Below are 243185 nucleotides of genomic sequence, written 5' to 3'. Positions count from 1 at the left end.
CATTAAGGTCTCTCCTTCATTTAAACAGCACAAAAGGACAGACGTAGCTCTTTTTTATTCAAATGTTCAGCACTCAACAGGTAAGTGATGAATGTTTTATTGACAGAGTCACAAGTTTGACTTCTGACGTCTGAACTGTGTAACTGCTGCATGGAAGAGCTGCATGATGAGGAAGTGACGCTTCATCTGTTCTAGTGAGCAGCAGTTCCCAGGCAACGTGCTGGAAGAACTGAATATTTTCACAGGATCTCTTACCCTGCGAAATGTTAGAACGGCTGCTGAGAGAGTCCACTTGTCAGAAGAAGACCCTTAAAAGCTTCCGTATCATAATGCTGGAAAGCATGCTGTAGAGTGTTCTCATGCCATTTCCTAAGCCTGCAGGAAAAAAAAAAAAAAAAAGAAGAAAGGTAGGTAGGAAAGAGAGACTGCTGAGTGATGGAGCAGAAGCAAGAAAAGTGACATCAGACTGCAAAATATTTTCAGTTGCTTTAGCTTACTTGCTGTTGCCTCTGTCATCAAGCTCCTAGGTCATTATCTACATGGATAAGTACACAAAACATGAACCAGTTCAAGAAAATGTTCTTTTTCTTTCCTCTAGGCATTTTAGCCTCCAGGCTATTCTTCACAGTAGATGGTAAAGTAATTACAGTCCGTATATTTTATTTTGGTTAGCAATGTTGATGGAAATGCAGATGTTCACAGTTCAGTTCTTTGAAACAGATGACTAGTCATTTGCTTACTTCTCCCTTCCATTTTTAAACAGGAGTTCTGCTATTTAGACATCTACTGTCCTTTCAAATGTAACATGGACCAATCTGTGTGTCAAGCTTATTTTATTAACTTCTGCTTTTCAGTATTTGCACCATTAAATTGTTTAACTAGCCAAGTCTTTCAAAAGCAGATGAAATTTTCTCCAGGACAGTTGTGCATTTGTTTAATTAGACTGGCTTATGAGCTGATGCACTGTTTGTACTGCAGGCAGAGTCAAGACGTCTCACTTTTGGAACAGTGTTCACACACATAGAGACCCCCAGAAATTGTGAGGAGTGTACGGAGATATGGCTGTCCACCCAGACAAACCCAGTGGTAACAATCCAGGCAAAGGCTCCTTCCCAGGGGTTTCCTGTTGTGATAGAACTGTCTCATTTACGTAATGAACGTACTCTGCTCACACAATATTCTGGTGCTAAAGAGAACATAGAAATGTCAAGAAGCAATTTCAGAGAAGGAAACTTTTGAACTGTCAAGTGCTTAAAAAAGAGGCAGTGCCTACAGTGAGAGGTAGTATCTGTTATTAGACCAGATGATGCATTGGTGAAGAACAGGTTGGCTTTTTATGGACACAAGAAGCCCTTCATCTTATTGAGGTGGTGGCCCAGTTCATGGAGCCTAATTTCTTCCAAGGCCATGATTGCACAAGATGAAAACTGCGTCTAAAGACCAAAGTACAGGATCAAAACCACTGCAGTTACTTGACATAAAGTGGTACAAACTCATAATCCCAAATGAGGTGTAATACATATTTTGCAGAGACAGTTTTGTCCAAGCAGGTTTTATGGTCTATCAGATACCAACTCTCAGCCCCCAGGGACCACAGCACTGGAATAAACACCATCTCCTCTGCTCTAACATGATAGAAGTGGTAATGTGTGTTTGCATTTCATGTGGATGAAGTTTGTACTCTTGGTTGATACTGCAGCACAAATCCTGCACCAATGAATGAGAAAACAGTCTAAAACCAAACTGCTTGTTGTATTTATGAAAGGTTTTTCATTCTAAACAAAGATGAATTGTGCACATACACACACTGAAATCCTGTGCTACTTCTCAATGAAGTGCTGGTTTTAAAAAAGGTAAACGAACCTGGCAGTAGTATGCTGAAACTTTGTACTTCTGACTAGAGATGGAAAAACAGCCTCGTGACCATCACTGAATTTAGTAATAACAAAGAAAGACAGTTTTGGGTGTGAAACAAAAGGAACTCATTTAGCAAAGCTCACATCTGATAATGATACTTTTCTACACAGGGAAATTTATCAGAACATCCAAAGAGGCCTTGCTGTATTTCTACAAATATCAGGGTAAATGCAATAGAAGAGTATTATCAGTATTGCTATGGAGCTAAATTCCTCCCACATTTGGCATTTGCATGATCTAGGATAATGAATATGCTCCTGTCTGCCTTGAATGGCAGTGAAATGCTACTGGAGGAGGAGAAGAAGAAAAATCCAGAATTATTAAGGAATTCAGAATTCCAGGAAGTTTGTCTCAGGGAAGAACTGTATGAATACACCTTCATTTAAGGTGTGTATTTTTGCCAGTGGGAGAAAGGTAGAATTTGCTAGCTCCCATCACAGCAAAAATCTGCTCAACCTCAATGAGGTTTCATGCTATTAACTATTAACTATTAATAATTAACTATTCATTAATAGTTGGCTAATGATTTATTAATGTCACTTAATCACCTGACAATCAGTGTACTTACCCGTTCAGTATCAGTATCACCAATACAACAGATAACCCAGAATGTTAACAAATACCTGCAAATGCCTGAACACCCTTCTATAAACAATCCCCCAAGTTTCAACCCCCTCCCCATTTCACAGAGCTACAGGCACCCATCACTCACATACCCCATGCTGATGATATCTCTCGTTGTCCGGCCAGGTTTCTCTTCCCTCACCATGAACTTTCATGCTTTGTTTAGACTTATTTGTGAAGCTGACTCCATCTGTTGTTCTTTTTTTTTTTCCTCCAGAAGTCTCTTGGTAATTTCCTGGTTACTATCTAATCCATCCGATGGACCTCTCTTAAGCAAACTTGATTATTGTTATTTTCCTCTTCAGCACAACTTGCTTTGGGGCAAACTCCCCTTTCAGGTGTTTTAAGGGGCTCTGTTCACTCACATTTTTCCCACTTGCATCCTGTATCACTTCAGCAGCTGTTACCCACCTCATGGCATTGAGATGGGGGCCATACACATTGGCCCCACCTCCCAGATGAGGAGCCACACATTTCACCCATCACCTCCATCACCATTTCTGAGCCAGTTGTCCCCAGCCAAGCTGGCACTCATGCACACATAGGATGCAATTCTGTGCCCCCTAAGAGGAAATAGCTAAGACATCAGAAACCTACACTGTAGACATCTAAATTAGGCTCCCAGTTCTAGCCTTTAAAGAATGAATACTTTGTTTAAAACATTTTACTAAATGGGAAAGCAGAAATGAGGCTGGCTTGGTTTGTCATGCATGGATAAAGCTAATTGCAAGAAGTGTGTGAGCTGCATACTTCATGCTGTCTCTCCCTTACCAAGATGCATCATGAGAACTTGCTTTCCTGAAGTGGTTTATATACTGACCCAACTTCATTGAATTTAGTTACAGCTCTGATTTCCTCCCACTTTTCATTGTGTGCCCCAAGAACTTCTGTAACAGCTATTTGAGGGATCTAGGGTTTGGTCTTACAGCATCCTCCACTTGGTTGAGTCTGTGCCAGGGGTCTGTAAGCCAGTGCTTGCTTGCCCTCTATTGGGCTCCCTTAATTTCCTTGTGAAACACAGCCTCAGACCCTAGTTTCACATTTGGTAGTAGCACTGCCTAAGCTGCTTTACCAGCTTGGTTCTTGCCTCTCTGTTTCTGAATACTCGTTCCCATCTCCTTCCCAAACTACTGTTTTAGCAAGTTGCACAGCTAGGTAGTGAACCAAGTGGTGGAATGCAGACAGCTTGGAATGATTCATGAAAATGGGGTTGTTTTCCAGCCAGATCAGTTTACCATGTGGCTGCACACACATGCCTGATTTGGCTCAATAAAGGAATAACGTGTGAGAATTTGCAAGATGAACAGGAGATCCATAAGGCACTATTACCATTCAAAACAGTGTCTTAAGAACCATGTCCTCTGAGGCCATAAATTTACTTAAATGAATGAGAAAATCTTGCTAGGGATATCTCTCAGGTGTTGCACCCCTGCTAGAGAAGCTCCAGCCGTGCCCGTGGGATGAACTGCACAGGATTTTTCAAACATTTGGAAGGGTCACTGGAGAGGTCTGGCCCTGCGCAGCTCTTGAGCTATTCACTCCTGCTGCTTTCAGGAGGAGCTGAGATCTGGCAGTACTTCATGGGTGGTTACTATCAGGGCTCAAATGCTAAAAGAAATTCCTAGGAGCACACAACCACCAGGTAGCATGCTGCAAACCTAGTTCATGTGCTCTGGTAAAAAAGGATGTAATGGTATATAGCAAATGACCATTGCAGCAGCCACATACTTAACATAAGCAACCCAATGCCTGAGCATTTACTGTTCAACGGCTTCTTCCGAGACGTATTTTATAACAGTTGCCTCAGTATTTACTCTTGTTTAACCCCATTATGTCCATTGGAGAGCTGAGCTGTAACTTCAAATTGTCACATGCCCTGTAAAAGGTATATCACTTTCTTTTTTAATGTATCACTGACATTTCCACTTAAATACAGAGCCAAATGTCAGGGGATAAATATTTAGCAGCAGCAGCCTTCTGCTTTCCTCCCTTAAATATTGATACTGTTCCGTTGCTGATTTGAGCAGGTCATAGTGATTTTCCATACGTATTATTTTCCTTCAAAACTGCCCTCTGTAGAAAGAAAACCATTTCCATGAAATCATGGTAATTTTGCTAACAAATCAGTTGCCTCTTTTCCTGCTTGTTGAAGGAAAAAGAATGACAAAGAATGTCCAAATTTCAATTTGATTTTAATTTCATTTAATTGAGATATCATATTAGGCACTACTGTTCCCAGTACCAAATCAAATCATTTTCTTTTTCTTCTACTGCACAAATGAGAATATCAGCTGCTTCTAATATTGCTGCATGAGGCTACATTGCTTTTCCAAGATATTAAAACCAGCTGGTTTTCAGGCTGGGTCTGTAGCTGAAAAATTTTGCTGATATTAGATGGATACAGCTAAACTGGAAAAAAAAAAAAAATTCCTACTGTGCATGCAGCTTATACCAGTCAAACCAAATCCTGGAACCCACCACCTATTTCAGACCCTAAAAATTACAGAACCATTTGCATACTGACCTGATATAAACTAAATTTAAAAAGTCAGATTTCAGACTGTCCCACCTGAGTGCAGTTTTTTACTCTCTGTGTTAAACTGTGTAAGTCTCGCTAGATAGCACTGCCACATCTCCTATCTTCACTCTCCGTGGCTGCTTCAAGTTCCTTTTCTGGGCAGCTTTTCAAAACCACTGTCAGAAACCTGTGCTAGCAGGACTTCAGCTGGCAAAATCCATCAGTCCAGATAAAATCTAAAGTGCCTGCAAGATGTAGGACAACCAGTTAGGAGAGAGGTTCTTTCACAACACAGAAAAGGGAATCCAGGTGTCTACTTAGTTTTTTGCCAATTAGACATCAATTTGTAAATCCACAGTGGGTGGTGCGTGGCAGAAATTGGAGGAGTAAAATACCGGGTGTGCCCAGGTTGCCAGATGAGTTTGGCTTTGAAGTTGTTGTACAAGTACAGGCTTGTCACTGAGCTTCACTGCGTGTGCACAAGTAGGGTTTATCCTGGCTGTGGAGTCTGCTGGAAACAAAATTTAAATAAATCCAAAGTCTCATTAATAAGACCTATGCAAATGGCCAAAAGCCAAACCAAATCGGCTCTTCATTTCACAGCGCCAACCAGCACAGAAAAATGGATAAGGGGAAGCTGATAGCTCTTCAGGGGAAACTTCATTCAAAATATGTGTCTTGCAGCCTGGTTGTCTCTTTATTTACACTAGCTGGATGCATGTAGGGATTCACTGGGACAGCTAGACCTGTGTGGGTTGTAGCACTGCAAGGCAACACCAGTAAACAGGGAAGAAAGCTTTGTGAAGGAGGGCTTGAGACTGTGTTATTTTCAGAGCATTTAATATTTAGAATGTGTGAATTATGTTGAAGATTGGACTACTGGTAGGATTTTGTAGAATCACAGAATGTTTGGTGTCAGAAGTGACTTTTAAAGAACATTTAGTCCAACCAGCTCCAGTTTTTGGAAAGGGCAGGGTTGAAGGGAGTGGTATATTTCCTTGAGTTTAGGACAACTGGCATTAGCTGGAGAGAAAACAGGCCACCTTCTGCATTTGCAGTCTTTTAGCAGTTCTTAGAAATGTAGTGCAGCACATTATTAAATACATTAACCACAAGTGGGTTTGTGTCCATAACTAAAACCTTTGAATCTGCAAATTCACAGCTAATTGACACCTTGGTAGGACTACTTGAAAAAGTCATATTTGCATTTAGCTGCCCATCTGAACAGCTGAAAAAAACAAGAGCAACAGTCATACCTTGTTGTCAAAATATTAAATGTTAATAGTTCAGTTTTGCTTTGCCTTTCTCCCTTCCCTGCGAATTGGAGAAAATACTACCAATTACAAGGAAGCAAAGAGCCAGGCCATGTTCTCAGGTATGGATCTTACTTAGAAGGCTGCAGGGTTGGTGAGTGCTGTTGCTCTTTGTACAAGGTCTCACACACTGTGATTAGCTTGGAGTGAAAGGCCTTCAGCACCAGGGTTGCTGTGTGCTCGCTCTCCTTCAAGTGAAGAAGTATTGTGAAACAAAAATTCATTGAATACTCAAAACCACAAGTTGAGTTTGTAGCTTAGCTGTCAGTGACTTCACACGAGGGAGGGGATATTGGGAGTCAGCCCTTGCTCTGAACCATACACAGTCTAAAATACTTTTAACAAGAAATCCTCTGTCAAGGATGTGCTTGCCTCTGCTGTATTAATGGCTGAACAGAGGAGAGACAAAAGACATTCTCAGTTACTTGAGAGGGTATTAATCTGTTAATGAAGGATCCAATATTCAACAATGAATTTGGTGAAATCCAGTGACAGGACTTGTTTCAATGTATCCTACTCTTGTCTTATTTATAATGCTGACCTGCTAGGAGAGCTGCCTCTCCTCATAAATCCTTCTCTCTCCCTCTCATTCCAGTTTAGTTTTGATTTGATTTTCTTCCTGGTTATGTCTGCAGTGCTTTTGAACAGTTCAGATGTGCGGGCATCCTACACTTCTTTCAAAGGAGGAGTAATTTCATGTGGTACATGGAAGGAAGCCTGCTCTTCATATGCTTGCTTTTCCTAGTTACTTCTTAAGGCTAAAACAGTCTACAGACTCCTCAAAGAAAACTAATGATCTAGTTTGAATACAGAAATCTTAATATTCATAAATAAGCCTAAAGACTTTACTCATCTGGGAAAAGAGAAGCTACTTGGTTTTGATATGACTTCTGTGACCACTGAAGCCCTTGAAACTGGAGGAAGTCCTGGCAGACGGTTGTGTTACTTGAAGAGACCTGCACTGTGGTAGTGTCAGAAACATGGGAGGGTTTCATAGGTCACCAAACATCCCTGAAGTACAATTCAGAAACCACAAATCCCTCCATATGATATAAAAAAAATTGTTGGCAGTCAACAATTTTCACGAAAGTGAAAAGTAGTGAATTTTCAGTATGCACGGGTTATTTCAGGCGGAAAACATAGATATCTTTTCTTGCAATCTCACAGGCATCAAGCCAAGGCATGATTCTGCTCTCAATGAAATCAGTGCATTTTTTTTCTGTATTTGAATACCACAAGTAAATGCTGGGTTTGTTCTCTTGCCTCAGCCATACAGTGTTTGTTACATCCTCTTTTGCCTATTTTTTCTATTCACTATTTATTTAAATTATTTATATTTATTTTCTTTGTTCCCTTTGCTTGACATTTTGATTCCTTTTTATAATCATAGAATAAACCAGGTTGGAAAAGACCATTAAGATCATCCAGTCCAACCCTTACCCCAGCACTGCCAAGGCCACCACTAACCGATGGTACTGAGGGCCTCGTCTACATGGCATGTGCTAACTAATGACATATGGGTGCGCCCAAAAGAGTCACTGTGACTTCATGGGATCCAAGCCCTGTGTTAGAAATCTTGATGTACAGAATGAAATAACTATGCTGCAGCATGGTGCCAAGGCTGGCGTTGTGGGGAGGTTTGGTAACCTCACTCTTGGCCAAGGCTTCCTGCTATTTCGGTACTTTAGCTGTGGTGAACCATCCCCAGCAGACCAGTATTTCAGAGAATGAGGTTGACGTATATTAAGATAAGAGCCCGGCCTCATGGCTGGCCTGCCTGTGCAAATGTTACCCTTCAGTCCTACCTCATATCCTGTGGAAAACCCCAACTCTTGTGGCTTTGTGATAGATACATCAGGTCACCTCCAGACCTGCTGGTGTCTCTAACCCTATCAGTTGTCACTGATGGCCAAAGACAGAAAGGCTCATAGGCTTCATGGGAACAAAAGCCATCCCCACAATACTGAATGGTTTGCATTATCAGCTGAGATCCTGAATGAAACAAATCACTGGGCATAATGTTGGAGGAGTAGCAACCATATGGGCTTCTTCTTGTGGAGGCATATGAGTGCAGAGTTCCCCCATCAATTTTAAGCACAGCTTAGCAGCAGCAAGATACATGTTAATAGCTGAGAACAAATGTGCTAGATTTAAGGAGCTGATAACTAAGGTAGTTAAGGCATTTATAGCAGTGAAAGGAGGAATTAGTATTTGAATATTAAAATGAACTAGGTAGCTAGTTAAAATAGCATTTCCAATTACTGCTTTCCCAGGGAGGGTAATGAGTTCTCCAAAAGCCTTTCTGTTCTATTTTTGACAAACCCCACTTTGTACAGGTCAATTGCCTTAGGTATCTAATCACTCTGTGCAATAAAATGCACTGGCATCCTGAGAATAGAAAGTATGCCAGTTTTTCCAATTTTATTTAGGCAAAGCACTAATTTAATCAGAGAGCACATAAAGGGAGTGTTATGCAATGCATTACCTGCTGTTGCAGATACAATTGGTTGGTTGTAGTTGCAGAACAGCTGATGTCAGTGGGGTTAGTGTGAGATCATTAGAACATCCATGTAAAAAAAGCCTATCCAAAAGCTGTTCCAGGGCCATGCCTAAACTAAACTGATATCCTCCTCAGACTCAGCTGGGTGACCAAGGGAAGGAAAGGAGGGAGATGACCATGGCAGCCTCAGATGAGATAGATTAAAGCCATAGTGGAACAGTCACTTTTTATTTCATGCTGTGCCTACTTGCTTTGGTGGCTGAGTGGTTGGGAGTGCACTGCTCTGGGTTCTAGCCCCATGTCATGTCTGCGCATGGACTTCCCCAGATTGGAATTTCAAGGTTGAGAAAGGGGAAACGTCTAAGGAGGAATCCTCATACAGACATCCTGACTTGTAGCTCATTAATAACATACGCTTTCAATTCCAGCAGCACAAGCAGAGTCTGCAAATACTGCCGTCTGATACCGATACAACATTTTATTTATTGTAATATATTTCATACATTGCGTTTTGTTTTCATCGTCAAAAATACTGTTCTTTGCTTTTTCTAAAGTGGACATTGTATATTCATTTTCCCTAGAGAGGCTGCTGGAATTGAGGTCCTGATGGTTCCTGGTTCGGTATCTTGTAGGCTGGTGAGTACATGGGTGAGCAACCCACGTTTGGTGGGATCTCTGCCCCCATTGGTTACACAAGCGTCAGAGGCAGTGCAATGACCGGGGCCATTGAAACCGCCCCAGCTCGTGCTGCTGCGCGGTGCCTATGGCGGCCCCCCAAGTGTTCACTGCGTCCCGGAGGTGCTGTTAGGACACCCAGAGCGCGCACACCCGCCGCGTGACCGCCACCCGCCCCTCATCGCGCGCCTGGAGGGGAACCCCTGAAGACACGCGCCGTGACGTACTTACAACGTCACGGAAGAGACGCCTCCTCGGCCGGCCGCGCTTGCAGCGGGGCAGAGCCCGGCAGAGGGAGGCAGAGCCCGGCCCTGGGCCGGCGCGGAGGGGGGGTGCTCTGCAGCGAAGAGCTTCGGTGTCCAGAGCAGTCCCAGCTGCCGCGCGAATCCATCAGCTCCGGCGTCCTGGGGCAGGTCCTTCCCTCGGGAGCCCGAGCGGTGAAAGCGTGCGGAGGTGCCGGGGTTGGCGACGCTCCCACACGTCCAGCGAAGCAGCCTGTCCTCAGTCTCCCGCGGTGGCCCTCGCGTTACTTCAAACCATCACTGAGATTGTTTCTGACCGGTGAGAAAGAGGAATATGTTTGCCAAACCTCAGTTCTACCAGCTGCTCACGTAGACCGCGATGTCTCTTGCCAGTTTGGGTTATTTCATTATAGGCAAAGATCTGTACAAAGCCATTCGCCTTCAGAAGTTTTGAATCTGAGTACTGACATCCGCAAGATAAGGGAGTCTCATACTGTGCTTTATAAAGGCCAGCTAATAGCCTTTTTCCACTTTATGTCAGAGGATGAGGTACAGAGATCAGGACTCAGCACTGTTATGGCCTGATATTGCAAGGGTGAACATGCAGAAGCCAATGCAAGGGTGAATATCCAAAAGCCCATGAGTAAGCAGAGGAATAATGAGCCATTGTGCTGATATTACTGGCAGGCAGGAGAGAAATGAGGTCACCTGTTTCTCGTACCTCAGCTGCTCTGGCATAGTTTGCTGGAATCATTGCCAGTTCCCAGTTAAAACTGTCATTCACATATGAAACTGGGATGTTTGAAGAAAATGTTACTCCCTCCAAATTTAGACTTAATCTACATCCTACCTAGACACTTTGTTTCAGTCGCAAGTATGTTAAACTACATCATGATGTCAGCCTTAGCAATACTGAATTTCAGGAGGCAAAAGTTTAAGAAGAATTCAGATGGAGAATATCCATAGGGATAAATACTTTTCTGAGCTGACAGTGGTGTAATAAGGAGATTTGACATTTGTAATGTCAAATAAGGAGAGCTTTATGGGGCGTTATAAGGACAAAAGCAGCATTCAGATCGTCCAAATCTGGTGCTTGCATTAAACTAGAGGCTTAAAAATAATGCACCTGGCTCCAGCAGGAAGATCTGGAACTCCTTATTTAGACTTACAGGCTCTCTTTTCCTGTTAATGGATGATAACAGGTACCTCAGAAGCAATATCTGGAATGGTTGTGTGCAGGGAAGGCCCAAGGAAAGAATAGCTGGTAGGAAACGCTCATCACATCCCCTTTCTGCAATGTAAGAATCAAACTCTTGTGTCCTTTTGAGGAAGGTTTCCCCATTTTTAAAAACAGAGTGAGATAACTAGGGAGGTGTAGGTGGCTGAGGATGTTGTCTGACTAGTTGAAGAGTAGACATTCATTTTAACAAGTTCCCTTCCTGCTTAAATGAAGTGCCCGGGGGTATGTGCTAATGTTGGTGTTAATGCTGCTGTCCTGCTCAACGGGGCAAAGCAACCAAGCTCAGGCCCCTCAGCTGAAAAAAAAAGGCAGAGAAAGTTTGGCTTTGGGTCAGTAATCATTTAAGGGCTGCTTAAACACGAGGTCTCAGGCCCTTGCTTGGTTTGGATGGTACTGTGGTTACCTTAAGGTAACCACAAGTTCCAGTAGGACATCTGGCCCAGGGCAGTGTCATTTAACCTCCTCAGGGTAAAATGTGCCTTGAGTCAAAATAGTTAAAATCCCTATAAAATATGTGTGAAGCAGGCTGTGCTGTAAATCCACCTTATGAATTCAACTTGGCTCAGACTCAGATGCAAGGGTCTTGGCTACAGTGATGTTTTCAGGCAAATCAGAAAGTGGCCATCCTTTGGATAATGTTTGTTGCCTTGTTCGTATGAACAGAGTTATCTGAGTCCAGTGAAGTATTTAATAAGCTCAGTTATGAGTGGTAAAAAAGTACTTTTTTTTTTACATGTTCTGTGGGAAATAAACCATTAATCATTCTCAGATTCATGGAAAGTAGAAAGGGATGAAGACCAGTAAGGTTATCTCTCTGCCTGTCTCATCTGAGCAAAAATATTCTCTATGCTTTGTTTTGATTATTTAGTCCAATTTTTGTTGAATATTAGAAACGCAGGTTATTATGCAGGATAGTACATAATCCAGCATATTTTGCTGTTATTTAATGTAAATTTCTCTTTCTTTAGTTTAACTTCATTGCCGTGAGTTACACATGTTTCCACCACTGAGAAATCCAAAACCATCCTGTGTTCCATGGGGTGGTGTATGTGTGCATATAGTACATTTATTTACATGTTCATGTGTCCTTCTAGTGAGTAACCTTTGAATGGTTCTGCTGGTATCTGTGGAAATGACAAGTTTTGTGAGAAATGTAAACTGAGGTGCGTTTGGCCTGGTTGTCACAGCTGAAGCTGAGCAGTGAGAAGTCTCTGATTGTGTAGGAGCTGGGGAGAGCAGGAGCAGCAGGTCCATGCAATTCACTGAGGTTTGTAACCTTGACTGAGCATGCTCTCCATCGCCTTGCACCAAGATGCCCAAGCTCATTTCTTGCAGAGCTAGCCTCAGTGCAGCATGGTTTATCAAGCTCAGCTTTACACGAAATCAGCTGTATGTCTTCCAGATCCAAGAAGAGCTACATTTTAAAGTGTTGCACCTCTAATCCAGTAAAACTGATTGGACCTGAACTGTTGATGCACGCAGTCAAATGCAGTTACTCCTTGAACCAGGTAAGTCACCCAGGAGTGCACAATGGCTGAGGACTTCCAGTATTAAGACTAGCAGCTAAATACTTCTTGTAGTTCAGGCTTGTTTTCATATGCAAGCTATCATCTCCACCAATGCTTTCTGCACCACACACTATTCAACTAATGCATACGCTGGGCCCCAGACCATTTCCTTCGAGTTGTGATCTAAATGAACTGTTTTCTTCTTTCAGTAGTCAGGCAGGTCCTGCCTCTCCCTGCTCTTCCTGTCTGTGTCCCAGCATCTGAGAGCAGTCCTGTTTTAGTACTTCTGAGCATGGTATTTACATAGAGGAGGTCCAGGTGGGAGCTGCTGCTTCTCCTCCTCCTTCTCCTCCTCCTTCTCACCATTATGTAGGCTGCCACGGATACAGCAAAGTATCTTGCTACCACCTCTGGGCCTGACGCTCAGGCACTTGAGCTTAAGACCAGCACATTCAAGCCTGGGGTACTCCCCCCTCTTATAGATACACCAAAACAGAAGCCACCGGTGCTGAATAGCCATGGCTCTTCCAGTAGTGTCTCCTTCAAAAACACTAGGCTTGAATTAGGTGCTTAATTCTGCTTATTGAACTCCTTCCCAGACAAGTGGGAATGTGTATAAGGGAACTTCGTCCTTGGGGTCTTTACATGGGGAAAGGTATTGCTTTGCTTCACATAAGATAAGGTCAGCATGAATATTGAAAGATGACACAGTCCATTCAGCAGACATGCAATAGTGTATCCATGTTTCACTGGGCATAAATTTATCCTGCTGCCTGACCAAGCAGTGTATAGCTCAGTATTATTGGCCAAAGAGTCCTGTACACATTGGAGTATCCAGGTTGTACTACAGGAACGTGGTGAGAGAGCAGGGCTGTATTGCCATGAAACAGTTCCTTAGCCACAGTTTCCCTTCCCAACACCACGTCTGTCTGCCTCCTCCATTAAGCAACAAAACAGCTTGTGTTGCTGGAGTGAAGAGCAGATTATTGACATAATTTGAGTTAAAGAATAACTAAAAAAAAAAAAAGAAAAGAAAAAGGTCTATTTTTAAACCGTGGTCATTGAGCTGATCCTGTTTGCAGCACAGTCCTCAAAGCAGCTGCCCTGGCACAACTGAGGGGAGCATGAGCTGCAGCATGTGAGTGGGAAGAAAGGGCTTGAAATAGAGACAGAAGCAACATTTTTAACCAGTTTCGCACTGGCAGAGATGGTTTTCCTGACCAAGACCCTCAGCTTCTAAGGGCTCAACTGCCTGCTCTACACTGATGCCTGTAAACTCTTCCCACACAACCTTGATTATTGTGAATTTGAGGAGATTTGCTGAATGGTGCAGTGCTGTCAGAGCAAGCTGTTGCTTTCCTTTCTGGAAGAGGAGTATTTTGAAGGGGAGGGTGAGAGAAAGGTGACCTGAGCTACTGCATTCCCTGTATTCTCAGCTGTTGCCCTTGATAGGGGTTGCAGGGAGGCAGGGATGTGTCAGCTCCCTGCCTCTGAACACAAATCATCGGGGAGCTGAGATTGTAGCTTGTTCACTGGTGACACTGGGAGCAGCCCAAGGGAGGAGAAAGAGGCTTTAAAGCTGAGGCTGTAAAACCCTGTCTGTTCCTTTCCTCCTGTTCTGTGCTTGACGCAACTGATTTTAAAAAACTGGACAGGCCTGGGAAGCCTTGAGTTCACATTCCTTAACTTCAGGAAGAGCAGCTCTGCTGTAATTGCACCACATGTTATCCCTCAGCCTGGCCTTTTCAGAGCACAAGATGCACTCACAGTGTACAAGAGAAATGACTGAACAGGGAATTGCAAATAAAGAGAGGATCAAGCTCTGTGCACTAAATCCTGAATGCTGATGCTAAACACATTTTTCCTTAAATGGATCTCATTCGACTGTTGCCTGCAGGCACAGCTCTAAGGGTGAAATTAAGGTATTAGGCAAAGTCTAGGATGCAACAATAAACTTTTCAGTCATGTTAGTGATAATCATGTGGTTAAGCCACTCTCCAAAGTCAGCCTCAGTAATTAAGAAACATACTTAGCCCATAATGGAGAGCTAATGGATTAAAGTGATGCCTTGTTGCACAGTGGTTTGACTGTGCGCAGCAGCTTTCATCCTAAAATATTTCAAAATCCTTACGCTTAAAGCTTGTTACTATTGCAGTCAGTGCTGAAATTGTGACAGACTGTCCATCAGCAGAGAGACCTCATAATGCCCAGCATTACTGAAGGGACCTCCCTTCCAGGACCCTCACTCCCCAAATCCATCAGAGCTGAATGCCTGAATGAAGAGTGCTACTTTCATGCCAGTCCTTGTTCCAGAAGCAGCTTGCCTGCTTTGCATTCATCTGCATAAACAGCCCTTAAAGTAGGGATTTAATTGGTTTTCTTCCCTTCTGGGTGAGTCCCTTAATCCCTGGACCACAGCTACTTTTGTATTCCCTCTTTTGTTGTCCCCTTCAAGCCTTTAGTCTTTGCTGCAGAGCAGTACAGCTTCACAGGGCAAAGCAGGGTCTTCCTATCAGGTGGGTGGGGAGATGTGGGTCTGAACCCTCTGGTTTAGTCCTGTTGGAGAGAGATTTGGCTCCAAGTTCAGGACTCTGCTTTCTTCTCGAAAGCCTAGGGTCCTATAGACAAGATGTTGAAGCGCCGAAGATCAGAGCACCTGAGGGCCATTGTGGTTCTCACTCCAGGTTAGTAGCTGCTTTCGAATCCTCGGCTTCTATCTTCTCTGAATTAATCCCCAAAGCACACAGTGAGTCCATTTAATCTGGTAAAGAATCAAGATGATTTCCACTTGACACTGTAGTTCCAAAAAAACTCTCTCATAATTGAGCCTTTTACAAATTTAAAAAAGAAAAAGACAAAGCATGAAGTAACTGATTTATTTTTTGTTAGGCTAAGAAATCTGGATGTTCCAACCTTATCTGCAGCTGAGCAAGTCTGCAAGAAGAAGACTTAATTTACCAGAGTCTTAAAACAGACAAACACTGCTGATCTTTCTTTATTATTCTGTCTATATTTCACAATAAATTAATTTTATAAAACTCTGGGTTAATAAGAACTTTGGAATTCTGCAGTGTTCACAGAAGCCCTCAACCCCTTCTGAAAATGAGAGTAAATTAAACTTAATGGTTCATTTATCCTCAGTATTATCCACCCATTTCAAATATGACTTAATGTGGAGACAATGGAACTACAACACTAGAACATCACACGGGATGCTCCATGATCTTTCTCTCATTTTGCAAGTTGGCTCCCAGGCCCGTGTGCCTCCACCCACATTTTTGAAGCAGATCAGAAGTGCTTGGAAGGCCCAGCCTGGGACCATGGACCAAGGGCTTGCCCTGTTGAGGAAGGTGTATCGCTGATGAGAAAAAAATCCATCATTTATTCATGCTCAAGTGCAATTTACTACTGGATGTGAAAGACTTATATACAGTAATTTATCTTCATTAATTAAACTCTAAAGGGGTTGATAGGTCAGCAAGGCCCTGCACAGTGATACATCCCCAGTAATAGCCAGAATTTATTAATAATGGAGTAAAGCTGAAGCAGAATAGCCACATCCCATTCTTATTTACTAGTCTTCCAGTAAAGTTTAAAGTCAGTTAATTTATGCATTATCTATTGAATCATTTGAATTCTCACTAGCCACAAATGCGTATGCCCTTGTCTACCAGTTTAGTGAATCAGCATTCCAAAATCCTAATTTTAAAATGTCTCTTACTTCCATTGTAGAAGAAGTAGAATTCTCACAAAGGATTTGCAAGCAGCTCCACAGATTTTGTGTTATTTCTCCTTCACCTCATCTTTAACAATGAATACAAGAAATACCATATATCCAGGGAATAGGGTTATTCTAAACTTAACCAGATTGCTGTGGCTGTTTGCTGCTGCTGTCATTCATGAAAAGAGTACTTTGATGTGCGGATGGTGCCACTGAATTCAATGGGGCTGGTGATTTTGAGCAACAAGATACTTCAGGGGAGTGTGGCAGACTTTTACCCAAGGATTGTCTCAGCTTCAGGACGAAGACAATGTCTAGCTAGACAGCACATACAGTCTTCATCTCAACTGGCAACTCTGGGCACTGCTGTAATACATATTAATAACAATTTTGTTGAAAGGTCTCATTGTAGTCTTTGATTTGCTTTGGCCCAGCCACATGAAAGGACATCCAAAAAGGAACAACGTACAGACCATGGCCAGGGAAGGAGTTAGCTAGTTAGGAGCATCTAGGGCCAAGAGCTGAGGGCCCCAGTAAGCCAGTCTGGCATCTGATACACATGGCTCATTTGAAAAAGACTGTTAAAAACCACAGAGAGAGGGGAGCCAGAGAAATTTTGAGGAACTGGAAAAAATACCTGAAATAAGGCAAAGAGAGCATGTCTTCTAGCATCACAGGAATAAAAGGAAGACATGAGAGCATTGCACTGCCTAAGTACCTTGACTGAAAGAAAACACAAAACTTTAGGAGAGCAAGGCTTAACAGAAACAAATGGCTCTAATTTAACTAACTTAAACCAACAAGGAAAGTTTAAAAATGAGGCAGGGGTTTTTACATGAGGTCTCTCACTATTGCAACAAGACACAAAGGAAAGAGATTGATGCCTCTTCCCTGGGGTTTGAAGTGAAGTCTAAAGTGTGAATTGCTTGTCTTCTGTGGAACCTAAAACATTTTCCAAGATTTCAAACAGAAAGTTCAAAATGGATTCAAACAAAGGATCTTTTTTGTTTTGTGTTTTTGTGTGCAATGTGCACTAACCCACAGATATGTGAGTTATTTGACAGTGGAAACTCTTTCTTGTTTGCCCACAAAGACCTTTCCAGAATTAAGGGTCTTCCTGACTGAAGTTTCACTGAAACAGAAAGTTTTCATGGAAATTTTTTTTTTTTTTTTTTAAACAAAACAAAAATGAAACCTTCATTGAAATGTTCTCAATGTAATGAAATAAATCAATCTCAGCATCTTGGATTTTCAGTCAAGCACAATGAAGCAGATTTTATCATGATTTATGGTTTGTGTGCTTTCCCACCACCATAAACTAGTATTTGTGTACTAAATAACATCCTGATGTATTACACTGGGTTATATTCAACAGCTTGACTTTTCTAACTTGCTTCATTTAAGTCTGAAGTTCTTGCTCATTCTCCAGAGCACAGATGTGGACACATCAGCTGCAGTTCTCTCCTTCCTCTGAGGAAAAATTGAATCAGGAAGAATATGCAGTATTTTGCTTATCTTTCTGAGATACAAACAAATTGTTGCTGTTGAGGAAGACAGTATTGAAGGAGGATGTAAAGGGGCAGAAAGGTGATGAGTTTTGTTGAAAAAGGCATCAAACAATGCCTAGAAGAGGAATGTTGCTTTTTAGCAGCTTCACTGATAAGCCTACACAAACTATACAGCTGGGAGATGACTCAAATTACAGTAATCCATCAGTTTGTTGTGATTTCACAGGCAGGCCATTTCCTACAGGACTCAACTGATCAGCCCTGCTCTATAGCTTGTTTGCAGAGACAGAAATGGATTCCCACCAGCCCTTGACTTCTACAGTCATGCAGGGGCTAAGTTCTAGTGATCACAGTGCAGGGAGTCCATAGGAAAATGTCCAAGTAAAAATTCAGTGGGAACCACAGGGAATAAGCAGCTGAACTCAAGTGTGATGCTGTGAATAAAAAACCTGGTATATGTACATGCACTTAAGGCAACGTTATGGAGGGGCAGGGAGGCTGTTCTCCTTTGAGCTGATCCTGCTATGATCATCACTGAGCTTGATTTGACCTAGCAGGTAGAAGGTAAGCTGACACTAAACTGTAGAAGAGTCCCTGTTTTGAGGAGCAACAAGTCCCTAGCTGAAAATGTCAGTTTAACTGAAGGCAGCTTTCAGGCTGTCCTGACTTGCTGTGGTGGCAGGGAGGGTTTGTATTTGACATGCTTGTCTGGTGCATTTTGATCCAGGAGAGTATGGAGCAGGGCAACTCCAGATGCACAGTCATGCATCTAGGGATATGAAAAAAGAACCAGCCCAGGGAACACCATGTCATTCAGAAGAAATAGTCACAGTGATCTTAAATGTCATTGCTGCTGGGTGTTGATAACCTATGTTATCTGTGGGTGTTACCATAATGCCTCTTCCTGCATATCTGTTGTGTTTCTTTGGGGAAAGGTTGTGCTACAGCATGACCCTATCCTGTGCAGGCATCTTCCAAAACCAGGGTTCTACCCTCACTGCGATGGTGGAGCCATCTAAGACTGCATGGCTAAGAAAAGGCCAAATCATGTTCCTGTGCACACAGTACCAAGAAGAATAACAACAGGTTACAAATTCTGAGGGCTATTAAAAAATAAAAATTAAGTCATACCAGCTCTGCTTAAATTGCTTCAAATAATTTTAGCAAGAAAAGAAACACAATGCGGAGGATGTCAGAAGCCCTCCCTTACTGGGAAGAAACACACACATGCAATATGGGTAATGTGGGGTTTGACACATAGAAATCTCAGATATAAATCATGTCTGGTGGACTGCTTAGTGTAGCCTTTCTGACAGACACATTGATAGGGTTTATCTATAATCAGGAAGATATCCCCACGCAACGCCTCTGCAGGTCTCTCCTTCATTCTGAACAATTAAAAGAAAACAGTCCTCTTGCTTTACTAATTAAAAGAAAAGAGTCTGGGAGAAATCTTTCTGAGAGTATTCACTGAGATATTCTGAGAATATCTTTCCACTTCAATGGACTTAAAAACTTTTGGGTTCCTCTCAGGTGGGAGGATGATGCTGCAAGTTGGAGCCAGGTGAAAAATACAAAACACTCAGCTCTTCCATCAAATTCTCACTCTTGTTCCTGGCAATGCTCTTGAAAATGCTCTCCCTGAGCCAGAGCCTGACTTCGAGTGAGGTGAGAAGCAGAGCTAGTGCAGAGATAGGACGGGAGCTGTGGTCTGTGTAGCCTGTGTAGGCATCGTGTGTGTGGTGTGTGTAGGCATGTGATGATGAGTGTGGGGACATCAGTGTGCGAGGGGAATGGAGAAGGAAGAGCAATACCAGCCCTTTTGGCTCAGGTGAGCCCAGCTGGATGGTGGAGAGTCTCCCCTGGGAAACAATGCTCTCTTTCTTATGAGGGAGGTTTCAGTGTCGGAATGAGCAGAGCATCCCCCACCACTCTGAGTAATTCATCTGCTGTGGACCGCTGCAAGAGACTGCACTGAAGGCAGGACAACCCTGAAACCAAATCAGTATCCATGTTTTATACAGCAGCTTAGCATATAACCAAAGGCTAGGCTAGCTTAAGTGAGCAAGGACACCTTGTAAGTGCTCTGCACACTTTCCCACTGTATTTTACAACAGCAGCGTCCTCTGGAGTGCACAAAATCCAGTATTTCTGTATTTACAGTAGTGTAAGCTCTATCTATTCAAATAGATTTCCTTGAAGCTTCTCCAGCTTTCACCACACTGAGATATAAAACAGAATAACACAACTAATCATAAAATCACTTTAGCTAGGAGTGTTTATAATTTACAAAAGGTGTGTATCTTTCAACTTGTGTGTGTTTTGTGCCAGGACTGTATATATTACTAATAATACCAAAATTAGAGCACGGTCACAGACAAACAAGACAGTAGGTGTTCTAGATCCACATCAACATACACAGCCACAGAAAAGGCTGTGAAAGGTGTCAGCAGCATCCTGGTTGATTTAAGATTCTCATAGAAAATGAATTTCCTGTGCACTTTAATTATCAGTGTTTCTCAGGTATGTTACTGGTAGCTTGTGACAGTAAAGAAGGCGTGCTAGCATTAGAATGGTTTACATCTCCTGTGATTTTTGTAGCAACCTAGTTACGTATAAATCACGTCATGTAAACAAAACTGAGAAAAAATACGAGGAAGACCACATCCTGATGTAACAGACTTACAGCAAGAAATATTGTGATAATAACAGGTGGGTTGCTTTGGGTTTTTTTTTTACTGTATCAGTGACATGTGGGCTTTTATTAGGTTTGGACTCTGAACATTTAATTTGCCCAAGCCAAAGGGCATTTATAAATATATAGGCAGGCATTAGCCATGAGGTGGAGGAACATTTTTCTCGTAGAGCACCAGCATAAGCATCAGGATGACAGGTCTATTTAACATCATGCCCAAAGGGGGAACAAGTTTCTTCTGCTTTGACTGGTTTCAGATGGACTGATTTCAGGCCTCAGTTTATATAGTCACAACTCTGCTGAAGGAAACATGAATGCATAAATGTACCTTGAGGACAGACCACAGATCATCACCTCATCATAAAATGACCTGGTGAGATCATCTGGTCTGCAGAGCCATTTGGGGCAGCTGAAAACGAACACAGATTTCTCTTTCTCACGGACTTTAAGAGAAGACAGTCACTGTAATGAGAGAGTCCCTGTAATAAGAAATTGCTTTCCATTCTTATTGCCACTTTTGCTTTTCCTTTCCTGCATCACAAGTTTGTGGCTCTTTTCCAATAGTCTCATTATGTGTAATCCAACATTTTCCTTGCTACTGCTGTCCCAGGAAGGCAGCACGCTGCTTGGTCAGCAAGCCTTGCATGTGAGTCTGTGTTACTGATGAACCAAAAATGTCCGTGCTGACTTTTTTGTGGGGGGAATCCACATGATTGTCAGATAGCCAGGACAGGTTGCAGCTCTGGGAACACTTCCCTCTAATTTGTCTGTCCCAGGCAGGTGCCTGGTTTGCTCTCAGGATGGACATAGTCCTTCTGTCCCTTTTGTACCACCTATGGCTGTGGAGGGCCTCACATCCCTATTATGGGGGTTCGCTAAGCCCCCTCTCCAGAAGCAACACACGTCTGGCTGGAGGTGCACATCTAGCTGGAGGCCACACGTCTGGCCAGTGGCACTTCTTTGCAGCTGTGTTTATAACCAGAAGAGTGCATCCTGGCACCTCTGAGGGAGGCTGAGCAGCTGTGGACATCCCAGGCAAGGATCCATCCAGCAAGAGACCACACCAGATTTCATTCCTCTGCTCCCTGCCTCCGCTGAGCCCTGACAGAGCTTAACACTCAGTTATATATTTTGTAAATATATAAAATGATATATTTATATCTCAGTGGCTTTGCTGTTGGAGCCATATTAAATGGGGGGTCCCCCTGATGAAAACCAGTCATACAAAAATAACCACTGAAGTTTCTTCTGAACTGGACATACTCACCCCTTCAGCAGGACTTCTGTCAAACAACCTTGGGTTATCTTGACTGGAGACCACTTCATTTCCCACAGACTCTCCTGTTGTAGCTCTGTGCACTTTATCTTGACATATATTCATGTATAAGCAGTACCTGTGAAACCAAAGTGTCCTATGTTTCATCCTATGTTTATTTCTATTTTTCATATAGAAATTATTTCAAACACCATACAGATGTGAAAAGATCAGTTTGAAATACATTTCCAGGAAGCTTTAGCTTACTTGAAAGGACAGCTAAGATTATCCTCCATACCCTGCCTTTTTTTATTTAAAGATAATTTATCCGGTGCAATTATTAGGGGATAAATACTGGGCTGATACTGTAGGTGATATTAATCCAATATGCATAGTGTATAGAGTAGATTAAGAGGTTGTAACCAGAAAGAAGACTGATATCAAGGAGAGATGATCACAAGAGGAATTATTAATGGGTGAAATTCTTGATTTTTTGTCGTTGCTAACAGTGAGGTAGCTGTGGCTGCTGCTAGAGTAGTATTAGCTGTAGTTAACCGTGCAGACCAGGCTGACATGACTGCAACTTAAATAATATTGGTTCCAAGGCTGTCCAGGAGTTGATATGATACAGTCTGATAGAATAAAAGTTTTCTGTGTTGTCCTCAAATCTGGGCTTCTTTTTAAACTGAGTAAACAGTGGAGATCTGGTTGAATGCAGCTTCTTTTTCTCTATGCTTTGAACTAAAAATGTCAAATAGTTTTCCATACACCATTCCAGGTGTGTCTCCTGATGACTGTTATCTCTGAAATACTTTCCTAGCTCTTTAAGCAAATGAAGAAATTCTTTCTTTATCTCTTTGAACCTTAGATAACCATTTCCCAGTCTCTCCTTCTTGAAGGATCACTTAGATGCAGTTGACAGAGGGGTATTACTAAAAGTTTAACATGTTTTTCACAATGTGCCACAAGAGTTTTTTTATTATAATCTTAAAATAAATGACCTTATGATGCATGGCCTGAAGTTAATTGTATCATGCATTCGTTGAGAGGTGAGTCACAAGATACAGTTGGTAGATCCCCAGTCTAAGTATAGATTTTATCTAAAATACTTTTTAGTGAATAAAAAAAAAAAAAAAATACTTGACATCACATTTTAATTTCAGTCCTCGCTCTGAGATGCTTTATCTGAAAAAAACACCCAACCACTGACTTTCAGGACACTCTAAGTTCTCCTGAGTGGCTTCAATCTGATGGAAAGCTGATACGGCATATCTGCATAAGACTTACTGTAAACCGAGAGTCTCAGCACAGCTGCTTGAATGCATTTCAGGAGTCTTGTATTAGGAAATAGGCTAAATCCTGCTCCTCTCATGATTTTAAAAATCTCAGAACTCATGATGCCATTTCTACTTCAGACACAGAGCCACACTGAATACTTTTCACAAGAGAACCTGTTTAAGCCTGTATAAACGTAAGGCTTCAAACTTTTTTAGCTTTTCTGGGAAGAATTGCATTAACTGATTTCAAGACACAGAGGATAAGTTGAAATGTCTCAGAATAGGTAAATGATGCCCTGGAGCTCATGGTAATTTAGTTAGATATTGGATGGTATTTGAAATGAATGCTTGAGAGACACATCCATGATTGAATGGAAAATATAATCTCCCTGAAGTAATCCCATATCAGTCATGGATTGCTCACAAGAGATGAACACATGTGCCATGGAAACCTACACTCATCCCTGCCCCAAATGGGGCTCCCACATGTCTTGCCCCAACAAGGCCCCATTCCCCTTGCCTGCCTCCTGCCAAGCACCTCTGACCCCAAAACCTCCTGCAAAGCCTTAATCACTGCTCTTTGCTCACTTCCACGGTGAAGGAAAGGGTTAAAGGAGGAGAAACCTTTCAGCAAGGGTTGGGTGAACCTCGGCAGCAGGATGCGGGTGGCCCAAAGCCACCGGATGCTGATGTGGGACCTTAGGTGGCTGGCAGGACCGCCAGCTCACTTCCTATGCTGTGCTGCTCGCTGGGCTGCAGCGATTCAGCAACTTGCCAATGCCAGAGCAGATCTTAAAATAAAAAGAGAAGCGAGGCTTTTTTAGTGTGCTTGTGCAGTGTAGGGTAGCACTTCCTATGCAGCCGGGTTCTCTGCTGCGTGCAGTCAGCTTCCGCCCTGTGCGAGCAGAATTTTCTCATAGGGAAAAATAACCCACAAGATAACAGTAAAATGCCATTTCTAAACAAAGCTTGGCAGGGGATTCAGGATAAGGTACAGTGCTGCACTTAATCTTTTTTCCAAAAGAATGGGTTTGAAATTAATGACCCCTGAAGCACATTTATTGGCTCCGTAGGAACAACCAAAACATCCTTCTTTTTTCCTTTATTTGGAGACAAGGAGGGAGGTTTGCAGCCCTGATTACTTTCATTTCACCACTTGAAAGACAATTCTGTGATTCATAGGAGATTATTTACATGCTTTTTTTTTATTTTCCTGACCTAGGAAATATACTTTGGGCTACAGGGGCAGGAAGCAACTCCTGCAAATATTTTAGCAGAGGCTGTGGCTTGTTGGCATTGCCACAAGCACAGGTCCATCTGCAGGCAAGGGCTGTGCTGTTTGCAGTATGACTTTATCTTGGTGTTGACATGTGACCTGCCCAGCCAAGCCAAAGTGTGATAAGACTCCCAACGTGATTTAGCAGTGCAGGAAAAGGGAAAACAATGATTGTTTTTGAGAGTGTCAGGAAAAGAAACCCCGCTCCACTCAACTTCTTTCTTTTTTAAATTGTTTTCCAGAGTTTCCAAGCGTTAAAAAAAAAACAAACGCTTGTTCTCAGTGTGAATTTTTCCTGTGGGTAGTTATCCGGACATACATAAAACTGGGTCAGTGGTTCCTACCCTTTCCAAGCCATGTTTGCAGTTACTGCATTTCTGCCAAACTTTTCAGCATTCCTCATTGTCTTCAAGTGGAAGAACTGTGGCAAATCAGACCTGTATAGCTCTGTCGTTCCCGGCAGCAGTCACACTGCAAACACAACTGTCTCATCAGCGACTCAGATAGTTTTTGCTAATCTATAATTGCTGAGACATAGCTGAAAGCTTGGCCTCCAGTCTTTGCATCTGTCAGGGTGATGTGAATATACATCCAGTCAAAGCTATGAATGCTAAATGATGGGTACTCACAGAACCCAGTGAAGGGTCAGAACAAAATGTTGATGTCTCTTCACGCTGACAGGTAGTCTCACTCAATGAACTTGGAGTGCATTGGTGAAGTATTTTAAGGCTTCTACAGCAACACGCTCCACTGAGTTTTGAGGACATTTTGCTAATGTTTCTCTGAACACAAAGAATAGCTTTTCTACCCAGCACGGGTCATGCTTCTTGCTGGCTGAGGTTGTGATCATTCCTGTTAAAACTCTTCGGGCTCATTACACTCTAGGAAAGATGGTCAACATTCACCAAACTAGAAAACACTTGCCAAAGTCAAACTCAGCTCAGCAGCAGCACTGTTGCAAGAGCAAGTCATAAGGGTGGGTGTCTATGGGTATGTATGTACATATGTATGTATGTGTCAAAAGAAGAGATGTCTGTAACTGTTAACACCTTTGGAGGATAACAGCAGGTATATTACAACCTATAGAGCTGAACTCTGTAAGCATTTCCCCTGACAAGATCAATATCATTTTAGGGCAAAGAGAAAGCAGTTTGGAAAAATGTATTTTCCACATCAGCACTTGAATCAGTTCTTCCATCAGTGATACATCATTCCTGCACGTACCTTCTGTTCTGGCTCTTTCAAAGAGGTCACCCAAATGATGTGGTGTTCTCACATTATAGCTTCTGTAAAATGAAACGGCCTTGGAAAGCCAAAAAAAATTTGGTTCCTTACAACAGCCCCATGGCCTTTTCCCAACTCTTCAGCCCTCCCCTGCAGAGGACCAGTCCCTTATCTTGTGTGTGCCATTTGCTTCATATATACAGGGAAGCTGGATTCCCATTGCTCCCCAGTACAACATATAACTCTCATGCCAGCGTTGGGTTCACAGCTCTTCAGACAGACACAGAGCTTTCTATAAACCTTTGAAGTCATGATCTGAAGCATAATGCTGGCAGCAAAAGCCAGGATGTGGGAAGCAGGACCATGGGACACAGGCACCCTGCTTTTCTGTTTAACTAATAGGTCACTTCCTATTAACAGTAGGGTTACCTCCTACAAGCAAAGCCATAGATTGTGCTGCCCAACAGACACCAAGTTGAGAAAGCCACCTCTGAATTTAATGATTGAGTGTTCAGCTATGCCACCTATTGCCCCATACGCTATTCGTTATATCTGTGGAATTTGTGAGCTTTTTTTAGCCCGTCTCATAAAAATAATGTCCTGGATGATCAAAGCTCTCCTTTGATCTGCAAACCTCTTCCTTTGTCTTGAGGCACCAGTCTCAAACACCTCAAGGGCATCTGCTAATGAGCTTGAAATGAGCCTACATTTTGCTGAGCAGAGCTAGATGGACAAGAACAAGCAACCCTCAAGCCAATTTGTATAGTAACACACTGGACAGTTTTTCATTTGCCTTAACCATAGTGAGGGCTCTCAGGTGCTGCAAGACATCTTGTCTCCAACCTGGCCTATCTGAAAGAGAACCATTTGTCCCAGGATTTCTTCAGTTGTCTTCAGTCCTGACTGACAACTCCAGTTACTGTGATAGGAAACAGTTTTCTGTCCAGCAAATCTTGGAAACCCATCTTCATTATGGCCAGACTAACCTCAGACTATTCTCTCCCAACAGAGATCTTGGTATTACTCAGGCACAGGTTTCTGCTAGTCTTCAGCTTGGACTGATGGAGGAAGCTTGGATCATGCACCAGGGTGTAGGAATGCTCTGGGAATTCTCTGTCTTAGCTACTGCTATTGCTGTCCTGGTAGCCTGTCACATGTTGATGGGAAAGTCACATTCTTCCTGGGAAGCATCCTGGCATTGCCTGTCAGGAATAACTAGGATTTTTAGATGCCTTAGTCTGAGCTCTCTTTTGCATGTGGGTCCTTGCAGCTAAGCCGGATGCAGACTGTAAGTGTGCATGGACTAGGTGTGAGGAAGCACACCAGGTTTTTCTGGCTCGGCCAGCTCAACTTGGGTTTAGGTTTGCCAAAAAATACCAGTCTTTGCTGCAACCTGACACCACCCCAGCATCTCCCTGTGGTGGCCTGAAGAGCATATGGTCCTCAGGAAGAACTGAACTGGGGACTTGCCATAGTCAACACTCTGGCATGTCTAAAGTCTAAGAACTGGGTTTCCTTCACCCAGTCTATAGAAATGACTGCTTGAAAGAAAGAACCCAAACTATGTGAGATTCTCACGCTATTCAATGTTGCAAGTAATAAGCAGACTTCTGGTGTAGATGTGTGGGGCGCTAGCAGAGGGCTAGAGAGTTGCATGACCGGTAAATTCCCAAACATGCAACATTAATGAGATTGAGAACCTGAATCAGGAAATAAAACTGAAGCTCAGAAGAAAACAAGAAGTGAAATTCTGTACCTACGATTTGGCTTTTTTGGTGCAAATAAAAAAAAGTGCCATCTGGGATCTTAGAGACTTTGCAATATTCTGATCATCCATAGGGACCAAGTGCATGGTCTTATGGAAAAGTGCCCATGCACAGACATGTGGCCATCAGTGTGGCAGCAAATTAGTAAGGCACATATGTCACATAAAGAGGTGCGTATCAGGCAGATTCCATGATTCCTGGAGTTCCCAAACAGACCATGGTCAAGACAGTAAATGGAAAAGAAAAAAATCAAAGTGTAAGTCAAAGGCCAAAGTCAAAGTAAAAATCACCCCATCCTTTTGATGCAGAGACAGATATTGCAGTGCAGAAGAGAAACACCTGGAGATTCAGTTAATGACTCAGTCACCAATCTAATGTGTTTCTAGTTCTTCACCTTCCTTGTCTTAAGGTTTTCTCAGTACCAATGCACACTGGTTTAGACATAAGGATGTGTAGCATTTAGACACAGGTATCTGTAGCATATTAGGCCTCTGTCACTAGTTTACATCACTTTCTCACTTCGCCTTCAAATTTTAGGGGTGTCACAGATGGGAGAGTTTTCCTGGGAAGGAAAACTTGGAGTTAAGCCCAGGCTAAACACATGGCTTGGATATGAACAGTATTCCTGCTAGGTTTACAAGCAATTTACCTGATTAGTTAATGGATTGAAGATGGTTTTGACCAGTCTGTATGACAATCAATTAACATAATCCTATTCATTTTGGTGTGAGCTTATCTCTGTGTGTGCATTTACACTTCACTGAGCAGCAGCTTCAAATCCTGCTGAACCCTGGTTGCTTGAGTCACATCAATCCATATACAGATCCCAAATCCAAGACAGACTGCTGAAATCAAACATTTTAATGTTTGAGGAGTTAGGTGGTGTTAGGAAACAGGTAAAAGGCCCAGTGGATATAGGCAGTTTCCTCTAATGACGTATTTAGTGTGGTAGAGGGGAAATCCCTCCATCCCTGATGGTGTTCAAGGCCAGGTTGGACAGAGCCTTGGGTGACATGGTTTAGTGGAAGGTGTCCCTGCCATGGCAGGGGGTTGGAACTTGATGATCTTAAGGTCCTTTCCAACCCTAACTATTCTATGATTCTATGAAATTATCATAAAATTGGAGATAATATGATGAATAAAACATTATAGGACCAGTTTATACACATATATACAAATATATACACATGTATATATACAGGTCCTTTATTGTTGGGGATTTATATATATGTACATATATGGGTCTATATGTCTATGTGTCTATGTGTATGTGAGCAACCTAGTCTAGTGGAAGGTATCCCTGCCTGTGGCAGGGGGATTGGAACCAGATAATATTTAAAGTCCCAAACCATTCCATGATTCTGTGATTCTATGGTTTTATGTGTATGTGTATACATGCAGGGCAGTGTCTATGTCTTTGTTCTGCTGATGCTGTTAGGTAGGGACTGGTGAGCAAGCACAACTTCTGCAGCATCCCACCCTGTGGGATTGGGAAGTGTTGGCAGAATGCCCCACTAAGGAAGCTGAACTGCTCTGGTGTGGCTCCAGTCTGCAGCTGGGCAGCTGCAAGCACAAGTAGGTTAAGTCCTTTCTGTTTGATTCGGCCTCTGGGGCATGCCCTAAGTCACAGCATCTGAAGGGCCTAGAGATCTCTGCTTCTAGAAAGATCATGGGGCAAAACCCAGATGCCTCTGTTGGACTTAGGCCCCCCAAGGTGTCCTTTACAGCCAGTGGAGGGTCCTTTCCAGCCGGTGGAGATCAGTGGGCACTCCAACAGCACAACTTCTGACCTGTCTTAGGGTGAGCTGCTTCACTTTCTAAAAGCATGTGGTTCTGACCACTGAATAAACGGGAAGTGAGGGTAACTAGCTTGAGCATTCGCTTCTTACATTTACTTTGGATTTGTCAACATTTAATCAGATGACAGAGAAGTCTGTGGTGTTCTCTAAACAACCACTGGCTTTCTGCAGAGACCTATCTGGAGACAGCAGCTGGAGAAGAGCATTATTGTTTGAGGGTGCACAACAGATAGAACCAGCCTGACTGTTTCATCTCTGCATTCACAGAATTACATAAATTTAACCAGAAATGAAGCAGTTTATGTTTAGTTTTACTTTTCATTCATATACATAATCCACTGGTAGACAGGCTCTTCTAATCCTCTGTCAGTGAAGGCTTTGTGGGTTTATGTTCTCTAAGACGATATATCCTAGCAACACCAGAATTAAACTAACTGCAGTGAGACAGGGAGGCTGCAGGAATGTCCAAGTTATTGGACATTCACCATCATCTGATTAATACATCAGCTCTATGTGAAATTTCAAACAGGCCAACGGCTTGAAGACGCATCCTACCCTTTCTAACAGTCATATTTTCATATCCCTTTGACGTTATGCTAATTGGTAAAGACTGTAACATCATTATACAGGTAGCTCTGATAGTTTGTGTGAAGACATGTAAGTAGCTAACAGGGAGAGATGCTTCTATTTCTCTGAAGGTAAAGAGCTGCTCCACTCATGCTGATTATTGCATATCTCTTGGCATGTGAGCTCACAGGGGAAGTTTTCATTTTAATAACACTACTTTTTGGTATTTTTTTTTTCTTGGTCTGTTTTTTATTGAAGCAGAGTTATCTGAAAAAGTAAAACCAGAGTCCTGCTATGAAAGCTGTATCTGTTATGATGCAGCAGTTGGGGCAGCACTTTGATCTACAGTATGCCTGGATTAGATTCTGTGTATGTTCCTGAGTGATACTGAAAGTTGTCAGTGAAGAATGAAGTCTATGAAAATGTCCCTATTTTTAAACAATCAACAACAACACCCAGCAGAAACAGGTTCTTCCCGCTGATGTTACAGACTGCCTGTTGGGCTACAGCTTGGACGGATGGTGCCTTTCCCAGTGCCTCTTAGCACTAGGCCCTGTTTTACCTTTATGTCCTGAGCTTCTGGGAGAAAAACCTTTCATCTTACCAAAAAGGATTTAAATATCCTTTTCCACTCCAGCCGATGCTCGTTCGTCTTGCTCATTTTGCGAAGTCAGCTTGTAACTCAGCTAACTCCTTTAGTGCCAGCTCAGTTTTAAAGAAGGGCAGGCAGGGTGTCACCCTTCCCCAGTGTGACATTCAGTCATGTTCCCTGATAACCTCCAGGCATCCCGCCAAAAACATGTGTCATAATCCCAGTCTCCTGGTGCTTCCTTTCTTTTGGGTATTTCCAGCCCTCCCTCATCCCCAGCGCAGTGTAGGAGGGAGCTTGTCCTCCCTTACCCAAGGGGTTTTGGTGCATCCTGGTTTGCCTCCCTCCTCTGCCATCCTCCCACTAACACTGGTGGCTCCACTGACCTCTCCCTCACCCTCCCTTTTCTTTCCTGCTGCCTGGCATTATATTTCTGTTCACTTACAGTCTGTAAAATGATGCCAACATTATTTGGGGCTGAAGCCAGGGCTGAATTAAGGCAGAAGTATCCTTCTGCTGGGAGGCAATAATTCCACCACCAATGAGATGCTTTAAAGCTGATCAGGGCAGTGGATATCGTGTCACATGGAATTTGTCCCCTACTCTTTTCTAGGTCTCTGATTTCCCACTAAAGCAATGGTCTGTGCCCATGGTTGCCTGTAAGAAACCACATAGTACTGGAACTGATTGACTTCTTCAGCATCTTTGGATGGCTACAGAGAGGCAGAGACTTCTCTTGCAGTTGAATGGACGGGTTTGCTTTGCTTTTTATATATATATATTTATATATATATATATGTATATACATATATATGTGTGTTTTATCTCAAAAGTAAGAAAAAACCCAAACCATTCAAGCATAGTTACTTGCTTATTAGATTATATCTTCCAGAGGTCTGTGAAACATGTAGCCTGAGTTCACACAGCATTCCCTATATATATGCTCCAACCCCTGCTTGATGCCTTCTTATGGGGAGTCACAGGCTGAAATAAATGAATTTAAAAATAAAGGCCATATGAGAAGTTCACCGAATCAATGTAACTGTTCTTCAGCATATGATTAACTCCCAAGTTTCAGAATACTGGGCATCTATGCATACATTAATACTATCAGTTTCCTATATAACATCCTGCTGTATCTGCAACATTACCAGACCAGACTTAGAGCATGTATACAGCACATAAACCAGCATCCTGGTCAACAGTATTCTGGTCAACAACATATAAAAATGATTGACTTTATCACTCTGTTAATGATTTGTTCTTTATCAGAAAATTCTTATTAAATTTAGCTTGCTAATTTATCTCTACCATTACGATATTTGGCATTTTGCCACTACTTGGTATGGTTTGATTCTGAGAAAATCAGAGCTTTTGAAAGATCATTTTAAAAGGCTTGAAGAATTACACAGGAAGACATGAAAATGCGAATTAAATAGAAGCTAGCCTCGGAGATGTTAAGGTAAACTGAAGAGCCTACCATTTATTAAAAGACAGCCAAACCCAAAACAAACGCAACCCAAAAACCAAGCAAAGAAAAACCTGTCATGGTTTTCAAGCCTGTTTCCTACTACTTGGAGGTCTGATACACATGGTTTAAAATCCTGGGCCTGACAGTTTTGATAAACTCAAACCCTCAGAATTAAAACCTTCTGTTGTACTCCTTCACTGAGCCCCTGCCTGTGCCATGCTGGCAGCGTATTTTTTCCAGGAGTGTCACAACTCCCTGTAACAGCATCACGCTTTCCTCAGTTCCTCACCTCTTGCTCCCTTCTTTTTCCTAGTGGTGTGAGATGCTGAGCACTCACACTTCTAACTCCTTCCCCTTTGCTTTTCACTTGTTTTTTTGTTTGTTTTTTTTTTGTTTCTACATTTTTTTGCTTGGACTTCTCCCTAGGATGTAGCTGTGAAGAAGCAACCAGTTGCAGAATTATGCTAAGGCAGCCCAAAAGGGGAAGGGATGTCACCAGCCCAGAAATCCCTGGAGCTGCTGTGGCATTGTAGGCAATCCCCAATGTCCTTACCAGCTTCTCCTTCCCTGCCACAGTAGCTACCTTCTCCTCTTCTTCAGCTCTTTGCACTGTTACCCACTGTGCTAGGCCTCATGGACAAAGTGGGCAGCCCCTCCTGGCCTGGTGGAGGGGTTGGCACGTTGGAGATTAGGGATAGGGCTTTGAAGACCCTTCCAGAAAGCAGTGCTAGGACAGCTGTCCTTGCGCAGCCATTTCTGTATCCATGCAGGTAATAGCATACATTTACTCCTGCAGAGACACAGTTGCCTTCCCACTGCCCATCCCTTTGCCCCTCCAGCAGGCAGTGCCATGCCTCCTCTCCCTGGCTTACATGCTTTCGTGTCCTGTTCTCATTTGATAACAGTACTAAAAGCAAATGGCTAGATGGACATAGGGACAGATATAGGCAACTAATGCGACACACCTGCAAATATTTGTCTTAGTTTTCTAAGGGAGTGGCTTTGGCCATACCAAGGTCCCTTTCTGTTACCAGTCAAACTGCCCTGGCAAAAAAGAGTTCAGAGAGGTGGGAAGAGGTGCTGGCCCTGCATGACAAGCTCTCTTGCCCTCACTGCTGTCAGAATTCTAATTTGATAGACGCTGTGAATCTAATTGCTACAGCACTGCACTGGCTTCTTAAAGCCTTTGTTGCAAGTTTTATAGCAGTGTTCCTGCCAGCATGTGCATATCACTAAAATGCTGTTTTCTTCTGATTTTCTGCTTTTCAAAGGAGGGCAAGACTGTCCTGCTGTGACTGGGAGCAGACATGAAAAGCCCCAGATTCCTTCCTGAAATGAGGTTTGAGAACAAAACCAGATCTGACTACTCATTACATTGAAGCTGGCTTCTTAGCACAGGATTTCCACAATTGAGCATACAAAGTGTGCTTTGTAAGGCCAAGGTGAAGGTAGTCTTAATGCAATACTGTTTAAAATCACATCCCTACTGCTCCAGATGAAGTCCAGTCAAATAAACTGCACTAATGCAGCAGTCAGCAGTAAGGGAGTTTGGAGATCCATGTTCATCTTCTATTTGAATGGAAGTCCATGGCTATTTCCAGTTCAGTGCTTGGAAAACAACTGAATTGCTCCCTGGCATATTCAGTGCAGGATACTGGAGGTCTGAAAAAAGACGTTTGATAAATGCTTCCATGCTCATTACCCCAATGGCAAAAAATTATTCAATCATCTCTGCAAACCTCTACCTGAGATAAACTCTTGTACTCTGCTCTTGTGCCCTCAGCTCAGTTCCCCCACTCTTGCTCTGCTCAGGGGTGCCAGATCTGAGCAACCCTACCTGTTTCATCCAGACATGGAAGATATTTGGGTAAGAGTGTAGCTCATCTCAGTTGCACTCATTTTGCTTTCCAGTGTCTTTTCCTTGAAGGCAGGTTGTCATTTAGCTGCTGATCACCACACCAGAAGGAGTTTCATTTCAGAGGTGGGAAGTTTCGTGCCTGGGTATTGAGCAGAGTACTTTGAAATCTCTGGAAGTTAAAAGCACCAACCAACTACAGTGTTATTTTCTAACTAAAATACATGAAACGAACTAAAATATCATCTCTCTGCACTGCAGATCTGTTTAATATTCCTCCCTTATCTGCAAGCAGAACTTCTACTGACATCAGTTGGAGCTTTATATGCAAAATACAGTAAATAGCATGTCCTCAGAATGCAAGCAGAGAGGAACAAGAGGAAAAACTTGCAGGGTAGGCACCCAAGATCATGGGTCACCCCTGAAAACTTTGGATGCGACCTTTCTATGCACTGCTTTCTTTCTGTGACTAGGGTTTTCAGTAGCATATGGATAAATTAATTTAAATTAATTTGAATGTCTGGTTCATCCAGGTATAATAGAGCATCATATAATGGCTTGTGAATATATACATAAACTTATCCTAAAAGAAGGTCCCAACAGATGAGAGATTTGAATGCACGCCTGACACTCAAAATCCCATAGGATTTTGCTTGTGTTGACTCATGGTCTAGTCAAGTGTGCGAGTCATGATAGCGTGCATCGTGCACCCCAGCACACAACCAGGATGACTGTTGTATGTAAAAATAGCAGGAAAACTTGAATCTGCTTGTGAGCACATGAATCAAGGGCTGTGTGTGAGGGGAGATGGAAAGCAGCTGTGCTGGCGTGCCCTGTAGGGACTGCTTTGGGGACCCCTGATCTGCACTGGAGGATTGCCTTTGAGGCACTGATGGGGTTCTGGAGGCAGCTCTGCAATTTCCTGCTGTTAAACACCTCTGACATGTCACAGCAAACTGCTCTGCATGAAATGCAGATGGAGTCTGTGTCAGCCTTAGCAAAAGATGATAAGAGGTGTTCTGGTAGGTGTATTAGCAGGGAGCTCTAAAACCCCTCCTTAAATGGCAGTCCTGGCGTCCTCTCCACCCTGAGCTGGAAGGAGCAAGGCTGTTGCTCCTAAGCCTTCGGCAGCCTGTGTGCTGGGTAGCGGGAGGACGAATTACATTGGTTCTTGTAGGAGACTGCTACAGGGTCATTTTCTGTCTCTGCACATCACCACCTCTCAGACTTCACCCTTGAAATCCAGCAGCCCTTCATGGTGGTACCATGCCTGCTGACTGCATGATGAGCCATGGTGAGGGTGGTCATCTGCTGTCCTTTCTGCTGCGCCTCTACCATGAGGTTGCTTCTGCCGGGCATGTGTGCAGGGGAAGACAGGCTCCAGCTGGGCTAAGACCATGGCAGGTCTGAAGGCTGCACCATGGAGAACCAGCACCCCATGCTTCAGATGCAGCCTGGGTATACTGAAGCTATTTGTTGAGATGTCAAGTCCTTTCCTGAAAGAGACTAGTCATGGTAATGCCTGTAGATGTCTACAGCCATTTTCAATGCATGTTTCACTCAGGTTTATTAAATAGGCCATTTTACTTCCACCCCTTTAAGTGGAGGACCTACACTGCAACTGCTGTGGGATGGCACCTGCAGAGCTAATCCTTACTGATGCCGTGAGCTGTGCTGCAGCCATGGTGTCCTATCTCCAAGAAAATTGCCTGGAAGCCTTCCATCATCTCCTGATCCTTCCCTCCATCCCAGCAGCCAGCACGGCCCCAATCTGATCAGAGAAGCAGGTTCTGCAACTATGAGGCAGTAAGGACATGCCTGGAGTGCCTGTGTTCTTGTCCAGGAAACCCCATGATTGCTAATGAGTCCATCCTTCTACATTTGGGGAATAAAATAATACAGGGAAAGAAAACCAACTTTATTTTTTTTTCCTCTCTCTGTTAGTTACATAAGATTGCCCCTGTGCCCTCAAGGGTGAAGGAAGCACCTTTTTCTGGGATGAGAAGGTAGGCAGGAACGTTCTTTAGAGGGACACAGAGATTTAAGATTTCCCTAACCAGACTATTCTGGTTCAGCCTGGGCTAGATAAAGGTTTGCTTTGAAATCAATTGGAAAGATACGGGAAAACACCTCTTTCTATAGGGAAAACTCCAGTCAGCTCTAGATGGAGTTTTGCATAAATGTAGCCAACAGGACATGGTCCAGAGAAGGTGAAAGCTGTATGCAAACAAATTGCATAGCATCTGTGAGACTCAGAGTGGCTTTCTCCCTACCCTGCGACAGACGCAGTAGCTGCCCAACAGGATGCGAAGCCCACGGTTCGCAGACGTATGTGACAGATCATGCTAAAACACCTGCTGCAATTAGTTGGCTTCTGATGGGAATGCAACAAAACTGGAAGAGCCAGATCACAATCTGCCAGCTCCAGGGAGCCATGAGCCTCCCAGATCATGCAGCACAGGGAGAAGCAGCTTAGGAGGGAATGTACAGCTGATGGAGGATAAGGGTAGGAGGAGTGGGGAAGTGTCCTGATTCCAGTTTGTATTTTGAGGGTAAACCTGGCCATTGTGATGCTCAATATGTCAGCTCCGAGCTGCACAAGCTCAGGATGGCTGTGAGAGGTGTTTGTTGTGGTGAAGGACTGATGGGTGCTCTAGCTCCTGGCATCACCCCAGTGAAGTCAGTACCCTGCCAGTATGGGATGGAGCATAACCAAAGGGCCAGCTCTGAAAAGTCCCTGGGAAAGGCCACTTCCCCATGCCTTGCCATGGGACATCTGTGGTATCTGAGTACATATAAACCCTGAACCATTGCCTTGGTAAAGACCACTGCTCTTCCCATAAATTCAGTCATTTCTTTAGAAGGCACCTTTTCTGCCTGATCCAAGACCACACGGTGCCAGTGCTCAGTGAAGGGCAGCATAAAATGTTCAAATAGCTCTGAGGATCACTTAGTGTCAAATACATTTTTGGCCCTGTTGGAGGAGAGACACTTCCCATAGCTTTCCACCACCCTGGTCTACTGGGTCTGGTGCTCTTGTGGGCTGCAGTAGGGGTGAGTGCAAAGCAGTCTTCCTCCTTGTCCTGTGGTAGGTGTTCCTCACTACCCCCCTTCCCTTTCATCTTCCTCACTACGCCCCTTTCATTTGGAAAGACAGAGAGAAGCTGAAAATGCTTCTTCAATGCTTTCTTTAGCTTGGAAGGGGGAGTAGCTGTCTGTGATCCTGTGGTTGCCCTCTTCTCCCTTCACCAGCCCTAGGGCAGAGCATGCAGAGCCCCAGAAGCCATGGGGATGAGCTCGGTGACATGGGCTTGACAGAATATAGAGTTCACGCTGGGACAAAACCGTTGCACAGAGTTGCTGATTGTGTCAGAGCTGCTGCCAGGGCTGGAGTGGAGGAGGTGGATGCACAGCACAGGACAATGGGAGGGTGGACTGGGGAGGATTCAGGGAGCAGAGCAGATACTGTGGCAAGTGTATTAGGTGACTGGGAAAACAAGCTCCTTTTGGGCTTTGTGTCAGTTCTTTACTGGGCTCTTGAAATTAATTACCAGGTGAAAGAGTGAGCCAGTAAGGACAGCAATGTGCCAAGCCCTTCGTATACACACACACTGTAAGAACAGGCTGGCAGTACCTTGGTCTTCAGAGAACACCAGATCCATCTCATCTCTCATTTCTCATTTATACGTGACTTTCAATAGATGTGGTGGGCTTAGCAGGCAAAGGCAAGAGTTTTTCTTGCAATTTCATCCAATGTACTCCTCAAGATAGGTAATATAAATGCAAAGTGGGGAAGAATATCTGGGAAGGGAGTGACAAAATACACCCTCACATGAAAAACAGGTTGTCAGCAACTGCTTAAACACAACTGGCTCCCACTAGACATTGGCAGCTACAGAAGGGAAAAAAATCCAGCAAGATTAAAAAGTGCAAAGAGCGAAAGGATAAGGATGACAAGAATGATGGGGTGGGATAGGTGACACTGGAAGCTATCAAGAAATACTTTGACTTTATAATGGACAGCAGGTATAAGGAGGTTGTTTCAGGATGGATTTTCATGTTCTTACCATGATTAGTATTGGGCCCTATATGCAAGTAGGGAATCCTGGAAGCTCTGGCTTTCCTGCTAGGCAGATCTAGAGGGATGGTGAGGGCTAGAAAGAGAGAGAGAATTGGGACATAGCAGATGGCAGCATATAAAATGAGATCATCTCTCCTTTGCTCATAGAGATGCCACTTCAGGTATAAACATTTCTCCATAAAGATGTCAACTCGCACAATCCCAGAGGATGTGGCCCAGGCACAGAGGTAGATGTGTCCCTGGTCTCACAACAAAGACCCATTAAAAACTCCTGTCTTGCTTTGCTGTAGACAGAAACTTCTGACTGTTGCTGTGTCCTTGCCACCACTGGACAATGGTTTGATTGCTTCTGCATTCACTCCCTTTCAGTTGAAGTGTCAGGCTTTAATAGGAAAGGCCTACTTATGACCTTTTTTAAACTAACACAGCTAATTTTGACTGAATTATATTAAGGAACAATCTCATGGGCATATGAAACAGGCAGAGAAGGTGGTAAGCAAGTGCGATGAGGAGAGAGGGGTCACTTGGGGCCCAGTTCAATAAAGGCCATCCCACAAGCTCATGGAGCAACAAGGAGGACTTTCAGCCCCAGCTACTCAAGGGAAATCCCTTCTCTGGGATGGTAGGTGTTCTCCAGCAAGTCTTGAGCCCAGCCAAAATGCACGGTTGATGCTCGCATACAGATGCAACACTTGTGTCAGCCAAGGAAGTTTTGAAATTGCAGAGTCTCTGTAGGCAGAGATCATACCGGGATGAGTGGGGACTGACCAGTTGTTTCCAGCATTGCTGCTCTGGGTTTGGGTCACAAAGGTTAGTTTTAGACATCTATGTCTCCTCTGGATTTGTCATTTGGTAGATACATAATGATGCAATATGAGGGAGCCCAACCTTTGCGCTCTGCTCCTGTTCTTCAGCAATGGCACGGTTTTCAATTTCTGTGTGCTTGTCAAGCAGATAGAACATGTTTTTGCAGTATATTGGAATAATTAGGGGGTTTCAACACGTAAATCTTAATTTGAACTGAGCTAAGATTAGATAAGATTAGATCTGTGCTGATTTACCACTTCACAAACGTAAATAAAGACCCACATTCTCGAGCTTTAGCCCGTATGCAGCCAACAGTAGGAAGAAAAAAAGGGAGCTCTTGATGAGTGAGCTTCAGGAACTTTTTAGTACAAAATAAACCAGTAAAACAGCCCAAAACACCAGGATTTAAAGGAAAGGTTTGGAGAATAATTAGCTTTATGATCTGTCATTTTGTTATATAATTTTTCACTGTATCTCACAGAATGGAGTATGTTTTCAGTGGCCTCTAAACTTGCACACTTTGGTGGTGAAGCTTTTGAGGGTGAAGAAATAATGATGAGCAATGTAGGTTATCAGAAAGGTGATTTTCAGTGGGTGAGCTGGGACCCGACCTGTTGCAGCCAATAGAACCCTCTGCTAAAATTATTACAGATCCAGTTTAGTTTACATTTATAGCAATGTAAATTCATGGAGATCAATGGAGTTCAGTTAAAGTTCAGTGAAAGTGAAGGGAGAAAGGAGCCCTTTAAGTATCCTACATCTGATAGTCCTTTTATCTGACAGAGGCATAATAATATCATGGCACGTTCTCAGTTTTTGTATGTTTGTTGAGCAGATGATAATGCGTTCCCATAGCAGCCTGCAAAATTTAGGTATGAACCCTTAATTCAGCTTCAGCTGTGACTGAAGTTGTTTCAACATGGGCATATAATGGTTTAATAAGCACATCAGTACATCTCGCTTGTTGAATTAGCTTGTGGTTGTCTTTAGAGAGGTGGGGCAAAGAGCAAGGAAAAGGCAAAATTATCTGTCATACAACATCATTCTTCACTGAACCACTGCTTTGAACCAATATCTAGGTATTAGTTTTTTATCCTGGTTTCACTTCTGGTTCAAAAAAAGACTTAATTAAAAAAAAAAAAGAAAAAAGAAAAAAAAGAAAATAATAAATCAGGTTTAAAGGCATCTTGAGAAAAGTTCAAGCTTTTGGCTTTCTTTTTTTCTTTTGATCAATCTACAGCTCAAGTTTCTCAGTTCTGAGATTTTATTGCTATGCAATATATAAATATATATTCGTAATATTATAATATAGGAATTTATGTTTATGTATGCCAAACACACAGTGCAAGAAGTATCCTCTTTTTGACAGTGCCACCACAGTACAAGGAACTACCTTCGATTTCCCAGCTAGTGCATTGCCTATGAGGGACAACTTGCTACTGTAAGAGGTCCTGGTGTTTGGAGCTAGAAGCAGCCTGGAGCCTGGCAAGAAAACTTCCGGTGGGAGATCCCTAAGGCTGAAGTATAGCCCTGCCTCCGTGCATCACTGCTCCCCCCCTCCAGCCACACTGAGTGCCGTGGGAGCTCTCACAGTGTTGTTCCTGCCGCAGGCACAAGGTCCTGGGGAAAAGCTGGAGCTGCCGGCTGGCAGTAGCTCCCATGTGTAATAGTAAACCTCCTAGAGTTCAGAAAGGTTTCAATGAAACAAAGCAACTGGTTCTCTTTTGTTATGTTCTGCATGTTTAAAAACAAACCAAAGCAGAAATGAAGGGTCAACAGGGCTCAGAAAGCCTTTCACAGTCTGTCTGGGCATCCTTACTGCAGGGAGGTGATGCTTCTTCCGGTCTGCCAGCAAATGTTTACAGGGCAGCATTCAGCTGGAGGCAATTCTTAGCCCCAATTCAGCTATCTGAAGCTATTCCAAGCAGGGTAATTTTTATTTGAATCTAAAAGCTGAAAGTTGCTTGGAAAAATGAAGCCAAACAGAAAACTAAGAATGAGATACATTTGAGGCAATGGTTGAGAATACAAGTAGGTTACCAAGGGTTGAAATGAAACACAGAGGTAATTTCCTTACGGCACAAGTGTACACAGCAAAGCAAGAAAATTCAAAGTAAAGGATCGACTTACCAGAAAACAACCTAAGCAAAACATGGCATTGTAAGAAATATTACAGCTAAGGCACCTAATTAATCTTACCTCTGTCCTTGTAGTGGGATTTGGCACTCCCTGTGCTTATGAATTATAAATGCAGCAACGCTTACTACAAATCAACACCATTGGTCCAAGAAGCATCAAACTAGTTGTTAAGCAAAACAGACTGTTCCTCTCTTTGTTTCCTGCATATATAATGCTAAGCTAAAGCAGTTTTAACTACTCATTTGGAGATTTTAAAGTGCTATAAAAATCCAGACTAAAAAAAAAAATAAATCACTAACTCTGCTGATATAATTAATCTGTTGGGGGGCTACATGGTATTCCAGCCAGCAATAGTCACATGGTAGATCTCTCGCAGTCTCTTGCATGGCATTGTCGTGTGTGGAGGGCTAAACTGACAGCAGCTTTCTCATCCACCCTGCTAGCTATTTGTTCTTCCCTAAACCATTTTTTTCTATCCTCTCCTCAAGTCCAAACACCCAGTCTGACTTCCTTCCCTCAAACATGAAATGAATTAAAAAAAAAAGATTACTATAAACTTCAATCAATTACCTTGTGTGGCTCACTGCATGGCTTTACAGGTAACTTGGGAAAGGCAGAATAAATAGGACTAATCTGTCACTGACACTGGAAGGAGCTGCTCTTCAAGTCACTCTGTCACTGTAATGGCTCTTTTTGGCACTGCAGCTAAAAGCAACCATTACAGGCTTTTAAGGCCAGAAAGTAACTGGAATATCCCTGTCCCTTGGTGACGGTCACTGTGCATTACATTAAATACAGGAGCAGATCACGTTGCATGGCTGCAGCCTTGCTGTATGTCTACCTGAGGGTTGATCATTGCGGCTCTCCCTCCTCGTGAGATGTCAAATGAGCCTTGAGAGGCTGTAGATGAGGCATAGCTGGAGGAATGATTTAAAATGTCATTTAAACTGCAGCCATGCCTTGTACTGCTAAAGCCCAACAACAGTTGCTGTAGAGCTGAAGGTGGACAGGACATCTTATTTGCTTCTCAATCCTATAGCTCCTCCCTTGAGAGCTGCCTTGAGCACCTTAATCCCCAGATAGGAGGTGCACCATGGCTTAGCTCCACAGGCTTAGCTCTAAAGCGTCCTGCTTTCCTTACACCTGACTTGCATTACAACACTCAAAAGGTAATAAAACACATTGATGTTGCCACATATTGGAGACATGCAAGGCTAGCATATATTGCTGGTGTAAGAAAGATAAAGAGCTAGACAACTGCATGCAACTGCAAGATGCAGAGAGGCAGAAGGACTTGAAGCTGCTCTGCTCCTTTCTGGCAGTACTTGATTCTGTGGTGTGTGGCAAAGTTTCCACAGGTGCTTTGTATTGTATTGGAATCTCACAAAAATTTCTACTTCATGACTAAGCCATTTACTTCTCTTTAAATTTATAATTTCCTTCCTTAAAACTCTTTACTGCTTACATCTGATCCTAGTGGGGAGCTATTTTATGTGCCTTGCATTTTTGCTACACTTAAGGTTTCAAAGATCCATGAACTACTGAAACTATTTCTTCTGGAATGCCTTTAGCTTAAATTTCAAGCTAATATTTTTATGCAGTATGGAGATCATCATAAAAAGCTTATGGCTGTCTTGGACCTTGAAAAATGTGCTGAGCAATAATAAAAATAACCCTTTTATGGCCTTTCCCCATCCTACAGGCTGCTGTACAAAAAATAAAGGAATTACTTTCTTTATTAAGTGAGGGTTATTGAGCCAGTGTTATCTTTCTATAGACAGGAATATGGAAATGGTGTTCTAGGTCTCAAAGCTGGAAGCAATATTGTTGATTCTGGCCAACAACAGCATCAGCATCAGCATCATTTTCTCTGCCTCTATCTTGCTTGTGTTGACCTCACATTTCTACTGGAGGCAAAAACTGGGTGTTTTTCTCAAAGCAACTGATTGATAGATAGCACTTAAAGGAGACTTTTATCAGTAGTAACGTGTAAAAGATGAGCCTAATCGGTCATACCTCACTCATACCTTTGCAAAAACAGCACTAATTAAAAATATAGAGAGCCAAGCATTCAGAGGATGATAGAAGATAACTGCTTTTAAGTTGCCCAATCTCTGCCAACATTTTCAAATTCTGATGCATTCAGCTATAACCAAGCATGCACATAATCCATCTTTTGCAAGATACCAAACATTAGAACATGTATTCCTATTACACCTTTTAAACTGCCTCATTTGAAACAAATGGGTTCTGAGTCACTTTCATTGAGGAATTAAATGCTATATTGCTGTCTCTGTTAAAAATTAACAGGAGATTATCAGTACCCAGGCTTACACTTCTGTTGTTCTGAATATATCTGTATTCATATTTACTGATAAAAGACCCAGACAGTGGAATTAAATATTATGGAAATACAAATGTTAAAAGCATTTCCATGTGTTTTGGCAGTAATGCCTCAGAGCTAAACTGCTATCTCAGATGTCTTTCTGCTTGTATGCTATAAAATATGCTCTGCAATTCTGCTGTGTTAGAAGTCCTGCTTTCTGATCTCTCACTTCTGCAGAAGGTGTTCAGCTCATCAACATCCACACTGCTGGAATGGGTGGGACGTCACCTGCATCAAGAGCTCCAGAGGTGGAAATGTAATGAGAAAGGAGTTGTTGCAGGGAGGGCTGTTGTTTACTATCACATCCTTGTGTCACTGGAGTAGACAAGTAGCGGAAGAGCAACGCCTGATACCGGGGGTTGTCTTGAGGTCCTGGTAAGCAGCAGCTCTGCAAAAAGCCTGATCTATATAGACGTGTTCAGCAAAACAGGGTATTGCTACAGACTTGTGCCCAATTGTTGTTATTGTTGTTATTGTTACTATTATTTCACACTAGATATTTGACCTTTGTTAATAGCTGGCGATTGAATGCATTCCTAAAGTTTACCTAAAACTAATTGCTCTGGGACTTCATACATAACCAACTTTTTAATTTTTATACAGAAGGATAACAGAGGCCAAGGAACATCATGCACAGAAAGTCAATTATGAATCAGGAACATAAGTCACATCTCTTGACTCCCAGCTCTTTCAACTAGTATTGCACAGTGTTTGCTATTATATTTGAGTACCTCCTCTTTGTGATTAAAGATTTTAATTTTAAGTGTCAAAGTGCACTGAGAGTCTTAGTGTAATAGATTAGATCCTGAGCATAATTGCTGTATGATTTAGATTTCATCATCTTACTATGACCCACTTTTGAAGCATATGCCTACACTGCATTCAGAGCCATAAGTGCAATGCAGATGCACTGAAGTGACCTTGAATAGAAGTGCTGAAGTGCTAAGAATATCTTAGGTGCCTGCAATCACCCTGCTACAGCAGCAGCCAGCCTAAGCCAAATGACTTTGGTCTTTGAGTGGGTCTGCGGATCCTACTGAGTGGGTGCAGCAGAGTTGGGCAGGGAAGAGCTTTCTCCTTCCATGAAACAGAGAATTTACTTTCTCACATATCTACATCAATATAAGATGCTCATCATGACTGGGCATCTTCTCACTGGCGGTGTGGAAGATAGGACACAATCTCGACTCAATCTCTTGTTTCTGACTCCAGCACTGTGGAGTCCTCCCGGTTGTTCCGAATTTAATTATTCAACCACTTTGTTCCAACTACTCTGAAGCAGTCTGAATTGCAAATTTTCTTCTTGCCACACGCCACAGAGAAGATCTTTTTTTTTTGACAAATCAGCACACTTTCACAAGAGGTTTTCACTCCTGAAGCTGAGCACTGTCAGCCTATGTGGAAATGCAGTGTCAGGACACTGCCAATTGCATAAATTTTAAGGGAAGCCAGTCACTACAACATTAGGGTGGGACATACCAGAGCTGGGTTCTGTCACTTATTCTGTGTCTTTGGGCAAATCATTTCAGAAGAGAGAGAAAAATATTACAGAAATGGTTGCTTAATTCCTGTTTTAGGACTTCTACTAGTACCTTTGTTTTGCTCTTCCAGATTTCTCTCTATAAAATGAGACTTCGCATCCTCATTGGGTTGCTATCAAGAATCAAATATGGTGTGGGGTAAAAGGTAGTTGAATTCCCAAGGTAGATAAATATAGTAAGTAAAATCAGGACAAAAGCAACCTGGTAAGTATTCTTGAGATTGTGGCTGTCTGAGAAGATGCTTCAGCTCTAGCCCTGGATTTGTATTTCATTTAGGAAGCAATTTTACAAGAGAGGCACAATAACATGCGCAGAATCTTATATCTTTGAATAACCAGCCTAGATCTATACTAATGGGTGGTTCAAACCATGGGAGGAAGCAGGGAGCTCTCTTGGATATAGTGTTAGAAAACAACAACAAACTCAAACAGCAGAAGCAACTTTTACTCTAATAACCAGTAAAACATAGTGGAAATACTACCATGGGCACTGGCAAATATCTCTGTAACCTTTATGATAACTTCCTTAGGAGACCAAGATGCATGAAATGACAAGGGTGGTTCAGGAGCCTTGTCTGTTTGCTGCTGATGTCTGATGAGCAGAGAAACTGTTGCTGCAAGGTTGCTGTTCAGTGAGAGATTCTCAATTTCCACCTCATATCAAAACATAAGACTGGGTTTACTAGGTTAGACCTCAGGTCTGCCTGTGTCACTGTACCATCTCTACTAATGTCTGTCAGTAGATACCTGGAGGAGAACATAAGAACAAGACAAACACAAAGGATATTTCTTGTCAATAATCTTCTGGCTATTTCCAACTCATGGACTTCCTTAAAGGGAAGTTTCCATATATTACATCCGTAATAACATTTTAAAAACAAATATGTATTTTCTAACTGTTGGTTGATTTCTCTTCCAGCCATTTTCAGACAAAATACAACAGAGAGCTTGATCGATAGCCCACTTTCAAATTTTCATGCTGAAAGAATCAGCTAAAAGTGTCTCTGCTCTTCCAGAAGAGTAACGGAGCTTCTAAGAGGAGAAAAGGTTTTTAAAAAATAAGAAGTGTTTCCAAATAGGCAGAGAGAAGAATCAATGTCATTGTGTGAGGGTTTTTTGTTACTGCTGTTGTTTAGGATTTGGGAAAGGGAGGGATCTAAAAATAAAAGCCACTTGTGCTCAACTCACACAAAATGGGGCCTGAGCTGCACTTGGCCATGACTGGTGCAATTATCAGTTGGCTGAAGGAGCCCAGCTCTGATGCACTTGAGCATGTACGAGAATTATATTGATGCACATCTGCTGCACCTTAATGCTCTTATTGTTTAGTGAACTTCCCATCACTTCTTTTCTTCTCTTCTCACTGCCCTATTTCTGTCCATCTGCGTAGTTACTGTAATAAGAAATCTTAAGAGTACAATGCTTTGTCCCAAGTTGATATTTTGTACGAGTTTCTCTTATTTCCTATTCCATGTTCCCTCTTTCTGTTCATAACCTTATAGTATCCTCATTGTTATTCATTTTCTTGCATGCATTAAAAATAGATTCTTGGTTACCATAGTGGGGAGTGATACATAAACTCAGCTAAAAAGTACTGAGTTTTTACTTCCCCTAGCTTTCTGGTGCATTTTATCTTTTCTTTAAGTGTTTTTTAATTAGAAAGTCTCATTTCATAACATCCTATCTATTGTTACAAAGCTGTGTCCAAAAGCTCCTGAGCTTGTATTCATCTCAGCACTTTATTGGTGCTATTAGCTCTCCTCAGTTCCCCAGACCTTTCAGTCAAATGTCCACATATATGCAGTGGGAAATAGAAGTAAAACAAATCCTTTAGATACTTAATAAAGAATTTATAGGAAAACTAAAAATAAAAATGATTGGTATTAATAGTGCCTCTGTCTGTTGTTGTTTTTGTCCAATGCTTTCCATGATGAGCTCCTGTTCTCTGTTGCTTATAACTTTGCCAAATGGTAACAATTGGGAATAAAAATTTCCCTGCAGGGCATCTGCTCATTTAGCTGAAATTTAAGTGCATAAATAAAACAGTTCAGTCACTTCCAAGAATGTGGCTAGAAAATATGTATTGTTTTAATGATGTTAATTTCTGTCTTTCGTTTGGACCTCTAGTTGGCCCCGGAGATTTATAGGAGGCACATGAAACTAACTGAAGATGACTTTAGTATATTTTGTATCTTCAGAAAAATGAACCCAAATATGGCCAAGTTATAGACCTTTTAGGGGAAAAAAAATGCAGTTATTACATGCTTTGTAGATTTCTGCTGCAGCTCTGAGATAAATACCTTGGAGAGTCTGTCTAAACTGGACACTATTCCTCCTAGACTGTGTAATTACAACTCCAGGCTACCATGGCTTTGGGTCCTGTTTTTCCTGGCCTCTCAACATCCCTCTTTTTCTGGCTGTTGGTAGTGAGAAGAGAGAAGTTGTTTGGTTTAAATATAGGAAAGAGCAGAGCTAGCGCTTGGTGGCTTGTGAGCAATTTTGGACAAGGAAAGAGGAAGGGGAGAATAGGGAAATGAAAGGAGATTTGGACAGGGTGAGAAAATGTAGGAGGCTGGGACTGAACAAGGAGCCAGGAATGGGAAGAGGTGAGGCTGGGAGGAATGAGAACAAAAGAGGTCAAATTTGAAAGGGGCTTGGGAGAAAAACGTATGGCTACTCACACATGAGCCCCTGCAAAGCCCCGGGGAAAAACATGAGAAGGGCCATAGATTTTGTATAGTCCATGGAGAGTTTTGACTCTCACCTGTCCTGTCTAGGACAGGGGCCCTGAGAAGACAATCACCTGTCAAAAACTCTGTAATGTTCTGCAGACTTGTTCTACCACTTGGTGAGCCAGTCAGCTCTAGCCCTGGTGCTGAGCCTTCCTTATGAAGGCAAAATCAGGGGGCAGGGAATCAGTATTTTCAGGGTTTTTTAAAAACAAAAACATAGTTAAAGAATTTCTCTGCTGTCCTACCTCCTCCCTTAAGCATTATTACAGAAGATCATGGGGTTTTGTTACAAAATCAAATATTCAAAAAGTATGAACTTCTGGAGTTAATATAATCTCTGTGACTTTAATTTAACTGTTGGCTCAGGCTTTATGTTACAGTCTCTGTTTATAAAAAAGAATTAATGGCTACACTGGAAAGCTTCAGTTGCCTCAGGGCCAATGATCATGATCTAATTACATGCAATATGGGCAAGCACTGCACAATGGCCACCAGTAGAGTATGTGTATTCGCTATCCTGAAAATTAAATTCCTCAAGCAAGAGTAAATTATGAGCCAAGTGTAGGGAGGTAAAACATAGGTAGAAAAATGAAAATAAATACAGGAATTTATTTCAGAGAAGTTTATTTGGATGGAAAAATGTCAAATTTCCCCTTTTGTCAAGGAGGGACTAAACATCAACTGTGATTCAGCGGCAGAAGGAAATCAGCTGTTGAAAACACATAACTTCTATAGTGAAGAAATAAGAACAATCCATATAAGTAAGAAATTATCAACTGTCGAAAAGAGGCAATTAAAGATTTCAGGAAAAATATGCAAATGACAGCTAAGGATAACATGAAAGCATTCAGTTATTAGGAACAATGATGACATCATGGCAGTCAGGTGAAGTTCCCAATGACTGGGAAAAGGGTATTATAACCCCCATTTTCAAGAAGGGGAAAATGGATGACCCAGGGAATTACAGACCAGTCAATCTCACCTCTGTGCCTGGCAAAATCTTGGTGCAGATTTTCCTGGAAAGCATGCTAAGGCACATGAAAAACAACAAGGTGTTCGGTGACAGCCAGCATGGCTTCACTAAGGGGAAATCCTGCCTGACCAATTTGGTGGCCTCCTATGATGGGGCTATGGAACTGATGGACAGGGGTGGAGCAGTTGATGTCATCTACGGGGACTTGTGCAAAGCATTCTACACTGTACCAAACAACATCCTTGCCTCTAAATTGGAGAGACATCAATTTGATGGATGGACCACTCGGTGGATAAAGAACTGGCTGGATGGCCGCATGCAAAGAGTTGTGGTTAACGGCTCAGTGTCCAGCTGGAGACCAGTAACGAGTGGTGTCCCCCAGGGATCAGTGTTGGGACCAGTCTTTTCAACATCTTTGTCGGTGACATGGACAGTGGGATTGAGTGCGCCCTCAGCAAGTTTGTTGATGACACCAAGCTGTGTGGTTCGGTTGATATGCTGGAGGGAAGGAATGCCATCCAGAGGGACCTTGACATGCTTGTGAGGTGGGCTGATGCCAACCTCATGGAGTTTAACCATGCCGAGTGCAAGGTCCTACACCTGGGTTGGAGCAGTCACAGGCACAGCTACAGGTTGGGCAGAGAAGAGATTCACAGCAGCCCTGCGGAGAAGGACTTGGGGTGTTGGTCGATGGCAAAATGAACATGAGCTGGCTTCAGTGTGCGCTTGTAGCCCAGAAAGCCAACCGTATCCTGGCCTGCATCCAGAGGAGCGTGACCAGCAGGTCGAAGGAGGTGATCCTGCCCCTCTACTCTGCTCTCGTGAGACCTCACCTGGAGTATTGTGTGCAGTTCTGGTGTCCTCAACATAAAAAGGACATGGAACTGCTGGAACAAGTCCAGAGGAGGGCCACAAGGATGATCAGGGGACTGGAGCACCTCCCCTATGAAGATAGGCTGAGGAAGTTGGGGCTGTTCAGCCTGGAGAAGAGAAGGCTGCATGGAAACCTCATAGCAGCCTTCCAGTATCTGAAGGAGGGCTATAGGGATACTGGGGAGGGACTCTTCATTAGGGACTATAGTGATAGGACAAGGGGTAACAGGTTAAAACTTAAACAGAGGAAGTTTAAATTGGATATAAGGAAGAAATTCTTTACTGTAAGGGCGGTGAGACACTGGAATGGGTTGTCCAGGGAAGTTGTGAATGCTCCATCCTTGGCAGTGTTCAAGGCCAGGTTGGACAGAGCCTTGGGTGACACGGTTTAGTGGTTTAGTGTGAGGTGTCCATTCCCATGTCAGGGGGGTTGGAACCTCATGATCTTAAGGTTCTTTACAACCTTAACTATTCTATGATTATATTTTATAATTCTATGATTCTATGATTTTAGATCCATCACTGGAAACAGCAGGTAAATCTGATATCCGTGATGCAGAACAGGCAGAAATACTATAAAAATTATTTATTCAGAATAGAGCAGGGTTTGTTCTTGCATTCTAGCAGAGTCATACACAACCTTGAACACAAAAGCAATTAAAGATGTTCAGAAAGCACCTTGGAATCAGAAATAAATTCCATTAGACTGAGAAAATACCAAGTCCATGCCAGAATTCAGAGGGTGTTAAAAGCCACTAATTATAGGTTTGTTACATCAATTATAGGCAAAATAACAGAAAAATGACATGGGGCTTCAAAGAAACTGACATCTACAAATATAATTATTACCCATCAGTATAGATTAATGAAAATGAATTATTCTAAATCAAGCCTTATTCCACACTTGAGGAATTTATATAGTTGGCTGATAAAAAGTACTGTAACTTATTTAGATTTATTAAGACTTTTGATTTAATACTGGGTGGTGTTCTGTTGAAAACAGTGCTAGCCAATTTTCAGTTTTTATTGAAGGTATGTTGCAAATGTGAAGTGCATCTACTATTTAGCCTTTAAATACATGCTTGTCTTAAAGTTGGTCTTCTTCACTTATCTGGCTAAATATCCATGGCCTGACGAGTCAGTATGTATGTGAAGCACTAGGTAATTTGGAGATGCTGTGAATGGAAGGAAGATGCAGTTTTGCTGTGAATAAGTGCCTAGCATACATAAATAAATACCTCCAACACAGCTTGGGGAAAGCGTTTTGCAAGTTTTCTGCGTATTTTTTCCCCTCCCTGACTCCCAGTTTTAACAAACTGCAGTTACTGGAATCAGGCGCACTTGGCATAACCATCCACAGGCAGTCCAAGGAGGTCCTACAGATGTGTAGAAGTTTGTCCCATACAAAAGATAAAGCTGTATGCACTTAGAGACTGGACCAAAAGCTCCCCATGCTCCAGTGCTGATGGGCAGTGCTTGCTCAGATAGATGTGGAGCCATGTGACTTGTCATGTAAGAGATGCTGCTGCAGTAGGACTTGCTGGCCTGAAGGACAACTAAATGGCCATAGATGAAAGGCATGAGGAGCTTGATGCTGGTTTGTGTGAGCCTAAGCTGTGTTGTACTATACACACAAAATGGTGATTTATGATTCAGAATAAAACTTCTGAAATGGCTTATGAAATATGCCTCATGGACTGTTATATTTATTATAGAGAAAGGAATATATTATGTATTGGGGATGTCATATAGTAATTACAGAGAAGGGAATCTTGTCAGAGCAGAAGGTATTTGCATTACCATTGTAATGACCCTAACAAATTTGCATCTAAATATGTTGGGAAAATCAATTGCTTCTTTGCAAGCAAGGAGAATGCAGAATGTTTTGGGGAAAATAATTTGCTGGGGGAGAGGGAAGTGCTGTTCACAATTACTGATTTCTACTTTTTTTTTTTCTGTAAAAGTAATCTTTATCCCCTGACTATCTGTTGTGTAAGAGCTTGAATGCTTCCCCTGACCAGCACTTTCCTTCTTACTTTTATTTTTCCTTTTCTTCAGAGTACTGAAAGCATTTATTTCACTTTATTTGCTAGCTGTTTCCATCCTTTCTATATAGCTCTCTAGGCTTGCATGAAACAGATAAAAGATATACCCTTGCTATCTATATGCTCAGATGAATTCAAGGAAAGGCAGCAAGATCCCTGAAATGGTTTTCTCAGGGGCTTCTGCTGTTTCTCTTTCATTTGTTAGAACCACTGAAGACCAGTAATCTTCATTACTGCTTGGGTGTTTTAGTAATAGCAGTGTTTTCAGTGCTATAGGCAACACATGTTAAAAACATCCCTATTCTAACTGCTACATGTAATGTAGGCTGTACAGGCTGCTCTGTGTTTTACATATTAACAGAGATGTACAGATCATAGACAGGGGGATGGGTGGAAAATTGCTTTTCCTTCCCCTTCTCTCCAAGTATGCTTCACTTAGCTCTGCCATTTAACTGTTCAGCTCCTACTGTTAAAAATAGAGTGTGAAGCATTAATTCTAAGAAAGCACTTGGAGATGCAAGGCTCAAAAAAACCTAGGAGAGAACAGAAAAGGACATTGAGGTAGGTGTCCTTAAATGAATGCACATTGAGAATATAAGGATGTATGCCATTATGGATGGATTCTTCGTAAACATGAGCACCCTCCACTCTCATCAGCTTCTGCAGCAAGGGAGGACCTGCCAGCATCTCCCAGGAGCCGAAGTGTTGCAAGGAATTGCATCGCTGGGCACCTCCCTGGCCTTCACTACATGCAGGGTATGAAACTCTGCAGCTAACTGGATTGCTTTGTTTTGTCATGCCCAAAAGCAGGCTGTAACTTCACCTGCCACTGAGAAGGAAAACAATCCTGTTAGGTGTGCATTGCCCAGTCCAATAGTGTTTGTCTGGAGGAAGAGAAGGTGGTAAAAGGAGAAGTGCTGCCTGCCCAGCCCTGCAAGAACCTGGACTTACCCTACATCAACAATTTTTGAGCTGCCTTTGGTAGTCAGACTTAACTAGGAACACTGCATACTACTTCTTCCGAAGAGGAATCTATTATTTCTATTGTGCTCCTTGATACTATGCCTCTTACTTCATTGTATGCACTCAGTCACCAAACATTCAAACCTGTGTGTATAAAATATGATTTGATACTTATAATGCAAGACTTTCTGGCCAGTAGCTGTCTTCTTGCACAGTGTAGTGCAATGACGCTCTTGTTTAATAAGTATATCTAGCATGTTTTGCTTTAATAAAAATAAGAAGAACTTGCCCTTAACAACAATCAGTTACTTCAGTTTTTACTAGTATCATCTTTGGCAAAGATTGTGATGCTCTCTTATGGTGTGCTTTGAAAAGAGACAAGGGGTAAGTCACATGCCAGAGTTTGAAAGGAGGCTGCAGAGAAGACTGCCATCTTTCTAGCAGGGCTTGTCTGAGCACTGGTGGCTCCCACCCAGCTCCTGCTGTGTCTGGGCAGTGATACATAACACATGAAGTTTTGGAATGGTGGAATGTTCACAGCCCATATTCTGATTGCAGGATCCAGATCTCACTGAAAGGCATCAGGAGTCTGCTTTGTTAGGCTGCCCTAAACAAAGTGTTGTATTTTGTAATGACTGGGAGTAAAAATGCCTGTAAAATATTGTTTATAAACTTATTTGGTATAGAGTTATTACAGTTATTTCAGATGTGTTAGTGACTTATGATGAAACCAGTTGAGTCTTTGTTTTTCTCTCAAATAAACCAGCCAGTGCTATATTTCTTGGTAGTTATGTCGAAATTATTGTTGTTGGGATGTTTAGTATGAATTGCTGAATGCCTTGATCTTTATGAATGAGGTGAGGATAAAAGTTGCAGCTAAATCATAGACTTTGATCTTGATTCTTTGCTGCTCTTTTTCAAGAGCCATTCCATAGCACTTGAAGCACAGCAGTCAAAAGGCAATTAAGTAACTTTTGAACACCCTGGGATCTGACACTATCAGCTGCTCTAGCATCATGCATGAATTAGAACAGAATTGAAGGCTGCTCTAAGGCATTTTCTTTGTGTGTCATACAGCCTACAGTTCTTGAAATATGAAGTATGTTGGATACCCCCTTCCTAACCCAGCACTTCCCTTGGCTGCGTACCAAGGCAGCATTCCCCCATGGGCCAAACCCTGCCTATCTGCAACATATACAGCTTCACCTCCATGAAAAGTGGTTGAAACAAAGTGATTAACACTGAGGGTCCACGTGAACTTGCTCTTCAACAGGCTGTTGCATATTGGCATCCTGCTGATGGTTAGGGGCTGTTAGGACATTCAAGGAGGTTACTCTTTTGCTAGTATCCTGCTGGTGCTGCTATTGCACATAACCTTTGCTTCAGTGGGCCTCGGCGCATACTGGAAAGCAAAGATACCCCTTAGGGGTGAAATACCTTCTTGGTAAAGAGGTGCTGGTGGTTGCAAGGATCCATATTTGTTGCATTATCAAAGCATTGTATCTGGCTAATAACATGTTCTTGGATACAATTCCCCACTCAGGAACTGCATGCATGCTTTTTTTTTTCCCTAATGAACACCCTCTTTGCAATTTTATCTTCACACTTATTGCTGTCAGTCAACTGGTACCAGCAATGTGGTTGGACTAAGTGGGAAAAAGGCATAAACACAGCACTGGTCAATGAAAATTAGTTACCTGACTCAGGGCAGGTGAGTGGTTTGCAGCCACCATGCTGGTGCTAGTTCACAGATCTTACTGGGACTTGTTTATACCAGAGAGGTGGCTTGTGTGGTTAGCAGGAAAAATATATGGGTTTGCATTCAGGTAGAGCTATTCTTTCATTTCCTCTGCTGCTTTTAGCTTTTAGGCCTTCATTTTCACCTTATATATCACAACCACTTACCAGGCAGTATTTCTCTTTGGTCCCAGTGTTTTTGCTTTTTCTAACAGGGATATGAAGTATTTTACCTGCTGTCTTTCCCATAATCATGAACATGGATCTTACAAAATCTTTACCTTGTGTGCTCCACCTAGAAACCAGAGTTCAACTACTTGGCTGATGTCTTCTAACTTCTTCCATGATCTGGATTTTGCAACAGACTGGGGACTCTGTATTTCTGTTTCAGTTCTGTGTGTGTGTGTTAATAATCTGCTGTGGGTAGGAAATCAGGTTTGCATAGTTTTGGTTGTTTTTTTTTTGGTTTTTTTTTGAAACAGACATATAAACTGTAGTATTTCAACAGCATACTGTGGAGGCATTGTGAGACTGCCAACAGCACTTCTCTCTATAAATGCTGCATCATTGGTAGTGACAATAACCAATTGTCTCCTCTATTTTTATTAAAAGGTTATTTCTTACTAGGGTAGCTTGCTCCTCTACCAGATACTGTTTCAAATTTTCATAAAGGCAAACTCCTGCAAGACATTCATTTCCCAGCTTAGGTATGTCTTTGTTTTACTGATCATGGTGCAAAAACCTACTGGCTCTTTCTGTTTCAAGAGCGAGGCTTCCACCCCAGTTACAGTCCCCTGAATGTCTGCTGAAGTTGTATTTCAGCAGTAGATTCAAGATAAGCATGGACGCAGTTACCACTCTATCACATTGCATGTTTCAAGGTCATCAGAGAAACCCTGCCAGTTTACAACTGCTAATAGTCTTTGAAGTAAATTAATACTTCAGGTATGGGCATGTTACTTTGTTGCCTTTAAATGTTTAGTCAGGTCAAGTTTTTCAGGGTACTACATTTCAGTTTCAGTTTTTACCCTTAGGTCTATTTTCATGAGGTCTTGACTGAGAGCTGAGCTTTTGGTCATGATCTCTTGCAGCTTCTATCCTGCTACATCTGCATCTGTACAGCATCATCACTACCCTGAAAGTGAACTTGCCAAGACATCTAGTGCACACAGTGCTGTTCAGGATCCATCTTGTGGCAGCTGACCCCCAACAACTATCAGGTGTAATTTGAGCCTGACCATCCATTGGGTCTCAAGACGCAGAAAGGGAGATTTCCTGAGCTCCTAATGCTTGCCAGTCACCAGGACCAAGAAGTGCTTCTTTGTCCATAGCAATTAAATAATTGTGTCCCTTATGTAATAAACTTATTTGTATCTATAAGAGAATGAACCTTGTATGTTTTCTGAGCAGTGATCATGCTGCTTACGTACTGAATGAGCTCCTGCTTTACGTATAAGCTTCCCTCAGCTCCTGCCTCCTATCAATTAATTGCTCTCTTCCTTTTTCCTCCTTTTTCTTTTTTTTTTCCCTCTTTGGTTGTCTGTGAGGCAGGTGCTATATAAATGGATTTTTCTGAGCTATTTCCTGATAAAGCTTCCCCACTCTTCTAACTCTCTTCACCAGCTTTGCTGCAAGGAAACTGCAGAGCATTGTCTGCCCTGTGTAGGCTACTCATTCTACTGGTGTGTCTGCTGTGACCTGCTTGTCTGAGGCATGCTGTGAGCATGTTCAGAAGTCTGTGCTAGAATTGAAAGGAGTATCTTCTGTGCCACATGAGGCTTCAGTCTACATGCTTTTTCTCTTGCGATTCATATAGTATTTTCCCTCGTTCTGATGCTGTTATGGTCATACTACCAGGGGTGTATAATGTGTCCTTTCTGAGTTCTGACTTCTGTTTTGTGTAGCACCAAATGGAGGTAGCCTTGCAAGTTCAGTGATGCCCATTTTCTGTTTTGCATTAGACTTAGTATTTGTGTGTTGTTTCTTTCTTTGCATAAGACAGCTTGTCCACCTTGGATATTCACTTACTTTGGTGTACCCTGACTGTGTATCAGCTACTCCATGCTATTGCCTCTTCAGGACTGTCTTAGAGCACATGGAGCATGAGGTACATGTGTTTGTATGTTGAAGTAAAGTGATGCTCTCTCACTCCACACTGTGGAAGTCCAATGTCCAGTACAGGAGAGGTACTCCACTCTGAGGTTGTGTGCTAGCTTGTGAGGCACCGGCTCCCTGCACATAAGTCTTCACCTAGCTCTGATCTTCACAAGCCATGTGGGCCTTGTTGTTTGCCTCTTTTCTGCAAATTTCAATTTGACACTCTAAGGCTCATGGTTTTCCTCAAGTATGGTACTTTCTGTACATCTCTGATAAGATTTTTCTAGTCACAGCCACTATGTGTGACCCAGTTTGCAGAATGATCACCCTTGCAGTCTTTTCCTTGTGTTGCACCCATAAGTCTTCCTTCTGCATTCCTTCTCTCATCTGCTGCACTTGTGTCTGCTCACTGAAGAGCATGTACTATCTTCTTTTCCTTCCAGACTTACTTTTTAAACTCCTCTAGGTCTCATTGAAGAGTCAGACAAATGTAAATACCATCACATAGGAGCTAGGGGGATCAAGGATCAAGCTGAGGGCAAGGAATAGAAGGGCTGCTTGCAATGACAGCTTGCCACTAGCTCAGCTTAGCTGCTGCGTCAGGCTGTGTGTACACTGTGATCTGACCAAAGTCAACAGCATGATCTTTTATATACATCTGCATGAGTAGGAAACCAGTGCTGCTGTGATTGATCTTTTTCTGTAGTGCTTCCAATTTCTTGTCCTTTGTATCTATAGGAACGGAGCTAGATTTGGCACAGCACTCAGGCAGAGAAACTCAAGGCAATACAGCTTCAGTGCTTCTTTTTTTTTTTTTTTCCCCCACAACCTTGATAATGTTAGCAGCCTTCAAAGTGCTACTTCCAGGACTTTCTACACAGTATCTGATAAGCATGGATCATGCCTGTGTTGCACCTCAGCTGCTTAGATAAAAAAGATGTTTAAAACAGACTGATTTATTGGTGTGTGCCCATGCATTGCTGTAAGGGGAACCTACAACTTTAACCCCTACTAGACCACATACAAGTGTAGCTGCAGCCTCTTTATATGCTAGCTGTCCTGATGTTGGTGTCTTAAGTGGGAATGCTGGGCTGACTTATCTGCCTCTGCCAGCCATGGGCCCTTTGTGCTAACCCAACGGGATAGCTGAGTTGGGCAAGCTGTGCCTGCCTGCAAGCAGAGCAGCCTGATGGCTTCTTGGCACCTCAGGTGCCTCCTGCAAAGGAGGGCAAGCTGTTCTTCAATGAGATTGAGAAAGGTATTGCTGCTAGTCCCCCTTACACAAGATCCTGTGAATCAAATCCCAGGACTAGTGGTATGGTGTGAAGAAAATGAAGAGCAAAAAAACCTCTTTGCTTTCATCAAAAATCAGCATTAGAAATATTTTTTTTCTTACCAGAAGTGGGAGAGAAAGGAATGTGGTGTTCCTGGTAGAAAACTTCCTGAACATCACCAATGACAGGCCTGTTACCTGACCGTAAATAGCTGATGGTGGAAGATAAGTTCTGCAGATATGGTGTTTAGTTCTACATTGCTAGTTTCAAAATAGAGTTCCATGATGTTGGACAATGTAATACACAGAAAATCTCCTGTGCAAAGTCATTTACTAAGTTATAAAACCTATGACATTTCAGACTTCGCTAAGTATAAAAGAACGCCGTACCTGTTTCATTAAACTTGCTTTAAAAAATTAATCCATTATAGGGAAAGCCTAGCAGTTGCTCTTATTCACAGTTTACTCAACTTGAACTACTGCTCATCAACACTTTTCTTTAAATTGCTGAGAAGATATAGCTATTCATCTGTTTCTATATGATTTCCGGTAGCAACACAAAGATTGCATGCAAGCTGGAATTAAGCCTTTTAACAAATCCAAAACGTGCTGTGATTAGTGGAAATTTGTGGGGAATACTATCTTAATAACCCATCAAAAAGCTTTGTCAAAAGTCACCTGACATTGTGGCACCACTGTTGTTGTGGTGATTTCCTCTTCAGCTAGGAGCTGTTCCAAAGAGCGGTGTCAAGAATTGCTCTCTGAACTAGTAGGCCACTGAATTTGCAAAACCCAAGAGCTCCACATCAGACATGAATAACTAGCAGTTGTAGATGTGAAGTTTGGACAGAAGTTTAAGCTCAGGGCCTATATTTTAGGTGCCTCTACTGAGATCATATTGTAATCATAAAAGATAAGTTTTTAATGGATACTATGATACTGTTATGTGAAAAGACCTACCTCTAACACCCTTTTTCTCTTTGAACCAGTGCTGTTTCTTGTTGTGACTGTTAAACTCGCTATCATCTCTCCTGCTTTTCAGAAACTGAGTTATTTCCTCACGGCAATTCTGTCTTCCTTGTCTGTGTAGCACTCAGTGGCTGAACTTCCTGGAGCCGGGAAGGCTTTGGTTTAATGTCAGCCACTGATCACAACACAGGGTAACCGAGTGAAATGTAACGGCCTGTAAAATACAGGTCATGGGTGATGACGTACAAGGCCTTTTTTAGCTTTGAACTGTAAACCCTGTGGTAGCATGAGGCCTCGCTCCTCTCCCAGCCCTGGGCTCGGCTTTGCAAAGCTGTGGAAGAGAGGGGGAGAATAAACCAAAACCAACACCCTCACCCACTCAGAAATGGTATTCTATTGAAAACTGATCATCATCCTGTCTGTGGTTTTCTGCTACACATCACACCTCTGAGGATGTCTCTTTGGCAGACTGTCCCCGAAGGCCATGCACATGTGTAAGCCAGCCCGTGTGTGAGAAATGAGTCACAGAAAGGCCTTCTGCAGGGCAGATGCTCCCCAGGGCCCAGCTCAGTGGCAACAGCCACTGCAGCTTTTAATTTTCAAACGAGGCCTGCTGCCCGAGCACATGCATGCTTGCCTGCACATGTGCATGGTGGTTTCACGCCACCCAACCACAAATTGCAGGCACAGTTAGCATGGTGAGCAGCTGCAGGGGATTTCAGGAGAAGGGGCCAAAGTAGGTGGTGGGCAGACCTCCTGGGCTAGGCTTTAAAAGGGAACGCTGAGGGTAATGTTGTGACAAGAAATAGTGTGGCCAGCAGGGCCAGGGCAGTGATCATCCCCTGTACTCAGCACTGCTAGGCTGCAACTCAAATACTGTGTTCAGTTCTGGGCCCCTCACTACAAGAAAGACATTGAGGTGCTGGAGCAGGTCCAGAGAAGGGCAAAGAAGTTGGTGAAGGGTCTGGAGCACAAGTGTGATGAGGAATGGCTGAGGGACCTGGGGAGGTTTAGTCTGGAGAAGGCTCAGTTGGGAACTTGTTGCTCTCTACAGCTACCTGAAAGGTGGATTGAATGAGGAGGTAGCTGGTCTCTTCTCCCAAGTAACAAATGGTTGGACAAGAGGTAATGGCCTCAAGCTGCCCTAGCGGAGTTTAGATTGGAAAAATTTCTTCACTGAAAGGGTGCTCAGGTGTTGGAACAGGCTGCCTAGGGGAGTGGTGGAATCACTGTCCCTGGAAGTGTTCAAAAACCGTGTAGATGAGGCCTTTAGTGACATGGTTTAGTGGTGGCCTTGGCAGTGCTGAGGTAATGGTTGGACTTGATGATCTTAAAGGTCTTTTCCAACCTAGGTAATTCTATGATTCTAAGAAACCAGGGAGGGCCAGGGCCTTGGCATTTGCACCTGAAGCAGGACGAGGCCGGGGGTGCGCTGCGTGCCGCCGCTAGGTGGCGCCGCAGTGCCCACCCCCCGCGCCGCCCGCGGGCGAGGTGTCGGTGAAACCTGGGGGGGGAAGAGGGCGGTGTGGGTCGGAGCATGCGCAGTCGGCGCGCCTCTTCTCAGCCTGTTCGTCTCCGCCTCCTGCCTGAGCCGCTGCTCCCCCTTTCCGTCACGGCGGCGGTGCCGCCACTACAGCGGGCGGGAGGAGGAGGAGGAAGAGAGGGAGGGAGGCAGGCAGGCGGGTCCGACGGCCCTCTCGGGTACCCCCAGCGGCGAGGCGGGCGAGGGGAAAGATGGCGACGCTGGGAGGCGAGTCGCAGCCTTTCCCCGCCACGGCTCTGGCGGCGGCAACGGCCGGGGTGGGCGGCGGCGGGTCGCTGGGCTTGCAGGCGCCGCTGAACCGCGGTCTGGAGCGAGCGCTGGAGGAGGCGGCGCACTCCGGGGGGCTCAACCTGAGCGGCAGGAAGCTGAAGGAATTCCCGCGCAGCACCGCCGCCCTCAGCCACGATCTCTCCGATACGGTGCGAGCAGGTGAGGCCAGGGGAGGAACTGGGGGCGCGGAGGGGGGGGCGGCCGACATCTGCTTGCGGGGCGGGACGGGAGGGGAAGGTGGTTTTAATTGCCGGGGACCCGCTTTCTCCCTCCCCGCCCCCTCAGTCATCCTAGTGTCTTCTGTCTCCCTGTGAGGGACACGCTTCCCCCCTCCCCACCCTTGCACCCGACCTCCGTGTCATGAGGCATTCGCCTTCCCCCCGGAACGTTACTACACGGAAACCGAGCCCACTCCCAGCTCTCCGTGGACCCTATGCTTTCTTTATTCCCCACCCCTCCCCCGCCTTGGTGTGTGAGGTAGGTGTTTGCTCCCATATGGCTGGATTCCTCCATCCCCCCCGCGTTTGGTGAGGCAGAGGTGGCTCTCCCAAGGCACGTTGGAGGAATGTCCGTGTGCATGTGTGGGGAAAATTCTTGCTCGCACCTGTCTCCTTCTCCCTCTGGGGAATGTGCGTCTCTGTGCCACCCTTCCCTGATCACTGAGGTTTGAGGTGGCAGACAGCCCACCTTGGCATCGATAGCAGGAGGAATGCATACGTGTGTTGAGGTGGATACCTGCTTTTGCCACCTGACTGCTTGTAGGTGAACCCATCTGGGATGGAGGGGATAGAAGTTGATAATGTAACCACATTAAGACTCATGGTTCTCTGAACATGTAGATTGTGCTCACCTATAGGTGAGACATATTCATAGGAACACTTCTGTTCTGCAGCTACCCCAGGTAGTGTGCTGCCTTTCACAAATGACACTTGTTCAGTACTGGGGTTGACATCCACTCTTGTATCCTTACAGTCAGATAAGTTCTCGCTTGGTATGCATTGTAATCTTCCAAAACAACTGCAGAGAGAAAGCCCTGTCTTCACAGGCACTGTACATATTCTACAGTGGGGAACACCATCATTACATAAATCTGCAGAGGGGACAGGCCTGACAACTGGACAGGCAAGAGTGGTGAGGGAAGGTATATCCAGTCTGCATTTACCCTGCCCTCACATCCTCTTTTCAACATGAAAAAAGGCACACTTCCTTTTCATCTAAGGAGACAGACCCCTGAGGAAGGTTATATCCGTTTTCTTGTCCCTGTTTGTGCCAGGGGTTGGAACCTAATCCACTCTTTAAATAGTGCCACTATTTTTACTAACAGTAAAAACCTGCACTAGAAGAATATATTAGTGTATTCTGAAGATCTTTAGTGTACCGCCTCCGCATGCCCTTTTGTGTCCCCGTTTGCCTGCTGAAGATAGTTGTGTTGTAACAGCAAAGAGACAGACAAGTAGTCACTTGTTCTTGACCCACAAAACGGCAGGTGCTATACCTGTGTGCAATCATGTGATAACATGAACCTAAGCTCTCAACTGCTCCAGCCCATGAGGGTATTTGTGCCTCCTGGTATGTGGAGACATATGGGCTGACTGCATACTTGTATTTATCCCAGCTATAAGGAACAGAGTAACGTCTCACATGTGTAGTAGACATTGTATGTAATTGTCCTTTAGCGCTGTTGCTTATTTGCTTTTGTTGAATGGAGTTCACAGTGGTCCATGTGAACACCTGTATCATAGTATCAATAGAGGAGAAATAGGAAGGAAATGAAGGAAATTTGATGAATGAAACTGCCATGAATTGGTAGTATGTATTGCCATACTTGCCGCTGACCAGCTCAGTAGCAGATGTGAAAGGGGTAAGGCATGGTAGTGGAACTGTATGTGGTTTGGAAGAATGACTTTTAGCTTGGCTCCCCAGCAAGACATTTATTTCTTTTTTAAAAGTTACAGTCTAATGAAAACGTGCTGTGATGCAAAATAAATAGTTTGGAAATCCAGAAAGTAGCTTGTTTGGTTTACCCTAATATTGATCCAAACTGTTGTAAAACAAAACTATGTACTGGAAAAAACTTTCTTTGGCGACTATAACATGTGAGTGCTTGTATATAGTGTGTGGCCTGTGCAAGCATGAGCTGTGAGTTGTATGCTTGTTACATGCTTACCTCTTCTAGTAATTTTTATGTTCAGAGGAGAGCTCAGGGAAAAAGTAGTGTTTGCTTTCAAGCATTAATGTGCTTTTGTCAGAGTTTTCATGGAAAGTATTCAATATGAAATTAAATGTAGAATGGGATTTTCATTCTCCTTTTCTTTGGTATAAACAGCAGCATAGAGCAGTCCATGTCTCAATCTCATAACAACAGCAGCCCTTTTTTCAGAGTACGTTTTCGAGGGAACCATGTGTTAATCTGTATTTTTAACAGCATGTTGCAACTGTTTGATGGGAAATGTTTGCCTTGTGAGTTGTCCTGTGTTGATGCATTTCTGAAAAAGCTGTATTCCTTTTCACTTGCTACATTACATAAGTAGAATATATAAACAGAAGAGAGGCTTGGCTTAAGCCCAGGTTTCTGAAGCTCTTGGGGCAAACTCTTGATGGGAATTTTCTCTCTAGCTTCCTCTCCATAAATGTGCATAGTATAAACCCAGTACTTTCTTGTACTACTTGGGCTATGTCTTTGCAGTGAGTGGTTTTTTATTTGTAGGTTTTGATGTGCTGACGTGTGAAGCCCTGAAACTTTGGTGTTTGGGGTTGGGATAGCCTTTCACTGTTAAAGGGCTGGTTTTTTTTTGGTTTGTTTGTTTGGTTTGTTTTTTTTGTATTTTTTTTTCCCAATACACTGACATTGTATTTGAATTCTGAAAATAACAATCTACAGCTACTATCGAATAAAATATTAATAAGCTTGTTTTCTAGAAAAGTTTGGAGTGCTTTAGGTAGGCCTGAAGAAGACTAAAATGTTAAACTGTAAATTCTCTGTTCATGTGTTTATTTGTTCTTTTTTTCCCAGAATTTAGAAATCAGATTTTACATAGCATTTGATACACTTATAAAAGGGATGTAGCTTGGTTGCCTTTAATAGCTGTGACTGAATAGTTTGACTTTTCTAGTTCTTATTGCACATTCCATTCTTGGCATGCTTTTTCTTTTGTGTCTTTACTTTGCATAAAACACATTTTACTTGTAGAGACATGATAGAGTGCTTTTCCTCAGTCTTTGCAAGTTTTGCTCAAGAGCCGAATGACCCAGTCAGATGAACTTTCAGGCAGTGTCTTTGCACACAGAGGGGAGTTTGAATGGTGTGTGGTACTATAAGAAGAAAATAAAACCTCTATGTAAAGCATCCTGAGTTTAGTCAGATGTTTAAAACCACATCAGTGTGGATGCATTGCAAAAACCATTTCAAAAATAATAAATGCTATTCTTATCACTCTTATTACAGACTGAGTTATGCAGAAGACAGTGGCACAGTAATCACATAGTTCTTAAGTAATAGCGTGCAATTATATTCCTCAAAACCACTGGGAATGCTGGAAGCATGTTAGTTTATAAAAGAGGAAGAAAAAACCCCAAAGCTGTTACTTAAATGTGTAACCATGGCTCCCTGCATCACTTCAGTTTCTTTCTGTAGACTTTGGCTGTTTTTCTGAAGACAGATGCTCTCAACCTTTACTGGTGAATACCTGTTCCACCCATTTTTATTGCGTGAGTTAGGCACATAAGGAAGGATTACTTGCTGCTGCTTCCGATGACATGAAAGTGAAGCAATATTTTTGTTTTCATCAAGTGTTAAGATTGTTTGAAAAGAAACACTAATTGAAGTATTTGATTGCTAGTTTGGACACTATGAAATTCTGAGAGTATGCGTATTTATTTTTTTGGCTTTAGTATGCTCCCTAGATGAAGGATCTCCTACCTTCTGTGTTTTAAAATGTTTGTAAAAGGCAGTGCAGTGGTGGAGACACCTTAGCCTCGCAGCATCTTTGAAATAGTTGATTGGATTGTATAACCAGGGATTTGTTCTCAGAATTGTTGAAAAATTACAGCATCACCTGAACAACAGCCTGAGAACCTGTAGTTTTGGGGGGCACTTAGCCTGTGTTTTGACATATAGGTGCTCCCTATGGGATTATGTAAAGGGAAAAAGTGAAAAATTAATGAAGTTACAAGTTGTCTTCCATCACAATTAAGTCCAGGAATGCATTTATTTGTACCCAGCAGTTTGAAGTTCTTTCTGCTTGTCTTTCTGAAAAAAATATTTCTTGTCTTGGGGGTTGATACTGGTTCAGGTGAGATCCATTCCTTTAAGTAAATAATAATAATAAAAAAATCTTCCTTCCTTTTTTTTTTTCCTTCCCTTTTTATTAAATAAACACGTGTTTATTTAATAAAAAGTTTAACCAAGCCAAGTGCAGGGTCCTACACCTGGGTCTGGGCAATCCCAGTCACAGCTACAGGTTGGGCAGAGAATTGATTCAGAGCAACCCTGTGGAGAAGGACTTGGGGGTGTTGGTTGATGAGAAACTTAACATGAGGCAGCAGTGTGTGCTCGTAGCCCAGAAGGCCAGCCGTGTCCTGGGCTGCATTAAAAGGGGTGTGACCAGCAGGTCGAAGGAGGTGATCCTGCCCCTTTACTCTGCTCTCGTGAGGCCTCACTTGGAGTATTGTGTACAGTTCTGGTGTCCTCAACATAAGAAGGACACGGGACTGTTGGAAGAAGTCCAGAGGAGGACCATGAGGATGATCAGGGGGCTGGAGCACCTCCTGTATGAAGATAGGCTGAGAAAGTTGGGGCTCTTCAGCCTGGAGAAGAGAAGACTGCGTGGAAACCTCATAGCAGCCTTCCAGTATCTGAAGGAGGGCTATAGGGATGCTGGAGAGGGACTCTTCATTAGGGACTGTAGTGACAGGAGAAGGGGTAACGGGTTCCAACTTAAACAGGGGAAGTTTAGATTGGATATAAGGAAGAAGTCCTTTACTGTAAGGGCAGTGAGACACTGGAATGGGTTGCCCAGGGAAGTTGTGAATGCTCCATCCTTGGCAGTGTTCAAGGCCAGGTTGGACAGAGCCTTGGGTGACATGGTTTAGTGGGAGGTGCCTGTGCCCATGGCAGGGGGGTTGTAACCAGATGATCTTAAGGTCCTTTCCAGCCCTAACTATTCTATGATTCTGTGTTGCCAGGGCTCTGAGCAACCTGGTCTAGTTGAAGTCCCTGCTCATCGCAGGGGGTGTTGGACTTGATGGACTTTAAAAGTCCCTTCCAACCCAAAATATTCTATGATTCTGTGTGTATTAGATTGCCATAATTTATCTCTGTGGTTTTCTCCAGCTCCTTTATTAATGTAATTCTTCCTTCACTTAGGAGAATTATCCTAATTATAGCAGTAGATGTGCAGTTGATTCCACTTATTGTAAATGCAGGTTGCATTAGGAAGAACGTCACCGATACAGGCTAATTTGTGGTACTGCACAATTTCATGAACTGCCAATTGGACTATTGTTTAGAATTTGGTTATTATTTGGTCACTAGGGAAAAAAAAAGGATTTTATAGGCCCCTCTCCTTTTAAGAATATTCTCTGATAATTACTGCTTTGAATAGTTCATCATCTTGGATTTGTATTTTGATTACATTGTGGGTTTTTTAAATGAAGCTTCTTGAAAACCTTTCATTTTGCTAATTTTATCTAAACTCATATCAATAAAAGTAACATTTTTAGTTATGAAAAAAAATCCCAAACCTATGTTTCTTCTCTATGTGATATAGTCAGTCCCTTTGTACAAGCTTCCTGTATTTATTTAAAGATTTCTAGCCTTACTTATTCTACCTCTTACACCAATAATATCCCAAGTATATTAGGACAAGGAGGGAGGAGGAAATATGTTTGTTTATCCTCACAAATGAATTGATTATTACCTTGCACCCCAAAATTACGGGATGTAACTCTTTTTAGAGATTACTATATAATGTGTCTTTACAAGGCAAAAAAAAATGAAGACAAACCCACTTGTATTCATTATTATATATACAACACCACTTCATAATGTGGTCCATCTGGACACCTCTGTGTTAGTATTTTCTAGTTGTGTTTTTTTTTGTCCCTTTTTTTTTTTTTTTTTTTTGGAATAAGCAGACTTTGTAAAAGAGCTCCAAACTAAATTAATTTCTTGGAAGCATAGGTGTGTTTAGCAGCTTATAACTGCAGAATACACTTACAAGCCCCTTTGGCACTTTTTCTTCCCTCAGTCTGTCAGTGTTCTTGCTTGTGGGTCATCTAAACATCAAGGCTGTTAACTCCTGTTGGAAAGAGTCTATTAGTTCTTCTGCTGTATTGAGTCTAGTCAATTGTGCTTTTGAAAGTTACCTCTTTTGTCTGGAGATTTATGCCCCCATAGCTGAAATGCAGTCAGTGACTTTGCAGGTGCTGTTCAGCTCTTCTCAGAACAAAATGAAGTGAATTAGCTCAGAGTGCTTTTTGTTTCTTGAAACAAATTAGTATTCAATTGCCTGGTTACTCTGTCAGAATGTGGCTTGCGTAGATTAATGGCTTTCTACCACTGACTGTGTTTGTCCATCTCCTTCCCCAGTGTGGTTTTATGTTGTTTGTTTCTTTTTTGGCTAGCTGGCTTTGTTCGTAGAGAAGCTTCAGAACTAGTGCAAGGGCAAGGAGGTAGGAGAGATGACAGCCTAGAAATCACATAATAGGAGGGAGGGTGAAACATCTCAATTTCAGCAGGAGTAACCTCAGCTGTTTATTGAACCTCCTCTGCGCTTAAAGTTAACTTTCAGTTTAGGGTAGCCTTTTTTTCAACAGCTTTATGTAGAACTGCCAAAACCATGTTTGGCCATGCTGTGCGTGTAAATGGATGAAAACTGACTGATTTTGTAGAAGTGTTGTCACTTTGTGTGTCTTTGTGTATTGGGTTTGTGTGGCAAGGTTTTGGCAGCAGGGGGCGACAGGGGTGGCTTCTGTGAGAAGCTGCCAAAAGCTTCCCCCATGTCTGCCAGCTCACAGACCTGCTGTTGACCAAGGCTGAACCCCTCAATGATGGGGATAGCACATCTGGGATAACATGTTTAAGAAGCATTTGGGGGAAACACTGTGCAACGGTGTTACCAGAGAGAGGAGTGAGGATATATGAACAAAACAGCTCTGCAGGTCAGTGCAGAAGAAGGGGAGGAGGTGCTCCAGGCTCCAGAGCAGAGATACCCCTGCAGCCTGCCATGCAGACCATGTTGAGACAGATCTCCAGCTGCAGCCCATGGAGAATCCCACACCATAGCAGGGGGATGCCCAAAGGAGGCTGTGACACCATGGGAAGCCTGCACTGGGCTTCCAGAATGGGCTTCAGGGGGAGCAGGCTTCTGATGGAACCTGTGACCTTGTAGAGAGAGGAGCCCACGCTGGAGCAGTTTGTTCCTACAGGACTGCATCCTGTGGAAGAGACCCATGCTGGAGCAGTTTGTGAAGACATTTGTAAAACAGGAGGGATGGTGTGAATCTTAACACAGTTACTGCCTGTAGAGTTTTGAATACTTTTATGTGAGGGGAAAAGACCAGGGTAGAATTTGGTATGACAAAGTAGAACTGTGACTTAGAAGAGGAAGGGAGCTAATGACAATGTAATATAGGTTTGAACAAGAAAATGGATGTAATGAACATTTTATGTAAAAGCCAAAATATCATAAAAAGTGAGTGAAAATTTATGAATTCCTGACTGAAAATATATGAAATGGTAGAAGTGAAAGAAGGAAAAGTGTATAAGCAGGGATGTGAGCTGTATATTCTTGATTGAGTGTAATGGCTTGGAATACTATTCTGCTATCTGTAAAACTGAGGAAAATTTATTTCTTGAGCAGTTACAATAATAATTGTTAGATTTTTTTGAACAGAGAATTAGATAAACAAGGCAGATGATTTGACTTTAATATACATGATGTTTACAGGCTTTATGCTACAAACAGCAGTTTAGAATTTATACTTTGAAAGATTAACTCTTGAATGTAAGTTTGGGAAGCTTAGCAACCATTTGTCTGCAGAAGGAAAAGCCAGTGACATTTTTGCTGCTTAAAGAGTTAAAAGAGCAACCAAGATGGAGGGAATGGTGTTTTACATATTAAAATAACCATTCTAGGAAGGATGAATAACTTCCCCAGGCTGCAGACTGTTCATTCTGCCTGCTTGATTGTTGCTGGCTCTGTTACTAAACTTCTACTAGATTTCTGAACATTCCCAAGCTGGTTATATCCCAAATTCACAATTAAAATCAATATGATTTAAAATTATTTAAGTGTCACTTCTGAAACCAGAGAGGTATCCGCAACATGTTCTCTGAGACCAGAATTATGAAAATAGCTACTTATCTCCTGTGTTGAAAACTAAAGAGCCAGAAATGTTATCACAGTATTCAGCATGCAAATCACTGTCAAAAATGGAAATGGGAATTATGTTTCCTGACTGTTCTCTGCTGACCATAATTTGCAAGGTATAATGCACACATCAGAGTAGTTCTTTGGAAAGGTACTGAGGAGTTAAGCTTCTGGAAGAATAATTAATTTTCCCTAAATTTATGGGTAGATGTATCCTTGTGGGAGGAGTTCATTTCTAAAATTCTAAGGCTTCTCCCCAGCCTCTTTCCCCTAGGGGCATCTTGCTGGCCAGCTTGCCTTTTTATCCCTTTTCTACCTTGTATGGTGCAGAACACTATAATATCTGTAAACCTCTTAACTATTTAAAAATAGAAATTACAATAACAGTCTCTCGTCCTATCCCAGTCCTCAGGGGAAATAGTTTTAAAGGAAAAAAAAGAAAAGTCAAAACTTGTGAGTGAGGCGATGATCTTGGCAGAGCCAAAGGAGAGTTAGTTTTACATTTAGTTTGGAGCCAGAGGTTTGCACTCACTTTTGAAGCTGCTTGGAATGTTTCATGTTCAGTTGAGCTTGTGGGAATTCTGGCTTCTTTAGTTAAAAGCTAGCTGGTAACTTTCATGATGCCAGTGTGAGGTAACTTTTCTAGGCATGGTTAGAGGAGTTACTGGTAGTAGCTGGAGGTTTTGAGTATCACAGTAGAGTTCTTGAATTGATATTAATGAGAAGCAGAACAAGAACAAACAGCTGAGCACCATGTTAAGTGACCTGTGCTGCTGAATGGATAAGGTTTTTCTGTTGGTTTTCTGTAGCTGGGTGATTTTATTCCTTATTGTGAGGTGCAGGAATTGTAATACTGAGTCTGGAGAATGAGAACTTCCACAGGTGGTTTGCTTTTTCTTGCTTTGGAAATATTCTTTGTAGAGTAGAAAGAATTATTTGTGCTGAAAACCAGGAAAATACGTCAGCAGATACGCCTGTTACCTTTTCTATTTTTCAGTAGATTAATGTATTGAAATACTTCAGTTGCTTCCATATATGAATTCCAAATGTTGTAAAGATTATAAATGTTTTGTGTCTCCCTACAATTGTTTCTACACTTTCTTGAAAATACTTTTTGAAGTACATGTTGCCAATATCAAAGTAGGCTTGAAACACCTGCTTTAAAAATAGAGCTTTTATTTCTTTCCAAAACTGCAGTGCTGTAAAATGCAACGTTGGTAACCAATGTAATGTCTTACTTTTGGATTTCACTATATAGAGTAGTTAGGCATTTTCTACTAATGCAGTCCTATAAATACTTCTTTCTGATAGAAGGAGGCACTGCTGGGACAGCTGACATTAATATGTGGGTGGAGGATTTAAGGTAGGTAACTTTTTGAATGAAACTAAATTCATTAAAAACCATCTTGGAAGTATATTTAAACATGGCACATGTCTTGACTTCTTCATACTGTAAATTATATTATAAAGTAGCATCTTTCAAAAGAAGCAGAGTAACAAGTGACAATTTCACTTTGATTTATTGTGTGTTTACAGATATGTCAGATTTTCTTAACATCTGAAGTCTGCACTTTGGTTGTGTTATTTGTAGTGGCAGCACTACATTAGACATGCAAAAAGTAAAAATGAAAAGAGTTAGATGATAAATAGAAAATCTTCCACATCTAAACATGAAGAGAAGAGCATGCGTGATAAGTTGGATCTGTTGTTTTTGGTGAAGAGAGATAAATAGGTTCATAAAATGTGCAAAGATAAGTGAGGGGTAAAACTATTGACTACTTGACAGGTCATATCATTTCCATTGTTATATTATTGTATGTTGAATAGTGAGGCCTAGCAGAATTTATTCAATTCAGTCTTTTCCAGGCATGGCAAGTGTAGTAACAACAAAGCTGTGCATTTGTTTGGTAGGGAAGAAGGAAGAACATAGTGTCATTCATAAGTTACATAATTAAAAAATACAGACAGTGATGTGGATTTTGGGGGTGGCGTTTCTGATCCAAGGTGAAAGGAGATTTCTCCGCAGCTGGGGGGAAGGTGTCCTGGTTATTAAAGAGCAGCTGAGCTTGGTTAAGGGGAGAAGCTTAAACCCAGGTTTCCCATGCTTGTTGTGTGTTGTGTTGCTAGGGTTTGTTTTTACTTTTTTTTTCTGGAGTTCATCCCAGTTCAAGAAAACTTGTCTTTTGCTTTCCACCATGTGCAGTGTCGTTTCCCTACTCGTTAATTTTGCCTGTGATCCTTGTTCCAAGATTTGAATTGCAGTCTGGCTGAATGCCTACTCTTTGCCTTACCAGCCAGTTCAGATTGCTTTGCGTTAGTGACTTTTTTTCTGGTTTTGTTTTGTTTTGTTTTTTTTTTAACCCTCACTCATACATGTCCTGTCACTTGCAAGTTTTACCAGAGGTGGTATTTTCCCCTTCTTAGTAATGTCGTTGAAGAAAGATGTATGACCAATATTCTTTTTTTTTTTTTTTTGGGGTGGGGGGAGGTCCATCTAAAATGTTTTATGTTTCCATACTTTGTCTTATTTTAAGACCTTATCAGTACTGGTACGTAGTTGTAAACAACACCAACGTATTTTTTCATTATATATAGTTCTTGATACTTTTTTTTTTAATCTTTCATAGGAAAATGATGCAGTTTATTAGTTTCTGCACATTTTGACAAAGTGAATGCTTTATGGAGTTACAGATTTATTATAATGGATGTTTCCATTATCTGAATTTTCAAATTTGATGGAAAGCTATCATGTTAGTTTGGCAGTGTGTAGTTTCATCCATTATTTTTCTGGGATTTTTTTGGGGGATGAAAGAGGCTGCTTTAAAAAAATGACATATTTCTTCCCTGCCTTTGGAACTGCCCTCTTTATTTTTTTCATGTGCTTAATCAAATTCAACAGGAAAAGTGAAGACAATCTATTGCATGCTCTTCAAAAAAATCTTTGCATGTGGTATGGATGTTATGATTTGAATGAAAAAGATGAGCTAAAATAAAATATCAAATTCAATTTGCTAAAAATTTTGTAAGAGAATTTAGAAATAAGAGAGGCACTCATTGGAGTGAGTCCAGAGCAGGGCCACAAAGATGATCAGAAGGCTGGAACACCTTTCCTATGAAGACAGGCTGAGAGACTTGGGGTTGTTCAGCCTGGAGAAAAGAAGGCTCTGGGGAGACCTCTAGAGCAGCTTCCGGTGCCTTAAGGGTCTGACAAGAAATCTGGAGAGGGACTTTTTTCAAGGGCATGTAGTGACAGGGCAAGGGCAAATGGCTTTAATTTGAAAGAGGAGGGGTTTAGATTAGATATTAGGAGGAAGCCCTTTACTGTGAGGGTGGTGGGACACTGGACTCCAGCTGCCCCGTCCCTGGCAGTGTTCAAGGTCAGGTTGGACTGGGGTTTGAGTAAAGTGGTCTAGTGGAAGGTGTCCTCCTGCCCATGGCAGGTCAGGGGTGGGAATTAAATGGTCTTTGTCCCTTCCAACCCAAACCATTCTGTGTTTATGCTATTGCAGCTATTACTGCTGTGTTAAAAAGTGCTGTGTGTAATTTTGATGTTGTCGTGGTTTAAACCCAGTCAGGTAACTCGTTCACTCACTTCCCCCCTTCTTGGCCTCCCCCTACTCCCGGAGGGACAGAGAGGAGAATCGAAAAGAATGCAACTCCCACGGGTTGAGATAAGAACAGTTTAGTAACTAAGGTATAACACAGATCACTACTGCTACCACCAATGATAATAATGATAAAGGAAATAACAAGGGAAGAGAATACAACACCTTGCCACCAGCCAACCAATAACTCGACCCCCAGGTCCAACCAAGCACTGACCCATACCTCTTCCAACCCTGCCGTCTCCCAGCCCTTCCGGCTAACTCCCAGTTACCTCCTGGGCATGACGTGCTGTGGTGTGGAATACCTCTTTGGTCTGTTTGGGTCAGGTGTCCTGTCTCTGCTTCCTCCCAGCCTCCCCTCCTCCCTGGCAGAGCATGAGGTTCACAAAGTCCTTGGCCAAACCAAAACATCGCTATCAGCTCTGTTCCCAGGCCGAAATTCAAAACACTGCACTGCACCAGCTACCAAGAAGGAGAAACATGACTGCTACTGCTGAACCCAGGACAGATGTTCAGTCAACCTGTAAGTCACTTCTAAGGGTAGAGAAAGTAGTCTTTTGAATTTTTGAATTTTTGTATTTTGATTAATGTAAAAGCCTTTTATAAAATTGAATTGAGTGTTAATATAATGAGTTTGAGATGATTTCTAGTTCTAGTTGGTCCTATCGGAGACCTTGTTCTATGTTTCTGTTAAAAATTACCTTGTAAACTTTGCTCTTTTCAGTGAATTATTTCATTGTTCTGTAATGATGCAGGTTATACCTGGTTTTACAGATTGGAAGAACTAAGGAACAGAAATTTTGAATGGCTTAATCCAGATCTCATAAGAGATAGAGGATAGAACTGTGGAAGGAATCCAGCTTTGGTTCTCTGACTTTTATTTTTATGTCTCCAAAAGGGCAGCATAAGATATTTTGAAGAATGGGTGTTGAGACATTTGAATTGAAGCTTTGTTCTGGAAGATGTTTGGATAGTATTAAAGACCTAAACCTTTAAGCTTTCATTAATGTTTTGAAGTCCTGAGAGTGATTCTAGATGCATTAACACAGAAACAAAGAGCTCATGTTATAGCAGCATCTGGCACAGAAGCATGATAGCATGATTCAGAAATACTCAGTCTCTAAAAGAATATCACTATAGATTTGCAATCAGTTAAGAATCAAATAATACGAGAGTATTAACTTGAAACACCAGCATTTTGGCAGGAAGTGCTGTACACCTTCTGTCAGTTTTTGTATCCTTGTACATCCTTGTACATATATGGGACCCAGATTCCTATAGCCCCGGAAGGAGTCAGGATAAAGGAGGAGTTTGCTTTGGTAGATGAGGATTGGGTTAGGGATCAGTTAAGTAATCTGGACATCTATAAATTGATGGGTCCGGATGGAATACACCCGCGGGTGCTGAGGGAGCTGGCAGAGGTCATTGCTGAGCCCCTCTCCATCATCTTTGGTAAGTCATGGGAAACAGGTGAGGTGCCTGAGGATTGGAGGATGGCAAATGTCATGCCGGTCTATAAGAAGGGGAAAGAAGGAGGACCCGGGTAATTATAGACCGGTCAGCCTTACCTCCATCCCTGGAAAGGTGATGGAACAACTTATTCTTGACACCATCTCTAGGCATATCAAGGATGAGGGGGTCATTAAGAGCAGCCAACATGGTTTTACCAAGGGGAAGTCATGTTTGACCAACCTTATAGCCTTCTATGAGGAAGTAACTAGGTGGCTGGATGATGGTAGAGCGGTAGATGTGGTTTTTCTTGATTTCAGTAAGGCATTTGATACTGTCTCCCACAGCATCCTCATAGATAAGCTAAGGAAGTGTGGGCTTGATGATCAGGTAGTGAGGTGGATCAAGAACTGGTTGAAAGGAAGAAGGCAGAGAGTTGTGGTTAATGGGGCAGAATCTAGCTGGAGGTCTGTGACTAGTGGAGTCCTTCAGGGGTCGGTGTTGGGACCAGTGCTGTTTAATATTTTCACCAACGACCTGGATGAGGGAACTGAATGTACCCTCAGCAAGTTTGCTGATGATATTAAACTGGGAGGAGTGGCTGACACACGAGGGCTGTGTTGCCATTCAGCGAGACCTGGACAGGCTGGAGAGTTGGGTGGGGAGAAACTTGATGAAATTCAACAAGGGCAAGTGTAGAGTCTTGCATCTGGGGAAGAACAACCCCATGTACCAGTACAGGTTGGGGGTTGACCTGCTGGACAGTAGTGAAGGGGAAAGGGACCTGGGGGTCCTGGTGGATAGGAGGATGACCATGAGCCAGCAATGTGCCCTTGTGGCCAAGAAGGCCAATGGCATCCTAGGGTGCATTAGAAAGGGTGTGGTTAGTAGGTTAAGAGAGGTTCTTCTCCCCCTCTACTCTACCTTGGTAAGGCCGCATCTGGATTATTGTGTCCAGTTCTGGGCCCCACAGTTCAAGAAGGACAGGGAATTGCTTGAAAGAGTCCAGCGCAGAGCTACAAAGATGATTAAGGGAATGGAACATCTCCCTTATGAGGAGAGGCTGAGGGAGCTGGGACTCTTTAGGTTGGAGAAGAGGCGGCTGAGGGGTGACCTCATCAATGTTTACCAATATGTAAAGGGTGAGTGTCAGGATGATGGAGCTAGGTTTTTTTCAGTGATGTCCAGTGATAGGACAAGGGGCAGTGGGTGTAAACTGGAGCATAGGAGGTTCCATGTAAACATCAGGGAAATTTTCTTTACTGTGAGAGTGACAGAGCACTGGAACAGGTTGCCCAGGGGGGTTGTGGAGTCTCCTACATTGGAGATATTCAAGGCCTGCCTGGACAAGTTCCTGTGTAATGTACTCTAGGTTACCCTGCTCTTGCAGGAGAGTTGGACTAGATGATCTTTTGAGGTCCCTTCCAACCCTTGGGATTCTGTGATTCTGTGATCTGGCTTCCTAGAGAACTGAAAAGGTTATTTTTGGCTTAGTGCCCAGGGCTAAAAATAGCTTCTGGAATCTTATAGCTCAGTTTGGTGTTGAACAGTTCTGTGCAGTAGTAACATAACTGCAATTACTGGTAGTCTCACTGAAGCATTTTAGTTATGCACTTAAATGTTAAGCTGTGGGAGACATGGCCATGTGATCCCTCCAACATCCAATTTATCAGAAAAATTTAAGCCGTGTTTATCTATGAAGCAATGGTAGCCTGAAAAAAAACCTCCAGGCTTTTCTACAAGTACTCGTTAAAGGGAAGTAAGAATGAGTATAAGGTTTAGCATCTGCAGGTAAAGCTTCTAAAATGAAGTAATAAATCTGTGTATTATTATGGAAATTAGTGAAGCACAAGCATTGCAGTTGAGACTATACATATGGGGAATAGAATGAGTCTGTGAAGTTCCCGTATGTTTCTGTCCAGTATAATAGGATTTGCCTTTAGAAGTGGAGAAAAACCCACCCAACCAAACTCTTCCCCCAAGAAACAAGTACACCAGTTACTATATGTGAATATGTGCTTATAATAAATGTAGGTTTCTGAACTATTTCTAGATAATTTGGATGATTACATAACTGGGAGTTTGGAACAGTCAGGAGAATATTGAGAGGCTAATTCTTTAAAGCTGAAAAATCTTACACTGGTATAAGGGCTGAAAAGGAGACTTATGAAAAGGCTGCATATTTCTTCCCTCTACATCACTCCCAAATCTGTTAGCTGTTTCCCAAATTTTTTAGTTGGATCAATGAGAATAATGAATAGTGCTGTGGGGAAATTGTACTTTTCTGACTAGAATTTGTGTAAAGTGACAATTCATTTTTTTTGTGGGTGAAGTCAACATGGAAAAATTCTGTATGAGAAATCAGTGTTGCTCTAGGCATAGCTCAAATGTCTATAAAACATGTGTTCTAAAATCTCCTGAGAAATCAGTCTTGGGTTTTTGTGTTCTAAATTTGCAGTGTAAGGTTTTGTTAATACAGTAGTCTGGAAATATGCCAAAATCAAATGAGTTCTGATCAACCTTGTGATCACACAAATTTAAGATGGCCAGACCAGTGAGTCACTGCTAATGTTTGAGAGCTATCTACTTCCAAAATTAGTTTCTAAAAGACATTAATAAAAAACATTTATGTAAAAGAATCCTTCCAGATCAGCTCCTGTAACATACCTGTGCTCCGTCTGCAGGAATGTTGAGTTTTGCTTACCTGGATTAATCAGAAACTTTGCCAGTTGTCCTAAATACAGCCATCCCTCTAAAGCAGAATCTTTTATTTCCTGTTTTCATGGCTAACTAGTCTAAGCTGTTTACATTTCTTCCTTACAACCTCTAGCCAAATAGTTTTACAGAATGTTAGCTATTAAAAAATTCTTTTTGATATGTTACTTACTGAAGATAAATCACCTTCTCAGTTAAAAGTGTTTGAAGAAATTAGACTGTTTCAAAAAATTTTCCTTCCTTGTCTCTAACTAAACCATCTTATTTTTTCAACGTTCTCATCATAGAGAAATAAAAATATTTGCAGTTAGAAGGTATTCTGCTTGTAACTGATTCAGCTGGGAAAAACCCACAGGTGTTTTGTGCTCAGTCTTAGTGCATTTATGTTATGTGACTGTGTATTAAATATTAAATGCATTATAGAGGAAAAAAAATCACTTGCTCTATGCATAATATGGTCCTTTCAATATGTTTCTAAATCCTTTGATGCATGAGATAGGTAGAGCTTGAGTCAGGATGTGTGAAAGTGGGGATATATGCAGAAAGATATTTACTGAAGCATGGAGTAGTTGATTAGTCTTAACCCTAAGAGACTTTCATGTTGATACAGTTTGACCCTCTTCTTAATACTAGCCGTAAACTTCCCTGTCTGAGTCTTTGTATCTAGATCAGAAATTTATGGCTCATATATGCTGTCTTGATTTTGAAGTATGCCAGTGATAATAGTATGATTAATTATACATTTCCTTTGGAAATAAATGATGCACACCTTTTTGTATTTTAGCTTCAACTTCTGATCATTTGATCTTTTTCAGCAAATCCCTGATCAGTGGATACAGTTTTGCAGTTGTTTATAAATTAATTTTTACCTTTGTCATTAATGAGGTAAGAGCTTTGGTTAATGAGGGATAATTCCTATTACTCTAATTTAAGATGCTACTGCAGTTGTCCATTTAGCTTTCTGCTGAAAGGTACTGCCCATCTAAGTAGGGTGACAAGACTAAATGGGGATGAAGGTGGATTTAAACTAACAGGGCACGCCCTGAGTTGTGTTGGGGAGGAGCTGTCACTTGTTTCTGCTGTCCCTGTTCTTGGGAAGGTAACCACCAACAGGCGAGTGGAGAGCGGAGTTGAGGCTGCTACAATCTTACATTGCCATAGTCAATGTTGTAAGGGCTTGTGAATCATTCCTGAACAGACAAACCTTTGGTGTTCTGCTGTGAAATATGATTTCAGATCCCAAATCTTGTAATTTCATGAATCCTTGTAGGTTTTGTTTGTTTTCTTGGTTTTTTTTTTTTTTTTTTTTTTTTTATGCTTTAAGCTTTTTATTGTCTTTCAGTTACTAACAACTTGAACTTGCTGTTACTTATAGCACCATTAACATCAATCACTGGCAGATTTTATCAGCAATGGCTTTGTGTTCTTGAATGGAGAGTCTCAAAAATCTTGACTGATGTTGGGTTGTGAAGAAATGCATCTGAAAATTCCCATACCAGATGTCTTCCTTGGGGATATTGGTCAGTTTCTCTGAGTAGATGTCGGGTTAACACTCTGCAGCCAAATCAAAATGGCTGATGTTCTGGTATGAACAAATCAAAAAGGCTCTTCAAGTAGGCAGTATATTCCCAGGAGATTGTAGAATATGATTTGTTTCATTAGTGTACAAGTTTTAGCTCATGACGGTGGGGTTTTTTAAAGATACCAAAGTAGTTTTTTCCTTGCAGCAATTTTACACTTGTGCCTCCTTTGGTATTTTGCTAGATAAATTATGGACATAAAAATGAAGGTTATTTCTAATGTTGCAAAAGGTTTTAAATCAAATACAGGAAAAGTTGCTTTTTAATTAAGAATTATTCTTTGAGTAGCTGTTCAAGAATAGATTGCTTGACAATTCTGTTTATAGAAACAGGATGTTTTGGTTTTATGAAATGTGGATTTCTTGGGAACTCATTTTGAAAAAGTGTTTGTCTGCCTCCACCCTTGGTGGAATGCAGATGACATCAGATTTTTTTATGTACTGGTGCTACGGCCAGCCAGTACATAAAGACCAGCTTGAGAAGTGTCAGTGACATAAAAGGAATTGCATGCTAAACAGCCTTACTATTTAAGGTGAATTGGTGGTATTGATTTCCAGGTGAAATCAATGGTGATATGGTGATCGTATCTAAGGCAATAAAAATAGGTGGGTTGGATTTTTATGTATAACATTTTAAGTATTCTAAATGACTGCAGTGTAGATTCCACTTTAGATAATTTTGTGATCTTCCTAGAACATACCTGTTCAACTGCATTTCTTGTCTGACAAAGCTGTGTTCTTCACTTCTTCTGGATCTCTTATCTGTGGTTTTCTTTAATGTGATAATTTTGGTGCAAATGTCATTTTATTTTAGTGGTAACTCTTCCCTTTGGAAACTTATGGTTAAGATCATATAACAACTCCAAAATCTAGCTTCTTTAAAGTAGCTTTAAAGAAGCTACTTTTCTGAGTATTTGTAAATTAAAAAGGTAAGTGTTGGTTAATATATGCAGTTAATATAATAAGGCCTTGTTCTAACTTTGTATCTAAATTGTATGGGAGCATAGGGTAGCTCAGGGGGGAAAGGACCCCTGGAGGTCATCTAGACCAACTACCTGTGCAAAGCTGTGTCAAGTATGAGCTTGTTCGGTCTGTTCTTGCCAGCTGAGGCGTATTTCGTTTAGCTGAGGCATTCCTAATCGTCTTGATCTCCCAGGTATTTCTCCTGTTGTGAATACCCAACATTTTCTTGGTAAAAGAATACACAAGGTGATTAGATTTTGTTTACAACCTTGCTTTGCATCTATGCAAAATAGACTGTTCAGACACCTTTTTTTTCTGCTGATATATTTGCCTGTAAACCTACTTGTAGAGTTTTGCTCCAATTGTGTATTGACATAAATTCTGACATGCATTGCGTCTATTACCAAATGCAGACTCTCATTGCTAGTCTGTGCAGGGAATACTGGAGAAAGGACTTAGGTTAATGCATTTTGAAAGCACTTTTACAGTTTTAAAGAGAATATGGTGGTCTTGGTTATCATTTTAAACTATTCTGGGTACATTGGGGGTTCTCCATTTGAAAGATGTTAATGGGGAACTTGTAGCACTTGGGATTGAAATGCTTAGTAAGAATAGTAGGAGACAAATTTGTTTAGGTTGAGATACTGTTTTGTTTAGTTCCTCCCTCCACCTCGCCTTTTAAGTTCTGATTGCAACTGTGGAATGCCTGTGTTATAAAATAACTGTTTAAGTGGTATGATGGTAAGTTTTGCTTATTTGTTCTGGGTTAACCCCAGTAGGCAGCTAAGCCTCGTGCAGCTGCTCGCTCATTCACTCCTTCCCAGTGAGATGGAGAATTGGAAGAGTAAAAGTGTGAAAACTTGTGGGTTGAGATAAGGACAGTTTAATAGGTAAAGAAAAAGCTGCATGTGCAAGTGAAGCAAAGCAAGTTGTGATGTGGGTTTTGGTTTGTTTGGTTTTTATTGTTTTTTTTTTTCAGGGTGGGAGGATTTTTTGGGCTTTTTTTTTTTTTTGTTTGTTTGCTTTTAATTTGCCAGTTGATGGACAAATGCAGGTAGAGTGAAAGGCAGGCATAACTGAAGTTACTGGCAAAGTCCCTTCTGACTGATGAATCTGGCATTTTCCCTGTTCTGAATTTCGGAAACAAATGATACTTTATAGGGCTACATTATAGCAGTGCAAGGTAGCTTAGTGTATTATTTTATCTGCATAAACCTCAGCCCAGGTTTATTCAACCTGTTTTCTTGGCAAGGTCTCCTGTAACCCTGCTGTGTTTAGCCTGCTGTCAGCACCTGAGCTTAGTTCAAAAGGAGTTTCAGTATGTCTGTGTCACTATGATTATTGTAGTAGTGTGTCTATACAGTGTGACTTAGCAATTGGAGCTGTTGCAAGAAGTATTCTTGCACACTAGCTAGTATGTAGTCTGTCCTGTTATACCTCCTTTTTAATTCTTACTTTCAGACTGTTTTGGGGAAACTGTAGTGCTGTATCAGCAGTAATGTAAATAATATGAGAGGAATTTGTTCTTATGTTCCAGTATCTGATTGTTAGAAAATTATCTTCTGATATTTATATTGACTGCAATATATATTTTCATTGTATGCATTGTTGCTACTGTGTAACTTCATTAAATATGGTTTTAATAGGTGAAAGTTTTCCTCTCCTCCCCCACCCAACTGGAGGAACAGAGTATGATAGAAGACAAATACTTGTTTTTCTTAGGTTTCTTCTCTTTAGTTTCTCTAGCAAATCACCAGAAACTGTAGCAGTTAAAAGCAAGACAGTTAAAACCTGTTCTCTGAATTTAATCAGATTAAAATCTGCAGGAGAACTTATCTGTGACAAGATGGTACCAGACTACTTTTATGAGTCAGCTATATATTAGTATAAAATGGTTTAGTAATGAAATACTTGAAGGCTATGCAGCATCACTATTCTTATGTGGAATTTTGTTTTGTTGTTGTATGATACCATTCGCTTGAAGAGCAGTAACATTTAATCAAGTGGTGTCTTAGAATGTAATTCTCTCAAACCTCTCTTCCATTAATAGAATTTTCTACTCTTTAATGTGGTTACTGATACATTTTCTACCTCAAAATATTAATGCAACATCTAAAAGTATTTCTATTTTTTTATTGTCATTTATTGTCATAATATCCATGAAAGGCTATAAACTTTGAGCAGTAGATTTCAGTCTGAGAAGTGAGAACCTTCATGTTATAAATGGAGAAGTTGATGAATGGAACAGGCAGCAGATACACTTTCTCACTAGCAGGTTTCTACATGATGTTTCATTTGAATTCAAATTCAGTTGTCCGTATAAACGTAATAAGCTGTAAGTTTGAATAGAAAAGGAAGTACAGCGAGGATAGCAATTTAGTTTATATCCTTCATTGCAATACATCAGTATTTTCCTTGGGGGATTGATTGCTCAGTGTTCCTTATTTTTCATTTAAAATGTTTGTCAGTCAGTATACCTGGCAGTAAATTAACTGGAGGAAATGTTTATACGGTATCATTTGACTGTACCATCTGCAGTGGTTTTCGGGACTTTCCACTGGATTTCCACTGTGGTAGTAGGTAGTTTTTAGATAGCTTTTTTCTTAAAAAACAAAAAAAGCGTTTGCTCTTGGAATCACATAAAACTACTTTGAAAACACTGAAGTACAGATACACCTTTAGCCATTTTTACAGCAGTTTACTAATTTGGAGAAAGTTATGTAGCATATATCTGTTGTTTTGCACAGTAGGTTTAGTAGTTAACTTGGAATGGCACAATCAATACATCTGTATTATATGTGAGGAGTAAGATGAGATGGCAAGGCTAAATCTTAGGATATGTTTGGAAATGTATCTTCCCTTTTTTTTCCTTCCCTTTTTTGCTTTAGTCTCTGTTTAACAATAATAAAACTAGTTAATTAGAAGAAGACTCAAGTCTTACTGCAAATACCTACTGGGCTTCCTCTGACACTGAGGAAGGATGAAGGGAAAAGAAAATTGAGCCCACCTCTTTATGCAGAAAAACAAATTCTGGGGTGTAACCTTTTGAAAAGAGAGCTCTCTAAGAACTTCCCTTTTTTAGTTGTGCAAGACAGTGGATCTGTAATTTGGAATTGTTATTTAATAAAGAAAAGTCTACAAAAATGTCATTACCTTGCCTTGATTTCATTTATTTTGTTTTCAGTGGCCTATGTTACTTTTAACTAAAACTTGTAAAAACAGTTTTTAATACCAAACAGTAACTTTCAGCTCCTAACTGAAGGACATTGCATTGCACAAATAAATACCTTCTTACTTGTGACAGAAGCTAGTAATTTAGGACTATCTGGAAAAATACTTTGCAATTTTTATGTACCTTTGCTGTGTGGAGTGATCTGTAATTGTGTACCTGATATCTTGCCTCAAGTGAATGAGATGTGTATGAAAATCAAAGATGAACTAGTTCAAGTTAATGAAACAACTTTATGTGGGATACCACAGCCCCAGTATTTCTCTGACCAGTGATTTACAATATTACATATTTCTAGCAAATGACAAGTGTTGTTGTGTAATCATATTTCCCAGAATACTAATTTTAATTTCAGAATAAATGAATTGGCCTCTTTGTGCTTGGATTTTTGTTTTAGTGAAAGCTTACCTTGCCAGGACTAGTTGAGTCAAAATTTCTGAAGCTTGTCAGGTAAGTATTCCTTGTTTTGGTGAGACCACTGAATGTGTTTCTTATGTGCTTGTAAGACCTTGATGGAAACTTAATTTATAGATCACTGTTACTTTTTTATCCTTGACCTGTATGTGTGTGTATATATATATATATATATATATATATATGTAGGTAGGTATATCTTATTCAAGCATAGGCTTTCTAAGCCTTTGTAGGGTAAGTAGGGTACGTATTTGCCAGATAAAGCCACAGTTAAGGCATAAGAATATATTTCCTTAACAAACTACTCCCTGGCGTAACTATCCACATAGAAACACGTTTGTTTTTAGTTTCATAATTATATGCAGGCAAAATATTTCAAATTATATTGGCTATTGAAATTACTGCTTGCAGAGTTTTGTATAAATCAGTTTCTTAAACAAGGATTTACTTGAATAAAGAGCTGCCTGAGTCTTGTGCATTGTATTCTCTCATTTGCAGGGGTGTTCAAGCACTTGCCCATAGACATGTGGGAGAATTATGTATGCACATATACACACTTCAGGCGTATAGACTTAAAATTTGGATTTCCATTTTCTTGTAGCTGCGATGAAAAAAAAAAAAAAGAACATTTTTATGTCCATAATTTGAGCAGTAGATATCTTTCTAGTGTAGTCGTGGGAGCTTTTCAGGATCAGTTTTAAGAACAGCTTGTGATTTATGCAGAATTATTCAAATAAGTTACATATATATTTAATTCTGGACTTGGTTGTTAACTCAGAATACATGCTTATGGAAGTATGTTATTTTTACAGTAATTTCTGCATGGTCACATTTTTATGTGTGTGTATATATCTCTCTGTATATTCCCACTAGCAGAATTCTGTCCTGTTAAGTCAGACTGGGAGCAGAATAAGGCTGTTAGTGCTGCCTGTGTTTGTGTGAATGCTCTGTGTATGTCAACATTGTCTGTGTAGCCAGTTGTGTATATATGCATATATGTGCTTCTGCCTACTGGGAATGCATTTTCCACCTGACTGCTGGTTCGACCTACCTGCATGGAGTTGAAGTAGTTTCGCTTCTCTCAGGTTGTCCAATCTGATGGATACTTCCCCTTAGTACCTCTTCATTATGGTATACTGATTGTGATATTTCAACATCAATGCTTTCTTAAGGTCTCTTAATACGGAAATTTGAGAATATTGATTATAGATACAAAGTATTTGATGTATCTTCTGTATCAGCATTTACTTAAAAAACCCAAGTCTTCTGAAGGAAGCGAATGAAATTAGTGTCTTGCATAGACACCCAACACTTGTAAAATACAAATTCAGGCATAGGTGAGCATGTTGACATGGAAAATTACTCAGTGTGAAGAGACTTTGATTTTGCTAACTTCTGTTACCCATTCACTTTGAAGTGGTACATTTTATTAAATACAAAGTAATGTTGAGTCTTCAGCAGTACAGCACTGTTTTCAGTAAGCAGGAAACATGAGCATGAATTCATTTGTGTTACAAAGCAGAAGAAAAACAATGTCATTTGAATATGTGGCATCCTTTTCACCATCACTACAGTGTTTTAAAGTTAGATTGTGTATTTGTGACAGAATACACAAGAGAAAAGTTCTGCCTTTCCAGGGCTGTCCCTTAGTTACGTAACATTCAGTATCTGTCTTTTTAAGTATAATTTAACAAAGGATAGCAATGCTTACAGAGAATCAGAGTGATACAATGCTGATACAGGTGCATCCATAGCTATGGTGGCTACATATATATAAAGTCTCTTTAGACAGTCCTGATGCTGGAATCCTGATGCAGTCCTGATGCAGTCCAGGAGCTGCAGGAATGGGGAGTACCACAACAACCATGGTGTGCCTGTAGCTTTGTAAAGGAAGATATATGTAGGCTATGCAATTGAAATAAAAGCTTTCAGTGTAGATTAAGGTAGGCGAAACATTAAAGAATCATATCGGGTATGTAACATTTGAGGGTGTGTAAATGTTCACTCAGTTGTTCCTTATAAATTCTTACTGAAACAAAAGTGTGGAGAACCTTTCCCATGAACTTGTGTTGCTGAACCTTTCATGTGAGAGGAACTTTTTGCAAGTGTTTTGGATCTGTTGAAATTGGAGGCAGAAGAGATCTCGCACTGATTTTTTTCACTTCGGACAGTTTCTCTGCAACAGCAATTTCTAAAATGCAAAATATTAATTATAAAAGCTTGAAAGTTCTATTGCACTCACACTGTTCATGGGTCCTTGACATGAAACTTGAGGATTTCCTGAAAGAACATCCTCTTTCCTTCGCAACTACTAAAAATACAAGCAATAGCCAGAAAACATACTCTTAGTGTTAAGCTGTTTTCCAAAGGAGAGCTAGACTGCCTACTGCAGAGATTCTAGAATTAAAATGTTTGTTTAAGAACAGGACTTTTCCTTTTCTCGTCTTGCCCATTTCAGATGGTGCTCAGAGATGGATGTAAAAGCAGGAGATGAATCTTGGGTACAAAGAGACTAGGTTTATTCAGGTAGAATTAAAAAGTTGTAGAAGAATGAAGTTCTTATGAAAGGAGCAAATAGTAAAGATGTCAATTCCCAGTTTTTAAAGAAAAGTTGACTTGATAGGAGCTCTGCAGACTGCTACTTGAAATGTAAACTTGGTTCAGAAAATTTGTGCTCTTCTTTAGGGGACTGAAAAACTTTGAGCACTTTATCTGTATACCCTTTTATTCCTTCTCACATTTGCTTTAAACCCACTGAGTGGGGCTGCTTCTCCAGACTCATCTAAAATTGCACTTTTCCCTTCTTACTACACAAGGGTGATTATGGTTGCAAATTTTGCAAGGCTTGCTGCTTGCAGAATTGCAGGTGAACTTCCAATGAGATAAGCTTGTTGGAAAGCAGGTACATGAGAAAGGTAGTAAGCAAGCATATAACTTCTGGAAGAAATGAAAGACAGCTACCAATTTAAAGGTGAGAGGTGGTAGTACGAGCTCATTATGGTCCACAGATGAGCAACGTCACACAAAACTCCTGTTTTTCACAACTGATGAAAGAAGTCTCTCTCACAAAAAGAGAGTTCCTGTGAAAGGCTGGTTCTGAGAATGTCTCTGCAGTGGTGATTGGACCTTCCTAAAAATGCTTCAAGTCTCTAGTAGTGTCAGGTTTAAAACAGCTGGAACATCTTTTGCTGCAGTGACTGTCTTTGTACACTGTTAGCCTACAATAACTGAATGTAATTTGTGCGTAAATGATGAAGTTATGTGAATTTTATCTGGAATACTAGTGGTTGTAACTGCTAGAATGTTACTGTTTCTTTAAGTTCCAAATTACCTAAGAATCTGTAAATACAGCTACCTTTTATGTGTATTGAGAGTCTGAAGATTACATATGTATCTCAGCTGGACTTGAGAGTTGAGAGAACTTTTAATTTCAGAACTCATATACTCTGTTTACTTTTATTATGCCCAGTAGTAGAAGAGGATACTTTATTATAATTAATTTAACCAAGGATGGTTTTTAAATAGGGGTAAATATATTATGTTTTCAAAGTGAAGATAAGCAAACAGGTTAGTCCAACTCTTCTGTGTTACTAGGAACTTAAGAAACTTGCTATCCAGGGCTGTGAGAGTACTGAGTTGTGATTAGCTTTTGAATTATGTCAGTAATCTTTTACATATGTGTATTTATAGACATCAGAAGCAGTTGTATCTTACACCATGAGACACTATTGTTATGTAAGAAATGAGCAACATATTTTTCTTTTGTAATTCTGAATATTTTATTTTCACAGCTCATAAGCATTTTTGTTAGTGTGACTAAATGTTACGCATTTAGGGTTGTTCCTGTCATGCAGTCTTGTCCACTCAAATTCTATCACGTGTGTAAAAGCAACCAACGATTAGAAAACTTACACTGTTTGAATGTGGTTTAGAACGTTAGTTTGTTTTATCGCTTAGGACAAAACTCAGAATATTTGTTAGGATGTTTGTCTAGAGTAATATCCTAGAGGATGATCTTATGGCTAAACAGGATGGTAAGCCATTTTACTATTTGACTGACTTTCTTTAAGTGTATTAAAATTTCCCTGGCACCTCCTCACTTAATATAAATTTTGAAGTAGTTTTAAAAGTCCATCCATCTTGTCTTGACCTCATTTGACTGTGCACAGAGGAGTGTGTTAATTTAGAAGTAGAAGGTATTTTTACTATATGTTTGGAAACACAATAAACTTTTTATTTGAGAACTGGAAACAAGTTTAAAATCCTTTTCTTGCCTCTTTTAGTCTTTTTTTTTTTTTTTTCACGGCTTGTTGAGCTACTTCTGTGCCTTGTTAATTGAGATGCTGAATTTGCAAGGTTTTGAGCAAAAGGAAGGTAGGAAAGAAGGTGGGTTCTTAAAGGTTATGTTAAGGTCTCTGAATGCTTGTGGTTTCCTTGCGGAATTGTCTGAAATGAAGGTGAATGAAGATGTGATCACTGTGGAAAGAGGAAAAACCAAATAAAGGCATATGTTAAAAAGGACAACAAAACTCTCAAATAGCATAGCAAATGAGTATCCTGTGGCTGGCTGTAATGAACAGGTGAACCACAGCATTGAAACAGTTTCTGGATGTTGTTGATAGCCAAGGCTAAAATTAACCTTTCCTTTTGACATGTGATATTTTTTTTTTTTCCTGTGTTGTATCTAAATTCACAGTAGAGCTGAGCTTTTTTTACTATTGAGTATAGTTGCTATTTACGAGCACATCAGAGAAGCAGAGAGAAAAGCATTGTGACTAATTAAATGAATGCTTAGCTTTTGCTTATCTATAAAGCAATGCAAATGACTTTAATTCTCAAAGAAATAGCAAATAAAATACAATTACCTTAGAACTTGTGGCCTTATCTAAATATGGGGTGAAAATTTTCTGTTGGAACGAATAGTAAAAGCTAAGCAAGGATGATGTTTATTCCCTAACTTTGTATATTGTCTGCCATAGCCAAATTGTCTATATTGGCAGTAGTTTATGGTCTACACTATTACTGTGACCTTTTTTGTTCCTCTGAATCCTTTTACAGCCTCTCTGCCCGATACATTTCCCTTAGGAAAATAAGATGTCATCTTAGAACATACATCTGGGGAAGAGACAAATCTTGATTTTTCCACTATTAGTCTGGCTTTGCTGGCACGCATTATTTGTCAGACAGGGGTAATAGAAGTCCCCCTGCACTTGAAGCAAATAATCTATGGTACCTTTGAAAAGGTAATTTCAATCAGTCAGTTGCTCGGTCTCCAATCCTTGTCTTGTAAAAGAGACATAACAGTAATTTTTGCCTGGCAGGACTATGTATGATGAGAGTAAGTGTGATAAAGGGGGATACACCAGTACCTCAGCACTCATGGAAACATGTCAGCAAAATATAAGAACAAGTGCTGGAATGAATAGGGAATGATGGAAGAAAGGTTGGAACTAGGAGGGAGGGAAAGATGGGGGTTGTATCATAGTAGGAAAGTGTAGTGTTGTTCCTCACCACCAGCTGTTTTAACAGCTCAGTGTCATTTGCAGCTGCATTAAGCTGTCATTAAGTTTTTCTTCTCACCTCTGATTTTTGATTTTTAGAGTCTATAGTGTATAGCAAATATATTTATTTAATCATGCTTAAATGATTTAAATAAGAAAAATAGAATGATAAAATACAATAAAAATGCTAACATGTTGCTGAAATAATAACTAAGCTGTCTCAAAAGCTTGTTGCTTTTTGAGATTTTTTTTTTTGTGTAAGGGTATCTGCTAATGGCTGTTCAGATAGGCAGATAATGACAAGGTGGAGCGCTGAGCCAGCTTAATCTGTTTGAGTCACCCGCTCCTAAAACCAGCAGAGGTGACCAGTTAAGCCATTATCCCTGTTGCAAAACCTGCCAAGGTGATTCACTAGAAGAAACTCTCTGGAATGCCAGGCAAAATGGGGAAGGGGAGCTGTAGAATAAAGGTACATAGAATGTTTTGTAATTGGGAACAGAACAAAAGAATTTTGGGATTGTACAGATTTGTTATGGGATATTTAAGGTAAGGGACAGAGGTGGAAAGGAGAAGGATCAAAGCAAAGTGGTGAGGAAGGTATGGGGGGAAAAATGAAAGAACGAATGGATATAGGGGGCCAGTTGCATTTAAGCAGGCAACTGGTTAATACTTTTGCATACTAGCTAGCAAGCAGAGTGGGATCTGATAGACAGTAGAGGGACTGAAGTTCTGGGAGGTAGCTATTAGAGATGCTAGTGAAGGTTTGTTTTTTTTTTTTTATCCCTGAACACTGATACTTAGGAACAGGACCTATCTGTGCTGTTGTTCAATGTGGTACTGTTTCCTTTTATTCATCCATATTTTCCAGCTGTTTCTAGAAGTGCTGTTAATATAAAACCTGTTTGTGGTGAGCCATATTATCTATAGCATATGTTTCTGTCAGTTTGGAATTACTGCTCATTTCACCTTGCTGGTTGGAAAGGTTTGTTACGGAGCAGCAGCTTTTATTTGCCAGGCAAGGGGAGCAGGGAGTCTGTGAGCCCCTCAGTGTACCATGTTTGGCCACCCTGAGAAATAATCTGTGGGGGATCCTTTGCAGTGTTTGACACTGCCTTCAAGGCAAGTTTTCTGTATCAGGATTGTACCCAACAGCACAAACCAAAATTTTCTGTGCTGTAGGCCTGGTATTCAAGAAATGGTTAACACCCTGAACTCTGCTGGAATTTGATATGCCCTCTGGGTGATTATCACCTCTGAAAGTCAGAGTACTTTCACTTTTGGATTTTAATGTGTGCAGAGTCCGAACAACTTTCTCTTCATAACAATAAATAAATACTGTTACTGATTAAAGTGTACACTTTTTAGCAAAACAACTAAGTATTTTGAGGATTTTTTTTTTTTGTAGTCCTCTGTTAGTGCTGTAAAATTACTTAGTAGAAACAAGTAGAATGTAATTATAAGGGGGGAAAGGTTGTGTGATTTTTAGGTAAGAGCATAGGAGAAACTATTGCAAAACTGCTTTAACATAAACACTAGTAAATGTGTAAACATGAGTAGGTGAGAAGTCTGTTTTAGTATTACTTCTATTCCTAGTTCTTATTTTCCAGCTGTTTCCAGAAGTGCGGTTAATATAAAACCTGTTTTCTGATGAAAACCGCAGGAAAGAAGTTTTCTGTCCAGGTATGCATGTCTTCCTTGCAATTTGTTGTTCAATTGTTTGCCATAAGGAGGCCAGCAGATGAAGTCAGTTATCCAAAGGGATTAACCTGCTGTACATCTGATTTATGAAGAGCCACATGTTCCAGGGGAAGTAAAATCTGCAAAATGTAGTTGGATATGGGAGGGGAGGAGGGAAGGGTTATGGTTTTCATGGTTTTATAGATGGATTCTTCAGGGGCAACTCTGAAAATCAGTTTTCTCTGGAGAGAAAATAGCAGTGATCATTTCATATTACATTTATTTCATTGCAAACATTTCTGAAAATGGAAGATATTCTTTGTGTGAGAAAAGCTTGTCTCCACACTACAGGATGTGCTTAGAAGTAGTAGTAGTAAATTTCAAAAGGCATTGCTGCTTAATATGTTCCTGTTTTATTTTAACAAAACTTACCTGGTACATTTCTGGTCATGATTAGTTTTGTTAATAAATACGACAGAAGAAGTAGAGACCTCCTACAACATGATTTTTATCTCAGAAGCCTGGACAATTTGTTTTATACCTGCTTTATGTGAAGCAGTATTCTTAGAAAGCTGTTTCTGAATTCATAGAATACTTAGTCATCTGCTCTTTCTGTAGTTTAAAATAAAATGCTCTCCTGATCCATTTTACTGTTTACTTTCTCTTTGTTGAATGAGTGTTGGGTTGTCATTCAGTAATGAAGAGAGATTAACTCCTTTGTCATCTGTGGATTTATTAAGTAACTTTTTTGTTGCATACTGTGACTGGATAGTATGTGAGGCACCAGGTTGCTTCCTCTAGATTTAGACATTCCATAATAAACAAATAGAACTTTGCCAAGTACTATTACAAGACATGCGAGTCTTACCAGCTCTAGTTAAGACATAAAACATTGTTATGGATTTGACAAGGTAAATGTCATCTATGTCAATATATGTCATCTGACTGCCAAGATAGCCTCTTCCTTGCACCTTACTGGTTTAAGGCAACTCCTAAGAGCAATGCCATGTTTTGCAGTAATTTGCCACTTACAGCTCAAAGCAAAGATTTTCAAAGAACTTGTTTGGAGCCATTCCTGATGGATGGTTCTATTCTATTTCGTATCTGTGGGAGGATAAAAATCTTGGTGTTAGTATCAAGTAGTTTGAAATTATCCATATTGTACTGTTCTGTATGAGATGTAACTTTGTTGTTTGGGTAAATTTTACCATCAGTAAGTATTATCATTTGCCTAAGCTTCTATTGCAAACTGCCCTGATTCCTGCATGGTGAAGAAAAAGATATGTTACCCACTGCTAATAATGACTTTGAAAAACTCAGTGTTGCTGGGTGGATTGTGTAGTCCACCACTTCTACACTTAAAATATTTCTGTTGTATGACTGCTGGACTATTTAAAGTTGTTAGGTTGAGAAGTGCAATTGTTTTCTGTTAACTTGGTTTATAAAGAGTGTGAAAATTCACTAGTCGTAAAAGACACAAAATACTTCAGTCTCAAAAAGACCAATATATAGGCCGTACGATCTGCAATAAAGCAGTAGATGCAGTGGGTTTTATAAGCACCCAAAACATAATACTCATGTTAGGAAGTAGGTGATGGACAAACTGGGGTGGTTCAGTAACCCCGGAAGTGACTGCTATCTGGCCATCTGGCTGAAGAAAAGAGGGCCCAAAAAGACAAGGAGGAAAAAAAGGCAATTAAAGTCACGCTGACGCTTGTTGCCATATTTAGAAAAAAAACCCTTAACAGAAAGGAACTTGACTTTTGACCAGGTCCTCACACAGCTGTATTAGTTGTTGGCACTGACAGCAATGGACAATTCTAGCTTTTCCCTTTTCTCTTCCTAAAGGATGCACTCATCAGAGCATGTTTTTGTATAAACTGCAATTTGGCCTTCTGTAGTTCAGGCTGTTGCACTGCACTTGGTGAACTCTGCTTCATGATTATGTACTTCGTGACTTTCAGCCTTGCCTTAGGTTTTTCCTTCTGCAATTTCTCATCTTCTAGCAGGTGTGTAAACCCAAAGTTTGTCATATTTCCAGGATTCTTTTATTCTTTTTGAAAAGCTTAAAATATAAATTGTGCTTAGGAAAATTAAGACAGGATTAGGAAATCCTCTGTTAGCTTTTACTGTGTGTGTGTGTGCTGTTTTAAGAAGCACGTGAATGTTTTATGAATTGATGGATCTTCTGTTCAGCAAAAAACAGTAAAGGTCATAGTATTAAAGCCTATAGTAGTTAGTGACTTTTTAAATCATGTCAAAGGATGAGCCTTTGGAAGGGTTGAAATAGTGACTGTACGTATTTTATCTAAACTATTTTTGCTAAAAAGAATGGGAGAACCAAAGAAAGGAAATCATACGGCATCAGAAATCCAACCTTTGGTTTGTGATAATTACAGCTACCAAAAATGTACTGAATATGGTATGTTTTGAATTAAGAGGCTGTTATTAAAGGACTAAGCAGCTATTTTTATTAATAAGCGAATTTATTGTTAATAACAGAACTATTATTAATAAGCAGCTATAAACCCCGCAATGTTAAGCATGCTAAACAAACTTAATATTTGACCATTTGCTTTAAACCATGATTTACTGTAGAGCTGTTACATGTCTAAAAGTAACATTTCTTATCAAAGAAACCTAAATATAGCTTTTGGATGGATGCTTTAAATAGAAATTTTTTGAAGGAGAAGGCAAATCAGAGATCACTAAATTTGTAGTCTGTGAGAAAATGTGTGGTGACTGCTCTTCTAATTCTATTTTTTTGATCCTGGACTTTTTAGAGGGAAGTGTTTTACTTCCTTCTCTGATCCACAGATTGTCTCTTAATACTGTAATCTCCCGCAAGAGCTCTGGAAGGGTCTTTTCTGGATGCAGTTCAAAGACCACCATTAGTTCCACTGTGCATATTGTTGGGCTGCTTGTGTGTTTGCTTGTTCTTAGCTTCTCCCTATGGCATTAGAGTTCTTCTGAGCTTAAGTTGTAGGGCATTTGTGGATTTAAGGTAAGCAAAGAGCTAAATAAAATATCCCATATGGAGTATGGGGAAACTGAAATTATGCTTGTGTGTTCATGGACAAACATTTGAAAATAATGGGGCATTTTTTAATGTGCTATTGAATTTTGTTGGGATTTTTTTCTTTTTCTGGAAGTCAGCAGCATTGCAATACCAGCATTGCCTTAAGGCCCTGTCAGATCTTCCAAAGTTGTTCTTAACTGTGAAACAGAAAAAAAGGAAGAAAAAGCCTGTTTCTAAAGTGTATAGTGTGGTGTTTTATTAGATGGAAGAAAATTTAGGAGTCTATAGAAAGTGAACACAGGATGTAAAATTTTGTATCCTCAGAGTTAAGTATGTTGCTCGTATGATGAGATTACTGAATGCAACTAAAACGTAGGTGTAGTGAGTAGGACTAGTATAGAGGGGGAAGCCTGTTTGTGTAACTAAGGGAATGCGATTGGTGGTTTTGCTTATCTGTCTATCTTGGGGACTTAGTGTTTGCAGATACAGTTGCAAAATGTAAAGAATTAGGCAACTCGGTTTCCATTGGTCTTTTCTTTGGGTGTGTTGCATTTTATTGTCTATATTATACATTTAATGTCTTCAGCGTATTTACTTTCTTGAATAGTTAGCAAAGTCTGTCAGTAATAGAACAAGCAACGCTAATGACATCATAAAAATAAATTTTGTGGGTGTATTGTAGCTTGTTCACTTGTACTCTGAAAATAATTAAAATTCTGATGAATAAGTGACTCCGGTTTTCCTCTCACAGTGATCCTTTGTGTAATATGCCCCGTGTTTTTGGAATAGTCATATTGTTATCATGTTATCTTTTTACTTAGCAAAATAAAAGTCTGGCTCAGTTGGAATTTCAGAGTCAGAATTTACTTGCACAAAAATCTGAATTTTATTTTGCTAGAACATAGTTTGTTTTACTTTTTGTATGCCCCAAAATTTCAAAAGTATATTTTAATTTGATTCAAACAAAGCCATGACCATTTTTTCATCAGAAACTACAAGACAAAAAAAAAAAAATAAAAAATCCACAGCCCGTACAGCACCCTAGAAACTACTGGCTTGATCATTTTGTGAGATATAAATAGTACATTTCTGTGGCATACCACAGATCCTTTGTGACTTTTTCTATCTAATGGGAGATTAAACAGGGACTTTCTAAGGAATAGGAAAAAAAAAAGGTTTCATTATAGCTACAGATAATCTCAGATTTTTAAGAAATTAATTTTGAAGAGTTTTTTCATAACAGAAGTCTAGTCCACAGGACTGCTTTTAAAGTATAATGATCATTAAGAGCTGCTTGTACAGTAATCTTAGGGGTTTTGTTTCTGCCTTTCAGTGATTATTATTTTTTTTTTTTTTTCCCCAGGATACTGTGTCTTCTGCAACTTACAAGAGCAATTTGTCTCTAGCTTCCAGGGCTGAAAATTGAAATTACTACTGAATTTGATTCTTGTTTAACATTTGGCATGCAGCTATTTTTAACATAGTTTTAAAAATCTTGTGAATCTTTGCAGTACTATATATATTTCTAATAATTTATTCAGTTTTGTTTATAAAGGTTATTCTGCTGTGGTACAAGAATTCCACAACTTAATTACGTTCCTCAGGAAATGAGAATCTTATATTTGGAATGAGGTCAAGCAAAAATAATTAAATCATGACTTTCATCAACTTCTTTTTACCTCACAAAAATCTGAGGATTCCAAAGCCTTAAGTATGTTCATTGTACAGCTATATTTGTGCTTGAAGGAATGGGTTTTGTTTAGTCTTTTTTTTTAACTAGGCACTGAGGCTGTTTGGTTAAATTCAGACAAAGTTTGCAGGGAGCCTGTTGCACTAGTTGGAAAGAGTTGAAGGAGATGTCAAGATTTTTGGTGTGCAAGTCATACCCCAACTGTAAAACATAAAATAGTGCATATATATATTAATAGTTTACACACCTAGAGTTTATGTGCTTCTTCCAGATTTGCAAAGCAGTTATATGTTGTGAAATTAAATACTGTACTTGTTGTGCAATATTAGCTACTTCATGATTTCTCTCAACTAATGCTTACTCCAGTAATTATGTAGAAATCCAGATGTGTAAACTATTAATAGCTTACAATGGCTTTTTGTTTCTTTAGTTTAATCAATCTAATGTAAAACTTCGAAATACCTCCATATTTTTGCTTTAAATGATTTTTGTCCACCTGTCCTTCAGTTTTAACGTTAGAAATAGGTATATACAGGTATAGCCGTTTTTAGAAATAGGTATATGACAAGTACAAGCTTTTCCAAAAGGGTTTTGAAACAGTTGAGTTTGTAGGATTATAATGTTAGAAGTACTAAGGGAGCATTCAGAAGGTAGTTGGATTGTTATTCAAGTTTCATGCACATAAAATTTCGCATCTGAGAAATTATTAGAGAGCTTCTTGTTAACAGAGTATGGCTTTGACTCTGAGTCTAGAGAAGAAATTGTATGTATCAAAGACACTGCCTCTATGGCATGTGAGGTGGGGCTGAGCATTGACTTGAACCAGAAGATACAAAGCCAGTAGTAAACCTGGGCTGCTTATTCTTCTGCTGCTCTAGTTTTGCTTGTAAGATTCACCATACAGCACAAAGTGCAAAGAATATTGATTACTTCTGAAATAACATGGTCACCTACTGCCTTTTCTTTAGTTGAGGATTGGTTCCTGTATATATGTCATAGTGTGTTTTTGCATAGAATTTTGGAATAATTTTGAAGTCTCTCTGTTCCTGCCGCACACTTCTGAGACAGGAGACTATGAGTAATAAAACCTTGTGAAATCTGGGAGGTGGGGATTTTGCAACTGTCTGCCTTGTTGGCCTCACCAAGTTTCCATTTCTGGAGGTGCTAATTAAGAAAAGGTGATGTTAAGGATCATATATCATTTTCTACATAATTGATTTTTTTTTTTTTTTTTTTTGTGCATGATTTTCTCAAGATATTATGTGTATAATGAGGTAGCTCTTCAGGGGAGGGACATTTTGATTCAGGTGACCTGAAGCAATCCGGCCAGACTGAGGCTTTGTTTTCATAATTAAGAGAGAAAAATAGCAGGAGTGACACGGGTTTGGATTTTTTTTAACCATGGTAACTTTGTGTAGGCAGTGCTGGCAAAGCAGCAAGGACAATGTATTTCTGTTTTGTTAAGGTGCACTTGCTAAGGCAAGACCTGTATCTCTGTCTAAGACTGACCTTGTGGTTAGTTTCCCTAGAGGTAAAATTTTTTTTGCCTTACTCAGCAGTGCTGAACAAACATGAAATCTTGCAGCTGAAAAAACAGTTTGAAACTAACTTGTTAAAATGTGCTTTTAACCTTGCTTGTTTCTTCATTTGTGTCTATGAGCTATTAATCAGCAATGCAAAGCAAAGATATGTGGCTGTTGTCTAGTGATTTTCATTATATTTTCTCCTTTTTTTCTGTTTAATTAACATTCATGTGTGGCATTTCTGAATATTCTGGTTATGATGTCATCCTGTGAAATCAGAATCATAAATAGTTTGGGTTGGAAGGGATGATCCCCCCTGCAGTGAGCAGGGACATCTTCAACTAGAAAACAGGCTAGCATAAGACTGTAAAAGACTAAAGTGATGGAGAAGCCTACTTTGAATTTGTTCAGAGGTGAAGGAATTTGAGGAGTTCATAAAGGTACGGAATACCTCTTCAGGGTTGTATTCCTCAGCCTAAGTCTTGTTTAAAGATGTATCTTTCGAGTTAAATGTATGCAGCTCAATAACGAATCTTCTCCAAGGCAGTGTTTTCTTATTTTTCAAAAAAGCTTGTTTGTTCTGTATTATATATGCAAAACTTCTAAGGAGCATTAGAAATGAAGGTAAATATGGATATACTCAAAGACTCGTACTGTTGACTCTTGCAGGGGAAAACTGCTCAGATCATGTGGTTTATACCACCAAAAGCAATTTATTAATTTATTTATGTGATCAGCAATCAGGGAACTGTATGCTTAGGACTGATATTGGGAGTAGAACAGATAAACTGGAGGGTCAGGCCATTAAAAATTTTAAGATCTACAGATATCTAGAAACTTTTCCTAACTAATCATAAAAAGTTCTAAACCTCTCTTCCTGCAACAGATATTGGCATACATGGCACAACTAAGGCAGCGTGGATTACAAGTAATACTCACTCTTCTAGGGCTGTGAGTTCCCCTAATTGCATAGACCCCTTCCTGGATATATGGATGTTCCGGCTTTATGCAAGGGCCACTCCCTACAATCTGTTAATCTGCAGGCCAGTGGTAAAGCATGTGTCTTCTCGCCCCAAGCCACATAGCTCACCTGAGCCATCGATTCCTTCAAACCACCACATCCTGAACCACCACTGTGCCGGTTGGTAGGCAGCTGCCCCTGTCACCTGCTAGGGAGGCTGCTCCCACAGCATGGAGGAGGTCGTCATGCTGGTGGATTGATTTCTCCATTGTCTGATCAGGCTTTGGCAATTGGAGGTTCCTCTCCTCCATTATTTTTCCTTTGTTTCAAAAGTCTCTTTGTAATGCCTCAGTTACCATTCAGTCACTTTAAGGGTTGTCTTTTGAAGAGTTACCATTTTTTTGACAATAGATCCTCTAAGACAATTTTGTGTGTTCCAGTTGCACACTGTTTACGCTTATGCTTCTGGCTTTCCAAGTGGTGTTATCCAGGCCATTTGCTAAGGATGGGCCATATGGGTGCCCTCTCTTTGGTACTAATTTTATCTGGATTTTGTCTGGGACCTTATCGTTCTCTACAACTATCTTAAAGGAGGATGAAGCAAAAAGGTAGCTGGTCTCTTCTTCCAAGTTACAGGACAAGAGGAAATGGCTTCAAGCTGCACCAGGGGAGGTTTAGACCAGATACTAGGAAAAAAATCCCTTCACAGAGAGGGTGATCAGGCGTTGGAACAGGCTGTCCAGGGAATTGGTAGAATCGCCATCCCTGGAAGTGTTAAAAAAAACCTATGTAGATGGGGCCCTTAGTGACATGATTTAGTGGTGGTCTTGGCAGTCCTGAGGCAAAGGTTGGACTTAATGATCTTAAAGGTCTTTTCCAGCCTTTTTCTCACACAGAGGGGGATGGCCCGAGACAGCCCCTGCTCTGTAGCTGTTGCGCAGAGGTAGGGGACCAAAAAGACAACGAGGGTTGGAAGCGAGTTCCAGTTCAGCATCATGGGAAACCCTCCCCCCTTCCTGCCCTGCTTCCCCAGGTGTCCCTCCATAATGGGTTCGAGGCCCTGGATCTTGAAGGAGAGGTAGGTGAGAATGTGGGGCAAGGCCAGCCTACAAGGCCACATAGGGAAAAGGCGGTCGGCTTTGCACCTCAAGACTGCCTCTGATAAGAAAGAAAGAAGGGTAATTGTAGTACGCGATTCCCTTCTGAGAGGAGCAGAGGGCCTAATATGCAGAGTTGACCCTCATCATAGGGAAGTGTGTAGTCTGCCTGGAGCCCGGATCAGGGATATCACTAGGGCGCTCCCCAACCTGGTGCACCCGACAGACTACTACCCGCTGCTGGTCTTCCAGACAGGTGAGGGGGAAGCTGCTTCCCGCAGTCTGAGGGGGATGAAGAAAGACTACAGGGCCTTGGGGCGGATGGTGAAAGAGTCTGGGGCTCAAGTGATCTTCTCCTCACTCCTTCCATCTTCCACTAATGATGTGGGAAGGAATGGGAAGATTCAGTTCATAAACGATTGGCTTAGAGACTGGTGCTACAGGCAGGGCTTTGGATTCTTTGATAACAGCTGGTTTTATAGGGCACCAGTCTGGACAATGACAAGTGGGAAAGGTTTATCTCACAGAGGCAAAAGGATGCTGGGGCACGAATTAGCAGGGCTCATTTGGAGAGCTTTAAACTAGATTCGAAGGGGGATGGGGTTGTAGCTGGGCTTGCCCCAGTGGGGCAGCACTCCAGAACTGATGAAGACTGGGAGGCCTCCTATAATCCTAGGGTAAAATCAGTGTGCTCAGCTCGCTCCCTGGAATGTCTGTACACCAATGCGCGCAGCATGGGAAATAAGCAGGAGTTGGAAACCTGTGTTAAGTCAGGAGACTATGATCTGGTGGCAATTACGGAGATGTGGTGGGACAGCTCACATGTCTGGAATATAGTCATGGAGGGCTATGTCCTTTTCAGGAAGGACAGGCCAGCCAGGCGGGGTGGTGGGGTTGCTCTTTATGTATGGGAGCAACTACAATGCACTGAGTTCTGTCCAGGGACAGATGACGAGCGAGTTGAGAGTCTGTGGGTGAGAATTAAGGGGCAGGCTGGCAGGGGGGATACTGTTGTGGGTGCCTGTTACAGACCCCCAGATCAGGGTGAGGAAGTTGACGAGGCCTTCTACAGGCAGCTGAGAGCGGCCTCACAGTCACAGGCCGTGGTCGTCGTGGGGGTTTTTAACTTCCCTGATGTTTGCTGGAAGGACCACTCAGCAACCCAGCCACAGTCCAGGAGGTTCCTCCAGTGTATGGATGATAACTTTCTCCTGCAAATGGTGGATGAGCCAACCAGGAGAGGAGCGCTGCTGGATCTCGTCCTCACTAACAAGGAGGGTCTGGTCGAAGCAGTAAGGGTTGAGGGCTGCCTTGGTTGCAGCGACCACGAGATGGTGGAATTCAGGATCTTGTGTGGTAGGACCAGTAGAATAGCAAGTAGAATTGCAACCCTGGACTTTAGCAGGGCAAACTTTGGCCTTTTCAAGCAATTGCTAGGGGAAATCCCATGGGCAAGGCTGTTTGAAGGTAAAGGGGCCCAAGATAGTTGGTTGGCATTCAAGGATTGCTTTTTCCGAGCTCAAGATCGGAGCATCCCGACATGTAGGAAGTCAAGGAAGAGGGCCAGGAGACCTGCGTGGCTAAATAGGGAATTGCTGGGTATGCTCAAGTGGAAGAGGAGAGTTTACAGGTCATGGAAGGAGGGGCTGGCCACTTGGGAGGAATATAAGGCTGCTGCTAGAGGATGTAGGAAGGCAGCTAGGATGACTAAGGCCTCCTTAGAATTAAACCTGGCGAGAAGGGTCAAGGACAGCAAAAAGAGCTTTTTCAAATACGTGGCAGATAAAACTAACACCAGAGGCAATGTAGGCCCACTGATGAACGGGATGGGTGCCCTGGTGACAGAAGGTACAGAGATGGCAGAGTTACTGAATGCATTCTTTGTCTCTGTCTACTCTGCTGCAGGCAGTCCTGAAGAGCCCTGTACCCCTGAGACCTTAGATGAAGTCAGGTCAACGGAGCGGTTTGCCTTAGTCAATGAGGAATGGGTTAGAGACCAGTTGAGCAATCTGAACATCCATAAATCCATGGGTCCAGATGGGATGCACCCGCGGGTGCTGAGGGAACTGGTGGAAGTCATTGCTAGACCACTCTCCATCATCTTTACGAAGTCTTGGGAAACAGGAGAGGTGCCTGAGGACTGGAGGAAAGCAAATGTCATGTCCAGTCTTCAAAATGGGCAAGAAAGAGGACCCGGGTAACTATGGACCGGTCAGCCTCACCTCCGTCCCTGGGAAAGTGATGGAATACCTTATCCTTGGTGCCATCTTAAGGCATATCAAGGATAAGAGGGTTATGAGGGGCAGTCAACATGGCTTCACCAAGGGGAAATCATGCTTGACCAATCTCTTAGCCTTTTATGAGGAAATAACAGGGTGGATGGATGATGGCAGAGAGGTGGATGTGGTCTACCTTGACTTCAGCAAAGCATTTGACACAGTCTCCCACAGCATCCTCACAGCTAAATTGAGGAAGTGTGGTCTGGATGATCAGGTAGTGAGGTGGACTGTGAACTGGCTGAAGGAGAGAAGCCAGAGAGTTGTAGTCTATGGGGCGGAGTCTAGTTGGAGGCCTGTAACTAGTGGAGTGCCTCAAGGGTCAGTACTGGGACCAGTATTATTTAATATATTCATCAGTGATTTAGATGAGGGAATTGAGTGTACTATCAGCAAGTTTGCTGATGACACTAAGCTGGGAGGAGTGGCTGACATGCCAGAAGGCTGTGCTGCCATCCAGCGAGACCTGGACAGGCTGGAAAGTTGGGCAGGGAATAACTTGATGAAATATAACAAGGGAAAATGTAGAGTCCTGCATCTGGGCAGGAACAACCCCAGGTTCCAGTCTAGGTTGGGGAATGACCTGTTAGAGAGCAGTGTAGGGGAGAGGGATCTGGGGGTCCTAGTGGACGACAGGATGACCATGAGCCAACACTGTGCCCTTGTGGCCAAGAAGGCCAATGGCATCCTGGGGTGTATTAGAAGGGGGGTGGTTAGTAGGTCGAGAGAGGTCCTCCTTCCCCTCTACTCTGCCCTGGTGAGACCCCATCTGGAATATTGTGTCCAGTTCTGGGGCCCTCAGTTCAAGAAGGACAGGGACCTGCTGGAGAGAGTCCAGCGCAGGGCAACTAAGATGATTAAGGGAGTGGAGCATCTCCCTTATGAGGAAAGACTGAGGGAGCTGGGTCTCTATAGTTTAGAGAAGAGGAGACTGAGGGGTGACCTTATTAGTGTCTATAAATATCTAAAGGGGGAGTGTCACGAGGATGGAGCCAGGCTCTACTCAGTGGCAAACAATGATAGGACAAGGGGTAATGGGTACAAACTGGAACACAAGAGGTTCCACTTAAACTTGAGAAGAAACTTCTTCTCAGTGAGGGTGACGGAACACTGGAACAGGCTGCCCAGGGAGGTTGTGGAGTCTCCTTCCCTGGAGACATTCAAAACCCGCCTGGACACATTCCTGTGTAACATTATCTAGGTGTTCCTGCTCCAGCAGGGGGATTGGACTAGATGATCTTTTGAGGTCCCTTCCAATCTCTAGCATACTGTGATACTGTGATCTCCAGCCTAAAGAATCTTAAACAACTCAATCTTATCTTTTATGGAAATCGTTCCAAAGCTCTTTATTATTTTTTCTCTTTGACATTTTTAGTTCTGGCCATATTCTTTTGGTAAAGTAGCTCCTAGAACTACTTGTAGTCTTTGTAATAGACTGCTCCATAGAGTTACTGGTGGCATAGTTTTCTGTTCCTGCTTCCTTCCTTCCTTGCTTGTTTTTCTGAATGCTTCAATTACTTTTACAATTGATATTAAGCACTGTGCTGCTCTTTCTGTTATAACTCAAAAACTCAATCCTCTGAAGCAACATAAAATTCAGGAAAAGAGTGGAAAAATGTCATCCAACCTTTCTTACTGAATGCCTCTTTAAGGGTATAGAAAAACATTAAGCATACTGCAAACAATGCTAATGTTCTAACAATGCTTTCATTTTTTCTGGGAACTTTATATTCTATTCTTATATTTTGCATTGTTTTATGAAGACTTTATATTCCCATGCCTCAAACCCCATTATTGGTAAGTTAAACTCCTACCCCCATATGCCTTATTTTCATGCTTCATTCATCTTCCTGTGTAGCACTGGTTGCTCAGTGTCATTTGAAAGCATTTCACTTGGTCTTTGTCTTTCCAGCCATGAGAAGTGTAGTATTATCGATTGTGTGGTGGCAGTGCTTATCAAGGTCATGATCTGGCCTGTCACTATTTTATTTAAAGAATGCAAACAGTATTATTGACTTACCAAGAATATACATATATATATATATATATGTTTACAGTTGAACAGCTGCTCTTATGTTCTCCCTTTGATCAGGGTAGAATTACTTTACAGCTTGCAAAATAAATTTTAAAAGCTGCACTCTCTTAGAAAGATAAAAGATTTTAAAACCTCTTTGATCTGACCCTGATAACTTTATCACATCTTCTCATTCAACTAGTGCCCTTTTTTTCCATTTCTTATTCTAGAGGAATAAAGCCTAGTGATCTGTTCTTTTATTGACTTGCATGCATGCACACACAAACTCCTCTTACCAATTGGAACAGTTTCTAATAGGGGAATGTTGAGGCAATCCTAACTTTTTACTTTTTTTGGAGCTAAGTTCATGGTGGATAAACAAAGTCTTTTTAATGTAGTGGTAAAAGACATTGCTGGAAATCATGTAGGTGGGAACTTTTCAGTTGTAAGATTAAAGTGTGCTAGAATGATAAGAAAAAGCAATGTTATATGCAGCTTCTTCCTCTGGTAATTATTTGAAAGTGTGTTTTATTTTTTAATTTGCATTCTTAAACATCTGTGGAACAATTTGTTTTAGATTTCTGTGATATTTTTAATTTCAGTACTCTAAAGTTTCAGTTTTACACAGACAATTCAGTAAATAAAAACATTCTTTTTGGGATTCCCAGTTAAAGCAATTTAGATGGTTGGGCACATTTGATGCCAATATGGTTTGAATTCGTTCTACTGGATTCAGTTGTAATAAGTATTGTGTCTAAACTCCAAGCATACTGCCAGCAAGGGTAGGGATGCTGAAGTTTGTTTTCTATAGGGAATAAATAATATAGTACAGTGTTAATTTATGAAGTTCCTTGTTCAGTGTAAACTAAAAAGCAATATTTTTTTTTATTTCTTTGCATCTACTGACTCTAAACAGCATCAGGAGCTTCCATCTTTTTTACTTCTCTTGAGTTGTTGATTTGCCATGAGTGTTTGCTTTGAATTATGTGCTTAAGCATTCAAAGCAACAGCTGAGACAGTTCAATGGTCTGTGAATAAATGTATTTACAGTATTACTATTAATATCACAGTTAATATTTTTTCCCTCATGAACTCACCACTTTGAATGGACTTGCACAATAAGTCCAGAAGTTTGAGTTGAAAACTATCTACCATAACAGTCTTGTTTTCATTCTTGTATATCAGCTACTGATTGCAGTCTAAAGTGAAGGCATTTACAACTACTTCTGAACTTTGTACAGTGTATTCATATGGGCTGTCACTTTCATCTGCATATGATTTAGCAGTTCCTGGAAGCATAAAGCAACACCTTTGTGAAATTTTATGAAATTTTTTAATATTTTGGACAACTTCCCTTGTCTTCAGACTTAGAATAGTTTGCAATGTTATATGAAAATATTAATGGACTATGTTGCTCTATTGAAAATATTTGGGTAATCACTGATGAGTTAGAAACTGTCCTGGAGAGGAATCCCTCAGAATAGTGCTGGTATGAAATGAAAAATGGAGTTCTGTAATCTGCAGACACTTGTAAATCAAAATGCAGATTCTGCTTGGACCAAGAGTAAAATGAAAGACTCTCGACCTCTTGCCCTGGCATATGTGTCCCTGCATAGTAGGGAGATATCAGAGTTCCAGACAATTACAAAGTAAGCATGAAAAGTAAATCCTGTGAGCCCTACATATTGGACTTGGAGAGGATACGTTAATCTTTTACAACTCTGGCCTTTTCAACCTCCTTCAGTCATTTGTTTTTGGTTGGGGTTTTGTTTATCAGTTTCAAGGTTTTGATTATAATACTTCTTAAAATCAGTATATGACTTAAAATAGATGAAGGGCTTGTAGAAAAAGGCACCTTCCAGTACTTTTTCATTATTTAAATGAACTTCAAGGCTTAGAAGAGACCTTAAACTCTCCAAATTGGGCTGTGAAGGCTGCTGTTGGCTGTCAAAGAAAGGCTTTATTTTTTGTTTGTTATACTTTCTGATGACTGGGAGAAAGGTTTTGAGTGTTTAGTTGTGGCTGGTCAGTGGCCAAGTTTCAATAAGCTGTACTGAAGGTTTTTATATGTTGATGCAAAACAGTAAGGACCAAAGAGCAGCTGGAAATGACATGAGTCTACCACATGCAAATTTGACAATCTGTATACAGAGAATGCAGAAACAATTTGAAAATGTAGATTGCTCCCGCTGGCAATAAATTCCCTTGTCTACAACTAGGAGCAGCTTGAGGCAGCTCAAGTGATATGCTTTTTATCAGCTGCTTTATGTTCATATGCCAAAAGAAATGAAATTCATTTTAACAGTGACTTCAAGTAATTATTTCTGTGCTTAAGGAGCTGCTTTTTTTTCATGCGAACAAATATGTATAATACTACTTGTGAAATAATAATACTTACAATATTTAGGCTAAAGAGTTAGTGATACTGATGCTTTTGAGAGGGTTTTTTTCACGTTTGTTTACAAGTGTAGTGTATGCAAGGATTAACGTTTCCTCCCTTCTGTTTGCTTGTTCCAGTCTTTTTCCAGACTGTTCTTGTTAACAGTCAATATCTGTGTTGAAATTTACTTTGTTTTAAAGAAAACAAAAACAGTTTTAGTGCATTTAGACTATAGTAATACCTACTGTAGAAAAAGTATAATAATTTTAAAGGGATTAAAACCCCCACATCTTAGACCAGCCTTCTTATAGCTATTTAGAATAATGAAGTCATACTTGTAGAAGGCGATCTCTTTTGTTTGGGCTTTTGTTGGTAGGGTTTTTTGGTTTTGATGTTTGGGTTTTTTTGTGGTTTTTTGTTTTCTTAATTTGTTCAGGTTTCCCCTAAACCAGACACAGTTTACACTGTGGTTGCCCAGGTGCAGGTGCCGGACCTTGCACTTGGCCTTGTTGAACTTCATGAGGTTTGCACTGTCCGGTTTCTCAAGCCTGGCAAGATCCCTCTGGATGTTTTTGGAACGGGGCTACAGTGTCTAGACTCATAATTTAAATTGCCTCCTCGCAGAGGCTTTTCTTATTTCTTAGTAAAAAAAGAATAGTGGGATAACAAATGAACTTTCTGTAGCTGTTGAGGTGGTTTCCGTGCGTTCTGTTGCACTGGGAATGACACAACATGAAATGAAAATGCTAGTGTGTACCTCAGAGTTGTTGACATTTACTGGGAGTTGCTGAAAAATGACTGGTATCATTTCACATCAGAAGACTGCCCCACAAGTGTAATGTCCGCATACTTTATTAGTAAGTTCAATCTCTTCATAATTGTTTCAAGAGTTTGTGTGCGGTAAAAGACATTTGTTGAAATAAACCTCTTTTTAGAGGTTCATTAACCACTAAAATAAACCCTAAAATGAGCCTAAACAACCTCATTTTTTAGAGGTTTATTTAACCTCTAAGAAGAGCTTTGATTGTGGGAAATATAAAGAACTGGGATATTTTTTATGTTCATGCTTAAGATATGGCTGATGTGTTAGTGGGAGGGAAGGGTGTGGACAAGATTTTTAGATGCTTCCAAAAGTATACCTGGGCAAACTTGGTAACTAACAGCAATAAGCGTATGTTTCCAAATAGTCCATTGATAAAGGTGGTCTCCTTATTGACTTATTTTACTAAAGCATCGTAGCTTTTTTCTTTGGAATTAAATAGAGAGTTGTAATGCCAGATATGCTTAAGCTTGCATAGCATTTAACTGTTATGAACCTGTAATAGAAATTGCTGGTGCTTAAAGATTTTCTTGTTAGCAAAAGCTTGTTTGTTTGCTTGTTTGTTTGTTTGTTTTTGGTGGTGGTGGTGGTTGTTTCTCTAATTTCTTCTTTAATTCTAGGTAACATTTCTGAGACAGGAAACTTCGTTACAGAAACAAACTTTTTTAATGTTAGAGGTATTTTTTCAGCCTTTTTTGTGTTTCTTAATCACTTATTTATTTGTGGTGAGAGCACAGACTTATGACAACATACAGGGTCTATTTAGTGTTGGAAGCATTTATTGCTCTATGAAGAATAGTCCAGAAGAAAGGCAGCTAAAGATTTAAAGAGTCAGAAAGTGAGGTGCCTGCTGCAAGTTGTGTTCATCACTTGTAAAGGAAGAAACCCTGGATAAGACAGTTTTAAAGATGGTTCAAGCTGCCATTATGACAAATCTTAAGCATCTGATTTTGTCCTGAGGCTGTATCAGAAGATGTATTTTAACAGGGTCTAGAAATCCTTAATGGTGTTACATGTGGCAGTGGTGTAACCTAATCCTCCTACAGAAAGTTATGTCCTATTCATGGTCAAGGAAGATAACTCGAGACTGAAACAGGTGCAGAAAAGGTCTACTTGCATGGTCAGGAAAACTGTAACAAGAGGAAACTAGAATAATCTGGCTTGTTTATTAGTTTTGCAGAAAAATGCCTGGGAGAAGATGCTGTTCTCATGAATATATCACAGAAAAAAATAGGGGGAGGAACTATTAAAAGGACAGTCTTCGTCCTTAGCCTTACATATTGTGAATGGTTATATAGATAGAGGGCTGCTATAGATAGGTGATATAGAAAGTAGGCTGCAGAATAAGAAACAAGCTTCTTGTGTGTAAGGCATTGGAGAGAGCTTTAGGAGAATTCATTATGTATAAATTTTCATGTCAAAAGACTTCAGATGATACAGCAGACCTTGACAGAATATATCTTAAGCTTGCTGACATTTGGGCATTTTAAAATCTTAAGATGCTTGACTTAAAAGCATAAATTAACCTGTTAACAGAGTTTTACCAACCCTTTAACCTTTTCCATTTGTTAAAAAAGCAAGCTATACAATAGATATTTCTGTTCTCAGTCAATGGTTAAAATTAGCTTACTATTGTGTACAGAAAACAGATCAACTGGTAATTTATAGTGCAACGGTTGTGTAATATTTTACCAAATAGCACCATCAGGATATCTGCAGGTGTGCTGGCAGAGGGCTCAGCACGAGCCACATTAGAAGCGTTTTTTAGAGTTGATTTTCCGCTATCTGTGTCAATCTTGAATAAACAAACTTTAGAGTTGAGACTTCCATTAAGTAACCATAGGAAGTACATGGGGTATGTGATAATGCCATCTCTTCAGAGAAGGTGTTGCCTGTTGAAATGATTCATAATTTCTGGATGATCAGAATCTTTCTTTGTTGACTTTTTTCCCCAGAAATAAGATGCCTTTATAATTGTATATTTGCTAGTGCATCTCTTAGAGTTCCTCCCAAAACAATGAATTTCCTATCCAAATTTTTGAAGAAGAAGAGAGAGAAGGCATGAGAGCTGAGAAGTATGCTCATCACTCGCAAAGAGTAGCCAGTTTTGGAAGAAGTCTGAATGAAAATTTTAGAGGTGGTTCTGAACTCTTGGACTTTTGTCCTTCCTTTTTTGAGTATAAAGAGGCTGAATCTAGAGTTAGGTAAGAATATAAGACTATTGCTTTCCGTTTGCAGAAAAGAAATTGTAATCTGAGCAGAATGCTGTGCAATTTTTCTATTAAAACCACAATTCTTTCAGAAGGTAGAACCTATTCTCACTGAGCATGAGTCACTCGGTATTTGACACTCAAATACTGAGTCATGACAATGCATTTGGTAAGAGTCGAAGTCCTGATAGGAGTATTTTTAATATTGCCTGAAAGGTGACAAAATTGGCCAAGTTATTAATGGATCACTTTACCTGTATTGTAATGAACTTGATGAGGATACTGTTGAATAATATTTAAGTCAGAATATTTAAGGGGGTTCAATTAAAAATCTCAGTAATTAGTGAGTTTTGCAGTGCATTAATTACTTCAAAATTGAACTAACCTGAAATTGATGCCTTGGATTTCACAATATGAGTGGAAGTTTAGCCATTGAGTAATAGCAGTGGTGTAGTACAAGATTAGCAGGTTCAGCATCCCTATTGGTGGAAAACTGTTAAAAATGAACAGTTCATCTTGTAGTAAAGGTTTTTTTAAATGTGCATGCTGGATAAGCAAGCCAAGCCAAGAAGTACTTAATAAAATCTTTTGCACTTTAATCTCCCACAGTTGAAGGTGTACTCCCCAAATCATAGAATCATAGACTAGTTGGGGGTGGAAATGACCTCAAGATCATCTAGTTACAACCCCCCTGCTATGGGCAGGGACACCTCCCACTAAACCATATCACTCAAGGCCTGGTCCAACCTGAGCTAAGCTCATTCTGGATCTTTCAATCTTCTTGACGCTTGCCATTACAGTGATGTGAGAACAGGCTGACATGAACTTTCTGAAATCCACTCAGAAGCAGCATCCCTCAACCTTGCTGTCCACAGAATCATAGAGTGGTTTGGGTTGGAAAGGACCTTAAGATCACCTAGTTCCGACCTCCATGCCATGGGCAGGGGCATCTCCCACTAAACCATGTCACATGAGGCTGTGTCCGGCCTTGAACACTGCCAGGGGTGGAGCATTCACAACTTCCCTGGACAACCCATTCCAGTGCCTCACCACCCTAACAGGAAAGAATTTCCTCCTTATAGCCAATCTAAACTTCCCCTGTTTAAGTTTTAACCCGTTACCCCTTGTTCTAAATCTCCAAGTTCTTGTTCTGAAGCTTTTGGCTTGATTCCTCTTTTCAAAAAACCTGACCTGGGTTGCAGCAGTATGTGTATCAAACTGTTATTTGTCACCTATTTGAGCAGGTTCACAGCTTGTATAGCAAAGCCTTATTTTTCTTTTTGCAGGGTAATTTAACACCAACTGTTTCATTTTAATATAACAAGAGTGTGTGTATATGATGCACGGATTGACTCCACAACTCGTTAAAAGTTGTAAAGTAGGTATGCTTTTTATTCAGCGCTGAGACGCACGGGGATAATTCCTCAAAGTCATGCGTACCTCAGTGTTGTTTCCCTGTACATTTATTCTCTAAAGTTATATATATTCATAAGTTTGCACAATACGCCTATACATATTCATGTCCTATCCCCGCTTCGTATTATAATGAGCCAGAAGGTCCTCAGCGCCTGCGCAGTGCCCCCTCTGGTCATGGGCAGGGGTCTCAAGATGAAGTAAATGAGTCTTCCTCTTCTTGCACTTTTCACCTTTTTAGTCTTTATGTGTGGCCTTAGAGTTTGGTCAGTGTCCCAGCCGTAAATCCTCTACTTCTCCTCTTTATCAGTAGAGTTTGATCAGTGTCCCAGCCGTAAATCCTCTGCTTCTCCCCTTTATCAGTATATTCAGGCGTCTGCTTATTAACAGGACCGGAGGTCTCTGTTCTGCTTAGCAGGCATTTACAACAGATAGTCCTTTTGTTTAAACAAATTCCTCTGACCCCCTTGTACAACCCCCCTGTACAATGGTCAACCTTCTGTATCATATATATATATATATGTAACACTGCAGTTAATTGGACTTCTTAAATCTAAGATCTAATAGATCCTGTCTGCACTTTTCTTCTACTCATCAGGTTATGATAACTAAAGGAAAATAATGCTGTCCATCTGCTTTTCGTAGAACTCTTTATTTATTATGTAACTACATGGGTCTCATTTGGGCCTGAATAAATTAGCCCTTGTAGGCTCTTCAGCATTAGACCTCGGAGAACTCAATCTAAAATGATTTTTAGAGAAAAATATCACTGTAATACTTAACATGTGGAAATCAGGCTTCCTGAAAGGCAGTTTATAAAATCAGTGATTAAGGAAGTAGAAATGAATCTGCACAGGGAGCAGGAATTGTAGGCCAGACTCAGTAGACTGTATAGATGAGAATTAGTCACTTTGTGAATCTCAGAAGGCTTTGTCCTTACCAAAAAATAAAACAAAATTAAAGAAAATTAGGCCAGAAGGAAACATTCTTTTGTCCCTTCATAACATGCATTGCCATGCAGTTGTTACATACCAGTGACACGGATGTTTACCTGTGGTTGCAGGCTGACCCGCAAGTGCTGTCGATGCCCACTGGCTTCTTCCCACCCGAGTTCCCCAGCAAGTATTATGGCAAATATCAAGTGGTTTCTGCCTGCCCAGTCACAGATGCTGGATTGTTTATAAGTAGAGGGTGTGGGGGTGTGTTTTACTTCCCGCCACAGTTTCTTTTGCAGTGTATGTATTTGACATCTCTCATAAAGATGTCAGATTAAAATCCTGATTTAAACTGTGACTTGTTAAAAAAAGTAAAATAACAAAGAAGTTGCATGTGTTGTCCATCAAACACAGCCTCTCCCTGACCAGCAAGCAGCATACTGGCTGAGAAATCTGTTTTGGTTTTGCCTTCTCCAAAGAAGGCAAGGTTCTTTGATTCTGAAGGAAAGAAAATTAGAAGGTTGAGAAACATTGTCTTAAACTTAAGAAAGAGCCATGGGAACCGTTACATAGGATAGAGATCTTGGTACAAAATTTATAGGTCTATACTTCTAGCGGCTCCAGCGAAGTGGTTTTCAGTTTGTTTGGGTCTTTTAAGGATAGAGACAGTATGTACTGTGCTTATTTTGCTTTCGCAAGGAAGCCTTTCTATTTTTGTTTGTTTGTTTGTTCTTTTTCTTTCTATATTTGGGAACAGCCATCCAAATTTTGGTTATTTATTACAATTTAATGTGTTTATTCCAGGTTTTTCTTTCCTGGTACCTCAGTCTCTAGTAATGTTTTCACAGATTCCTGTTTTGCTTAGAAGTCTGAAGTATTTCTTTCAAATGTTGTACCTCCTGTGTAATGGCCATATAATTAGTTCATTGTTTAAAGATGTGCTCAATACTGTAAGTCAGCTTTGATGGTACAAAACAGATTTGTGTTGATAAACTGTTACAATTATGTTGTGCTGACTTCAAGAACCATTGTGGGAGATGTGCATGAATCATGTGGATAAGGTAGATTAACCCTGGCATCTGTGGGAGATGGGCAGCCAGAACGGGAAGTGATTAGATGAGTAATACTTCTCTTTCTATGTCACCGTAAATTAGCATCAGGTAGCTTTTTCATGTCTATGCCCACATGTCTTTGATATACCCAGAGATCAAATAACTTTTATTCATTTCCCTTTTCATAGCATTTTCTTACGGAGTGTGAGACAGTTCACGTATAAAAATGAATTAAAAATTAACAAATCTGGTATTAGTTTGTCAGGTGTGAAAAATAATCATCTCCATAGTGAAGGCAAGTGGGCTGCTTCAGAGAAACTGGTTTATGTGCCGCTTCTACCAGACGGTAAATGCGAGGTAACTCCTTTTTGAGCAGGTCACCGAGGTCGATAATGCGTAGCATGAATAGTGTCCTCACTCCACAGCCTGAGGTAAAATAATAATGCCATTAAAATAGAGAATGAAGTGGAAAAAAAAAAAAACAACTTTGACATTGCATTCAGCTTGTTCCTTCTGGTGGTGTTGTCTGTGGGCTGGAAGAGGTTTTAGACTGCTGTTTTCATTGCATCATGGGGGATTCCCCTGTGGAAGTGGAAGGTGTTGGTTTCCAAAGTAGACAGCTTTAAGAAAGATCTCTGTGGCTGAAATGAGAGATTTGTAATAGAGGAAACTAAGTGTGTCCAGTGGTTCACCACCATCTTTGGGGTAGAATGTAATTTTTTGTTTCACATCTTTCCCTGTTCTCCAATAGACGGGAATAAGTTGATTGGCTGGAAATAAGGTTGTGTGCCTGTGTGCTTATATGCACACATTTACAATTTACACCTTTTAAACTTTTATTTTTAATTTGGTGAAAGCTGTGGTCACTATTCTTCTTTTAGGAAAGGATTTCATAATCAAAGTTTCAGTCCTCTGAGAAGTCTCTAATATACCTGGAAGGCCCCGATAGCCCATATTCAATATGAACAATTAAAGTGTATCTTTGATGGCTGAAGCTAATCTTGAGGACTTTTCAGTATCAAGGTATACTCTTAGTTTTTTTTTTTCCCTCCCAAAGGCGCTAGGGAAGGTCCTGCTTTCATATGGGTGGATGTTGGCTATCAAATTTTCTTTAATATGCCAGTATGAACAGTTCATGCAGACAACTGAAATATAGCTTGATACAGTAAAGGTATTCAGCTGGATAGTGTATGATGTGAACACTTCAGTTTTGGTTTCTCTAGTGTTTTCCATTAACCTACTATAAAGGCTGAAAATAGGGAAGAACAGTTTTTGAAGTTTTTAGAGTTTGGGGAACATTTCTTATTTCCACTGTGTCTGAGAAAATGGCTAAAGTATTTAAGTCCTGCTGAGGATGAGTGGTACAATACTGGAGTGATACAATCTGTAGGTTTATTAAGGAGTGAAAATTAATGACTTCTAACCTTCCTGTTGTGCAGGAGGCGTGGGAGAAGGAATGCTTCATGGCCCGTGCATTGGGTTTCATACCACATGTTATTAAAGGTCATTCTGTTGATGAAGGTGTTTACTACCTGATATTTTTTTCCATCTCATGATACAAGTAATTGGGTGCCTGTATTGGGTTTATGTGGCAGGATTTTAGTAGCAGGAGCTGAAGGAGTGGCTTCTGTGAGAAGACACCAGAAGCTGCCCCCATGTCAGAGTCAATTCCAGACAGCTCCAAGGCAGACCTGCCGCTGGCCAAAAGCAGAGCCCATCAGCGATGGTGTGATAACATAGTTAAGAAAAAGTTAAAAAAGCTTTCTTGCATGCAGCTGCATGAGAAAGTAGTGCAAAATGTGAGGTAAACAGCTCTGCAGATGTCAGGATCAGTGCAGAAGAATGAGAGGAGGTGCTCCAGTTGCTGGAACAGAGATTACCTTGCAGCCTGTCGAGAAGACCATGGTGAAGCAGGTTGTTCTTCTGCAGCCTCTAGAAGACCCCACACTGTTGCAGACGGATGTGGACTGACGGAAGCTGCAGCCTGTAGAGACCCCACACTACAGATCACATTCCTGGCAGGAACTGTGGTCTGTGGAGATGAACCCATGCTGGAGCAGTTTTCTTGCAGGACCTGTGACCCTTGTGGGGGGCCCACACTGAAGCAGTCTGTTCTGGAAGGACTGCACCCCATGGGAAGGACCCATGCTCAAGCAGTTCTGAAAGAACTGCAGCCCATGGGAAGGACCCGTGTAGAAGTCCATGAAAGACTAACCCATGGGAGGGACCCATGTTGGAGTAGGGGGAAGAGTGTGAGGAGGAAGGAGTGGCAGCGGTAGAGCACTTACTGTATGAGCACAACTCCCGTTCCCCTGTGCCAGTAGTGGAGGTCGGGCTGGGGGAGGAAGTAGGACAGTCATTGAGTGAAGGTGAGGCTGGGAAAAGGGGAATGGGGGAAGATGGGTTTAGTTTTGTTGTTATTTCTCAATATCCTACTCTCTTATTAATTGTCAATAGATTAATTTTGACAGATCACTGGAACAGGTTGCCCAGGGGGGTTGTGGAGTCTCCTACGTTGGAGATACTCAAGGCCTGCCTGGACAAGTTCCTGTGTGATGTACTCTAGGTTACCCTGCTCTTGCAGGAGTGTTGGACTAGATGATCTTTTGAGGTCCCTTCCAACCCTTAGGATTCTGTGATTCTGTAATTTTCCCAAGTTGAGTCTGTGTTGCCTGTCAATAGCTGGTGAGTGAGCACCTTGTCCTTACCTGCACCCATGAGCTTTTTCATCATGTTAACTCCCCCTGTCTTACTGAAAGGGGGATGATAGAGCACCTGGGTGGGCACCAAGATCAACCCACCACAGTCCCAAATCTGCTTGTACTCACATGGAGATCTGCAGGAAGAGTCCTATTGGTTTACAGTATAATTTTTAAGAAGTCTCATGCACTTCCACACCAGGCTCATCTTCAGTATGTAAACAGAGTCCCTTCAGGACCCATTTTTTTGTGCCACTTTTAATGCCAAAGTGTTGTTGCCCTAAAGAGGAAGAAATAGAAAATAAAGGAGAAATTTAGATGCATTATGTTGCCACCTAAGTCAGGTACAGTAATGAGGCATACTGTTGCATCAACCTTCTCTTTATTTTTCCAGGCTTGTATTATTGTTTTGACCATTTCCTGCAGACAAATTTCCTTTGTATCCTTGTAATTGGAGTGTGCCGTGGAGCTAATCATGAGAACATGCTACCGTTTTGCTCCCTCCTTCACCCATGCTTATTTCACCCAGAGGAAGCAAAAGCCCCTGAAGTGACATTTGCTCAAAGTTTTGGTACTGGGAGAGCTAATTTATGCTCTTGGATTGCTTCAGGCTGGTTAGTGCACTACCTGAGAATAAACGTAGAATGAACATTTCTTTGCTTAGCTGTGCTTTACTGGGAGGTTACAGGGCACTGTGAAAAAGTAAACGGTGTTTTCTGTAATGGAGTGATAGATGGAATAAAGTAGATGAGGTTGTTGGGGTGGAATGAGTTAGCTTTTAATTCCACTTGTGTTTGATATAGGCCAAATGTTGCTATTGCTGTACTACAGAGACCTCAAGGATACGTGAGATTCTTACATCATCTGAAAGAAGGTTGGAGAAAAATACTTTAGAGTGACTGTTTCACAACAGCTTTTTTTAAATTTTATTTTAATAGCTTGACCCCATTAGATATCATCAATGTATACATTTGCTTCCTGCAGTTACGGCTGCAAATCAGTTGCCTCACTTGTCATACTTTGAAAAATGCGTTGGGCAGTATGTTCAGAGGAGTGCTGGTGTGTGTGTATTTGTAAAGTGTACTTTCCTGTTTCTGTCGTTTTCCTACCTTAAAAGAAGGAAGCAGTTACAGAAACATCCTTACAGGGTGTTGGGCAAGTCTGTGAGATCAGGGCCCCCTCTAGTGGTGACAGCTCTGCCAGGCTCTATGACATGCTGCCGTCGGCCTCTTGGTTTCCTTCTGTCCTGCTTTATTTCCTTTCTCTAAACCCCATTTAGGTCTCCTTGATAATCGTGGTGAATATGTATGGTGATTATTACAGTTGTAACTTTGACGAGTAAGAAACTGTGTTTATTCTGACCATCAGTGACACAGAAAAGACAGTGTTGTGTTGTATATCTCTAGTGTTAGATTTTTCACTTGCCCACATATTACATATACTGTAATGTCAAGATGTTGAATGGGGAAGAATTGGAGAACTCATCTACACAGTGGAAAAGGAGAAATTTTTAATATGTTAAAATGTAGTAATGATAAGAAAAACTGGTACAAAAATACATGATCACTGTGAATTTTGCTACATTTTGTCTGTGGCTTTGAGGTGGAGATTTTTAATGTTCATTCTTAACAATGGAAGCAGATGGAAAAGTATGCTGACAGTGCTCTGAAATGTAGTGCTTAGCAAGCGTGTGGAACAGCCGTGTCTTCAAACTGTTCAAAATACTATTCTTGCAGCATCTGTACATTTTTATATCCAGCTGCCTGGGATAGGTGCACGTTCTGCATGTTTTGAGTCAACAGTCATACATCTCGAGTCAGTAATGTTGATCAGTGTTTAAATGTTATTGCTACATTTTATTGCAGTACTGATAACTTTCTTGAGAGTCTGTGTTGGAGCTACTTTTTTCTCAATCTGTTAGAAGTGGCAGTTTCAGAATGAAAAACCTTGAGTCCATGCACTACTAGATTTTTTTTTTCTTATATGGAAATAGAATTGTTTTTACTTTCTAGGGCATTCTTTGTCTTCTCTTGCATGTTATTCTGTCTGCTGAATAACTTAAATAGAAATGTCTCTTAGTGAAGAACTGCCATGCATTCTTTGTGGCATAACTGCCATGTAAAAACCAGAATACATTTGATGCCAGAGTCAGTGGAGGTCTCTGCTGACTCTTTTTTGTTCATGTAGCATCACTGTTGGTGGAAGTTGCTGACTACAGTAAAAGCTGTAGAGTAAAAAATACATCCAGGACATTATTCATTGATACTGGCAGGTAGAGAGGGCAAGTAGTTGAGACAAGGTATGCTGCTGTGCAAGGTAATGACAAGTTGTAGAGCATATCTTAAAAGATACAGCACTTTCTAATTGCATTACAGTGTCTTCATGACTCATATATAGCATTTGTCTACAGAATGATGCATTTTCCTACCATTTAAGGGGAGAAAAATGGATAAAGGCTAGAATGAAGTAATTTCTTCCTAGAGAGCATTGACTATTTTATGGTGATAAGCACAGTGACATTGATAATAGATCACTTGCCTCCTTTGCCAAGGGAAGTATGGATACCATACAGTGTTGCCAAAGGTCAGAGATGGGCTTAAGTAGATACTTCAAAACTTGTCTGAGATACACTGCCACCAATTAGTGGCTTCAGTGAAGATACACCTAGCTAATATGGAAATACAGGCTTCCTAAAAGCTTAATAAAAATATGGGTAACTTACAGTATAAAGGCAAAGCTACATACAGTTGTATCATTCATGTATAGATGTCTCTATATATTTCCTACCATTCTCTCATGAAATTAGGGCTGAACTTACTATTTTTTAGGCTCTTACAGTGAATTGCTTCAGTCCTTTGTCAAATACAATTCAAACATCTCATTTGAATACCTTGAATAGTATGTTAATACAAATGCAAATAGCTTTTTCAAAATAATTCCTGTCTTTTATTCAGTAAGTGCTGAAGATGACAAAAATAGGAACTTGGTGGGCTGGAGCTGAGGTTGTTTGGGTGGCTTTTTTACCATGCAATTTCTTGCTTTCTGGACTCCAATTCAAATACAGATATTTCCTTTATATACAACTGTATGCACACACAGATATATATGTACAAAATTTCCTGCTCAATAGTGGGTAAATTCTTACTTGCATAATTTCAACTTTTGTCTATTTAGGTTAGTGCTTTAGAAGTATAAATGTATAGTGAATTTTTCTCTAATCTGAAAGTTATAAATCACTGCTTTTTGATAATCTGCTTTCATTAGAATTATTGGAAAAAATTGCCATGTAATATTGCATATATATATTTATTTAATGAATGTTCTGACTTGAAGGCTTAAATTGTTTAGCTCTTCCATGAAAGTCTGAAATTTTTACTTAAAATATTAATAACATATTTAATGTATTAATAACTGGAAGGAAGAAAAAATGGAGCACCTTGGTAACTACTGAAAGAAGCATAACTATATGACTTTTAGTATTATTCTGGTTATTTTGACAATGCTGTTTTGGGTTGTGCAGTAGCAGTGATTTATGCTTACGCATATATTTATAGTGGTAGTTGGTAATCTGCCTGTAAAGCATGAGGTCAGAAAAGTCCTATCAGCAGTGGTAGATACATTCAGAGCTATAGGAATTGAAAGCTTCTGCACTGAGGATGGGGTCAGTTATTTACTGGTATGATGGCAGCGTGGACCCTGACCATGTAGTGTGTCAACCACTTAAACAAGGCTTGGAGTCTTATGTTAAATGCTTATTTACTAGTCTGAAGTTCTTACTTTTTATTGCTCCCTCCCAGCTAAGGAAGTGCTTATTTTGTGTAGTTCATGTCTAGTTTCCAACATAGTAACATTTCTCATACAAAAGCCATGTCACTACACCAGAATTGTGCTGATGCTTTTAGAGGTCAAGATTCTATCTAATATTTTTCTAAGCTGGCTGACTTATTTTTTTGTGTTCTGTTACATTATTTTTGAGTTTTAACACTTATTCCTGGCAGAAAAAGATGAAGCAAAGCCAGATGTAGTTTGAAAATGCCTTGATGTCACAAATAATGAATAAGTAGTATGTTTCATTTAAAACACAAAGCTCACTCCAGTGTATGGGCCCTTTGTTAATACTTGCGTTACCTATTTTTCACCTTAGGTGAAAAGTGCCTATGCTGTCTTGACAACCATGAAATGTATTTCTGCTACCATAGAGTCATTAATTTATTAGGTCTTGTTTGTGTTAGGTACTATAAGCAAATTAATAAAAATTCTTTAAAACACCAGCAAAGTCCATCCTTTTGTTCATTTCAATTTCTGTATCAGTGACTTCATTATTATGAATAACCCTGAAGCTTTATTCTTCAAATTAATGAAGCGGGGGCGGGGGGATGTGTAGCCTGGTGATATGGGAAATGTAGAGTGAAAAAAATTGCAGTAAGTAAAGGTTTGCCAACAAATATCTACATTTTAGAAATACTTTCACAAGTGGTTTAAAATTTTAGTTTGTATTTTTCCCTAAATAATGAGGCCAAGAAGGCCTTTGCAAAAAAATTTTTTTTTTCCAGAAAATTTATGGATTGTGACAGAAACAAGATACATGCCTGCTGTTTTCCTCAGTCTTTTCAAAACGTTCTGCAGTTTCATTAGTGCTTAACCGTTGTATTTTATTCTGGAATTTAAAAAGCTGAGTAAACTAGAAAGATATACAGACTAATTGTAAGGTGTAGCAAGTTGAGGAGTTTCTGTACATGTTTGTATATGCTTTTAAGGTACGTTATAAAATTGTTATGCAGACTGTTTCCATTTCTAAAGGTGTGCTTTTCTGTATGGAACTCTCAAAGACACATGAAAAGTGATATGCTTTCTTCACAGCTATATCATGTTCAGAGGCTCCCATTCATTCTAGGATTGAATAAACCCAATCTCTTCTCTTCTTCCCATTTGATCAGGAAAGTCTGGTATTTGGGAAAAAAAAATAAATAAAAAATGCTGCCCCTAGTTAAAAACTGTGATGAGCATTCTGTATGTCAGATTCCATTCCAGTGTTGTTTCCTGAAGACATTCAGATTTGCTATTAATGATACCTCTTATCAGTAAAGTATAGTAGCAAACTTCCCCTTTTTCTGCGAAGTATAGTTTTTTTTTCTGCCTTATTCTGTGACTATATTGTGGGGGTTTTAATCATTATTATTTAGGAAGGTACAATAGATGCCAGTGTTGAAATGATCTTAAACTAGACAGTAACAAATTGACTTCCTTTGTTGTGTGTGTAGTGTCCCGTAACACATGGTCCTGAGGAAGACAGGAAAGAGTTTGCCTATTATTATTTACAGGGTTTTTGTTTTGTCCTTCATCAGATTAACAGAGTTAAGGCCCTTGAGAGCAAAGGATAGTAATAAAAAAAATAATTAGAAAAGCATTTTACTGTCACATTAATCTCAGTTATAGGAGCAGGGTCAATCTAGTTGCTGTTCCACTTCTTTAAGGCACTAGCTTTTTTCAAGGGTAAGTCAAATGTTGTGTCAACAATTCCTTTTATTCAATAAGAAGATAAATGACAGCAGGCATGAAGGTGGAGTTAAGGTTGCCCATGGAGGTGGTAGATGTGCCTGTTCCTGGAGGCATTCAAGGTCAGGCTGGATGTAGTTCTGGCAACCTGGATTAGTTGAAGATGTCCCTGCTCAATGAAGGGAGGGTGGTCTAGATGACCTTTAGAAGGTCCCTTCCAACGCACACCATTATATGATTCTAAGATGGCAGGCTGCAGTTTCAATAGCTTGAGAAGAAGTAACATTTTCGTGTTCTCAGTTTTTGATGTATCACTTGAGAAGGATCAGAAAGATGTGTCACTCTCCCTGTACCATCCAGCACCATGCATGTTGTCTACAGCCTGGGCCTAATGTTCACTTCACTCTTCTGGATCTTGCTGTTCACTCCCCTTTAAAGGAGGAAGCAAGAACAGTATGAATGTGGCAGTGTCACTGCAGAAAAGTGTGGTTTAAAAAAAGGGAAGGTTTTCTTTGCAATTGAGCTGTAAAATACAAAGGTACCCTGCATGGATCAAAATGTTATAGCAGTCCTCTGTTGATATCTGATAATAAGTATAGCTTGGAAGGCAGCAGGAGAGAGAACCAGTGGCAATTGTTTTCGAACGCCATGTTAGTAAACAAGTGCTCTCATAATAAACAGAAAACAGTAGAGGATTAAAGTACTAAAACAGAAGAACATTGAAAACCTTTCCCCCCATTGAAGCAGTAATAACATTGACTCAAATAGGGAATGCTTTAGTTTAATAGCAGAAGTGAAGGAAAGTAGAAGCTGAGTTAATGCTGCATTTAACTGCCATCAAAGCCTGGTAAGATGAAGCAGAGCAATGCAAGCATTGCTGTTGTATGGTAACTCAGAACTGAATAATTTTGGTTGAGATGATCAATTTAATCAACACTGCTGTTTGTGTCAGCAGGGCTGTTCTCAGTTACTGCGCTCACAGGCTATTGCTGTTGTCTTGGCAGAGGATGAAATAATGAAACCAACTTTCTTGAAAGTAACATGATGAAGTAAAGTGGAAGCTGACAAAGGGAATAGTGCACTGAATTTCAGGTTGCATTGCAGGAGACAGGATCAAAAATAAAAATGATAAAACCTTCCTACTCACAATAGTTGTGCTCTCAAGCTGTGCCTCTGCACAGCAAACTGATAAGTCTGGAACTGCCAAAGAAGTTAAAAAGATCTTCAGGTGTCTGCCTGTTTATTCATAAAAGCTAAAAATTGCTTTATATGCATAAAGAGAGGATGGAGATCATTGGTGCTCTGGTAATATGCATGCTGTATTTTGGATGCTTCTCCTTTTACATATTTAAGAAAGTAAGTTTCAAAATAGGCTTTGAAGGATCAGGGAAGAAGCTTAAAATAGCAGCAGTGAAGAAGTGAGGAGAACATTAAGTTCCACTCTTTCCTTGTCTCCTTCTCATCAGATGTTTCACTTTTTTGCCTAAGTACATTCCTGTTCCTTCCACATACAACAGGTGACCATTTTTCAGGTCAGGTTGTATGGGTAGGTGGCAGTTTTGTAGTTTGTGAGGATAAGAGATGCTTGTTCTGCAACACTCGTTTCAATATTTCTTTGAACCCAGTTAATTCATTTGAATGCTGACATGCATTGTTATTTTTATGACTTGAGCTCACATAATTATTATGATACCACAGTTTTCATACTGTGGTAGCAAGGGAACAAAGCTCAGTAATATTTCTTCCTACTGATTTTCTTTATGTCTGTGTGCTCAAAATGAGAAAGAATGAATACCTTGCCAAAACAAAATGAGAAAGAATGAATAACTGGTCAAAACCTTTCATTCTGTGGGTACAAGCATTCATTTGCAGGACTGGAATCCGTTGTTGTCTTGTATGTACTTAGGTCTGTTCCTGAAGGTCTTCACCATTTTTATAGGTAACATTATTTTATAATTGATTGAGATCTAGGAAATACGGGTCAGTTTGAAGAGTTACCCAAAAAAACTTTTAATCTATTTATTTAAAGAAATTAAGGATATAATCCTTCTTGTTTGCTTTCTATAACTACTGTCATTATTTGCAGATGTCTAGCTCTGTATCAACTATATCTTTGGGTATACTGTGCGGGCTTTGGAATCTGTACTTGGTTCTGTCTGCAAGTATTTCCTCAGCATATTGAGTCCTGCAAATAATTACTTTTTATTAGACTGAATGAATTTTAATTTAATGTTTGCTCTTTTATACTCAGTCTGATTCATTTCAAGATTGTAAAGGTTAGCAATAGTTTTATTTTGCATAATAAAAATACTGACTTAATTTGCTGTCTCACTGTAGGGTTACATTTATTTCTTTCTTTTAATAAAGAAGCATAGCTTTTCAAAGTATATCTTTCAGATGATTCAAAAAATGTGCCTTCTTTTTTTTCCTCTTTTCAGATTTATCCAAGAATAGATTAACAGAGGTTCCTACGGAGTTGTGCCATTTTGTGTCACTGGAAACACTAAATCTATACCACAATTGTATTAAAATTATACCAGATGCCATAGTAAACTTGCAAATGCTGACTTACTTAAATTTGAGGTAAGTTTAACTTTGCTGCATTTTTTTGTTTATTTGCAAATATGTGGAGCTTTTTTCTGTCTGCACTTTATATGTTTCTGGAAAAACTGACTACATTTTTCATTTTATTGGAAGGGTAATGCAAAAACTCATTGGCTGCAGATACAGCTCATTGTAGATGCCAAAATGTAAGCCTAATTATTTAAAGAAAGACCAAGTAATAGTAATCTCTTTCTTTCCCTTATTCTTCTAGCAAATTCAGAATGCCAGTCACATCAGCAGTTTCTTTGCAGTAGAGTATATAAAAACTGTAATAGTGGAGCTATAATAATCTCATCTTTGGGAATGAGGTTTGAGCAGGGGGCAAAGTGTCTCTTGGGCTTTTGAATTCAAGCTATGAAGGCTTGATCCTCAGTTTTGTAAGCGACTGAGGATGTTTCTCAAGCCTTCCTGTATTGTTGCTCTACTGCAGTATTGGCCACTCTGCAGTGCTAATTATGGCTCTAGAAATTGAAACAGAATAGTGTGTCCTGAGTATCTGCCACTATTCCTATAAGGAATAGGTTGTGAAAGTTTGAAATAATGTTTTAGATGTACATAAAGAAACTAAGACTGGATTAAATTATTATGTTTATATAAAACATCTTAGTAAATTTCTGAGTTAGAATGAACTCAGTTAGAACTCAGTGTGGTGAACCAGTGAATTAGAACTCAGTGTAGTGATGCAATTGTGTGAATTATCACAAACCTAGAATAATTACAGAGTTAGTATCACGTATCACGTAAATCAGACAAAATAAAAGGATTTTTTTCAAGTTTTACTAAGTAAGATCATTTCACTCAGTTTAAAATCTCCTCTTTTCTTGGTTATGCCCTTCCCCATGTTATTTGAGCACAGTAAGCGGTATGTAGAAGGAGGAAATGTAACCTTGACTTTCTAACAATGTTGCTTCTTGGCAAGAAGAATTACAGATTTAAAATGCATGTTTTTCTGCCTATTACCAGCATTTAGAAAGTGATGCCAAGAGATATACATAATCTTTGGGCTTTGGTGAATGATGTTCATCTTTTATTTAAAGAGATTTCTTTTAAACTAATGATGATTTATTACTCACTTGCCCTGGTTATGTGCTGTTCCTTATCTCCTGGTGGATTGCTTCTGACTTCTGTAGAACTTGATAAAAAGTTATAACTTTTTTTTTGTCTGATTGTCTGCACAGTGTAACTTTTTTAGGTTCTAGGCTTTCTTGATTTGAGTTCTTTAGAACTTAAAAACTATTTCTACCGATTTTTTTTTTTTTTTTTAAATAACTTATCTTGGTCTTCTGTAAAGACACTGGAATGGAGAATCCTGGCTCCACAATAAGCATTGATTCTTTTTTCCAACAACTGCTGAGTAGTTGGATTTCTCATTTTTAATAAGCTTGTTATTTGGTACTTGTTTATCTCCTGGCTTATGCAACAGTGATCTGACGATAGTTTGCTTTGTTAAATGTTAAAAAGCATGAATATGTCTTTATATGCAGATTTGTAGCAGACTGCTGGATTGGCAGCTGAAGAACTGGTTTGACACTTGTGGAACTTAAGATTATTTATTTATTTGTTTATGTTTCTTTGTTTCCCTTTGTTTCAGTTCAGTGTTGCAACTCTCCCTGAGAATACACAGGACAATTTTTGCTATCTGTTTTCAGAATTCAGTCATGAATATTTGTTCTTTGAAGCCTTAACAGTCATGCAGAAGTTAAAATGGTTCTTAGTGGGTTGTCACTCTAAGTCACTATTCATTGCTTCCCTACAGGCTAATTCCCATAAAAAAGAAAAAAATGTATCTTAAGAAAATCTTCTAATATTCTAGGAAAGGCAGCAATTAACATGTTATTCTGTTGATCTTAAAGTTTCTTCCCAGCATTGGTCCATAAATCAGAAGAAATTAATATTTTTAATCATCTGGAGATCACAAAAGGTCATTGCATTTGTCAGCTTTTAAGTTCCACCTTCCTGAATAATTGTTACTAGAATGAGAACCTAAATAAAAGCTTAAAAGCTTTTTTCCAAATTTTGGCTTTTCTTGCAACGCTTCTTTTTGAAAATAATCTTCTCACATTCTCTCCCCCCCCCCCCCCAATTTAGTATGAAGAATGTTACTTAAACTTCAAACATGATTTAAAGAAATTGATAAAAGAACCATTTTATCTGTAATTTATTAACTTGTTTTTCAGTTGGGAAAAAAAGACATCTACTTAAACTTATATAGTGCACTTTTTTTTCCAGTGGTAAATTCCACAATATTGTTTAGTCAGTAATGCACGTATTTTTGATGTTTAAATGTTTTTGAAAAGCTTGCCATTTGAAAATTTAAATTTTAACTGCATGACCCATGGAAATGAAGGAATTTTATAACTTTCACACTTTATGTGAGTCCATACTAGAACATCACTGGTGGTTTTAATGTTTTGTTTTGTTTTGTTGCAGTCGAAATCAACTTTCTTCTTTGCCAGCTTGCCTGTGTGGTCTTCCTCTAAAAGTCTTAATTGCAAGTAACAATAAGCTAGGTTCCCTTCCAGAAGAGATAGGTCAGCTAAAACAGTTAATGGAACTGGTATGTTACAGATATTTTATTTTTATTTCTTTTTATTTTGACTTCATTTGTATTTAACTAGAAACAGTAAAATTCACTTTACAAATAGATTTGAACAAATGCCTAATACTATAATGCGGGTTAAAAAATTAAGTTTTGAATTTCTCAAGTGTGTTGAATAATAACACAGTAATAATTTCCTTTATGTTCCTCAGGACCCTTCTGAATAACATCACTGCCCTTGGTTCATTCAAAACTCACCTTCTAAGTTCACCACCTCTACCACTGGCTCCCTGTTTTGCTATGTTAAGCTAATAGTTCTGGCATCAAGCTCTGTAAAGCTGTATCAGCCTCTGTAATACCCTCTTCTGCTTCCTTTCCTTCTGTTATTAATATTGGCTTACCACGTTGCATTCCACTACTGATGCTGGTCTTATCAGTCTATTTTCACTTTATTACACTATTTTTGTTGTGCAACCTTCCTTTCCTGGAATACCTATCTAAACAGATCTACAAAATTATTATATTCCTCTTGTATTCAGAACTGTCCACATGACTACTGTTTCTGCAAGCAGTAGATTATCTATAAAACATTGTGTGGTAAATGAGAATATGAAAAAGCAAAAAATGTTTGGTACCTTAGCTTAAAATTAATTTAATTGCAGATGTTTTTGTGAAATTTGTATGTGGAATATGTGTATAAGAGAATGCTTCCCTTTCTCTCCCTTTGTCTTCATCTTTTGTATATTGTAGGCTGAGACTGGATTTTCTATGGCGTGTGTGTTACGTTATTTCTGTTCACCTGGACCTCTTAAGATACAAATTGACAAGCTACATTTTGACGCTGCTAATTTATCCATAGTAAAACAATTATATCTGAACTTTCTACCAACTGCTGATGTCTCCATTGACAGCATTTATCTTGCCCATCTTTCTAGTATTTGAAAGTGCCTGATTATCATTATATAACAGTAGCCTCTCTAATAAATTATGTTTCAGAAATTGAGCTGACCGTTTTTTTAGGCCCCAGTCCTGCTGCTGGTTCTTTATATATGAAGTAGGAAGTGTGGGGCTGTTTGCCTTCTAGTATTTTTTTAGTACACAGCCTCCTTTGGTATCAGGCCTCTGTTGTTTATTACAACTAATCTGGCCATTGATGAGGATGGGGGGAAGTAGTTACTCTTTCCTTTCTGGTTTATATCTTGGCTAAAGACTACCAAGTTTGTTTTGTTTAGTAAATATTAGTAATTTATCTTATCAAATACTCTAATTTGTTTGTGTGCGTGACCTGTTTAGGTAGGTTATTGAAATGGTTTTGATTTACTTAACCTTCAAAAAAAGTATTAGGCTGTAACATTGTTTCTGTTGTGCTTAAGATAGATACAATAAAAGATTATGATTCCAAGTCTATGTATAATTTAAGTCAGCAGTATTAAACACATACTTATTTAGGGGATAAGATAACCTTAATAGATAATAAACAACAGTTGGAACTTTTTAGTGCTTGATTGCTTCTAATTTAAATGCTGCCCAGCTTGTGGGGGACTCGTGAAATAATTGAAAGACTTGGCCTGAATTCTGTCTGGTGAAAATAACTCCTTTAATTTGTATGAACTGAGGTCTGTAAGAATATTTTCAGTAAAGAGCTGCTGAAATGCTTTTGTATCTAATTTCCCCTCCAATTTCAAGTTTGAATCCTCCCAGTAAGGTGAACTGCATTGTAGTTGCTGAAAGTGTTTAATTTGTTAGTAAGAGTTTGTACACAGTTTAATAGTAGCCCTTATCCTTATTTTAGAATTTTGAAAAGTTAAAAACTAAAAGCTTGAAAATCAATGTTGATTATGTTCAAATGAGATAGGATTTGTTTTGGCTTTTTTAAACAAATCACGTGTTTAACTTCTGGAATACTGGATTTTCATACTGCTTTCCAGTTACAGTATAATTTCAGTGTTACTCTTTGGCATGATGAAAGCAACAATCCCTGCTCTAAAAATAGTTCAAATGAGAGGCTATAGCGACATTTCTCTTTGGTGGCCTGGAAGATTCATGTGATTAGAAGTGGGTGGGAGGAAAGTGAATAACACGGTTTTGTTAAATTGGGTATGGTTCTGTTCAGATGACCTGATTACTTAGTGTAATGCCACCATGAAAGTTTGCTACATTTCTAGTGAAATAAGTTGCATTATTTAGCTGGAAATGACTAAACTGTGATGTCTTGGAAGAAGCAAATAGTGACAGGATTGAGAGGCAAGATCTGTATTGGCATGTATGTTACAATGCAGTTTAGATAAGGTCATCATTGTTCTAAAATGAGTAAAAATGAAGAAAGACAAAAAAAAAAACCCCGATTAAGTCATTTTGCAGTTGTTCCACTAAACATTCAGCTGTGTGAGACCTATGCCAGCCTCAATAGCATGTGGTCTCCAAGTAGGGCTGTCACCCAGCCTTCTGGCAGGGCATGCTGCTGTATTGGTACATACGCAGTGCTGTTGTGGGGCTGGCCCAGGGGATTGAGCCTGAGAGGTAACAGATACCACCTGTGGGCAATTCTTGTATCACTAGGACTTTGCTAAGCACCCTCAGGTTCCCAAAGTGTTTCATGAGGTGCATTCATTAAAATCTGTGTACATAGCAAATGGATTTTATTTTTTGTTTTCACCTAAGTTTTTGACACAAATTCTTTTAAATGTTAGAGGTTTGGGTTATATAGATCTGTCAGCTATCTTGCAAGCATCAAAATAACATATACATTATTCTCCCTACAGATGTATTACAGTTATGTGCAAAATTTGGTTGGGAAACTTACTTTTATTTGCAGCTGCATAATTCAAATCATACTTCTACTATCAGCTGGGAAGATGAGTGCAAATTGGGTGTGAAGATAATCTGAAATTTACTTTTGATCAGAGTATTTGGATAGAGATGGCTCAGTAATTGTACCCCAAACTGTCAGATGTACAGTAAAATTTTGTTCTCCATCATGTCAGGCAGTATTGCACTTCTGCCTTTTTCAGGTAGCAACCTTCTCCATCTCTTGGATACTGCTGTCTCATTTTGAAAGCCTTTAAATCTCTCAGCTGGGATTTATGTCCTTCAGTTTATTCATCTAATCTGGGCCAGCACCCTGACCAAGTGGGACCTTCTGCCTTCTGTTGCCTAAAAGGACCATGTTCAGTATAGCTTGTATGTGACAAGCTGTGACAGAATCCACCTGATTTTCAGGAATAACAGCTCAGTCAGGAGCCCCAGATTTAAAAATGGATGTAAAGAGGAACCTTACATCAGCATGGATGGCTAAGATATTCTTCTGTGTGTGTTAATACATTAATACATTAATATTTATGCTGACTTTCATTGGTTAAGACCATTTGAAGTTTATCATGAACAAAAAAAAACACATGATAATTTTAATTTTGGTTTTACACCATTTTTCACAGAAATGTTGAACTGAAATACTCCTTATGTATCTCTGATCTTGAGAAATTATGTTGTCATGACAGGAGATGGCATAACTGATGAGAACAAAGTAGAATTAATCCAAGAAGTCTGACCTTCAGCAATCACTAGCCCTTTAGAACTTGTATAGGTGTTTGCACTTCAGTTGGCTGCAGATGTCCATGAAGTGAAGTTCCAAACTCCTGATTGCATAGTTCCTTTAAGAAATTATTATCTTGAAAGCCATTAGACATTTGACTTGATAGTATTGCTCCCATTAGTGCCAAAGTAATAGGAAAGATAAACACTGTCACGTACACATGCATAAAGTCTAGTAATGATCAAGAGCAGAAGTATAACTAGAAATAATGTTACAGGTCTTTTTTTTTCATGGCTATTTAAACTAATAAAAAAAGTTGGACTGCAGTGTATAGTAGGGTAAAGGATACTGCTGTCTGTAGAGATCTTGTGAATACTGACATGGTGTCATAACAGATTAGTCATATTGAGGATGTTTTGAAAGGCTGTAAGTTGACTTTGGTTTTGAGGCTATGCACTGCCAGCCTTTTTCCACTTCCTTTAAAATTCTCTTCCTCTGACTTGTTCTGATGTGTGTGCATAAGTGCACTTGGTCTAAAGTTTTTCTGCCACAAGGTGACTTTAAATTACGTGCTCTAAAAATTTAGTATCTAATTATGAAGTTGTTTAAAGTCTGCAAATTAAAAATGGGACAGTAAAACTTTAAAAATAAATGATCTGGGATCACTGCAATTAACCATCCTTTGTATCAACTTGGACAAAAGATACACTCATTAACTGGGATTTTTAATTTCCTTGTCCAAAAGCTGAAATAATTTCCTGACTCTGTTTTGACAAGGGAAGGAAGCTTTGGCAGCGGTGAGATTCTGTTACAAGAAGAATCTTGTTTGATATATCGAGCAGCGTTGCCAGATGACATTTCACTTTTAGTATCATTTTTCTGTTAACTAGTTTTTAGGCTTGAAGATAGGGCGTTAATGCTTTTTCCTAGCATGAAAGCAACATCTTTGCAAAGGTGACTTGGAAATCTGACTGACTTTTGGAATGTTTGTAGTCCAGGAGCTCCCCAGGACTGTAGAAATCCATTTGAAACAATTGAGAGTACGAGTGAATGTCCTAAAAGTATTGTGTGGGCAATTCAGGAAAATTTGGCATAACCCAGTTACTCTTATGCTATGAAATACTGTTTCCTTTTTTTCATTGCAGAAATGGAAGCATAATTGGGCTAGTACTCAAATTTGCAGATTGCCTGGGATGTAAGCAGAGATTTCAATGTCCTTTTGATTTCACATTGGGTTTCACATTTGGCAGCAAAAATGGTAGCTATTGTCTGCAAACTATCTAATTTTTGACTGACTTGATTCAAGGGGTTGATCTTTAGTACATGTTAGTAGCAGTTTCTTCCTATCAATAGTGTTAAAGTGTAATATTTATCACAGTAATGCTGCAGTGTATAAACTTTTTGCTTGAAATTATGCTCACTATAGCCAGACCCTATACTTTCAATTTTGTAGCAGTTACTCCTTCAGGAATGCTGAAATGAGGATGTTTCCCAATTTTATCCAGATTATTAAACCAGTTGTATTTAGTCATCAAAATCAGACCTACTTAGAATCTGTCTAGGCAGTTAAGAAGTAACTTTTATAATAATACATTGAATATCTGTATAATATTAAGCAAGACCTGTCCAATTTTTTTGTGATCTACTATATGATGTGGCAATCAAATAGATGCCTTTCCTGAGCATAAATACAGAACGATGTTGCCATTTTATCTTTTATTTTGTTTAAATATTCCCTCCTGAAGAACAACTATGTTTTTTTAAAAAATCAGATCCACACATTAGCAGTTTTATATTTTATGCAAACGTATTTGGTTACAGAATCATGGTACTGAGTTGTTCTTATGAATAAAAGGGGAAGGAAAAGGTAGAACATCTTAAGCAAATGGTTTTGAATGTTTTGATAGAAGTTAAATTAACTTTCAAAAGTAAAATTACTCTTTTTAAATATGAATTCTCTTTGGGTTTTAAGTAATGTGTAACTGGTTTTTCATATGCTTAGTTTTGTATTGTGAAGACACGACTTAGATGGTTGCATGTTTTCAGATTAATAAAATGCTAGAACGGTAATAGCAGATTAGCTACAATTTCACATCTGTATTATTTAACACTTAAGAGCCAAAAGTTCATTTTTTTTCTATTATTACTCTTTTGCTGTAGGATGTTAGCTGTAATGAAATCACAGCTTTGCCACAACAGATAGGCCAGCTGAAATCTTTAAAAGAACTAAATGTCAGAAGAAATTACCTCGAAGTTTTACCCCAAGGTAAAATCAAACAAATGAAAATTCTTAATATCTATATGGTAGCTCTTTTTATTAGCATTTTGAAAGCATTTTTTAATCATGTTAACAAATACGATTAAAAAGTAATTACTTTGTGATCAAATTTATTCCGTTTGAGTTTGCAGAATATAACATTCAGTGGTACTCGCCAAATAACAGTGTGTGAGAGTTTTTAAATGAGTTATCTTTATTATTCTAGGCACCTTTTAAGTTGCGCAGGTACTTACCTGTGAATGCAGGGTGAGAACTGTCAGCTAAGCTTCAGGAAAAAATGTATTTCAAAGTATTTATTTTAAAATTTATCATCGCTTGTATAACAGTAACACTCTTTCTCTTTCTCATATAAAGTAAATGTTGATGTCTGCCTGCATTTGTATTTTTTGTGAATGCAAAAGAAGGTTTCTTGAAAAATATTATTTTATGACAAAAATAAAAGAATAAATATAGATATTATGCTTTCTCTCTTTTTCTTTGTTACTTTTAGAACTTGTACAGCTTCCCTTAGTAAAGTTTGACTTTTCCTGCAATAAAGTGCTTGTGATTCCAATATGCTTTAGAAAGATGGTGCAATTACAAGTATTACTGCTTGAGAATAATCCTTTGCAGTCTCCACCAGCACAAGTAAGTAATCTATAATTTAATTTGAGCCTTAATATTGGGTGCAGTTACAGAAAAATAATTCAAAAATGCAGGCCAAATGCATCATGAAGGTGCTTGGGTGCTAGTGAAGACCATGTCACTAAATAGAAATGACATGATAAATTCATTACTGACTAATTTTGGAAAATGGCTATTCAATTTACAGTTAGTAATAGGCCATATGATATATCTTATAATTCTTTTTGAGTGTAAAGTTCACTTGGATTGTTTTTTTTTTTAGTACATTCTTTTCATACAATTGATTGGGTGATTGAAGTAGTTCTTAGTAATGTATAAAAAAAAAGAAAAATATCCATTTTCCTTTACATGATATCTGTTGTGATGATACGAACTGGTTTTCAGGTAGTTTTACACTAAGTGACACTTGGAATAAGTTTTTATCTTTCATTTGAGTTATAAATTTAGGCTGTTTTGGTTTTGTTTGTTGTCTAACAGATTTGTACAAAGGGTAAGGTGCATATATTCAAATATCTGACTGTACAGGCCTGTCAGATTAAAACAGCAGACTCACTGTATCTTAATGCCATAGAACAACAGCATTTGCCACAACCCGTGGAAGAGAGGTATGTATGAAAATCTCACTTAGTTTTTTGTCATGTAACACTTATAAATAAAGTGAAAAAAAGACTTTTGTATCTTTAGCTGCTAGAGTTTTATTTGTTTAGGTGCTATTTAGAATGCACTTTTTTAACAGAGATTTATTTTGCTGTGATATAGTTTATTCTGTGAATTACTTATAAGAGTTTATGACAAAATATTTTTAACAATCGGTTCTGATTAAAGTTAGCAGCACATTAGGAAATTGCTTAGAAGTGAACCTGAGTTTAAATCTAACCTCTTACTCATTGCCTACTGGAATATATTCAGAGTAATTCAGGTGTATCACTAGGTGTTGGAAATTTCTTGTAAATCTATTAGCACTTTAAGTTTTATTTTCCTGTGTTGTTTTGTGATTTATATGACACACAGTTGTTTCAAGCACTTTTACTCATCCAGAGGCTTATCCATCCAGCAAAGAGAGCTGCATGAATGTTGAGACCCTTTTAAAATGAAATATGATAATTTGCTAGCAAAGTGAAAGACAGAAATCTGCAATGTCCTGCACCAAGGATCTAGAAAATGTCATCTAGTATTGTTGTTTAAGGACAGGAACTACATTTGAAAGAATTTCTTTCTATGGAAATCTCTGTAGGTAATTGGAAACCAGCTTTTAGCCAGCTCTGACTTTGCTAACATGGGAAGGCTCATGTAACCAATCAGAGAAAGAATGATCATGCCTTATTCCTATTTTTTTCTTGAGAGAAAACAAAGTATTGATGTAAATAAAAATGGATATCTTGCTGCCAAAACCCAGGGAAAGAAAAGAAAGAAAAAAGAATTGTTATGGAGTCTCCCTTTCAGTCATCTAGATCAGATTTCAAGTAAATTCTTTTCTTCCATGTATGTTTGAAGGCACCTCTGTGAAGTTCTATCAGATAAATACCAAAGTTAGGAAGAATCCAGGTTGAAGAGTAAGTTTTTCCATTTGGGAAACACCAGTGGGTTTTCTGTTTTGTTATTTTAGTACACAAGAAAATTGTCAGGAATGTCATGGTCTGTATGACATTTTTTTCATGCACGATCATACAAGTTAGGGTAAGTGGGTATATACCAGTTGGTAGCTAACCACCTAATGCCCTGTCACATAATAATTGCCAAATCTTTTATTTTAGAGAATAACTTCACACATCTGAAATAAAAATATAGTTAGGATTTCCATAGGCAGTTTCTACAAAAAATTCCATGGCAGTTACTGATGAAAGATAAGGTAAGATTAGGACTAATCAAATACCTTATTTACGTAAAGGCTGATAAAGTTCTTTGTTTAAATTGCTGCGTCAATCTGAATTCAGGACTAAAGCTCTCAGGATTGTAAATGAGAGGATAATAAATCATATTTAGACATATAAAGTTAGTTAATGAGTGTATTTAATCTACTAGTGTACTTTAAAATGAGTAGAGGTCATATTAGGCCATGAAACCAGAAGAGGGAACAGCTGCCATTGTTAGTATAGTTTTCTAAAAACCTAAATTTCAAACTCTATTTTAAAGCAGTAAAAGGAGGTTTCTGTGTTAATAATTACTTCAAGCCACAGGGAGATAGTTCAATTTTTAATGCATCAGTGGTTATAATTATATTAGTTGACTATAGTTTGAGTTCAACTAGTTTAGTTACTTATCGCATGGCTAAATGACTTCAGTCCGACTCTTGAGCTACTTGGGTAGCAACTACACATTTTTACTTGGTGTATAAACAAAAGCAAACCTTACAGCAGATTTCTGTGATTTTCATTAATCCTGAGGCTAACCAGCCATTCCATCTCATCAATTTTCCTATCACCAGACTTCAAATTTGTAGTTTTTAACCATCCTAGGCTGCTTTACCCTTTCCTGTTAAGACTGGTTAGAATTCTGCTTTGTTTTAAATGAAACCAGGACAGAATTCTAATGGTAAATGCTACAATAGCTTTTTATTGATACTAATTTCTTTATTTTTTTCACATCTAGCATTGATGACATCTATCCAAGTAAAAAGGACTCAGATTCGGGTGTTGGTAGTGATAATGGTGATAAACGTTTGTCAGCAACAGAGGTAAGTTGCATGAATTTCGTGTTCAGCTGCCCTTCCAGCACCCTTATTTTGGCTATATTTTAATTTGGGTAACAATGTGGATACATTTTTGGCCATCAAAACTGTTGCAACCACATCCTTGGCATGAATTTCTTGTAAAGAAATGGCTAAAGTAAAGATAAAAGGAGACTAGGGTATTTTTGTGTGCGCGTGTCTGCACACTTTCTGGAGAGGGCAGTGAGATACTTGGTTTCAAATGGTCAACAATCTACCAACAGAGAAAATTCATGACAGTTTTTAGTTAATTTACGTTATCTAGAGAATGAGGACCAAACCAGAATCCACATCTGCTGTTTCCAACAAAGTAGTAGATAGAGGTTACATACCTGGCTTTTTCTCACGTGTTTTCTCTCTGATGATTTTTTCCTGTTGCAAATTAACAGGAATTCAGCATGCCCAGCCCTGGTATGTTCTGTGATGTGATTATGGTGGTTTGTTGTAGTGTAGAAACTTCATAAAAGAATGAGCTTCTTGCTACTTAAAATAACTTTACACTGATTCTTTGGTGTTTCTCTCCTCCTTTGAGGAAAATGGATTCTGTGGCTTTTGGAACAAATGTAGAAAGAATCGAGCTTAGAGACTGAATTTGTAGTTACCAAAAAGCAAATTGAAAATGATTCCACTTACACACTGATTGGTCTTTCAAATACAAAAGTGCTTAAAAAATAAACAAACCCCACAGGGATTTCCAAGTATTTGGGCAAGTTTCTTGCTAGATGGAATTCAAGTAGAATGATTTACAGGCAGACATCTAATGCTTTCCCTCTAATTGTAAGAGTATGCAGTCCATTCAGAGATGCTTACAAACTGTTTTGCCATTCTTACACTTCCTGAAGCTGAGTTAGCTTGTTAATTAAACTGTTATTCCAGAACTTCCTCTTTAGCTATTAATAACATTTTTAGAAAATAGATCATCTTTCCTGTAATCAAAATGTAGCAACTGGAATGCTGCAAAAAATGCTTTAAAGTCAAGCAACAGTGAACCAGTAAATTTTTATTAGCACAGAGATTTTCTTATATGAGAACTATTTGCTTATTCCATCCTGCCTGACTACTGCTCTACTATTAAGGAGAAAATAGCTGCTGAGATCAGTAATCCTAAATGTATTTAGTAGTAAATTCGGCACTCTTATCTCTGATGTGACTTTTAGTAACCATGTTACACGTGAGAATTGTGCAAGAAATATTAACATGTTGTGAATAAGGATTCACATACATTATTAGTTACAGCCAGAAGTTACATTCTAAACACTAGATAAATACTAAATTATCAGTCATTAAACTGATACATTAAACTACTACATTAATTAGTAGTCATTAAACAGATTTTTGGACCTTTCTTTATAAAGACATCAGACAGAGGAGGGCCATGAAGATGCTTAGAGGGCTGTAGCAGCTCTCCTATGAAAGACAGGCTGGGCGGGTTGGACTTGTTCAGCCTGGAAAAGAGAAGGCGTCTGGAGAGACGTTAGAGCAGCTTCCAGTGCCTAAAGGGCACTGAACTCTGGAGAGGGAAGTTTTGCAAGGGCACGTAGGGATAGGGCAGGGGAGAATGGTTTTGAACTGGAAGAGGAGAGATTTAGATTAGATATTAGGAGGCTCCCTACTGTGAGGGTGGTGAGACACTGAACTCTGGTTGCCCTGTGAAGCTGTGGATGTCCCATCCCAAGGGCCAGGTTGGATGGGCGTTGGGCAACCTGGTCTCTAGTAGAAGGTGTCCCTACCCATGGCAGGGGGTTCACACTAGATGAGCTTTAAGGTCCCTTCCAACCCAAGCTGTTCTGTTGATTCTATGAAATTATAGTTTACTCTGAAGGACAGTGGCTGTTGGGTTTCAGCTCTTTCACAGAAAATACAATGTCATTTTGCATTTGTGTAACTTAAAACCAGGAATTTAAGTGACTCACTTGTTTAAACGCTACTGTATTTTTTAGGAAGCTTGCTAATTAGCTTGGGTCCATACACATAGGACATAGTACTTGAAGAAATTAACAATTTATGTGTTCCTGACTGGCTTGTTGGTAGGGTCATTACAGGGTCAATTCTTCAGATCTGTAGTCACCTTGGGCATTTCAAGACAAAGATACCATGCAGCGTTGCTGTTAAATTGATCCTGGCAACTTGAAGGCAAATTCTGCTCTAAAGTAGTGTACCTTATTTTCAGATATAGTGTAGCATTTTGATTCATTTTTCACCTCCCTTTGGCCCCCTTTTTTTTTTCCCTTAAAATTCATTAAACCAAGAGGGTACTTGTTAAAATCCAGGTGTCCCTGCCTTATTTCCCATGAGAGTGACACGTCGGAACCAGCAACATTTTATATGAAAATTCTTTGAAAGTGCATCATCTGAATTCATTGTTGGAATAATGTTAAGTATTTTTGATTCTTGTATGTCTGTTTCCTTCTGTTGCTAGCTGGAAAAGTTAAACTCTGAACAAAAGATGTGTTTCACCTAAGAAGGAGCAATAGTTTTGTATTATCATAGGCTGCTTTGGATAGTTTCTATTTCATAGTATACTGGCAGGAAAAACCTGGAATTTCAGAATTCTGTAGACCCTGAAAGTAAGAAATAGCCTGTTGAAAAAATGATTTTCTGTTTCCAAATTGAATGGCCAGTGGCTTTTTTTACACCAGCATTCCAAAATATTTTCTGAAAAACTGTGTGTGTTACTCTGCTGAGAAAAAAAAAATATCTTACCAGTTTTAGTATTCAGAACTTGTAATAATGTAAGAACATTTTACTGTACTATTTTCTAATGATAGTTGCGAAATTAACAAAACATGACTCTTTGATCTAGAATAACCAAATTTAGTTCTTAAATGTCACATGAGATACAGACTGAAAGAAAAGGAACTTCAGTGTAACCTTGGCTGTCTGAGTGGATTTATACTGTGCATGTGTCTCCCCTCTTTCCCCCACCTTTTTTTTTAAGCTGTTGTATTGTCATTATTTCAGGTCTAAAAGAACTACTGACTTTTGTGCTTAGGATACTTGGAGTGGGCTTTGTTTTTTTTTTTTTTGTTTTGTTTGAGGTATTAAGTTTATTTAATTTTAAAATAAAATTGATGTTAAAAATTATGTTAAAATTGAAAAATAAGAACAGTTATTATTCAATGTTAGTTCACTTCATTATAAAGCTTCATCATTTTGATAAGTATTTGTCAAATACTTGAATATCCTTTTGAATTTTTTCTCCTTAAGCAGAATACAGTCAGTGAATTCATAGGGTTAATAATATGCAGATTATTCATAAAGAGGAAAATATATGGTGGTCCACATTTACAAAATGTGTGAAGTCCAGGGTAGTCTTGGCAAATAGGAATAACCACATATATCTGGGTACAGTTTTTTAAAAGCAAAGATTTGCTCTGTCCTTTATTACAAGCCTTAATAAAGGTTTTTAAAAAAATACTTTCTCTGTGGAATATGAACATATAAAGGTAGGAAGAATGGCATAATTCTAGAAACTAGCCTACAAATGTAATCTTGCTTGCTTTTGGCATTAAATTAACAAGCGGCATGGCAAAGTAGGGGAGAAGAATCTTGGAAGGAAAGAAAAAAAGGCTGTGGTACAAGGCTCAGTTTGTCTACAGACATTGGTGTCTAGAAGGAGCCTCTATTTTCAGCGGTCCCAGGAAAGCACACAGGGAGCAGCACAGTGCAGCTGTACCACTGCAAGGAGAGAACTAGTGCAGTGAAGAAGACAGAAAATGAGGATAGGTGAATTGCTCTGTTTTTCAAGCCTCTTGTGAGGATATATTCAGCAAGACTACAGCTTTCTACAGCAGAATTTTGTCATGTTAGATGCTCTGGTATCCTCTCCCATATTAGTCTGTCACTCTTTTAGCGAGCACTCTTACTCATATGTACATTTTTATCCCTCTTGATTTGAGCTGAAACCAGTGTTCCTCTTATTTCTTCTTAGCCATCTGATGAAGACACTATCAGCTTTAATGTACCAATGTCGGACATTGTGGAAGAAGATCATGTTGTAAAGGAAGATTCAAGTCACCATGCTAACTCAAGAAAAGGTTGGCATGTAAAGAAAGTGGAAATTAAATACAGAGAAATTCTGTCAATAATTCCATGTATAAGACTGTAAATTTAGTTGCGAAAATCACAGCCCAACTGGCATCAATCTCTCAGGAGTCTACAAACGTTATGTTTAAATTAAATCTGTTTTATTCCCTGATATTTTCCTTTGGAAGTTTCAGTGTTTAATTTTGTACTGGTTAAATGCCTTATTAAATTGATTTTTCTTACTGATATCCTAGTTGAACAACAGGTATTTTCACTACCCTATGTATTTAAATTTTTTATAATAAATGCCTCCCTACCCAAAAGGCTTTGTTCATGTATATACAGTCACGTAAAATAGCAAAAAAAAAAGTGTGCTACTTAGACCATTTTTAACCATACTGAATCAAGGTCCTTATAGTAATTTTCCATAACAATTCCAATGAACGTATTACACCTTGTCTCAGGAGTTAAGTTCTGGTTCTAACTGGGGGAAGAAAAGTGAGAGTTGATTTAAACCATGCTTCCCAAACAGTAGTATCAATGTGTAATAACTTATCAAATGGCAACTCAGTTTCTGAGTTAGCAGTGTACAAAAGCAGAGTCCATTTCTGTAGTTGGACTTAATATAAAGTGAGATAGTAGGAAGATTACATCCTACAGTGTTTGTTAGCAAGCTGGAGAAGGTAAGTTATAGGATCAGACTACTTAAAACAGGAGAAAATTACTACTGCCTCATACTCCTGTAAATAAGAGTATGATATTGGCTGTAAAGGCTCTGAATCATTTTGAATTCTGTGAAGAAACTTCGCTTGTTACAGCATTGCAACTGAAATTGCAGGCACTGGCTCACACATCTGAAGGTATTGTAACACTATGCAGCTGTCCAGCTGTGTCCTTGCACCAGTACTGGCAAGACATGCTTGGTGTAGTTCAAAACAGACTCCATTGATGCTTGTGGTGCTTCTGATCTGTAACTGTATTATCCCAGGGTATTGATTTATTACAAGTTGAAATGAGCAAAGGTATTAACTTGTTTGAAGTTTTAATATGCTTTTAATTTAGACTTTGGTTTTGAGTTCTGTTACTCAGTACACTTAAATTATGTTGAGTAACAAATGCTGAGCTGAACAAGAAATAATTCTATCTTTTTTTATTGTTAGTAGAATTCCATCAAGTATCTTCTCACTTGATTGTCAGTGATAAGTCAAGAGAAATAGAAGACCAGTTTGATGAATCAGATACTCTTACTACTGAATTTATGAGTTACATTAAGGCAAGTTTATGACAATTTTATTATAAAATGTTTTACTATAATTATGTAATAACTATGTATATGCTTTATAGTTGCCTGCCTCTTTATTCTCATTTCATCATCTGATTTTCAGTAGTCAGTCATTTGAAGACTAGTCTCTTGGGAATGTCCTCTATAATAACAACATAATAGCATCTAAAATGTGTTGCAGACACTGGTTCCATAAAATATAAGTTACTGTACTGAATTTCAGTATAAGGGTATTGACAGAGTGAGCAGTTTTATTTCTTTAAATTTTGATATCTTCTTTAACATTATGATGGTTGATATCAGCAACTTATGACTTTAACAGGTAGTACATCCATTTTATTCTGAGGGTTTTGAACTTGGGTCATTTTTCTTCTTGTGCAGATTTCCAAATCTGTTGTGTTCTTTGGTATACATTAAGTCATATAATGGAATGTCTTTTGGGACAGCGGAGGGGGTCTTCTAGAATTGAAATTCTGGCTTAACCAAACCATACATAAAATCAGTACAATGTGCAGTGCAGAAGAAGACCTTAGGCTTAGAGGAGTTTGTAGTTTTTCAAATACTCTCTTATCTGGCTTTATCTTGTCTGCATAGTTATGCCCAGAAACTGAGGATCGCCTTCTACAATAAGTGCTGTGTTTTTCTCATCTTGTATGTGTCCTTCTTGTGGGAAAAATCATATACTTCATTCCTCTAAGGAGAAGAAAAAGAAAAAATAATGGCTTTATTCATTCTACTGAGGATTTGCACTGGAAAATGGGCCATCTTTGGGGAATGCTAGAGAAACCAGTACACTCTTTAGTGACACATGTCGCAGGGTTGGATAGCAGGGTGATGTGACTGATGTGACAAACACATGACTCAAAGGAGGATAAGCTTCTCTGTTTTCTGCTGATTGTTCTCTACTAGTACAAGCGCACATCCATTTAGAGACCTTCTGTCTTTACTGGCAGCTGAACTACTTCAGTGTTCCTGCGTGTCTGAGATGAAAGAGAAAATAAAATTGCAAAACATCAAAAGGAAACATTAAAGAGAGAGTCACTTTTTCTGAAAAGTAGCACTTCATAGTCATAATTAGGACATTTTATACTCTTATGTCTATATAACTGGCTGATTAATATGAATTCTTGCATGCGTATTTGTTTAAAAAAGCCCTGCAAACATGGCTGTTAAAATTGTCAAGTAGGAATGCTGTTAATTATGGATGAAGTACGTAATTGCTATTGTTTGCATATTTGGAATTTCTTCGCTCTGTAAACAAATTTGGATCTGGTAGGAGGAGACTCAGGGTCGTGCTTAATTGAAGCATTGTTTGCATACACCAGAAAGCCATAAATAAAATCTGGGACATAGAATAAAGAATTCTCAGGCTGCTTGACTTCTTTTACTGTTAAAGGAGAGTAAGGGCTGTTGACCTCAATAAAATTTGAGCAGCGAATAGCAATTCTTGTAATCAGCATCTTAAAAGAGGTAGAGAGAGGAGTGGAGCAGAATTGTTGAATTGCTTCAACTAGCTACCCTTAAACTGTTACATAAATTAGGTCAGTGCTGAATCTGAAAGCAATATTTACCTGCCTACTTAATTGCAAAGTTCAGCCCTCAATATCACTGTCTACTTGCAGAGTAGAGCAGCAGAGTGTGATGAATTGTTGAGAATAGAAGAGGACACACAATGGCACACAGATGAAATGTAAGTATATTTTATGTGTCTATAAGAAATTACCTGTGTTATGTGCAAAGAACTGACATTTTCTTCTCAATTGATAACTTTGTAGACTTGGAGGAATGATAGAAGTACAGCCTTGCACTTCATGTGTGCTCAATGTTTTACACATTATTGCTGAAGAGAGTGGATGTTATGTTAAAACTAATTAATTTGTATGCCCCAGTAATGCTGTATTATTTTTGCCTATGTCAAAACAAGTTTTTTGAGGAGGTATTTTGATATTTGGTCTGTTAATGGCTTTGGTAAAAGACTATTTTATAAAAACTTGTTTTCTTCTTTTTAAAAAAAAATTAAGTGTAAAAAAATCCCTCCGTTGTCCATCTTATTTTGTCATAATTTAACCCTGAAGCAATTGTTAATTTACAGACATTAATTCAAGAGCAGAGCAACTGCGTATCAGTTGCTGAGGCTTGTGCATAAGAAAAGGGGATTTAATATGACAGTGTGCTATGAAGTTGTCAGTCATTGGGACAGTGGAGTCCTATACGATTTAAAAATGAAAACTGAAGGAAGGGAAGAGTAAGTCCTTTCTGAAAGAGCCTTATTGGCAGAACTAACAGGAGATTTATAAGAATTATAAATCTTGAAAAGCAAAAGAAAGCATGCTGGTCCATTGAAAGAATCATTGTATTTAGTAGTTACGTTAAAACGACACACACAGTGAGTGTAGTTAAGAGTCAAATATTGGTTCAGTATCTTCAATTTTAGAAGTCAGTCAGTTTAATTGAATGCTGAATGTTATACAAGTTCACATCTATGTAAGTATGTATTAGGTTGGGGGGCTTTGTTAAGGACAAGGTGCTGGGGAGGTTTTTCAGGAGAAACTGCATAAATTCAGCGCATACTGGTGTGCAGAGAGGCTGTTTTTCCCCTTTATATTGTTTGCACGCCACTTGGAAGATACAAAGTGAAATTTAGGCTACCCTTGATAATTGCTGTTGTACCTTTTTTCTTGAATGCTTTTGTTTTCTATTATAGAATAAGTTTATCAGAAGAACAAACTATTGATATAGCAATGATAGAGCAACTAAGAGAAGCAGTAGATTTATTACAAGATCCCAACAGGTATGCTTACAGTAGCTGATGTATTAATGTAATGTATTTAAAATCTTTGTGAATTAATTTAGAGTTCTTCTTTAACCAATAATTGAAAGTTCTCTGGCGTTATGAAGTGCTTTGTTAGCACACCAGTGTTTTTCAGGAGGTGTTTAGATGGTTAAGATGGAAACTTGCATTTTCTCTCTAGAATGCAGTGAGTACCTAGACATGATTCCCAGTAAATTAAAAAGGATTTCAGTATGAAATAAACCTAAATTCTGGGGTGAAGACACCCCTTAGCCATTCATCTTGTGTACACTACTGTGATTTTCTGAAATTTTGTCTAGAATTGCCATGTTTTTCTAGGGATTATACACTCCTCTACTTACTCATGTTTGGTTTATTTTTGGGGAATGGAGAAAGTCTTTTGACCCAGCTTCATCCCAGCTCAGTGGGGGACATAAAGAGGTGCCTGAATTAGTGATAGAGTTTCTGTAGTCTCTCTCTGAAATCAGAAAGAGGAAGAGGCAGCTAGAGAAAATTATTTAGGTTTTCCCTGACTACAGAAGGCGAGGTTTTTTAATTTAGGTGTCTAAGTGGTTGAAGTCAAGTGATATGACTCTGGATCTGTGAATAAATAAAGGTATAACTATTCAATAGAAAACAAATACTTGTCTTGCTGAAAAAGACTGAAAAGGGTGGTGTAGGTAGTTCTGGCCAGATGCTTGCTATTGCTTTTCTTTGTGTAATTACCTTCAGAAACTGATTCAGTTAATTTCAAAACTTTTTTCTTCATTACTTCTATGAGATAGCTGGTTTACAGCTTCATTTCTTGGAAGGCTAAAAACCTCCTTGTCACTTCCAGCCTTAAATATCCTTGTGTCTCCTTCCTTCCTTCTCTGGATCATCTTGTGACTACGCTGTTCTTCAGTTTAAATGCCTATTTTGATAGAACTTTACCGCCTAGCAGACCTTTGTACTTTTGAGGACAGAAATTCACTCCTGTTGGTATTTCTAGAGAAATAGCCATCTGGCTTTATTTTGAATCATATAAAGAATACTTAAATTCTTGAATCTTACACTAAATACTTGAATCACAAGTATTTTTGCTTAATAAAAATCATACAAATTATGAAAGCTTTTTAGTTTCTGTGGTTTCTACGAGATAATATTCCATTGCTTCTGCACCTCATATGAAGTTTATTACTTGTTAACTTTACAGATTTTGTCATTTTGCTTTTGCCAGGTATTACTGCAAAATTTTCTACATATTTAGTTTTTCTTAATAAAATACAGAAAATTAATCTTTATCCATGCATATTCAGATGTGCTTTCATTAGTAACACTATAGTAAATTCAAAATGTGGCTCTTAAAAATGGCTGATCATGTCATGCATATCTCTATTGTTCTACTGTTTGGATTTTTTTTTTTTTTTTAGTATAGTACTAGGATGCACTTTCTTTTTCTAACCTTAAAATATGAGTATTTATCTTTAATTTACTGGGCATTATACAGGGTTTTGAATGTATGTCTCCTGTGTGTTAACATCCAGACTTACCCAGCAAGATACACCTAGGTGTCTTAATACTTGCCAAATAATTCTGTAGATTTTTCAGTCCTCTGGGCCACAATTTTGTAATAATTTCCTTTATAATTACTGGATTACATGGCAGTTTGTGATATGCTTGCATTATATAAAGTAGTGTGATAAAATTTTGGTTTTCATGCTGAATATTTTTTGTGTCCTTATCCAGATCCACAAAGGAATTAAAATGCCTCCATTGCTCCTTAGTTTAAGATGCACAAAAACTTTCATGTGATTTTTTTCAAGTCTGCATATGCAATGTGCACACAAACAGCATTCAGTTCTGGAAAGCAAAAATATTTCAGACTCAACCTCTTTCAGTATTTTCAGATGTTTGCTTCATATTCCTATATTCCCTTTCTTATATTCACTGCTTTCTTTCAGGTCATTGTCAGTTGTGAATTTATTGTTGCACTGCTTAATTTTCACCCACTATAATTAAATTTGAGTATCTAACTGGGGTTGTGGCTTCTCTTTGAACACAGGGTGCTAGAGGTTGGATATAGAAATCTACAGTCTTCTAGATAATGGCATCATTGTTGGCAATAAACAGGTTCTTTTGTTTTGTTACAAGCCATTGCTCAGGATGACATTTTACAGATGAAAACATTACTGTTGCTTTGATTCAACTGGTGACAGTGAAGCATTTCAAAAAGTTCTTGAGAGATAACACTGAGCAGGTTAAAACCATGGCTATTAAAGTATTTTATATATCCATTTGTTTGAAATGAAATACTGAACAAAGTGGTTACCAAAGCTATACCCCAGTGCGATGTTTTTATTTCAAACCTTGCAGATTAAGCATGGATATTTCAGAGAGCAGTGATGTGAATCTGTATCCCATGGAACCAGCAACAGCTTTAGAATTTCAGGAATCTACAGTAAAGTGTGTTTATCTACTTTTTTTTTAAGAAATTATTTATTAGACTCATCATATTAAATTTTCTACATAAGAAATTACATATTTGCATATGTTTATCTTTATACATAGCGGTCAAATGCAGATGGAGATGTCTTCCCTTGGTCAGGTACGTTAATGAGTGTATTATAACAAAATATGGGGGGGAAGATAGGAAATAAGCCAACAATTTTAAGTATTATTAATCTGCCAAGTAGGGAAGGGAAAAGTTTAGTAGGCTAGAGGACAAAACTAATTCTTCTTTAACATTTTTATGGACTTTTTTTTTAATTTTTATAGGTGTATGTATAACATTTTTCTAGGTTTGTCAGTTGCTTTTTTATCTTAGTGGGTTTTTTAATCTCCCTGTGTGCAACTTTCAATGTAAGCCAGTTCATTGCTCAGCTATGTGTACTTGTCTACCATCCCACTTCAATATCTCCCTCTTCTGGTGCAGGAAAACAGTGTTCATTAATGGTAACCCCAACATATTTTGTAAACTAAAAATTAGTGTTTTGCCGGAACATATAACTGTAGTTATAGAGAATATATAAAGTAGGATTTGGAGTTTTACACTGTGATATATACTGCTTACCATTTGATCTGTATCCTGACTGGTAAGCAGGTGTTCTTTATGTATTGCTTTGTTTTTATGTTATCTAACTGTTAGCACTGGAACTGCAAATATATAGTATCTGCTTACATTGTTTGCTTTTTATCACTGTATTTGTAAGAAATACTTCTGAGGTAATGTTATGCAAAAAAGGATATACTTCTATTTCCAGTGATGTGCAGTCTAAAGAGTTACTTATCTTACAGAGAGAAAATGCTGAAGAGGAACTAGAATTTCAGAGAAGGAGGGAGTTGGTTATGGAGAAAGCAAAGTCTGAAGTGAGACCTTGTGAACAGGGTGAAAAATGGTCATTGAGCCAGGTATGGAGGTGTCTAGATGCAATAAATGTGGAAACATTTCAAAAGGATCATTGCATTCTGTGTATTTGTGTGTGGAGACTATGCTGAAGTTAGGCCCTTTGGTTTTGGTTTTTTGGTTTGTTTTTTGTTTGTTTTTGTTTTTTTTGCCTTATCACGAATCTTAACATTTGGCTATAAATGGGAAGTTGATTAAGACCCATCTCTTGTGTCAAAAAACTGATATAATGAAATTAATAAGACGGAGGACTCTTTCCTTCTGATAAAAACTGTAGTAGATGCAGTGGTTGCATTCCCCTGCAAAAATAAGGCACCTCAAGGTTGGATTTTCCATAAAATAAAACACCTGATTCATCATCCCACTCACCCTGATTACTCTTGTAGCTATATACACTGCTATGTTTTTGCTAACAGCAGCAGTATTTTTAAAGTGTTTAATATTACAAACAGCCAATATATAGGTTGAGATTACAGTTTTAAAGTTTCCAAAATATTTTAAGTTTTCTGTACCTTGGAATGATCTAGAAATAAAGGAACTATGAAAAAATTACTTTAAATATTTGGTGCATACATTATTACTTCAGAACTTGATTGTATAGGGATTTTTGTGATTGCTCTTGCAAGTTTCTGAGAACAAACTTACATAATGTTCTTTCTGTATTGGTAGTGCCTTAATATGTTCTACCTTATCCAGACATAGATTGAATTTGATGCTTTTCAAATATTATTATGTAATCATCATTACTATCAAATATTCCCATTATATCCTTGTGATTTTGTTAGTCTGACTGTATCTTTGTTTTTTCTTTAAGATACAAAATTAAACCAATTCTTTTTTTTTTATCTTTTGTTATATCGTTGTATGTTGGGACTGCTACACTTTGTGGAACAGTTCGTACTACATTACTGAGATTAACACATAAGGCTAGTCCAGTATCAAGATATGTGTGGTCTCTGCATTTCGTTTAACAAGGACACTGCTGATTCATTTTTTAAGAATCTCTTGAAAGGAAGAAATAAATCTTGAACGCTTGTAGAGATCCTGATGTGGATTGTATTGTGCAGGTGGAATCTCTAGGCATGTTCCATGAAATGGGAACTGCTCTTTCAAGAGCAAGTTTTTAATAATGCTACAATCTGTGTAGTACAGTAAATGCTTGTGTTACTACTTGTGCCACTAAATTAATTAAATTCATCATAAACTAAAAATTCTGACTAGTGACCTGCATGCTATGAGAGAGATTAAACCTTCAATGGAGGCATAAAGAGCAGGAATTTAACAAGAACATAATCCCTGAGCACAGGAATGCTCAAGCGTACAAGTCCCAGGTAGAGTGGCTGAGATCAGATGAGTGAAATTTCTGTTTTATTCTAGGTAATACAGTGGTTGAGATAGTATTATGAAAGATGTCTAAAGCTGAAGAATTTCCTTTAATCTTGAAAAATATCCAAGAAAGGTCATAAAGCAAAATGGGTGTGTAATCCTACATCCCATCTTGCTAATTTTTGGAAAGCTCTTTGACTGTTGGGACCAAGTGTTCCAAGTACTGTCATTTATTCGTGTTCCCATTTTTTAGCTACTGAAAAAAAATGCCCCTAAGGAAATGGAAATGCTTTTGAATTGAGTTATGATTTGTTTTTACATATGCCATTGTACACATGGATTGTGCTTCTGCTGATATATGATTGATGCAGGATTAATGATTGTATTTCAGGTTTATTAATGTGATTTACATGTTTCCAATTTAATTACAACAGAAATAGTAACAAAAGGTATGTTATATTGCAGTTATAAAATGAATTTATTATGGAATACTTCCCTCTTCCAATATATATTTAAAACATTTGCATATTAAATGCTTGATGATAGTTTAATTACAGAAAAATCTGTGTTACAAAATTGGATACTGCATTTGAACAACAAGCATTAAATCTTATAAAAGCAGTTATAATTACTCAAGATTGAAACTAAAACATTAATGAAAAATCTTTGAGAATAATTTTAAAAGTCTTGGTCTACTAGCAATACAAGTGTTTATTATTCATGAAAATAAGTTATTTCAGTAAAAAAAAAAATTAATTACGTATTAATTTGTATCTGAGTATAATGAGTAAAATCTCCTGTTGTGATATATCACTAATATAGTTGCTGAAATCTTCTTTTCTCCTTCTCTACCTCCTCCCCTTCCTTCTTCTTTTCCAAACATGCAGAATGATCGAGTTGTTTGGAATACAGGTGGACAAACCTCTCATAATGAGGTAAGGTACTAGTGACATTTGTTTGTCTCTTATATGTTTCATATAAATAGTTCATATACTAAATGAAACGTAATCAAATATCACAGAAAATATGACTGAGCTCATGAAAAAGGGTGGTGTGTCTTATTTGGCCTGTGGTTTATTGTCATCTTAAGGATTTACTAGGGTATAAAATATACTTTCCAATAAACTTGTTTGAGTTACGCAGTTTAGCATTCTTTGCTGTGAGGGTGGTGAGACACAGGCACAGGTTGCCCAGAGAAGCTGTGGCTGCCCCATTCCTGGCAGTGTTCAAAGCCAGGCTGGATGGAGCTTTGAGCAGCTGGGTCTAGTGGAAGGTGTCCCTGCCCATGACAGCGGGGGTTGGAACTAAATGATCTTTAAGGTCCTTTCCAACCCAAACCATTCTGTGGTTTTCCCTTTTTTTGCCGCTTCCTTGTTGCACAAGAGTTTCTAGTGTTTTCAGTGCAGTTTTTGTGCACATTGTGTCATGTCCTTGATTAGTTTTCAGAGAGGAGCCTGATTTTATTGATCCTATCACTTTCACAGTACAAATCTGAGCAGAAGGTCAAAAAGAGAAAGTGTAGGGAGCCCAATATGGAGATTTTTTTACCTTCATATTTTCTATGCAGAAATAGGGCTTCTCCCTCTGCATCATACTGTGTATGAACAACTTGCAAATTCATTAGCACCCAGCCACCTTCCACCACTCTTGGTGATGGGACTCCTATAGATCCTAGCTTCTTGAGGGATCACTTTTTAAATAGTGAATAATTTTTTAAATAGGGCTTCCATTATGGAGTATGGTGATAGGTCCCTTTCTATGTTACCATTGACAGTATGGTTATCGTACCTCACTGTCTCCTCTGTGCTGCTACTCGACTCTTCCTGCTGCAACTCAGCCTAGTTCTGAGTCAAGGGTGGTCCTGCTCTGAGGTGTATGTTTAAATTTAATGGTAATTAATTCTGTGAAAGAAATTAATGTATCTAATTATAAATGTGTCTTTGCTTTGTTTTTCTAAATGTACTGTGCCACAAAAATGTACGTTTGATGGAACCACGTGATTACATGGGAGAAAACTGAGAAATAATTGAGCTTATTTGTAGTGAGGGGGAATATTTTGGTGTCTTTGGTCAGAAACTCATCCTTTCCAGCAAAGGAATAAGATACAATAGAAAGTGGAGTTTATCAGAGGTTTGAGGCTATATCGTGAACAGATTACGGTGGAATAATTATAGCATGCAGTATTGTTTACTTCTGTATTTTGTATAGTCTCTTGTGCTGAGATATTTTGGATGTTACTCTTACTTAGATTTCTGTTCTTGAATTACACAGAACAAGGATAAAAGTCCAACAATGTCTCCTACTACAAACACCACAATCCCTTTTGGCTTGAAGCCACGATCAGGTAATGCGGGCAAGAAAATGAACCAATTTGTGTGTACTTTTTGTGTGTGTGTGTGTATATATATATACACACACATCTGTCTTATTAATAGATGCCTTTTTCCCTTAAGAAGTCAGTGACAAAATATTTTCTGTGTAACAGAAGATTAGAACATTTTAAGGTTATAGGTTTGAATCAAGATTGAATTTGTAACATGTATTTGGAGCATTATATATGGATCAATTAGGTATTTGATAAAATTATATGTATGTATGTTTACAAAATGTGTGTATAGATATATATATATTATGCATATATACATATGTATCTGTGCTGCCATAGTGACTGAAATACAGTTTTTTGCTTAATTGGTATGTAGTGATACAATTTAGATTTTGTTGAATAATGTATGTGAACCCAGGACACTAGGTTTGTTTGGAAACTGCTTATGCATTGCTCTGAAAATTGTTCATTGCAGTGAGTTTTTCAGTAGTTTATGCTTGTGTAAGGATCAAGCATCCTAAGAATATTAGATGTTTACTTCAGCCAGTAGCTGGGTTTAATGAATTTGCAATGCACTAAATCTGCATAACCATCAATCTTTTAACAAGCAGCTGTTTATTAAAAGAAAACCCAACTGAATAACAAACCACCACCAACAGAAATACGGATGTGTTTAAGGGCTTGGATAACAGCTTTCTGTAAAAACAGGATTAGCTGCAGGATTAAACTCAGGTTTTATCTTTTCTGTGCTGAGGTAGTCGGTATTGTTGTCATCTCATATCACATCTAAAGAATAACTGAAGGTTTTTCAGTATATTTCAGCATCCTAACACTCTAATTCTGGTTTCTCGCATTCACCACAAATGCTTTTAATGAAATGCTGGTGAACCACTACAAGCTTGTAGTTTCTATAACAAAATGTCTTGGCAGTAATAGCAACAATTTCACATTGGAATGTTTAAGAAACTGTACCCATAGACTTTTTCCTTAAGTTTTAAAAAGTAAAGAAAATGGTATTGAACCAATGTTGTTTCATGAAGAGGATATTTTAAATTTCCCATGTTGTTATGATATACAGTTTGACAGAACTATTCTGTTGCATTTCTTATTTTGTTGGACTGTTACTCTGGCTCTATTACTGTATGCTTTAGAGATGCTATTTGTTGGAATCTTTGAAGTGTGGGGTTAACAATGGGTCCTTTCAGGATTTGGAAAAAATAAAGCATTGAGTGATATTGCACAGTTTGGTGGCAACATTGCAATAACACTGTTAGAAAGATGTGTGAAGGCAAGCAGGTACATGCCATGCTGCTGCTTTCATGAGATGTAGCCTGTGTTCTGCTGAGCTGCTGGTGAAATCTGTATCCAGGGACTTGAAGCAGTACTGTGGGAGAGAAAGCAAGAACGTGACTTCTTGCTCAAGCGTTGTTTTAATGCGCACTCTCAAATCTTAGTATATCAGTGCACCGAGATGTCCTATACTTAATGACTACAACAGGTCAGGGCAAAATAACCTAGTGAATCTTTTGGTTTGCAATGGTTGCAGTCCTTTGCAACAAATCTTCCAAGTCACGTAATGGAAGACCAGATGTGTGCAGCTCCTACAGTTCTTCCCCTGTCTATATTGCAGCTGTATATTGAGTCATTGAATACCAAAGTCAGTTGGTTATAATCTGTTAATTTTCTGCATTGTACCAATTCACATTCATATATTTGAGGGTTTTTTTGAGTATGCCAATGCTATAGTGTCTTCTGGTCACAGCTACAGTTTGCAAAAACCTTGATAATCTGAATTTATTTTCCTTTCCATATCATACACTACACAGTCACCAAGCTAGAACCATTACTGCAGAGTCTTTCACTTCATTGCATCCAATTTCAGTCATGTTACCTTAAATTTATACGCTAGTAAGACAGGGGATTTTGGCAATAGCAAAAATTTAGGTCCAGCATAAGATAAAAAGATGGCATATTATCTGTGTATCACAATGTAACAAAATGAAAGTTTGTAAAGGTGTCGTGAAGCTGCATATTGTTTCCTGTCCTGCTCCGACCCTAGAATTACTCTAAAAGTAGTACTAAAATCATTTTTTCTAACACCTAAGAATAATTTACAAATAAAAGTAGCACATGACTGAAAATACTGGCATCTTTGTGTGTCTTGCATGTTTTTCCCATTAAAGTTGGTTAGTTTGCCTTGTCTCTAGTTTCTTCACTGTATTTCCTTTAAAATGTTGTGTGTTTTGTGTGAGTTTGAGCCATATCACTGTCTGAATCTGTAAATGTTAATTATATACTGCTTTATTGCCCTAGAGCTGATCTAGTCTAGAGGTCCAGCAATTTGGTGATCTGTGAAAGTTTTCAGCTAAGTTTGTAGTTTATTTCAATAGCGGTTTTCATTTAAGATTTTGTGGTCTTAAGGGAAACTTTAAAATGCATTCTTCATTAACTTCATTAACTTCATCAAAACTTCATTAGATCTTACATTTGAACTACTTTATTCTATAGATCTTTTAAATCAGAGTGCAAGATTAAAAGAACATCATTGTAACTAAAATGTGAACAACATGCTCTGCGGAAAAAGTAGTGGCAAATTTTCAATGAAAATACATGCAACCATACCTTTCTGGAATTTATTTTCACTGTGTTTGTTTTCCTCTATTTTAAATGAATATTGCTTTCCATTTGACACCACTCCCTTCTTCCCCCATCATTTCATAATGATTTATGTCTCTTGGAAAGATGAAAGTAAACTGTTCTAGACTGGTAAGGATTCCAGGTTTTTGAAGTACACACAGAAATGGAAGTGCTTCCAGAGGATAAACCACAGTGACTTAAACATCTGTGTTTTAGTACATACTGTGTTAGTACATACTGATATGTGCTTAGGACTGAAGATCCTTTTCTTGCATATTAAAGCTAGGCAAAACATCAGGAAAATTCGTATTTAATGGCTAACTTGGTACCCAAAGGAAATGTTTTGAAAGGTAATGAATGTGTTTTGACTTCTTGAGAGATTCTTTCTGAGGGTCAGATGTTTATATGGAATAGAAAAAAAGACAGGGTTTCTTATTTTTCTCAGACTATTTGCTCCTGTATTTTAAATACCTTAATAGAGTTTGGCTTCTCAAAGTCACATTAATTTTGAAAACCTAAAAAAAATACTGTTGAAAAGAATGAATAATTAAAAAATAAGGTCTTGTAGAACTATAATTTTGCCCTTGGGAAGTGCTTTTTCTGTCTGAAAAGGAATCACTCAAAATAGTTAATAAATGTAAACTCTCTCTGCTTGATTTGTTAATTGATTACAATGTTTATAATGTTGCTAATTCTTGAAACTTGAGTGTTGCAAAAATTGTTGCCATGGTTTCTTTAATGTGTCAGATCTGCAAGCCTGACCACTTACTCATAAATCAATCAGTCCTCGGGAATATTTTTTGCCTTTGGGCTGGGCATTTTGAGGTCACTGTAACAGAGGAGTATTGAAGCTGCATGTTGTTTCCTCTCCTGCTCCCTCCCTAGAATTACTCTAAAGGTAGTACTAAAATTATTTTTGCTAACACCTAAATATAACAAGGTAACACAAGGTAGCAGCAACACAGACAAAAAGTTATACCTTCAGAGGCTAGAAGCATCATTGACAAAACTCAAAATCAAGAAGTAGTTTCTACTGTGAAGTGAAAACTTGTTCCCTTGCAACTGTTTACTTAGCATAATCTTGTTTGTGAATCCAGTGTCTTCATTTTTGGTAATTTGTAGAGGATTTTAAGCATAATGTTAGTGTCAGTGGATGTGCTTGCTTGACTGTCTTTCAAGTTGGCTGGAATACACAGAGATCATTAGAACTTGACAGTATTTTTTCCCCTTTTGAGTGCTAACTTTTGAGTTTTTCTAATCTCTGGATATTTATTACTTCCATTTGTTTTCTTCCCTAACTGCATTATCCATGTATTTTGGAAAATAATGAGAATCCTAGCTGCCACCATAATTAAAGACTGTTTTATCATTTGCCATAAATCTGTATTCTCTTACCCAGTGTTGTGTCTCCTTAGAGGTTCAGTTGTGCTGTCTCTCAGGTTCAGCTAATCTGGTGTCCCAATAGCCTGGAGTACACTGGGTTTGAAAAAAGGCATGGCTAAAGAGAGTGAGCTCTTGAACAACTGAATGTGAAGAAAAGCTTAAGGTGAAATTTTATATGACACTATATGAATCACCATCATATTAATACAGATTGCGGAATTGTGGGAAGGAGAAAGTCTGTGTGATTAAGTTCTTTATGATTATTAATTTGGAATGGTATAAAATAGAGACTTTCTGTGCTTACTGAAACTTTACCTTGGACTTTCTTCTAATATTAAATTGTTTTAGCTGCTTTCTGATTTTCACCATAATTTTAAATTGATTTAGGGTTATGGTTTAGCATTTAGAGTAGGAGTAGTTAATAATCTGCAGTTTCATTTAAGGAGAATGAATGTTGCTTGTGTGTAGTATTCAGTAGCTAAAACATTGAAATGTATATAGGAAAACAAGAAGTGAGAGAGTTCCTAATTTTTGTGGCAGAATTGGTAAGAAATGTTGTGAAATATAGGAAAAGTTCGTTAAGGAGTGACATCATTGTGAAGGGCAGAGGAGGAGATACTAAATTGTGTCAGAAAATAGGAAACCAGTGGGAAGCTTTGAAAACTGAAGCAAGGGAGGAGGTCAGTGTCCAGTTCTGAAACACCTGTAGAATGGAGGTTTGAAAAAAACTTAGACATCCTTGCCACAGTCATGACAGGAGACAGGACTGTCAAGTAGGTGTGGTGAGGAAGGAATAAAAATGGCCACTAAAGGATTTGAGGAATAAATAAGAGCTGTTGCCATGACTCGAAGGGGAGAAGGCAGAATGGATGGACAATAAGAAGTGTATTGCTGTACAGGTTTAGCTCTGTGATGAGCTGGTAGGCCATCATGAGCTGTAGGCATGACATGCACTTACGGTTGTCTGATAAATAGTCTCCAGACTCTGTTGCAGCTTCTGCGAAAATGTGCAATTTTGCATGCTTTTGGGAGCCCAGTTGCATCATTACTGAATTTGTGTGTGTTAAGACTGTCTACAGTGCAGGTTTGCCAAGGCTTGTGGTGTAAACTCAGAATCACCCTTTGGAGGTATTGTATATGTGTTCTTGTCCCTGAAAGTCCGTAAAAGTTGTGGACCACCAGAAATTTCCTAGGGTGCTGGGCTCTGGTAGGTTTGGACTTACTGCTGCAGGAGTCAGCAAGAAGAAATAATAGTCCTGCATGTACTATCAAGTGAATTGTAACAAAAGTAAAACATCTGTAATACATGTACTTACAGAACATATTTCAACAGAATGAGAATCCAAGGGCTATTGTAGATGTTACTTATCAAAATCAGCTAGAAAGTTGCAATGTAATAATATTTTCATATGGATATGTTATTTTTCCTTTGGGGGAGAAAGTGTTCTTCCCACATGGTTACAAAAAATATCGAAATTCTTATTCTTTGAACTTTTTACTGCTGAAACTTCACAATTGCTGAAAATTCACAATAAATATATCCAGCTGTTATATTTACCTTCTGAATCACAGAGTCAAGGTTTTTGTCAGGCTATACTGTAAAACCTATGGGTACATTTTCTTAACACTTGGTTGTAAACAAGTTGTGTGAAGTGCTATGGTTACAATGATCTTGCTAAGCTTAACAGCCTCAACTGCACATAGAATGTATGATTTGCAAGTACTAACATGTAACTTTTCGTTCTTTTTGTTCTGCACCATCTTTCATTCTTTTCTCAAAAATGATACATTTTATATTAATCACCTTTGAATTACATCTTCGTCATTACCATACAATCCTAATGCCATATGAAATACCGTTGCCCCCTTTTATCCCCACTCCGGTCCATGGTTGGACTGGCTATCGCTCCCCTCCAGCAGACCCATCCCTCAGTCTTCCTCCTATCTCCTTCAACACACTTACACAGGCACAAACATGGGACAACTATAGCTACAGTATCCCATCTGAAGGAGACAGTGACAATGGTAGGTGTTCCATATGTAATTTATTTAATTTTGTGGGTTTTGGAAACGTGAATATATGGCAAATGCCCAATGTGGCTAAGGATGAAGGACACTACTCTTGAGGGGACATCTGTAAGACTACATACCTCAGAGGATGCACATTAATTTATTGTAAAATTTGTGATATCAAAAGTAAATGAGTGAAGAATGTCACTGCTTTCAAGTGCAGCAAAACGGCTTTTCCCCTTATATCCACTCCAAGAAGTATTTCCAGTATAGGTTTACTTACTTGCTTTACTTTCAGGGATTTATAAAAGTTGTACTCAAACAGCAAATATTTTTGCTACTGTTTTTCTGCATGTTTTTTAATTATTTTTTGATAGAGACTGACTGTTGATGAAATGTAGAATTGTAGAATAGTTAGGATTGGAAAGGACCTTAAGATAGTCTAGTTCCACCCCTCCTGCCATGGGCAGGGACACGTCACATTAAACCACGCCACCCAAGGCTCTGTCCAACCTGGCCTTGAAAACCGCCAGGGATGGAACATTCACAGCTTCCGTGGGCAACCCATTCCAGTGCCTCACCACCCTTACAGTAAAGAACTTCTTCCTTATATCCAATCTAAACTTCCCCTGTTTAAGTTTTAACCCGTTACCCCTTGTCCTATCACTACAGTCTCTAATGAAGAGTCCCTCTCCAGCACCCCTATAGGCCCCCTTCAGATACTGGAATGCTGCTATGAGGTCTCCAGGCTGAAGAGCCCCAAATTCCTCAGCCTGTCTTCATACGGGAGGTGCTCCAGTCCCCTGATCATCCTCGTGGCACTCCTCTGGACTTGTTCCAACATTTCCATGCCCTTTTTATGTTGAGGACACCAGAACTGCACACAATACTCCGAGTGAGGTCTCACAAGAGCAGAGTAGAGGGGCAGGATCACCTCCTTCTGGTCATGCTCCTATCTGCAGTTATTGATTCAGGTGCTTAACTAACTGAATTAGTTAAGCACCTGCTTAACTAACTTATTGAAGAAACTAGCTTCATGAAGAAACGAAGTTGAAACAATCAGCTAAGCAAAAATAGTGATTTCTGTCCAACAGAAATCTGCATAGTGAAGGCCACGTGTATTAGTGGACTTTGTCACTTATCCTTTTGATTTGTTTTTGTCCAGGGCATATGATTGTTTTAATTATTTAATTACCATTGGATCATGGCACCAGTATGCAAAATTGGCTCTGTTTGTGCTATGAGGGTCTTATACTGCATATAAATTATGCATATGAATTGTTAGATGGAAGAAACAGAACCTAGACAGTAAAACTGTTTATAAATATTTGATAGGTAGATGTGGGTTTTTTTATATAGGACCATTGCTCTTCCAGTTGCCCTAAATTAGAAGAGTGTTTAGGTATTTGAAGGCTGTGAAACTGTCAAAAGCATGAGACAGAAACCAAACCCACAAGTCTTGAATGATAAATGCCAACATTTAGTTTAGACTACCCATATTCTTAGTTCAGTTCATTAGTTAACAGTACTCGTTATTGCCATAGTATTTTTTATTATAAAAGCATAAAAGACAGCATATATGAGGAATCAGCTCCATAAAGGAAATGAGTATGGAATATAAGAATTGTGATAATGGTAAGTTGAAAAACTGAATTTAGTTCATGATGGTATGACGTTAACTTGACATTTTGCTGATGAATATTCTAACACGGTAGGCTAGAGGTGCTTCTATCAGTGTACAATTTGATTTATGTTTATCTGGATTTGTTACTGTTTTACTTTTCTAAATGAAACAAGCAGCACAGGCTAGTGTGTGCTTGTGCATTTGGGGGGTAGATGTCTTCATGTCATTCAAACCTTAAGCAAAATGCAAATTCTAGTGTTTATTACCTTGCACTTTTACAACAGAAGACCGCTCTTAATCAGGCCTGTTGCCTTTCTGTTTAGAGTTTGTTGCCTGAGGCTGTTTGTTACCTAAGGTGTATCGTCCTGTGGTAGGAAGTAAAATGGAACAGCGACCCTTCTCTGGCACTGAGGCTAATTGGCCCAGTGTGATTCAAATCTATACCTAAGCATACCTTTTATGTTCCAGAACAGGATAGCTGCATTTAAGCTGCCTTTGGGGAATGTCTGTTGCCTGTTGTATTCCTTGAGCTATTCCTAAACACTGCATAGAAGAGAGGTGGGTTTGCACAAGCCAAGACTGTACCAGGAAGCAGCAACACTAACAGTATCTATGTGTATAGGCCAGTCTGAGGGTCCATGTACTAGCCCTGTGTAGCCTCAGCTAAGTAGCCTAAGCATATGTAAGGAGTTTGTTGCCTTGAGCTCTTTTTCAGTAAATAAGGTAAAGAAGTAGTGCCTGTTGGCTGAACTGCCATAGGTAGTGTCTGTCTGTACCTTTGGCTCAATAATTAGCTTAGATTATTAATTCTGTTACTTAACCTGCCGGCGTACAGCTGGGTGAGATTCCTAGTAACTAGCCTTGTCTGAGATTTCAGAGTATTTCTCATGCAGAAACTTTGCTCTAAATATCAGAGGGTACAGTTTTGTATATTGACCCTGAACTGATTTGGGGACTTCATTAATAGTTTACTTTTTGTCAGAATATAGATGAAAAATCCTTCTACCAAGGGTTCAATGTTTTATTTTGTTAGATCTGTTGAGGACAGATTTTTAAAATTCAGCGCAAATTACAACCTAAATAAAATGACTGATGTGGCACAGTTTTTATTGGAACATCAGAATTACTGTCATTACACCTATGTGTAACTTTCAGTTACTTAACTTACAGTTAAGTGTAAGTAATCTGGTTTTACTCCTCTAGTAGGTGCTATTGGCAATTCATTCACTTCCAGTTTTCTGATGTGCCTTTTACAAAGCAAAAGGCTCCTCTCTTCTACCCTGCTATGTATTGACCCATAAATTATCTTCTCTTTCTTTAATGGCCTTAAGTTAACAAAATCCAGACTGAGCAGTACCTGTATGTAAAAACAGAGGTTTCTAGGCTTTGTACTTTACACCCCACTAATTAGCACTTAGGGTTTCATGTCACGTTCAGGAGAGAGGTGGGAAAGTAAATAATGCAAAGCACTTCTTTCAAGTAGTATCGTTTTCCATAATAATCAGGTTGGCCTGTAATTTGAGTGACAAACAGGTGACAGTTGCATTCTGAGCGTCCATGATCTTGTTCTTCCGAACCATTCAAAACAGTCATTGATCACATAAAAAGGAAACATAGAGGTGCATATATGCAGAGATTTCATGTCAATATTTCAAGGAACTATATATGGGCAAAGTTAAACAGTCCACAAGATTGGTGGGAGGCAGTATCACAGTATGCTAGAGATTGGAAGGGACCTCGAAAGATCATCTAGTCCAATCCTCCTGCCAGAGCAGGAACACCTAGATAATGTTACACAGGAATGTGTCCAGGCGGGTTTTGAATGTCTCCAGGGAAGGAGACTCCACAACCTCCCTGGGCAGCCTGTTCCAGTGTTCCGTCACCCTCACTGAGAAGAAGTTTCTTCTCAAGTTTAAGTGGAACCTCTTGTGTTCCAGTTTGTACCCATTACCCCTTGTCCTATCATTGTTTGCCACTGAAGTAGAGCCTGGCTCCATCCTCATGACACTCCCTCTTTATATATTTATATACACTAAGGTCACCCCTCAGTCTCCTCTAAACTATAGAGACCCAGCTCCCTCAGTCTTTCCTCGTAAGGGAGGTGCTTCACTCCCTTTATCATCTTAGTTGCCCTGCGCTGGACTCTCTCCAGCAGGTCCCTGTCCTTCTTGAACTGAGGGGCCCAGAACTGGACACAATATTCCAGATGCGGTCTCACCAGTGTAGAGTAGAGGGGAAGGAGGACCAGTACTGTGAAGAGTTTGTGCAATGCTACATTTGCAATAAAACTTTTTAATGTAGGTAGTTTTACTCAACGGCTAAACATGCCTACATCAGTTTTTATTTGGTGGGTGGGGGTGGTTTGTTTTTTTGGTTTATTTTTTTTAATATAAACTTATCTAGTAAGCAGTTTGTCCTCTGTAGGAAGATGCTTGTTACACAATTCAGCATCTTGTAGGAGAGGGCTCTACGTAGAAGAAGAAGTGTTCCTGTCATGTTAGATACAAAGTTTTGTACAGATCAGGATCTGTAAGGGACAGTGTGAGTGCTTAATCCTCTGACAAAACTTGTTCATTAAGATTAGGATTTAGTTGGAAAATTTTCCACTCCATTGGTGATACACAATGCCATTGAGAGCAATATCCAGAAAATACCCTTTTATGATTGTAATCCAAGATCATATTTTTTCTGCCCTCCTGAGTTTTTGCTGGAGGTAGTGCCTAAGGATTTTGATTCATTTAGAAATTAATAAATCAAGGTGTTTGTTTTTACACTAAATCTGTCTTTTTTTAAATCACAGTGTTCTTAAGACCACAAAGAAATTTGGAATCAATAGATCCACAATTTACAATTCGAAGGAAAATGGAACAGATGAGAGAAGAGAGAGAGCTTGTGGAACAGCTACGTGAGGTACATGAGTGTTGGTAGAATTAATTTGTGTTAATGGAATGTATATTTAATTTTTCTTTGGGAAAGTTGTCTAAGTACGAGAATATTGAAAAGGTTAAATGAGACAATACTACTTCTGCAGAACGACATGCAGGAATTAGATGAGACAGACTTCTTGGTAATGGAGAGGAAAATGGTAGCATCAGTAATAAACTGCACTAGGAGGTAGTTCTTTTGAGCTTATTCTAGTCAGCAGCATCAGTGCAGCTTTTTTACAGTTCTTTAAAGAATTACCACAAGTATGTAGCAAGTCCCCAAGTAACTGTTCCTAAAAATAATGTCCTCAAAGTTACTGCCTTGGGCATTAGTTCAGTTAATCCTAACAGTGAAAAGTATAACAAGGTTATTCACTATGATCATGGGGACTTAATAAGATTTTTCTACACTGAATTAGTATTAGCTATTACGAGTAACACTGATTTAATCTGTTACTGATCTTCAGCTTCGTGCACTATCCTTTGCCCTCACCCTGAAGCACTGTGTCCAGAAATAAAAGTTCTCTTGTCTCTTATGAGAAGCTTGACTACAAGTCAAGGACTGGTGACAGAAGCTAGACAGAGATTTTTTTGAATTAATAAAGTTTATTCTGGGTCCTACAGTGAGTGAAGTAACCTCCAGACCATCTTACTAGGTAATGCACAAGAATATAGCCCAGAACATATAACTTATTAAGTTTATACTTACTAACCTGTTAGTATATTTTGCTTTTTGAAATGTTTCATAGTATGTTAAAATGTAGTGAGACTGTACAGAACCTGCAGCCTTAACCAAGTGGCATTAAACAAGAAGGAACAACTAGTACAGTACTTGGGTTCCTTATTTAGAAAACAAAATACAGTTGCCTTCAGCACAGCCTCTTCAGCTGAGCTTCATATTGTGAGGACATTGAGGTTTCTTCCATACATTTCCCCCTTTTCTTTAGAATGGTGTGTTTTTACAGAAATTACTTCACTTCATACAACTTTTTGCTTCAGAGACATAATTATTTTTCCTCCATTTGATTTTTGTATACATCCATAGTCACTTCGGATACCTATTGTCTTGAGAGTGATTTGCCACTTACACTTGAGCAACAGTCTAGCAAGAAATACCGGTTGATTTTTTTTTTTTTTGTCACTTAAAGGATAAACATTTAATGGTTTTAACATGAAAAGTGGAACAAATTGGCTGCTGCTGTAGTGTGGATGATTTCTGTAATCTACAAATTAATCCAAGGTGAAAAAAACCATTATATTACTGCACATGATGCACTCCCCTGTTTGGCACTTGTGAGACTATGTATGTGAGTGCTTGACTATGGTGTCTAGTAAAAGAAAATCTGGGAAAATATAATGAAGCCCCAGAGTGAGTTCGGTAGAGGCTACTTCATGATGAGGGCAACCAAGCAAAGTATGTATGAGGAAGAAGAGCTAAATTTCTTTAGGGTGGAAAAGAGAGTGTTTAGAGTATCATATGATTGTCCTCAGCTGCCTCCCAGGTAGTAATAGAGAAAATAAAGTCAGGCTTTTCAAAGATGCACAGTCAAAGAGTGAGATGTGGCAGAAATTACAGAGAAATAAGTTACAAGTAGCTATAAGGAGAAAATTCTTTGCAATAAGGTTGGTGAAACACTGAGCAAGGTTGCCTAGAGATGATGCAGGATCTCCTTCCTTGCAGATATCCAAGAACTTAACTAGCCAAGGCTCTGATCTCAATTGAAATTTGTTAGACCAGGTTACCTTCAGAAATGCCTTTCTACCTACACTCTCCTTTGATTCTAAAGAGAAGAATCTATTTTTGTCTAAAACACCCAGCATAGATTGAGGTAATGTATTAATAGAGAGTACCTACATTAAGGAGGTTCAACTAGGAATAAGAAATATCTATTTTAAGGTAACGGAAGTAATTATCTCCTGAAAGTTAAACTAAGAGTTATCTCTAAGTATAGTGTTGAAGACTGGAGCACAATTCAGGAAACTCATCATATGTAACTATCTTATTATAGGGTTTTTTCCTGGAATATTTTTAGTATTTTATTTTGCAATATTTCTATTCAGTGAGACTTCAGTTTTGCTTAACAGTTACCCAAAATTTCTTGTTTAAATCTGAATGTTTTACCTTACCTTACCTCCATTTCTGATCTCTCTAATGCTTCCAAAGTAATTTTTAGGCTAGTAGTTAAAGATTGCTGTTTACTCTCTGCTTGTACAGTGCTTAACACAGCATAGTTCTGATTCAAAGTGCTGAATGATAAAGAAAATTTGAGATGGATAAGTAGAAGACTTGAGGGACTGGTGAAAGGAAGGAACCACATGTAGTGCAGTCATATGGCTAATAGCGTGCTTATATATTTTCATATGTATGTATAAAAATAAATGCATATTATGAAAGCAGCGTTTGAAATCTTTAATTGTTTTAAAGACATTTACATAATTCAGTGGCAAACATATGGTAGAGGAGGTTAGGTTGTTTTTTTTTTTAAAGAATTAGTTATATAAAGGAAGTATGGTCCTCGGTGAACCAAAACTCCCAAATTGGCTGTGTGTCTACAGCATATGAGAAGATGAGAATATATATTCTGTTTCTGTTTTCCCCTTCATCCATTTCTGTATTAAAGTGTGCTTGTGTTCTTCATTTGCAGAACATTGAAACAAGACTAAAGATTTGTTTGCCTGAAGACCTGGGGTCTGCTCTGATGGATGGTGTAGTTCTCTGCCATTTAGTAAATCATGTTCGTCCTCGGTCTGTAGCAAGTATTCATGTACCTTCACCAGCAGTAGTAAGTTAGATGTTTCTTCTTGCATCTGGGGGGAGGAAGAGAGGAAATTTTTAAAAATTGCTGTTTTATTTCCAAATTCTCTTTGGTTATGTAAACCAGGTTGCTGTTCAGTGAATATTCTTTGCTGTTGGGGCAAAATGTATCTACTATAATACAAAATATATACATATGGTACAAATTGTATACAAATATATACAAAATGTATCTACTATAAATACTATATATCTATATAGTGTGTGTATACATACACATCTATAAGTGAATAAAATTATTCTGCCTCTTTCTGATTTATCAACAGATCAGATTTTTTTTTCATAAGAGCCATTTTGTTCAGTACAGTATGGAATTCTGTGATTGCAAGGTTTTAATCTGGGAGACCGTTTTTAAAAGGAAATTAGCCCTTTGTAAATTGAAAAAATACGAGATTAACTTCATTAATATTTGGCTTAGCAGTTGTCACATTGCTAAAACACCTATTAGCATGTTTATTAGCATGCTTTTCCTGTTGGGTTAAATGTAGAAATTATTCCTTTTATCTCCAAACAGAACGTAATGGAAAGATGCACTGTAGTGATTTAATGTTGCCTTGCCAAACCTACGTACCTGATTATTTCATGGTATAAGTGTTTTGATGTAATCTATGTGTGTTCGTTTCTCAAAACTTAATTTTCTTAGTGTTTTCTCTGTTTACTGATGTCTCTTTCTTGGACATATCATTGTTTCGGATTTCTGTTACCAGTCTGGTTCTGAAGAGGTTTTGTATATTTTTAGACTATCCACCTTTTATTTTTTAGCATACACGTTGGTAAAAACTTGCTATGTGCAGCCTGATACTCGATTCTGAGAGTAGCATGTGGATTTTTGAGCAATCTATAATAACTTCCCAGAAGACAGATGTCAAGAAAAAGACATTTTCTCAGATACTCTAGTGGAGTTTCTTTTGCTATTCCTTGATTTTAGCTTACTTCCGTCTTTGGTAAAATTACCACATTGCTAAAATATGCAAACTTGAATTTTTGGGGTAAAACCTTAAGTTTTGTTGTGGATTTTTTTTTGTTTGTTTATAAACACCTTGCGATGTTTTCTGTAGCAAAAAGCAAATACTAAAAATCCATTTTCATTTTGTTTCAACTTTATATTGATGGTGTTCTCTTTCATGAAACATCCTTCAAATTACTTTAGCCTAGAAAATTAGTTCTTTAAAATCCCTGCTCCTATAGTGAATTCTTGGTTTAAGTGGATATTCTGGGAAGTACTATTGTTTCACATCTTGCACTGAAAAAGTAAAATAATGAGTTGTTTTTGGTGAGTTTTTATTAGCATGATATTTCTGTAAGTATTTAGTGAATAGTCTGGAGTGAGACAAATTGTGGAAGTACGTGAAATTCTAGAGTAGTAGGAGATTTCTTCTTCAGAGACAATTAAAATTGTGTATAGTTACTATACATCTGTGAGTACATAAAAAATTTAAAGAGAGCCTGTTAATTACGGTTAAGTGGCTTCTCCATAATGTGTGCTGAAATCCTTCATCAGTTTATTTGCTGTCCAGAAAATCAATGTTGTCTATCACAAGAGGAAAGTTTTAGAACTTCACAAGCTAGATGTGAACAAGTAGGATCTTATTTGTGTCTAGCTTGTGATCTAAACATGCTCGTGATTTTAACAACTAAGTAAAAGCACATGGTATCTGTGTACTCAGATATTGTTTGTAGGCATGTTTTAACAGTAGTAGAGAAACAAGTTCAGCAGAATTTCATGCATTGTTTTAAGAAGAAATATGGAAATTTATGTTCTCATCAGTATAAGAATAATGCAATAAGTGAATTGACTGAACAAATGTTTTTGACGTCTTTTGCCATAAACTTATTTTTATTTGCTTTTACAGCCTAAACTTAGCATGGCCAAATGCAGGAGAAATGTGGAAAACTTTCTGGATGCATGTAGAAAACTGGGAATACCAGAGGTAATTTAAGTCTGTCATTTCTAGATGATCAAAAATGCAAAACACAGGAATTACTTTAAATTCTGAAGGATGACTTTATGAACTACAGTTTTTCAGTGGTAAAGATGTAAATTAAAAAAAATGATCTGAATGATTTGATTTAATCCTAGTGTAGCGCATTTGTGTGGCTTGCGTCGTAGCACTTAAAAATTGCAACTTTTTTCTTATATTAGTCATTTGGTATTATTCCTTCCTTATCTTTGGCATGGAAAAGGTAATTAATGAGGTAATATGTAATTAGGCAAAAGTTTACTAATTTTGTTTCTTATACAACATAACTGCATTTTTACCTGGTGCTTTTAGAATATGGGCTTCATGCATTTTAATTATTGACTTTCCTTTTTTTTCAATATTAAGTATTGTATGCCTTGGAAAAGTGACTAATAACATGCTCATTTCTTGTACTGAAGCACTGCGGCCGTGATGTGAAGAAAACCATTGTCTGTGTGTTAAGTATGGAAAGTATATAGGAGTAAGGTTCTATAATGTGGATATAAGTTTTTCAGAAGTTGGAAACGGGAAAATTGCAGTGCTTGACGTTTTGTGTTTTTCCTTTAAGGATGGCGGCATCACCGTAAAATTTATTCTCGTATTAATAAGGAAAAATATGACTATTGAATTGTGGAGTTGCATCAAGAATAATTTAAAGACTTCCTTATGGGCTAGAAGTGCCTATTAAGAAAAAGTTAATTTCAAATACATTACCCTCGAAAGGTGGTAAAACTGCTATACAAGGTCTTTTAAATCTGAATACATGAAAACTGCATGATGTATTTTCACTGTTGCTTACATATGACAGTATAATGAAGACTTGAGTTCTTTTTAGTCTCCGTTTCAAGAATGCTGAAACAAAAGGTTATCTTGTGTGTATCTCCCAACCGCCCCCTTGGGAGCAGATGGTAATGCCAAGATTTCACATTGGGAAAGAATTCCTGTTTAAGTTCTTTCTATTAAAGTTATATTTTAGCAGATTTTGAAGATAGCAGAAGTAACATAATTTTTGCTATTTGTAGGGATTTTGAGGGGGAGACTTTATCTTATAGCTCAAATGAACAGTTCTTCATAAATTTGAGAATTCAGTGTAATGGGCTAACTTCTAAGTTGTAATGGTTGATTTAGTCTTTGTAATTACGTAATTTATTATGTTAGAATGATTTCAAGTTAAAGGGAAAAATTTACTTCAAAGATGATCAAAATCTCTGTGCTGTGGGCTTGTAGACATGGAGTGTTTGTGAAGCTGCCCCAGAATTCATTGTCTTCTGATGCATCATAAATTATTCAGTGAATTATAATACAAGTCAGGCTTTTCTGGGTATAGTCTATTGGGAAAGAAAAGGCCAAGAGCCGTTTTTATTGTTGTCAAGAGATCTTTCGGAAGTGGAAATAGAACAGAAATATTTACGAAGATCTTTGCAGTGCTATATTTAAGATGGGTAAGCTAGGCCTTTACTCCAAATGTTTTTTATTTTTGATTTCTACCAGTCAGCTTTCTGGAAAAGTCCTTTTTTTGTTTTCTGTGGATAGACATTTTTATATAATTATTATCCCTCATCGTTAATGCTTTTACTGAAATTAGTATAGATTTTTTTTAGGAATTTATTTTATTAAAGTATATTTGTTGCCAAGTGCAGAGCCTTAAGCACAAGGCCAGATCCGATTTATAAACTAATTACACTTATGAATCTAAATAAGCATTAACTTCTCTTGAGGGCAAAAATGCATTCACTTAAACATTAAATGAATGGCTTGTAAATTTGTGATAGGTTTGAAGTACTCTGAGGATGTTCTTTTTGATTAGCTGTTGGTACTTTGCAAGTGTGTATGTTTGCTATATATTGTGAAAATCCTTCATGTTGTGAACTAGCTGGTAGATAATAGAACTTTGCTGTGTGTTGGAAGGACGTGTATTAGGAATACAGAGTTGTATGCTAGCAAGTCTGGCTGTATATTGTCAAAGTTTTTAAAGAATTACAGATGGTGTGCTTAATGTTGCTTCAGATTGATGAGTTGTTTATGGACTAACTATCTCTGGACAAACCAGAGGAATGCAGAGAATTATTCCCTAAGCATCTTATGGGAAAGTGATAAGTTCCGCTTCTGGATTCCAACACCCATAGGTATTAGGCTTTTCTGTGATACTTTTGTCCATGCTTAGTTCCTGAGAATTAACTTGAAATTCTGCTGCATGGGTTTGGTTTTCGGTTGTTTGGATTCCTTTAAGGGTTTAAAATTTTCATAGCTTCTGTTTCTTTGGTTTCAGTTAGTTATGGAATGGAACGGACTACGTGCTGTTTCCTGAACCCCACAAGTTTAGAATGATATCCTGTCAAATAATGTAAAACCAAACAAAAAAAAAAATAGCTAAGTAATTACTGTGATGTGTTCATGTGCGTGGTCTCTTACTTCTGTAGCTTTCAACATTCAACTCTTGGGTCAAAATTGCTTTCCCCAGAATGATCCTGGGAAACTTCTTCCAAGTGTGGGGAAAAAAAAAAAAGCAATATCCATGTCTATATCCATATGTGTCATAAGAGTTGGCAGAGAATTACAAATACAAAATTCAAGAACATGAGCATCTCTTTTATAATGACCTGACACACAGATGATTCTGAAAGCCATTACCTGCCAGGTGAGAATTTTGGTACAATGTATGACATGTTGAAATCGCTTTAATGGCCATATGATTCTCCTGATCATATGCAAAAGGAATGTTTTAAGCATACAATTCTGACCTTTTAATAAGAAACTAAATAGCAAGGATTTTACTACAGCAGCAGGCTATCAAAAGAATGAGAATTGTAGGACAGTCAGCTTGTGGCAAAACTGGACACTAACTTTTCCTGTAGAGCCTAATCAGAGATCTTTGTAAATGATCATTTTTTGAGACCCAAAACAGTTTTTGTTCGATATGAAAAAGGGATGGTGGCAGGTAAGCATCTGAAAGCTAGAAGATTCAGAAAATGTCTGCTGTGCCTCTCAGGAGGTATCTGACAGAAAAGGCCCAATCTTTGTCACCTAAAAAAGATGACTTCATTTTACACTGTTAACTAAAACTGTCAAATTGACTAATCTTCTCTGTAATAGCAATAGAATGACAAACACTCCTACCTTTTGGCTGATACAGATTGAATGAACAAATGGCAATAGATGTATGGTAAGTAGGGGGTGCCTGTCCTACTGCATTTTTCAGAATGACAAGCAGTACTTGAATGGTGCTATTCACTGGAATAGGTTGTTAATGTCATATGAACCTGCTACTGACTCAACCTATAATACTTACCCAGTCCACCTGTATTGCACCCACCCTTTCACACTTTCTGGGTTTAAAAAATAGAGCTACTTTTTTGATTTACTTCTCTTTGTAAGTGTGGCCTCCAAAGCATCAAACATACCAGTTCTAATGCAGTTTTACTCTTCCTAAGTGACATCTCATCCCAAAGGTGATGACTGATAACTCAGTCTTCCCTGATCATTTTTATCACAAGTATGTATGTAAAGTTATGGAAGCATTTTGGTTTTGATTGCTCTTTCATAAACCCAGCAACAGTATATGTAAATCATGTCAAGAATATTCATATGCATTTCTTCAACTTGTCAGTTGCCACATTAGAATCGGTATTCATACTAGTAGCAAAAAAGTAGACTTTCCTATTTCAACCTGCAAATTAATAACTTAAAGCTTTAGCTTTCAAACTTGCTGTTATTCTTCACAATCCAAATTACAGAGCATTTTTATTATGCATTTCAGTAATGTTAAATATTCCTGTCAAAAGGAAAATACAACTTGTTTGTGGTGGGCTGAGTGATACTTTATCACAAGTGAGATTTAGACCAAAATGAAGCTGTAAGTGCAGTATGTTACTGGAAAGGCAAAAGTTACAGTTTTGGTCTGCATTTCTTCTAGTTCTCAATTATGGTCAAATATGGCATATTCAAAATAGAACCTTCTAAGTATTTTGTCAAAAAAGAAATACTAGAATGGCAATTTCTGTTGAAAAAAGGTAGTGATAAAATGATATTTTTCACAGCTGGTTGTTACAGTAGGTTAACTGAGCTTCTGTGTTCCAGCATAACAGTACTGGTGCAGCATGATTTAGTGGGACAAGCCATTTCTCAGGTGCGAATGAGAGACTTCTGCTACATCTCTCAGGTTTTTAGTCAGCTACTCGGTGTACACATACTGAACTGAAAGGAGTGTGATGGTAAAAAAATGGCTTTTTTGGATCTCCAATCACATAATGATTCATACTACAAAACGCTTGTCTGTGCCCCTTCTTGCGACTTCAAGTCCTGCAAACAGGAGCTATCACTGCATCTCACCTGCTCCTGAAAACTAGGTACACTATGTTGCAATGTCAGTCAGAATTACTGTAAAATCAGTCTGATTTGTGTTAGTGTAGGAATTGCTAAATAAGTAAAACAGGAAAAAAGAAAAGATTTTGGTATACTAAAGCTGACAGAACAAAGTAAAAGAAGCAAACAAGGAGAGTGTCAAGTGTTTTATCTTCTCCTATTAGTTGTTCAACTGGTAATCATGTTTCTCAGTTTAATGCAAGGTATATTTTCATTAACACTTATGCCTGTTTTCTGATCAATTCACATAATCAGTTACTTCTCCATAGTTTCGTCATGAAACATCCATGAAGTTGCAGTAAGTTCTATCAGGTATGACTTCTTTCTCCTTTTGTTCTGGACTCTGTAATGCACACTATTTGGCCAGAAGTATGGAGTCAAGTGGTTCCGTTTGTTTTCAGTTAGAGTGCTGAAAGCATAATTCTGAGGTTTTTTTTCATTTGTGTTTGAGCACATGCACTACAGACTTCATTATTTAATGGACTTCTGCAAACTTACTCTTGACTTTTTTTACCAGAGTCAAAATTTGAGGAGGTTGGTTTCAAAATGCTGTCTTTCCCCACAGTCACTGCAGGAGCATGTAGAATGAGGGTGTTTTGTGTCCACAAAAAGCTGGTTATGCTTTTGTCATTCCACTTCTGTCTGACTGTGTTTATTCTGCCTGCATGATTTTAGCATCTGTATGATTTTATCATGCCCTTTATGGACATAAAAAGTCAGTCCATAAATGTAATAACTTAAGTATATGTATCTTTTTAGTTCTTATGTATAATAATTTGAGTCTCCTAAATGAGAAAGGCAGTGCTTGTGAGGGATGGGTGGTTGGTTGGTTGTCAAGACTTTTGGTGGTGGTCATGTGCTTTTCAGTATTTCATGAGGTCATATTTTAGTTTGGTATTTTAATTTCACAGCATCCGTAAAATAACTTCAGTGGCAATTTGTTCACCATTACTGAAAAGCCATCTTTTTCTTTTTAATCTGGAGTTACAGTACAGAATTAAAATACATACAATGTAAACATTTTCCTGAACAAGGTGTGAGTGTAACACCAAACTATCCATTGTCACAGAACACACAAAAATAAACAAAAAAGATCAGACGTTTCTGAGGCTTCCCCAGGTTTCACTGAATTTCACTAAACCACAGAATGGCAGTCCCATAGGAAGTTTCTTCTGCTTTTTTTTTTTTGCTTTGGCTTCTGTATACTGCTTAGTAGGTTAATCTCTGGTTAACAAGTTCTTCAGCCTCTGTAAAAATTCAACCTGTTACCAGCTCCCATTCTCTCACTCTGAAATTACTTCCTTTTCCATTTGACTGCAGTAGGGACTGTTGGTTTGTTAGTTGGTAGAAGGTTGGGGATTTTTTTGACACCCCCCCCCCCCCCCCAAAAAAAGTCCTTGTTTAAAGGACATTAAAAAAATAAATGTCAAAACTTTTAAGTTCAATGTATCTTAGATGTTTATTTTGGGGATATATTTGCAACAAGTAGGAATTGTATGCTATTTTAAAATTAATGCAGTATTTGTTGGGTTTATTGATGGTTTTGGTAAAAGTGTAATGTATTATAGTTGAGAGACTTGAGTAGCTTGTTTGCCCTGAAACTAGTTTCTCTGGTAAGCAGTTTGTGTTCTCAAATACAGTGTTAGTCCTCTCCCATTTTTAAACATGACCAGCATATTTGTTCTGAGTTTTCACCCTTTCAGAAAAAGCCAAATACAATTGCACTGCAGTTTATTATCACACTGGAATCTTGAGTTCAAACAATTCTGCAAAATGACTGTAAAAATAGCAGTGTCATTGCTAGGCAGGGTGGTTTCCTTCTCTGTGTATCTATTTGCATAAGTAACAAAAACAATGAAAATTTTGATGCTTTTAACTCCCATTAATGCTAGAACCAGTTGTGGTAAGCAAAAAAAAGGGAAAAAAGTGTCACTTCACTTTTTTCAATGTGTATGAATGACAGTTCTGACTTGCATTAATTTATTGCCAGTTAGACCTTGAAACTTTGCACTAACAGAAACCAGACATCTGAATTTCCATGTTTTTATTGGGTGTGTTGTTAGACTGAAAAACTACTAAAGAAACATAGTGCTCCTCTGAAACAGGGGATCTCTTTCTTTCTTCAATATAATTTTATTCAGTAAGTATTCACCATCTTTATTGATAGTAAGGCCTCCTTTGCAATGTAAAATGGTATATCTGAAGAGTGCTTTTTGAAAGTACTAGTTATTGGTTGGTTTGATTTTAATGTAAAATATTGTGTGTGTATTGACATTATTACATTTTGCACTTCATTTTATATAGCTGAATTGCTACATATGAAGTCACTGATAACTTTCAAAAAATATCTGGGAATCTAACCTGCTGATAACGTAAAATGCTACTTAAAGAATTTAGTGTCAAATCCTTCAGTTTAGGAATGTTATTAAAATTAAGTATAGTTAGTGCTACATTGACATTTTCAGTTTCCTTCCCAGGGTATCATTTAAGATATTATTTGAATACCAAGTTTTAGGTTATTATGTTAGAGAATTTTGCATACTTCAATTTCTTAAAGTACTTTTTCTTGAGTCTTCGTATTGCTGCTGCTGCTTGTGCTTTTAACAGCTTTCTAACCCACTGTTTGCTATTATTTAAGTTAGATTTTTACAACTGGTTCCATTTAAGCATTTGAATAATGCCCAGGTGGACAAAGGTATGCAGATCTCAGTGTCATAAGTGGATCACATGCATCTCCTCACCCTTGTGAATCTGGGCATAATTTTGGCAGGATTTGAAGGCCTGAACCCTTCTACCTTAACATTTTGATACTATATGATAGCCTTGCTATTTAGAGGAGGTAAAAGAAATCTTGGATGTCTAGTGACTAAAGGAATGCTAGGAGGAAACTATTCCTATAGTTTATGCTAGACTATTGTGATAATTTATCAATATCTTTCTATTTTTTGTCTTTTTAATTTTATGCACTGTTTTTTTCTGTTCTAATGGCTGCCCTTCGGGATAGGCTGACCTCTGCTCTCCGTATGACATCCTGCAGTCGGATATTCGTCACATTCGAAAGACTGTTGACACTCTGCTCGCCCTCGGGGAGAAAACCCCACAATCAACTTCTTCTACCTTTCGCTCCTGGGATCTAATAGGCTTTTGTCTTTTCCACATACTTTTTATAGTCTTGATGTATATAACTTATCACTGGAATTTGCTAACAGCATAACCTGTTCGCATGTGCACACAAACTTTCTGCTTTGTCTCTGACAAATTACAGGTACTTAATTTCCTTCCTTTGTCTTGCAAACTTCTCCCTTTCCCTTGTTTCCCTTCTTTGTAATATCTTTATTAATCTCTTGAAATAGTAGAGAGAGGGAGTAGCATCTTGAAGGCAAGTCCCATCTCTTCTCTCCCCTCTAGCTCTAGTTTAAGAATTTATGTACCTCTTTATTTATAGTTTGTTTTCTTTTATGTTGCCTAGACTACATACTAAATGTGTTAAAGCAGTAAAGATACTCTTATCCCACTTTTGGGTGTAGGCTAGATGTGTATTACAAGCTAAACAGAACAGAGCTTCTTTACTTTTCATGAAAATCCAAGAATGCTGCAGATATTGAAGCAACTGAGGTGGCATTTCAACAGGCAGTAGTATTTTCTGACTTGGTGCCAATTATCTCAAACCTACATTGTATTAAGAGCACTTGGAGAACTACCTTTCCTATTACTGTTATTTTTTTAATCCTTTAGATTAACTAGATTACTGTAACTTTAAATATTGTTGGTCATCTCTACTGTTCCAATTAAATTCCATACTGGAGTAGTTATGTTTTCCTACATATATTTTGTTTCCTTCCAGATTCCATAGAATAATCTTCTGCCACATAAAGCAGCGTTGAACTGCTTTTAAACACTTGCTATGTTACACCCCAAAGATGACTGTAAAATAGTAATGGGCATGAGCAACCCATAATATGCAGGGGACGTTAGAATGTTTAAGGATGAAGATCATGGAGTACATTGTAATACAATAAGATAGTTTAAAAATAAGGTGTTAGATTCCTATATCTGCCATTCTTATGTGTGATGTCAAGCAAGTCACATCACTATCTTGTCGCTGTTTCATCACCTGTGAAAATGCAGGTAGTGTTTGTTTGTTTGTCTAACAAATGTAACAAGGACAATACAGCTAGGGAAGTAGATCATCTGGGGAAGGCTCCAGATTTTCCATCCTAGAAGGTGTTAAAGAATAATGTTTGTTTAACATTACTCAGGAGGCGTTTTGGCATGAGTGTGAGGGTGGTGAACTGTTGACCTCCATTTCCCTTCCAGTTCTGTATTCTGTTCATCTATTGTAAAACTTGAATGAGACAAATTTGGTTATGTCTTAATCCTTATCAACATGAGAGATCCAAATTGATTGAAAAATATAGAACCTCAGATATAAGCCTACGTTGACATTACAATATTGGCCTAGATGCTGTTAACTAAACTTGTAATTCATTCTCAGTCTAGCTAACCAAAGGACCTCAGCTTCATGACTGCAAGATAAATGCATTCATTTCTCACCACCTAGTGATAAAATTACCTATAGACTTTAAGGGGATAACTAGCATAAGGACTTGTATGTTACTGATTATTCTGGCCATATGGTTATGATCTAGTGCCAACTACAAATATCTCTATTCCACAGATACATGTAAAATGTTATCAAGACTTCTAAATGCAGATCTATTTCTAGTTTCTATGGCTTAAATTTATACATATATATAAAAATATGAAATGTATAATTAGATTCATATTTTAAGATGGAGAAATTCATTTCAGACTATGGATAAATCCAGTTTTTTTAAAGGGTTTAGTGCCTAGCAGATTCCAGTGCATGCATATAACAACTCTATTCTGGTGTCTTCTGTGAGCAGGCATTAGTTCAGGCTGTGCTTCTAGGTTCTTTATACTTGAGGAAAAGGTACTAGTTAGTTGAGTGTGTAGCTATAGATTTGCGCCCTCATCCTGCGCAGGCCTGCCTTTTAACTGTGTGCCTCATTTCAGTGATTCCAACACTGGACACTTCCTTACTTAGAGTCAGAGCTTGACATTTAAGCTTCCTCTTTTACTGTATCTTTGTCTTGATTTTACTTGTCTTGTTTTAATGAGCTTTTCTAGTGAAACTGAGAAAGTGGCATAAAGCTTGGAATCAGTTCAGGATCTATTAATTGTAAAATGTTGGTATTTGAGACAAAAGTGATGTCTTCTCTAAGGCTAGGATTTTACTCCTGCTCCTCTAAGTGTCCTGTAAGGTCTCATGTCAGTGGTTTGTGTTGTGTGCTTCTTATGTAGTACTGACCTACATGTGTGAGTGTATTTTAGCAGGTTTTAAAATCAGAAAATCAAGTAGGAAAAGTTGTTGCTACCATCCTATAGTACTCATCTGTCTCACTTTGTAACATCCACTGTATCTAGTTATCTTTGGGAGGGAGGTAAGAGGGGTAGTTCATCAGTGTGTTTTGTGTTTCCAGTGTGCAGAAATGGAAGTTCATGTCTTCAGTGGTTTTGAGTGTTTTATCAGACTAAGCATTAGGTTAGAAACTGAACTACTGATTACATTTTCACACTATTCACAACTATGACAATATACAGTAATTAAAGTGGAACACTGCAAGCACTTGTAGTTATGGAGTTGAAGCCATCTTGAAACAGACTCTGAAAAACAAACATACTTGCCTCATGATAAGCACAGCCTTACTACCATGAATGAAGCATGTATGGTTTTGTATTTCTTCAGCTTGTTATTGATAACACTTCCAAATATACTTAAATCTTACAGGGAAAAGAATAGTAAATATACTCTTACGTTTCTGTAAATGTGAATGTAGTGACATCCCTCAAAATATATTTAAAACATAATGTAAATGTGAAAAATACCTGTCTGCCCATCCCCAAAGCCAGTAATGCTCCCACTAAATGGGGAGGTGGAAACTAAAACATCTGTATAGCTCATTAATCTACTTTAATGGATTCTTTGCTGAATTCAGAGTCATGGGTTTGTGCTGCTGTTCCTGTGGATTTAGTGCTTGGGGAACCAACGGTTCAACAGACAGGTGGTTCCTCACCTTTGAGGAAACCCCAATAGTGAGACATTTGGTTATGTAAAATTGGTGCTGCTCACACTCGAGTCGCATGATGACCTTGGTTTTAAAACCGTTGTACATCTTAGTTCACCCACACATTCATTGATAACATGAATTATATTTGCTCCCCCATTTCTTTCCCAATTAATTGTTTTCCACTGCAATGATCATCAGAGACTTTCAAACTGATTTCTCTGTAAATTGATCTACTCCAGTCTGTACTGTGCCCATCATGTTGATTTCTCTTTTATTCTGTGGAGGCTATCTTATCCATGCTGCAATAAAGTAATAAATACAACTTCTAGTGAATATACATGCAGGTAAAATGTACTTGCACTGGATTACAAGTGGCATTTTGATGTGAAGATTTGGCTCTTTTTCCATGAGCCAGAAAACATAAATATTTTCAAGTGCAGTGTAATGCACTGTGGTAGTCCTTCAGATGCCTCTTTCTTGTTTATTAACAAGCTTTTAGAGCTGAAAGCTGTATATTGATCCTATTGTGTTCCTAATAAGTTTTCTGGAAGTTACAATTAATGTGAATAGTGATTAAATTAGACCTGAGCAAATATTCAGTCCAGTTTTCTACTCCATATACACTAATTAATGAATTTCCAAATAATTGCCACATAATTGTTTTTCACAAAAAGAAGTATTCTCAGCATTTTACTTCTGTTACAAAAAAATGAAAGCAGTCATATATGCAGGCTTAGAAAAACAGTAGAGGAGGTTTTGTGAACCTTTGCCTTTTCCTTCATTTCTACCACGTAAGCTGCATTATACAGAAAAAGCAGGATAAAAATATTTTAAGGTAATGACCCATTCTACTTTGATTGAAAAACACACTAAGTCCTTTACTTTTATCTCTCAGAACTGAATGTATAAGGTTATGGAATAATTGGTATTTCCCCTTTAAGTATGAATTTTCTCTTACTGTTTCATGTGTGTCTAAGTTTTTTATTCCTTGCAGTTTTCTTGTCACTGTTTTCTTAGCATGTTAGAATGAAACTGTGAGGCATTTTGGCAAAATATCTGGTTTACTTTTAAAATTTTCTGATTCAAGGCCAGAATTTGTGAAAGGGTCCGAAGCCCACCCTCTGCAGATACAGTTTTATAAGCAATTGAAATGTATTGCATGTTCAGAAGATGCACATATTTAGACATCTAACTGGCTAAGACTCCCAATACACAATTGCAGCTGCAGTATTGAAGGTCTGGTTTTGGTATTTTCTTTGTCAAAGTTGATCATAAGTGTATATACTTCAGAAAACACACCAGTCTTTCCACTGGAAATTAAAAGAAAAATTAAATACACTTATAACCTGAATTACTGTGCTTTTCTTCTGCTCTTCTGTACTTCAAATGGTAACTTCAGGGCATGTGGACACATGCAGACATAAACAGTAATACTGGATAAGGAAAAGGTATATAAAAAGGCATAATTTCAAATTGCCTTAGATATGTGAAAAAGTAAGTATTTCTTATAGTTACTTTAACTCTTAAAAAAAACACAAAACTTGGCCTTGACCTAAGAAATGTCAAGGTTTTGTATATTTGACATAAGTTTGCTTGAACATAAGGCCCTGATGTTTCTTTTAGTGACTTTTCAGACTACTTGACTGCAAACATTGTGCTGGGCATTACATGGATTTATTTTTATAATTTGTCCTTGGAGAAATGCACATTCCAGTATTTCATTGTTTTGTGTGTGTATATATATATATATTTTTTTTTTTGCTGTATATCTGAAATTTCACATTCTAAAAATACAAGGAAGAAGGAGCCATTGCTCTTGCCAAAGTGTAGAATTCAGTTTTTCTGTATTTTTACTAAGTACAGTTGGGCCCTATTATTATCATGATGTGGTCATTTCATTACTTGCCTATGTGATATGACAGCAGTTTACATTTTTTGATAAATACTGTATGTGAATTGCCAAGCTGCTTGCCCCAGCATAAACCAATTCAAACAGTTATCTTGACTTTGAAGTCATCTGATGTCATAGAAAATAGGTGTGTATGTGTAATGTGTCACGTATCCTTGTGGGATTCGCGTCCTTGTGTGTTACTGGGTTTCCTCTACGTGGTCTAAATTAGACATTTTGTTCCAGGATTAGAAACTTGCTCTTGCCAGCACATGGATATGTCTCTGTATGTGGGTATAACTGTTGTCCTGTCTTTTTGTGTTGCTTTGTGACTCAGCCTCCTGGCTGCTGGCCTCCTTTTATGCCTTCTTTTCCATCCAATCAAAAGGGGTTTGTTCTTTTCCTTCATGATGAGTTTGTAATCATGATTATCCATTCAAAATGGCTATGTGTCTGTAGAAAGTGGTTTGTTTACAACATATAATTAAGTTCCTCTGTGTTCTTGGGGAGAAAAAATGCATTAAAGTTTAGATCCTCATTTTTGTAGTAGAGAGAGATTCATGTTACTATGAGCAGAGTGGCAGCCCTTCTGTCCACAATTGTTTTTAAAGATTTTTAGACTGGTCTTGAGATGAGTAGTAGCTGGTTCTGTCTGTCTTTCTGGGTTTTGCTTGGTGATGGTTTCAACTTGGGTATTTTTAGAGGTGATTCGTACGATAATATTGAAGTTATTACGGGTTTGATGCTAATGTGCACAGGACAGAAATCTCACAAAGGTTGAGAAATGGGTGAGGTTGAGTCTTGGTTACTCAGGCATAAAGTCTTAGAATGCCAGGATTTAAGAGAAGTTTTGAAATCTTCATGGCTCTACTTCCAGTGCTTTCCAGACAGCAGTTGTACTGGTTAGAGAGTGAGAAAGAGCATGGAAAGTGGACTGTGCTGGAGGAACAGCGGCCAACGTAAGGACTGAGACACCTGGGATCTTGGCCCAGTGTAACTGCTGCTGTACAGAAAGCTTAAGTTGATTTGCAGGGTGTTCTGGATTCCATCCTTGGCAGGATTTGTTTTTTCTTTTTCTGAGAAGAATTAAACATATTGCTCTAAAGCTGTAATTTGAAAAGTATGTGAGGCAGGGTTGATGGAAGCCATTTACAGAGCTTTGAAGATAGTGATTAGGGCTATAGATAAAAGATTTGTGACATATTAAGATGAAGTTTGCCAGTTTTAGGAGAAGTCATAGATCTCATTGTCAGTTTTGGAAAGTTCATCATAGCTGTATCTTTAACAGCAGAACTATAAAATACTAACCAAGTTCCACGTTCAACATAATAAGAGAAAGTCACTTGTATATGCTTCAAGCACTAATATCAGAGTATTGTACATTTTTATGTAAACTGTGTCCCAAGACATTAGATTGGCAAAATGAGTTTAGTAAAAATCATACATTTGAAGTAGAAATATTTTGGTTTCTTTTTTTTTTTTATTTTATTTGATATTACTCTATCTTCTTTTTGTAGCTATTTCAGTACGAATCAGGTATCAGTTTAAGAGTCTGCATCCAAAGAGATATTTATATATTTCTCTGGAAAAGACACTTTTTTTTCCAGAGAGATAAAAAGTTGGGGGAACCATCTCTGACAGCTTGCAAGCAGGTATCTCAGAAGAACAAACAGGGAGGAGCTGCAGAACTCAAGTCTCTTATCTTAAATGAGCAATTTAGGGTAGGTTTGGAATGGGAATGTTGGTGATCAACTGGAATGGCTGCAAGATGGGGATGTTCCTTTGTGCTGACTGGGCAAATAGCTCTGTCAAAGGTGACAGCAGGCAGGAGTGGCAGCTTGCTGCAGCTGTTTGGTCAATGTGAATTAGAATCCACAAACTCAGTGGAAGCAGAAACCCAGTGCTGGCAGATCCCCAGAGTGCAGCATCTTCCATGTGGAGAAATGTAAGCTGTCCAGCAGGGAACTCAGCCAACCTCCTTGAAAGTTATCTGTTAGAAATTGGGGCTTGGGTCTGTGTGTGGAGAAGGAATCCACGATATTTATTTGGGGTTCTTGGCTCTAACCATGAACCTTAAAAAAATAAATAAAATAAATTACAAACTCATTTTAAAAAAATCTTTTAAACATAAAATAATGAATATTAAAGCATCTTAAGTAGTAAATATAAAATGTAAACATACAATACACATAAACTGCAGTTATCAATATAAGATGCCATGATGGTGAATAAAGTTTGGTGCTCACTTTTTAGATTTAGTAATTTAAAGACAAGTTTTGCAGTTTTTCTCTCATTGGGGTGTGAGGAACTTCACATAAAGTTTAAGCAAAGTGAAGTGTTGGTTGCTCATCAAGGAAATACTCATTAATGAAGTGAAACAGAAGCAGCAAAGCAGCTGTTTAATACTGGTACTGTTCTGATGGAGCTGTGGCCCACTGGAGGAGCAAACACTGGACATGGTGCAAACAGATAAAATCAATTAAAGAGGTTCATAACATGACAAAAACTGTATTAATTGTTCTTACGTGTACCAGTTTCATCACCCTGAATATTGTGTTGAGTTTTAAGTGTTCTGAGAGGTTAGGGAAGGGATGAGCTGAACAAAAAGTGTCAGGAGAAGAGTGGTTGAAGAGATTAGTGGTGTTTAAATTGCAGATGTAATCAATATTGAATATAAGAAGGTGTTAAAAAGTACCATGAATTCCATAAAGATAAAATAAGAGGCCCTTAGGTGACATGACAGGAGTAAGAAGAATGTTCAGTAGAAGACAAGCGATTGATTAAAATATAATCTCAAATGCATCATTAGTTTTAGAAGCTAAATGTTTACTGAACAGCTGAGAGATTCAATACTAAGAATATCAAAACAACCCTCTAAAGAATCAGTGTCCCATGTCTGCTGATGGTCATGTGAGGATGGTCAGGGGAAGAACAGGTTAGATCACAGATGGTGCCTTTTCAAACATAAAGCAATCTAACATGCACAGTTTATGGACTTGGTGAGCTAGGTGCTGTATCCATGTGTTTGTGATTAATAGTGTCATTTGGGGTTCATTTTTCTATCTGTATTTTTTTGTCATCCCACGTACACTTTTGGCTTCTGTGTTGGGTGATGAGTCTCACAGCTGTAATTATGGTCTATGTAATACAGTCTAGCCTTCCCATCTACTTATAAACCTCTTGCCTGATTTCATTAACAAGAATACTCAGTTACATGAAGAAAATCCTCCTCTTAAAGAGAACACCAACCATGACCCAAGGCTACCTCTCTAAGCAAGGCTTTCTGTAGTTATTCACTGGTGTCTTGTTGCGTGTGGGAGATGCAGTGTTCACTGTTCAGCTGTCTTCTGGTGGAACAACCTTTGTAGGCTTCATCCTGGCCATGATTTCCATGTCCTTACAGTGAATAAAGTTCATTTCTGGATATTTCAAAATAAGCTGCCAGTAACTCAGAATGAAACATGTCACCCCATGAATATATAACATTACATGCACTCTTTTGTGGCTTTCAAGGTGCATATCCTGGGAGCAAGTCCTCCCTGTCTAGAGCTCAGGGGTAGAACCTTTTTTAACTGATAAAACCAGCCGTCTGTCCCAAACTCACTTGTATGTAATAACAGGCAAACACCATGTTACCTCACCTTGTAGGTGTAAGTTCAGTGTGTGCTTGCTGGTGCTCACACGTAGTGCAGATTACATACTGTAATGAACAGAACAGGGTGGTTTCTGAGGCCCAGGGTATTTCCAGATCTCTCACTAATTCATAGGTATAACAAGAGCAAAATCATAGATGTTCTGTCAAAATCACAGAAGTTCTTTTTAATTAAAAATAGGAAATGGCTCCTGCTTGTTGCGCTCTGTGTTCCAATGGTGATCATGTAAAGCGTTCTGCAATGAGTATTAAGTATCCTAATCTATACTCCTTTGTCTGTCTCTTTCTAGGAGAAGCTCTGCCTGCCACATCACATCCTAGAAGAAAAGGGCTTGGTAAAAGTGAGCATTACAGTTCAAGCACTGCTAGATGTAACCACAACAAAACAAGCTTTATTCACATGAAACTCCTCTCTGCTGTTACCAGCTCCAGTGTGCCATCAAAGAGTCAAAATACTGCCCAGCTTTTTAAACTGCATTGAAAACAACCCAGTGCTCCAAGAGTATTCTTGTAATTCTGATTTCAAAATCACCTGTCAGACTGTACCTGTGCATCGAATGACAAACCAGAAACTAAACTGAAACATTTTCTAGAGCAAATTGGCGCTTCACTGCTTTTTATAGCTCACTTTGTACAGTACTTACTGAAACAGTCACCTCTCTGCCACTTACAGATGTGTGGAGTCCACAGCTGTCTTGCAGCAAGATACCTTTGTATTATTAACCTAAGAATCACTGTAGTCATGAGGGGGAGGGAGAGTAAATCAGCCTTGTACCACTTAGGTTTTTCTGCAGTTGCTTCAGGCTATGATTGCCTTTTAAAAATATCCAGACATCAAGTATTTATATAAATATTATTTATTAGTGAGTTGTTATTCATCCTTTGGATGCAAAAATGTAAATTAGGAAACTGTATTTTATTACTGCTTTTTTGTGGTTAAACACTTTATTTTAATATAAATATTGAGTTATTTTTTATTCTACTTGGTGTGCAGTAGCCCTAGATCTCCGTAAACTGTATTTTCTAATACATAAGAGAGAAAAAAACACAAGAGGTGCTTTTCTGAAAAAGACAGCTAGCTGGAATGCCATTCTTGATCTCTTGAATTTGTGGAACATTTTTGTCAGCATTCCATTGAGTTTCCTACATTCCAGTAGCACTTTTCCCCCTGACTAGTGAATTGGCTGAAATTGAGAGCACACCCATTCTAGTTGTATATAGATGTTTAAAAAACACACACAAAAAAAGGAAAGATGTAAACTTGAAAAGTAAATGTGAATGAGTATTTTTGATTGCTTATTTTACTATGCACAAGACATTTAACTTTTTCCACAAGAAAATGAACGATGTGCATTAGGATCATGTTGTCTTGAGATAGGATTTTGCACTGTAACTTGATTTCTTTTAAAGACTACAGCACTACAGAACAAATAGTAACAAATAGCACAAGAACAGTAAGGAGAAGAGTCACCAGGTAGCTGAAACTGATGTTTTCTTCAGCGATTCCTTTGAGAGGAGATAAAAGTTATTAAAATTGCCAAAGGCAGCCTCAAAGACCTGATCTTCCAGATCCATCCTGCTGGGTCCAGGGCTTCTCCTGATGGTCATCCCCACAGAACTAAGCACAGTGTTCTGCAGTGGATGTCTCTGGGATCAGATCTCTTATCCCACATCAGCAATAGAAAATAAGGTTCTTGTTCTTATCAGTACTTTAAAGTATCATTTTATTATTGAAACATCACATATTTTAGATCAAGAAGTTCCATTCTTGCCATGCCTGGAAGATCTGTTTTCCTTTCCTGTAAGAAGCTTAGGGATGTAACTTCAGCAGACGGGGCAGGAAAACTGCATGTGGGGAAGAGAAGAGTTAGGGGTCAGTGGTGAATGCAGGCAGGGAGTTGGATATGTGTAATGACAAAAAAGCAGTGTGGTGGTGGGAGGACTAAATATTTAAGCAAGAGAATGGGGAGAGGACTATTGTATAAAGACTTTTGGGAAAGGTGATGCATACCTGTCACAGACACACTGTGCTTAAACCCATCAGTATTCCAACAGTAGGTTTATAAGGGTTAATAAACAGTGTTTGAATGCAAACTTCCGTGATTTAATGCCACAAATCAGGTATGTAGTGACAGCAGTGTCTCAGGAGGAGGAAGGTGGGCGAACAGCTAATGAAGCATAGGGTATGCATGGAATATCCAGTTACTTCAACCAAAGCAAAAGAGTTTATTTTACAGAGTGAACACTGACTTCAACTGTAATTTTCTGATTGGCAGCTAGCATATGGTTTCCTATAAAATGTACTGTGCACTTTAACACTAAATTAAAATGTATTTTAATATTTTACAGAGCTGCACAAATATCTGTTTTGTCAAAAAGCACGAGCAATGTAAAGAAAATAAGTTTTCAAGTCAGAGTTTATCAAATTTTAAATGCATTCACAGATCAAGTATAAAAAATAGGAGTATTGATTTCTGCATCTTGAGGGATAAAATGCAGGTTTCCTGAGTATTTTTTTACAATGTATATATGGCAACATGAAGCTTTGTAATTATTATTTTGAGAAATCTTGTTTTTTTCATAATTAAAATTTTGGTTTTCTCCTGATAGTGTCTTTCAGTATTTGCTTGAAGTTGGCTGTAAATAAAGAGCTCTAAATATTTTGTAATACAGCTTTTTTTATGCAGTCTTAACCTGTACGGCTGAAAGAAGAACCTCCATCAACCTTTGTACCCTATTTGTATGTGCAATAAAACATGCATGGCAAAGCTCTACTACCCTAAGCAGCACACGTAATGTATATAGACGATCTCTACTGTAGCTATAATTAAACTTTATTATTTGTAGAAACCTTTTAACAGCTGTCCCTCTGACTGACAGTTTCTTGTACGAGAGATGGTGCTGGGAGAGCCTAGCCCTGGGAATGATGAATGAGGGCCTGGGGATGGTTGCATTAACTGCCCTCTGCTTCTGGGGCTGGGTGTCATGGTGGGCTCAGCTCAGGCAGACAGGAGCTTCCACCTTCAGTTTGCTCTTGCTCTTGTCACTGTTCTTTTCACTGTTTCCCTCTTCTTCCCATGGTGCAGCTGCTTCTCCTCCCTACCCTCCTTCTGAAATACAGAGATTGTTCCATAGGCTTTTGCCAATGAAATCTGATGATTTCCTTATTCTAGTGAGTCCAAACAGTAAACACAGTGCCGCTTTCTGACCTGGCCATAGAGAACCCAGTGCCTGTGCCAGTGCTTCTCCTGTCTGCAGAAATGGGCAGTAGAAACTACTGTTTGTAGGTCCTACTCCAGAGCCCTCTTCCCATCCAAGTGTAGGTTTTGGTATTTTCTCATTTCTCTAACGAAGTGTCTTTACCTTAACCAGGTGTCTTTATGGCTGTATTTGCTCACGTTTGGCAGTGGATTGTTGAAAGAGGAGCTCTTTCTGCAACAATCTCCCTTGGAGATCCTGCTTTTGAGTGCTGAGGAACTTTAAGTGCCTGTGTGGCTATTGCAATACACAGCCAAGACAGACTGGTTGCTGTGTTAGAATCTGCATAGGGTGTTGAGGCACTGCCCGGAGAAGCTGTGGCTGCCCCATCCTGGCAGTGTTCAAGGCCAGGCTGGACAGGGCTTGGAGCAACCTGGTCTAGTGGAAGGTGTCTCTGCCCATGGCAGGGGTTGGAACTGGGTGAGCTTAAAGGTCCCTTCCAACCCAAGCTATTCTATTATTCTATAATTTAGGGAGGAGGAGTCCTACAGTGGTGTTCTGTTGCTATCCTCACTGAAGGTCAAGTACACCTGAGGCTTGTGCACTGCCAGTATCAGAGATCTGACAGCCTTGTGCAATTCTCATTATAGTGCTGCAGTGAACCAGGGGTCTGTAGCCATCTGTGCAACTGCTGCACATGCCCCAGCTCTTCTCATGGGTTTGTGCTGTTCTGGACTTGTGAAGCCTGTCAGAACCTCACCTGAACCTGCTCCTGCTCACAAGTCAGGCAACTGCAGTCCCTCCCAAGAAGCAAGGCAGCGGTGCCTGTGAACACTGAATTTTACCACGAAAGCAAATAGTGCATGAGAACAGCCAATCATTAGGAATGTCAAGCAAGCAACGTGACAGGTTCCAGCTCCAAAATTACAGCTGGGCAGGTGCTTGGGGAAGCTGACTTGGTAATGGATCTCCTGCTGGACTGTAAATTAAGGCTACAGATAACAGAGCTTCCCACACCCATCCACAAGGTGCTGGGAAACTTAGAATTATGCCATATAAATTTATCAAGTATACAAGAGGGCTTTCCCCCCACCATGAATGGCAAGCTGCTTCCTACCATTAACCCAGCAGCTTTAAAATTGTAGTTTAAAAGCACTTCCAGTAAATTACAGGGTTAAATGGGCTTTTTAATCTCCTCTAATATAACACACAGGTGCATAGACTCCTGTTAAGAAATGAAAAAAGTGCCATGCCATTTCCCTTAGCTACAAGGAACAGAAATAGTGCCTTTGACAGATAACAAATGGAAATGTTCAGTGTTAGAAACACCTGCCCCAAGCTGAATTCACCAACTGCTGCTGCCCTGCTCTGTCCACAGTGCTTGGCCCAAAGCTACTGCCCAGGAACACATCTGCTGGCCACAGCAGAACCATTGCCTGGTTGTAAGATGGAGAAGGAACAACTAGAAGAAGCTGCCATACATGAAACAAGCCTTTGAGCCCATTTTGCTGTTGTGGGAATGGAAATATCTAAACATTTAGCAGTCGTGGCTGAGATTTTTTCTGTCAATATCCTGCTTTATTAGAAAGGGGGAGTTGGTGTCTGTTGTAAATCCACAGCATGGAAACCTTGCATTCAACATTTCAGAGAACTCTTGCAATGCACAGAGCTGTGTCTTCATAGAATAGTTTGGGTTGGAAGGGACCTAAAAATTCATCCAGTTCCAACCCCCTCCCATGGGCAGGGACACCTTCCACTAGACCAGGTTGCTCCAAGCCCCATCCAGCCTGGCCTTGAGCACTGCCAGGGACGGGGCAGCCACAGCTTCTCTGGGCAACATGTGCCAGTGCCTCACCAGACAGCCTTCTAGGCTTGCTTCAGGAATTGGCAGATGCAAGACCAATAGAAGTCAATACATAATTTAAGCCTGTCACCAGCAACAGAAATGGAGGTTCCCAGCATCAACCACCCTGCAACACAACCTAGCAGGGGCCAGGGAAACAGGCGAGCATTCAGCATTGCTTACAAAAACAATCGATCCTACCGCTACCCTAGAATTTCCTCTGGCAAGAGGGAGTCAGGGTTTGAGCAAGGATGAAGGTTCAACTGAACCATGGGCAAGTGGAGTTTACAAGTAATTGTGTGACCATGAGGTTGACAGCTCACTGGAACAAGCTGTGTTTGTTAGAATGGTTTGGAACATCATTTAGTTCCACTGTTCTTGTCCCACACAAGGTAGCAGGCAGAATTCTAACACTGGGAACTAGTTTAGGCCTACAACTGTCAGGCCTGCAAAAATCCTGTTATCTTTAGTCAAATAAGAACACTCTTTTCCATAATAAGAGAGCATCTAGAGATAGGAACTGCCTTTTTTTTCCTTCAGATCTATTTATCAGTTTCCTTTCAATCCTGTTAGTCTAAGAAAGCCAGAAACACAGCACTCAGCAACAATCAAAGGCAAGTGGAGAAAACAACAACAACCCCTCCTTTACTACAGCCTGCTTCCTTCAAATGGTTTTTAAGAGGTCTTTTGTTTAAGTATCATCCTTGAAATACTCTTCAGATTATTTGTTTGATGTTAATAACATACTGGCCAGCAAACCACACTGCACAGCAAGCTGTTGTCTGTATGCTACACCACACATTGTCCTTGGTATGCATTTAGACAGGCCAAGGAAAAATAAAGCAGCCACTTCACATTAATTAAGTGGCTTCATTGGTTGTGCCACAAATGACTTCCTTCAGCATTAAGCAATGAAGTGAACCCTAGTATTTAATTAGCTGAAGAAGGACACTTGTTATTCATCTTGAGGTCCCAAATGCACACCTACATTCATAGTCTGAAACTAACTCATCAGCTCATTTCCATTCTGACCTAGAATGCAGCACACACCTTCATGGTGTTGGGGGATTTTTCAAAGCATGCAAGAACATTCAAAATACTTACTCTAAAGCACACACAGCAAATTAAGTGGGGCTTTTATTTTCCTTAGCAGTACAATCAGAGGAGCTCCATTTTACAGACACTACTCCAGCAAATGATTTTTGTTTAGTTCATCTCTATCCCTTGATTCCCAATGGTCAGGTGATGCTCACATCCAGAGGGTTCAAGCATTGAGGTATTTTGCATGGTGCTTGATGTGGTCATTAATAAACGTAGCAATGAAAAAATAGCTGTGATCATAACCCTAGAAAAAAACAATAATAAAGAAATTGGAAAATACACATAGTTCATGATATAGCAATCATGCTAAGTTCTCTTCTAGGTAAGTTAATGTATATCCTGGTTTGATCTGTTTTAAGAACTCAAAAATACCTGTATTATATATAGAAAATGCCTAGGATACCTAGCAGATGAAATATCTAGAACACTAGGGAGCTGAAGAAACAGAAAGTACCCTAACCTGCCCCAATCTGGGCATGTGAATCAGAGCTGATAACAGCATCAGCTGCAGAGTAAGGTGCAATCTGAGACAACAGTCCCCCCCTCACCAACGTTGTCCTACTCTTAAAACACATGGTATAAGTAGGACACAGCCCAGCCCTGAATTAGAGCTCCAGCACTATGCTATAGTGGCACGTAAACCTCTGAATTACCCCTCTCTGTCAGCACTTTCTCTTTTGGTGCAGTCCCTCACTCTCTACAACCAGGATCCTCTGTGTCCGGCTGGAAGTCATCAGTCACTTACTAAGACAAGTGCTGTTCTAGGTCACCACACCATAGGAAAGAGAAATCCTTCCACGTGGCTCTTTAAATGAATTTAAGATTTCAAGCAGTTCCACACCTTTCCCAACCTACACAAACACATGCAAACTAAATCACAAAGTATGCTAAACACACTACCCACAGTACAGGTGAGGAATCCAGCAAAAGCACATCTGTCACTTTGATCATACAGTGACTGTGATGCTTATGAAAAATCACTACTGCTGCTTCTTCAGGCGACCTCCGAGGGATCAGCTCCTCCAAACTAAAATCATGACCCCACCTAGTGGTGAAATGCAGCTGAACCTGATGGATACTGCACTCCAGATAGCTTGTATTACAGAAAATGTCACTTGTCACCCTCTTCCGCACAGGTAGGACAGATTCACAGGTTAAGTGACAGCATGCCCTGTTAAGAGACACTCCCCTCACTACCTGCCACACAGACCCAAAAATCACAAACCAACAACCTGACAATCAAGCACTGGAGAAGCAACTTGCCTGCTGTAGTCTAAAGACTACTGGGACTTTCTGCTCTGTGCAGGCACCGATGAAGTTATCAGGCAGTAACTGGCCCGCTGATAGGAACTGGTCATCTTTGCCTTGATCAATCAAGATGTCCAGTGGAGAGCCTGCATAGGACTTCACTAGTTGTGTAGCATCATATGCCTGCAGAAATACAAAAGAAACAACATTCAGCCACATATATTAGATTGGATTAAATCTGCTGACTGCAAGAAAAGGATGGCATATAAAGAGTACTGGGTGATACTGATCAGGACATCAAATTACACTTCTGAAGAGCAAAAAATTGAGAAAATTCTAGACAACTGAAAAGTCATACCAAGTATAATCTGAGTAATTACCAAGCTAGCAGTTTGACCAAACAGAACATCCAGGCCAGGGCTAAATTCATACAGAACACCACCAATATCATCTAGTACCGATTCATAAGCTTGTACAGAAACTAGATTCTGCCAAAATAACTTGGCACCTTGATGGAACTATTTTGGCAGCTAAAGGTCAAAATACTGGTGTAACACAACTATGCTCATAGAAGGCACTGAACCTGAAGGTTACCAAGACAATTTGACCAAGAAAACTTTGTGCAACTGAGAAACAAAAGTGCCACACACAGCATAAATTAAAGATTATTAACACACATGCATCAAAACGTAATTGTGAATGGGGAACTCGTTTCTTGTGGGGTCCTGTGCTTGTCATGTTCAAAATAAAAATCCCTTAAAAAGGTAAAGAAGTGTTTTAAGGCACTGGACAAGACAGATCATCAACAGACAGCAGAATGCAAAGTTCTACACCAAGGCATCAGAGCCATGCTTCCAAAATGCCACCAGAACCAGAAATGACACTGCAACGGAAAAGGGAGCTTGGACTCAGCCAAGCACTGTGGCCATGGTATGAAATGATCCTTCCACATACCTACCTGGCAATTTGAAGCAGAAATACAGAGATCAGAGATTGTACATCTGTGCCAATGGCAGGCTTAAGTCTATTCCCAATGCCTGCTGTTGATCTACTGGACTGGATTTGCAGAAGAGCTCCAAAGCAAGTTAAGGGGCCAGAAAACTTTTGGTTTTTTTCCCCAAATAAATTCATTATGTTAAGTGTAAGCAAGTTTAACCAGCATTTTCTAAATATACAAACTACTCTATTGCTTGGGAAAGCTGCTAGTGCTTTCCATTCCTGTAATGCTTTAATCAGACCTTGATGTCTTCCTACAAGGTATTTTAATCTAATTTACAAGGGATTAAACTGCAGTTTGCGTTTATTCACAAGGAATTCAGGATACCAGGTCATGATGATACCCTCTAACTTAATTCCAGCAATGCAGTGTAATGTTTATGCTTAGATGAAAAATACTGAAGGTCTGCCCACATAACACAGTGACATGCACACAAACACTTTTCTATTATAGCCATTCATATATGACTACTTATATTTCAAAATTCAGGCCCTGGAGCTAACACCCGATGTCATCTGGTTTCATCCTGTTCCATGGGATACCAAATTCCAAGTACCCAATGGGCTCCTCTTCTATCTGCCTCCAACAGACTGACCCTGCAGATGCTGTGAAATTCATCAGTCTCTACACAATTTGTAGCAGTCCCTCTTTTCAGGCTACTACAAAACCCAGCTGTTTCATATATTGAGAAGTGAGGTTTTGAGAGACAGGCTGTACCCTAACTCTCTTTAAAACATATCACTGCTTTCATGCATTACAGAAAGTCTCACACTGTTCATAATTCTTCTTAGCCCAGATTTTAAGCCCTTCATAAAAAAAGGGAGGAATATAGTCAATTTGATGAGAGCCTTCTATCTCATTCCATTTGTTGTAAGCACCATCAGGCAATAGCAACTCATACCCACCAGAAACATACAATGCTTATCTGTGCTTAGGCATGTAGTAAACCAGCAGTACCAGCTCAGGGGCACACTAGAGTTTTATTCCAGACTCCTGCTGCAATATATTTACTAGATCGTTCACGTGTTATTAAAGGACTGTGGTTGCAACACATACCTCCCACTTGTTTACGTCTGATCCCAGATATCCACCAAGGGCTTTCTTCCCCCACTGACACTGAATCGGGTTGCAGATAGGAGCAAATGCTGACACAGACTATTCAAAAAGAAAATATGAAAAAACCCTGTATGAGTTCAGAAGAGTGATTTCAGGTAACTAAGAAGCAAGTGAAAAGCCTTTTTGAAAATGGTTTAAGTCACTGCCAGAACCCAGGCTTCCTCAACACTCCAGGCTAGGTACCCTAACCATTACCCTACTTAACTCTTATTTGTTCTTTCTAGAACCACAGTTTTGCTTTCCTTTTTGCACATCAGCCAAGCTACAAAACGCAGAGCTAGATGCCCCATTCTTTTCTTTGTTGAGAAGTGTTGACTTGAATTCTCTTAAGCAGCAGGAAAGGATCTCAATTCTACTGCTGTGTCAGCATGGTCAGAGTGTATTTTGGCAGAGCATAATAAGCCTGAGGCATGGTGCTGCTCAGCCAGTCTACCTACGCAACAGTGTCTCATGAATTCAGGTACCTCTAAGATCAGGGATCAAGTAAAGCGCATTTCAGATCACAACTCCGTATGCTGGTGTCAGAAGTCCAAGACCTGTTCCTACATCATTCTTTTTGATTTGTGCATGGGACATCAAAATTTCTACTCAGGTCTTGCAAGAAACAGCAATAAGCATCTGAGCCACTGCCAGCTCTCCTGGATTTTGCTATTTTTAATTTAAAGTTTCATTCTAGATAATACAATTGGCAGTTAAGTGCCAACAGTGAAAAATGGACATTTCTGAACTACTGGCTCCAAAAATTAAAACGTGAGACAAAATAAAGCTTTATCTTACATTTAGCTCTCTTACAATGCCAAGCCAATGACACTGAGCAAATGTTAAGCTATTTTCAAAAATGCAGTTCCATTTTTGCAGCAGCTGACCACAAAGTGCAGGGCCTGGACAGCCCATGGAAGGACTGATCCACGTAGGTAGAGCCCCAGACACCAATGCCCAATTTGCTCTCAGAAATGCATTTTACATAAGCTTATCCCCAAAGAGAGCAACAAACTTTCTCTCAACCCTCCTGAGTGTGAGGAAAGGCAAATCAGTTCCAGCATGTGTGATTTAGGTTCAAGTAGAATACAGATGAACACAACTTCAGATATCTTGAATATACTGAAAATCAATCTTTAGGAAACTTGACATGCAAATCTTTGGAGGAGAAAGAACTGGGCGGGGAGGGAAACGGGAGAATCTGCTCCAGATACTATTCCATGTACAGTTTGGGTGCTTAACAGTTACACAGTTGGAGTTAACAGACTCTGTAGTAAATTCCAAGCAAACACAGATATAATGATTTGCTGGTAATAAAAGCTCCAGAATGAACAAAACAAGATTTGAAAAGATAAAGCACAGCACACAACCAGACTTCTAGACAATACTGGCAGCATGAATCAACTTCAGAGCTAGAAGGAGCCTGTTTACATTTAAATATAACAATTGGTTTGGAAGAGCTGTAGCATCATCCAAAAGAAAGTGGCCTATTCTTAACTTTGAAATTTGAAGGGTTTTCTTAATTTCCCTGATACTCATACTCCAGAGTGTTTTCCATATTCTAATAATAGGTATCAATGGACTGCCACAACTAAACCTATTTATACACTTAACAGTATAACACAAGTTGGTACTATGATTTTTTTCTTCACTTCTCTAGAAACCTGTATAAGCCTCATAAAAGCCACACTATATCTTACTTTGTACTTTCCAGGATTCTTCAGAGCAAGAATAAGAGCTCCATGTCCTCCCATGGAATGCCCAAAAATAGACATCCGTTCAGGGTCAGTTGGAAAATTGGCATTTATTAGTTTAGGCAGCTGTAAAGGAAAAACAGTGTAATAAGAACATTAGAGCAACTCGAGTATGTTTAGAGGAAAAAGCAGACAACTAACTAATGTGTTTTAGTGCCAGAAAGCCACTGAAAGCAAAGGCACATCTTTTGTTTCTAGTCTGACATTTGTGATCATGGTCTGAAAGAAACTTAAAACAGGACTGTAAAATCAAACTGAAACAATTAATCTGACAATAGGTACCTCAAAGTATCTCTGTAGAAATCTATCATAACCCTGTAACACGGGATGTGGGAATTTCCTAATAGTTTTATTTTAATAGTCACAGAAATATGTATGTGCTCCTGTAAGTGACCAGAATGGCCCATATGTTCCCTATATTCCCATCAACTTTAGTCTGAATCCAGACCACACAAACCCCATGTAAACTGGACTCTCACCTTTCTAATATATACCTCAAGGATCTCCTTTTATACCTACTTAAAGAAAAACAAACAACCCAATAACAAAACTACCACCCAGCCTTCCAAGACAGTACGAACAGTTTAAATGAGCAATACAACTGAAGTACTGGTGCAGTGAAATGCAGTGGGTTGCTTCAGAAGCAGCAGAGATTACTTCTTTATCTTACCCAACAACACTAGGAGACCCCAGCAGCAAAGTTACCTCGTCCTTTATGTAGGAATACATCCTATAGTTAGTTTTCCAAGGCTCTTCAGTGGCATCCACATAAAAACCAGCACCGGTGCCAAAATCCCAGCTTTCATCTTCTCCCTCAATATTGCAGCCACCTACCATGAAAATTCTTTCTGTAGTTACTGTCTTTCGTAGAATCATAGAATGGCTTGGGTTGGAAAGGACCTTAAAGCTCATTTAGTTCTAATCCCCTTGCCCTGGGTAGGGACACCTTCCAGTAGACCAGGCTGCTCAAAGCCCCATCCAACTGGTCCTCAATTGGAGAAACTGTCATAAACATCAGAGACTCTGGACCCAAGTTTCTCAATCAACATGACTCTGCTCCTCCAACTATAAGACAATTCAGGTTTTCATTTGTTAATACAGTATTTGCAAGTTTTATTTCAATAACACTTTCAAAATGCTACTTCTATATTACCTACAGATGTACCCAGCTTTCAACTTGTTTCAGTATCCCTTAATAGATAAATATAACACACAGATCTCTCCTAAACTAGTTCTGTAAAGCTTGTTCAATGTACCCAGGGACTTACTCAAAAGTTGTTACTTATTAGTTGGTGGTATCAGCTTGTTTCCGTTAATAGACCTCATCCTATCAAGTACAAGAAATTGAAAAACAGAAACTGTTTCTTTCCCCTGGAAGGACAGAACCATATATCACCAAATGGTGTGTCCAGACCAGTTTATGTGCTACAAATAAAGTCTGTTACACCTCCCTTTTTAAGGTTCAACAGCATAATAACACTTACTGTTCCTATCATTTTTAAAGTATATAACTCTATCTTTTCTGCAATTTGTTTCATTGCTCCCACCTATAACTTCCCCATAAAACTTAAGTAATTTCTTCTGTGACTAACTGCAGGGTTGCATCCTCTTTTCCAAGGCTACACTCTCAAACTAGATTTGCACATATCTCCTTGAAAGTCAATACATCCCATCTAGTCCTCTCTTACTCTCCCTTTGATTAGCCTGTGATTTACCAGCTTGGTTTCCAGAACAGAATGCAGTATTTCAAGGCGTATGTGACAGGAAATAATGACCTCCCCTTCTCCAAAATCTCCCTAGTTTCTGCTATCACAAATTACATGGTCTTTCACTACTGTCAGATTACACTGCAAACCCACATGTAATTTGACAATCCCTGACAATTTGTGCAGAAATACCTGCCACCCTGTCACAGTATGAAATCAGATTTTTACAAGGATCAAAGCTGAGTTTGCTCCAGTGATGTGCCCTTGAACACTGAGTGATTTTGTAACTTAACAGTCCAGCAGTCACAGGGATTGGGGATGCTTACACAACATGCTGGATATAAAGAAGTCTATCTTTGGGGGTAGATAAAAACTCAGGAAGTCCTGGCAGACAATGAAGGCAATGCTGATTCTGCTAAAAGAAACTTCAGGGTAGCCTTGAAAAAATAAATTTTAAAAGGAAATTGCAGAATACTGGTCAGTACACCTGTCTAGAAAAGCACACCCTTACAAAGAAGGAAAAGCAAAGTCTATCAGGTCTGACAGAGGATTTGTAATGACAGGTACTCCAAGCTTTCACACAGTCATTTATCCCATGCAGATACATCTCCTAGCTTCTGGAACATAATTCTTATGTAGTCCTAACTACACAGTTAAAAAGCACTTATAAGCATTTTCACTACATAGGCTCCGGTCTCTTAATCTGTGATTACATTTGAACTGCTCTTCACTTGTTTCTCCAGACAGCTCACAGCTTTAAGAATATTTGGGGTCTCTGAGCTAAAACCTAAGTGCATAACATGAAACACATACTGAAATCCATCTAAATAGCAGAGCAATGCTGATCATTGCCTGCTAAAAGGCAAGAGAGAAGCTGCAAAGAGGGTTTTAAAAGAAGATGGATAAAGCAATGAACTATGCAAGTTAAGTTGCATATTGAGAGTCAACCTACACAGATAACACTAAACACAAGTCCCAGTATAATTATCCAGTGTGTATTTCTGGGTTTTGAACTGACAGAACTTCAAAAACTACATATGAAAACTATTTTTGGGAAAGAACATAACTTCATTTCCATATTACTCCACGAGATTTCAGCTGAATCCAGCAAATACTAAACATAATACCCTGAATCCCCAAAAGACTGTAACTGCAGATCCATCATTTTCAGTTTTCCAATAGCACACATAAGCTCAGCCTTATAGAGGTAACAGCAAATCATTTAAAAAGGCTATTCATCAGTAGTGTGTTGCAGCTGCAGGGGAGAAGGGCTCCTGGTTTGCTTCTGTAAGTATTGGAATCCTCTGAAGGCATGTATTCAATCAGCTTTAGAAGACAAAATACAATAAAGAGTAAACATTACATCTTTGTGTGACAACACAGTTCTGCAGATTTTTTTTAAAGTCTCAGCAAGTCACAAAGTGCATGTTAGTGTCTCTGATAGCACATGCCTCGTTTTCCCTTTCTTCCCTCTCCTCATTCCTGCTGAACTCAATGGCCCCTTTGTTCTAGCTTTTGTGCCATGACAATGAAAGAATTTCAAATGTCAGACCTTCACTACCACATTATTAAGACAAAGACATATACCTAGATAATACCATAGACAATATAACCTAGCAAACAGTACAAGAGGAGAGGTCATTTTCTGACTCAGATGGGCAACCTACTTCGTAGTAAACTGCAGCACTCCAATCTTTTGGGGATGAAGACAGTGTACTTCAGTGTAACAACTGTTACCATGCCTCTTGTTAAAACTTACGTGGGCTTGTGTCTGGCGCGACTACAATAAGGCCATGTTCAGCAGCAGCTTGCTGAAAACCAGCTTTTGTTATAAAATTCTGTTCTGTACAAGTTAACCCTAGAGAAATAAAAACAGCACTGGTTACACATTGGTCACAGTATCGCAGTTTCAAAACCCTCTTTCACAAAATGAATGACAGAATGAATGAATCATAGAATGGTTAGGGTTGGAAAGGACCTTAAAGCTCATTTAGTTCCAACCCCGATCCCATGGGCAGGGACACCTTCCACTAGACCAGGCTGTCAAAGCCCTGTCCAACCTGGCCTTGAACACTGGCAGGGATGGGGCAGCCACAACTTCCTTGGGCAACCTGTGCCAGTGACTCACTACCCTCACAGTAAAGAATGACTTAATTATATTTAACTTGTATCTCCTCTGTTTAAGTTTGAACCTGTTACCCCTTATCCTATCACTACAGTCCCTGATGAAGAATCCCTCTCCGGCATCCCTGTACACACACTTCAGATACTGGAAGGCTGCTATGAGGTTTTTGACAGAAAAGGTTTTGAAAATCAAGAGGGACAATTTAGCTGGCTCCAATGGGCTAAACTTTGTTCCCAGTCCCATTAACTGAAGCAGTCTGTCTCAGACAAACAGAAGCAGAAGGTGTCTGAGTCAGAAGGCCTTTCAGGAGAACCTGAAATATATATATGCTTTAGAACAAAAAGAATGTATGTTTTCAAACAAAAAGGGAGAACATTTTGAACACTGAGCATTTTAGAACACAACCCAGTAGGCTACCCCTGAAGCCAGCTACATCCATCTTTATCACAAAACACTTAAAGTAAACATGTGCTCCAGGAGATCATCATTTGTAGACTGCGAGAGCTGCAACTGTAGTACCTCTACATCAGGTTTTCAATAACTGTAGCATAGTAGCTTAAACTTAGTAACTTGAAAAAGGTAACTTGAAGCAGATAAAATTCATGTTACTTACCAGAGAGCCAATACAGCACAGGACACTTGGCGGTTTCTGCTTTTGGAGGCAAGTAGATTCCAAATTTCATTTTGCATTTAAGCTCTGCACTGTATTAATAAAATATTTCTTGTCATCACCACTACTAAATCAACAAGGTCACTAACATTAAAAAGAGAAAGTTGAATCAATGCATTTTGTTCAAAGACAGATTTGTTCAGTGAATTATAACTACTAAGTTAAACAAAGTGAAAAGCAATTTTAAAAGTCAGCCTTAGCCTCCTGAACTGACAACAGTTAACCTTCTGTCCTGGTTTCAGCTCGTTCTGAACATACTTAAAACAGAGACTTACAAATAAGCCACATTTTTCCAGTGCTGCTCAACTGGAGCAGTTTGAAAACTGCATTATGAACCCCAGCAATACTTAACTTGAGCTTTGTGTATTAAATTGGAAAGTGATTTGTACTACATGACTTACAGAACATACACTGCACAGCATGCCCCAGCAAGGTAAGTTTTCAACCTGCTAAATCTACAGATTTTTTTATTAATTGTCCAATTAATACTAAAGCCTAGAATTTTCAATAAAATCTTATCTAAGCACAAATAATGACTTTTATTTTGGATCAGAAATGGAAGATTTTTTGTTCACCTTCACCAATCAAGAATCTATCTACTGTGTCTATCTGCCCACAGCATTTTTCAAAAGTGCACAGAATTGAAATATCCACTGGAGTGAATGGAACTTTGTAAACATGGTGGTTCTCTGTGCTTCAAATAGAACAACCCAAAGTAATGGAGCTTCATTTTCACGGGTGAAAATACTGGCTTCCCATCTCATATCTGCAGTACTAAGCATACTAGACATGTTAAACATTAACACAGAAATAAAAGAACACAGCCAAAGCAGCAGTATACAGGATTCCTTACTAAAATACTGATATTGGTGAGAACACACCATCTCCCTCCAGTCTGAGAACACTTACAGGAACAACAGTATGGATTCACTGCCCCATGCTAAACATCTAGTTTACTCTTGTAGTGTTCACCTGTCATGCTCAAAGACCTTCTGGAAGCCCTCAAAGCACCGGTTGCTGGAAACCTGTTTCAGTGCCATGGCTTAAACTGCAAATCAAAAAACAAGAAAGAAGTTATATTTGAAAATAAAACATTTCTGGACTTGGCATGAGTTATGTGAACACAAAAGTTGAATACAACTTAAAGCACCTGCAAACACTTCCTGATATTTCATTAAATTTTTATTTCCCCACAGAAACAGAGGGGAGGGGGAGCTAAACTCTTGCAAGCAGAACTTACAAAGTCTTTCTGATTTCCTACAGATCCACACTGCCAATCACTTTTACTTTAGCAGTAACCATAGGTCGCTCCTTATCTACCAGTGCTGTTACTGGAGAAGAAACTTCATGAGCTCTGGTTAGCCTGGAGCTGCCCACGTCAGTGTACAGGTTTAGTACTGGGTCTAGTGTATGGAACATCTGTTTATTCCTTGAAAGTGGAATGTGGGTTAGGAGGTACCTCAGAGTATATAGTAATGGACATAGTACATGCACTGATGTATTTCCTAGCATTAATGTAATGGGGCAGATAAATTAATGTATAATTATACATAATGAAAGGTAGAGGGGAAATTTAAAAAAAATGTTGGGGGGACACTTTACATTCTTGTAGTTGAGATTTGCAATTTTTGAGGCCATAGACCTTGTAGAAAAGCCAAGTGAAAATCACTACCACTTATGCTGTACTTTTTTTCAGTATTATGTTTTGGTTTATGTGGCCAGGCTGCTACTTCCATGATGACCCTGCAGGAGACAAACCTGCCCCACCTCCCCTTCACTGCGTGCCAGTATCCAACCCCTACCTACCAGAACACTGAGGCCTGTAATCATCTTTGACAGAAATTAATTACCCCGCTAAAAGCCTGGGGGATGGCAGAAGCACAGGCCTCACAGAGAGCCAGGCGGCCTATTTCCAAAGGAAACAGTATTAAAAATACAAGCAAATGAAGAGTTTTGGGAGTTTAAAAAGATCTGGTAGCACACTCATAGGGAACTTGCGAAGGACACTCGGGAAGCTTGGCAAAAATGGAGGCGCTGTTGTTTTGCACGGCCAGTAAGGCCAACTGGGCAGCTGAAAGGGGAAGAGACCTTGAAGGGCTGGCACACAAGAAAACCCTGAGGAGAAACCAGGTACCCTCAGACCGGGTAACAAATGTCAAAATGAAAACGTTCGCTCCCTCATACCTGAGCACTTCTTTGGTGCAAGAAACGCCGAGCACTACGGGCAGCCCTCAGGGCCTGCTCATTGTCTCCTACCAACCCCGCGGGGCTGGAGTCGAGGAGCTCAGAAGAGCCTTACACCCATCCCGACTGCAGCACCGAGCCAGGGCTGCCAGAGCAGCGCGCAGGTTCCGGTCTCGGCTCGCCCATGCCCGTTTCCACACAACCAGTCCTGCCCGCTGCACCAAAGCGTTCTCCTGTGCCTCCATTTTCCCCGCTCCGCTCGCGGGTACGCCCATAGGCAGCGGTCCCTCCCCCCTCGGCCGCCCGCTGCCCGGACTCGAGGGCCCTGGGGGGCCTCTTTCCGCGCTCCGCTCTCCCCGCAGCGAGACCCCAGCCTCCGAGCTCCCTGCCCCACTGTCCCCCAGCGGCCTTCTCCTTCCCCTGCTCCCTTACCGCAGAGGAGGAGCGGAGCGGAGCAGAACGGCGGCCGGCGGACATGCGGGGACGGCCCTTGTGCAGGCAGGGCCTCCTACTGCCCCGCCCGCGCTCCCCGCCCGCCTCCAGCCCGGGGCCTGAGGCAGCTGCTGGCGGCTGGCAGAGCGTCTGATGGGCCGCGGGCTCCGCTGAGCTTGAAGTGCACAGCCCCTGGGGAGAGCGGTGGGGCTGCTTTGTCCGGAGAGCAGCAGATACTGCTATCCTCCTCCTCCTCAGGCGCTTCTCCGGCCTAGAAAACACACCAGGATAGTGTTGAGGACAGCATAAGGTAGAGGGAGCCAAGCTGGTGCAGTGCTATAGATCTTTCTAGTATCTGTGGCTATGCACATTTGTTTGACCTTAATGCCATTTCTGTATCTTTTGAGGCAGTGTCTGCAGCTGCCACCAGTGACTTCAGTTAGGTATCATTCTGCCTGTCATTTCAGATTATCTATAAAAAAACAGATGTGAAATGGGCTTCCTGTCCTTCATCATTAAATGGCTCCTCCTTACATGGTACAGCAGAGCAACCAGTAGAAATGAGGATATTAAAAAAAAAAAAAAAAAAAGATTTGTACTCAGTTTGGAAAAATCTCTTGGTTTATGTACTCTTGCCTTACAAATTGTTGTTGTATTCCGAGTATAACACATACTTCTCCAATATACTTTCTCTGTGTTCCCTTGTACAGACAGTACTTTCAACCGTTTATCACTGCTCTACTCCAGTGGTGAGGTAAGATTTCACATCATGTACATGGCATTTTTCCTGACATCTGTAAAAATGGCTTCTTATTCTGTCAGAGAGCTTTTGTCTTTTCACCACACTTTCACCATCCTTTCTGTACTTGGGGAGACAATACCGTTAACTTCAACCCACTCAAACACATTTGCTGTAAAGCTTCCAGCAAGAAACTTCCACATTGTAGGAAAGCAACCTGTGTGTCTTAAGCCTATTGTACTAAATTCTTCCTTTCCTATTTCCTTTGCAGTAAGTATAGTCCTTCCCTCAGACATGCATCTGTGTACATGCTTTTCCAATGTTTTAGTTGCAGGAGTCTTCTACCTAATAGCTGTGGATTCCACTGCTAGTGCTTTTCAGTCATTTTTTCTCCACTTTTTGTGTGTGTTCTCATCTTCACTTTGATTATTCAGAGCACTGAAATCACACTTCACTATATTTGGCCGGGAGATTATTTTTATGTTGTTCTTTTCTGTAAATAACTTTTCCAGTGCTCTTTATAATAATTGTTCATAATTAAATAATTTATGATTCTAATGGCATATATATCTAAATTGTCTTAAACTGTCTTGTACCAAGCTTTCAGTAATTTCCAAACAATATATATGGCTGGTAACATTATATTTTTATATTATATTCCAAGCAACATATGGCTGGTATTATCTCTCCATATATTTCATGCTGACTGTATTGACACAATCTGCTTCACGTCTTCACCATTTCAAAGGAGAAACTTTTTCTAGGGAGGAGAAGGGGCTGCCACTTCATTGTTATTGATTTATTTTTCTATTTCCCCTTCTTTACTGCATCCATCTATGCTGCCTTTTGTCTTAGATGGAAGTTAGATCTTCAGAAGTTTCTTTTCTTTTCTTTCATTCCATACTCTCAAGATTTCACCTGGGTGCAACTTGTCATGTCATTTACTGTCCTTTCAAGGCAGTTCCTTACTTTTATCATGAGTTGCCAGAGGTGCTTCTTAGCCAACAAAACCCATGGAAGAGACTAACAACTACACACCCTCACTTATCTGCCTATGCTGAGTTTTTTTTCTTTGCTCTATTTCTTGCTTTCATTATTTCTTTTTTTGTTTGTTAGAGACTTAGTGTGTGTGTCATTTGAGTCCGTAAGCCTTTTTGGTAAACACTATTGTCCTTTGGTCTTGCTTGAACTGTAATGCAAGTTACAGTGGTGCTGATGCTAGCTGTCTCCTCTTATTATGGTCTTTACAAGTTTTCTAATTCAATGGGAAAAAAAACAAAACAGTCTGTAATAAGAAGCTAATTTGATTAAACAGATTAGCAAATGGAGAAGTTTCTCTCAGCAGCTTTGTGAATTTGTCTTTGGTCAAGTTGCACAATCTCTTCTGTGGCCAGAGATGATCTCTAGATCAGCAGTTGTCTTTCGTCATTCTGATTATCAATATAGTTCCCCTGGCTTCTATTTAATTTGGCCATATCTTGTGTCAGTGTTACTGCAGCACTGCACTGGTGATCTGGAATAGTCTCAATATCTCTGAGCTGCTATGAAGTTCGGCATGTTCATGAATCCTCTTTGCAGAGAGACTGCCGGAAATATATACACAGAAGATCTGCAGTTGCAGAAATATGCCATTTGTGATAAGAAATCAGAAAAAAGTTAGTGTTTCTTGAAAAACAAAATCTTTGTCTCTGGAGTAGTTAAAGCACTGAAAACTATTCCATGTGAGAAAAACCAAGCATGCTTCTTTTATTACAGTAATGTGTAAGAATTATTAGTACTTTATCATTTCAAAAAAATGCAAACTTCAGCACACATTACAACTGATACTAAATTTAGTGAGGTATCTGTATCTGATAACACTGACAGAAAGTATTTTCCTCTTAATGCTTTTCATTAAGCAAGTCTTGCTTATTTTTGGTAGTAAATTGACTGCATGTATTTCTGTTATGTCTTTTGTTTTCTGTCTTTCTAGTACAGATTGATTTTGAACTTACAGTCTGCTTGTTTGTCAGATTTTTCCACTTGCAATGTTAAATTCCTCATGTTGGATTTACTGAGCCTTGAAGCTGATATTTTGCATTCAGACATCCAAATAAAATTTGAGGTAAAAGTGCAGCTAAAGAAAGATACTGGCTGACAAGAATGTAATAGTTAAGATCTGACTTAGAGAACACCAATGCACAAATTTCATTTCAGCCAATAAATAATTTAGTAGAACATTAGGGTTTGTTTATTAATGGGAGCCCCATGAAGGAGTGAAGGCATAAATGCTAATGGTTTAGGTTTATGGTTTCTTTCCTCAGGAGATAGGCTTTTCTTTAGGTCTGAGGAAATAAATTTATATTGCATCACCATCTGTCATTCCTAGGATTTCTTAATCCCTCTATAAGCCTTAAAGTAATTCAAGTACAGTGGACTTTCTTGGTCTTGGGGCACAATTCAATAATTTGTCAAATTTAGGATCAAAATAGCGGATAGAAGATTTATGTTGTGTATCATAAACTCTTCTTGTGCTGACTATTTAAATCTGTTGTCTATAATGATGTAAGACAATGAGTCATGCAAAATTATAGTATATTAGGTTGCTTCTGCTCTTTATTTAAAAGACTGTTTTAAGGAGCATGGCTTTTAAAAAATGCTGAGGAAAAGGCAGTATTTTATTGCTGTTAAAGATTGAGTATGGTAACATACCTAGGTGGCTTTTAGAACATTATGAGATCCCCAGCAGGAAGTACATTGATTTCAATATTATGTATGGTTCTTAGGGGAGGTACAGGCAAAGAATCAGAAGATTTCAGACGTCATTTAAGATGAAAAAGTAAAAGTAGATGTTCACATTGCCCTAAGAGACGTAGCAAAATAACTTGACTGATCTGAATTTTAATAAAAGATAGTGGTCTGCTGAATGTCGTCATTTAATTTTATTCAGGCTAAGTAGCTGAAATCACAGAAAAGCATAAATCTTGAAGGGAACAAATTTTCACTCACTGGTATGTGGGATTATTTTTTTACAATTAATGTCTAAGAGTGAGCAAAACAAATGGAGTGAGAACCCTGAACTTCAGGAGAACAAATAGTGGTTATTGGCAGGATCCAATGGGGGACTGCCTTAGCAGGGAAAGGATAGCCCAGAAGAGCAGGTTGATCTTCAAGGACAGCCTCCTCAAAGCACAGGAAGAGTCCATCCACTTTGCAGAAGAATGAGCATAGCTCAGTGTGGGTGAGGAAAAGACTCCTGACTGTGCTAAGTTCAAAAAGGAAGCCTACAGAAAGTGGAAGCAGGGATGGGCTGCCTTTGGAGAATACGGAAATGACTCTAAAGCATGCAAGGATGGAGTTAGGAAAGCCAATGCTCATCTGGGACTGAAACTAGAAGTGATATGAAGTGCAACATGAAAGGTTTCTTTATGTTCATTGACGGCAAAAGTAAAACTACAGAGAATGTGAGCCCACTGCTCAATGGATCCAGGCAGCTGCTGACAAGAAACAGGGAACAGAACAAGGTACTCACTGGCTTCTGAACAGAGGGTAGAGTTTGGGAGCACTTAACTTGTGGATATGCACAAGCGTATGAGTCCAGATGGGATGTGTAAGATGGCGTTGAGAGAGCTGGCCAGTGTTACTGCAAGACCATTTTCTGTGATGGTCTTGACAATCTATGACGGTCAGGACAATCCAGAAGGTCTTACTGATGTTTGGGAAAAAATGGGTGTGACACCCAGCTTCAAGAAGGGAAGGAAGGAGGATCAAGCAAAACAAAGGCAGGTCAACCTTACTACTATCCCTGGGAAAGTAATGGAACAAATCATCCCAGAAGCCATTTCCAGGTAACCAAAGAACAAAAAGGTGATTGGGAATAGCCAACATGGATTTACTAAGAGCACAGAACACCGGACCAGTCTAATTACCTTCTGATGAGATGTCTGCCTCAATGGACAAAGCAAGAGCAGTGGAAGTTGTACACCTTGGCTTTAGCAAGGGCTTAGCAACAACTTCTCTTAGTATCTTTGTCTCCTTTTAGCAAGATGAGTCATAATAAGGTGGGTGGAAAACTGGCGGGATTGCTGGGCTCAGCGGGTATTGATCAGCAGAACAGAGTTCAGCTGGCAGAGTGACACCCCTTAGGGATCGATACGAAGGACAAGACTGTTTAGTATCCTTATTAATGACATAGATGATGAGATAGAGTGCAATCTGAGATATATATAGCAAAGAAAAAGAGGGATTGTTGTATTCCCTACAGTAACAGAGATGAAGAGAGAAGGATAATAGATCTTTGTGAAAAGAGGAGACTTCAAGTCAGAAATATATTTTGGAGTTTAGTAAAAGAATGCAAGTTGCAGTAAGGGAGATGCTGTTCTGCACTACTGATAATATAGGTCATTGAAGAAAAAGAGAAAAAAACTTATTTCCATTGACAGTAACCAGGTCCACAATGCAAATCACTGTACAAAAAACCATTGAAGCAAACCTGACTTGACGAGTTCACTGTCTACAAGATAAGAAGGGAGAAAAGTATTTTCTACACCTCATATGTGGAGAACAGAGATACAGATTTCCTAAGTCCAACTATGCTGAGTATTGCTCCTGTGGAAACTTCATCCATAACTTTATGCATGCAATTCAAGATACTTTGGTGGAGTCCAGACTAGTATCTGGACTAATCTGCTTCTAAATCCTGAGATTTTCCACCTTCATTTGAACCTGAATAGTTCATCGCTTTCACAAGCCTATTTCTGAAGCAGATCTCCTGCCTTGGATTAATTTTCAGGCCCCTCTGTGCTGCTTCCCAAATGACTACTGTTTCATTTTCAGGGGGAGTATCAAAGAGGAACTTTGGGATAATTTTTCTTTGAGTCGTTCAGGTTCTCACAACTGCTGTAATTCAGCTCAGAAAATGCCTTTTAACCTGCTTTTGCTTCCTACTTTTGCTGGTTACTCTAAGTAAACCTGACTCATTTCAAACACACAAATCTCAACTGCATTGCTAAATTGTTGGTTGAGGGCTTTTTTTCACATGTCAATAAGAACTGCAGATGCCTAGATGTCATCTGGTAACCTCTGTTCCCTCAGGACTGGGAAGTAGAGGTATACAGGTAGGGGACCCTCACCCATGCCTTTAAGTTCTGGGCTCTGCTCCTGAATGGCTTCTTTTGCTTTTCCCATCAGTAGTTGCCTTTTGTAAGGATAAATAAATATGAATGTAGTCTGACAATGACTGCAGTAATCTGTTTAACATTTCTCTTTCCTTTTTTTCTTTTCTTACGTGTAAGTATGTAAGGTGAAACCTTACTCAAAACGGCACAGTGAGCTCATCTTTCATCACCCACCTACTTGGGCAGATCAGAAGATGGCACAGTTCAATCTTTTCACCTTCCTCCAGGTGATAGGTGCTCAAAAGAGCCATTCAACAAATAGTCTATGCTCTCCCTCATGGACTCCAAATGTGACTGTTAATAGTCCTCTTATAGTGGGAAATTTATCCCCCGTCCACATCTCGGTCTTAGCCTTAGCTTTATCAGCCCCAAGTATTTGGTTTTGAAAAGCAATATTCTGTGGCTACGTTTTAGCTATTGTTAGTTGTGAATTAAGCTATTTTATACTCTTGGGATTTGAAGGCTGGGATTTTCTCCAGTAGCCAATTCAAAAGGGTAATTCTTTTCACTTGCCTTAAATGCTCATTTTAGGCTGCCTCTTCCCATTACCTTTAGAAGCTCGGTCAATTGGCTCAGACCTGGACACTTAAATAGCAAACCCCTAGCAGTTCCAAGCCTTAATGACTCCATGAAAAATGAGTTTTTCAATTGGCACCCCATTTGCTTTTTTTTGCAAAGAGAGGGATCACCCAAACTTCTTTGTTATTTCAAATTATTTAGCAGCAGACACCTTACAAAACAAGTGTGTCGTAAATCTGCTTGGAAACTCAGCAACCATCATTTTAACTACTGTTTTCTTTGCTTCCATTTCCTGAGGCAGTTGTGTGATTCCATGAGCACAATTTTTATTATTGGGTTCTTGAGAGCAGTGCTGATGCGTTAAAGGATTTTCAGGCTATCAATCTTTTTATTGCTACAGAACACTTAGAAAGAAAACAGTGAATTCACAAGATACTAATATTTGTATTGTGATCTAAGAATTAGCAAATTATCTCCTTGAAATTTTTTAGGTCAATTGCAAATGCACTTGTAGAAATATTTATGAAAGAGCAGGAACAGAAAAATATCTTAACTTGTGGTTAGTTTCTCTTGAGCCTCTGAGGAGGAGGCAGCATGTTGATGTGTGCACATGCTCTTGCCCTTTACAGAATACATCTGTAGGCTGGTTTATGTTTTGTATGTAATTCCTGTGTGTTTTTTGCTTTTGTTTCATTATCTTTTTACTGACATTTTGATTTGAGGTAAATTTTCTGACACATGACTTTAAGGAAGTCTGCTGACATGGGACCATGCCCAAGCATCCCCTTGTGAGCACTGATTAAAAAAACAACCAAAAAAAGGAGAAAGTTTTTCGGCTTATATATTAAGATCTCCCAAGGAAAAGAATACCAGCTCTGGTTCTTTGCACACTCTGGGTGGTACAACAGTCATATTTAAAATACATTATCTCGCACATTTTATTAAAAAACCCAAACAAGTCCAGCAGTTGAAAAATTACAGTGTCCAGCCATGATGAACTCTTAATTTTTCTCCACAACCACCGAAAGTTCTTTGTCCTGTGAACACTAAGAATACGAGTAACTTTACACATGTAAACTGACACACTGAATTTGGATAAAACTGTTGAGTTTGTCAGCTTTTCTTATATCCTAAAATGAAGATTTCAATCTGACTGAAAAGCATTTAGCTTTTACATAGTCAAATAACTTTGGACATAATTAATTATGGTTTTCAAAGTCATTGTTAGAACTGTTTTCAGGGTCAGATAACATGGTATGTCTGTGATTAAATTACATCAAACAGAATATGATTCAATCAGTGAGGCTTTTGAATTGTTGTGCCTGTTTGCCAGGTCTCACATGTCAAAGCCGCAGGTATTTCAGAGAACTTTACTGCATTATATACAATTCCCAAAGACCCTTTTGCTGTATTTCAAGGAGTGTCTTCAGAAGATTATACTATATATCTGAAGACCAAATATCTCCTTTTCCAAATATCTTTGCTTTTATGGCTTGAAGTGCCACTTGGGTAAGTTAAATGCATTCTCTCTCAATCATCAGTGCAAACTATGTTAAAACAGGTAAATCTGGCAAGGAGTTTTCCAAAGAGCATAAGAAATTATGATATCTTGGAGTCTATGTAAAGCAGTCTAGTACTACAGAGATAAAACTGAGTGGATTTTTAGGGATCTTGTCTGGCACGTTTTACCTCACAGATTTGTAGCTAAAACTGTGTTTCCTTTTGTTGACTTCTGAAAAATATGCCTTTACATGCTTTTTTCTACACACTGTAAATCTTGATGAAATCTTAAGATTACAGCAGGATTTTGAGAGGACTTCTTATTAACAGCCTATACTTTGATATGCACTGCAATTATAAGCAAGAGCATGTATGCTGTAAGATCTATTGGAAGATTAAATTTGTTTTAGTTTTAAGATGGAGAAAACAAAAAGGTAACAAAATCCATTTTGTTTTCTGATTTTAATACTTTGTGAAAGGAAATACAACCATTAGATGGCTCTGTGGTTCTGTGACTCAGGTGTTATTTCTGTCTGTTCAACTGTGCAATGCTATTTATTTATGCTGCTGTGGTGAGTCCTGGCTGGATGCCAGGTGCCCACCAAAGTTGCTCTATCACTGCCTTCCTCAGCTGGACAGGGAAGGGAAAATATGAGAAAAGGCTTGTAGGTCAAGTTAAGGAGAGGGAGATAATTCACCAATTACAGTCATGGGCAAAACAGACTCAGCTTGGGGAAATGAGTTTAATTTATTACCAATGAAATGAGAGTAAGATAATGAGAAATAAAACCAAATCCTAAAATCACCTTTTGCCCACCCTTCTGTTCTTCCCCAGCTGAACTTTACACCTAATTTCTCTATCTCCTCCCCCCGCAGCAGTGCAGGGGGATGGGGAATGGGGATTAGGGACTATAGTGACAGGACAAGGGGTAACGGGTTAAAACTTAAACAGGGGAAGTTTAGATTGGATATAAGGAGGAAATTCTTTCCTGTTAGGGTGGTGAGGCACTGGAATGGGTTGCCCAGGGAGGTTGTGAATGTTCCATCCCTCGCAGTGTTCAAGGCCAGGTTGGACAGAGCCTTGGGTGACATGGTTTAGTGTGAGGTGTCCCTGCCCACGGCAGGGGGGTTGGAACTAGATGATCTTAAGGTCCTTTCCAACCCTAACTATTCTATTCTATGATTACAGTCAGTCCATCACGTGCTATCTCTGCTGTTCCTTCCTCCTCAAGAGGAGGACTCCTCACACTCTCTGTTCCAGCATGGGCTCCCTTCTCATAAACTTCCCCATAAACAGTCATAAACTTAAACATGGGCCCTTCCCAGGGGATGCAGTTCTTCACAGACTGCTCCAGTGTGGGTTCCTCATAGGGTCACCAGTCCTGCAGCAAACCTGCTCCAGCATGGGCTCCACTCTCCACAGGGCCACAGGTCCTGCTAGGAGCCTGCTCTAGCGCGGGCTGCCCACCGGGTCACAGACTCCTTCAGGCATCCGCCTGCCCTGGTGTGGGATCCTCCATGGGCTGCAGGTGGAGATCTGCTCCGCTGTGGACCTCCATGGGCTGCAGAGGCACAGCCTGCCTCACTATCGCCTGGGCCACAGGCTGCAGGGAATCTCTGCTCTGGCACCTGGAGCACCTCCTCACCCTCCTCCTGCACTTCCCTTGATGTCTACAGAGCTGTTGCTCTCACTTGTTTGCATTTTCACTCCTTTCTTTAGCTCCAGTTGCCCAGTAACATTTCCCCCTTCTTAAATACATTATCCCAGAGATTCTACCACTGTCACTAATTGGCTCATCTTTGGACAGTGGTGCATCCATCTTGGAGCTGTCTGGCATTGGCTCTATCAGACATGGAGGAAGCTTCTACCAGCTTCTCACACAGGCTGCCCTTGTAGCCCCCTCTACCAAAACTCTGGAAACCAAATACAGCTCCTTATTAATCGTACAGTGCTACTTCTTAGGGAAATTAATTGGCTTATTACTATTGCAAATATGTTGTTTCTGAAACTGAAATGTTTTAAGCTACATGTACTTATCCAAAGGGTATACATTTTCAATAGAAGAATGACTGTCCTTAGAAAAAGAGAATGATTGCAATGGCTCGTTTTTGACCAGTTTACTGAGATAGTTAGATTTTGCAATATGTCTTTCTCTTTGTCCAGCAAGACACTTAAAAGTACTTTAGCCTTCGGCACACATTGTACTGTGAATATATGTAGGAGAAATTAAACCAAACGAAATAACCGCTTCAGACAAATCTCCAGTTTATAAAACAACTGATGGTATTTAAATATTTTAATCTGCTTTACTAGCAGTGAGATCTGACAAAACAACAAAGCATTGAAACACCATTTTACATTAACATTACAAAATACAGCAAATGCTTTTCTCTATGTATTTACATAAGCAAACATTCAGGTATTCAAAATAGAATGCATCTCACCATCTGGCAATAATTACATAAGTACAGTGCATGGTTGGCTGGATGGGATAGATACATAGGATTTTTTACCCTGAAGTGTATAAAGGATGCACACCAGCTTAGGAGATACATGGTGAGCTTTATGTCTTTGGACATTTTTCAGATGCAATCTTAACAGCAATAAAATGTCACTTTACTTGAAAAATTGTTGATTAAAATATTTTTTTTCAGACAAAGAGGATTTTTTGGATGCAGATACAGCAGACTGACTTAGCATGCTTTTCCTGTAAGGTAGAGGAAGGCCCTAAACTCTGAGCTAGTTTGTGTGAATGTCATTTTTTGCCTGGAAAATTACAAAAGTCTCCTAGTCTGATGCATAATGAAACCTTTTTTTTTTTTTGAAAGATGAAAGTGTTGCTCTGGAGCTGGTCATACTAAACTGTAGTGTTCATCCCAGGTGTGGGCCCAGTGCTAGAAAATCTCATTTAAAACGGCTGAACTTCATCATCTCTCTGCAGTATAATGACTCTATTAATTGCTATCTACTGATGAACAACATCCCACAGATCTGGCATGGTGGGTAGAACAAATTCAGACACTGTCTCTGTCATTCTCAATAAGGCAAACCACACACAAAAAGATCTGTTAACATTTTGGTGCAAGGTGGCAGAATCAGGCCTTGCTAAACTATCTAAGATGTCCATAAAGAACTGGAGATATTGGTCTTTATCTGCTGTGCATTCTTGGCTTTGAGAAGCTTCTTAGGCAAAATCTGCTGACCATTCAATAAAACCACCTATCTGAGTGCTCACAGAATTAAAATGTCAGGCATCAGATATCCCTTCTTCTGAGCCAAAAATAAGTGTTATCCTACCTCCAGCTGTCAATTAAAGAAGTGCTGTCTAGTCTCTTGGGTCCAAACCATCGGTTTTATTTTAATAAGCTGGAAAAAAGTTATTGTTCAAAGTCATCTTCTAATGAAACATCAAGCAAGTAATTGAAACCGTCTTTGTAGTGAAATGTTCCCTGTCAGTATTTGCAACCTGAGCAATTTGACATTGTGAAAGAGGAACAGAAGGTGAAATGAAGAAGAAACAAGGGGGCTGATTTACTCTTCCACGTGGGCAAAATGCAGACGGTAAGCAGAGAGCATAAGCAGTTAATGTTAAATGCTCAGTTTATCAAGCTCAAGCTGGTGAAGGAGACCAGCAACTAGGCCCTCAGGAGTCTGGGGAGGAACTGAGCTTTGGAGAAGTTCAGGGTGCCGTATACACCACACTGTATGCAGGCAGGCTCTGTTCCATGGCACTAATGGACAACAGAACCTGAGCTGTCTATCCCATTGGCTTTTTACTCTTGCAGGGCCAGACACACTTGCATCAAGGTGGGCACAAATTGCACACAAAAATGGCAATTCCCACCACTGGTGGAAGCATCTGTGTTTCCTTTCCCCTCAAACACAGTTATAGACCTTTGATCCTGTGTCAGTACTCATGACATGAATCCAGTTCGGTTTGGTGGCAGATCCTGAGCCTCAGACCTCTACTCATGAAAAGACCTTTGGTTTTGTTACTGCTGCCTTCTTTCCTGAGGTGCCTGATCGCAAGGGTAGATCCTCAAAACCATCACTCCCGTTGTGGAGAGGAGACATCTGGACACCAGGAGGTACCTGAATACCCTGTATCTTGGATGCCCTGCATCATGTGTGTTTCATCAGTGCTCCAACCCTTGCCTGGCTGGCATGTGTTATGTGAGCTGGCCATTGTCCTTAGTTCAAACCCCATATCTACTGTTACAGTGGTTCTCATGCTCAGCTGCATTTATCAGATTCCCCCTGAAGTCCCTTCTGTGCAATCACTTCTGGGCACCCCTCACACGACAATGTGTGGGAGCAAGGTATGCATAGAGAGGTAGGAGCAGTGAATTCATTTTTCCCTCTGCTGAAGCTGTTCAGCTGGACTGGGGTGGTCAAGTGTGCCCAGAGCCAGAGAGACCGTATAAGCCATGTTGGTGAGCACAGCATTTATACCACTTGGTTTATCAGGCCATCCTAAATTAGCAGTTTTGGGGGGAAAACCATAACTGGGCATAAGCTGACGCATGACACATCACCACAGTGGGGCTATAGCAAAACACACTGACCCAGGCGGGGAAGATGAGGGCTGTGGTGTGAATCAGTGTCACCATGTGCATGCAAAGCTCTCATGTGACTTGTGCACAGTGGCTCTGACCTATCCCGCACTGGACGAAATGGCTCATAGAAGTGACAGATTTAGTTAACATGCTGGCATAAGAACAATAACAGCAGTTTCTTGGAAATCAGCCAAATACCCAGACACATTTTAAGTACTTTTCTACCACAGATCAGTAGTTTAAGCTAGAAATCTTCCTCTCCCAGAGACCCCCAGCTAGCATGCTGTAATCAGATTCAGTTTGTCTCTCTCTTTCTTTGCCTTAGTGGAAATTTAATTTGTCTATGAAAGCTGAACAGTTTCAGGGGAAGGGCTGATGAAGGCATTGGAGTTTGGCTTCTGGGTAGGCAGTATTTTTTCAGAGTGGACAGGATCTGAAATTGGAATACATCCTGCTTCTAATAATTTTAGCTGGAAAATCCATGGAACAAATAAAATGCTTGGATTTAGGTTTTGCAGGTGGATGGAACATTTATATTTCTGCTCTCCAGCAGCATCCTGCTGGCTTCTGTGTGATTGTCTGTGGTGCCTGAAAGGAAATAGTTTCATGACCAGGCATTTCTCTCAAGAAATGTGTTTGATATTCTTTATGTAATGCATTCTGCCCTTGGAGTTAGGCAGGTGAAATAGAGTGCCAGTTACAAGTCGTGTTCTTTCTCAAGTGGGCCCCATTTGCCCATATGTATTTAATTAAGGCTAGTCCTAATAGTGCAAGCTACCTACCATTCCTGAGCAATCTACAGTAACAGCAAAACAGTGAAACCAGGTAAAACAATTTTGAGCATCCAACAGTTTCTAATAACTCTGGCTCTACAAGCCCTAAAACAAAACTAGAAGGACATTCTTCAGAATGGCTTTTTTAACCAAAGAGAAATGATGAGAAAGGATCTGCTGCAAATTTTGCTGGAGGCTTTACTCAAGCAAAACATCCACTGACATTACTTATATCAGACTCTGTTGGAATCAAACATAGGCATGGATTTGCAATCACAGAATCATAGAATAGTTAGGGTTGGAAAGGACCTTAAGATCATCTAGTTCTAACCCCCCGTCTGAAATTATTTGGCAGTGTTGCCCCTGATTTTCCACTCTTCTCTCACTTCATTTTCCTGTCAACACTGGTGGGAAGGAACATGAAATCAACCCAAATAATTACTTTTGAAAAAAATAGTTTCAAGTTGTAAACTGAACAGATGAAACTTTTTGAATGGAAATAAAGTACAAGATATGAAATAAAGATCATGAATGGTGGTAGAAACAAAGGATCATTCAAGTATAATTTACCTCTGAACTGTAGAGCAAATGGCAGAAATCCCAGTGACATTTTATAATGGCCACTCAGAAGAAAAAAAAGGCCATAAAAACACTGTTACCAAAATGTCCATATCATTAATCTATACAGGTTTTAATAGATTTTTTCTTTAATACTTCAAAATTTATTTTAAATATATATTAGCAAATTAACTATCATTTTATTTAAAATTCTGTAAAGTGCTCATTCAGTTAATGATAACAAAGTTCCATTGTAGCAACACAAACTAGCTGGAGCCTACTCTGCGAGAACATCAAAGGACAGCTTAGCTTTCATTTGCAAAAAGAAAAGCTTAGGTTTTCTTCACAGCCCATGTTATAATACAAGAAATTGCATTTTTTCTTTAAGAAATATATCCTTTAGAATATTAAAAAAATAAGTTTAATAAAGCCTGTGCTTAAAACAGCCAAAGTACTGTATGAAAAGAAATTGCACATCTGATACCATTCCAACCCTGCTTTTCATCCACAGGATAATGTGAGGAGTATGTGATGTTCTTGGTGGGTCTCTTGAACAGGACTGATTTTCTTCAGCTATTAGAGCTTCTCACAGCCAGGTGAAGCTCCCAGAGTGTGCATGATTGTTGTCATGGCAGCTGCCAACTGTCACACACCGCTAACCTTTTCGTTTGCTGGGCTAATATTTCCCTTGGAGGTACCATCCAAATGATGTATTCCTATCGTGACCATCGAATAGTCCTTAGCCATCATTTTTGCCTCATTTTTCAAACTCTTCATTTGAGCTAGATGGAGCTGGCTGGAATTATATGCAAGTGCTGGGATAGTGTTCACTAAAATCAGCTGGAAGGGTTTCTTCTCCTCCTTGTAGCGACACTGAATGTAACGAGAGAAAGCTGAGCGGTAGGTTTTATTGAACAATGTATATACGAGTGGGTTGACAGCTGAAGAAAGGTAGCCAATCCAAACAAATACATTAAGTAGTTCTCCAACGACTTTTTGATTGCATGACTCCTTGCAAATTACGGCCATCACATTGGTGATGAAAAACGGGCACCACATCACAACAAACAGAAAGAAGACAATGCCAAGAACCTTGGAAGCCTTCTGCTCGTTGCTGATGGATTGCATGGTTCTTCTTCCAGAAGTTCCCATGTCTCTGTTCAAAGAGCGCTGAAAGAGTTTCTCTGAGGACAGAGAACTCTGAGGGAGGAAGCTAAATGAAGCAAATTTGGTCTTTGGGCCAATGTCATTCACGCATAGCGTGGCTTCCTTCTGCAGCAACTTGATAGTTAAAAAGTAGGTGACCACCATGATCGTTAGAGGGATAAAGAATGCCACAAAAGAGCCTATTAGGACAAAATTCTCATCTGCAAGTAGGCAGCTGTCTTTCTTAAACACTTTGGAATCATCTTGTAGTCCGAAGACAGGTACAGGCATAGAGATACCTGAAGGTGGATTAGGGAAAGAGAAAGTTAAACACAATAATAAAAAAATACTATTTCCAATCACCAGGAAAAAATAAACAAAACACTTTTACCTGTAAACAGATAATTTCTCAAAGAATAAATAGTTATAGGACACAAATGAACACTAATAGATAGAGACACAATTGATAGACATCCCAAAGCAAACTGAACTTACACAGTGGAAGGAAAAAATACTGCATCTCATGTTTCATCAGCAGCACAATGCTAGTCCCATTCTTGGGATGCTGTGTTGGAGCTACACTAAGAAAAGATACCTTGTGTAACACTGGTCTTGCAGATGCTGAATTTCAGGTCTGCCAGCCTCTTGCATTTGTGCTACCACCACCTTTATAGGGTCCTGAGAAAGGCAGGGGGAGAGCAGCACTGGAGTTACATGGGATTTTGCGTTTGCTCTAATCTGAAGTCCCTCTCTCCTTCAAAGAAACCTTAGCCACAAGTAGAACACATCTGCTTTCATTCAACTGCTCCATGACACCTGGTAGCAACAAAAGCATAACTCCTTATATTCCTGGATTTTGTCCCCCCTGTAATGATATCCAGACTTGCTCCTTGGTTCCTGCCACATTAACAAAGGCTTTTATCAACTTTGATCAAGATGATACCATGTCTTTCTTTGTGGGTGGTTTAAGAGTGGTCTTGGGCTGTTTGTTACAAAGAGGATTAAATGTGTTCTCGGCACTGCTTTCTGATGAGGCTGTGAAATACTGATTTTAGGAAGGAAGATAAATTTTTGTCCTAGGTCTGACAATAATCTTTCACTAGGTCTTTTTCTGTTCTCCCTGTGATCTCATTACAGTCGACAGAGTCTAAATGCTAAAAAAACCTTTCCATGGCAATGGTCAGATGAACAATGGGGACAAATTAAGCACTGAAGGACACCAATATGAGGCAGCCTGAGATGTGGCTCACCCTGAGGGAATGCAAAGGTCATTTCACATCCCCGAAGGCAACAGCAGGCGTGGGAACTTTGTCTTCCTCTGGAGCATGTGCTGCGTCCTTGCCCTGTCATGAGCAGCAAGGCCAGGTGATGAAGTTCATTCTCCTTGGACTGCTCTGACTGATTCAAGCCCACTCAGCCATTTCCTCAGGGACTTCTGCAAATGCTGCTAGTGTCTGAGCAAAATCAAACAGCTGCTGTTTCTTTGGTTGTTGGTTTTGGTTTTTTTTCAATATTTGTTTCCTCCCCTCCCCCCAGATGGATGCTGTCTCTCCAAGAGAGGCAATGTTCACACAGCGAAAAGGATGACGTGAAGACAGTAGAACTGAAATTGTGAAGCAGGGAAGTGATAATGCAGCCCTGTTGGGATAAAAGCAGTTAGGAGTCTGACTCCTGTGGAAAACTAGCATAACCTGGCAGCTTCAGCTCTCTTTTCATCTTTGAACAGAAATCCCAGATGCTGTATTTGGCTTCTGAGGGGAAAAAAAAAAAAGAGGGAAGAATTTCTTATGATGTGAGGATGATGCTGTGCCCTGCCTTGTCTCTTGTGTACCCAGGAATATCCTTACTGGTTCACAGATGACTCCTGAAACTCATGCTTTCAACAACAAAATTTCAGTCATAACTCCCTCTATCTCCTTTCTTTTCCGTTCTTCCCACTCTTGTTCTTAGGCAGGGAGCCCTCTAAAATTACAGGTTATGTTTTCACTTCACACATTTTAGTACCCAACGTAACAGCTCCAGTCCTAGAGGGAGGCTATGGAGTCTGGCACAGTACAAAACAATAACAGTAATAATAATATTAAAATATTATTCTCTTCAAATATTCCTTTCTTTTGGTGCTTCTGGAGCTTCTACAATGCTCTTTCATTTTTCTAACACCACTGCCCTTTATTTTCTTAACAACACTGTAGCTTATTTTATCTGCACATCTTTGAACTGAATCATGGCAGTGCCTTGGACCAGTTTACAAAAGTGCTGCTCTTATCTGCCCAGGGCAGAAGCTGATGGAGATCTTCTGGTATTGCCCTTTCTGTTTCTGCTGCACAAGCCCTAAATGCTTGAACTTGTCTATGAGAAGCCAGTATGTGAGATGCAGACTCATGCCGTGGGTGGGTTGGGCTCATGGAAACTTTCAGTGACTTCAGGGAAGCTGCTGCCTAAAAAGGCCCGAGTCAGTCTGACTGATGGCGCAGAGGGAGAGGTCACCTGCCAGAGCCACACTGCCCAGCTACAGCCGAGTAATCTGGGGTGCAAAACACCTCCAGAGAAATGGGGAATGCTTTGAAGTTCCTTTCCTTTCTTTTTTTGGGTGAGCTGAATGATACTGAAGGCACCCAACGCCTCCGAGCATTACACTTCAGCTGCATGAAGGCAAAGCACTACTCAGAGCAATACCACAAGTTTCCCATCTGTTTCTGCCCTGTACTGATAACAGCAGGGCTGTTTTTTCTTTTAATTCAAAGACCTAGTGTAAGCTGCAGAGATAAAATAAACAATGGTAGCGACAGAGTCAAAAGATGCCTTTAATTACAACAGACCTTATGATTCAGCCACATCAGAAGGCATGGAAGGAGAGGCAGCAGCATTAGAAAGAGGAATATTTTCGTTTAATTGCAAACCTTTTCAAGTAAAAGGCAAAAGTCACCTGAAATACAAAGGGCAGCAGTTCCCCACCTGCTTTGTTTTATTGTTAGCAGCTTTTGGAGCCTGGCATCTAAATACAGATTGCTGGCTTTAAAAAATGGAAATGAACTTCAGCTTGTAGCTGGAGTTTCCATTCTTTGTCATTCCTTTACCAAGGGCAAAAGTGCCATTCACAGCAGAACTATGGCAGGCACTGCTAGTTGTGAGAGTTTTTCTGAATGACTGTTTAATGCATCTTTCCCCTGCAGCCATGGGTAACTCGCCTGTGTACAGTTTGAAAATACCAGAGGTACCAGGTTTGGTAGCAGATAACACTGACAGCTGTAATGTGCTTTTTGTGCACACCCCAGTTCAGTTGATGTAGAGGATCTCACAGATGATACTACAGGGACCAAACTTATTGCTCTCCTCCCTGAAGGAACAGAGTTTGTGCCTCTTCAACAGGTAGGTACCTTGAAAAGGTAGCTTCTGGCATCTGTAGCTTGAGGATAGTAAACCCCTGAGAGGACACAAGGACCAAAGGCAGTCATTTTTAAACTGTAAATAAAGGAGCTTCCATGTGCAACCCATCCCCACTGGGATTTTTAGGGAGCATCACACATGGCCAAGAATGTCACCCACACATCACTCAGGTTTGGTCAAGATCAAGCTTGTCCTATAGACGCATAACAAAAAATTATGGTCTACGCTGTATTAGCATTATTGCAGCTAACTGAATTCATTCTTTAAAGACTGAAGCTGACTGATTTCTCCTTGATGATTCAGATGTATAATTTCTTGCCGTTTTTATTGTCTGTGCTTTCCAGCTCTCTGCTCTTGGTGACTGTGGACATTTAAGAAGGCACAAGGTTGTGCTGTGTATTCAAATATCAAGAGCTTCACAAGAAAGAATCACGAAGAGCTACCAACTGGGGATGAGCAGGTATTTGGGAAATAAATTGTGTGCAAACGGTAGATCGGGAGGAAACAACCCAACAGGGCTGTAACAGAAGAGATATATTCTGCACCCTGCCCATTCCACATCCCTGGCTCAAGGTCAGTCTGGAAAAAGTCTTGATATCCTCTGAGTGCTTTTTTATGGTTTATCTTACTCTGCTTCCAAATCAAACTAAGCTGAAGCACGAGGAAGCACTCAGCACAGAATGGGAGCATTCATTTGAGCACTGAAGGTACATTAGGCACTGTGTTTCCCGTAGACTTTCCCACTCATATCAGAACATTTTCCCTTGTGGACAAGCCCTAAATATTATTTTCCTCTGGCAGAAGGTGGTTTATTTATATAGCTTGATTTATAGACAGGTGGCTGTTTCAAACTGTATGGACTTTAATAAACCACAAACCAGAACACAAACAATAAAGATGAGTAATAAATCCTGCATTAAACCTTAAGCATTTGAGCACAACTTGAGAATGACAACAGGCTCTTGAAAACACCAAAGGTTAAGAAGTAAAGCGATAACATCCTTCTTGTTCTCTCAAAAAGCCTGGTAAAACTGATAAAGTTTGATTTAGTGGTACACATTGCTGGCTTGCCAATCTTCAGACATATACAGCAGCCATAAAACCACTTTAACCGGGCAGGTGAACTGGTTTTGCAGCTGCCTTATGCTGCTGAGATTATCAATAAATCAAAGCCAGAATTTACAATATGCTATGCAGAGTGGCACACTTGGGCTATGCAGGATGAAGAGGAGGGGGGAGTCAATGGTAAAGTCAAGGTTCCTCCTGTGAAGTGTCCTTCAAGCAGACATTGTCAGTCGAAAGCTTTCACCTCACATATATCCATTTCAATCAATTTGAATACATTACTGTATACCTTAATAAAAGTCCAAGGGATAGAAAATACCTTTTAGAAATGTTATTATAGTTTACCAACAAAATTCACTTCACCTTCACCTGAAAAAGAAGAAAACTTCCCCAGCTCAAGTTTTAGAAGCCACATTGGTTTAGACAGACCATGGGCCACTGCACAGAGATGTGCTGTGGCACTGAGGACATCCGAGAGGATGGCTGCTTGGAGAAGGCCAGTCTGTCCTTCAATGTGTCAGTATTGTCTTATTTCTTTAGAAAAGCCCATGCCTGGTATCTGGTGCCTTTCTGTATTCAGACAATGTTCTCCTTTGGTGCATCTACACATTCAAACAACAAACAGCCATGCACATATACTCATATGATACATCCTAAGGCATGCATACACAATGCAAAATCTCTGTATCATGTTGTATAAAAAATTCTGTTTAGAGGTGAAACTGGACATCACATTATTTTCAATATTTTGGACTGAATAATCACACAAAATAGTATTTATTCCTTTGGGCTACCGTGTTGCCCCGTGTGGATATTTGCTTGCTCTAGGAACGCAAACCACTTGTGGAGGAACCAGGGACCATGTCCTCCTCTGGGTATCAAGGATACAGATGTGGCTGGCCATTATATCAGAAGCTGGAATTTAGTGACAACTACTTATGATCTTTCACTTAACCATTCAGCCTGGCTCCATGTCTCTGCTTGGCATGTGGCATTCACCATTATGGGTGTCACCATTTTCCCAGACCTGCAAGCACTTAGCTGATTTCTGCATGCACCTGAAAATGTTATTTCCCAACTGACCCGTTTCCAGTCAAGACAAACATTCCATTGTTACAATTTTGCTGCTGCACAAATAGTGCCAGCCACATTGCGAATAGCAAGGTTATGCAGTTTGCTGATGGGTAGCAGTGCAGAAGCAGAAATTTCCACCTGGGAAGAGGGGATGTTGAAAAGCTCTGGGTGGATCAGAGGTTTTCAACATCCCCTCTGACCCATCAGTCACCATCTGAGGCTGCATCTGGTTCACATGAATGTAAAAAACTTCTGCCTTTCCTCGTCAGCATGGCAGTGTCCGCAAAGTCCTAGTCCAGAATTTCTGTTTGCATGTGAGACAAGCACAAACCTCTTACCTCGTTGTAGGTACAGGAGTTGTTAGGGGAGACAGGAGTGGGTCAGGAGCTTTTACTCACAAATCCCCAAATAACATCTGCTTTCAGAGGAATTTCCTCAAGAGCTAAGTGAGTCACAGTGCTGCTGGAGCATCGTCTCCTTTCTGCATCCCAAGAGGCTATCTTTACAGGACTGGAGTCAGAGCAGGTCCAGCTATTTTCCTTATTACTACCTATATGCCAAATTTAGGTTTTTATTTGAGGGCACACAAACAGCTGGTTTTCTGTATCTTTTCCTCACAACACTTTATTTGGTTACATATGTTCTATTTAATGCACACAACTTTATATTTAAATTCACATAGGGAGTGCAAGGTAATACTTGGATTATTCTATAAATTTTGAAATGGCTTTGTTCTTGGCAGCTCAGAAAATCTCTAAGGAAACATATAATTCAATTCTTCTTATGTGAGAGAATTATTGTAAATTATCATTTATAATAGTACAATTCTATAAATCATCTTTTTCACTTTAGAAAAACAAAATCAGAAGAGTCTGTCTTACTGTTGTGTTTCTCATTTATGTCCTAAGTCCCAAAGCCTGTTTCTTACAAGAACAGAGATGTGTCTCTCCAAATTAATTTGCAGGACTGTGATAATAAATTAAATAGAAATAGAGGAACATTACAGGAAGGACAGAGCAAGAAATGAAGGACAGGTCCCCCTTTTTGACCCAACTAACTAGAAACCCAGGGCTCCAGAGTGAGCTGAGAGAGGAAATTGCTGATGGAGTCACTTACTACTTTGATATAATCCTGCTCACTTACAAAATGTGCATGCAGTCCTATTTCCTCAAGGCAGTAAGAATCCAACAGCAGGAAGCAGTTTCTTTGCTCTTGGCTTTAAGTGCTATTTCTGCCTATACACACCTCAAATCCCCTTTCCTGTGCTGCAGGGCTGTTTACAGCAGTTCTTTGCCCTTCATGTCTTGTCCTTCTTATTTCCTTGTTCAATTTTTGAATCATTCTGAGTATTTGAAGAAGACACAACCTTTTGCATAACAATTTCCAGTAGAGCCTCTCCACCAACACAGTCTTTGCTTTTCAGCTAGTGGTGTTATCTTTGGTTTGGGCAAAGGCTTCTGCCGAGGTTCTTAGTGGCTTCTCACAGCTATCTCAAATTGTTATCCCTCTGTGTAGCAGGACTAACCACTAAAGAGACTAACAGAACCATATAGATATCTACACTTATCAAAGAGATAGGAAAAAAAGAAAGAAAGATTTATAAATTTCTTGAAGAAATTTAATTTGAAAAAGGATTTAGGGACTGGGGATTCCAGATTATGCCATTCATAAAGGCAGCAAACTGAAACAGAGAATATTGCTATTGCAACCAATCCCTCTTAGTGCCAGCACAGGTTTGGACAGGCTGCTTTCACCTTCTGCTGACTGCAGTGGGCAGAGTGGAGGCCTCCAAGGGGGTAAGAAATTGATGGACAAAGATGTGCTGCCAGGTCTGGTCTTCCATAAGCAGGAAAGAAGTCACACTTCCCAAAGCTAGTCTTGGTATCTCATTTGAATATTCATAGAATCATAGAATAGTTAGGGTTGGAAAGGACCTTAAGATCATCTAGTTACAACCCCCCTGCCGTGGGCAGGGACACCGCACACTAAATCGTATCACCCAAGGCTCTGTCCAGCCTGCGCTTGAACACCACCAGGGATGGGGCATTCACAGCTTCCCTGGGCAACCCATTCCAGAGCCTCACCACCCTTACAGTAAAGAACTTCTTCCTTATATCCAATCTAAACTTCCCCTGTTTAAGTTTTAACCCGTTACCCCTTGTCCTGTCAATACAGTCCCTAATGAAGAGTCCCTCCCCAGCATCCCTATAGCCCCCTTCAGATACTGGAAGGCTGCTATGAGGTCTCCACGCAGCCTTCTCTTCTCCAGGCTGAACAGCCCCAGCTTTCTCAGCCTATCTTCATACAGGAGGTGCTCCCGTCCCCTGATCATCCTCGTGGCCCTCCTCTGGACCTGTTCCAACAGTTTCATGGCCTTTTTATGTTGAGGACACCAGAACTGCACACAGTACTCCAAGTGAGGTCTCACGAGAACAGGGTAGAGGGGCAGGGTCACCTCCTTCGACCTGCTGGTCATGCTCCTTTTGATGCGGCCCAGGATACAGTTGGCTATTAAATATTTTTTTTAGTTATTTCCTAATGTGCTTGTAGTTATTCCCGGCTAATGACCTCCTTGCCCCTTGACTGTATGTGGCCTCATTGTAACTGCAGCTCTGCAGTGCTTCTGTCTTTGTGAAGTCTTTCTGCTTGGAGTTAGCATACTGGTGACTTGCTGTACAGAACCACCACAGGTAAAACCTTCACCTCTAGGGCCAGCAACTAGAAAGAGTATGTTCTTGATCAGTGGAAATCTCAGAAATTTGAAAGACTTCATCAATTCATACAGAAATTTTCTGTGGCACATATTTGTGTTCCATCTGCTTGTTTACTGTAGCATTTATATCTACTGAGGCACAGAACTTTTCTTAATGAAGAGATACCAAACTGCACAGTAAATAACTTTTTGTACAATATGGCTAAAGAACAAAATAATGTGTATCAAATGCCAGATTCTTCCACAGGACTTACATGGATGCAGTGATCTCCCTTTTACTGTGCTTGGTTAGACCTCATGGTCTGATTCTGAATATTTTACTGATGTTAAGCCTGGAGAAATATGTCAAAATATCCCAGTGCTAGACTCAATGTGTCAACTTTTACACAGAATGTAAATCTCTTCACCTTGTGTAGATTACTGTGCAAATAGAAGTCATTATAAACACATCTAGAAGGAGGAAGAGGGAGGCAAGATGGTATCTGTGCTTACTTTTGCAGCAGAAGGCCAGACAGAGCTGTTTAGCTCCAAGAGATCCAGGAGGTTAAAAGCTAATAATAGGGAGAGACTAAAATTCTTTTCCTCTTTACTACTCCAGAGGAATCCAGTCAACCTGATCTCTAGGAAATAGCATGCAATTGTGCCATGTAGAGCAAACCTGTCCACCTGAGAAAGCACCATCATGTTCCCAATGTGAAAGTTTAGTCCATCCTTAGAGATGGGACAAATATGAAATCATAACGAAAGTTATATTCTACCAGAAGGAAACAGGTCTTCCCAGTGGTTGTTATTTACTTGCATCATAAACACAGGGCTGAATACTGTGGAATAAACAGCTCCAGTTTTGATCAGCCAGAAAAGAGAGCCCTTATCACGATGCCTCAGCCTGCTTTCAGGATGTCATAGGAGTTTGACAGTCTGTTTTCCATCAATGAGTCTGGAGGACATCGTAGGAAAAATTAGCTGACAGGTATTTCTAAATTTGTTGTAGGTAATTAGGAATATGTTGTCTCAGCTCTGACAAAACCCCAGACTTATTAGCTGGGTTTCTGCTTTGAAATGATGCCAATGGCATGGGCCAGGAAATGCACTGGGAAAGTTAATTGCACCCTGAGTGTGATCGTTTGTAATGATCCTGCTAATCCTGCTAAGGTTTTAATTTAAAAGCAGAATTCTGTGATACGTTTTTCTTTCTTAACATTATAAAATGCAAAATCTGGCTTCAATAAAATTTAATTCTTTAAAACACATAAAAGAAGCTGTAAAATTGCTCTGCAAAATTTAAAAAAGAATGAAAATGCCTTTGTTTTTGACATTTTCTTTTATGTAATACAGTGCTACTTTATCAATAGTTTTTTAATTTAGGAGGTGATTAATTTCAATTACAGTGTACAAATGAAAGTGTTTCTAAATCCCAACATGATGTCTTGTTCACTTCATTTCTATTCATCTATACTGCATATGGCATTTGCTATGCAGAAATCCCAGTTCCTCTGATTAGGGGTGCTCAAATAATTTCTTGATCAATACATGATCCTGTTTTGAGCAGGTACTGTTGTAGAGACCTATTGGGAAAAGATCAGAGCAGGCCTGTGAACATGTCCTTCCTGCATTTTGCAACACTTCACATGGCACTTTCTGCAGAAAAGGGCATCCTGTGGTAGGACCTAGAGTCATCCTTTCCCCTCTGGACAGGGAATCTATTCTGGATACTTGTATGTATTGCATGCTGTGCTGGGTACATGACTGGCTTAAAATACAGCATTTCAGGGAAGGAGAAATAACTTCTAATAGGCACTGTACTGTTACTGCCTTTTTTCTTGAAACATTCCATTTACTCTGATGTATCTTACAAAGAGAGACTGGCTGATCACGAACAGTTACTTATTCATTCAAAGAATCCTGCTAATAGGACCAGCCTGGTCCAATTGCACCTAATGCTTTTTCACCATTAGATTCAGGAGAAATATGGTCTTCAAAGCAAAGTTAAAACCAAAAACCAGAAAAAAAAATACAATGAACAAATTCTATCATCAGCACCTTGACTAACCAAGGTCTTTCCCCATAGCTCTGCACTAAAAATACAGATTTATTGTTTAAAACTTGCCCTTAAAAATAAAACCAAAGCAGAAAGAAAAGCCACGCATTAATGTTTTGACCACTTATTTTGGTTTTTACCTGTAAAGCAGAATGTTTCTTGCAAAAGAGGTGCTCACAGAATGGGTGTGCCTTTTTAATAGGCACAACCTTCATCTCCTTCTGATAATCAGGTAATTACACAAAGGAAATGGTAAATGAATACACAATTATTATTCTTCATTTGACAATATATATGTACTGTTATAATGTATTATTCCCCATCCAGAGGTATGCCACGTTTCTCAATGTCTCTGGTTTGGAAATGTGGCCTTATGGAATTTTTTAATGTTGTTTCTTTATATCCATGTTTCCAGCTTTGGAGAATTTATAGAGCAGTTCAATAATTACTATTCCTTTAAGCATTTTTTTTTGTTAAAAAAAAAGTGTAAAGTTAATAACACCTCTTTGTCAGGTAATGAAAACAACATACAAGTTCAAAATGCACACTGTTTTAACCTTCACAGTTATGAGAGGGAGGTATGTGTGTTGGTCTGGTGGATGACAATGTGTTCACTCTTCTGGGAAGAACAAATCAGCCAGAGGATTCTGTTACATGGGAAATACAGAATAATTTGCAGCAGTGAGGAAAGTAAATATGATATTTATGTCTCTTTCTCGGAACCATCTTAAGTAATCTTTCATAACCAAAATACATGTGCTAGCCAACTTAGAAATGTGTGTCACAGCACTGAATGTTAACTTCCCTTGGACAACCTACGTATTAGTTGCTTCTTTAGTCATTAGTTGTTGCTGCTGGTGGTGTTGTTAGTATGGCAGTGAACTCTGTACTGGCATAATTGTTGACTACTGAGCTTCACACGTTGTGTCTGTACAATAAAACAATGAAGATCCTGCATCTGTGAGATGGGGAAGCTCTCCTACTTTTATAAAATGTTGTTCCGTGGCCTTTTGTTATAGCTAATGCAAATTTCTCTATATGTTGTGTCACAGTTTTTGACAACAGTTATGGAATTTTATTTTTATGGTGGCATCAACATCCACAAATGGAAAAGATCCCAGGGGATTGCCCAAACACAAAACCTACAATGCTTGCCCTTGAAATCCCCCAGCTGGAAAGAGCAAACAGTTTGTTCACTCTTTGGGAGATGATTTCGTAAGTATGATAAAAAAAAAAGAAGGAAATGTTAACTAAGAAAATTATTATAAATACCACTAAGAATACAAAGCCAGGTTTTTAAAAGAAGAAATTGAAGCAAAGCAAATGACTACATGGTAAAGTGAGTAGTGTAGCAGATATTTCAAGTTTAGCTACAGCACTTCCAAATTTAGGTGCTCAATTTTGAATCTATATTGTTGGAGTACAGTGCTGTGTGTAATTAATTGCAATTTTATGTATTTTGGCAGTATATTCCATTTTATAACAAGTGGTCTTTTCCTATGCCAAGCCATACCTAAAATAGACTTGAATGAACTAGAAAATTATACTTATGTCATCTCAAAGAAATGTAGGATGAGATGGATCCAGAGCAAGGATTCCCATCCTACTGCCCTTTGGCTATTTGTGCCTTTTGAAAACAGTAAAGGGACTTTCAAATGAAAGCTAGCTTTGGCAGTAGAGGGAGTGAGCTGAAGGAGGCCAGAGCTGTCAATAAACCACGATCCAGAGACAACAGTAGTTGAACTCTACCAGTCCCAACTCCTTCCCTGCCCCTTCGTACTCTGCAGGACAACAAGAGCTCATGCAGAGAAATTGCAGGCTACCTGTGAGCCTGTGTTTTACCATAAAGCTTCGCACTGCCAAATTATCGAGGTCTCAGTTTGTTTTGTACACCTGGAGGTAGCTTTTCACATCCTGCACTCTGAAGAATGTTGCTTCACGTGCTGCAGTTATTTCTGAATTTTTGAAGCCTCAAAAGCAATAGCAATATTTTAAAGAGTTATGTGGTGGGAGGTATTTCACCAGCTTCATCCAGCTCCACCTGGACTTCTTTTCTGCATGAAAAATACTGAATAAATCTAAGTTAGTGACTGGGGAGAGCAGAGACTGCCTGAAGGCAGTGAACAGATGTGTAGGCTGAGTGAGAAATGGTAAGAGAAGAGAAAACTCAGCTAAGAGGATTTGGGCTTCATCAAACTTTGCCTTACTTAGACCATTAACAGAGGAATAGAGAAAAATAAGGACTGAGGAATGATAGGTATAGAGGCTTAACATTCATAATTCTTTTATGTGGCATTTTCAAGGATTTTTAAAGGAGAGAATGGTGTATTCTTGGCCACTTGCAGAGCAGTAAGTTTCTCAGGCTGACTTAGCACTCAGAGGTGCTTTACCCTTATTTTTCAGTATAGGCTGAATACATTTCTATAAATTCCAGTGAAAGACTATTCAAAATTCAACTTTATTTTTTCTAGGAAGAGGAAATGGGAAATGCTTAGGCTTTTTACACCTGTTTTCAGTGACAACCTCTGTGCTTTAAAACAAATGGAATAATTTTGAGAGTTTAATGGGCTTTTGCCTTCAACAGCTACAAATAATCTAATTATCTAGCCACTCTGGGTACTGGGTGATTTAAGAATTAAAGACACAATTAGGATCTGTTACAGCAGTTAGAATCCATTTTAAACCAATTGCCTGTGGCATTACATGGTCTGGTGAAAGAAAGGCCGCTGGCTAAATGCTCTTCTTCCAGTGAATTCAAAAACAAATGTTGTAATACAAGTTTTTTGTTTTGTTTTTTTTTAAACTAAGAAAGTCAATATTTCAGAAATGAAGTAAATCAAATTATCTGTGGGGTTTTTCTGCTGTGTTTTAAATACTATATATGTCAGTGAAGTCAACAGAAGGAAAACAACCGATGGTTTTTTGGATCAAATTCACTGAATAGATTTGTGAATTTAGTGAATAAAAGAAAACTACAAATTTAGAGAATGAAAGTATTATTACTTAGGTAAATTAAGGTAAATTAAAAGTCATAATGAAAGAGACTTGATAGATCGGGAAACACTAAAAGAACTTCTGCATGTCCCACAAATCAGCTATAAGTATTTGCAGGAGTCAGTGAGCAGGTAGGTAAGGGTAATCCAGCTGATAAAATGTTCCTGGATTTCCAGAAAGCTCTGACAACACTGTTTTATAAGAAATCAAGCTCAATAGCAGAAGAGGAAAGATCCTCCTGAAGTAAAAGAATGGGGTGAAAGAAAACAAAGGGTAAGATTAAACACTTTGTTTCTACAGTGAGGGCAGTAGAAGGAAGTGTCCCACAGCCCTTTTCGTTCACCAGTGCTGTTCAGTTCATCCATGACCTGTTTGCATGGCCAATAGCACTGAATAAAATGTGCTGGTAACACATGGCTGTTGGCTGTAGAGAATTGCAGAAGGTCGTCATCAATCTCAGCTAATGGATAGCAAAGTAGCAGATGAAATTGTACAGTGTTTGGGGGGTAACCCTATTTAGGAATGCAAAACTATTTGCTATTACTCAGGAAAGAGAGGAGTGCCACAAAAATTGTCAGAGGCCTGGAGCACCTCTCCTACGAAGAAAGGCTGACAGAATTGGGGTTCTTCAGTCTGGAGAAGAGAAGGCTCTGGGAGAGTTTACTGTGGCCTTTCGATATGTAAAGGGGGCTTATAAGAAGGATGGAGAGGGAATTTTTGTCAAGTCCTGTAGTGACAGGACAAGGGAAAATGATCTTAAACTGAAAGAGGGTAGATTTAGGTTGGACAGAAGGAAGAAAGTTTTTTTCAATGAGGGTGGTGAGATGCTGGCAGAGTTTACTCAGAGAAGCTGTGGATGCCCTGCCATTGGAAATGTTCTATATCATGTTGAATGGGGCTTTGAGCAACTTGAGCCAGTGAAAGATTCCTTGCCCATTGCAAGGTCATTGGAACTAGGTGGTCTTTAAAGGCCACTTCCAACCCAAATCATTCTATGATTCCTTGATTTTGGAGTCACTGAGCTGAGCATCCTTGAGCTCAGTGTGTGGGAATGATCTGAAAGACTAAAAGAAAGGTAGGATTTATCAAAGTGGGAATTTATAACAAAGCAGAAAATATTACCACACCACATGAGTTCATGGCGTGTTCATCTCCTGAATGTTGTGGTCTGGCCACCTGTGTATATAGATTCAGAGAAAAGTAAAAGATGACCTGGGCACATGTCCCAGTTTCATCTGAGATAGAGTTAATTTTCTTCTTGGCAGCAGGCACAGTGCTGTGTTTTGGTTTTAATATGGGAATAATGCTGATAACACACCAATGTTTTAGTTGTTACTAAGTAGTGTTTACTGACCAACAACTTTTCAGTCTCTCATGCTCTCCCAATGAGGAGAGGCACAGGAAGTTGGGAGGGAGCACAGCCAGGATGGCTGACCCAAGTGGGACAAAGGGATGTTCCATATTATAGAGCATCATGGTCAATATATAAAGGGGGGGGGGGGAAGTTAGAATCGTAGAACATCAAACCCAACTGTTACCCCAGGACTGCCAAGTCCACAACCAAACCATGTCACTAAGTGCCTCACCTACACAGTTTTTGAGCACTTCCAGGGACAGTAACTCTACCACTTCCCTGGGCAGCCTGTTCCAATGCCTGAGCACCCTTTCAGTGAAGAAATTTTTCCTAGTATCCCATCTAAACCTCCCCTGTTGCAGTTTGAGTCTGTTTCCTCTTTTCTTGTCAGTTGTTATGCGGGAGAAGAGACCAGCCACCTCCAAGCTCAATCCTCCTTTCAGATACTTGCAGAGAGTGATAGGGTCCCCCCTGAGCCTTCTGTTCTCCAGACCAAACACCCCCAGTTCCTTCAGCCATTCCTCATCACACTTGTGCTCCAGACCCTTCACCAGCTTCTTTGCTCTTCTCTGGACCCTCTCCAGCACCCAAATGTCTTTCTTGCAGTGAGGGGCCCAGAACTGAACACAGGATTCGAGGTGTTGCCTCACCAGTGCCAGTACAGGGGAATGATCACTGCCCTGACTCTGCTGGTCACACTGTTTCTGATACAGGCCAGGATGCCATTGGCCTTCTTGGCTGCCTGGGCACACTGCTGGGGTGAGGGCCATGAGGGGCTGATCACTGCTCAGGGATGAGATGGACTTCAGTCAGTGGGTGGTGAACAACTGTATTGTGCATCACTTGGCTTTTTATCTTGATTTTTATTCCTCTCTTTATTCTTACTCTTATTTTCTTATCCTTATTAACTTTATTTCAAATATTAAATTGCTCTTATCTCAACCAACAGGTTTTACCTTTTCCAATTCTCCTCCCCATCCCATGGGGATGGGGTAGGGGAATGAGTAAGCAACTGTGTGGTACTTAGTTGCTGTTTGGGATTAAACCACAATGGCATAGGATACTACTGCACAGAGCCTAAATAGATTTGGATTCAGCCTAGTAAAACAATCATCGAAAGGGGCTGTGTAAGAAGATGGACTAAGGACTTTGACAGTGAGGGAACTATTGAGGGTCTCTGATCAGAAGGTTCCCCCCTCTCCCCCTGGTAAAATGAACCTCAACGTAGGGCAACATAATGTCCTTCATTTCTTTCTCTTGCTTTTTACCCTCCATCTCATACACCATGACAGTTCACAGGGTACCAGCTCAGCTGCAGACTGCAGGAGCAAGGGGAAGCCAAAGGCTATCTAACTGATACTGGGGGGCAAAACCTTGAGAAACAATTCCCCTCTCTGAATTTGTCAATGCGTTGGCAGCCACAATGTGTGCTACTGAGTGTTGAGCCAGATACCTGCTCTGCCCGTGCCAGCTATAGCTATGGGAAAATGCAAAGAGTTAAATAATTTATATCCCTGACACTCTAAGTATCATTGAGAGCCTGGAGACTGGTAAATGATAGACAGAGCACCTCTTAGCTCAGAAAGCATTTCCTATTTGTAAATGTCATAGAAAACACCTCACTCTTCAGAAACCATTTCCTGCCTATTCTGAGTTGAATGGTAGGAGATCAGGACAGGGTTGAAGACTGACTGACAGCAAGTTGCATGGGTGATCTGGTATCTATGAAAGTTCCTTATAATACTGGCATTTTTCTTTATTTTATTAGTATAGCAATATGCCATGGTGCAAATTCAATACAGCCTGGCTGTAACTAGCTCAGCAGCTTCCTTACAGCTTGTTGTGTGTTTGCTTCCCAATTTGTCCTCTGGAGCACATCACATTTGCTTTCATGACCCAGCTCCCAGGCTGGGAACAGACACATCTTCCTTCAGCTTGTCTCCCCATTCCCCTTGCTCCCATGGGACTAGCAAACCAGCCCAGCACCACTTCATTCCTGCACACCTCAGTGTGCTTGCCTGCATTAATTTATGTCTATTTAACCTGCTCACTGTTTTGATGACAGTTGATGTGTGAGTGAGGTGGAATTTACCCTATCAGCCCACCTATTTTGCCGATCCAATGTTCTCTTACATGTGTCCTCATCCAGCTGCAGTAGAGCGGGGCTCTGTCCTCTTAAGTCATGGCACACTTCAGTGCTTTTCAGTAAAATAAGGAACTGTATTTTTCAGAGTTATATAAATAGGGACCATGTTCCTATCACCTGCCATAGTGGTAACAAATAACATCTGCGGTTCATCTGATCACTGTTATAAGAAAATTCTCCAGAGAGCAGAAAAAGTATTTTTACGAAAGGCAAGTTGTTATTAGTTACTACTGCAAAGAATAGTCCTAACTTCTGAAATTTTATAGCAAGATATCAAAGAACTAAATCCTCCTGCTACAGGACATAATCCATGCTGTAACTAATAAGGCTTAAACAATATTTTTTTCTGGTTTCATTTTAATTCAGATACTCCAGCAGTGAGCCCTTATCTAAGGAAAGAGGCTGAGTGGCACGGACCACCAGTTTGCCCCTTGAATGGTCATTCTGACCATTCTGTGAATTTATTTGTGTTTACAAAGAACAGTAGTTCAACACACACTAAGCACGGGCACCACACACAAATACAGAAAAGCACAGTGTGTACAAATTAGAGGAATGCTTGCCCTTTTTATGTTATATGGAGAATGCACTGAAAATGCTTGCACTTAGCAGTGTCCGAAATTGGAAAAACTGCACAGAGTTTTCTAGTGGATTGATGAAAATGTGACTGTAGACATACAAGGTATGATTCATCTAATCTAAATGAAGACATCCACATCTGAGTTGCTTTAGGCTTCCTTTCTAGTTGAAAGATAGGTATTTTTAGGGTGGAGTTCACATGGCCTGTGCTAGACATCTATATCTGATCAGCTGAATGTATCCCAGAGCCACACGTGATGCTGCTGAACCTCACCAGGTCTTAGAGGATGCAGAACTGTCCTCTTGTTGTGAGAGGGCTCCCACTATTTCTTGCTGTGCAGCAGAAGATACAGCTATTTTAAGTCATAAAAATCTTAGACTGTTTTTGCTCAGCCTGTGAGCCAGGACCAAGAGGAAGGCCAGGAGACAATTCAGAGACTCAGGCAGGCAGAAGTGTTAGATGTCATCTCCTTTCTTTCCCCTCAGAAGAACAGTAATGGATTACAGTTACCACTTGAAATAATGTGTATTAGCCAGGGAAGCAGCTAATTACCTTTCATTGCAGGCAACACTCAGCAAAAGAGTGATTTTTTCCTACTTCTGAATAAGTGAGATGCCAGTGCTGGGGAGGGGGGAGAGAGGGAGGGGGGCAGGAAATTCCTGGTGCCGTGAGACTGCTCTGGACCCAGGGTGCTGTCACCGTGGGAATGAAACAGCGACATTCCTATGCCTAGTTTGAGCCTCTGGGTTTTGCTAGTGCAAAAAAAGAGATTTATCCAGTGAATCATTCAGGGCACCTATTTTAGACTGTAACTCTGAACTGTCCTGTGGAGAAACTCCTCTTATTTACAGTGTATACAGAGTGTCTATTGACTCCTAAACAGGACCTATACAGGACCCATTATACACACCAACAAAGGCAGAAAAGATCTGCCGGTAAGAACCATCTCTAAGCAAATTATGAGAAATAGGGACCAACCAACTTACATAAACCAGGAAAATTTTTTTTTAAGTTGAGATAATTTTTTCTCTTTAGATGTTAAGATGATGATCCGTATGGGAAATAAACACATCTTTGCAACAACTTGAACTCAGTAGTCCTGTCACTAATATATATTCTCCTCCATGTCCCGCTGTTGATTTCCATTGCATAATTACTATGGTACAGCACTTAGGCACGCAAAATATTGCAGGCAGAGAATACAGTTTTAGATTGCAGCGTATATGTCACATCCTCTGAAAGGGCAGAAATCTGCAATTACATGCTGAAATATTGCCTCACTTACCAACTGATATGGTCCAAACAGCAATTATTTTTGCAAAAGCCTTAGTTCTTGAGTTAAACCGGCTGTGATGGATGGGGTTTCGAATGGCAATATAGCGATCCAGTGAGATGGCACAGAGATGCATGATGGAGGCAGTGGAGAAAAGTACGTCCAAGTAGATCCAGACAGCACAGAGCTTTGTAGGCAGAGGCCATGTGTATCCTGCACAAGAGAAAGTTGACATGAGCTAAGGATGTGGCATACATCTTTCGTTGTGACACATATGTCTCTTTGCATGTATCCTTCTAGAAGGAGACAGTAGTAAGTGATCCATTCAATAGAACCTGCCTGCCACTGTTTTAAGAAGCCTTTTTCATTTGCTTGCAACCTTCTAACTCTGTAGCTTTTAGGACTCTCCTCCTTTCCCAGGCCACAGGCAGTGTAAGTTTGTTTCTTTTTAATTCTATTTGCATAACACTAGTGCTTGATGTTCTAGTTAACCATCTCTGGCAGCAAATCTATGGAAAGAGAAGCAATTTTGCCATTGTAAACGTGTAAATTCTGTAAGTTCTCAATTTTGTTTTAGGACTTTTTATCTATGTAATTACTGCATTATTAACACCTGCTGATATGCGCAGCTGCCTAAATTCTGAACCTGAAACTTTAGATTTAGTGGCAGCTGAAGAAAGAAATGTATTTTGTTGTATACCAGTGATATTTATCTTGACTGTTTTTAGGCAACTGCCACGTACTTAAATAAGGATATGCTCTCTATCAATGAATATTGATAGACTCCTTCAGAAAGAGCAATCCAAAGCAAACACATTAATGTTTACCAATATCCAGCCTCTATCTTCTTTGCTGCAAATTAAGCCTCCCCCTTATCCTTGTTCTTTCCAATAGCCATGAAGAATAATTGATGGCTCTCCTTTCCAGAAACTATTGGAAGATGGCTATCGTGTCTTGCCTAGTTGTTTGGGTTTTTAACTCATCCAGACTAAGCAAAAACAATTCCTTTATCTTTTGCTTACAGACAATGCTTTTAAAATTTTTGTGCTTCTTGTTTCTCTGCCCTGGAGTCTATTTAATTTATCCATATCTTGCTTATCATTCAGTGACCAAAACAGGTCTTGCTATTCTTGCAAAGGCCTCCCAGCTGCTAAGTGAAATACAAGACTGCTTCACAGGTCTTGCAGGGAATGTTCTTACTTACAAAACCTGGAATGATGAGTGCCTTTTGTATAAAAATATCATACTACTGATGTATGCATAGCTTATGATCCTGTTCAGCATTCCTGAAAGCTGGGCAAATTTCCCCATCAGTAGTTGGTTTGCTATTGTTTTCCTAAGTTGGTATTCTTGCATTTATCCTCACTGAATGTTGTTTGCCCATTTGACTTTCTCTTCAGGGATCCAGATGCTTGTTGGTGATTCTGAGCCAGTACCTCTGACTGCCTGTAACCTCTTCCAGCTTGGAGCTTTTGGAAAGCTGTGGAAGTCACACTCTGTTCACTACACAAGCTGCTAGCAGCAGTACTGAGCAGACCCAGGCTAAACAAAGCCCTTCAGGACCTTCGTCCAAAGGCCCTTTTAATCCTTCAGGGAATGGGTAAGAACTCTCCTTGGAGCAAGTTTTACAGTTATACGTGTCCTTATCTTGTGGTGATTTAATTTGGGGTATATTACTCAAGCTGTCCATGGCAGTGCAGCATTGGGCAATGCCAAACCTGGTATTATGAGAACACACTAGTATTTTTGTGACTGCCTGACCCCTTTGGAGATGCAGTACAAGATTTGCAACAGCTGGGAGAGAGGAAAAGGCAGAGGAGCTAGGTCTGTGCCTAATTAAATTTAGTCTCAGTAAGCACTGAGGAGACCTATTTCTTGGTGCTCTTGGACTGCTGTAATATGAGCTGACCTTGACAAGCCATACAATATTTATGGGTATGTTTTATCTTGTTTTCTGATCTTCCAGTGGGGAATCTGGTCTCTGGAATGTGTTATGTGGGCACTGGCTTTCAGAGGCATGTCTGCTCTCTGTCAGGACAGGACAGTTTACAAAGGGAAAAGCGATAAAGTATTTTTACACTTGACAACGTGCATCTGTTCTTTTGCTTCAGTGGCCTTTGGGACCAAATTTGTCATATCCTTCTAGATGTCTTGTCCTTGCTCTAAACACGGATGTGGCAGGGATAAAACAGCACCCATTTTATGTGGCACACATTATGTGGACTTTTTATGTGGAGCATGGCACAGGGTACCTCTGCCTTGTGCCATGCTTTGGCCACTGTCAAATTCACCCCTTAACATATCCAGGGGGAAACAAGACAAAAAACTGGCTGCAATTTAAAGATTGGGTAGGCAGGTCAAGTTCCATAATTTCATATGGTCCATGGGAGCTCCTGCACTCCAGGAGCTCATATGAGGCAGTAGCATCCAAGGGATAAGGAAGCGATGCTTGTGCACCTCTTCATTTTCACATTGAGAGACTTACAGGGAGGGCAGATAGCCCCTAGGATGAGATAAGATTTTCTTTCTGATGTAGCAAGAGAGTAGCAACCAGGAGAGATGTTTTCTCACAAGGCCTTTCAGGTGAGGAGGCAAAAAAGCCAAGCTGGCCAGGATGGTTGGGCTGCTGTTCTGTTGGTAACAGGAGGTGCAAGAAAACTGTTTTGAGTGAAAGGCTAAGGAACTGCTGTGAGGAAAGAAGAGAGGAGAGTCTGTAGCCATGGGCAATTGCTGAGGAGCAACTGTCTGCTTTATCCGAAGCACACCAGCTGAGACTGTATCTGGGGTCAGCACTGGGGTGGACAGGAGCCCTCTTAAATGACTGGTCCTTCCACTGCAGCAAGGAGTTACGCACCATCTGCCAATAATCCTGACAGCTGATCCATGCCATTGCTGCCACTCCACAATGTGGGATGAGCCTCTGAGGCAGGAGCAACAGGGATCTAGCAGCCTATGTGTTTTGGGGTGGGAACCAGCACTGTTGTTCATCTTTGTGAGTTTTCTGTTCTGTGGCAGAGCTTGGTAGCACTTGCTGAGTGTCTTTTTCCATCAAAGGGTGCTGCTGTTGAGTGGATGGAGAACCCTTCTTCCTGGCCCAAAGGGTGCAGGCTGGGACAGGCACGTGGCTGATGTGGCTGGGCAGCTGAACAGGAATTGCCCACAACAGCTGTAAAGCTCTCAAGAAGAAAATCATCTCTCTTCTGAGAAAAACAGTTACAATTGCCCTTCAAGGGGCTGGACAATGGGTGGTGGAGCACCCTTGTTCCACAGCCTTGGAGGTGCCTCAGCAGAGCAAGGTATGTGCAAAGACCCCTATCTTGGGCTCAGGACTGTCAATGTAAGTGGCCTGGCTGAAGTTGGGTGGCTGAGGTTGAGCAAATGGTCCTGTGTAAAGGGAGGTTTCACTCTGTGCCATCACTGGTTGTCCTTGGAGATTGATGGTGCACTGTGATGAGGTGATTCTTCTGGTAGCTGTGTGCACCACCAGATGATTTCTCACCCCAAGCTACCCTGCAAAGACCTCCTCTCCTTAACCTTGAAAGGGAAAAAGCAAAGATAACACACCCCCTCCCCTATGGCTTTAGGTACCTGCCGCTCCTCCACACCAGTGATTGCAAAGGAGGGGAAAGCAGCATTCCTCCACAGCGGTTTAATCTCCACTGTGTGCAGGATATCCTGCATCCCGACCTGAATCACTTCCGAGCCGCGGATTTTGGGGGCTCTTTTCCACAGCACAGAGCTTGGCCAGCAGGAGTCCCTGTTGCATGTCGCAGGGAATCACACAGGATTTTAAAGGGTTTGCTCATCTCACACATCGGACGATTTCTGCTCCAGCAGCTCTGTTTTGTGCTGTTTTTCCCACCAAAGATAATTGCATCAGTCATACAATAACTCACAATTTTGCATCACCAATGCAAAATGCTGTTTGCCAATGCTGCTGAAGACAATCTGTGTAGAAATACTGAAACTGGGAAATAAACTTCCAGTTTTCTGGATGGAATCTCTCAAGTCACAGGCTCGTGTGGACCGTTAGTCCCAAAATAGTGAGGCAATAGAAGCTTTGTAAACAACCTCACTTTCCTCCTGGCGTTGTCTGGCTTCTCCTTGAACTGTAGCAATTCAGTTGTGGCACTGGAAAACTCATTTCTCTAAGTTTAGGGATTATAACAGCCTGGTAGTATTGGCACTGAACACATAAGCTGCTGCTTTTTTTCTATGTGAGCTCTGCTGCAAATAATTTTGGTGAAAATGAGAAGGAAGATCTGCTATTAATCACCTGCAAGGGTATGAACTGTGAGTCATTATTCACTTAATTCTTAAATAACTTCTCTTAAGAAATCTTAGCTTTGCAGTTGTAAATGTGACTAAAAACTAGAATTAATTCCCATCCATTTTTTAAACTCCTACAATATTTATTCCAGCATTTGCTGCTAAGTAGATGTCTAAGCAGGATGTTGGTGTTAAGAGAATTATTTACATTTGTATAACTTCATTTAAAGAAATTGAAGGGGTTGCCTACTTTGAATCTAAAGGTAGTTATTAGTGCTTCTGTGCATATTTGCAGAGCAAAGTAAGCGGCAGGAACCTACATTCTCATTAGGAATATTGAAAATTACAAGCCAGGGTTAAAACTGAAAGAATAGAGAGAATATCTGAGTAATAAACTAATGTTTTGGACTGTGTTTAAAATGCCTATAACTAGAAATATAAAGTAGGAAAAGATACAAGTACTTCACCTATTCTTGCATCCATTAACCGATTATATATATTTCAACTTGTATAGAGTGATTACAATATTTTGTTGTAAGAGAATGAAGTAATAACAACATGTGCATGCAATGTTTAAAGCTTCTTGAAACATGCAATAGGTTACACAGCTAATACTCACCATAAAGTATGGTTAACATTGACACAGGCATGACAAGGAAACCCAGCAGCATATCAGCTATTGCGAGTGACATTAGAAAATAGTTAGTAGCGTTCTGTAGTTTTTTCTCCAGTGACACAGCCATGATGACAAGAATATTCCCAGCAATGGTTAAAACAATCACCATCACTGTCAGCAAAGCTGGCCAGTTTTTCTGTGAAAGCTGAAACAGGGAAGGGTGGCACGATGGACTCATGTTGCTTTCACAAGAAAGATTGGTTAGGTTTTCAGAGTCCACAGTCAAGTTAAAGAGATGTGATATATTAATCTCTCCAGCTCCATAAACATTTCTGTAGAGTCTTCTCTCATGATTTATTTGTATTAGGGAATTTGTAGTTGGGTTCACAGAGCTCTCCTCATCAGGAAGAATATCCATTGCTAAGTCTGAAACTGGTGAGATAAATAGTGGAAAACGGGAAATTTTCACCCCTTGTCACCATCAGGCTTTATATTCCTCAGTTGTCCATGCCAGAAGTTGAAGGAGCACAACCTTTTGCCACTAGCATGATGTAGAAAAACGTACCAGAATTACTCCAAAAGCTGAAATGTTTTGTTCTCAGTTCCATGGGAAGTCCATTGTTGGCATACATTGAAAATCCAGCTGAAAAGCAAAACCAAGCTGTAGGACAGAAATTGTGGACTTGAGGCTTCAGAGAGCAAAAATGTTGGAGAAATAAGAAACAAAAACTTTTGCAGCCACTAGGACTCCCCTCTGGAGCTACATCTTATTGCTATTGGTAACTGTAATCACCCAGTTTTAAATACAGCAGTATTAAAATAGCTTGCCATACAAAGCAGCAGAGCTCTCACTTCCCTATTAAGAAAGTTGATTAAAGATTCCATCCAGCATCTTTCTCTTGAAATAATTAGATATGCTCTTATTTATAGTTCATCTTCCATAATATGGTCATAATAAGTCTCTGACTTCTTTTGTATTTCAGTATCATTTTCAGCCTCATATCAGAGATTACACATTCTGCTCCACTCTGATCTTTATAGCTAATTGTACCTTTTGGCCCAGCCTGGCTTCAGAATGGAAATTAAACAACTAGATACTATGATAAAAAAATACAATTTAAGGAAGACTTACATTGTACTTCAGAGCCCACTCTCAGACTGCAGTTAGGTGCACTTTGTACCCTGATTTAGCATGTTCTTCACTGTGTTTAGCCAGTTTTGTGTCCTTTTTCTTCAGTCTCCTCCAAGATGGTGGTATTTGGAATAGTTTTCTTGACTTCTAAACTGCACACTTGAGTGAAGCCAGTTCCTGTGCTGTGAGGCTTGCTCTTTTCTTCTGAGAGATAGGCTGCTTGCCGACTCCTTCCTTGTGCATTTCCCCGCCCCAGGGCAAGCTATATTTAAAGTAATAATAATATCAGAGCCCTTCTCGAAGTGACACAGAAGCACACACACACAAAAAAAAAACCAGCCTGCACAGAGGAATTACTGATTTCAACAGGAATGGAATTTCTTGCTCACTGCCTTGTTCGGTTTGTCAGACCTCCCACTGTCTGGATGTCATAAACTGCAAGGTAGCAACGGCAGGGGAGGGCAGGGGAAGGCAGACCCAAGAGGGTCTTTTTGGTAAACTAGCAGCTTTTGCAGTGTGTATTTCTGGGGTCCTCTGCTTGCATACTTTTTCAGTGCGCACTTTCCATTTGCAGAGGGTGGCTCGCAAACACATGCAATTACAGTGTTTTGCAGGATGCAGGATTAAAAGAGACAAATTCTAATGCTTGCGATGGTAGATACTAGTGAAAAATGTAAAGTGTGAAGTTTTACATGTAGAGGGGGAATTATGCCAGCCTGACGAGGAAGGAGTAATATTTAATCCCCTTCCGTTTTAACTCCAGGTCTGTGCTGACATGTTAATCAAATTGGCAATGGATATTTATAAAAATTGAAGTCACTCTGATGTCATGCTCATTTTTCAGGAGGTGGGTGTAACAGTTAACCCTAGCAGCCTGTCCCAAGCAAGTGTCCTAGATGAAGCAGTTCAGTAAAGCAAAGCAGTAAAGGCACCGTTTCTGCCTTTTACATCTGCTGCCAGGACACTGATGAAGAAGTAGCCAACTCTTCAATTTGCCACCTTACACAAAGCCTACTGCCATTTTTTTTTGAGACTTATGGTTGTCAGTATGTCAGCTGAGTGATCCCTTGCTCATCCTGAAATATACTGCACATTTACATCATGTAGAGGGCAATGGATTTACACAGGCAGGCTCAGGCAGTATGCAGTGAGATCTCAGAGAGGTGCGAGTGTCACTGAGCACCAGTGGTTTCCGGAGCGTCCACACGAGCTGCAGCATGCACCCATAGCTCAGCTCTATCTGCGGCACCACTAACCCATGGGGATCCCAGGGGAGTGCAAACACAGGAAGAGTTATATTAGACATGTTATATTATACTTATATACATATATATACATTTATATACCTATATATATATATTACATATATAGTAAAAGTTATACATATCAGCTCAGCTGACATGTACCAATCTCTTGAGGGGTCAAAACCTTATAAAAGTGAGTCTTGGAGCGCGCACCAAAGAACATCCAGATCATTAAGAAACTGTTACAGAAAGTTTTTCACAGTAAGCTCCTTTGGAACCAGTTTTGCTCCCAGCTGAGTGCAGACCAACAGCTGTCACAGCAGAATGGAGCAGCCAGGCTGATGCCCACATAGAATCATAGAATTGTTAGGGTTGGAAAGGACCTTAATATCAAATAGTTCCAACCCCCCTGCGGTGGGCAGGGACACCTTACGCTAAATCATATCACCCAAGGTCTTGTCCAACCTGGTCTTGAGCACTGCCAGGGATGGAGCATTCACAACTTCCCTGGGCAACCTATTCCAGTGCCTCACCACCCTTACAGTAAAGAACTTCCTTCTTATATCCAACCTAAACTTCCCCTGTTTAAGTTTTAACCCATTAACCCTTGTCCTGTCACTACAGTCTCTAATGAAGAGTCCCTCTCTAGCATCCCTATAGGCCCCCTTCAGATACTGGAAGGCTGCTATGAGGTCTCCATGCAGCCTTCTCTTCTCCAGGCTGAACAGCCCCAACTTCCTCAGCCTGTCTTCATACGGGAGGTGCTCCAGTCCCCTGCTCGTCCTCGTGGCCCTCCTCTGGACTTGTTCCAACAGTTCCATGTCCTTTTTATGTTGAGGACACCAGAACTGCACACAATACTCCAGGTGAGGTCTCACGAGAGCAGAGTAGAGGGGCAGGATCACCTCCTTCGACCTGCTGGTCACACTCCTTTTGATGCAGCCCAGGATACGGTTGGCTTTCTGGGCTGCGAGTGCACACTGAAGCCGGCTCATGGTCATTTTCTCATCAACCAACACCCCCAAGTCCTTCTCCACAGCGCTGCTCTGAATCTCTTCTCTGCCCAACCTGTAGCTGTGCCTGGGATTGCTCCCACCCAGGTGTAGGACCTTGCACTTGTCATGGTTAAACTTCATGAGGTTGGCATCAGCCCACCTCACAAGCATGTCAAGGTCCCTCTGGATGGCATTCCTTCCCTCCAGTGTATCAACCCAACCACACAGCTTGGTGTCATTGGCAAACTTGCTGAGGGCGCACTCAATCCCATTGTCCATGTCAGCGAAAAAAAGATGTTAAACAAGACCGGTCCCAACACCGATCCCTGAGGAACACCACTCGTTACTGGTCTCCAGCTGGACATTGAGCCATTGACCACAACTCTTTGCATGCGGCCATCCAGCCAGTTCTTTATCCACCGAGTGCTCCACCTATCAAATTGATGTCTCTCCAATTTAGAGACAAGGATGTTGTGTGGGACAGTGTCAAACGCTTTGCACAAGTCCAGGTAGATGACATCAACTGCTCTACCCCTGTCCATCAGTTCCATAGCCTCATCATAGAGGCCACCAAATTGGTCAGGCACGATTTCCCCTTAGTGAAGCCATGCTGGCTGTCACCCAGCACCCTGTTGTTTTTCATGTGCCTTAGCACGCCTTCCAGGAGAATCTGCTCCAAGATTTTGCCAGGCACAGAGGTGAGACTGACTGGTCTGTAATTCCCTGGGTCATCCATTTTCCCCTTCTTGAAAATGGGGGTTATATTTCCCTTTTTCCAGTCGTCGGGAACTTCACCTGACTGCCATGATTTCTCAAATATGATGGACAGCGGCTTCGCAACTTCATTCACCATCTCCTTCAGGACCCACGAATGGATCTCATCAGGTCCCATGGACTTGTGCATGGTCAGATTTTTAAGACAGTCTCGAACCAGTTCCTCTCCTACAGTGGGCACAAGGTCTTCATTCTCACAGTCCCTGCATCTGCCTTCCAAGACTTGGGTGGTTTGGTCAGAGCCTTTGCCAGTGAAGACCGAGGCAAAGAAGTCATTCAGAACCTCAGCCTTCTCCAAATCCTGTGTCACTAGTTCTCCCGAGAGCTTCCTGAGGGGGCCTACATTCTCCCTAGTCTGTTTTTTATTTGCTATGTACTTGTAGAATCCCTTCCTGTTATCTTTAATACCTCTAGCTGAGTTTAATTCCAACTGAGCCTTAGCTTTCCTAACCTGGTCCCTATCTTCTTGGACAACATCCCTGTACTCTTTCCATGCCACCTGTCCTTGCTTCCACTTATTATAAGCCTCTTTTTTCCTTTGAATTGTCCTCAGGAGCTCCTTATCCATCCAAGGAGGTCTCCTGGCCCTTCTGCTGCACTTCCTTCTGGTTGGGATGCAACACTCCTGAGCTTGTAGCAGGTGATCCTTGAATATCAACCAACAGTCTTGGGCCCCCCTGCCCTCTAGGGCTATATCCCATGGAACCTTACTAAGCAGGCTCCTGAAGAGGCCAAAGTCTGCTCTTTTGAAGTCCAGGGCAGTGAGCTTGCTGCACGCTCTTCTCACTGTCCTGAGGATCTCAAATTCGAGCATCTCATGATCGCTGCATCCAAGGCTGCCCTGGAACATCACATTTCCAACCAGCCCTTCCCTGTTGGTGAGCATGAGGTCAAGCATGGCACCTCTCCTTGTCAGCTCCTCTATTACTTGCAGAAGGAAGTTGTCTTCCATACAATCGAGGAACCTCCTGGATTGCTTGTGCCGGGCCGTACCATCCTTCCAACAGGTGTCAGGGTGGTTGAAGTCACCCATGAGAACAAGGGCCTGCGAGAGTGAGGCTTTTCCTATCTGTCTATGGAGTGCTTCATCCGCAGGTTCTCCTTGATCAGGTGGTCTGTAACAGATCCCCACAGTAATGTCTCCCATAGCCGTTCTCCCTTTAACCCTGACCCACAAACTCTCTGTTGACTGCTCACCTGTCCCCAGACAGAGTTCCATACTCTCCAGCCTACCCCTAACATAAAGGGCAACTCCCCCTCCCTGCCTGCCAGGCTTGTCTTTCCTAAAGAGCCTGTAACTTTTTACTCCAACACTCCAATCATAGGAGCCATCCCACCATGTTTCTGTGATGCCTGTTATATCATACCCCTGTAGATGTGCACACATCTCTAATTCCTCTTGTTTGTTCCCCATGCTACGGGTGTTTGTATAAAGGCATCTGAGCTCCAAATGAAGACGGCTCATTGGCTGGAGCAGCTGGGAAATGAGTCCCAGTCCCATAGGAGAGTCCAGAAGACTATAAGCTGGTAAAAAATGGCTGATAGTGCTGAGCTTGGCAAGAAATACTCCAGCCCTGGCAGTCCTGTCTGGAAGCCAGTAGAGGCCTTTTCCCTCTCTCCTTTAATATGACAATCAAATGGGTTACTATATTCACAGAGTCAGCTTTGCATCCGTGCTCCTGAGGGTTCATCAACTGTCCCTGTGAAGATGCAATTGATGTGAGAGTGCAGATGTACTGCAGAAGTTGGGCTCTGCTTCTGTCAAACATGGCTACTGTGCAAAACAAGGCACAAGACTCCTTGGCTAGGTTATAATCCTTTGTGAGGAATCCAGGTGTCCTGTTATTTACTCAGCTGGCTCCCCTGGGCTCTAACAAGTCTAATGTAACAGTCATGGGTGGGAGGTACTTTTTTTGCAGCTCAATATCCAAACTGTGGGTCGGAGGTTGTAGCTGCCAGCAAAGCCCAGTTTCACCAAGCAGAGCTGTTTGCACCTTTCTCCCGCTCCAAGGATGGCATGGAGGTTTAGGACCCGGTCTTATGCTTTCTTGAATGAATATGCTAAGAAATAGGCTGTGTGTGAAAGGTTTATGAATCCTGATTTCACATCTGCAGCTCCCTATAGACCTGAAGCAGATGTGTAAAGGACCCTCCTGTTCCTTACAGAGTAGCTTCATCTCCCCTTCATTGCAGTGGCATGACTTTTCACTCTTTCCTCTGCTCCAATGACTCATTTAAGACTACAGCTCTACTCTGGACATCAGGAGCATAAAATGCAATTGCAAACAGGCTGAATGTTGCCTTGTTTAAAACCTTTGCAGGTACAGTCATAAGCTCTTCAGATAGGTACTGCACCATTTCCTTTGGTCTAGCTGTAGACACATCGCCACAAGATTTGAGTGCCT

At 39.7% G+C, this 243185-nt stretch overlaps 3 protein-coding genes and 1 long non-coding RNA gene across 14 annotated transcripts; 2 read left to right on the top strand and 2 right to left on the bottom strand.

Annotated features, from left to right (window-relative positions):
* Positions 1-10061: 10061 nt before the first annotated feature.
* Positions 10062-16143, top strand: LOC134157878 (uncharacterized). Its single transcript, XR_009962505.1, has 4 exons — positions 10062-10108; positions 12747-12855; positions 15147-15221; positions 15427-16143. It is a non-coding gene; the product is annotated as an uncharacterized LOC134157878 (long non-coding RNA).
* A 43568-nt stretch (positions 16144-59711) lies between these two features.
* On the top strand, positions 59712-182683 carry LRCH1 (leucine rich repeats and calponin homology domain containing 1). Of its 9 annotated transcripts, none has more exons than XR_009962520.1 (22): positions 59712-60127; positions 121496-121640; positions 124092-124218; positions 129893-129998; positions 130501-130637; positions 131112-131239; positions 133224-133308; positions 137273-137378; positions 138528-138640; positions 140272-140339; positions 141354-141440; positions 143796-143885; positions 143991-144027; positions 144717-144830; positions 147039-147086; positions 148423-148495; positions 154418-154522; positions 158932-159041; positions 161701-161838; positions 163724-163801; positions 171198-171458; positions 180116-180239. XR_009962520.1 is itself a non-coding variant. In XM_062607365.1 (21 exons), exons 1-21 carry the CDS (start codon positions 59890-59892, stop codon positions 180227-180229), a joined length of 2250 nt encoding a protein of 749 aa, XP_062463349.1. In that variant the 5' UTR covers positions 59712-59889; the 3' UTR covers positions 180230-182683. The 9 variants fall into 9 exon arrangements, 3 of the variants coding, with proteins under 3 accessions (XP_062463349.1, XP_062463350.1, XP_062463351.1); XR_009962519.1 differs by having other exon boundaries at positions 154415-154522; XR_009962521.1 differs by lacking the exon at positions 141354-141440 and having other exon boundaries at positions 154415-154522.
* A 3302-nt stretch (positions 182684-185985) lies between these two features.
* On the bottom strand, positions 185986-196649 carry ESD (esterase D). 2 transcript variants are annotated; one of them, XM_062607370.1, is made up of 8 exons: positions 196535-196649; positions 195506-195594; positions 194527-194625; positions 191767-191891; positions 191008-191127; positions 189269-189367; positions 187231-187398; positions 185986-186211 (listed from the first exon to the last, which is right to left on the bottom strand). In XM_062607370.1, the coding sequence occupies exons 1-8, from the start codon at positions 196600-196602 to the stop codon at positions 186131-186133; spliced, it is 849 nt and encodes a 282-aa protein (XP_062463354.1). In that variant the 5' UTR covers positions 196603-196649; the 3' UTR covers positions 185986-186130. The 2 variants fall into 2 exon arrangements, with proteins under 2 accessions (XP_062463354.1, XP_062463353.1); XM_062607369.1 differs by lacking the exon at positions 196535-196649 and adding an exon at positions 196472-196529 and having other exon boundaries at positions 185986-187398.
* Positions 196650-208150: 11501 nt separating this feature from the next.
* On the bottom strand, positions 208151-238164 carry HTR2A (5-hydroxytryptamine receptor 2A). 2 transcript variants are annotated; one of them, XM_062607363.1, is made up of 4 exons: positions 237768-238164; positions 236639-237296; positions 231763-231963; positions 208151-213425 (listed from the first exon to the last, which is right to left on the bottom strand). In XM_062607363.1, exons 2-4 carry the CDS (start codon positions 237051-237053, stop codon positions 212626-212628), a joined length of 1416 nt encoding a protein of 471 aa, XP_062463347.1. In that variant the 5' UTR covers positions 237054-237296; positions 237768-238164; the 3' UTR covers positions 208151-212625. The 2 variants fall into 2 exon arrangements, with proteins under 2 accessions (XP_062463347.1, XP_062463348.1); XM_062607364.1 differs by having other exon boundaries at positions 236639-237278.
* Between the last annotated feature and the right edge of the window lie 5021 nt (positions 238165-243185).

The sequence above is a fragment of the Pezoporus occidentalis genome, unplaced genomic scaffold (assembly GCF_034315485.1).
Source record: "Pezoporus occidentalis ecotype Australia unplaced genomic scaffold, CSIRO_AGI_Poc_V1 ctg122, whole genome shotgun sequence".
Classification (NCBI taxonomy): domain Eukaryota; kingdom Metazoa; phylum Chordata; class Aves; order Psittaciformes; family Psittacidae; genus Pezoporus; species Pezoporus occidentalis.
This window is presented reverse-complemented; position numbering and strand designations above follow the sequence as displayed.

Coding starts and splice junctions, on each gene's coding strand:
- LRCH1 (XM_062607365.1), top strand. CDS start 59,890: ATGGCGACGCTGGGAGGCGAGTCGCAGCCTTTCCCCGCCACGGCTCTG. Junction 121,641..124,091: donor CTGACTTACTTAAATTTGAG/GTAAGTTTAACT, acceptor GTTTTGTTGCAG/TCGAAATCAACTTTCTTCTT. Junction 147,087..148,422: donor GACAAACCTCTCATAATGAG/GTAAGGTACTAG, acceptor TGAATTACACAG/AACAAGGATAAAAGTCCAAC.
- ESD (XM_062607370.1), bottom strand. CDS start 196,602: ATGGCACTGAAACAGGTTTCCAGCAACCGGTGCTTTGAGGGCTTCCAG. Junction 191,892..194,526: donor CGCGCCAGACACAAGCCCAC/GTAAGTTTTAAC, acceptor TTTTCATGGTAG/GTGGCTGCAATATTGAGGGA. Junction 189,368..191,007: donor AGAATCCTGGAAAGTACAAA/GTAAGATATAGT, acceptor CTTTTTGAATAG/TCTGTGTCAGCATTTGCTCC.
- HTR2A (XM_062607363.1), bottom strand. CDS start 237,053: ATGGATATTCTTCCTGATGAGGAGAGCTCTGTGAACCCAACTACAAAT. Junction 231,964..236,638: donor AATGTTAACCATACTTTATG/GTGAGTATTAGC, acceptor TCTCTTGTGCAG/GATACACATGGCCTCTGCCT. Junction 213,426..231,762: donor TGTTTGGACCATATCAGTTG/GTAAGTGAGGCA, acceptor ATCCACCTTCAG/GTATCTCTATGCCTGTACCT.